This window comes from Esox lucius, chromosome 20, assembly GCF_011004845.1.
Source record: "Esox lucius isolate fEsoLuc1 chromosome 20, fEsoLuc1.pri, whole genome shotgun sequence".
Lineage (NCBI taxonomy): Eukaryota > Metazoa > Chordata > Actinopteri > Esociformes > Esocidae > Esox > Esox lucius.
The window spans coordinates 17,058,523-17,302,655 of record NC_047588.1 but is presented as its reverse complement, the minus strand read 5'-3'; the positions used below and the strand labels follow the sequence as shown (position 1 = coordinate 17,302,655).

At 42.1% G+C, this 244,133-nt stretch overlaps 11 protein-coding genes across 22 annotated transcripts; 5 read left to right on the top strand and 6 right to left on the bottom strand.

Moving 5' to 3' along the window:
* Positions 1 to 8,231: 8,231 nt before the first annotated feature.
* Positions 8,232 to 13,619, bottom strand: tmem79b (transmembrane protein 79b). Its single transcript, XM_010885118.4, has 5 exons — positions 13,473 to 13,619; positions 9,557 to 10,408; positions 9,118 to 9,312; positions 8,786 to 9,008; positions 8,232 to 8,596 (listed from the first exon to the last, which is right to left on the bottom strand). Exons 2-5 carry the CDS (start codon positions 10,212 to 10,214, stop codon positions 8,392 to 8,394), a joined length of 1,281 nt encoding a protein of 426 aa, XP_010883420.2. The 5' UTR covers positions 10,215 to 10,408; positions 13,473 to 13,619; the 3' UTR covers positions 8,232 to 8,391.
* A 1,070-nt stretch (positions 13,620 to 14,689) lies between these two features.
* On the top strand, positions 14,690 to 28,795 carry LOC105019165 (death-associated protein kinase 2). 5 transcript variants are annotated; one of them, XM_010885122.4, is made up of 12 exons: positions 14,690 to 15,090; positions 19,164 to 19,282; positions 19,502 to 19,723; positions 20,215 to 20,353; positions 20,514 to 20,643; positions 22,051 to 22,099; positions 22,219 to 22,245; positions 22,332 to 22,484; positions 22,588 to 22,633; positions 22,825 to 22,914; positions 23,128 to 23,214; positions 27,077 to 28,795. In XM_010885122.4, the coding sequence occupies exons 2-12, from the start codon at positions 19,221 to 19,223 to the stop codon at positions 27,155 to 27,157; spliced, it is 1,086 nt and encodes a 361-aa protein (XP_010883424.1). In that variant the 5' UTR covers positions 14,690 to 15,090; positions 19,164 to 19,220; the 3' UTR covers positions 27,158 to 28,795. The 5 variants fall into 5 exon arrangements, with proteins under 5 accessions (XP_010883424.1, XP_010883423.1, XP_010883421.1 ...); XM_010885121.4 differs by having other exon boundaries at positions 19,161 to 19,282; XM_010885119.4 differs by having other exon boundaries at positions 19,121 to 19,282.
* Positions 28,796 to 31,211: 2,416 nt separating this feature from the next.
* On the top strand, positions 31,212 to 95,092 carry arhgef2 (rho/rac guanine nucleotide exchange factor (GEF) 2). 3 transcript variants are annotated; one of them, XM_010885123.5, is made up of 25 exons: positions 31,212 to 31,450; positions 36,811 to 37,061; positions 45,619 to 45,808; positions 46,114 to 46,300; positions 47,226 to 47,265; positions 47,433 to 47,622; positions 73,563 to 73,725; positions 78,573 to 78,640; positions 78,727 to 78,790; positions 78,987 to 79,119; positions 79,222 to 79,475; positions 79,802 to 80,052; positions 80,725 to 80,850; positions 81,377 to 81,494; positions 81,584 to 81,832; positions 84,813 to 84,889; positions 85,193 to 85,365; positions 85,536 to 85,603; positions 85,765 to 85,956; positions 86,323 to 86,421; positions 86,532 to 86,590; positions 86,684 to 86,776; positions 87,755 to 88,126; positions 88,675 to 88,846; positions 93,752 to 95,092. In XM_010885123.5, the coding sequence occupies exons 2-25, from the start codon at positions 36,811 to 36,813 to the stop codon at positions 93,832 to 93,834; spliced, it is 3,672 nt and encodes a 1,223-aa protein (XP_010883425.2). In that variant the 5' UTR covers positions 31,212 to 31,450; the 3' UTR covers positions 93,835 to 95,092. The 3 variants fall into 3 exon arrangements, with proteins under 3 accessions (XP_010883425.2, XP_010883427.1, XP_010883426.1); XM_010885125.4 differs by lacking the exons at positions 31,212 to 31,450; positions 36,811 to 37,061; positions 45,619 to 45,808; positions 46,114 to 46,300 and adding an exon at positions 46,918 to 47,039 and having other exon boundaries at positions 93,752 to 93,928; XM_010885124.5 differs by lacking the exons at positions 31,212 to 31,450; positions 36,811 to 37,061; positions 45,619 to 45,808; ... (1 more) ...; positions 47,226 to 47,265; positions 47,433 to 47,622 and adding an exon at positions 53,683 to 53,972 and having other exon boundaries at positions 93,752 to 93,928.
* A 91-nt stretch (positions 95,093 to 95,183) lies between these two features.
* On the top strand, positions 95,184 to 102,072 carry LOC105019167 (annexin A2). Its single transcript, XM_010885126.5, has 13 exons — positions 95,184 to 95,786; positions 96,631 to 96,715; positions 97,488 to 97,590; positions 97,775 to 97,869; positions 97,998 to 98,111; positions 98,246 to 98,336; positions 98,543 to 98,622; positions 98,977 to 99,036; positions 99,132 to 99,222; positions 99,343 to 99,438; positions 99,526 to 99,584; positions 101,305 to 101,415; positions 101,507 to 102,072. Exons 2-13 carry the CDS (start codon positions 96,677 to 96,679, stop codon positions 101,567 to 101,569), a joined length of 1,002 nt encoding a protein of 333 aa, XP_010883428.2. The 5' UTR covers positions 95,184 to 95,786; positions 96,631 to 96,676; the 3' UTR covers positions 101,570 to 102,072.
* A 6,574-nt stretch (positions 102,073 to 108,646) lies between these two features.
* On the top strand, positions 108,647 to 129,492 carry LOC105019170 (tropomyosin alpha-4 chain). Of its 2 annotated transcripts, none has more exons than XM_010885129.4 (8): positions 108,647 to 109,440; positions 116,349 to 116,482; positions 117,317 to 117,434; positions 117,532 to 117,602; positions 119,118 to 119,193; positions 120,902 to 120,964; positions 121,064 to 121,133; positions 127,952 to 129,492. In XM_010885129.4, the coding sequence occupies exons 1-8, from the start codon at positions 109,315 to 109,317 to the stop codon at positions 128,032 to 128,034; spliced, it is 741 nt and encodes a 246-aa protein (XP_010883431.1). In that variant the 5' UTR covers positions 108,647 to 109,314; the 3' UTR covers positions 128,035 to 129,492. The 2 variants fall into 2 exon arrangements, with proteins under 2 accessions (XP_010883431.1, XP_010883430.1); XM_010885128.4 differs by lacking the exon at positions 119,118 to 119,193 and adding an exon at positions 118,371 to 118,446 and having other exon boundaries at positions 108,649 to 109,440.
* Positions 109,735 to 133,783, bottom strand: pmvk (phosphomevalonate kinase). 3 transcript variants are annotated; one of them, XM_020041090.2, is made up of 5 exons: positions 133,608 to 133,783; positions 133,441 to 133,504; positions 132,687 to 132,839; positions 132,313 to 132,442; positions 109,735 to 110,374 (listed from the first exon to the last, which is right to left on the bottom strand). In XM_020041090.2, exons 1-5 carry the CDS (start codon positions 133,694 to 133,696, stop codon positions 110,220 to 110,222), a joined length of 591 nt encoding a protein of 196 aa, XP_019896649.1. In that variant the 5' UTR covers positions 133,697 to 133,783; the 3' UTR covers positions 109,735 to 110,219. The 3 variants fall into 3 exon arrangements, with proteins under 3 accessions (XP_019896649.1, XP_019896650.2, XP_010883434.3); XM_020041091.3 differs by lacking the exon at positions 109,735 to 110,374 and adding an exon at positions 125,131 to 126,421; XM_010885132.5 differs by lacking the exon at positions 109,735 to 110,374 and adding an exon at positions 128,890 to 132,201.
* Positions 132,272 to 145,127, top strand: decr1 (2,4-dienoyl CoA reductase 1, mitochondrial). 3 transcript variants are annotated; one of them, XM_013139365.3, is made up of 10 exons: positions 132,272 to 132,412; positions 135,824 to 136,023; positions 136,143 to 136,200; positions 136,284 to 136,370; positions 136,483 to 136,630; positions 141,703 to 141,802; positions 143,651 to 143,723; positions 143,861 to 144,007; positions 144,197 to 144,259; positions 144,481 to 145,127. In XM_013139365.3, exons 2-10 carry the CDS (start codon positions 135,902 to 135,904, stop codon positions 144,538 to 144,540), a joined length of 858 nt encoding a protein of 285 aa, XP_012994819.2. In that variant the 5' UTR covers positions 132,272 to 132,412; positions 135,824 to 135,901; the 3' UTR covers positions 144,541 to 145,127. The 3 variants fall into 3 exon arrangements, with proteins under 3 accessions (XP_012994819.2, XP_012994817.2, XP_010883433.2); XM_013139363.3 differs by having other exon boundaries at positions 132,272 to 132,454; XM_010885131.3 differs by lacking the exon at positions 132,272 to 132,412 and adding an exon at positions 134,280 to 134,391.
* Positions 145,128 to 148,695: 3,568 nt separating this feature from the next.
* calb1 (calbindin 1) lies at positions 148,696 to 175,639 on the bottom strand. The gene is made up of 11 exons (XM_010885133.3): positions 175,419 to 175,639; positions 174,935 to 175,011; positions 161,990 to 162,064; positions 161,554 to 161,634; positions 161,394 to 161,450; positions 160,515 to 160,592; positions 160,307 to 160,362; positions 160,165 to 160,204; positions 159,968 to 160,021; positions 152,972 to 153,043; positions 148,696 to 150,581 (listed from the first exon to the last, which is right to left on the bottom strand). Exons 1-11 carry the CDS (start codon positions 175,495 to 175,497, stop codon positions 150,450 to 150,452), a joined length of 801 nt encoding a protein of 266 aa, XP_010883435.1. The 5' UTR covers positions 175,498 to 175,639; the 3' UTR covers positions 148,696 to 150,449.
* A 9,332-nt stretch (positions 175,640 to 184,971) lies between these two features.
* Positions 184,972 to 195,993, bottom strand: pnp4b (purine nucleoside phosphorylase 4b). The gene is made up of 7 exons (XM_010885134.4): positions 195,845 to 195,993; positions 193,154 to 193,326; positions 190,748 to 190,851; positions 187,641 to 187,816; positions 186,814 to 187,004; positions 185,549 to 185,628; positions 184,972 to 185,385 (listed from the first exon to the last, which is right to left on the bottom strand). Exons 1-7 carry the CDS (start codon positions 195,976 to 195,978, stop codon positions 185,239 to 185,241), a joined length of 1,005 nt encoding a protein of 334 aa, XP_010883436.2. The 5' UTR covers positions 195,979 to 195,993; the 3' UTR covers positions 184,972 to 185,238.
* LOC114840678 (vegetative cell wall protein gp1-like) lies at positions 195,992 to 218,234 on the bottom strand. Its single transcript, XM_034288745.1, has 4 exons — positions 217,769 to 218,234; positions 217,633 to 217,718; positions 214,875 to 216,014; positions 195,992 to 196,042 (listed from the first exon to the last, which is right to left on the bottom strand). Exons 1-4 carry the CDS (start codon positions 218,232 to 218,234, stop codon positions 195,992 to 195,994), a joined length of 1,743 nt encoding a protein of 580 aa, XP_034144636.1.
* Positions 218,235 to 227,630: 9,396 nt separating this feature from the next.
* LOC117593464 (basic proline-rich protein-like) lies at positions 227,631 to 238,912 on the bottom strand. The gene is made up of 3 exons (XM_034288744.1): positions 238,475 to 238,912; positions 235,511 to 236,638; positions 227,631 to 227,711 (listed from the first exon to the last, which is right to left on the bottom strand). The coding sequence occupies exons 1-3, from the start codon at positions 238,910 to 238,912 to the stop codon at positions 227,631 to 227,633; spliced, it is 1,647 nt and encodes a 548-aa protein (XP_034144635.1).
* Between the last annotated feature and the right edge of the window lie 5,221 nt (positions 238,913 to 244,133).

The following is a 244,133-nucleotide window of genomic DNA, read 5'->3' as shown; positions in this document are numbered from 1 at the left end:
GTGATGTGAGAAACGAAAGGTATGTGGTTCTGTTTTCGTCACTTGAAAATGGCATATAGTTCACTGCCAAATTATTGGTAGTCAAAGATGATTAAAGAAAAATGTCAAATGAGCAGCATAGGTAATGAGCTGTGATACTCTAATGTGGCTTTCACAATTATTGGACCCTTAAAATAGGATATGAAAAAATGATATCCTTACACTGTAGTCATTAAGATAAATCTAACCTTTAACTTGAAATGAACAATCCTTAGCCAATAACAATTTTTCTTAACAATGTGTAGGATTACTGGTTTCACCACTACTATTCAGAGTCAGGACCGAGAAGGACTTTCAAAGCTCTGAGTAGGAGCTGCTCTTCATAGGGGTGTGACGGCAAAAAGACGGTTTGAACATAGGCTGAATGTAGGGAGGGGCTGCTCTGTAAGCAAGCACCAGGGTCTTGTAGAGGATACCAGCTTCACCTGGAAGACTGTCTGAAGAGTGGGGAGAACATGGGAGAACTTCTAGTGGTTAACCTAGCGTCCTGCATCGTTCTGGATTAAATGCAGGAATTTGGTGGCACATTCAGGGAGCCCAGTCAACAGTGAGTTGCAGTAGTCCAGATTTGACGACAGCGAGTAGATCAGGATCTCATATCTTTCCTTTTATGCTGGTATAGGAGTGCACACGCACAGTGATTCATGGAAGTTGTTGAATGGTTTGTTTGATGATAAGAACACTGCATAGTGGTGAAGAAACATAGTTTTGACTTGCTTAAAACGACCAGTGAATAAAGAGGATTTTGCCGTTACAGGACCTGCGCCACTTCCTGTGCTAGGTATGGTTCTCTATGAATATCTTAGGGCATGAACCTGTAGAGGTCACTGTTTTTTGAACTTACCAATGGAGTCTTGTGATTGTCTGGAATAAACAGACTGACAGGATGGAGGGAGGGGCTCTACATGTGTGCTGAAAGGTCTGTTTTCGGATGTAGAAATTGAGTGCTCACTGGTGTCTCCCCAATAGGCCCCATCACCGGCTGAAGCTGAGGGTGTAATGTCTGTCAAAGGGACAGGAAGAAAATAGAATTAGACAACTATACTTCAGTCCAGTTTCCTCCTCCATCAAAGACCTTGACTGATAAAAGGCATTTTCAATAATTTGTGTCCACAATGTTTATTTACTCTCTAAGCTTAAAATATTTGCATAGATCACTCCAGTGGAAGGAGAGGAGATTGTGAAGGAAGACATTTCACACTGAATTACTAGCGTTAGTGCTTTCAGACAGCATGCCAATCCTGCAAGACCTGTTTTAAGCAACTGTGTGATTTGTGAATTAATTCAGCCTTATTGCTTCCTCAAAACTGACACCAAACAATGGTCATAGATACATGCTAATGGTCTGATTCAAAATATAACTGTTAAGATATTTTGTGTATATGAATGGAACAAGGAGCGTTGACATCTTTGCTGTGGCCTTTTGACAAACGGACACCCTTCTATTACAATGTCTGTGCTGTTTCTGTTATATTAGAAATCAGTTCATTTCATGACTCTCTCTGTTGGGTAATGTTTGGTGACCAATTCAGAGAAAGTTTAGTAAAAATTGTTTAAGTGCTGCAAAATAAGTACAGCTTTTTATCCTTTTAAAATGTAATATATCTATTGTTTATTTCAGCTTCAATGCACATAGTTATTTGTTATACTTTAAAATATGATTTTGACATGATACATCATTTACCATTGGATTCTCCTTTGCCTCCTGAACCATCTTTATAACGTGTTTTGAAGGTAATTATTGCCACATTAGAAGTGGTTTATTTTAGGTTTCTTTGTTGTTGCTATTTTCCTTTTCCCCATTGCTATATTTATGGTGTCCACATTTCTATTCGTGAATTATTTGCCTTCCTCCATAGTTATAGATGACCACACGATTTGACGTATTATTATTAATACGTATGCGTATTACTTCATTTTCATATTCAAGTTGAATAGGAAGCCATGGATGGTATTTAGAAGAATCCTTGGGGTGCCAAATATTTGGCACTATCTTTCTCAGACAAATATATTTGCTTGTTAAAAATAAACGTTTTCTATGTTTAATTGTTTTCCCCTATGTTTTTGTTGTTACATAAAATGTAGCTCTTTACCAGAGTTATTTTTTATGCAGTCATTTTTTGGTCATCTTTACCAATGGTGCAAATAATTGGGAAACTATTTATACGACTGTTTTTCTTCTGGTATGTTATTCCTTGAACAAGTATTGTGTTCGCATGTAGAAAAGTAACGCATTTGCTTCCTTGTTGTTGGTACCCCTCTTGATGTATTGAATGGCTTTATAGAAAATACAACTTTACAATGTACGATTATTATTACCAAACGAATGCAATGTGTTATACTGCCAAGTTCACATAAAGTTCAAAGGTCGACAGGTATCAAGTGTAAATTTTAGGCTACAATCGATTACAATCCCACATTCTTGGTGGTATAGTCATACTCATTTATGGGTCATTTGTATGAGTTTTATTTTTTTTTGTATCCATGCATAAAAAAATATATATACTTTCTTACCATAACACCTGTTTTTCCTTAATTTTCGGAATGGACAATTTTCTCTGATTCGAAGCAGACATGCGCCATGTTTTCTTCTAGCTGGGGCTGTTGCCATTTTTTTAACTTCTGATGTCCCTGTACTTAGATATTTTCAATTGAAATTATCAATGTGTAGAGACAGATAAAAAAAAAACTACGTTCAAACTGACTTGCATGAGTAGCTTTCTTGTAATTCGGAAAACGGAAAACAGACGCATCAAAGTTCGAGCAGTTAGGTTAAAGTTAACTATATTTTACCTCCGACAAAAATGTGAACACCCTTTACGTTAGCACCGTCTAGCCGTCGAACAACGTTATGCTACGTCATAATACGACTTGATGTTAAATGTGACGAATACAGTCAATTCCACAGTTACTGGAGGAAAAGATATATACTAATATGGATGGGATTCATTCAAACCCGGCATTGGAGTGTTTACGCAATGTCTGTATTTAGGATGTTGATCCGACACCCACATGGAATGTGAAAAAACCAGTGTGGGTCGAAGTGGTTGTTACAGATTTGTGTGCCCAGTCGTGAGTCTTTTTAACCTTGGAATAAAGCCACTGAATACAGTATATATTGCAATGCAGATTTTAGTATTTTTCTTTAATGAGGTTAGAGAATGAGTTGCTGTAGGCATCTTAGACAATCCATACAGAATGTTTCCAGATCCTTGCTATAATTTTTATGCAATCAATATAATTTTTTGTAATTTAGCAGACACTTATCCAGAGCGGCATAGGTTGGTGCTTTCATCTTAAAATAGCCGGGTGGGACAACAACACAACAAAGTAGTTTAGTAGTACGTACATCATATTTAATCATACCACAGGTTTACTGAAGGACTTCTGCAAACTGACATGGCCATTCAAAAATGCTTTGGTGATAATAATTTGGTGGTCAACTAACCATATTGTAGATTTTGCTGTGTTCTTGAGGTCGTTTTTTGCAGGTAGATCCACTTGCGTCCAGATTCCAGTCTCCAGGCGGAGACATGTTTTTCTATGATTTCCTGGTATTTGATAATGTTCTTGATGCTTTTGACTTTAACAAGGCTCACCTTAATATCAAAGATAGAAATCAGTGATGATGAAAGTAACAAATACCAGTCTTTATTCAATAACTGTAATATTTTATCTTAATTGAATCATTACAAAATTACACGCAATACGTGACCTCTAACATTTTGACAAGTGTTCTGCAGGAACAGGTCCAATATCGGATGCTGCTTGTGGTATCTTAATTTCATAGATTTTACTTTGAATCTATTTTTCTGTGAGCAATAAAATATTTCCTAATATTTGGACATGCATGCAAATAAATACTGCCCCAAAAAACCTGCCAAAATAAATAATACACTTAAGTAATCCATCCATCCATCTTCTTCCGCTTATCCGGGGCCGGGTCGCGGGGGCAGCAGTCTAAGCAGGGATGCCCAGACTTCCCTCTCCCCAGACACTTCCTCTAGCTCTTCCGGGGGGACACCGAGGCGTTCCCAGGCCAGCTGGGAGACATAGTCCCTGCAGCGTGTCCTAGGTCTTCCCCGGGGTCTCCTCCTGGTGGGACGGGACCAGAACGCCTTCCCAGGAAGGCGTTCCGGAGGCATCCGAAAAAGATGCCCAAGCCACCTCAGCTGACCCCTCTCGATGTGGAGGAGCAGCGGCTCTACTCTGAGCTCCTCCCGGGTGATCTCTAAGGGATCGCCCGGCCACCCTGCGGAGAAAGCTCATTTCGGCCGCCTGTATCCGGGATCTTGTCCTTTCGGTCATGACCCAAAGCTCATGACCATAGGTGAGAGTAGGAACGTAGATTGACTGGTAAATCGAGAGCTTCGCCTTGCGGCTCAGCTCTTTCTTCACCACGACAGACCGATACATCGACTGCATTACTGCAGAAGCTGCACCGATCCGTCTGTCAATCTCCCGTTCCATCCTTCCCTCACTCGTGAACAAGACCCCTAGATACTTAAACTCCTCCACTTGCGGCAGGCACTCTCCACCAACCTGAAGTGGGCAAGCCACCCTTTTCCGACTGAGGACCATGGCCTCGGATTTGGAGGTACTGATTTTCATCCCCACCGCTTCACACTCGGCTGCAAACCGTCCCAGTGCATGCTGAAGGTCCTGGTTAGAAGGGGCCAACACGACAACATCATCTGCAAAGAGCAGAGACGAAATTGTGTGGTCCCCAAACCTGACACCCTCCGGCCCCAGGCTGCGCCTAGAAATTCTGTCCATAAAAATTACGAACAGAACCGGTGACAAAGGGCAGCCCTGCCGGAGTCCAACATGCACTGGGAACAAGTCTGACTTACTGCCGGCAATGCGGACCAAGCTCCTGCTTCGGTTGTACAGGAACCTGACAGCCCTTAGCAAAGGACCCAGGACCCCATATTCCCAAAGCACCCTCCACAAGATGCCGCGAGGGACACAGTCGAATGCCTTCTCCAAATCCACAAAACACATGTGGATTGGTTGGGCAAACTCCCATGAACCCTCCAACACCCCGTAGAGGGTATAGAGCTGGTCGGGTTTTCCACGGTCCGGACGAAAACCACACTGTTCCTCCTGAATCCGAGGTTCTACTATCGGCCATATTCTCCTCTCCAGAACCCTGGCATAGACTTTCCCGGGGAGGCTGAGAAGTGTGATCCCCCTATAGTTGGAACACACCCTCCGGTCCCCCTTCTTAAAAAGAGGGACCACCACCCCGGTCTGCCATCCCAGAGGCACTGTCCCCGACCGCCACGCGATGTTGCACAGGCGTGTCAACCAAGACAGCCCCACAACATCCAGAGACTTGAGGTACTCAGGGCGGATCTCATCCATCCCCGGTGCCTTGCCACCGAGGAGTTTCTTGACCACCTCTGTGACTTCAGCCCGGGTGATGGACGAGTCCACCTCTGAGCCCTCATCCTCTGCTTCCTCAATGGAAGACGTGACAGCGGGATTGAGGAAATCCTCGAAGTACTCCTTCCACCGCCCGACGACATCCTCAGTTGAGGTCAACAGCTGCCCACCTCTACCGTAAACAGCGTTGGTAGGGCACTGTTTCCCTCTCCTGAGGCGCCGGATGGTTTGCCAGAATCTCTTCGAGGCCAGCCAATAGTCCTTCTCCATGGCCTCACCAAACTCCTCCCAGGCCCGAGTTTTTGCCTCCACAACCACCCGGGCTGCAGCCCGCTTGGCCTGTCGGTACCCGTCAGCTGACTCAGGAGTCCCACAAGCCAACCAGGCCTGATAGGACTCCTTCTTCAGCTTGACGGCATCCCTTACTTCCGGTGTCCACCACCGGGTTCGGGGATTGTTGCCTCGACAGGCACCGGAGACCTTACGGCCACAGCTCAGAGCGGCCGCTTCGACAATGGCGGTGGAGAACATGGTCCACTCGGACTCAATATCTCCAGCCTCCCTCGGGATCCAGTCGAAGCTCTGCCGGAGGTGGGAGTTAAAGATCTCTCTGACAGGAGACTCGGCCAGACGTTCCCAGCAGACCCTTACAGTACGCTTGGGCCTGCCGAGTCTGTCCAGCTTCCTCCCCCGCCATCGGATCCAACTCACCACCAGGTGGTGATCAGTTGACAGCTCCGCCCCTCTCTTCACCCGAGTGTCCAAGACATACGGCCGCAGGTCAGATGAGACGACAACAAAGTCGAGGTGTCACTGTCGTTGCCCACGTGGGCGTTGAAGTCCCCCAGTAGAACGATAGAGTCCCCAGTCGGAGCACTTTCCAGCACCCCTCCCAGAGACTCCAAGAAGGTTGGGTACTCTGCACTGCCGTTCGGCCCGTAGGCACAAACAACAGTGAGAGACCTATCCCCGACCCGTAGGCGCAGGGAAACGACCCTCTCGTTCACCGGGGTAAACTCCAACACATGGCGGCAGAGCTGGGGAGCTATAAGCAAACCCACACCAGCCCGCCGCCTCTCAACATGGGCAACTCCAGAGTGGTGAAGAGTCCATCCTCTCTCAAGGAGTGTGGTTCCAGAGCCCAAGCCGTGCGTAGAGGTGATCCCGACTACCTCTAATCGGAACCTCTCAACCTCACGCACTAACTCAGGCTCCTTCCCCGCCAGTGAGGTGACATTCCACATCCCTAGAGCCAGTTTCCGTGTCCAGAGATTGGGTTGTCTAGGCCCCTGCCTTCGACTGCCGCCTGATCCTCTTCGCACCGGCCCCTTATGGTCCCTCCTGTGGGTGGTGAGCCCACGGGAAGGCGGCCCCACGTCGCCCGTTCGGGCTGAGCCCGCATACGAGCCCCAACCCCGGGCCTGGCTCCAGGGTGGGGCCCCGGCTGCGCCATACCGGGCGACGTCACGGTACCTGCATGTTAGGGTCATTTTGACTAACATGGCTTGAAGAAGCGCACTCAGAGACGGTGACAGAGAGGTGACTCGGGACAGGTTTGACAGGAGCTTTAGTGACAAAGATTACTCAACTTGCTGATATACTGTATTCAACTGCCATCTCAGTCACCAGATTCAACCCAGTTGAACACCGGTGATTCCAGAGCTGCACTTTAGACAACATTTTACTAAACAAAGAAAACCACATAATGAAATGTGAGAATGGTGTCTCATCCTTGCAATGGGGTTCCAGACACTTGTAGAATCCACACACACACCAAGATTGCCAATGTGGATAAATACATTTTCATTGGTCGTTTGGCATTCTAACCATCATTTGTCAGCGTCACTAATGATGAACCATAAAATCAAATGTTAATTTTGTATTTTAATTTGAAACAAAATTATGAAAATATATTAAGTAAAAGAAAAACAAGAATAGAATTCCATAAACATGAAATAGACAAACTATGTTTCATAGTTAAAAGTTGCTAAACATTGGATTTCTTTTTACATTGTAAAGTCAGTAAATGTCCACAGATTCAACAGTGTAATTATGGTATTTCACAATATTACTCACCTATTTATTTGTTGATTTTAATCCCACATGTAGCACTTTTAATTAAAATAATTTCAAATATACAACTAAATTAGTGTACTTGATTTTATAGATAACATTTCTTTTAAATCTATACAATTCCCAAATCACCCAGCAGACACTGTATAGGAAGCCAATTATCACATTCATCATATTCAGAGATGTTGGTTGGAAAAGGAAATATTTCTAGGACATTGTAATTCTTGTGGGGGATGCACAAATTCCCTATAATCCACATGTCCAGTTGTGGAGAAGTTTGAGAGAAAACATTGACTAGAGTGTTAGTAAACCTGTGATGTTCTATTCAAATATAGTTTATGGTATTAGCCTATAATACCAGATTAATTCCCAATATGCAACACAATAAGGAATAGCTCACACTGAGTCCTAAGTACAGATATTCTTGTCAAACCACACACTACAGTTCAGCAAACTATTGTCTGAAGCAGGTCTAGATATCTTGGAGGAAGACAGTGGTCTGATCATGGTCAAAACTTTCCTTTGGCACAATTCGGAGTGGTATTACAAACTCTATTTCAATGACTTTTAGCATTGAGATGTTTCCATACAGTCCTCTGTCAATAAGCAGATATTGTAAGACATTTTATTATTTCAATAGTGGGAGTCTAATGCCATGCATTATGTGAATTATTTTAATGCATATGTGAATTCATTAAAATCTCGAACCCTTTATCCATTAACTGTTGTTACAGGCTCCGTTATTGGACACCAACTCAACGGTCTGAGGTTATTCTACACATCCCACTGGCACCATCCACTAGGACTTACATAGTAACAGTTTTGCATTTCACCACAGATAGAACAAATCCTGCTCCCCCATCTTTCCAGTCTTTCCTTCTGTTCCTTCTCCTATCCCCAAAACCTCTGTCGAGGGCCATCTGGAGTTTGGTCTTGCTGCTGAACCCCGTCCTGGCTGAAGATGGTGCCCTCAGCATCCATGGTGAAGATGAAATAGAGGTTGGCACCAAGCATGACCACGGTGGGCAAGAAGGACAGGCCAAAGCCAAAGCCCCGAACACTGCTGCCCATTGCAGCTGCCACCCAGTACGTCAGCCTGTTGGCACAGAGACGGCAGGTAGTCATGTCTGCCCTAACCCCTAAAACAACTCAGAGACCCTCGAGTTGATCATAAAAACTTACGACTAACAGGGCCCCCAACTGAAATCCCATTGCTTGACCTTTGTCATAAACACACAGCATGTGCATACTCATCCCCAGTCTCCCACCAGTGTTGTGTCTTTACCTGCCAAAAGCAAAGATGATGGTGAGCAGGGGCACCAGTTTGACCATGGCCTGGCTCAAGTATGGCGCCATGACGGCCAGCTGCAGGAAGTAGAGCAAGAAGAGGGTAACAGAGTCGTCCACATAGCGCCGGTGAATGCCCACCTCCCTGGCCTCCGACTTGTCCCCGCACAGCAGCTTCACCTCCCGCGACCGCATCCTGGAGACCCCCAGCACCAGCCAGCCTATGGAGACAACATACGGGGTTAGCTGGTAGTTCCACTGCACTGTTGCTTAACCCACCTGGCTGATTACACAGGAGATATCCGGGAAAAGGACCAATGAGTCACTCACCCAGTACGATGGGCACCACAGCAAAAACGGAGCAGCGCAGTGTGTAGACCAGCCTAAGAGGGGCGCTGTCCAGCAGTGGGGCATCAAAGGGCAGGAAGACATAACCTCCCCACACCAGGAGAGGGAATATCAGGGCTGCTGTGAACACAGACACGCCCACTTTGAGAGCATCCCTGTTCACACAGTCACAGCAGCCTGGAGGGCAGAACAGAGACTGTCAGTCTTCCTGACCTCCATGGAGTCATCAACGCTCTGAAAATAATTAAATGAAAGACAATGGAAACACGCCTATCGACTTCCTCTAATAAAGAAGGGAGGACAGATAAAGGATTGAAAGAGAGACACAGATGCTGAGTGAAGGCAGCCAAGCAAAGAGAAAGACATGGTGAGATTGAAGCACCAGAAGACAGATGGATTCAATGTTGTTTCATCTCTTTACATTGTGAGGACCTCCCCTCCACTGGCCCATCACGGTAGTAGCCATCGGGTAGTGTTCCCTCGAGAGCAAGGAAGGGGCTCGTCTCTGTGTCCACATCCCAAAATGCCTCTCGTCCTCTGGGAGACGTTGGAGCACTAAAGGAGCGTAGGATGGTGATGGATGGGTCGAACACCTTGGCAGCCTTCTCAGGCAAACAGTTAATATGATCTTCCACCTTTATCTCCACCTGGCCCTTCTCCTCGCTCTTCTTCAGCTCAGATTCCTGCAACTCTCTCTCCATCTCTCTCTGCTCTTCCCTTTTTCTTCCGTCATCTCCCAACCTCAGCTCTCTCTCGCTCTCAGTTCGACTCTCTCCTCCTTGAATGGTGGAGCACATGGAGTGCAAGCTCCTAGTTTCTTTCCCAGGGTCATCCTCTCCTTTTCCCTGAAGTACTTTCTTAGTTGAGGTCCCTCCGTTCTCCAGCATTTTCCCCACATCCCTGTCAGCTGACCATGGCAGAGTGGTTGGCTCAAATTTAGCAGAGCTGACCGTTTCTTGTTCCACCAGCTTCTCTCCCTCCGCCCCCCATGTTGGAGTTTGGGGTTCAGCAGCCACTCTGCTGGTTTTAGTGGTGCCCTCTTCCAGCAGACACAGGGTGGTCGGTAAGATCTCAGACATTGGTTGGTGAAGTTTTCACAGTCTCCAGACTTTGTCCTCTGTCTTTGTGAAATGGTAAGTAAATCTATGTGTGAGTGGTTTTACTTTTAAGTCAAGTCACATTGTATTTCTTTGTCACTTCTAACCTGTCCCACCAAACACACAGTAGACCACTTCTCAGCTCTACTGGTGTTTTATGTTAAACAGTTCTTCACCTGCAAAGAAAAAGTATATTTAGAGGTGCACATTTTTGTAGGCTATACATGTTATATAGTAAATCATAATTTGCCTCATATAATCCCCAGAGGACAGAGGATCGGACTATTTTCTCTCAATGCCAAAATGCAAACAGCCAGTGGTATGTGGCCAGTGGGAAATCTCAATCCAGTGATAACAAAATGTGGCAGACATGTATACATACATATGTCAACTGTTCATAAAGGCCAAAGAAAACCAGTTCAAATAGCATTTGTTCAATCTTCTGGGTATACTGAATAATGGGACATTTCATATACATGGATTCAGGCTCTGTCTGTCCATGTTTTGCACTATATTATTGATTATTATTATATTATTGCCTAAACAAATGGGGTGAATACTTCTGCAACCACTATATTTATGTTCTAGATTTGTTCATGAATTTGTTTAACATTGTAGAATTTTGACCTTATATAACATTTTGTGTAGATAAATAAACACTTTGCATTCCACTGTAAATATGCCATTTCCCAATTCTGCTGGTCAGGATATGACATCATGGCTACAGATTTTTCAGCACAGCCTTTGTTGATTCGGAACTTAGTTCATACAAAATATATGCTGAGTTCAAATTGTCATAAAATCTTGTCAGATATATTAATTGTTCATTCACAGATCTCAAATCGAAGGACCCAGCATACAATAATTCTGGCATTTGGAGGACAATGATTACTTGTTAAAACAACGGATGAGCTTCTAAAGATGCTGTAGGGTGAGCTGCTTTTGAAAAAAATACAAATAAATAGCAGTAGGCAGACTTATCAACCCACCATACCAGTTATTCACATTTTTTTATTAGGGCATCTGCCACTATTCTGAATTCCTTGACTATGCTGTTGTAGTATAGATACCGGAGTTGCCAAACCTGTTCTCAGGATCTGTAAACATTTGAGGTTTCCTGGTTCTCCACTGAGGTGGGCAACTCTATTAAGTTTAAAACCACCACATTGCTTTAACAAAGTAGACTTAATACTTCATTGTCTTGCAAGTACGTTCTCTGAAATATTAGATGTTGTTTGAGGGACTTGGAAGAATGGAAGTCTATTTCTGGGATGCTGAAATGGAAGGTTTTATTATATTCTCCTTTGCTATTGCTGTATTCTATTTATGAGATGTAGGCATATTTATGCCATTTAGAAAAAAACTGCATGTGTAAATTATAGTGGCAAAGGTAGTTGCACATTCACACATTCGACTACTTGGTTAAAACTGTTTTTGGTCAGCCAACCGCAGAGTGCCTAGTGCAGGACAAAGTTCTATCTACTTGCCGTAGAAAAGGACCACTTAGGGACCAGGGTAAAAGTGCAGTCCTCAGAGCCAGGGCTTTTTATGATACAGGTGGTAGCTTATTACTTGAAATAGATATTGCAAAATGTCAGATATTTATCCTATATCCTATCAGGATATTCAACATGACATTCTCTACATGACATGGTCAACTTTGATTTTTATCAAATTATCAACCATATATTTTTTTTTATAATATTTCAAAAATTCCTTTTGAAATAACTTTTTCAAATGTTGAGATATTCTTCCCAAATCTCATCAATATATTCTGCATGACACTATCTAAGAGGCTCAACTTTTTCACAAATAATCAAGCATACATTTTTTACTAATATTTCAAAAGATGTCATGGCTGTTGTGAGTTCTGGGGAGAAACCTATGGTAAATTATGACTCTCCTGAGCCCGTAGAATGGCTGTAGCAGTGACACAAGGTCTTAAAGATTGGAATTGGATATCTGAAAAGTTAAAAGTTAATTTTATTGGCTACGTTGAGGTTCTTAGAGATTGTCATGTAGAATACACTGATGCAATTTGAGATGAATATCACAAAATTTGAAAAAGTTATTTCAGTGGGACACTTTAAAATATTAACTAGAAATTCATACTTATTATTTCATGAAAAATCGAGGTGGAGTCTCTTAATGTCATGTGAAATATACTGATGTGATTTGATATAATTATAAAAAAAATTGGAAAAGCTATTTCAGTCAGAATCACTATATAATCATACTCATCATTTCATTAAAAAAAGATGTTGTTGCTCTTAGATAATGTCACGTGTCTCAACATTTGAAAAGCTATTTCAAAAGGAAACTTTAAAATATTAGTTAAAAATCTATGGTTGATCATTTCTGAAAAATCTAAGTTGAGGCTCTTAGAGGATATCATGTAGAAGATACTGATTGGATTTGGGATGAATATCTGACATTCTGAAAATTTCAATGGGAAACTTTGAGACATTAATAGAAAAATCAACAGTTAATTATTTGTGAAAAATCGAATTTGGTGCTCTTTGCCAAGTTCATGTAGAATATACTGATGCGATTTGAGATTAATACATCAACATTTGAAAAAGCTATTCCGAAGAGAAACTTTAAGACGTTAGCTCAAACTATATACTTGATCATGTGAAAAAAAGTTCTGTCCGTTAGAAAATTTTACATAGAATATATTGTAGTTATTCATGATTAATATCTCCACTTTTGAAATATCCATTACAAGTAATCATCAACCAACTGTATCATAAAAGCCATCGTTCTGAAGTCTGCTCTTTTAACCCGGTCCCTAAGTGGTCAGTTCGCCCATACGTATATATAGCTTTTTCGGGCAGTCGGTAGACCAAAGACAGTTTTATCCGAACTTGGTTGTAGGAGAATGTGTGAATATCTTTACTGCGGTGTCTAAATATATATATAAACACATCCGCTGAACTGAGCTATAGTTCAGAGTCGTCTATAGTTCCGCGCAGCCTAAGAACATAAAGGCCGAGTAGCCTACACCAAAGAAACACCGCGTGAAATATGAAAAACTATATAAGATGCACATAGTTTAACTACATGTCAGGTCTATACCCTTCAAGAAATGGCATAGACAACATTGCCTATAAAAACCGCAGCACAGACTACCTCACGGAAGTTTCTCATACCATCGCATGACAAAATGTTGGACTTTCAGACTAGAAAAATGCAGACTAGTTAAAGCTGTGAAATACAACTGAAAAGTTTTGAACTCACCCAACTTCAGCAATTACCAAATGACAAGTCTGTAAATGTGTATGGAATATGTGAAATCGGTTTTTGACTTTTGTTATTGTGCGTCTTTTTCTGATGTGTTAAAAAACAGGTGTGCCCAGGTAAATTATTAAAGGGGACGTTTCATCTTAAAGGTGTAAGCACCATGCTACGTATCACCAAGGCAGTGGGAAAACATGCAAACAATGTGCTTAGAGTCACATGACATTTAAATCTGAACATGTGGTTGAAGAAAGTAAGGAGCAGGTGCAGCCTAGCGTATGTCCTGTAGCCTAGCATCTTACAGTGTAAAACAGGTGTTTAACCAATGTTTTCTTAGATCTAATTCTATATGAAGTAATAGAGAAAACAGACATCAATTGGCTGTGCTCAAACCAGTGTGCATGCAAGCTCTTATGTTTCTGGAGCTTGAAAAAAGAATGAAGACCATCTGATTACAGCTTTTTTTTAATTTTCCTATGGTTTCCTAGGGGAGGGTTGCATATTTCATATTTCTTTCCTCCTTCGCCTTATTTGGTGAAATAGTTACCAAGAAAAATTCATGAAATGACTTTTGTCCTCCTGTCCAGTAATGATCTGTTCTATCATTATTTTCCCATTAGACAGCCCTGCAAGCGTTATACAGTCAAAATACTTTTGTTACTCAAGTGTTTTTCTGAGAAACATCGTGTACTCCATGGACTTCCGAAAAATCTATATTTAACAATTGACAACCAACTGACAACATTGCCTGTAAAGATTCTCAATGGTATACTCCTTGAATGATCTGTTATTGTCTCTTCAAAACCTAGAAGGTCAGAAGGTTTGGGTTTCGAGAAGGAGACTATTGAAGGGATAGAAACTTCGAAGAGTTTTTAATTATGATCCACCCAAGGTTTCGTAGACTGTTTTAAAAAATATATTTAACACAAAACGTGTAGGCTTCTGTTTATAGCTTTATTTGCAAATGACATGCAACACACTAAAGGGGGAATTTAGGAGATTATGTGAATTGAGTCAATGACATGACACTTAATTAGTGGAACCTGTTTCTTTATCAAAAGGTGAATTTTCCAAGCCAGAAAGGGAGTCATAAATAAGAAAGTTATAATTTTATGTTACGTTTGTGAGCAGGCCTTCCCCCAAAACACACACACAATATATACATTGTTTTTACTAAAAACTCGCCGAATTAAATGTTCACGCCGGACTTATTTTGGCCATCCCTGACATTGATCTGGTTTAAAATGTAAATGAATGCTTCACTCTGTTACGTAGGCTACTGTACTTCCAGTCCCCCTCTAGGCTTACGAAAGCGCATTGAAGACGATCAGTCCAACCAGTCCTACAACTCTCCAGTACGGAAACCGGGGCGGAAAAGGGGATAGACGGCAGCGATGCTCCCGGAAAACGGCACCTTCCATTATATCAATATTTCCAGGGTAATAACTGATTCAAGATTCTGTAGTTGGTAAAGATTTCCACCAGTTTCACACATATTGCGTGCAAACTGAACCACTGAAGAAGTTCAGGTTGTGAAAGGACCAAACTCACAGCAAAGCGGACCCACAATCTTACAGCAAAGCAGCTAGAAAGATTACGGTGACGTAAATTAATTTGGGTAAGTAGTCTATAACCACCTGACGTTTTCTCTAACGAAAGGTAACCCTTAAAATTGATCTACGTGTTTAATGGTAACAGTAGACCATTTTCCTAATGTCTGTTTATTTGTGTAGATCCTGTATTACACAAAACCCATGGACAACTGTTAGAATGTCACAATGTAGGCTTACACTTTCCTTTCGCGCAAGCTTGAATAAATGAATCTACGTTAACTCGTCACTCGCGGAGGACAAACCATCACCTAGCCTTTGGTGACAATCTCACCCATCCATTATTTGTTTGATATAAATAACCCTCACTACTCATTAATGCGGTGTCACTCAGTCAGTTTATTTTGCTCGTTGTCTTGTGGGACATAGCTGTGGTGATATCCTATCTGTTTCCTAATCTCTGAGCCGATACATGTTTTTCCATTTGGACCGTCAGTCCCTGACATTGGATGTACTTGGTTTAGAGGCTTTACTGTTACTGTATTGTACTGGTGGACTAGACTGGAACATGCACAGAAAATGCAGTCAGGTACATCCATGCAAATGCACTGGCACACCGAACAAGGTAATATCGCTATGAGGCTGTTTCATATTAGACAGACTGCTTCATTGCTTTACTGCTGTGGGGAATTGGTCCGATTGCAATGAGGAGCTTGAGAAAAATGGTACAATTATCTACCTAATTTTACACAGTAATAAAGAAGAGGGAGAAAGATTGTTCCAGGATTTGTGTCTTGTAAGGCCGATAGGCGAGTTTGTCCTTTCTAGGAGGGTGAGAGCACACCAGGAGTAAAACGGTGCATGAATAAATAGCCTACATGTAATGCGAATGAACAAGGAGTGAAATGACTGAAAGGTTATTTGTAAACTTAAACTTATCAACCTTTCAGGTGAAAAAAATAGCCTGGATACCTGTACGACAGTCTAAAAGAATTGGAAGTTGAATCAATTTTAACCATAGCGCTTAAAAACACCCAGATAATGAACACCAAAAAGTCAATTAACTGTTAAACTGTTAAAGGAGAGTGCGCCAGCTTGGAATTACCATGCATTCATTTGATGGTAGGGGAAAAAGAGCTGATATAGGTAGTAGAAGGGGTGAAAAGGGCAAAGGTACTTTGGGAGTAATAGCAGGTTTTACCCCTGGGGTAATTGGGAGCAAGCAAAACTCTGTATGAGTGGCGTGACCCTTCACAATATACAGTATCTCACAAAAGAGAGTACACCCCTCACATTTTTGTAAATATTTGATTATATATTTTCATGTGACAACACTGAAGAAATTACACTTTGCTAAAATGTGAAGTAGTGAGTGTACAGCTTGTATAACAGTGTACATTTGCTGTCCCCTCAAAATAACACTACACAGCCATTAATGTCTAAACCGCTGGCAACAAATGTGAGCACACCCCTAAGTGAAAATGTCCAAATTGGGCCCAAAGTGTCAATATTTTGTTTGGCCACCATTATTTTCCAGCACTGCCTTAACCCTCTTGTGCATGGAGTTCACCAGAGCTTCACACGTTGCCACTGGAGTCCTCTTCCACTCCTCCATGATGACATCACAGAGCTGGTGGATGTTAGAGACCTTGCGCTCCTCTACCTTCTGTTTGAGGATGCCCCACAGATGCTCAATAGGGTTTAGGTCTGGAGACATGCTTGGCCAGTCCATCACCTTTACCCTCAGCTTCTTTAGCAAGGCGGTGTTCGTCTTTGAGGTGTGTTTGGGGTCGTTATCATGTTGGAATACTGCACTGCGTCCCAGTCTCCGAAGGGAGGGGATCATGCTCTGCTTCAGTTTGTCACAGTACATGTTGGCATTCATGGTTCTCTCAATGAACTGTAGCTCCCTAGTGGTGGCAGCACTCATGCAGCCCCAGACCATGACACTCTCACCACCATGCCTTACCATGTAGGCAAGATACACTTGTCTTTGTACTCCTCACCTGGTTGCCGCCACACACGCTTGACACCATTTGAACCAAATACGTTTATCTTGGTCTCATCAGACCACAGGACATGGTTCCAGTAATCCATGTCCTTAGTCTGCTTGTCTTCAGCAAACTGTTTGCGGGCTTGCTTGTGCATCATCTTTAGAAGAGGCTTCCTTCTGGGACGACAGCCATGCAGACCAATTTGATGCAGTGTATGGTCTGAGCACTGACAGACTGACACCCCACCCCTTCAACCTCTGCAGCAATGCTGGCAGCACTCGTACGTCTATTTCCCAAAGAAAACCTCTGGATATGACGCTGAGCACGTGCACTCAACTCCTTTGGTTGACCATGGCGAGGCCTTTTCTGAGTGGAACCTGTCCTGTTAAACCGCTGTATGGTCTTGGTCACCATGCTGCAGTTCAGTTTCAGGGTCTTGGCAATCTTCGTATAGCCTAGGCCATCTTTATGTAGAGCAACAATTATTTTTTTCAGATCCTCAGGGAGTTCTTTGCCATGTTGAACTTCCAGTGACCAGTATGAGGGAGTGTGAGAGCGATAACACCAAAGTTAACACACCTGCTCCCCATTTACACCTGAGACCTTGTAACACTAACAAGTCACATGACACCAGGGAGGGAAAATGGCTAAATGGGCCCAATTTGGACATTTTCATTCAGGGTTGTACTCACTTTTGTTGCCAGCGGTTTAGACATTAATGGCTGTGTGTTGAGTTATTTTGAGGGGACAGCAAATGTACACTGTTATACAAGCTGTACACGAACTACTTTACATTGTAGCGAAGTGTCATTTCAGTGTTGTCACATGAGAATATATAATCAAATACTTTTGTGAGATACTGTATGTATGCGAGCACACATATCCGCACACAATAAAGACATCTCCCTGCGGGGACAAAAAAAATCCCATTCAAAATCCTAGCTTCTCTAGCCCACGCCCCACCTTTGGCCCTCACAAGTAAAACAAACACACACAAAGAAATTCACAAATTTCCTGCCATTTAATCTCTAAACTAACATAGACAGTAGACACAAATACCAACACAGGTTTACCTCATGCTGTTCCCTTCCCTTTGCTCAGACTCACACCCCTTATAGTTTCACACATCTACACACACCCCACACCCTGTTTTTGTACATCATATTCCTTTCTCAATTTGGAAACATTTGATACACACGGAAGGCATGTAGATACACACCCATAGACAACAAAAAAAGGTTTTCAGGTTGTACGGTGCCATGTAGCGATGAAAACTCACACACAAACATGATTGAAGCCCCATGCAACTAACCGCTCATACATGCACCGGACATATGGGGACACTCTCTGTTTCCTGTTTGTCACAGAAAGGTTTCCCACAGTGTTGCTGACAAGCTGACAGCACCGACCCTGTGGCTAGCTAGTGTCTGGAGGCAGTATGAACACATTGGGGCGTTGTTTACTGATAAATTGGGGATACGCCTGGGTTGAAGTAAATATTTAGCGATAGATACAAGGCTGTTTCTCTTCAGGATCAACAGGGAATGCTATGTCTTTGGTGGGTGGGTACACGTGTATATAGAACAATTTGTCTGTTTTTGTTGTTAAATCAACATGCCATGATGGCACATTTGTGACATAATAACATGTGCATAAACCATTCATAAACAACTTCCAAAAAACATCCTGCAACATACACACACACACACATGCTCACACACACACACACATGCTCACACTCACACACACATGCTCACACTCACACACACACACACACATGCTCACACACACACAAACACACAGCGCTAATAGCATGTCTGTTCTATGTAAGTCTTGGGGCCTTGTCAGGGAGATACCAGGGAGCTGTTGGTGTCTGCTTTTGTTCAAGTCATAAGAGTCATCAAGGCGTTTGGCTGTTTCATTGTGTGGGTCAGTGTGTGTGTGTGTGTGTGCTGTGATCATGTCTTGAATACAGTTTATCTATTGCTGTCATTCACAGTTCTTTCTACACACAGTTCTGTTTATTGTCCTGGCATTACTTCATGGATCTGCCAGGTTTCTGACTTGCTTCTGTCTTTGATTTGATGTAGTTCACCTTCCACAGATGTTCTGTCGTTCCTCATTCTTTCCACTATTGAATGCAGTAGCTCTGGGAAACATCCAGAAAAAGAGTGTTGGAGGAGAGAAGGAACAAAATCGTGTCCATGTCTCAGTTTAAGCTACAGAATGTGGAGGACTACTACGAAATTGGAGAAGTGCTTGGCAGGTGAGTTAAAAAGTGGAAGTGAATTTGAATGTATGTTTATTCTAATTAATTTGAACTGAACTACATGACATATCACTGGCGAATACACTAATCTTACTAGAAACGTGCCAAAAATATTTAGTCCACGTAAAATTCATACTTTGGAGTGGTTCTGCGTTGTGTACGCCAATGGACAACACACGCTTGCTGCGGTGACGTCCCTGTGTTCCCCCGCTCTAGTGGCCACTTTGGACAGGTGCGTGCGGTGCTGGAGCGTGCGTCAGGCGTCCGCTGGGCGGGAAAGTTCCTGAAGCTCCGTCGGAATGCCAGCAGCCGACTGGGCCTGGAGAGGCTGAGCGTGGAGAGGGAGGTGGAGATACTGCAGAGCCTGCAGCACCCCAACATCATGGCCCTCAGGGACGTGTTTGAGAGTCGAGCCGAGGTGGTCCTCATCGTGGAGCTGTGAGTCAAGTGCAGGAGGAAAGGGGGGAGGCAGGAGGACGTGAGGCGTCTGTCTGTTTTGTCTCCACCTCGTCCCACAGCAGGTGGCACGGAAAGTAACAGGGAGGACCATGGATCTGACTGTTTAATGGAAACACAATGAGAGGCACACTTGCTCCCGTCAACCCATCTAATCCCCCTATTATTACTGGCACTAATCTAATAGTCCAAGCCAGACAGACAGCTCAAAGCCTATTAATATAACTGAACAACAGCCTACACACACACACATACAAACACACACTCACGTCAATCAAACTGGCTGACATAGGTGTTGTAACATGGGTGTCGTACCCCAGGAGAGAGTAGTGTGGCCAACCTTTTGGTTGAGCAACGTTCATAGGAATTAACTGGACGTAACTTGGTCTAGTGATCGTATGAATACATGTGAAAGAGACATTCTGCTGACAAAGTTGTAAATCATTTTAATATCTGCTTTCATTCTACTGCAGTATCTGTGGTGGGGAGCTGTTTGATTTCATAGCAGAGAAAGAGAGCCTGTCTGAGGATGAAGCCATAGAGTTTCTGAAGCAGATACTCAAGGGAGTTGCCTTCATGCACAGTAAACACATCGCCCACTTTGACCTCAAGGTGAGGGACACAGAAACATGAATAGGGGCAGACATGAAGCAAATGTTACCCCATACCATGAATTCCTGGCTCTGTTGGCCCCTCACTAAATCCAGTTGGGCTGTTTTTCATTTCGTGCATCTGTTAAGATAGTATTTAGCATGGTGTGTTTTACATTCAGCCGGAGAACATCATGCTGGCTGACAAGACAGTGCCACACCCCCACATCAAGATGATTGACTTTGGACTGGCCCACCGCCTCACACCGGGGGAGGAGTACATGAGCCTGAGTGGGACCCCACAGTACATCGGTAAGTGGAATGTTCTACCGACTAAAGATCCTGAACCTTTAATTTAATAATCCTATTGTTCTTGGTCTTTTCAATTCTACAAAGCAACTTATTTAAGGTTTAAATAGTTTCTTAAATTTTTTTAATTTTCACTTTAACATTTCAGACTTGATCACTAAGGAAAGAATGCATGTGGTAGAGAAAGCAGACTTATGGTAGAGAAATATACATTCAATTCACAGGCAACAGCTCTGGTGGACATTCCTGCAGTCAGCACGCCAATTGCACGCTCCCTCAAAACAATCTGTGGCATTGTGTGTGTGATGGAACTGCACATTTTAGAGTGGCCTTTTATTGTGGCCAGATTAAGGCACACCTGTGCAATAATCATGCTGTCTAATCAGCATCTTGATATGCCACACCTGTGAGGTGGATGGATTATCTCGGCAAATGAGAAGTGCTCACTAACACAGATTTAGGCCGATTTGTGAACAATATTTTAGAGAAATAGGGCTTTTGTGGACATAGAGAAAGTCTTAGATTTCAGCTCATGATAAATGGGGGAGAAAACAAAAGTGTTGTGTTTTATAATTCTGTTCAGTGTAGTTAACAAACATTCCAGCTGTGTTTTTAGTTTATGGGATTTTCCGGGATTTTCCAATAAGATTAAAGCACGTAAATGGATCCTGCTGGTGTTTCACAACTGCTCACTATCTCCTTCCCACTTCAGTAAGAATGTAGCATAAGCATATGTATATGTGTCATGTCATGCAAGCAGTCTGTTTGTGATTTCGGTGTGTTTGTGTAGGCGTGAATGTTTCATGTGTGTGCGTACATGTCGTGTCTTCCTGTCTGTTTTTTATTTAGCCTGAACTACTAGACTGGTGGTTTCCATGGAGACAGTTTCCAAGAGTTGGTGTGGTTGTTGACAGGATGTGACATCAGAGCACTGTGGTGGGGCACAGGGGGTAGTGAGAGGGGATGTGCAACTATGTGAGAAGTTCCTACAGGCCTGACATACTCGAGAGACCCTGAGTCACCCACAGAACGATGACATCGGAAAGGACAGAAGGGTTGCGTGGGTTTCCGTGTACGGTTCATGGGTTCATCCACAGCTAAAACTGCAAATTTGGTCCGAAACGATTCACCACTAGTTTCCCATAGGCCTGTGTGTTACTGTAGTTAATGAGTGTTTGCAGTGGTCTGTTGGGGAGTGCCATAGTATTGTGCAACAGTGCTGTTGGCCTTGCTCAGTGTTTCCCCAACACAGAAACAGTGACAAAAGGAAGTTACAATCTTTCACACACTTTTTCTGGATGGTGCTGAATCGTGTTGTGTGTTTAATCCTCTCTCTTTCTCTCTCTCACCCCCTTTGTTTCTATCTCTCTGTCTTTCACCCACCTTTCTTCCTTTCTGTTTTGCTTCCAGCCCCTGAGGTGATTAACTATGAGCCCCTGAGTGAGGCAGCCGACATGTGGTAATCATTTCTACAATGTTATTCATGAGAAAAACAAAATGTTCCAGCTGCCTTATTTGTCAGGGTTAATAGTGGTCTGCACACAAAATAACGAATCACTCTGCTTTGTTACTCTCCAGGAGTATTGGTGTGATAACCTACATATTGTGAGTATCCAAAATGAACGAACAATTGTAACATTACATATTGCTCACACGTTGTAGCTATGCTCTAATACACCCCTTGTGTGCAGGTTGAGCGGCTTGTCCCCCTTTCAAGGAGAAAATGATGAGGAGACACTAAAGAACATTGTGGGGATGATATACGAGTTTGAAGACATCTATTTCAGCCAGACCAGTGCCATGGCCAAAGACTTTATTGAAAAATTGCTAATCAAAGATGCAGTGTAAACAAATGATCGATCATTCAGTTATTAGTATATTTGATGTGATCCTTGTCTAGATCCTATGTACACAACTAGGCCCAGACTGATGTGTTTCCCCTTACAGAGAGAGAATGACTGCAGAGGAATGTCTACTGCACCCGTGGATTAAGGTGAGAAAGGAGGGATTGATTGAAGTCAAATAAATACATAAACCCAACCAAAAAATAAATTGTGGTAAAGGTTTGACTGTCAGTATAAAAGTTTGGAAGATGATTTCTGTGAATCTGAAACTGCGTGGCACATTGGATGAAGCCTTAAGTGTTTATTGGTGTACCATGTTTCATATTCCCTTGTATATCAGCCTCTCACGCGCAAACAGGCAGCTAATAGAAGTCGATCATCAATCAACATGAAGAGCTTTAAGAAGTTCAATGCAAAGAGGAAATGGAAGGTGAATTCCAGTGGGAAATTTTAATAGTTCAAATGACTTTTCTCTTAAAATCGGTCTTTCGTGCAGTAGTCCTAAATTATTGATGAGAGGGGAACACCTACTGGTCCAGTCATGGTATTACATCACATTTGGATTGTTATTTTCAAAGTTCTGCTTTTTGTTGGACACTTTTTCTATGTACCTTTCTAAAATGTTTTCTTTCTCTCTGTGTAGATGTCCTATAATATGGTGTGGGCATGTAACAGACTCTTTCGTCTGCAGTTGCAGTGTAAAAACCGGTCCCTCGAGCAGCCAGAACTGGTAAGAAAACTGAGTATGGACTGGTCTAGACCACGAGACATGATGCTTTCTGGACTTTATTATTATCATCTGGACAATCAATAACACCATGTTATAATCTGAATCAAGAACCAAACAGGGAGAACTGTTTCAGATTAGTATTACTACAGGTGCTGGTCATATAATTAGAATATCAACAAAAAGTTGATTTATTTCAGTAATTCCATTCAAAAAGTGAAACTTGTATAATTTATAAATTCATTCCACACAGACTGATATATTTTGATTGTTTATTTCTTTTAATTTTGATGATTATAACTGACAACTAATGAAAACCCCAAATTCTGTATCTCAGAAAATTTGAATATTGTGAAAAGGTTCAATATTGAAGACACCTGGTGCCACACTCTAATCAGCTAATTAACCCAAAACACCTGCAAAGGCCTGTAAATGGTCTCTCAGTCTAGTTCTGTAGGCAACACAATCATGAGGAAGACTGCTGACTTGACAGCTGTCCAAAAGACGACCATTGACACCATGCACAAGGAGGGAAGACACAAAAGGTCATAGCTAAAGAGGCTGGCTGTTCACAGAGCTGTGTCCAAGCACATTAATAGAGAGGTGAAGGGAAGGAAAAGATGTGGTAGAAAAAGTGTACAAGTAATAGGGATAACCGCACCCTGGAGAGGATTGTGAAACAAAACCCATTAAAAAATGTGGGGGGGATTCACAAAGAGTGGACTGCAGCTGGAGTCAGTGCTTCAAGAACCACCACGCACAGACATATGCAAGACATGGGTTTCAGCTGTCGCATTCCTTGTGTCAAGCCACTCTTGAACAAGACACAGCGTCAGAAGCGTCTCGCTTGGGCTAAAGACAAAAAGGACTGGACTGCTGCTGAATTATGTTCTCTGATGAAAGTAAATTTTGCATTTCCTTTGGAAATCAAGGTCCCAGAGTCTGGAGGAAGAGAGGAGAGGCACAGAATCCACGTTGCTTGAAGTCCAGTGTAAAGTTTCCACAGTCAGTGATGGTTTGGGGTGCCATGTCATCTGCTGGTGTTGGTCCACTGTATTTTTTGAGGTCCAAGGTCAACGCAGCCGACTACCAGGAAGTTTTAGAGCACTTCATGCTTCCTGCTGCTGACCAACTTTATGGAGATGCAGATTTCATTTTCCAACAGGACTTGGCACCTGCACACAGTGCCAAAGCTACCAGTACCTGGTTTAAGGACCATGGCATCCCTGTTCTTAATTGGCCAGCAAACTCACCTGACCTTAACCCTATAGAAAATCTATGGGGTATTGTGAAGAGGAAGATGCGATATGCCAGACCCAACAATGCAGAAGAGCTGAAGACCACTATCAGAGCAACCTGGGCTCTCATAACACCTGAGCAGTGCCACAGACTGATCGACTCCATGCCACGCCGCATTGCTGCAATAATTCAGGCAAAATGAGCCCCAACTAAGTATTGAGTGCTGTACATGCACATACTTTTCATGTTCATACTTTTCAGTTGGCCAACATTTCTACAAATATTTTTTTTGTATTGGTCTTAAGTAATATTCTAATTTTCTGATATACTGAATTTGGGATTTTCATTAGTTGTCAGTTATAATCATCACAATTAAAAAAAATAAACATTTGAAATATATCAGTCTGTGTGGAATGAATGAATATAATATACAAGTTTCACTTTGTGAATGGAATTACTGAAATAAATCAACTTTTTGATGATATTCAAAGAGTTGAATACACCTGTATACACAGTACACAGTATACACAGCACCTGTATACACAGTACATCACTTTTTGTGTGTGTATATACAGTGGATATAAGAAGTCTACACACCCATGTTTAAATACCTATAACGTGAACAATTCAATTGAAAAACAAACTGAAATCTTTGAGGGGGAAAAATAAAAAAACTCAATAACCTGGTTGCATAAGTGTGCACACCCTTAAACTAATACTTTGTTGAAGCACCTTTTGATTTTATTACAGCACTCAGTCTTTTTGGGTAGGAGTTTATTAGCATGGCAAAAGTGCTCCAAATCTGTCAGATTGCGAGGACATCTCATGTGCACAGCCCTCTTCAGATCACCCCACAGATTCACTTGGATTCAAAACATTAATCTTCTTCTGGTGAAGGCATGCTTTTGTGGATTTGGATGTGTGCTTTGGGTCAATGTCGTGCTAAAAGGTGAACTTCATCTTCATCTTTCTCACGGACGCCTGAAGGTTTTGTGCCAAAATTGCCAGGTATTTGGAACTGTTCATAATTCCCTCCACCCTGATTAAGGCCCCGGTTCCAGCTGAAGAAAAACAGCCCCAAAGCATGATGCTGCCACCACCATGCTTCACTGTGGGTATGGTGTTATTTGGGTGATGTGCAGTGTTGTCTTTGCGCCAAACATACCTTTTGGAATTATGGCCAAAAAGTTCAACCTTGGTTTCATTAGACCATAACACATTTCCCCATGTGCTTTTGGGGGACTTAATGTTTGTTTTTGTGAACTTCACCCAGGCTTGGATGTTTTTCTTTGTAAGAAAAGGCTTCCGTCTTGCCACCCTACCCCATAGCCCATTCATATGAAGAATACGGGAGATTGTTGTCACATGTAGCACACAGCCAGTACTTGCCAGAAATTCCTGCAGTTCCTTTAATGTTGCTGTAGGCCTCTTTTGCTCTGAGATCCAACTAAGAAAATGTCAGGAAAATCCTACTAGAAAAGCTGAACTCTATTTGTGATTAATCAGAGTCACTCTAAATGGTGGCAGGTGTGTAATGACTTCTATTTAACATGAGTTTGAATGTGATTGGTTAATTCTGAACACAGCCACATCCCCAGTTATAAGAGGGTGTGCACACCAGGTTATTGTAAGGTTTTTATTTTACATTTTACCCCTCGAAGATTTCAGTTTTTTTTTCAATTGAATTGTTCACATTATAGGTCACATTAAAAGTGGAAAAAGTTCTGACATGATTTATCTTTGTCTCATTCTTTTATATCACAAAAACCTGGCATTTTAACGGGTGTGTAGACTTTTTATATCCACTGTAGGCCTGTGTGGTGGTTTCTGACTATATGGCAAAAAGGTCCTCAAACTGTGGTGAAATCAGATAACAGGCTGCTGTATCTTCTTACTGGCAAACTGGCCTACATTCAGTAGGAAACTGATCATATTCTTCAATGTTAAATTATTTTTATCTCTCACCATAATTAATGGAAGTAATTCAGATCTGGATGTTTTCCATTCTCGCATCTTAACCATTCCTAGTTTCTTTTTTATGTGCATTTGTGGTCGTTGTCCTACGGGGAGCCAGTATTAGGATTATTTAGGGTTATTTAGGTGGGTTTTTAAGAAATAAAATACAGTGCAACAGATTTAGACCACATTTAAAGATATATTTGGAAAATGCTTGTTTTCTTGTAAAAACACTATATAACATTAAAATAAATACAAATAACCATGAATACAAAATTAAAAAGAATGTATTGTGTTTTCCAAAAGGTAATTGATGTGGCTAGAATAAATGTCATTAAGGCATTTTAAGAAAAATCCAATTCAGAATGTTGAGACCAAACATTTTGTTTTGGTTGTTCAGTCTCAAGGTTTTTCTTGAGTACATATTGCTGTATTTAAATGTACTACACATGGGATTTGTCCCCATGTTTATTAAAAAGTAAATTATGAGAGTATTATGATTTTTGAGAGAGTGTGTTATAAACATTTTCTGCAATTACAATCAAGAAATTCTCAAAGTTCCCATGTGTAGAAAGGTATTTGTTGGTAATGTACAGTGAAGACCACATGTGTAGAAAGGTATGTGTTGGTAATGTATGTCTGAAGATCTTGGCATTCATTCACTTGTCAGAGGCAGTGTGAGAGCGACCAGGAGGACACTGATACCAAGCCTGCGTCTCTCATCCGCCGACGACTCAGCAGCAGTTCCTGAAGAAGACCACACGTGGGCACTAACAGGCCAAACAGCCTCTGTCCCACTATGGGAGAATGGAAACGCATCTAGTGAGTGATCAGCTGTGTGATGCACCTACTAATCATATAGTGAGTATGCCAGTGGCAGTATGGTTAAGGAACCTGGAATGTGCTGGTGCCAAAACCAGTGTTAGCCCAGTAGCCACAGAGTTGAAGCAGAGGCATTAATTATGGGAGCTAAGACAAAGGTCCTTATGAAGTCAGTGTGGTTCACTTCCCCCATTTTATATTATGTGAAATATATTTTTCTGTGCCATTTAAGTTTGACATTTTTTATCAGAAAATGCTTAATATTTTTGGGGTGTGCAAGTTTACGGGATACATTTTGTCCCACTTATAGCTAACCTCACTGAAATTATTATGCCTTTAATATTATGTGGTTATTTATATATTTTGTCTCTAATATTTCTGACCAATGACCAATGTCTGTCAAAGAACAAGAAACATTTTCAAATATGTTTCTAACATCTGCATTTTAAACAAGTAACATGAAAAATACATATAGTTTATGATCTGAATGTTTGATACACAATTACAGGAATGACATCATATACTGAATTATCCTAAACACAATTAGTCATATTTAGAAAAGAATGCCCTGAAACACAACTATTACCACTGTTGGATTGTCATTTTATAATTGAGGTTCTTGTTGGCAAATCAATACACTTTTAGATGCTGCCCACTTAACCCAGATGTTGATTTATCGCAGAAGGTTTTTGTTTTTTTAATTCTTAGGTAGCACCTACCCCTACATTTCCATGGATATTCTTAGTATGTTACTAAATGCATCTAGAGTATATTCTGATTTTGTTATTGGCAAGTGCTGTGAAAAATAGAAACATGACGACAAGCACATACAGTGAAATCATCTGTGTAACGTTAATAGACCCAGTCTTGTGAGATCAACTGCTGTGTGCTCATGTGTGGTTGGATCATCTCTTCATAGAAGAGGGATGTGTTTTTGTTGAGTGTAAAGATGTCAATTAGACTGGGAGTTTGATCTAATAATAGTAGTTGATTTAAAGTGTTTTCATAATGCATTGTTATTAATGGTGAGGTCCTGACAGAATCATTTGGCAATACACAGAAGGTGTAAATATATGTAACAAATTTAACTTCCCTAAAGGATTACGATAATAGGCTGAAATATTATTTTTTGTAATTGTATATCATAATTGAATGAACCTACTGTGATACAGTTACATCTGTGTACATTACGGAACTGAGTATTTAAAATGAAAGTGAACTGTTGTAATAGTGTGTAGAGCCGGATAAAGCCTTATCTCACATTCAAATGTAGATAATTTTTTTTGACCGACTCCCACGTGGCACATCGGTGTAATGCTCAGATTCGTAGCCCCCGGTTGAGCACCTCAGTGTAACTTCAAGCCTTGACTCTGCCACTGGCTGACGACAGGCTGAGAAGCCTAATGGCCGATGCTGATTGGCAAAGTTACACTTTTTTTAACTGGGAAATCTATTTATTTAGCCCTCTTTAAGCCTATTTGTTGTATTTCATAAACATTTCAGTGTTTACGATGGCCCAACTATGTTTTAGTTGTGAAATGTGAGATGAATAAAATAATTAAGAGACTTCGTTTTTAGTTTCAATTATTTTTACTGAGCACAAACATCTTAAAACAAATATACTGGATATGTTTTTATTTGTATGTTTCTTTTTTTTTTTTTTTATGACACAATGTAATAGCTACCTCAGCACAAGTACAGGGATATGAAGAGGGTTTTCCAAAATTAGAAATGTATGAGTATGTCCATCTGAGGTTAGAAGTTTGCTTTTTAATTGAATTCCCCAAGTCATGTGAATTGGGAGATGTTCTGAGCATGAGTTGTTTTGCATCTGAATGGACATCAATTTACTTTAATTCTAATCAATTCTTTATCCAGAGAAAGTACCAAATAGATAAGAGGTCAGTTACATTTAGGACAATGAACATTCTCCCAAAACAATTTTCATTTAATTATGGGTATTGGAACACTAAGATAATATTTAAGTGTCTCCCAGATTAAGGATGGAGAGGTCTCTGCGTTGTAGATTTCTGTTTCTGTGAGGAGCTGAAGATTATACCTCCACACTCATTCTGCCCAATGTCACAGTCTCTGAAACCTGGATGTCCTAAAGGCAGCCATTCTCACATTCTTATCAAAGGGTGGTACATTTGTGCCATTTTATTCTGGATTTGTATAATAGGGTTATGGAGGTGTTTAAACTGGTGGCTGAATAGTTGGCACATCCATGATGAGAAGTCAGCCGCATTCTTGGAGATGGGGGCCAAGGAAATGAACAGCTCTCTCACATTGTACATTCCTCCATCTACCCATGCCTTTCCCTCTCTTGCACCAATCTGCACTCGAGTGATTCTCACAAAACTAGTTTTAAAATGTCTGCTGCAAATTGAATGACTAATTCACAATGCATCTTTATTTAAAATAACATTGTTTTTGCCACAATTGTGTACATTTTCACCCACTAACTTTAATGAAATGCCAATTTAATTTTGTAGTCATTTATAACATTTTACATAAAAACAAATCCTAACTTAAACACAAAGTTCCCTGATCCAGGTTGTTCCTAAATTAGAACAATGATATTTACATTACTGTAATATTTATTACATACGAACCCAGTTTCTGTGGACATGATTCATTACTTTTAACAGTTTTCAAATAACTTTTTATTCACCTCGATGCTTCATCTGGAGTAGTCTTTGGATGAGCAAAAGGTCATTTATTCATTTGCCTTCACCCGCTTTAATCTGCCTAGCCTTTCCATGACCAAAACGGAGGCTACACTTCAGAAAAAATCTTATTTTATAATGAAAAGTTGAACGGTTTAAAAGGGAGTGTTGTTTTTTTTCTGGTGATTTCCTTAGGGAAACAATGTTGCAAAATATTATAGATTTTTTTATTACATTTTGGATTTGATTATGCTGTGGGAATTGTGGTAAAATCATGTTATCACAGCATAAGAACAAAGTTAGAGGACATCTATGAAAATGAACACTTCAATTTAAAACCTGACAGTGCGCATGCGCATGCAAAACACTAATCTATAAACATATCTCTACAGCAGGCAAGAAAACATCACTATAGAGGTGAGTTTGAAATTTGGATATAAGAATGACATTAAGATGACCAAATTTTATAAATAATCAGGGAATATCCCACGCGCAACAACAACCCTACAGACGTGATAATACTAGACGCGTGTCAGCGGGGTGTAGCGAAACTCGGTAACAGGATGCTCAAGTTACTTTTATAGAGGACATTCGACGGGTTATCTTTTTAGGTGAATAGCAAAACGAAATGCCCTCGATCACTATGAAAATGTAATATTTTGAATGAGAGGAACATAGATTTTGAAGAAACGTGTTTCTGTTAGGAGTCCTGGGGCATTGGTCGAAGTCAGCTGTATCATCGCGATCAGGAGTTGGAATATATACTGCAGAATAAAACAGTGCCCAGGAGGCTTGAAAAGGGCAGTTCAAATTGGATATGCACTCTCTGGGAATGTTATGGATATGGTTCCATTACCTTTAGCAACTCCTTGTTGTTGCACTGGTGCAAGCAAGCTGGATGTGGCTGGATGTGCTATCCTAGAAGTTATTTCTGCCTGTTTTGTTAAAAAGTGAATACTAAAATTGGTCCATGATCTTGGTTGCCTTGCTATGTTGCATTCTTGTGACTGCTGGTGCCTTAGTCCTTCCTCACCTGATTTAGAATATTCTATATTAATTTATTAAGAACTATAAACATTTATAATTTAATTAGAACATTTGAAGAAAAAAAATGAGGGTGTTGCTTCTAGTCCATCCTTCCCCTATTTTGAATATACTTTTCTCATATTCGTAGTAAATATCCAATGTAAATCTAACTTTACCGCTGTTAGACCGCGAGCTAAGCATTACCTGGAGCAACAGCGACTATCACCATGGGAGTGGCGTCTAAAGACAGGGCAAGACAAACAGAAAACGCGAAACTGGTTTCCTCCTCGAGATTAAGTGACACACTTATGTGTAGTTTCGAAAATGCATAAGGTCTGTGTTTCTTTATTTATATGAATTGGACCAAATAAACGTAATTTTTTATTGATCAGCATGTCTGTTGTAACGATATAATCAAAAGGTTATTTTGCTGTCGTTCATTGGAGAAAACTTGGAACTACTTTAAAGGAGAACATAGATATTTGCTTGGGTTGTTCGATATATCAGCAGGTGCAGGCACCGAATCGGTGAGTAATTTTGCAAATAATTGATTCACATTTTTACCTGACCAGAAAATAAAAGATGATTAAAAGACTGAAATGTTGGAAATTGTGAAATACGTATTTTCAGTGCATACCCTTGTTTATTTATTTAGCCAATGGTTTCGTTGTCCATCTTTTTTTTGTAGCAACATGCCACTTCCCTTATTTGTTGAGATGGGCTCGATATTTATTAAATCCCCTTGTTTCTTTTGGCTAGTCCGGCTGCCTCAAACTCTAGATGTTGATCACAATAGGCAGGCCATCTTCTGACAACATTCTTGTAAAAATATTTGTTCTTTCATTATAACAAATTGAAAGTTATTTTATAGAAAAAACTGTCTGGCGTATTTTTATTTAGTTGTGTTTATTAAATTCAGGCAGTAACATGACATGGGTAACATGACATCTCCACATACTTCCAATAACAGACGTCATGGGTCATGAAGTCAGGCTGGGTGGCGACCTCAAAGTATACAGCTCCAGAAAAAAAAAGTTGAAAAGGAAAGTGATGAATGAGGAACAGAAGCTTTCAGTTTGCAGTGGTCTCTTAATTTTTTCCGGAGCTGTATTTAAGTAGTAAGCCACGAGTGGGTGTAGTATATATGACCACCGCCACAGCTAAGCGCTGTTCTTAGGCACAATGCATTGTGAAAGCCTGGACACAACGCTTAGCCTTGTTAAAGTGGCAATATAGCTACCCTAAACCCCAAAGATGCCTCATTGCAATTATAAACTTGTTTCCAACACAACTAGAGCAGTAAAAAGTGCTGTAATGTCATTCCCGTGATCAGAGGCGACTCGTCATTAGGGGCAGCTGGGGCACAGCCCCACCTGTTGTCAACAGAAAGAACGGCAACACAATTTAGATTTTTATTTCTCGAAGATTACTTCCTATAATTTATTATCTATGAATATAGGATATTCCTAAATTGCATATAATTTGTGTTAGGATTTTATTTCATGTTCATTGGTCCCTGCCTTGCCGCTTCAGACTGTGTTCTGCCGATTCGTGTTTGCAGTAATAGGCCAAAGGCTAAGCGTGAATATGGGGATAGCCCCTCTCTCACAATGCAATGTATATTGTACGTGCTCAGAATGTTAGTGTGATCAATGTAGATCACACAAATTTGATACCAAGTGGGGCTGACAGCCGGTAGCCCCACTACAGCGTCATTTCGTATTTCAGACCTGATTGGCTGTCTGTCTGTCTGGTGCCAACATTAGTCGGCTAGAAAGCGAGGAGGGTATATTGTCTTAGCTAGCTTGTTTGCTTCACAAACGCCAGATAACTTGAGAAAATGAATAAATTGGATTTCATATTCGAGCACCGGTTTGAAATCCTTAATTTGGAGGAGAAACTTGAGGTAAAGCTACTTGGTGCCCATCAGCCACGAGATATTGTCATCACTCTAACTGCTGGTAAAAGTAACCGCGGGATTAACGTGGAGTGGTTTTTGAAGAAGAAGTGGCTAACGGTTAGCATACAAAGGAAGGCACTCTTCTGTTTTCCATGTCTGCTATTTGGTGGAGATGGTACTTGGTCGAGGATGGGTTACAAAGATTTGAAACATCTTTCTGAGAGGATTGCAAAACATGAGAGCAGTGGGAGTCATCTGGACAATGCTGTGAAATTGGGCTTACTTGGAAGGGTAAATGTCGCAGCCCAAGTTGACAGTGCATACAGGTGCTCCATTGAGCAGCCTAACAAACAGGTGGAGGAAAACAGGTACGTCCTCAGTTGGATCATAACGTATTAAACTGTGTGGAAAATGTGAAACCGCACTGCAGGGGCATGACGAGTCGGTGGTCTCCCCAAATCCTGGAATATTCAGATGCATTTTCGAGACTATGTGTGAGGGAGATTCAAGACTTCAGAGGCACTATGACGTTCAGCCCATCTTCAAACGGACATCTAGCACTGTACAAAATCAACTGTTAGACTTTATGTATGACGTGTACAGGGAGGAGATAGCCAAGCAAGTGGACGAGACATCATTTGTTGCCATACAGGCAGATGAGACAACTGATGTCTCCTGTAAATCACAATTGGTGGTTGTACATGTTGCCTGACAATACAGTGACAGAGAGGTTTTTGGAGTTTGTGGAAGTTAAAGATAAAACTGGATTTGGCCCTTCTAATAGTACCAAGGTTGTGCTGGAACCACTGAAGCTGGGAGAAAAGCTTATCGCTCAGACTTATGATGGTACAGCTGTAATGAGTGGAAACGTCCAAGGGGTACAGACGCTAATGAAAAATACATACCCACATGCCCAGTTTGTTCACTGCTATGCTCACCAGCTGAACCTGACCTTGCAGCAACTTTGTTCAGCAAGGATGAGCATCCTAAAGGTATTTTTTGCAGATTTAACTTTTGCCACCTTTTTCTCTGGCGCTCCAAAACTAATTGCGACACTTGCTGAGGCAACATAGAGATGCATTCCAAGGCCACCCGCTGTACAATGGAACTTTAAAAGTAGAATTGTCAATGAAGTTTGGGAAAACCGCGCTGCATTGCTCCTGTGTATGGAGGACATACTCACACAACCAGGATGGGATGAGACCACCCTAAGTGAGGCATACGGCCTGTCAAAAAAACTCAGGGGCAGAGACTTTCTGCAGCTGCTGGAATATTTTTTTCTTCCTTATACCAGAAGTTGATGTTTTCTACAACGTTCTGCAAAAACGGAGCATCGATGCATCTGGGATTAGCAGTGTGCTCACCCCTTTCAGGGAGAATGTCCAGAATATGTAGAAGCAAACTGATGAATGGGCTGCCAGCGTTCACGATGGAACAGACGAGCCAGGCCGACGAGTAACCAACACAGCGCCGGTGAGGAAGGAGGCATGCGACACAGTCATCTCCCAGGTGGAGCAGAGGTTTTCACAAAGTGACGACCTGATTGGCGGTTGACAGCTCGCTCTTCCCACAATTTGTCCTGTCAAACTATGGCCTCTAGGAAACAAGGAAAAGTTGAAGACTGAGCTGACCACTCTGTCCCACCACACTGAGCTTCACACTGGTAAGACGGCCCTGTCTCTGTTATGATCCATCCATGGGAACAACCTAGAGGAGGCTTTTGCTGAGACCGTCACTCTGCTGAAAATTATCCTAACACCTATGACGACATCCGAGTCAGAGAGGAACTTTTCCACCTTGAAGAGGGTAAAAAACCTTCACTCGCAATACCATAGGACAGCCGCGACTCAACGCATTGGCCATGTTGTCCATCAAAAGCCAGCTGATTCAGCAGCTGCATGACTTCATTCCCAAAGTCATCGAAAAGTTTGCCCAGAGGAAGAACCGCCATACCACCTCTCTGTTCAAGTGAGCCCTCAGCCTTGGTGAGTGAAACATCCTGCCTTTCTGGTGCTGGTCCGTGCATTGGTCATATTTTTGTGCAGGATCAATCAAATTTATTTCAATCAATAAAATGTATTTATAAAGCCCTTTTTACAACAGCAGTTGTCACAAAGTGCTTTACAGAGACACCCGGCCTTAAACCCCAAGGGGCAAACAACAGTAGTGTGGAATATCAGTGGCTAGGAAAAACTCCCTCATATCCTCCTAAAGTTTAAAACTGGAAGAGACTGAGAAAAGTTAGAAAGTGCATTCCTCATATCCCCCAGCACAATAATATAGCAGCGTAACACCTTGGAACTGAGACGGGGATCCGGCGACACTGTGGCCCTACCCGGGGGAGGCCCCGGACGGATCGATTGATATAGATGGTGAAAAGTGTCAGTGTGTCCATACTTATCTATTAAGGTTGTTGTAATAGAATGGATCTGTATCCCTAAAAAGTTGTCTTTCCGCTTCGTTGTGGCCTTCAGCGGTGTTGAGCTCATTGCTGTTTGTGTATGGCCTTGTAGGCACATTTGTTCTGAGCTTGTTTGCATTCCTAGGCGCTAAAAGTGTTTTGTGGAGCCACGCTGTTTGTTGATGTGTTAAATAAACACATCTGTAGCAAGAGGGAGTTTTGTAGCTTTACTGGTATGTATCCTATATTTTGAAATGGTTTGTGCCCCACCAATGTTTTACATTCTTTTGAAAGACCTGCCCATTGTTTCAGCTCCTCCTGTTTACATTCCTGGACTGACTGTTGTCAATGGCCAGAGAGGAGGAATCTGAATGAAGGAGGAAGGGAGGTAGATATTTAAGAGGAGGAGTGACAGAGGGAGACGATGTATGGGGAGAGAAATGGAAGAGAGATTAAATATGAACAGGGAAAGAAGTCATGACTGTTGGACATAGAGCCGTTGTTACTCACGAATGTTTAGCCCAGGCAGAGGGATGCACCTGTCTCTTAATGCAGTCAATTCCTTCATGGCACGTGCTTGTTTAATGACCCTTGCTTTCTATCTCTCAACTCGTTCACAATCACACATTTCCTCAAATACACACATTTCCTACACGTTCTCTCTATGACACGGTGTGTGGGTGTGTGTGTATATGTGTGTGTATGGTGTGTGGGTGTGTGTGTATGGTGTGTGGGTGTGTGTGTATGGTGTGTGGGTGTGTGTGTATGGTGTGTGGGTGTGTGTGTATATGTGTGTGTATGGTGTGTGGGTGTATATGTGTGTGTAGGGGTATGGTGTGTGGGTGTGTGTGTATATGCGTGTGTGTGGTGTGTGTGTGTGTGTGTCTCAGTGTGCAGGTGTGCAGTTGTGGATCACTATTCCACTGTACCAAGTGGGGCTGGAGACTATCAGTGTTATCTGAACCATATTCCAGGAAGCAGAATACTCTACACATGGCAGAAGGAATTCACTCAGTAGAAACTCTCCATACTACACATTTCTCTTAAAGACACACACAGACACACACACACACACTCCACTACACTCTTTTAAGGATTGAATCATTGACAGTGTTCTGTTGTCCCCGGGTAGCAGATAGACAATAGTTTGTAGAGTCCAAGATCCCTGGGTCCTGTTACAATGTCATTCAAGGCACCCTGAGCACAATCCTGCTCTCATACCCATGGTATGGATTTCACTTTCCATGTCTTAATGCTCTGGTGTAATAAACAAGTTAGAATGACATCACAGAACAGGAAGTAGGTAATAGTTTATAGACATTGGGTGTATGCGTGTTAATTGGTCTTCCTATGCTGATGATTGTAATTCATCTTTAGGTCTACTCCTTATGCTGTCTTATTTGAGGTGTTTTGGACCGCGATGTCAATGAGAGTGTGTGTGGACTCCTTGAATGAGATGTCACACATGGTCTTAAACTGCATAATGCCTTTTCATAACGTGTGTCCATTCTCTCTGTTTCATTCCCTCCTACTCTGTCTCTCTCGGTTATTCTGTTTCTCTCTTCCTCTCCCTCCCTGTCCTCCAGATGATTGCCACACCTCCTCACTCCCCCGGTCTCCCGGGTTCTCCCTCATACCTGGGAACCCTCTGCGTCCCCTGTCCGGCACCTCCGCCCTCGTCTCCTTGCCCCCCTCCTCCTTTCTCTCTAGGGATGACACTTCGGACCCCCTCGTTATCCTCCTGTCCCACGCAGTCCCTGGACCTCCGCAGACACAGCTGGCAGCCTGGGCACTTAGGCTCAGAGTCTGAGTATCCTTCAGAGTACCAGCAACGCAGGTAGGGGCAGGTGTACAACCAGTATTGAATAATGCCTACTTCAGGTACAAATTTGTTCAGATCCCCATCAGCCTTTCCAGAGCACCAACTATTCTGTCCGGGTTACACAAAGACAACAAAAACACTTTGTTGTCTTTGTGAATGTGGTCCAAACATTACATCTAAATGCAACAATCCAGACAACACAAACCATGTCTTATTTGTGTGTGTGTTGATTTTGTGCGTTCTCTTTCTAGACCCATTTGTGCTTTTAGAATTTCTGTTAACAGTGGGGTGAAATAACATAACTTATTACAGACATGCCCCCCGCTATCAGCACAACATCTTTACCAATATGACATGACCATGGCAACTGCACCTCCAATATTGCTCCTCCGAGTTTAGCCTTTCTTTCTTGCTCAGTGTCCATGCCCTTATGTACAACTCCCGTTAAGGATTCATTCTTGGACAATGTTTTGAACCTAGGAAAATGTTCTTAGTTTAATTGTATTTTGGGCCAGTTTGTATTTTATCACCTGATACTGAAGGTAAGACTTGGTGGATGGTCTCAATGAGCTCACTGACTATGTAGGCTGGCCTGTAGTGTGGACTCACATTATAGTAATCTGGTAAGTCTTTTTGTAAAAAGTTTGAAAACCGGCCAAGGGATGGCAGAGAGTACGTTTTTCTTATGACAATTTCTCAATTCCCCAAGCCTTTCTGTTACGGGCATAGTTGTATATCTGTCAGGGTACATAGTTGTAACAAACACATCTTCTCTGCAGATGGTTTCAAACTGCCACTGTGAAATGCTGTGTCTGATGCGGCACTAACACCCGTCAAACAATCTCAAACTACATTAGCCTGCTGCCTGAGTATAGACCACCCTCTTAAAAAAAAAGTATATTATCATTTATTTATACCATGAATTTATTGACCATATTTAGTAGAAATAAAATGCACCTTTCTAACATATTAACCAAATGGAATAAAATCCACATGTAGCCCATTAATCTGCAACATCTGTAGTTTTTAGGGAAACCGTACTAAACATTCTTTGCCGAATCCTCTTGTCTGAAAGGACACAGCTCCTCCTGATGCATCACTTTTTTGTCAGACATTCTACGTCTGAAAAGGCTTAATAAACAATGGGTTATTCTAATACCTGGTGAGTTATAACTGTTTCATGATTAATATAATAACTTCAACCAATCATGTAATATACACAAATCAATAGTTTGATGTACTACTTCCTAAATGTGTACATACAGTATCCACAGCTACAGTCATGTGAAATAATTAGGACACTCTATGAAAACGTGTGTTTTTTAACATATTTAGACATATTTAATATCATTTTTAACAATACTGAGACATTAAAGTAATATAACTAAACAAGTAAAACTGAAGAAAATACTTTTTCAAACTTTCTATAAAATGTAATAAAATAAACATCACATTTCTGGTGAGGAATAAATTAGGACACCCCCACATTTTGCCCCACTTAAAATGGCTGAAATCACACACAGGTGTATGACATCAGGTGCACATGATTAGAACATTGTTACTCGGCATTTTGAAGGAGGCTTGCCCTATTTAAACCTCAGACATTCAGTTTTGTGTGCTCCTGACTGTTGACGTGAGAGTGAACACCATGGTGAGATCGAAAGACCTGTCTGAGGCCTTCAGAAAGAAGATTGTTGCAGCTTATGAGTCTGGTAAGGGATTTAAAAAGATCTCAAAAGAGTTTGAAATCAGCCATTCCACCATCTGGAAAATAGTGTACAAGTGGAGGACATTCAAAACAACTTCCAACATGCCCAGGTCTGGCCGTCCAAGTAAGTTCACCCCGAGAGCAGACCGCAAGATTCTAAAAGAAGTCTCCTAAACCCCTCAGAAAGAGAAAAACCCGTCAGAAAGAGACTGCACAAGTTTAATCTTCACGGGAGGTGTGCAAGGAGGAAACCTTTACTCTCCAAGAGAAACACTAAGGCCAGACTGAAGTTTGAGAACGTAGACAAAGAACAGGACTTCTGGAATAATGTTCTTTGGACAGATGAGTCTAAAATTGAATTACAATGGGGAGAACAAGTATTTGATAAACTGCCGATTTTGCAGGTTTTCCTACTTACAAAGCATGTAGAGGTCTGTAATTTTTATCATAGGTACACTTCAACTGTGAGAGACGAAATCTAAAACAAAAATCCAGAAAATCACATTGTATGATTTTTTTAATAATTCATTTGCATTTTATTGCATGACATAAGTATTTGATCACCTACCAACCAGTAAGAATTCCGTCTCTCACAGACCTGTTAGTTTTTCTTTAAGAAGCACTCCTGTTCTCCACTCATTACCTGTATTAACTGCATCTGTTTGAACTCGTTACCTGTATAAAAGACACCTGTCCACACACTCAATCAAACAGACACCAAACTATCCACAATGTCCAAGACCAGAGAGCTGTATAAGGACATCAGGGATACAATTGTAGACCTGCACAAGGCTGGGATGGGCTACAGGACAATAGACAAGCAGCTTGCTGAGAAGGCAACAACTGTTGGCGCAATTATTAGAAAATGGAAGAAGTTCGTGATGACGGTCAATCTTCCTCAGTCTGTGGCTCCATGCAAGATCTCACCTCGTGGGGCATCAGTGATCATGAGGGAGGTGAGGTGTCAGCCCAGAACTACAAGGCAGGACCTGGTCAATGACCTGAAGAGAGCTGGGACCACAGTCTCAAAGAAAACCATTAGTAACACACTACGCCGTCATGGATTAATATCCTGCTGGGCACGCAAGGTCCCCCTGCTCAAGCCAGCGCATGTCCAGGCCCGTCTGAAGTTTGCCAATGACCATCTGGGTGATCCAGAGGAGGAATGGGAGAAGGTCATGTGGTCTGATGAGACAAAAATAGAGCTTTTTGGTATAAACTCCACTCGCCGTGTTTAGAGGAAGAAGAAGGATGAGTACAACCCCAAGAACACCATCCCAACCGTGAAGCATGGAGGTGGAAACATAATTCTTTGGGGACGCTTTTCTGCAATGGAGACAGGACGACTGCACCGTATTGAGGGGAGGATGGATGGGGCCATGTATTGCGAGATCTTGGCCAACAACCTTCCCTCAGTAAAAGCATTGAAGATGGCTGGGTCGTGGCTGGGTCTTCCAGCATGACAACGACCCGAAACACACAGCCAGGGCAACTAAGGAGTGGCTCCGTAAGAAGCATCTCAAGGTCCTGAAGTGGCCTCGCCAGTCTCCAGACCTGAACCCAATAGAAAATCTTTGGAGGGAGCTGAAAGTCCTTATTGCCCAGCGACAGCCCCGAAACCTGAAGGATCTGGAGAAGGTCTGTATGGAGGATTGGGCCAAAATCCCTGCTGTAGTGTGCGCAAACATGGTCAAGAACTAAAGGAAACGTATGATCTCTGTAATTGCAAACAAAGGTTTCTTTACCAAATATTAAGTTCTGCTTTTCTGATGTATCAAATACTTATTTCATGCAATAAAATGCAAATTAATTACTTAAAAATCAATTAGATGAGATTTTCTGGATTTTTGTGATAGAAATTACAGACATCTACATGCTTTGTAAGAGGGGAAAACCTGCAAAATCAGCAGTGTATCAAATACTTGTTCTCCCCACCCAAATACAGCGTTCCAGGTAAATAACCTCATACCAACTATGAAGCATAGAGTTGGAAGTGTCATGGTTTGGGGATGCTTTGCTGCAGCAGGACTTGGCCAGCTCACCATCATAGAATCCATCATGAATTCTACAGTGTATCAGAGGGTGCTTGAGCAACATGTGAGACCATCTGTAAGAAAATTAAAGCTGAAGCGGAACTGGACCCTGTAACATGACAATGACCCTAAACATACCAGTAAATCCACCAAGGACTGGCTGAAAACTAAGAAATGGAGAGTCCTGGAATGGCCCAGTCAAAGCCTAGGTCTTAATCCCATTGAGATGCTGTGGGGTGACTTGAAACGGGCTGTACATACAAGAAACCCCTCAAACATCACACAGGTTGAAGCATTCTGCATTGAGGAGTGGGGCAAACTTTCCTCAGACCGATGTCAGAGACTGGTAGAGGGTTACAAGAAGCATCTCACTGAAGTTATTTCTGCCAAAGGGGGTAACACTAGGTTTTAGGGTAAGGTGTCCTAACTTTTGTAACTTTTTTTGCTGTTTACCTGCAATTAGATCACTTTCTTTTCCAGAGATGAATAAAACAAGATTAGACATCGATATGTGAACATTTCTTAATGAATAATTGAATATTTAATGGGGCGCCAAATTTTTTCACAACTGTATGTAAACTTACCAGTCGCTCTTGTAAGGATTTATTTGGAATTATTTGTATGTATTTGGATTTACAATGCGAACTGAATCAAGCTGTCCTGTAACTTGGTTCAATATTGTTTGAATAGTCATCAGTCGTTAATTATGTCATACCTTAACCTACCTGGATTATCAAGTGCACAGATTGAAACAACACAATGTGCAATGAGCAGTCAATTTCAAACCATAGAGATTAAACCTAGGCTACACCTTGTTCTGTAGATTAGTCAGACAGTAAAATCACATGCATCATCAGGTATTCCGCAGTCTGCAACATTCGCAGGCAGGAAACACATCCAACCAAACACAGACTAATATCAGCTCACAGATCTTTATCAGCTCAGTTCAAAAGTGAGCATCCGTGATGGCATGGGGGTGCATTAGTGCACATGGCATGGGTGACTTGCAGATCTGTGAAGGCACCATTAATGCTAAACAATATATACAGGTTTTGGAGCAGCATATGCTGCCATCCTTTTTCAGGGATGGCCTTGCTTATTTCAGCAAGGCAATGCCAAACCACATTCTGCACGTATTACAACAGCATGGCTCCATAGTAAACAAGTCCGAGTGCTAAACTGGCCTGTCTGCAGTCCCGACATCTCACCCATTGAAAACATTTGGCGCATAAAAAAAAATATATATATATATACGACAAAGGAGACCCCGAACTGTTGAGCAGCTGACGTCTTTTATCAAGCAAGATTGGGAAAACATTTCACTTTCAAAACTACAGCAATTGGTCTCCTTAGTTCCCTTACAGATTGTTGTTAACAGAAGATGTGATGCAACACGGTGGTAAACATGCCCCGGTCCCAACTTTTCTGAAACGTGTTGCTGGAGTCAAGTTAAAAATGGGCACGTATTTTTCCAAAAACAATACAATTTCTCAATTTGAGAAAACATTTGATATGTTGTCTTTGTAATATTTTCAATTAAATATAGGGATAAGTTATTTGCACATCATTGCATTCAGTTTTTATTTGGATTTTATGAAGTGTCCCAACTTGTTTGGAACCAGGGTTGTACAAACAATACCTCATAATGACCAAGCAAAAACAGGTTTTGAGAAATGTTAGCAATTTATAAAAAAATAACAGACATCACATTTCTAGACTCCTTCTAGATCCCCTATCACAAGTATTCAGACCCTTTTATTCAGTATTTTGTTGAACACACTTTGGTAGTGATTACAGTCTTGACTCTTTTTTCCATTTTATTTTTTCAAAATGTTGAATCAAAGGATATCAACTTAACATTGCACTTACAAACGTCCGAAACATCAATTTCATGCTACAAGCGTGACACACCTTTATTTGGGGAGTTTCTCTCATTCTTCTCGGCAGTTCCTCTCAAGCTCTGTCAGGTTGATCCCTGCCTCTGAAACACCTAACCACACCATTGTGCTGCCGCCACCGTGCTTCCCCGTAGGGAGGGTATTTGCAGGGTGATGAGCGGTGTCGGGTTTCAAGCCACAGAGTTAAATCTCAGCTTCATCAGACAAGAGAATCTTGTTTCACATGATCTGAGAAATCTTTGGGTGCCTTTTGGCGAACTTCAAGCGGGCTGTGATGTTCTCTTTACTGAGGGGTGGCAGGTCGCTCTACCATCAAGGGCTCATTGGAGTTCTACAGAGATGGTTGTTTTTCTGGAAGGCCTTCCTATCTTCACAGACACTTTTTTTTTCTAAAGCCTGCTTTTCTTTTGACCCAATTATGGGTCATTGTGTGTAGATCTATTTAATACATACATGTATTAAAGGGTCTGTAAAAAAAATTCACAATCGATAATCTGCTACAACTGGTTCTATGAACCATATACACCATAAGTATCAGGACGATGACAATGTACCACAACCCATAGTTCAATTTGTACTTTCTTTGCAAAATCATACACACAACTCTTTTTATATAAAGCACAATTTTCACGATGTTGTCATGTAGAAAAACAGTGCCATTCTAACACCTTCAACAAACAGTTACAGTAGACAACAGTAAACACCGACAAGCATAATTATTTCACATGACAATGATTGCTGACCAAGTCAGAGAAAGAGGAAGAATGAGAGCAGGAGGATGGGAGAGAGGAAGAGGAACAAGAACAATGCTCTCCAATGACATTTGTGACACTCTACTTGAACATGTACTTGTTCTTTTACATGGTATGACAATGAGGGAAGCTGGGCTTCAGTCAAACCTGAGCCGTTTCACTACTGAATCAATTGACTGGACTTTCGGGATAGGTGACTTGCTGTAAACTTATCAGATGACTGTCTTGACAACCCTGTTTTCTGTATGCTTTAACAAAAGCAGCACAGAACAAGGAAGTTACATGAACTTGAGACATGTATTCATATTCTAGTATTGAAAGACACCTCTTTATGGTAGTGGTGTAGACCGATCAATTTTGAGGGCCTGGAACTAGCCATTGTGAACATGGTTGTCAAAAACAGCCTTAAACAAGAATAATTTAAGACATTGGTGTTCAAGGTTCAAGTTACAGAAATGTTCAGAAAGTATAGACTGAGATAAGTGTTTATTTTTATCACCATAGTTCTATAACTGTGTTTTCCCCCTCTCACCTTTTTAGGCTGAATTGCAGTGCAAAAACCATAAAATAATTGTATTTTATGTACCACCATGTTTGGTAAATATGGTGTGAAGTTTTTTGAGAACATGTAGTACACATTCAGGCAATGTTATGGTGTACTGCATATAAATCATGTGCGTGTGCGCTTGCTGCTTTGACACTTGCTGTTAATTGTGAAGTGTAGGCAGAACTGACACTTCTGTGTATACTGCAGAACAACCTGCATGTATATAATGTATAGAATGAATTTGCCACATTTTGACCCCATTTCAGTTGTAGGAACATCATGGATGATCAATGGAAACAGGATGCATCCGGCCATCATTTTTAGAGTCATTTCAAATTATCTGAATACTTGTATATATTTCTAAAACCAGTTTTTTCTTTGTCATTATGGGGTGTTGTGTGTTGTAATAACTTTTAATTTTTAGTAAAATCACAACTTACATGACCAGTTTGCCATATAAGGCTGCACAAATATGGTCTGCAGTAAGTACAAGTTGTGAACACCTGGTATATCATATTTTGCAGTGTTAAATAATGTTTTCTTAGTTTATTGATATATTATTATGAATATGATAAATATTGTCAAAATTTAAATAAACAGATCAGGAACTTTTGGATGAAAGTGAAAAAAATCGGTGACCTGATAAAGTACAAACCATTGTTATTAAAAATAAAGAAAATAAGTTACCCGTTACCATTTTTATGTAGTGGTTACGTTCTCTTTTAGTTCCTGATTAAATATATGGCAAATAGGCTTGGCCTGCCACCATTCTCATAGGTTTCCTGGTTACATTGTCTCTTTTAGTCTTTGATTAACTTCAATGAACAATGTAGATTATTGAGCTTTCTCCCAATATGTTATTGTTTTATTGTGTATAATTGAATTCGTTTTTGTTTTGTAATATCTTTATTTTTGTTTTTTATTTAGTCACAGGATGTCTCTTATGTGCAGTATGTCAACAAGAGCAACTGAGCAGCCAGACTCGTTTGCCCAGAGTTTCCATAATTTCTTTGAACCATAACATTTTTCAGTTCATCATCATTCCATGGGTCTTTAATTATTTTTCTAATTACATCAAGATATTTTCAATCTGTATTAGGAGGCCTGCAGTTGAAGCCTAGTAAAATATGTTTTAAACATGGAAACAATAAGTGTCCTGTAAGTACACAGATATAGCAGATCTTGGAACCGTTTACCCAACCCAACTTTACATCAGTATGGGATATAAAAGATTTATTTTTGAGTGAAAGGAGAAGAGGGGGAGGGAGAGGAGGGAGAAAGCAGAAATATGAGTGCAACTGCTAGCAAATAATCAGGTCATCAACACAACCTACCCTAAAAAAGAACAATCAGATCACAGATTTGTGCGCACACACAGACCTAGAGAGAGCAAGACAGGAATATGTGTGTTCATGACACTATTCACTATCACCAGTCCCGGTTTTTTGCCTTTCTTTGCCATCTTTCCTCTTCTAACTTCATGTCCCATCTCTTCTAACTTCATGTCCCGGCTCTCCTCTTCTAACTTCATGTCCCATCTCTTCTAACTTCATGTCCCATCTCTTCTAACTTCATGTCCCAGCTCTCCTCTTCTAACTTCATGTCCCATCTCTCCTCTTCCCTGTCTGTCTCAGTGTGAGTCTGGGGGGCTTTGACTCAGAGGAGATGGATAACATTCTCCATGGAGCTCTAGAGGGGCCCGTCAGAGGGGGACGGGACCCTCGCAGGGCCCCAATCACCTCCTACAGCCAGGAGATGGCTTCCCTGCTGTCCCTCACAGAGGAGGAGGGGGGCTGTCAAACCCAGCTGGTAATTCCTTTGGAGGTGAGGCTTTGCCTTGAACATGTGTTAGCGCATCAGTTTGTGTTAAGTATTATTTGCTCTAATGAATTAAGATGGAAGACTGCAAATGAAGTCCTCTTATTTGAACTGCAGACAGCAGCTCAGGCAGCTCGTATTGTTTCTTTTCATCTCGTCTCACCAATGCCTTTGTCTCAGTCTTTTACGGAAAGAGCTTCTCACACAATCAAGTCACTTTCCCCTCCTCCCCCAACTCCCTCTTTCTCTCCATTTCTCTTTCTCCCTCGGACACACTGCGGCCCTTGTCTCCTGTGTGTGGCGTGTTTCAGTCGTGTCAGCTGCAGGGCTTCAGTTCTTCTGCCCCCGCCCTGTGTGCCAGTCCCAGCGAGCACCAGCTACCCAGCCTCCATCCTCACCCCCAAGCACACACTCACACACACACTGAGAAGCCCCAGCACCAGCACCAGCAGCCTCACCATCGCTCCCACTCCTCCAACTCCCAGCGTCAACACCAAGGTAGGGGTCATTGACAATGTGTCCTCGTGGTAGCGGTTGGCTTTAGAAAAGACACAGGTGGCGGGTGGCCTACACACCAAAAGGTTGCCAGATTGAATCCCAGAGGTGTCGTTCTGTTCTTCAGCTGCACAGTTAGCACAAATTGCTCTGGGATCAGCGTAAAAAAAAGACGTCCGATCAGTTGGCATTGAGGGAAAAACATTTTGAATTCACACATGTATATAATACACTTTGTACATTTGTAAAACATGACAAATACCCCAATTATTATTTTATAATTACTATTTTTAAAGTGTTTTTCTTTATTTTGTATGGTTTTATGGTGTGCAGCTGAAACAGTATTCCTATGTGTTAGTTGGTGCTGTGTGTGTGTGTGCGCGTGTGCGCGTGTGCGCGTCTGTGTGTGTGTGTTTGTGTAGCTATGCGGAAGCCTTCTTCCTGTGTTTGTTCCCATCGCGGACCTCTACTGCCGTTGTCAGCTACTTAACAGAACACACTGTGTTCTCAGGCTCTCCTCCTAATGCTTCTCTTGCTATCTCTATTTGTCCTTTTGCATGTTCACTTCTCGCCCTTTTACTCAACTGCATCAGATTAAGATACCACAGTTAACCCCTCATTGATGGTCTTTCATCAACTCCAACTGTGTCATGTAATTTGGTACTTCTCTTCATATATGCGTTTCTTAACTCTTGGTTTCAACCATCGTTTGGATTAGCTGTTTATACCAAGACTCTGAGAGGTTTGTCAAGCATGTTTGTCAAGCGTTTCTGTGTGTGTGTATGTATTTATGTATTTACTGTAGGTTCAGTACATTGTTAAAATGGATTAATGGTTTTGAGGTCATGGGATAATTTTGTTTTTGCTTTTTCCCTCTCCATTCTTCTCTATCAATCTTTTCACCCATCTGTCTGTATGTGTCTCACAGACTCATCCCCGGGTTCTGTATTTTGGGGTTCCACACAGTGGTAAGTGGTCTCTTTCGCTTCCTTTTCCACATAAAAGAGAACAGGATCTCGTCTCCTCTCTCTGACCGCTTTTTGAAGCACGTTTCACAGTAACTCACCTTTTCCTCTGAGCTAGGCTGAGTGGAAGCCTGTCTCATGCAAGGATATGTTTTACCTCCGTCTGTCAGTGTGGATGCAGAGCTGGGAGAGCTGTGGGAGGAGAAGAGGAAGGAGGGAAAAAGAGGAGTCCCCCTTGGGGAGGAGAGGAGGACGGAGGGACAGAGAAGACTCGACCCTGGGGAGGAGAGGGGGGCGAAGGCAGAAAGCCATCTGGGACGCACTTTCAGCTTCCTGCGCAAGATGGCTGGTCAGCGCAAGGTGAGGGCGTATGTGTTTCCTTGCCTGTGTCTCTTCTGTGCGTGCGTGCCTAAGGATGTGACGTTGTCCGTGCTTTCACTACGCTGCAGAGTAGGAACGTCTCCGAGGACATAGAATTAGTTACTCAGCCACTTCCCTCCAGTGTGGAGTCCCAGTGGTACACAGCAGGGAGGAAGTTACAGGGCTTTATTTAGTCATCTGTGTGTGAACCTCCCTTTGTGTCAGCTAACCACAGCCAGACCACGGCCCTCTTATTAAACACACTGTTGCCCTGCCAAGTCCGTACAGTAGCAGTATACTGATAGGCACAACAATGTTGTCAGAGCTGTGACTTCGACAGCAGAACAGTCATCCAGTAGCAGTCAATGAGCACATAGCACACCAGGCTCGCTCATTTATTTGATCACATTTTGGATCCAATTTCATCAGTCCTTGAGTTGACGAGGTGGAAGATCTGTTGTTCTTTCCATAAGCGAGGCAGTTAACCCTCTGTATAACCGAATGCTTAAAATTAACCACGTAAATGTGACTTTAGGCCGGTGTTTATAATGTGACTTTAGGCCGGTGTTTATAATGTGACTTTAGGCCGGTGTTTATAATGTGACTTTAGACCAGTGTTTATTTTAGGGTTCGGAATTAGAGTTAAGGGCGTGTTTAGATTTTGGAGTAGGCTTTTGGGGTTAAAGTTAGGGTTAGAGGTTATGGATAATAAGAAAAATATTTTTCTCCCCCCAAAAAAGTTATGTGTGTGATTATGATCTGTGTAGATGTGGGGAACCAAAATCCCCATGAAGGTAGTAAACCCTGACAAATCGCTCCCATAAAAGTGTTTCCTGCTTAGGTGTTAGGTTTAGGGTAATTTTCAATGTAGGGATCACTGGTAAAGGCTAGGTTAAGGAAAGTAATCAAGGTTAATGTTAGGGTGGGGAACATGAGTTTTGGGGTTTCTGGCCCCCACAGAGATATATGTTTGTTTGTTTGTTTGTTTGTGTGTGTGTGTGTTTAGAATAAAATTGACTCATGGGGATCTTTTGCCGGTCCCCATGAGGCAAAAGTCAATTTCCGGCTCAGGGTTTAGTTTTAGGGTCAAACTTACAATTCATTTTAGAGTTAGAATGGGGGTTTCTTTAAGGTCCAGGCGTTGTTTTTTAAGTTTAGGTTAAGGTTAGGCATTACATCTGGGTAAAGTTTAGACATAAATGTTACTTTATTGTAACATTTCTGTGCGTGCGTGCGTGTGTGCGCGTGTGTGCGCGTGTGTGCGCGTGTGTGCGCGTGTGCGCGCGTGTGCGCGCGTGTGCGCGCGTGTGCGCGCGTGTGCGCGTGTGTGTGCTCGTGTGTGTGTGCGTGTGCGCATGCGTGTGTGTGCGTGTGTGCGTGCGTGTGTGTGTGTCAGATGTAATGACAATCTTTAAACAGCAGGGGGAGGCTCCGTCCTTGTTTTGCCTGTTAACAGTGTTTTGTTTCCATTAGGGACAGCTGTATGAAGAAGTTAATATTGTGGCCCTCAGCAAGATGTTGTATGGTCAAGTAGGCATTCCACACTTAAGATGAATGTGGGTCCTGCTGGGGTTCTTGTATGTTTGTTATTTGTGTACCACACTGACCTGAGTTACTTGGGGTGGCTGGGAGTTCCATGTAGTCCCTCGATTTAGTGCTGTAAAGAAGCCTGTAGCTGCACACCTTGTGTGGTGCTGATGTGTATCTGAACTGTGTAGCAACTGCCTGAAAAGACAGCTTGGAGCCCTCAACACATCTACACTCTGCAGTAAATCAAGTCTGTCGCTCCTCAGCTCTGAGCCCGGAGAGGCTGACATGCATACTGACATCCATGCTCTGTGGGCATCTGAGTGCAATACGTGCTGCTCTATTTTGGAAACATTTCACTTTGCCTGGGTCCTCCTGGTTTTGCATTAGAGAGGCTTCCATTAAAGAAGACCAGTGTTCTATTGGATGGGTAACCCTTCATTCATTAAATAACAGTGTGTGTAAATCTATAAAAGCTGTATTTTTTTCAACAACATTTACATTGATCGTATCAAAAGCTGCATTAAAATCTAACAATACAGGACCCACAATCTTCTTATTATCAATTTCTTTCAACCAGTCATCAGTCCTTTGTGTCAGGGCTAAGCCTGTTGAATGCACTTCTCTATATGCATTCTCATTGTTCATTATTAATCTGTGATATAACTTATTTGGTTGAAAACTGTTTTATCTAAAAGTTTACAAAGGACTGGTAGTATCCATACAGATCCATGTATAACCAGGTGGCAGCGCTCCATCCATACAGGTCCAAGTATAACCAGGTGGCAGCGCTCCATCCATACAGGTCCAAGTATAACCAGGTGGCAGCGCTCCATCCATACAGGTCCAATTATAACCAGGTGGCAGCGCTCCATCCATACAGATCCATGTATAACCAGGTGGCAGCGCTCCATCCATACAGGTCCAAGTATAACCAGGTGGCAGCGCTCCATCCATACAGGTCCAATTATAACCAGGTGGCAGCGCTCCATCCATACAGATCCATGTATAACCAGGTGGCAGCGCTCCATCCATACAGGTCCAAGTATAACCAGGTGGCAGCGCTCCATCCATACAGATCCAATTATAACCAGGTGGCAGCGCTCCATCCATACAGGTCCAAGTATAACCATGTGGCAGCGCTCCATCCATACAGATCCATGTATAACCAGGTGGCAGCACTCCATCCATAAAGAATCTAAACACATCCAAAAATCACCAGCCCCCCGACATGTCTTGATTCATTCCCTTGGTTTCAGTCCCACTTAACTCCACTGATAAAAAGTTGAAATGATGTCACAACAACATAGCTGTTGGTTTACAAAATGACATCATTGCCTTAAACTCAGGAGCCTGTTAGATTGCTGCTGACTGCCTGACAGAGCTATTTCTGGTTGTTGAAAACATCCATTGTGTGTGCGTGCGCGTGTGCGGTTTGTGTCCACACCCTAGGAGCTGTGTATTTAGCGGCTAGTGGACTCCAGACCATCACATAAGATAGAGGGATAGACAGACATACAAACATTGAGAAAGAAATAGGGAAAGAGGCAGACAGGAAGTTCAGTAAAATGATGTACTATAGAGCCTGGGTAAGAAACTGAACTTCCAATGAACATTTAAAAAAAAATGTATAATGTAAGGAGCTGAGAACATAACATAACGTTATACTGATAAAATGTGCTTTTGACCTGTACAATGTGCGTTTCTGTAAGTCTTATGCTGTGAATCTTATGCACACAATTATTAGCAGAAAACATGTCTGGACAACATGTGTCTGGGTACATTGGTGTGTGTTCACATGTGTTTCAAAGAGATAGAGAAAAGAGGTGTGAGTGGGGTACATGTGTGCTCAGGATCATTTATTGTTGGTGTGTATGTGTGTCTATGAAAACCTTCAGCACCAATAGTACTTATCAATTTAAGGTTAAAAACACTAATTTGTAGTTGAATAGCTACTTCATTTTCCTTTCATCCCTCTTTCCCCTGCACATTTTCCTCTCTCCCTCTCTCCTTTAGCGCAATAGTCCCCCCCCCTCCTTTTGCTCAATCTCTCTCTTTCCCAGCTGGGCAGTTACTGCTTCGAGGGGCAGGATTGCATCAGCAAGCTGGCTTTTCTCCTCTGCTACCCTCTCTCCTCCACCCCCTCCCTCCCTCTCTCCTCCTCCCCCTCCCTCTCTCCTCCACCCCCTCCCTCCCTCTCTCCTCCACCCCCCCCCTCTCTCCTCCACCCCCTCCCTCCCTCTCTCCTCCACCCCCTCCCTCCCTCCCTCCTCCACCCCCCCTCCCTCCTCCACCCCCTCCCTCCCTCTCTCCTCCACCCCCCCCTCCCTCTCTCCTCCACCCCCTCCCTCCCATCATCTGTCACAATCCCACCCCGTTTTCCTCCTTTCCTCTCAAAGCTCCCCTTCTCTGCGTATTATGGTATGACTTTCTGTTCTCCTTCTCCTTCCCATCTGATGTGTCAGTTTTCACCACCACATCCAATCGCTTTTAACTCCCATTTTCCACTCGATTCATATTTTTTCTCTCTCCCTTCTTCCAAATGCCCATTCCGAAGCAGTAAAATTGTACTGAGGCATGCTGAACAGCGGATATTAAACTCATAAAAAAGCCTGTCGAGGGCTAGAGAATATCCAAGCAAACATACCCTGCCTGATTAAAGGTGATCTCACCAGATCCTTCTCATATCTTCTAATATCCTATTAAACCAACCAGTTCCTTCCTGTCTGCTTTTTTCCTTGCTCCTCTGTCCATTCCCCATCTTTGCTCTCTTTATTTTCCATTCATCATGTCAGGACACACTTTTGTGAAGGCTAGCAACAGTTTATGAGGATACTAAACACACACATTCACAAGCGCACAGGCACGTACTTTGTCTCCCTGGCAGTGTAATGTGAAGCGTTGTTGTGTCCCTCACAATAGCTCTTCAGAGGGTCAGTGTGACAGTGTCACTGGATTACTTGTGTGATTGTGCTTATCTGAGTGATAGCGCAGTTGGGATCTCTCGCACGTAAATATAAATGCTACCACACAACTGTAATGAAACCGTGGTTTAAGTGAGCAGCATTCATTTCAGTGCCTGTATTTTCAGGTATTTGCCACTTTTGATTTTGGAAGTGGAGGGGTGGCCCAAAGACCTGCTGGCAAATTTGGGAAAGCGAGAGGGTGGGATTTGTCCAATGGCATATTGTGTCCAACGCCTGTCAGTTAACAGTTATCTCATAAACCCGGTGGTTCGAATCCTGAATGCTGCTTGGCTGCTCGCCGTGTATGTAAGCAAGAGCTGCTGAGTGCTGAGACTGCGTAGAGTAGTATATATCGGAAGCCCTACGATTTCTTACTGGACTGAAAACTGGAAACCAACTCGATAAGAGCAGTGGATGTGAAGTGTTGTCATGCACATGGTAAACGTAAGAACAAGGCATGATAGGCTGTGGTATATGACCAATATACCAATATACCAGTATACCACAGTGGTATATGACCAATATACCACTGCTAAGAGGTGTTCTTTGGCACGACACAGTGCTTAGCTATGGTGCAACATTCTCTCTCACTCACTTTTGAGTGCTGTATTTGGTATGAAATGAGGTCTCAGGAAGTGAAGATGATGAACTGATAAGATGGAGGGAGTCGGAGTAGAGAAGGAAGGATGCAGATAGCCCCAAACAAAGTGAGACAACAACAAAGTAAAACGTAGGCTACTGGAATGTGTTCAGTAGCGTAACATTTCATTGAAAGAGAGTAAAAGTGAGTAGGTGGAGGAGGCAAGGTCACACAGGCACAGTTCTGTTAGAGAAGTGGAGTTGGGAGGACACATCTGCAGTGTTGTACAGTGGTCCACAGTGTGTTGTGGCTGTGGTGCCGTGGTTGCAGTGCAGGGCGTTTTCCATGTTGCTCTCTAAATTTAGCGCTGGCCACTCTTTAGTGCCTCCTGTTCTCCCTCATCCTTCTCTTCCTCTCTTCTTTTTCTCCATCAGGACATTCACTTCATTCCTAAAGTGACATTTTTCTTATTATTTTTATGTTCCTAAATACATTCACAATACTGGTACAAGTCCAGTTTGCCTTCAGGTCATCATGTCCCACAGATGGTCCCTCTCCCACACACTGCCCAAATGGGAGGTTTTTTACTTCCATTCTATTTTTGCTGCCACGTCAACAAGCAAACTCAAGTTATGTGTCTCTAATAGGTAGGTTTCGAATAACTACAGCTGAGATGTGGTGTAAATCTATACTCAAATATTGGAGACAGTCTAGGAGTACAACTCAACTGCAACCTCTTTCGTCTGAAGACTAGACCCCTCCAGCGACGTCGTTTTTCACCTCTAGAGGTGCGCTTTAAAATATAATCGCAGTTGTATTGTCTTTTAATACGTCTCTGTATCAAATTGGCTTGGTATGTATTCGTAATTCATCTGTGGTTGGCCAAGATAAGTATGAAAAGGGCTCATTATGCTCTGAATAGTCCGCCTTCTGAGGCGCGGCTATAGAACGTTCGCTCCTCCTTCTAGCGGACTCAGAATTTCCGGCGTGAATCTGCTCAGTCCATCCTGGCGCTTACATAGACCTATGGAGGAAAGTTAACGGGGTTCCCTTCCATGTGCTGTTATCAGACGTCGCCTGCTCCACTGGAAGTCCTCAGACTGGGATTTTATCAAAGTCTATGAGAAGATTTAAATTGATTGGCGAAAGAGGAAATCACATTTAGGCTTTATTTAAATTGAGGATCATTCTCAATTGATTCAGGACTCGTTATGTCCCGTGTCACCGAACCGCTGCCAAAAACGCGTCAAGAGAGAATGAAAGAAATCAATACGAGGGTGAGTTTCAAGAATGCACTGGATATGTATTGAATAAAGTATAATAATAATGTTGACAATCGATTTACATTTTTTTTAGATGTGTTAATATAGTACCCTTTTCATTTTAGTTATCTAACATGGTTTACAATTACAGTAGTTTACATGGTTTAACATTACAATAGTCTACATTTGTTTATTGTTGAAGTAGATCATCGTTATGTATTTACAGTAAAACAGTTCAACAATCAATTGGAAATCCCCTAACTCATTCCGTGTAACCTTTATTAAAATGTGTGGGGGAGACGAGGGGTCTCTGTTGAACTAGGCTACTTTGTCTACTGGCTTGCTAGTCACAACTGGTAATGTAATTTTTTTTTATAAAGGTTTTGAATAATAGATATAGGATGATTGTTTAACTACTTTTACATCTCGTGCTGCCTATAGTTGCAAACCCAATAGCATGGGCGGCACAGTAGCCAAAGCTCGGGACTCGGAACACGTTGTCCGGGATCAGAGGAAATCGTTTGGGGGAGGGGGAATACACCGCAAGTGTTGTGGGTGTTTGGTCTAGTTGTAGACATAAGTATTAAATTCGATAATAAGTCAAACAGTAATAATGCAGAAATGCTATTAGACTACTGCCACGTATTCGAATAGTAAATACCGAGTAATTCCTCATTGAATATTGTGCTTTTTTAAAGAAATACCGTTGCAAATACATCAACTGTGCATACATTGTAATATGTATTGGGTTGTAAGTTTTCCTTGCTCTGTCTTCCCCATGTGATTTGCACGCTTTCGACAAGTGACTGGCGTGCATTGTTACTTTGTTTCTTTTTCGCTGTAATGGTGTACACCGCTCTGAATTTGACAAGGAGCGAATTGTAGCAGTAGTATGTGTTGCCAATTTACCATCATGTCATATCTGTTGTATAAAGATATGTTGGCCAGACACTGCCCTATCCAACAAGCCCAAATAAAATTGTTTATTAAAATGATATTCACCATAGTTGTTGTCAGAAAGCTGTTTTTGTCAGTTAAGACATTGTAATGTTATAATTTAACTCCTTGTTTGCTGTATCTTGTTGCTTAGTACTGTTTTATAACCCTTTTCACGTGACTCCACGCCAGTTGTTCAAATCATAACTCCTCTACAAGTTTGACAATCTTTTAGTATAGATTATCTGAACACTTTCATGCTACTACCTTCTGTTGTAACTCTACCCTCCATGTGTGTGAATGGTGAAGTTGGTCTAGGTGTATGTTGTTTACTTGATCTCATTGCTTTTTGTTATGGTTGGTGGAGGTCAGAGGTCCAGAGGTTTACAGGGAACTGCACAGTTCCTATGGAAACATGTCAGTGTAGTTGAGTGTTTCGTAACCTGAAGCTGATTACACTCACTTCACTGGAAAGATAAGGTTTGGTTAAAGCAGGATAGTTGAGGAAGTACAGCTGTTGTGAGTATATGTGACACTAGCGAAAAGGCCAAATGTAGAACAGAATTCAGCAATGGCAACACTGTTAATGTTTGTGTGTGTTCTTTTTCTTCGAGGCGCTGTTGGTTGGTGATTTACACTGTATTGGTATTTTGTTAGACATTGAACATGTGTGTCTGTGTGTCTGTGTGTCCTGTGTCTACTCTGGAATTTTAGCCTTTTGGCCAAAGCTAATTTAGCATTCCAGTGTTGTGACCCCCACCCCCACTAGAACAAGCAGATGCCTACGCGTTTTACACACACACACACACACTCACACCATCAGATGTGTCTGGTGGAAGGGCATTGGCGCTGGCATACACAGTCACATGGAGCAGCATGCCAGTACAAACTCGCAAAGCCAGACAGTCACGTATGAAATACTCCAGGGCTGAATGTCTCCAAAGATAAATGCACACAAACAGTCCGGAAGACAGTGTGTTTAAGGGAAAGAGGTTTGCCATTGGCATACAATGAGATAAACTTAAGAGTTGTGGCCAAAAGTATTGGCATCCTTGCACTTTCAAATAATGAGTATTTCACCTAGAAAACGGTTGAAATTTAAATAGATTTTGGTATCTAGGCACTAAAAGTATTTATTTGATTTGCAGGGATATAAAACAGCAACATTTGAATAATTCACTAAATCTTTCCTTATTCTTAAATCTTTGAAGAAATCCAAAAATGGTGAGGCAGTGTTGTTGTTCCTGTTTCAAGTTTAAGGACAGGGACGTTGCCACTGAAAACTTGCTGGACGATCACAGCGAACAGTTGTTGAAACGGTGGCAGCTTAAACAGCTGCCACAAAGATTCAAGCTGACTTTCAGACACAATGTACAGCAGTTCCAACCCGCATCATATTTTGCCAACACAGTGAGATGGGTTTATATTGTAGGAGACCCACTTCTGAGAGAGAGAGTTATGAAAACCAGGCTGCAGTTTGCCAAAACACACCTGAACATGCCACAATCCTTCTGGTATGGAACTTGATCACTGTGCCTACAGAAAAACCGAATGCAGCATTCCAGTGTCAGAAAGGTGGGTCTCCGTTAAAGGTTGTGGGTTTTTGAGCATGACAACGACACCAAACACATTTCAAAAAAGCACCCGGGAATGGACTCATTGGACAGCTATGAGTCCAGATCTAAATCCCATTGAAAACCAACATGGACATCTGAATACAGCATTTGAAAGGGACCCTCTAAATCTGGGAGAACTGGAGCAGTTTGTAAAAGAGTGGGTGGAACTGCCAGCACAGAGGTGCAGGAAGCTCATCCATTGATATTGGAAGACTGTCATGGTGTGGGTAGGCAAGAACCAGAGGCGGAGATGGTGTTGAAAACACTGTTAATGGCCTTCAGGAGGCGTACTGAAGGCAATTAACAAAGACGGCCCAACAAGCGCAAAATCAAATTCAACGAGTGTCTGCCCTAGGCAAAACTTCTAGATAAACACGTAACTACTTCTCGAAACAGTACACACATGAATAGGTGTTAACACCAAAGAATATTGGACAAAGACACTGGGTAAATGGGAGACATACACATGGGAATGAGGGAATTGAGAATAGGTGTGTGATAAGACAAGACAGTCCGGGGATGCATTCATGTGCAGAAGGGAAATGGGGCGATGGCAGCTAGAAGGCCAAATAATTTGGTCAATTTTAACTTATTTTTAGACACCTGCGAGTTATTTGAAGAAAGTGCAAGGGTGCCAATAATTTTGGCTATGCCTGTACAGCCAGCCCACGTTTCATGCATCTCACAACCCTTCGGCGGAACCCTCTTGCTCCTCTATTTGGGGCTCCAGTACTGTTCATTGGTACCGGCGTACCCCAGTTCACATCAGTGGGTCGTGAATGGGGCAGGGAGGAGCAGGAAGAAGCCCTGGGGGAACAGGACAGAAAGAGAGTGAGATGGGGTCAGTAGGAAAAACATGGAAAGGGGACAAATGGAGAAGTGTGGAAGGGATAGCAGGAATAGAGAGATACTGTGCATGAAGGAGGTAGCTGTCACCGGGTCTCCATGGTACCAGTTGGGGAATGGCACTGACTTGTGGTCTTTCCAATATCAACTGTCACTGCTTTGCCAGAATCACATGGCAAACCTACTTTTCAAAGTTGACTTTATTTTCACAAGATCCTTAAAATCTGTCCGGAAGAATTATAAGGAATGAGGCTTGGTGTGGTACATGACCAATAACCAAGGCTAAGAACTTTTCTTAGGCACGGCACATTGGAGAATGCCTGGATACACCACTTAGCTCTGGAACAATTTTATGCTTTGACCTTTGACAAGCTGACTTGTGAAACAGATTTATAAAAGGACTATTTTACAGAAGGACCATGGATTGAGCTCATATTATATGTCTCAATAACAGACAGTGACTGGTAAGTGTAGTTGGCGTAGGCTGAAAGTGTCTGGGGTGAGTCAGAAAAGTTACACAAGTCAGTCAGTTGTTTTGGTAATGCCAGAATGAGGGTGGGTGTTGTTTGTATATGTGGGTGAGTGTGTATGTGGGTTGGTGCTTGAGTCAGGCAAGTAGGTATGTTTGAGCATGTGGGCTGTACCTTTTTGATCAGCTCATTGTGTGCTCCAGTGGATGGTTCCTCCAGTAACAATTGCTTCGAGTGTCATGGAATATGTACACTTACTCTCTACACACCAGTATTCAGACACATATTCTGCATTCTGTCCGTTAACCAAAGGCCATAATTGCCATTGAACTCAAAGAACCCTTTTCCTGATCACCAGTCCTCAGAAGATTCCACTCTGACCCACCTCACCACTTCCCCAGTCTACCACCACGGCTTTAACCTTTTGCCCTCTTAAAAACAGCAGCCCAGTGAGTGGAGAGCTAGCATCACCATTAACTAACAATGGGTAGAACAGAACTCACCCCGCACTAATTATAGAAATTCACTTGGTTCACATCATATGACATTGGTTACCTGCTGGATCCTGTCATGCTGTTTCATGTGGGCCACCGTAATTCTAGCCTAGCTTCCCTATCAGACATTGCCTGAGAGAAGTGGATGTTCTTCATTGCAGCCTAGCAAGGTTGACGTGCGTCATAGGTCTGCAGGACATCAGGAGGGTCGAGTTAATGGGCCTGAACAGCTTAGCCATTTGACTGACTGGAAAGGGAATGTTTAGGGCAGGGGAAGAGAAATTAGCACCAATGTCACAGAAAGGCTTCCCATGATCCCTAGTGTGAGTGAAAAGTGGTGTCACGGTGCTTGTTAAGACAGTGAGGGAAATGAGGTTGGAGAGCTGGTTCAGGGTTTACTGGAGAAGGGTAACGGTTAGGATTAGGCAAAGGGGTTTCATTAGATGATAGACGGACAGGCTTTGGTCTTGTATGTTGTGGGAGAGCTCGGCTGAAAGGCATCAGAATGGGTTGGTTATCAGAATGACCTAATCTGACATTTTCAGGAAGATGTACAGTCTGTATCAATAAACAAGGGCTTTCTTTGTGTTTGCTGAGGAACATGCTAAGTTTAAGTTTGTGTATGTAAAATTGTAAACACAAGGTATGTGTTTTCAATGTGGTGATAAATATGACATGCGGTAAAAAGGTGCAGCAGTGTCCATCAGTTTGTTTGGGCTGTGGACGATCTGTCTCATGGATCCTGTGGAGGCTACTCTCAATGGCAAGGCCGTGCTCACAGAGCCTGCTAAGCGTCTGTGGTTTTCTTCATTTTGGGTCTGTCACAGCGGTCTGGTATTCTGCCACTTTATAGTCTCGGTTTAGGTCAAGCAAACATTACCTCAACAACTCTCTCACAGGTAGTAATATGAGAGGAATGAGAAGTACATTTGATAGGAAGGAGGAGGTATTGTTCCACTGGGTGATCTGGCTGTTGAGTGGTGGGGTGGGGGGTTTAAATATCCAAACAGACCATACACATTAAGACATATATGCAGGTTACTACTACCTTTGAGTTACTACTCCCTGTGAGGCTGATGCCTGTTTAAACACTTAGAAGTGTGCCCACACACACTAACACTTCAACAAGAGCCAACAGGCACATTATGGACACACACCATCTGATCTTGTTTCTGCTGATCACACAAACACACACTGGCATTGTGGTCCCCAGTGTGACTGCACCTGTATAAACAGGGAGAAGCTTCACGGGGCCGTAAATCCCTTTTCCAGTCGGCCCTCTGATGGACAGCGTGTTCATTGGACAGCAGCAGCTGTGTTGAAGATCACGTGGGGACACCCGAGAGATTGGCCCTGTATGATAAGCTCAAAACCGCCATGTATCACAAGCTTTAGGTAACGACTGATCTACAATTAATAATAGTTTTTTCGTGAAGCACCATATCTATAGGTTAAATACTTTGTACAGAGGTGAGGTGTTTTTTCTGTAAGCTTCCATTCTGTCATATGTGATTTCTTTAGGGTTTCAGCACTGTCTTTGGGATACTCCCAATTGTGGTCGCAGGATGGGGGTCAGGGAGAAACTGAAGCCAGGGGCACAGGAAGTGAACTCATAAAACAAACAACACCCTCTGTGAACCTGATGAACCAGTCATTCCCCCTGGGTTCGTTGGGATTGAAATACTGTAGCGTTATTCCATGTTACTGGCTCTCATAACCACTGATCCTCTTCACAGACAAATTCTGTGTTGTCACTACCAGTGATCTCTAACTGTAATATAAACCTAAAGAGGTCCTAGGCAGTCCTTCCTCAAGAGGATTCCCTTCTGGGTCTTTGGATGTGACTTGTTGAGCCAAATGGTACTGCATTAATAAAAAACTGCTGAAATGACAATGAAGGGATTTTCCTTACTTGTATATTAGAGTCTTTGAAATTGTTGTAAAAGACAGTTGCTCTGAAATGGACTGAAACTGCCCAGTGTTTCAGAAAAAATAAATACCTGTACTTATAAGCAGATTTTCTGTATTGAAACAGTGTAGATGTACCCTGACAACAGAATGGCATGGTATCGGTCATAACAAATATTGTGTGTGTGTGTGGGCATTATGTTTGTGTGTATGTGTAAGGTGTACATATGCACAGTATGTTTGCGTTTTTGTAACATGTTTATATGTATACTGTATCTACAGTGTTGGTGTGTATCTACAGTCTGTGTGTGGGCGTAGCTGCATCCTGATTTGATTAATTAGCGGACCTCTGGGATAGTCTGGCACTAACTAGGGAACAGCCATTTGTTTCCCACAGAGCAGTTTGTGAGTGTGGCATATCATCAAGGTCATAGTGTACTAACAGCATTTCTGACTACAACCCGGGAGTAAACAAGAGAAAACATTAGCCTTTTTTTGCATAATCATTTAGATGTTTCAGTTTACGTTGGAATGTGTGGAAAGACAAGCCCAATGAGGTTTGTGGCCTGGAACGAAGGGATTTGTGATCGCTGAACTTGAATGTCCAGACTCCTTTTTTCCCAGCATGCATGAAGTAGTATTTTTTATGTGTTTAGCTACAGAAAGTTGAATTGAACGATTCTTTTCCCCCTGTGTCTCCAGTTTCTCTGTCTCCCTCCGTGTTCTTTGTCTGGTTTCTATCTCTTTGTTCCTCCATCAGTACACGCTGAAATCAAGTTACCTGCCAGGCACTCCGTGGCAGGTATTCTTTTTTGCTCTTTTCTTTCCTCAACACAATACTCTCTCTCTCCCTCTCTCTGGGGTCCTCTCTTCCCCTGTATCCATTTCTCCATCTGTCTGTTTTCCCCTCCCCCTCCACTCCGGGCCCCTTTATTTCTTGCTTAGGTCTCTCTTTTTCTCCCTCACTTCTTTCAGCCTCTTGCTCACATGGATCATCCTCTCCATGATAGTTCCTTTACCTAAGTATCTGGGTTTCATTCTCTTTCGCCCTCTTATTCACACTCCCTGTTGGAACTCCTCCCTCTGCTTGCTAGATTATTTCTTCCACTGGATCACTGTACAGTTTATACCTTTATTGTAACTCCATTCCTTTTGTTAGGTTTAGACAGAGACAATCTATGGTGTTAGGATGACCTCATCAAGCTGCGACTCTCTGGTTGTTGTATGAGACAAGGATGTCAGCTCTTGCCTCTATTGTTTGCTTTGGTTTGTTCACTTATGATATCTTGCTTCTTCTCTCTAGGGTATTCTAGGGTAATGTATTACCTTGGTTCATGTATTAACTAGGGTAATGTATTACCCAGGTCTATGTATTACCCAGGTTCATGTAGTAACTAGGGTCATGTATTACCTTGGTTCATGTATTGGTCCCAATCAATACAAACAGAGGTTTCCAAGATTTTATTTTGGCAAATCTCATTCACTGCTGTGTAAATTCGTATAGAACAATAAAGTTACAATAATTCAAAGAAGTGTCCTGAACTTTTAAAATGAGAGAGGAGATTTGGACCTACCAGACCCTCAACTAGGCTGCTGAAGAGTGGACATGGAGTAGAAAGAATTGAATGGGGTCAATGGGGCAGATTGTCGAGGGAACAGATTTTATCTGGAGAGAGTGGGGAAAAACAGGTTAATGCATAGATACGTTTGTTGTGTGAGGGACCACTGGACTCAAGTGGATAGACAGGTGTGGATGTTATCAACCTGCCTTTCAATGTGGTTGACAAAGTCATCCACAGACAGGTGATATGGAGGGGAGCAGGTGGAGGAGAGAGAGGAAGATGGCAACGTTTCCTAGGGAAAGAGGAAGATGGCCCTCAGCCCTTTAAAAACAGAGGGACTGGCACTAAGCCTTTCCCCATCACACACGGGGGTCAACTGTAATGAGATGCTTGGCTGTGGCAGACCTACTGTGTAGCATGCAAGGCGACAGGACTAATTCCCCTGTGTTATGGCCACATGCTGACTGCCACTAACTCTGTCATTTCAGGCCAAGGAGACCTTCCTCTGATGTCTCAGTAAACTCAAAGGACAGCCATCCTGTCTGGCACGCCTAAGTGTAGTTCTCTAAACACTCATGCTTGTTATTGTTTATGTCATTTTATGGCTTATATTTTCATTAAGGACACTTGGCATATTGTCTTTTGGATATAGACCATGGTCATTAATTGTTATTATTTATTATGAAGTCATCCAAAGCTTGTGTGTGTTCCAATGAATTCTACAGGATAAAAGTAGAAAAAACGCACACCTTAGTTGACGAGGTGCTGGCTAAAAGGTACGGAATGGAAACAAAATGAATGAAAAAGCTGCACACACTAAACTCAAATGCATATCATTTTTTTAATAAGACCAACGTTTCGACAGACACACTGTCTTCATCAGGGTACAATGAAATCTAACATGAACCTTCTGTGTGTTTCTGTCTTGTCATTAGTTGCTCATCATTTGGAGGTTAGTTAACCGCTGTTTCACCCTAAGATAAGACCCCACACTGAAAATGCTAATGTTTAAATGTAATCCAAATGATCGGCCTTATGACGCATTGAACCATTTATCTTCTGAAGTGTTATGTAGTTTGCTCACATACTTCTACAATTTTCAAAAATAAGTACAGGTGCTGGTCATAAAATTAGAATATCATCAAAAAGTTGATTTATTTCAGTAATTCCATTCAAAAAGTTAAACTTGTATATTATATTAATTCATTACACACAGACTGATATACAAACCCGATTCCAAAAAAGTTGGGACACTGTACAAATTGTCAGTAAAACAGGAATGGAATAATTCACAAATCTCATAAACGTATATTTAATTCACAATGGAATATAGGTAACATATTGAATGTTGAAAGTGAGAAATTTTGTAATGTCATGCGAAATATTGGCTCATTTTGGATCTCATAAGAGCTACACATTCCAAAAAAGTTGGGACAGGTAGCAATAAGAAGCTAAATATACAGATAAGGAACAGCTGGAGGACCAATTTGCTACTTATTATGTCAATTGGCAACATGATTGGGTATAAAAAGAGCCTCTCAGAGTGGCAGTGTCTCTCAGAAGTCAAGATGGGCAGAGGATCACCAATTCCCCCAATGCTGCGGCGAAAAATTGTGGAGCAATATCAGAAAGGAGTTTCTCAGAGAAAAATTGCAAAGAGTTTGAAGTTATCATCATCTACAGTGCATAATATCATCCAAAGATTCAGAGAATCTGGAACAATCTCTGTGCGTAAGGGTCAAGGCCGGAAAACCATACTTGATGCCCGTGATCTTTGGGCCCTCAGACGGCACTGCATCACATACAGGAATGATACTGTAATGGAAATCACAACATGGTCTCAGGAATACTTCCAGAAAACATTGTCGGTGAACACAATCTACCGTGCCATTCGCAGTTGCCGGCTAAAACTCTATAGGTCAAAAAAGAAGCTGTATCTAAACAGGGTTCCAGAAGCACAGGCATTTACTCTGGGCCAAGGCTCATTTAAAATGGACTGTGGCAAAGTGGAAAAGTGTTCTGTGGTCAGACAAATCAAAATTTGAAGTTCATTTTGGAAAACTGGGACGCCATGTTATCCGGACTAAAGAGGACAAGGACGATCCAAGTTGTTATCAGCGCTCAGTTCAGAAGCCTGCATCTCTGATGGTATGGGATTGCATGAGTGCATGTGGCATGGGCAGCCTACACATCTGGAAAGGCACCATCAATGCTGACAGTTATATCCAAGTTCTAGAACAACATCTGCTCCCATCCAGACGTCGTCTCTTTCAGGGAAGACCTTGCATTTTCCAACATGACAATGCCAGACCACATACTGCATCAATTACAATGTCATGGCTGCATAGAAGAAGGATCCGGGTACCGAAATGGCCAGCTTGCAGTCCAGATCTTTCACCCATAGAAAACAATTGGCGCATCATAAAGAGGAAGGTGCGACAAAGAAGACCTAAGACAGTTGAGCAATTAGAAGCCTGTATTAAACAAGAATGGGACAACATTCCTATTCATAAACTTGAGCAACTTGTCTCCTCAGTCCCCAGAAGTTTGCAGTCTGTTATAAAAAGAAGAGGGGATGCCACACAGTGGTAAACATGGCTTTGTCCCAACTTTTTTGAGATGTGTTGATACCATGACATTTTTAATAAACATATTTTTCCCTTAAATGATACATTTTCTCAGTTTAAACATTTGAAATGTTATCTATAATATTAACATTTGAAACTTCCACATCATTGCATTCAGTTTTTATTCACAATTGTACAGTGTCCCAACTTTTTTGGAATCGAAAATGTTAATATTACTTAAGACAAATAAAAACAAAATTTGGCCAACTGAAAAGTATGAACATGAAAAGTATGAGCATGTACAGCACTCAATACTTAGTTGGGGCTCTTTTTGCCTGAATTACTGCAGCAATGCGGCGTGGCATGGGGTCAATCAGTCTGTGGCACTGCTCAGGTGTTATGAGAGCCCAGGTTGCTCTGATAGTGGTCTTCAGCTCTTCTGCATTGTTGGGTCTGGCGTATCGCATCTTCCTCTTCACAATACCCTATAGATTTTCTATAGGGTTAAGGTCAGGCGAGTTTTCTGGCCATTTGAGAACAGGGATGCCATGGTCCTTAAACCAGGTATTGGTAGCTTTGGCACTGTGTGCAGGTGCCAAGTCCTGTTGGAAAAAGAAATCTGCATCTCCATAAAGTTGGTCAGCAGCAGGAAGCATGAAGTGCTCTAAAACTTCCTGGTAGATGGCTGCGTTGACCTTGGACCTCAGAAAACACAGTGGACCAACACCAGCAGATGACATGGCACCCCAAAACATCACTGACTGTGGAAACTTTACACTGGACTTCAAGTAACGTGGATTCTGTGCCTCTCCTCTCTTCCTCCAGACTCTGGGACCTTGATTTCCAAAGGAAATGCAAAATTTACTTTCATCAGAGAACATAACTTTGGACCACTCAGCAGCAGTCCAGTCCTTTTGGTCTTTAGCCCAAGCGAGACGCTTCTGACGCTGTGTATTGTTCAAGAGTGGCTTGACACAAGGAATGCGACAGCTGAAACCCATGTCTTGCATACGTCTGTGCGTGGTGGTTCTTGAAGCACTGACTCCAGCTGCAGTCCACTCTGTGAATCTCCCCCACATTTTTGAATGGGTTTTGTTTCACAATCCTCTCCAGGGTGCGGTTATCCCTATTGCTTGTACACTTTTTTTTACCACATCTTTTCCTTGCTTTCATCTGTCTATTAATGTGCTTGGACGCAGAGCTCTGTGAACAGCCAGCCTCTTTGTGTCTTGCCCTCCTTGTGCAAGGTGTCAATGGTCGTCTTTTGGACAGCTGTCAAGTCAGCAGTCTTCCCCATGATTGTGTAGCCTACAGAACTAGACTGAGAGACCATTTAAAGGCCTTTGCAGGTGTTTTGGGTTAATTAGCTGATTAGAGTGTGGCACCAGGTGTCTTCAATATTGAACCTTTTCACAATATTCACATTCTCTGAGATACTGAATTTGGGGTTAGTTGTCAGTTATAACCATCAAATTTATAATAAATAAACACTTGAAATATATCAGTCTGTGTGGAATGAATATATAAATCATACAAGTTTCACTTTTTGAATGGAATTACTGAAATAAATCAACTTTTTGATGATATTCTAATTTTATGACCAGCACTTGTATGCTTCCAGGTGAAGGTTTCGCATTTTATTTGCATGTAGACATTATAATGGAGAGAGGGAGGTTTTCAATGCAAAGGCAATATAAACTAAACCTTTAGGACTTGAGATTTTTTATATATTTGCATTTCTTAGGACGACAGGACTTGTGTGTAGTATGAATGATTGGATTAGGTATTGTAGTGTCATTTTAGTAACTGGTGTTGGGTAACATTACGGGCCAACCGCCAGATAACACCATAGAAGAAGAATGTAATAATACCCTTCTTACCAATCACAGTATGTGAATGTCAAGGAAAACAAGATGTCAAGGAAAGCTAGAAAATGCATCACAATGAAGCACAATAACCCCTAAACAACCCACATGTTAGCAATCTATGCACAAATAAGGACCATGCAGCCACTTTCAAGTGGATGTACACATTAAGCTGTATTCATGCAACAGGAAGTCTGATTAATGTACTTCCTGTGAATTATGTCAACACTGAAGCTCTAGCAAAGATACTTTAGATGAGATCACAATTGGTTTAGCCGAAATATAGGATGTCAGCAGTGGTGTAGTGGTGCTTGGAGAGGTGGATATACCGGAATTTTGGCATTTTCTTCTCCAAATGGCTCATTAAAAAATAGAAATGTGCCCTTGCATGAGAAATTATACAAGAAACCGTGACATGGACATTGATTGCACTAAAATTATAAATTCCAATTGGTCTTTTAGTCAAAGCCAACCCAAGCTGTACTACGCTGGCCTGGGATTTTGTGCAAGTGTGAGTCAGTCATTTCCTGACACACCTGGGGACACACATCTGGGGGCACCCACCCACCTTCAACACACACATTTTGCAAATTAATATTTAATCCAGTCATCAATTACATTTTTCTGTAAAACATTTCTAACACCATATACATTGGGACCCAAGTTTTAGAACTACCCTAACTTACCCAGTATCGTCTTGCATCCTAACCAGAGGTTTTTGGACATTAAATCTTTCCGTTGCTCTAATGTACACAGGTCTGGCAAGTCATTGGTGTCCATGAAGAACAAAAAACATACAGTATACTATCTGAAAGTGCAGATGACATGCCCAATATACACCACAACAAGATTGCAATCTAGCGAACTAGCTACCAGTCCTGATATCAGCTTCACTACACGCATTTTCCAATTGAACTAGCTACCATTTTCGCCAAAAATCATCAACAGTAAAGTTAGCTAGAAGTCGTTAGATAGATAGATAGATAGCTAACTAAGGCTGCTAATGGAGGAGTACTGCCAAATCACACCATTGATAAAATGATTTAAAAATATGTAATGTATGGATATACTATGCACTATACATGGTGGATCTGATTGCTTTCAAAATCTTGGGTAATATTTACTACATGGTCCGAAGCACTATCATCTTTCAGCACCTGTGCCGGCGGTTGCAGTTGCATTTATTCGTTCGGACAAATGAAAATGTTGTTTGCTGAGGTCGCTTCATAATGCATTTCGGAAGTATCGTTAACTTTAGAAAATATTATTTTGCCTCTGTGAGAAAAAAAACTGAATATCCTGGCAAACATAAATATGTGACTGAAGTGATATAAGGTTCTGAATGACTAGCTAATCAAAGCAATTTAATGTCAGTCACGTGCACATAATTTTTTCTTTTGCAAAATGTTGCGTTTGTAATTATTCACATGCGACTGTCTTTTGTATGCTACTTTTTGCATGTTTTATCTATTAGAAAAATTATGTATATTGCAGATACGGTCACTGTACTTCATTGATACGCATCAGTAAGAAGTGAGTATACACTATGTCTGCTGACAGAAAGTGGCTACAGCGTATACCCTCCACTAATCCACTGGTTAGGAGTGGGTATACCGCGTATACCTGCGTATGCCCTCCACTACAACACTGGATTTCAGTGTCAACCAAAATGGTTGGACTTAGCATACAAACCCATTTCTAAACAACCTTTTTCAGAACATTGTCTGTTTGTTTCTCCTCTTCCTTTTTAGTTTTGTTGTGTCTGAGTCTGAGGCTGTTTAGTTGCAGGAAGGGGAATTGAGAAGTGAATGACCTGTATTCATAGACACACTGAAGATAACAAATGTTCACACAAGTCAAAAAAGTGAGCACATTCTTTATAGCTCAGGCAAAATCTGCACTGTTTTCCCACTAAAAACAACAGATGCCAACATCCCAGTCTGAAGAGGAAGTAAGACTTCCTGAGTCCTGCTGCTTTCAGATAGCACACTTTGTAGAAATATGAAAGTATACAAGCCTCTCTGTCCATCTCATCAGACACTCATTTGACTTAATCTGACGTGCACACTTGGCTTTGTATGTTGTGACTATGAAATGTTAAAAGTTGCTGCAGGAAAGCAGTTTGACGCATTGGACATTTACTCATCTGTGCATATGGCATGAAAACATATTTTACATTTGTATTTTGACCTGGCATTTAAATGGATATATCCATTCTATTTAGAATATCTCTGCATACCCAATAACTACATGTGAACTGCCTAACACTGTACCTATACCTGGTGTGAGTAGTTTTGGCTTGTGCATGCCAACCTTTTGATTAAACATTAGCATCAATAAACCTTGATCCTAGATTAACAAACCCCACTTTATTACTTACAGTAAATCAGTTATGCCACTTCCTTTTAATACCCTAAAAAGATGACACATGAAACCTTATATAGAGACCCATGCGATTCCAGTAAGAATTTACTAAACAAAGCATTAGCTATGCTAGCTCGCTGACTGGTTTTAACCAAAGGTTGTAGTTAACCACTGAGGGATATAGGCTATAATTCTCCCCGACTGTAGACTGAAATGATATGCATTTTAGACTGCTATGCAAAGAACCATGGAACTCTGACCTCATGGGTAATCAAGCATTTTTTTAGATCACTGTTTTTTCTTGAACACAGCTGCTTGTTAACAGCTTTTTTTCTCTGTCCTATTGTTTGAGGTCAGACTTCAGATTATGGCGTAGTGGTGGTCAGGGACAAGCATCTGGACTCAGGGGAGTACTGACTACCAATCCTCAGGTGTGATTTGGATACTGCTGTTGTGACCTTGATCAGCAGACTCACGCCTCTGCCAGACCAGATCCCCCAATTGTGTTGTGAATGCATCGTTTTGTTGCAAGCCCTTTCCACATCGCTACACATTATTTTTTGATTTACGACGCATCTTTAAATACATGCTGATATGTGCGGTCGCTGGTTATTCTGCCCTTTTTGGTTTTTCAGACGATATTTATAGAGACATAAATGCTACAAATAATGCATGGAGGAAGATTTCATCCGATATCTGGCTATCAGCTCAGCAGCTTTAAGTTGTTGGCTGTACAAAAGTTCTGAACGTTTCATTATGTTAGCAACTGCTGCATACAAACGCTGTTCTAGCCTCAACCTGTATAGGTATTTTAATAAGTGTGTGTAGAGCAGTGTATCTGGCAGCTTTTTGTCCGTTTTAGTCATTACAATTATAATTATGTAGGCCATACTTTTTATAAAAATATTTAATATATTTACAAATATATTCACTTAATTCTGTTCTGACTATGCTTTTTGGAGATTATATGCACAATGTACTTATACATTGACAGTTTCCAGTTTGAATAATGCACACGTTTTGGTGCACGAGTAGGAAAAATCCAACGCATGCAACACCCCAAACGTGATTTATTAGCAAAGGGAACGCATAGTGTCGTATGTCTTTGCATCATAACGCACATGTTAATTGGAAATGATTGAACTTCCGTTGTTACGCATAGACATGACGGATTTGGTCTGGCCAAGGCGCCAGCCTCTGCAAAGGCAGGTAGCAGAACAGAACACATGTTTACAGTTGCTCACTGTACTGTAGATGGAAAATGGTGGTAAGAAGAGTATAACAATGACACAGTCTTGTTTAGCATCCTTATCCTATATTGCCTTTCTGCAGTGTTCAATGCAGTGATTCCAGCTGGGTGGTTTTACTGGTCTGATCCCGCAGCCCCTTTCAGCTTGCTGAGCTCAACACCTTGCTGTGTGGTTAACCTGTCTTCTACTACAGCGTTAGGAAAGGCACTTTAATAAGCGAGATTACTTTTCGATTTTGTAATTAGCCATCCTCTGGTATCCACATAGTCTGAGGGCGAGCCAAGGACATTGATTCAGGAGTGTCCTGGGAGAGATGCGAAGGGGGTGGGGAGTGATGGAGAGTTAGAAGGCTTGGGCCACATACTGAACAGTGTATCGTCTTCGATGTAGTAAGGTTATATATCAGGAAGGCTTCGGGCAGAGCTTCATTCTGAGGCTTTAACAGCAGCTTGGCTTTTCTTCCCCACAGCCTCGCCCTCTTGTCATTAAAAAGTGATTACTCCCATTTGGTAACAATTTTCAGCATCACGCTGTTCAGAAACGGCATTGTGGCATTCTTCCCCTCGATTAAATGTTCCTAGAAGCCCCCTCCCCTCTCTCTCTCTCTCTCTCTCTCTCTCTCTCTCTCTCTCTATCGCTCACTGTCTTTCACTCCTTTTTCCCACCCCATCCCCCCATCGGCCCTGAGTCACATGATTCTAATCCAGTCTGTTAATCCGCTAACGAGGAGAGAGATAAGGAAAGAAGGGCTGACAGAAAAGGAGAGAGGTACAGTGAGCGAGAACCATACAGAGGTAAGGAAAGAGAGAGAAGGCGAGAGGAAACGAGGGAGACAAGGAGCGAGTGTGTTTGCTGGATAGATAGATGGGGGAGGGGAATTCTATCAGCGCGCCAGATATCTGGCATAAGTCAGTTCTATAGAAATAGGGCTCAGCAAGGCTGTCTTGACTGCTGGAGCTGACTGTGCTTTAGTGGAGTGAGGGGGCGAGTCCGGTAACAGCCTAATATCCTACCTTGGCTCTGCGGGGACAAAGTGGATTATACACCCTGCTGCTGCAGAGCTCACCCTAATACACCCTGCTGCTGCAGAGCTCACCCTAATACACCCTGCTGCTGCAGAGCTCACCCTAATACACCCTGCTGCTGCAGAGCTCACCCTAATACACCCTGCTGCTGCAGAGCTCACCCTAATACACCCTGCTGCTGCAGAGCTCACCCTAATACACCCTGCTGCTGCAGAGCTCACCCTAATACACCCTGCTGCTGCAGAGCTCACCCTAATACACCCTGCTGCTGCAGAGCTCACCCTAATACACCCTGCTGCCAGTTAAGCCAGTCAGACATCCTGTACACCAGGAGATGCTGGATGAGATGGACCCCGCTCCGATACACTTAAACTCTATGGACTAATCAGACTGAGTAGCTTAGACAGATTTATCAAGCCTAGCCTTGTGGCCCAGGGCCAGACAAACTCTGCACCTGTTTTCTTCAAAACGGAGTAGATGTAAATGTGGCTTTGTGGAAACGCGAGGGACCCACTGTCCTCAGACTTAACTGTCTCCTGTCCATCCTTACCCTGTTCTTCCACGCTTCCACCATCCTGGCTGTAGCTGGTCACAGCACCTGCATGTTGCATGGGTCAGTGCTGCAGTTAAAACACGATTCCCCTTCTAATTAGTGCTGGCTGTGTGCTGGTGGAGTTTTGAGTCTCCAAAATATTTCGTCTCAGAACTATCTGCCGGGTCACATTTTTAATTAGCTAATGTAAGGACGGATGGGTTTTAAGACCTCTCGCTCATTCTTTCCTTTCATCCCTTCACCGTCTCTGAACTCTTTCCTGTGGGTGTGTCCTATTCCCGTGATTGGGAGGCACAAAGGAATGTCCTGAATGAGTTCAACACAATGGGGGTCCCAAGAGTTTTGTTTAGGTTCCCCTAACCCCTGACGAATGTTTAGTTCTTTTCTCTCCATGATTGCAGTCAGGTTGTAGTTTTGTGGCAAGTTCCTGTGAGGGCTTTAACCCTTTGTTGCCGTAACTGTATGGGGCAGCAGTGTGAGTTTCTCAACATGTTGTCCGTTTTTTGTTTTAGAGCAACTGACCAACCGCCAAAGATTGCTAGATTTGGTCCCTGAGCTGATAGAGTGAGCATGTTATTTTGTCAACATGCACAGCCCTCATTGCTGCCAGGTGACTCCTGTGTTCTCAGTCAACTTACCTCTAATAAACATGAAAAGATAACAAAACGTCAAACATATGACATAGAATACCATTTTGAGTCATTTCCCAATAGAATTTGATGGTACAGTTAGTTTACTAAAGATGCTGTTCCTGATGGACCTATAAGTGATATAGCTACAGTGGGTACGGAACTTCATAGTAAGGTCACTAATGTTGAATTGATAATAAGCTGCGACCAGTAAGGAAACACAGAGGCTTGACATTTAAGATTTACCACATTGTCTGTGTTCACAATGTCAGGAGATTAGTTTTGGACTAAAGGGCCACCGGCTGTGAGAAGCTGCATGGAACCTGACTGGTGTGGATGCTGAGCAGCACAGAACACACACAGAACACACCCAGTACACACCCAGAACACACACAGACAAACAGCCCGGAGAAAAGACTGGTGCTCTAGTCTGAACACACCCAGGCAGACAGACAGACAGACAGACAGACAGCCAGTAGCATAGACAGGTGCTCTAGTCTGAACACACCCAGGCAGACAGACAGACAGACAGACAGCCAGAAGCATAGACAGGTGCTCTAGTCTGAACACACCCAGGCAGACAGACAGGAGAAAAGACTGGTGCTCTAGTCTGAACACACCCAGGCAGACAGACAGCCAGGAGAAAAGACTGGTGCTTTAGTCTGAACAAACCCAAGCAGACAGACAGGAGAAAAGACTGGTGCTCTAGTCTGAACACACCCAGGCAGACAGACAGCCAGGAGAAAAGACTGGTGCTTTAGTCTGAACAAACCCAAGCAGACAGACAGAGACAAACAGACAGACAGTAGCATAGACAGGTGCTCTAGTCTGAACACACCCAGGCAGACAGACAGGAGAAAAGACTGGTGCTCTAGTCTGAACACACCCAGGCAGACATGTTGGGATAAAATAATGCACCATTCTTAGAACACCTGGATATTACAGATGCAACTAACTGTGGAACATCCACACTGCGGACACACATACATGGATACACACTTATTAGCATAGTGCACATGTACAGAATTTCCTCGATTCACAAGGGCGCCAGTTACTATTCTACACACACACACTCTGAATACACTCTCACCCTGAATGCTCTTGAGTAATGCTGATGCAGCGTGCAGAGCACTGTAGTGTGATAATGAGATTAAAGACAGTGTATAGTACAGTACTGGCCCATTGTCCTCGGGCTGTCAGTCTCTGTGTGGGAGGGAGAGAGGAGACTGGGAGACACGCAGAGAGAAAGAGAGAAAAAGACAAGGGGAGAGAGAGCGAGCGAGAGCCTATAGCTCCTTTCCTGAAAACGACACTTTTACAATTCCTCATGCACCAGCTGTCCTCTAGGGAAACGTACTGCATAGCTAAAACAATGCACATGCCCCTACGAACGTATAAGGAGAGCGGAGCAACTGATCGCAGCTCTGGAATATATAGACCTGGTCATATTACATTTCTGGGACTCAATATCTGCATAGATTGCATGAGACTGTGCTGATTTTTCTTTCTTTTCTTTACAGAACAAAGAGAAGGAGCGGATGAAGGAGAGGGAGAAGGAGGCGCGGGAGCGGGAGGCACGCTACAGCAATGGCCACCTCTTCACCTCCCTCACTGTGTCGGCCACCACACTCTGTTCCGCCTGCAACAAGAGCATCACGGCCAAGGAGGCCCTCAGCTGTCCCAGTGAGTACCATACTTTAAACAGCTCGCATTCACCAAGCACTTCAGATTGTTTCTGAAGGTGTCTGTGTGTGAGGTACAGATCCCCTCTTCCTTCTGTAGCCCTGCCATTTGAAGGTCATGTACCATCAGTCGGTGAGCATGGCCCAGACTCCAGGATATCAGCAGTGTGTAAGTTTGCAGGGAGGCTGTTCAAGCATAACGTAAGCAGCTTACAGCAAAGTCCCTGCCCGTAAAAAAAAAAAAAAAATATTATTAAAGAACATAGTCATCAGCATTGACCAAGCTCCTCTTAAAAACAGATTATTAGTGAGTGTGTGTTGTTGATGCCTGGCAGGTGTTCTGGTATACGAGTCTTGGTTTAAACAGACACGATTAGCATCTGAAACACACCCACACTATACTGTTCTACTGACCAAGACCTAATGTCATTACCAACAACATTATGGAGAATATTGATGTATTGAGGGTTTTTCACATCAGTGGGCCTACAGACGTCTGGCTCCAGGGTTTATATATTGGACTGTTAGGATGACCTTGTCTTCTGAGGATGACCTTCTTCTCTTCTGTGTGTGTGTGTGTGTATGTGTAGGTAAGGTAGTACAGGGGGAGAGAGGGGGTGGAATAACATTGCTTAGGGGAAAAGGGTGATCAAAAGACCGGCAAGAGAGCAGGAGATAGACGCTAGAAAAACTAGATTGACATAAGAAGGGTTTTAAAGGAAGCCTATGTAAAATAAAGAGGTAGAGATACGGTAGGGCCTGTGGTTTTGAGGTACACTAGATAATATGTGGATCACAAATAGTCCATTAGAAAAAGAGAAAGACTGAAGGACACAGGGAGGATCAGGGAGAAGATGGTATCCCTCCCTCCCTCTCTTTGAGAATCAATCAGTTGCTGACTTCCAGGAGAGCCCCCTCCCTCTGCCGAGTCCAGACAATAGTGTCAGTGTGTGGGGAGCACAGATCAGACGGTCGGCCTCTCTCTCCGCTGGCCTGGAGGAACAGCTGGGGAGAGGGAAGGGGGTGGGGAGAGGGGAACGGTGGAGTGAGAGAAGGCAGACTGGAGGGCCGGCAAATCAAGGATAAGATGTGATATAAGGAAGAGTAAAAAGGAAAGGAGAAAGAGGGGGAAAGAGGAGTGTAAGGAAACGAGGGCAGGGAGAGAAAGAGTCATCAAGAGCAAGACAAAGGAAGACAGAGATGTATGCAAAGCAGGATGGACGAAGCATGATGACACTGGTAAACAAAAAGAAAGAGGAAGTCCGTTCTGAGAACTGGGTTTGTGTGTTATACTTACCTCATTTTGAAACCACCCTTAAAGAGACAGAGAACCATGTGAATTGATATTTGTGTTTATCATTAAATCCATATGTTTCAATCCAACGTGTCTATTTATTAGGTACACAACCAATGGGACAATGGGTCTCTCCTGTAGACCGTTAGTCATGAGGCCGTGGCGTTTTGTGGAAAGCAGGTGGACAGGCATCCATTTACTGTTTGATTGACCGTTAGAATGTCCCAAATGAGTGACCCCAGTGGTTCCCAGTGGTTCTGTTGCGACTGCCGTCCTGGGCTTTTCACACACCACAGCGTAGGTTTTACATAGACTTCTGTGACACACAACATCCACTCCATTGAAGCTCTGTGGCAAAAGGAGAGAGGGATGGCAGAAATTATTCAAGTTAACAGGTAAGCCACAACCAGGTGAATAATAGGTTAATAACAGATGATTAACAGTACAACAGTGGTGGGCAGAATAGAACCATGGAACGTATAACCTAGAAGGTCTTTAGTATAAGATGAGGCAGACTGTTTGATGGATGACTGTACCACTGTCCGATCTGCAGTCAATGAGTTAAGCCATCGAGTCAGCATGAACCAACATCCCTGTGGAAGGTTTCCAACACCTTCTGGAATCCCTGCTTCAAATAATTCAGTGTTCTGGAGGCATTGGGTTCTGACCTGGAATGTTTACTCCTAAAGTAAAAGAGGGATGCTTTTTGTCTACGTTGATGGAATGTTTGTATGGATGAATTGTACCCTTCAACGGGAGCTCTATCTTCAACCTCGTTACTTTGACCCCTCATGGCTCAGATGACAAGTCTCAAATGAGGAAGACGAGGAGGAGGGAGGGGTCAGAGAGAGGGCGGGGGTACAGTGAGCCATGGGCGTAGGGGGAGAAGGAGATGGAAAGCTCTTGGCATGGAGGGTAATTACAGGTCTGCTGTCAAAGGAGGAATTTTTATGTCGGATTTTCATCTGTGAGTATGCACCCGTGTGTGTGTGTGTGTGTGTGCGTGGGGGGGTTGTGTTCCGGCACCTCAGACACACATTGCTGGGGCAGTGAGGTAGAACAGCTGGAGCTCAGTTAGAGCACGGGTCATAGGCTATTGATTTGGGTGGGGGGCATAAATCAGGTCTGTGGTTTGGATCTGGTTCTGTATGTGTATTGGGCTCAAGTGGGCTTGAATAATTTATCATTGCAAATTACACCAGAGGTGAGAGCGGAGGCGTATTCCACTGGAGATAATGGAATAGAAGGAGGCGATCAGTAGAGAGAGACGGAGGCTGTTGTGACGTCCCTGTAGTGTTTGGCTTCTCTCTTTCTGTATTTTAAATTTGAACCGGTTAAGATATTTGGAGTCTATTTGACTGAGAGTAGGATCTGATTTGGTTCAGGCAGCATGCGTTAATTCACTGTCAATTAGTCTCGAAGGTCGACATGGAAAAAAATGACATTTTCCCCCCGTTTTTATGTTATTAATTCCTGTCACGTCACGCTGCCATTAGGACAGTTGACTAATGTGTGGCAGTCAGGAGGAAGCCGGCAGGCCCAGTAGAGATGTGGAATAGCACCGTCTCTAGCAGCTCCTCTTTACTGACCGCAGGTTTAGAGGATTAAACAGTCTATGGTGAAGCCCACGTCTGTTGAGAGAGGGGCTTTTCTCTTTGTTTGACGGATCAGTGTAACAGCCCCTGGCTCCCCCTCCTTCCCTCAGCACTGCCCCTTTTGCCCCAACACACAGCTGCTACCTCCCTCCCTGACTGTGTTCTAGACTCGGTGCATCTGGTCGCCGGCGTGTGGCGGATTAACACACTGTCTGCCAGACACTCCTAGGTCCTCTCTGCTTCCACGGCCATGCTGGTTCCTAACCGCTACCATGACAGAGGAGTGGAGGTTAACTCGGTTAACCCTCTCCTGTTTAACACCGATACAGAGGCGTAATGCCTCGAGACGGAGCGCTTTTCTCGTTCGGGAATCCCACCACTGAAGAGTTTCGGTATTTCACACGTTGTGGTGGAGGAGAGCCGTCGAGCCACTGTTTGTAGATCCGTCCCTGCAACCTGCCTTTGTTTGATGACGCCCGTGTGGAAGGGACGGGAGAGGGACATTGTCATTTGATCACGGTCACTCCACTTGCTTCCTCTCCCTGATTACCTCTGAACCTTCTTAAACGAGGGCCAGAGAGGACGGGGGAAGGAGGAGGTCAGGAGATGTATTGGAGAAAACCCCCTTGGGACGATTTAATACGGGGTCCTGACCTTGTCCTACATTGTGATTGGTTCCCCTGTGAATTGGGACAGTGGAGACATATGTAGGCTGGGTGCAGGGGAGCGTGTGTGTTTGTTTGTGTGTCTGTGTGTGGGGTGGGGGTCAGTAGGAAGCACCCCTCCTCCCCTTTAAAGGGTCTTTGGGGAGAATCCATTGATTCATGTCTGAGTGAATGTTTCCCTTTTGGAATCACCAGGGATGATTTCTGGTCAATATTTGTGATGTATTTAGTCCATTAAATGTGTTCATATTCTGCCAGTGTTTTGTATACATTTTAATTGGGTTTACACGTAGCTTGCTGTGTTATTCATTTGAAATGAATCATTTATTTCATTCAAACACTGCAGAGAATGTGATGTAAACTAGAAATCACGTAGTGTCGTATGGAATTGGGTTTTCTAGGCAGTATTTGCTAGGTTTCAAATGAAAGAAACATCAAGAACAAGACGTCATGATTTTAGCTTCAGATGGAGCTTTGCAGTGATGTTGGGTTATAAGTGGCCATTTAGTTACAAGTTTGGGTCACAGTGGCCATTTAGGTACAAGTGGAAAGCATTTTAGCTGAGAAACATTCTAAAATGTTGATGGAGAGCACACCCTGAAAATGCCTATTTTTGGCCCTGTGTTCCCTCTGATGTGTGCGAAACCTCAAGGTTGAAAATAGGAACCATGGAAAAGCACCCCACCAAAGCAAACCATTTCTCTGACAAAGGTCTTTCTGTATTTTTAGGCAGCAAAATGTCTAATGTTGGCAGATACATTGGAAATAGTAAAGTAGAGGAATATGTCAAGTTTCGTAATGTCATCTGTTTTCAGTGTGTTTGTGTGTTTGTGCACTTAAGTTACTCTGAGAACAAAGACAACCCTGTGTAATGGCCCAGAACACTCAAACACTTTAAAGGCAGTTTCATATGGACGTAACAACATTTACAGGACTGGCAAAACACAGACCCACAAACTGCCTCTGATATCCCTTCAACATTCCCCTATTCTAGGAAAACATTTACCAGGAAGTGTAGCCCATCTCACCATGTTGAGATAATGCAGTTAAAGAGAGGAAGAGGAAGTGAGAGGGGCTGTGTTGACAGTCTATTTCACAAGTTCATTTCATAGTAGTGTCAGAAAGCTTGCCCCGATAACCCTGTCCAGAACAGCACCTGTCACAGCCCCTCCTGCTTTTCTGGCATTCACAGTGTAGTTCCCATTCTTATCAATGGCACATAAGGGTACGTTGCTGTGTGTCTAGGAAACATTGAATGTCTGGGTTGACTGACGACTTTGTTTCTGCATTCCAGCCTGCAATGTCACCATCCACAACCGCTGCCGAGACACACTGGCCAACTGTGCCAAGATGAAACAACGGGTAAGTACAGGACTGGAGGAAATAAAGGAAGAGGTGTGCCTCCTTTCTTAGTAAGTCTAAACGTGTGTCCTCCCTGTGCTTCGCAGCAACAGAAGCTGGCCCTGGTGAGGAACAGCTCTGCGCTGCAAAACGTGGCTCTAAGGACCAAAAGTGAGTTACTCTTCTCCTCCACAATTTCTGAGCCTTTTCCCCCAATTCTGTTCTTGGAAATTAGGGATTTTGTCTGGATGTGATTGGGGGTAGTGCTGCCATCTGTTGGTGGGTCTATGTCACTGCAGTATGGATGCGTACCGTGTGATCATACATTTATTTGGAGTGACCGAGTTGCATTAACCCCCCCCCCCAGCTCCTATGATGAAGGAGCGGCCCAGCTCCGCCATCTATCCGTCTGAGAGCATCCGTCAGTCCCTGCTGGGCGGCCGCCGGGTCCGCTCCGGCCTCTCCCTGTCCAAGAGTGTCTCCACCCAGAACATCGCAGGGTGGGTAGGAGTCTGGTACAGGCCACTGTATATCACAGGGTTTTTAACACAGAGCCGGGGACTGATTCTGTCCTGCTATCTTCTACAACAACGCGTTGACAGGAATCTGAACGATGACTCGCCACTGGGGCTGCGCAGGATCCTGTCCCAGTCCACGGACTCTCTGAACTTCCGGAACAGAGCCATGTCCATGGAGTCCCTGAACGACGAGGGCGAGGTGTACTACGCAGCCATGTTGGAGGAGCTGGAGCGGGAGGGGAAGGACTTCGAGGCCGACTCGTGGAGCCGGGCTGTAGACCCCTCCTACCTGCAGATGCACCGCAAAGACGTCATCAAGAGACAAGACGTCATTTATGGTGAATACGCCTCCCTTCCTGTTTCTATGCTCCCTAGTGGTGGGTGGGATGCCCTGTTTCTATGCTCCCTAGTGGCGGGTGGGATGCCCTGTTTCTATGCTCCCTAGTGGTGGGTGGGATGCCCTGTTTCTATGCTTCCTAGTGGCGGGTGGGATGCCCTGTTTCTATGTTCCCTAGTGGTGGGTGGGATGCCCTGTTTCTATGTTCCCTAGTGGCGGGTGGGATGCCCTGTTTCTATGTTCCCTAGTGGTGGGTGGGATGCCCTGTTTCTGTGCTCCCACGTGGATGCCCTGTTTGTCCCTAACCACCTGCCTGGTTCTCCTCAGAGCTGATCCAGACGGAGTTCCACCACGTGCGGACCCTGCGGATCATGGACGGGGTGTTCCGCCAGGGCATGCTGGACGAGGTGCTGCTGGAGCCGGGCGTGGTGCACGCTGTCTTCCCCTACCTGGATCAGCTGATGGCCCTGCACACACGCTTCCTCTCCCAGCTGATGACACAACGCACCCACAGCCTGGCGCCCGGGAGCAGCACCAACTTCACCATCAACCAGCTGGGGGACATTCTCACAGAACAGGTTGGGCACGCAGCGGGGCTTGCAAACACACGCCACACACTTGCCATACACACACACCATACACACACACGCCATACACACCATACACACACACACCATACAGACACACCATACACACACACACCATACAGAAACACCATACACACACACACCATACAGACACACCATACACACACACACACCATACAGAAACACCATACACACGCACACCATACACACACACACCATAAACACACACGCCATACACACCATACACACACACACCATACACACCATACAGACACACCATACACACACACACCATACAGAAACACCATACACATGCACACCATACACACACACACCATAAACACACACGCCATACACACCATACACACACACACCATACACACCATACACACACACGCCATACACACCATACACACACACACCATACAGACACACCATACACACACACACCATACAGAAACATCATACACACGCACACCATACACACACATGCCATACACACACACCATACACAGACAACATACAGACACACCATACACACACACACACCATACACAAACACAAACTCAGAGGTTAGAGGTCAGGAAAGACACACACACATGCACGATGTGAACGTGTGATACACACCGGCTCAGTCAGCTCAAGGCCATTCTGTGTGTTCAGTTCTCCGGCCAGTGTGCAGATGAGATGAGGAAGGCCTACGCTGAGTTCTGCAGCCGCCATCCCAAGGCCGTCAAACTGTACAAGGAACTGCTGGCCAGGGACAAGAGGTTTCAGCACTTCATACGGGTAAGACGGTGAACTGTGTGTAATGTGTGTTTTGGTGGAATGTGAGTGAGCTCAGCGGCCGGTGTCAGGAGGTGCCAGCTGGAGGGTGATTTGCATGCCTTAGCTAGGAGGACTGGGATGGATATAGATAACACTGGAGGTTCAGCCCCGAAACAACTGTCCTGTTGTAAATCCTCTGTTCACCACAGACAGATAAAGTTAGTTCTGCTTCATTACCAAACTTATCTTGTAGTCACAAGGACAAGCTCTGATGTGATCTCTTTGCTGACGTCTGTATTGCCCAAAGTTAGATTTCCTTCTGTTCTTCAGGTTGTACAGTATTAAATCTATAAATATATTACGGTATTAAACATCTCTTAAAAAATAATATATGGTATTAAACATCTATAAATATATAAATTATGGTATTAAACATATAAACATATGAGATACGATATTAAACATCTATAAACACATGAGATACGATATTAAACATCTATAAACATATGAGATACGGTATTAAACATGTCATCCATCCCATCATCAGAGGGTAAGCCGGGGACCGCTGCTGCGTCGCCATGGCGTCCAGGAGTGTATCCTGCTGGTAACTCAGCGCATCACCAAATACCCCGTCCTCATCCAGCGCATCCTTGACAACACCAAGGGTAAGACCTGACCCCAGAGAAGCCACTGTGGCTCCAGTAGTGTCACAGCAGAAAGAGAACTGAACCCCCCCCCCTCAACCAACCAACAGGCAGTGAAGAAGAGGCCCAGTCTCTAGCCCAGGCCCTGTCCCTGATCCGGGGCCTGTTGAGCTCTGTGGACCAGCAGGTGGCAGATCTGGAGCGAACCCAGAGGCTGCAGGAGATCCAGGCCAGACTGGACCCACGGGCCCAGGCTGCAGTCAGGGGAGGAGGGGTGTTCAGGGGAGGGGAGCTGCTACGCCGGACGCTCCTTCACGAGGGCACTCTGCTGTGGAAGACTCAAGGGTCTAGACTCAAAGGTAAGCAGGGCGTGTTCGTGTGAGGGAGACGAGTGTTGTCTGTTGTCACATGCGGTTGTGGTGTTAGTGAGTAGTGTCGTGACAGTTCAGATTTTACGCTGCCAAGGTTTTAACTTCTATTCCTTCCCAACTGTACAGGTGACGCCACTAGTCCTTAGTACTATACAAGGAATAGTTGTTGCCTTGATGTAGCCTAGGGAATGCAAGGTTGCATACAGACATAGATCCAGGAGGTATTCATAGAATGTCGGTTGCCCAGACAACCTGGTGAATGCTCGCACATGACAGCTGGGGCATGTTAATATTGGTGGTTTCACTAACTCGGCTCTCCCAGTAAGGAATAGAGTCCTGTTCACCTCTATAATACAAGGAGCAGGAGCCCCACTGCTGCTATAAGTACGTTGCCCCAAAAGGGAGACATCTTCTAATGGTTTCTGCTAGGCCCAAGGCCTTGTCTACCGCACATACAGTGGATATAAAAAGTCACACCCCTGTTAAAATCCCAGGTTTTCTTGATGTAAAAGAATGACACAAAGAAAAATCATGTCAGAACTTTTTCCACTTTTAATGTGACCTTTTTATGTGACCTATAATTTGATATTTACCTCCCAAGAACCTGGGATTTTATCAGGGGTGTGTAGACTTTTTATATCCACTGTAGATGGAGATTTGGAGCCTTGTTCAGCCGACATTCCATTCATTACAATGTGCCTGGATACAGAGAAGGGAAAGACATTGACCATGGAAGACGTTGCTGTTGTCATACATAGTGCGTTAGGTAAACAGAATAACAGGAACTCTGAAGGACTAAATACTGAAATAAATGTTCATTAGAAAAATACATTTCCCACAATACTCTGAGAGTGACTTCTAGAGTGTTGAGGGTATTATTTAATTATGTTCCACTTTTAAATAAGAAAACAAGCATGATTAAAATGTTTAAATCCCTCCTGTCCTAATATATATACAGTGGGGAGAACAAGTATTTGATACAATGCCGATTTTGCAGGTTTTCCTACTTACAAAGCATGTAGAGGTCTGTAATTGTTATCATAGGTACACTTCAACTGTGAGAGACGGAATCTAAAAACAAATCCAGAAAATCACATTATTGTATTAACTGCACCTGTTTGAACTCGTTACCTGTATAAAAGACACCTGTCCACACACTCAATCAAACAGACACCAACTCTCCACAATGTCCAAGACCAGAGAGCTGTATAAGGACATCAGGGATAAAATTGTAGACCTGCACAAGGCTGGGATGGGCTACAGGACAATAGGCAAGCAGCTTGGTGAGAAAGCAACAACTGTTGGCGCAATTATTAGAAAATGGAAGTTCAAGATGACGGTCAGTGTCCTTCGGTCTGTGGCTTCATGCAAAATCTCACCTCGTGGGGCATCAGTGATCATGAGGGAGGTGTCAGCCCAGAACCTGGTCAATGAGCTGAAGAGAGCTGGGACCACAGTCTCAAAGAAAACCATTAGTAACACACTACGCCGTCATGGATTAAAATCCTACAGCGCACGCAAGGTCCCCCTGCTCAAGCCAGCGCATGTCCAGGCCTGTCTGAAGTTTGCCAATGAACATCTGGATGATCCAGAGGAGGAATGGGAGAAGGTCATGTGGTCTGATGAGACAAAAATTTAGCTTTTTGGTCTAAACTCCACTCGCCGTGTTTGGAGGAAGAAGGATGAGTACAACCCCAAGAACACCATCCCTACGTTGAAGCATGGAGGTGGAAACATCATTCTTTGGGGATGCTTTTCTGCAAAAGGGACAGGATGACTGCACCGTATTGAGGGGAGGATGGATGGGGCCATGTATCACGAGATCTTGGCCAACAACCTTCTTCCCTCAGTAAGAGCATTGAAGATGGGTCGTGGCTGGGTCTTCCAGCATGACAACGACCCCAAACACACAGCCAGGGCAACTAAGGAGTGGCTCCGTAAGAAGCATCTCAAGGTCCTGATGTGGCCAAGCCAGTCTCCAGACCTGAACCCAATAGAAAATCTTTGGAGGGAGCTGAAAGTCCGTATTGCCCAGCGACTGTCCTGAAACCTGAAGGATCTGGAGAAGGTCTGTATGGAGGAGTGGGCCAAAATCCCTGCTGCAGTGTGTGCAAACATGGTCAAGAACTACAGGAAACGTATGATCTCTGTAATTGCAAAAAAGGATTCTGTTCCAAATATTAAGTTCTGCTTTTCTGATGTATCAAATACTTATGTCCTGCAATAAAATGCTAATTAATTACTTAAAAATCATACAATGAGATCAGACTTCCACATGCTTTGTAGAAGTGGGAAAACCTGCAAAATCTGCAGTGTATCAAATACTTGTTCTCCCCACTGTATAAACCTCAATCAAAATTAAACATTTGAATTAGGAGGTGTTTTACTGGTTTGTGTCTTGAAATCGGTCATAAAAAATGCGTGGCATGTGTGATATATTTAGTCATGCCCATCCATTCTAATCTGTAATTGTGGAAGCTCCTAAATAACGTGGTGCCTTGTGGGATTCCACTTCCCTCATGGAGGCTGCATCGTCACACTCCCTGTAAGGAGCCACTGGAGGGTGTAATTAGCCTCTATACCCTCTGTCACGTTCACTCCCTCAGCTTTGGGACACAGGTAGAAAGACAGAGGATGTTTGTACATGGAGTGGAATAGCTCTCTCCTATGTACATTATAATTCCATTCCCTTTTTAGATCCGAAGCTGCTCTTATTGGCTGTTACAAATTATACTGATAGATACCTGTGATATTAGTAGCTCAAAACATTTAAACCCACCCTCGTTCTAACTTTGGACCAACCAGGACCGGCCCTGTCTCCTTAATTAGCATGCCAACAGTGGGATGCGGGGTGCTATCTGAATTATTTTAAATGACAAGTCTCATTCCTGAGCAGTGTTGGGGTCTGTACAGCCTATGTGAAACAGTGTTTCCCTCTTTAATAGTGGTTCCCTCTGTGTGCATGTAGATGTGCAGGTCCTGTTGATGACAGACATCCTGGTGTTCTTGCAGGAGAAGGACCAGAAGTATGTCTTCCCCTGCTTGGTGAGTCTGCCCTTCTCCATTAGTTAGGCAGCAGCTACTCTTCCTTAATCCTTCTGTCATCTTTTCCTTCAGCTGCTCTATTACTTCTCTCTCTGCTGTTCCACATGACTTCATAAACTCTTACTAACACTATTGGTTCCATTACCACTACTATCATTACTACCTCTAATGTCATCAGTTTTACTACTAAAGTCATCAATTAAGCACTGTTACTACCATTAGCTGTATGAGTAGCAACAACTACAACAGTAATACCAATAATTTAATCATAATTACAATATTAATAGTTTCTCTGTCTCTCAGGATAAGCCAGCAGTGTTGTCTCTGAAGAACCTGATTGTGAGGGACATAGCCAATCAGGAGCGAGGGATGTTCCTGATCAGTGACTCCACCCCCGCGGACATGTATGAGCTGCACGGTGCCTCGCGGGATGACAGGAACAACTGGATGAGACTCATACAGCAGACTGTCAGCAGGTCTGACGCCCTGACATGCTCACTGGGCTCATTCAGAGCTTTGCCAATGTTACACGTTGTGGAGAATTCCCTGTTAACGTTCACAGGATCATAGCGGACCTTCTCTTTGCATTCTCCTTAACACTACCAAGCATGGCCTCCTTACCCCCTCTCTCCCTGTCTGTTTTCAGCTGTCCATCCAGAGAGGACTTCCCTTTAATAGAGACCGAGGACAAGGCATTACTGCGTAGACTCAGAGGTACAACCTCTTCTCTCCACCCTGGTCTTTCTCTAGCCGTCCCCTTCTACACGTGTCCGTTCGTTTCCCCATCATAGACTACATCTGCATCATATGGAACACTGTGTTACCTTAAGAAGGAACTTACCGACATGAATGTCTTTTTCTGCACCTGCCACTAGCTGACATCCAGCAGAAGGACAGGGAGGTCCTGGAGCTTCTCCAGGAGAGGGTGACTCTGTTCTCTGACCTGGCTGAGATCACAGGTGGGGGTCAGGATGTCACGCCCCCCACCAACTCCAGGAACATATTCCGGGCCGACACCCCCTACTCAGCCCAGGCTGAACAGCTGCTCACAGAAGCCGTATCAGAGGGTAAGGGAATAAGGAATTGACCTTTATTTAAATGAATGATCTAAGGACAGTTTGACTTTTCACCACCCAATCTCAAGGTTGGTGTCCAGTTAGGTCCGTCTCAGCAAGTGCTTGTTGGTTAGGGTTAATGTTGTTTTACAGAGCGGGTTGATTCTGCCTAACACAGAGCTAAGTGCAGTAGAGAGATCTAAAATGGCCACCATTATAAGAGTATCAGCTATTCACTACCCATCAGTCTGGAAGCAGTCAAAGATATCCAACCTGCTGTGTCCTGCTGCAGTGACTGGGTGCATAGTACACTGTAGTATCAGTGCTTCTGGTTGTGTCTCTAGTTGGTCATTAACTCTCCTTCCCTCCCTCTATCAGTTGACAGGCTGAGTGAGTTGCTGCTGGGCTCCAACATAGAGCTCCCAAAGTCCAACGGGACCAATGTTGACCAGAACCACAAAGGGGAGCCAGTGAGCAGTGAGTGTTTTTCTTCTTCCGACAGCTTTGAGGAGGTTGCCACTACGCTGTCTCAGCTCTCCCTTCCATTCACTTTCCCCCTTGTCTCCTTCTGTCCTACTCATTAACAGATGGAGATTCAATGTCCATCAACGGGACTGATGAAATCAATGGAAGCCCTGCATCCAAGGTGAGAGAGGGAGAGTGCACCTTGGGGCTGGAAAACACAAGCCGCAGCTTTGACTCTAATACATTGTCTTTGTGGGTGTTTTTATGCTTTCAGGACAGAAACGGTAACCAGCTACAGGACAGACCCCTAAATGAGGAGGTGTGTCAGAGGCTGGTGAACATCAGTGCTCAGCTCCACGCTCTACAGGTGAGAGGCCATGACACCCTGGAATGCTTTTCTTTTACCTTCGTCGAACCAAGTCGGTCTCATTGAGATTTACAGACACCTGACAAAACAGGTTTAAATAACGAAAAATTGCAGCATAACCCAGAAAGGAAACCAGTTTGAAAACATACATGTACACTTTGAGCAGCAAAAAGGTTTGGGAGAATGTTGTGCAACTAGAGGTCAAACATTGATAGCCCCACTCATTTACTGTGACATATTTGACCTATAAGTCATTTAGAGGTAAGATGCTGTAGTCTAGACTGTTTGAAGCTTGTTCCAAGTCAGAAGGGCAGAGAAGTGGAGAGCCTGATGAGTCATTTGAGTGCAGGATGTTTTATTTCTCTGCTGGACAGTTTAGTTACACAATTAAAATAGTATTAAAATGCCAATGGAAAAAAAACATATTTACCAATGATTTAATCAGTTATGAGTGACAGCTTTAGAATTTGTAACAAATCTTAGAGCCAACACGGTATCTAACATACTCTATGAAAACAAAGTATTTAACATACTTTATGAAGCACAGTATCCAACATACTCTATGAAAACACAGTATCTAACAAACTCTATGAAAACACAGTATCCAACATACTCTATGAAAACACAGTATCTAACAAACTCTATGAAAACACAGTATCCAACATACTCTATGAAAACACAGTATCTAACAAACTCTATGAAAACACAGTATCCAACATACTCTATGAAGACACAGTATCTAACATACTCTATGAAGACACAGTATCTAACATTCTCTATGAAGACACGGGATCAAAAACATACAAGATCAACATAATCAAATACAGACATGAAAGAAGCAGTAATAAGCTTCTTTCTTGCTTCAAAAGACAAACAAAACGTATTGCAAAAGTAAATGTTTGGGTCTTTGTCTACACCCCAGCCCCACCCTAGTCAAAACTTACCCTGTCTCTCCTCTCTCTGTCTCCTCTCTCCCAGGCTGCTGTAATTCTTCAGGACTCTGTCCTCGAGCTCCGCCTCTGTGAGGGAGCTGGCCCTGCCTCCTCGGGCTCCTCCACCCCCACTCCTCCACACTCTGTCCCCAGGCTGTCCCGTTCCATGTCACGTGATACTGGTCTGGATGCCGGCACTGTGGGGGCCGCAGGGGACATGAACATGCTCCAGAGGCAGTTCGGCCTGCTGCAGGAGGAGGTGGTGAGGCTGCGCCCCTTCGAGGCCAGACTGAGGGAGAGCGAGAGGGCCCGGGCTCAGATGGAGCAGCAGCTCAGGGAGCTGCAGGGAAGGAGAGGCAGTCGAGGGAGCAGAGGCAGCAGTGGAGACATTGTGGTGGACGTTATAGCCATAGAAAAGGTGAGCAGCTGACAGGAGATAGCCACTCAACAGACATATCAAAGAGAAAAGAAGAAAATACTTGAAATATGAAACCCTGGGTCAACAGTCCTTCAGACAGCATGTAGTGTACCTTGGAGTGTTGCAGAGTTGGTTGTCCTTCTTGAGGTTTCTCCACTATCTGCAGATAAACTATCAAGCTCCTGTTAGTGTGGCCATTCTTGGTCACCTCCCTGATCAATACCCTTCTTGCCCAGTTACTTCATTTTTGTGGACAGCTCTCTCTAGAGTACTGACTTGGTTCCTAAATTCTGATAGCAATGATGCAGAGAAGTATTGATAGGTCTGTGTGTGATGTAGAGGGTGATCTGGATGAAGTAGTGGTTGATCTGTGGGATGAGGTAGTGGTTGATCTTTGGGTGAGATAGTGGTTGATCTGTAGGTGAGGTAGTGGTTGATCTGTGGGGTGAGGTAGTGTTTGGTCTGTGCGTGAGGTAGTGGTTGGTCTTTAGGTGAGGTAGTGGTTAGTCTGTAGATCTATGGTTACATAACATCTATTCCATTACTAGGTTCCTGCTAAAATAAGAGGAAGTTGTGATGGTGAGCCTGGCCCTGTCGCCCCATTGGCCTGCCAGGAACCTGTGGACCAACTGGATGGTGTACAGGAAGGCAGTGAAGAGGAGGAGTCTGAGGAAGAGGCGGATGTAGTGAGGATTTCACCACGTTCCGACAGTCCGAGAGGTGAGTCATTGAGCTACTGTCGATCACCCATAGCGGTAATGTCTGTTCCTGTTTAGATGCTTAATGTAGTGTTATATGTCGGTCTTTCCAACCTTGAATGCAAGTTCAAAAGTTGGATGTCCCAACTGACTGGATTCCAATAAGAGTTACAAACCAGCATAATTTTACTTCCAGGCCAGATATAGCATGGAAAACATGGTCTTTAGGCCCCTGTATTAGGTTAAAATTATTGGCCCTAAAAATAAGACATATATATATATAGTATTATGTTAAAGACTATTTATTTGATATTATATTTGCTTTTAAGAACTGAAAAGATGTCCATAGGACAGAAAATGAATGAATATTATGACTATTTCTGAACGCCTTGAATGTTGCCATGGGTGTTAACCATACTTTTCACTCAAACTGTAAGGCGCTCTTCCCTGGCAATATGCAGGTAAGACTTCACATTGAGCAGTTAACTGAACAATGTTCAAGTGTCTAAAACAGACCTGGGCAAGAAAAGGCACCTGGGCCGGATCCGGCCTGTTGAGTCATTCTATCCGGCCAGCGATATATATCCAACATTTTTTAAACATGAATAAAATAAAAATACTGGTCTGCAGGTTACTTTATTTATGCTGCGTATTTATTTTATCCCTTATTGAAAGACCAGTGGCACTCCCAGTAATAAATACAGCAGTATCATACTCTCTGTTTAAAATACTTTTAAGTTGACACAAGCTATTTGCGTTGTTATGATACGTAGGGACCAGCACCACAATCCACGTGTGGAAGTTATCATTTGTTCAGACTATACCCAACTGATGGCTCGCGATCCCTGGAAATGAGCCTGTCTAAGAAACGTTGATAACGAAAGCAGGGTATTTAAAAAAGTCACAGAGTACAATTTGAAGAGGCACTTCCAGAGCAGTGCGGCCAAATATAAAAAACTGTCACCCGATGCTAAAATTCAACAAGCCCAAGCACAGATGCAGCCTCACTGATGAACATCTTGCAGCAGTACCGTACACTGCTTCAACAGTACCGCACACTGCTTCAACAGAACCGCACACTGCTTCAACAGAAATGACTCCTGACTTCACTTCACTTGTCAACGCCCACACGAGGCTCTCCTGTTCATATTGAGTGAGTGGCCCTAAAAGTTGATTTCTTGGGTCTGGGCTGCTGGAGTAGCTGTCGATAAAAGCATGTAGTACAAAAAATATACTGTATGAAGTTAGATAACAGCAATTATATCAACATTTGCATTGAATGAAAATCTTCTAAAGTGATTTCATAGTCTTATGGCTGCCCCTAATAACTGTTGTTAACAATATACCTTATGTAATATAGCTTACTCTGTTTAGTTGAAAGTTACAGTAACTCACGAAAGTGAATACACCCCTCACATTTTTGTAAATATTTGATTATATCTTTTTATGTGACAACACTGAAGAAATTACACTTTGCTACAATGTAAAGTAGTGATTGTACAGCTTGTATAACATTGTAAATTTGCTGTCCCCTCAAAATAACACAACACACAGCCATTAATGTCTAAAACACTGGCAAAAAAAAGTGAGTACACCCCTAAGTGAAAATGTAGAAATTGTGCCCAAATTGTCAATATTTTGTGTGGCCACCATCATTTTCCAGCACTGCCTTAAGCCTCTTGGGCATGGAGTTCACCAGAGCTTCACAGGTTGCCACTGGAGTCATCTTCCAGTCCTCCATGACGATATCACAGAGCTGGTGGATGTTAGAGACCTTGCACTCCTCTACCTTCCGTTTGAGGATGCCCCACAGATGCTCAATAGGGTTTAGGTCTGGAGACATGCTTAGCCAGTCCATCACCTTTACCCTCAGCTTCTTTAGCAAGGCAGTGTTCGTTTTGGAGGTGTGTTTGGGGTCATTATCATGTTGGAATACTGCCCTGCAGCCCAGTCTCCGAAGGGATCATGCTCTGCTTCAGTATGTCACCGTACATGTTGGCATTCGTGGTTCTCTCAATGAACTGTAGCTCCCCAGTGCTGGCAGCACTCAGGCAGCCCCAGACCATGACACTCCCACCACCATGCTTGACTGTAGGCAAGACACATCTTTGTACTCCTGACCTGGTTGCCGCCACACACACTTGAACCAAATAAGTTTATCTTGGTCTCACCAGACCACATGACATGGTTCCAGTAATCCATGTCCTTAGTCTGCTTGTCTTCAGCAAACTGTTTGTGGGCTTTCTAGTGCATCATCTTTAGAAGAGGCTTCCTTCTGGGACAACAGCCATTCAGACCAATTTGATGCAGTGTATGGTCTGCGCACTGACAGGCTGACCCCCCACACCTTCAAACTCTGTAGCAATGCTGGCAGCACTCATACGTCTATTTCCCAAAGACAACCTCTGGATATGACGCTGAGCACCGGTACTCAACTTCTTGGGTCGACCATGGTGAGGCCTGTTCTGAGTGGAACCTGTCCTGTTAAACCGCTGTATGGTCTTGGCCAACATGCTGCATCTCAGTTTCAGGGTCTTGGCAATCTTATTATAGCCTAGACCATCTTTAGGTAGAGCAACAGTTATTATTTTCAGATCCTCAGAGAGTTCTTTGCCATGAGGTGCCATGTTGAACTTCCAGTGACCAGTATGAGGGAGTGTGAGAGCGATGACACAAAATTTAACACATCTGCTCCCTATTTACACCTGAGACCTTGTAACACTAATGAGTCACATGACACCGGGGAAAGAAAATGGCTAATTGGGCCCAATTTCTACATTTTCACCTAGGGTTGTACTAACTGTTTTTGCCAGCTGTTTAGACATTAATAGCTGTGTGTTGAGTTATGTTGAGGGGACAGCAAATTCACACTGTTATACAAGCTGTACACTCACTACTGTACATTGTAGAAAAGTGTCATTTTTGTCACATGAAAAGATATAATCAAATATTTACAAAAATGTGAGGGGTGTACTAACTTTTGTGAGATTCTGTAGGTTTTAAGGCAAATATGTGTTGCATCATTTGCGTTGAGTAATAACCTTGAAAAGGGATTTCTTAGGCCTTTGTTCAAGTTCAAGGTCAAGGAGTCTTTATTATCCCAGAGGGGCAATTCGTTTTGCAGCAAAATAAAGTGCAACATAAACGACACATAAGCCATACATACAACAGACACTATCGAAGGAGAACACAAGTAAATACATACTACACAAAGGTCCACATCTCACATTGAATTATTAACAAAACCTATAGCAGCAGGAACAAAAGAGTTTTTGTGTCTGTTTGTCCTGCATTTAGGCAGACAGAATCTGCGGCCAGACGGCAACAACATGAAGCAGCTGTTCAGAGGGTGGCTTATATCAGCCAGGACTGACTGGGCCTTCTTCAGTGTCCTTGTCTCGTATAGAGATTTTAAGTCAGTCAGAGAGTTCAGGGAAATTTTTCCACACACTTTAGTAATGTATTGCAGCCTGTTTTTGTTTTTAAGAGTGAGGGACCCAAACCAGCTCACAAAGGCAAAGGAAAGAATAGTTTCAATAAAACAACAATAAAACATCCTCATAAAGGTCTTATCGACATTAAAATTGCGAAGTTTACGACAAATAAACATACGCTGGTGTGCTTTTTTACAGACAGCGTCAACCTGAGGTTCGAAGGTGAGTTTGTCGTCTATTATAATACCGAGGTATTTGTATTGCTTCACCACTTCGATAGCTTGATCATTAATAAGGGTCGGAGAAAGGGTGGGGGGATTCTTCCTATAATCAATCAGCATTTCTTTAGTTTTTGCCGCGTTGATGTTCATAAAAGACGACTTGCACCACGCTGTAAAATCATTTAAAGTAGCGCCATACTCGGGGTCGTTGTGAGTCAGCAGTGACACTATTACTGAGTCATCAGCAAACTTAATGATGTGACGCCTGGCGTGCTGGCTTTGGCATGCATTTGTATATAAAATAAATAAGATAGCGGAGAGGACGCAGCCCTGGGGGGAACCAGTGGAGGAAAAGAGAACATCGGATAAGATGCTATTCACTCTCACGTGTTGTGACCTGTCAGTTAAAAAGTCCATCAGCCAACAAATAAGACTATGATCAATTTTAAAAGTATTCTTTAAGATCCCTGCCAAAATATGTGGTTGAATGCAATTAAAAGCTGAAGAAAAATCAATAAAAAGCAGCCGCACAAAGCTCTTTGCACCCTCAAGATGGGTATAGATCAAGTTAAAAAGAGTACATGCTGCATCTTCCACTCCCCGTTTTGGTCTTTGCCTGCCATAATAACAGTTGTTAACATAGTCTAATACAAAAATCATTGTTAAAGTAAATTAAGTTAGATTATGAGCATGAAAAAGAAATATGCATTAATACAATATGCAAGTTAACAGAGTTAGCTATGTTGTGTGTCTTTTGGGCATGTTGGTTAAAAAGGTTATCAGCCTGCGATGGTCTCTGGCATTTTCAATGTGGACCCCCAGTGAAAAATATTGCCCATCCCTGGTCTAAAAGGGTAAACATGTTCAGGGTTCAACATAACTTTTTAAATGCTATACTATAGAATGATACATGTCCATCTTTCTATCAGCTGACTTTTTTCACACTTTCTGTCAACTTTGATTAAATAGGAGACACATTTACAGTGTTTCGAGACAGCCAAGTTTTTTCTGTCTTTCAGATCAGTTGATCAATGCACCTCCCTTATTCTTCCTTTTAGTGTTCTTAAAGGGTGGATTACAGTGACAGTATTTAACTCCCTCTGTCCACAATCCTTGTGTCAATTAGTGCCTGGTATCTCAGTACCCATATACAGTGTTGAGCTGGCTAGTCCTGTTTTGTCAACCCATTATTCAAACATTAATACCGTTATTAATAACATATTATTCATGTAATGTAAACTTTAACAAAGTAACCCTTCACAATGTCTTCAGATCTCCAGGATATCCCAGAGGAGAGTGAATGCGGACCAGAAGCACAGGAATCCAAAGCTGATTCCATGATTGTTCCAAGTTAACATTGACCCAGAGACCCAAAAACTGGACATGCAAACCAGAAAACAGGACTTGAGAGCTGGACCAACATCTCAACCTACAAACAACCAGGCCGGACAGAACTTTTCTTCAGTAATGCCGTCTATTCAACTTTCTTCTCCATAGAAGGACTACCCAGGAATTGTGAATCTTTCATGTCAGTGTATAAGTTACTTTATGAGAAAGTGTTTTTGAAATATGTTTTTCTAATGTTATTTTGAAGGCTTCGTCCTCAGGATTGAATCCATGCAAATCTTCGGTTCATATTGGCGTTTCAAAAAAAAAAAGGAAGAAATAATATATGAGCAAAGGATTGTGAGGTGAAGAGGAGGATCAATTTTGTAGCAGCCATGGATTTCCAGCCTAGATCTCTGTCTCTGCTAAAATCAGTAGGAACCGTTCTGTACTGTAACTGCCTGTCATTTTTCTACATGTACTGTAATGCCACCTTTCTACAGACCTGGTTTGTCTGTGGTGGGGCTGGCTGACAGAAACTGAAGTTAATCCAATTAAGGATAGCTGAGGGCGGGACAGGGTGGGGGGCATATATATGCTGTATATAATTGTTGAAAATGTTGTTTTTGTGAGTATTAATCAACTCTTTCCCCCCAACCCTCACTGCTTATTGAACACAAACACTTGAAATCTCTTGTGCTTTTTCATAAACCATTTTGTTTTTTAGGAAGACAACAGTAGTTAGCTACAAAAGGTTTTCTGCTAAATATTTGATAGAAAGGGATGGGTGGTTAAAATGAACTTTTCAGACCTTTGAAGGAAACACAAAGGACCAAAATAAACCAAAATTGTTATATTTAAATACAACAATATTGATGTAGTATATCATAAGGACTGGAGTCCTTTGAATGGACTCAATTCTTACATGACCTACTAAATAGAGTCAAATGTTGTTTACAGGGTTAGGGGTTAGCCCATCCCAAATCATGAGTGTACATTGATCTTTCCTGATGAAAATTACCCTTATTGGTTTCAGGATGATTAACAACAACTCTGGCCAATCAGAACCTCCTTCAAAAAAGGTTTTTAAAAAATTAGCTCTTGAGCTCACACCCCTGACCCTAAAGAGAATGTTATAGTAATGGAAGTAATTTGACTGGATTCAAAGGTTATTTCCTTTTTTGAACTACATATAAAAATGTATGTGCTACATTATATATTCTATGAGAACTTAGTCTGTATAAATATTTGATATGTTAAAAAGAAAAAAATGACTTTTTTTACATTTATGTTGTAATTTTGTCCTTTTATTTTATTTGAATAATTATTGTTCATTTTGTATGCTGTTTATAAATCGTACAGAAATCTAGTGTCTTGGATGTTATTGGCACGGGTGTGGTCGTCTTCTGATAGGCATGTATGTAAGTGAGTGTGTGTGTGTAAAGCAACTTCATGAGTGTGTTGGGATAGGGTCGTCACCTGGTGTGTGTTGGTTTGATTCCAGTTTTATTATACACGTGGGGACCAGATGTTCCCAAAAATATAATTAAAGCTGACGACTTGTTCTTTTTGCCAGTCTCCACAAGGAAACAGGCTATTTCTGGCTTTGTAAATTTGGGATTACGGTTAGAATTGGGCTTAGTCTTTTTTTCTTAGTATTCAAAATGGTCATTAGACTTAAGGGATAGGGAATGGAAGAAATCTTTTTTTCTAAGTATCCTGATCTTTTATATGAGTACCAGTAAACTAATAGGCATAGGGTTATAGTCCATGAGAATATCAGGAATTCGGTTATTTTCATGTAGTCACAGATAGCAACAGACCCGCCTTTGGTAAGCAATACGAAGTGTGTTCCAAGTCCATCGTAGTCATATCCTATCTGTCCCACTACACTACCACACCCCATTGTCTGGGAGATACAGACTTACAAAACGTCAAGTCACTCTATAGACCTGTCCTGCTAAACGGATACAGAAATCAGGTACCTTTAATTTCATGGGGTTATTATTTTGATAACTTTTTACTTGTAACACTATCAAGCTTGGATTTATGCTATTCATCATTTAATTTTATTTCGTTGATTATAATTCACATGAAGAAAGTTTGGTTTCTATTTTCACCGGAATGGATGTCATTAAGGAGTGGTGTGCGTGACGCGCTTTTGTTTTCTTTCCACATAGTAGAGATTAGGAAAAAATCTAAGGGGATTTTCTTATTTGATCGGAACGCTATTCTGCTGGCTTTGGTCGTTTGTTGAGTTAGTGCTGAGTAAGTTGAGTTAGTATATCTGCGTTAGTGCCTCCAGCATATTATGCTGCTGCTGGCAAATGTACAGTACAGTACCCGATGTACAGTACCATCCGATGAAAATACAATGCAACAGAAAGTCTACATTGACAGTGTTTTATAATAAAATAATTATTGGATACATTAAAAGTTTTAAGCTTATTTATAAATGTATATTTAGAGTGAACACGGGGATGATAATGATTAGCTCAAACACAGATATGCAACCGCATTTTTCTTGTATTAAAATTCATTTAAACAGAAAGGAGCGCGTTTTGAAAGGATTGTTTGCCTTAGACTACAGGTATCAATGTTTATTAGTATATAACACTGCAGCCTAATAAGTTGGAGAAATTGATTTATGTAGGGGAAATCACGTGTTGGTGTTTGCTGTTTTGTTTCTTATTTTGGAGTAGAACAGTTAAAACTTACTTTCATAAAAGACAGTGACATGCCAACCACAGTGAAGTAAAACGTATATTTGTAAATGGGTACATTTTGTTGGGGTAAAAGTAAAACCAAAGGGATTGGTATTTCAGTTGCCCAGAACTTCACCTCAACTGCAGTCACTCTGTCAGCCTCTTCATGGAAGATCTACTGAAGTACAACTCCTCCAAGAGGAATGTAAGTAAACAAGCATTTCAATAGTCTAAAGAGGCCTCATTCACTTTTCTCTTTGTTCAAGTATAGAAAGGATTAACTCAACATGAAAGATGCTAAACAGTGGCCAAATCACAAATACACTCTAAGAACTTGTGAAGATCTGGGGGACATTGACAGGTGTAAGCATCTCTCATCTGATAATAGCTCCACCCAGTGACGTGGCTAGGCCTGGGTGTCCGGGCTATGAACAAATAATAATAGCCCCTGATCTATTTATCTATAATTCCGATCGTGCATTATGACAATGTAGACGCGTAGGCCATTAGCATGTACATTCAAAACTCTGTTCTTTCTGTCCTGGGGTGGTGGTGGGGTGGGTGGGGGGGGGGGGGGGGGGTAGTGATCCTAGCAACACCTCTGTCTCCACCTTGTCTAATTACCTTGTTTCACATTGAAACAATATTTTGCACCTTCAAAGTCATTGGTTTGTGGAATTAATTGAGTAAGAAAACTCCAAATATTTGCATTTTTATTACTAATTGTAAAACAACACAATTGCAAAAAAATCATTTGGAGATGACTCCTTATGCAATACATTGTAGATGGATAACTCCATTGAGCTCTGTGTGTTTATCGTAGATTAGGCTTAAACTGTGTCTGCAAATATTGGCCTTAAAAGTGCATTGAATGTATGTCCTAGGGGTCCATTTGAGATGCCCTAACTGTCAGTGATAAGAGTTCCCTGTGGTGACTCAGCTCCTCAGCACCCCTCTCTCCCCTGTCTCTTGTCTAGTCAGAGGCAATGTGGTGGGGGACACTTGGCACTGTGAGGCCCTTCCCCAACTTCAATGCAGAGAAGGATGCCCGTGTCATTCAAAATGCCTTAGAGAGCAAAGGTAGGCCAACTACTGAAGGATATAATGTCCTGTAACGAATGATGTAATGAGTATTATGTCTTACTGTAAAACTGTTAGTCATCAGATAATGTCAACAGTCTGGCTGATGTTTGGGGTAGTAGGGTACAGTATGTACATAGTGGATGAGGTTCTCCAATGACTCCGTGTGTCTGTGAGTGTACAGGCAGTGATTTGAACACCCTGGTGAGAATCCTTACCAATCGAAACAATGCCCAAAGACAGAGCATCGCACAGTCATACCATAACCTCGCAAAGAAGGTAACTGTCCTTTCCAGATTGAAAAAACGAATTACGCTTGTCACTAGCGAATTTACCTAATGAGGACTTTTAGAGCTACAAGCGGATTGTGATCTACCAGGCCAACAATCTTCACCCATCCGCTGTAGGAGCTGTGCCCTGCCCTGAAGAAAGCTCTGTCAGGGGGGCTGGAGCAACTAATACTGGGGTTGATGATGACTCCCTCTCAGTTTGAAGCCCATCGCCTCAGACAGACCATGGAGGTGACAACCAATCACAGATTACCTCGATGACAATTTCAATGATATTGTGTATACTTGCATGTTTGTAATGCGTGTTCTGGGGTTCGTACGAATGTATGCATGAAACAACCTGGTTGGGTAATTGTTTGTTACAGGGTATTGGTACAGACGAAGAGGGTCTTTTGGCAGTGCTCTGCACCAAAACACCACAGCAGCTTAAAGATGCCACTACTGCCTACAAACAGGGTGAGATCTCTTATCTGTAGGTACCACATGTGCAACAGCATCATTGTCATTAGCCACACCATAGCCATGGCTGAGAGCCGTGCTTCTTCACTTGGCTGTCCACATACACACACGTTACACACACACACGCAGTCGCACACAGAGACACACACACACACCTGTCACACACAGCCCTACTGCCGTCTTATTGTACTTCATGTTTGCAGAGTTTGGACGTTACTTGGAGAATGACCTTATCAGTGAGACTAGTAAAGACTTCACAAAGCTGGTATTGGCCATACTGAAGGTACTACCAGTCTTCATTTAGCTGATTATGAGTCTGGTTTCATGCTTTGTTGTCTACATATTACAATAAAGATTATGCTATGGACTGTATGTATGCATAATACAGCTCCGGAAAAAATTAAGAGACCAGGTTTTGAGTGAGGAACAGAAGCGTTCAATTTGCAGTGGTCTCTTTTAACCCTTCTGTTCCTCACTCAAAACCTTCCTTTTCAACTTTTTTGGAAAGGAAAGAAAAAGGTGCAGTGGTCTCATCATTTTTTACGGAGCTGTAGCTTACTGGGCCTTGAGAAATATTCACAGTTTTGTCCCTACTTGAACCAAGGAATTTCTTTATTTCACGATTTAATAACAACAGAAGGAGGAGCTGAATTCAAAGGAGAATGTTGATTATCATCTCATTAACCAGGATGTCAAGGCAAGTGATTCTCTGTGCTTTCTCCATGAGATTACCACCAATAAAACTAAAAACCTTCTTACAAATAAAGGAGCATTGTCTGTGTATGTCTGTAGGCATTGAATGATGCCTTGAATGGAAAGAAAAAGGACCCAGCCCCCTGGATTCAGGTGTTAACAACTCGAGACTCAAACCATCTCAGCAGAGGTAACAAACACATCCTAACAAACACATCTGTCTTTCACCTGTTCTCCGTATCTCCTTGTAGTCCTGGCACGGCTGTAAACCCTCATGTCTCCCTCTTTCCCTCTCCTTCTCCTCTTTCAGTGCTGTCTGGGTTGGAGGATTTGAGAGGGGAAACTGTGGATAAAACAGTTCAGAGTCACTTCTCTGGGGACCTGAAGGTTGGCTTCCAGACCCTGGGTGAGCTAGAGCCTTGTTTCACTGTGTTGTATCGAGTTGTTTTGTGTCTTGACAGACTAACCAGGTATTCAATCTTTACATCTCTAGTTCGCTCCATTCCAAGTATTCCTTTGTTTCTGGCCCAGCGGTTAAACAACAACATTAAGGTGAGTTTCATTTTATGTGGTGGTCTACTACCCCACATACAGACTCAGTCTGGCTGCCTCTATTTGTTCATTGTCCTGGGAGATGTCGACGAATGTATTGGGCATTCAGTGTTCAGTAAGCCAGGTCAATTAGGGTTTCAGCAGGTCACTGGTGAAACCCTATTGTGCTTGTTCCAGTTCAGTTTATTATTCTTCAAAAGGGTCCTTTTTGGAATATCTCTCGAGATAAGATAGCTTAAAGTTGCTCAAATTTGTATGGTAGTAAAGGCCCAGGGGCCGCAACTTCTGATGCAGTGGCATGCAAATTGGCCTCATGGTGGCGCTGTCACAAGTCTCCAAAGTTACACTTTTTGCAAACTCAACACGCCCATACTGTACCCTACAAAACATGCAAGTGTACACATTATCATTGAAATTGTCATCGTGGTAATCTGTGATTGGTTGTCACCTCCATGGTCTGTCTGAGGCGATGGGCTTCAAACTGAGAGGGAGTCATCATCAACCTAGAGTCTTGAAAATTGTGGCATGGTTTTGCACATACAGCTCTGGAAAAGACCACTGCACCTTTTTCTTTCCTATCCAAAAAAAGTAGAAAAGGAAAGTTTTAGTGAGGAACAGAAGCGTTCAATTTGCAGTGGTCGCTTAATTTTAATGTTCATCACTCAAAACCTTCCTTTACAACTCTTTTAGAAAGGAAAAGAAAAAAGCTGTATATATTCCAGAGCTGTATATGCACACATCTACAAGGATCATGGTATAATAGTTCTACTTGGCACATATGTTGATAAAGATGATGCACCAAAAATTACTGCTAACTATTTATATCCACCACATAGTGGCACTATTGAGGTTTACCACAGTTGCATGCTCACCACACTTACCTGGTTTGAGTTGAAGCCTTGATGATAAGTAGATAAGTCCATCCCTCACAAGGAATACATTTGCAATTGGGACTCATTAACTCTTCCTTAATGTTTTTTAGTCCCTGTTGAACATAAAAGCAACGCTTATGGCATGAAATGACCAAACTTCATGTCATTTCATATTTGGCATATATGCACATCTATGGACAATGGTCATTAAAAGTTATGTAAACCAGGCCAGTATTTCTTTTAAACATGCCCACTATTGACCATTGAACTTGTGCATGAGTGTGGTTTTGCATAAATATGCACAAAATTCCAACAGGCCTAGTGGTATTATAATTCTAATTAGTACAAATGTCGAAAACCATGAAACGACAAAAACAAGTGCAATTTTTTTTGGGTCAACCACACGGGGGAAATATTAAGTCTTGCACATTTGTAAGGTCGCAACGCTCATCCTGTTTTATATAATATCTTGAAAAGGGATATAATCCTCCCAAGGAACATATTTGCAATTGGGGCCAATTAACTCAACCATTATGGGTTTTCTGCTATTGGGAATTTGTGAAAAACACTTCTTCTATAGTATCAAATTACAGATCTTAAATGTGATTGCATTTGGTACAAATGATCAGGGTTGTGACTTTACTTTATATGAATGGTGTTTCCATTTGTCCACATGATTATACTAGTGAAAACCATGCAAGCCATATTGTTTGCAACTATGGACATTGCGTCAGATATGTGTCCTATTGGGGGGAAAAAATGCAATCTGGCTTGCAGTAGCTCCATGCTGAAACACGCTAAATGCTGCTTGTAGCATTCGTTTTGTGTTTCTTGTCTGTGTCCTGCAGAAAAGCAATCTGGTGATGGGAATCCTTATCAGTCACAGTGAGGAGGACCTTCTCTGCGTGAGAATCGAATATCGCAAACTGACCAACACTTCACTCTACTCTACAATACAGGTGAACACACATACATACCAATACATTCAATAGTCATGCTGAAAGGTTTGCATGTAACACTGTCATAACTACATCACTCTCACACCCACAGAAAGAATACAAAGGGGAGATGCAGCAGGCTCTTCTTGCCTTGTGTCGATCTGAAGACATCTGAAGGAAGACTTTGCTCTACAAATAGTGCCTATTAGTGTCTGTTCTTATTTTTAGCATAGAAGTGGTGTAATGTCATTACACATTGTGCATGTCTTGGCTATTTCATCACATATTGCGATTTACACAAGTCTGCATCTCTCAATGTGCTTTTCTATTATCGATACCTAACAGTGGCAAATGCCTCAGACTTTTGTTCCTACTTCTGTGAATTTCTCTGTGTGTGTGTCTAAGGGGGAACAACAAATGTAGACAGGGCCCAGGGGCTTCAAAGTGTCTTGGCTGTCTCCCTGTCTTTGTCCTAATCCCAGGACAATGTCATCCCCTACCCTATTCACCTACCTTGCCCCCATAACCAATGGGTGGATCTATGGACTGTAAAAAGAGAACCACTTTGATCATATGACTGTTTCTAATACCCTTATATAGTCCCATCACCCAGACCTGTCATTTGATTGTTGTTTCCCCCAAACTCAGAAAGAGTTGAATAAACAGGTTTTGGAGTTACTAGCCTTGAGTGGTTGCATAAGCTGAGACAACAAGTTCAATTTTATGATGAAAAGAATATCACCATGTACAAAATTGAATGCGAAAAATAATAGCTTTTTGTTTTGACTGTTGACTGGATTATAAGAAATCACACCATACTGTTTTGACGCAATAAGGCCCAGATAAACACCATAAAGGTTAGTGTTAGATGAGTCTTATCACAAAACATTGGTGAATAACTGGTTCATGTGTGCATACTGTTTGTGTGCCATGTCCAGCCATTGAAAAGTAGCACCTTGACAGTGATTTACTGCTTTCAGGGCTACAGCTTTGTTAACCAATAGTTAATTGTTAACCTTTTTCACTCTGAAAGAATTTAGGAACATGTAATGTGTTCTACAGTGTATCAAGGAATGTTCTTCACCTTTCTCACTTCGTTATGGGATTTGATTCTTCTTTATTATTTTTTACAATTACTGGGGGATCTAAACTGGGAAACGTTAAATATTAGTTCACATATTTAAAGGTGGATTTGGAGAGCAGTTTATTAATATATGTGTGTGTGTCTGAACCTTTCGCCTGTCCCCATGTTCCCATGAGGAAAAGGCCTATTTTTGGCTTAGGGGTCAGGTTTAGGTAAAACATTTCAAATGGGTTTATGGGATAGAATTAGGGTTTTGTGATTGTTAGGATTTAGGTTAGGGTTGGGTTAAGGTTCAATTTAGGAAAATATGATTTTGAATGGAAGTAACTTTAATATTTGAGAAGGATGTAGAGAGACACACATTGCTAAATAATGGGTGTAGAAACCTGGTCAAATGAGGAGCATTATTATAGTTTAAAGAAGGGTTATAGGAGATGTTGCCTACATATAAAACCCCAGAGTAAGTCTGAGTCAACGGTGAATTTAGGTATGGGCGACATTGGCAGCAGCCCTGGACAGCATCTAGCCAGGGGAGGCAGGAGCTGAATGCACAAAAATAAAAAATTTGAATTGGTGACATAAAAAATTCTGAATGGTTTTCTATCACTCATTTACACGTCACTGCCCAGGAAGGGCTCTTCACTGGAAGCCTCGGGCAGGAGGAGTGGGGGAATCTATCAAACAGCACACCTCTAACTTTGTACAGTAGTAATGCGATTAGTAAAATCAGTCATACTACAAAATACTACCGAATAAACCACAATTCATTCATAATACAGTGAATATATAGTTTCACAGACATTGTTGCATTTTTCACCTGGTTTGTACAAAAAACTGTCTGCACACCACCAAGTGTCACGTTTCAGGTAAGCAGGATGCCAGGCGCAGAGTGATGATAGATTTAATAACAAAAACTAGGGCAGGTGAGAAAACAACGAAATGGCAGGAATAAGGCATGCAGGCTGGATCACATACACAAAAACACTAAATGGCTCCACAAAGGGCTGACAGAACTGGTCAAACTTAATAGGGTGCTAACGAGGGCTAATAACAAACAGGTGAAGACATTCGGAACAAAAAGGACAGGCTACCCTTAAGAACAAAGGAGGAAAATGAACAGAACAGGCTACTGGTTGCCAGCGCTGGGGAATGAGGAACGTATTGATACTCAAGTGTCAAATCAACACAAATGGATAAATGGATAAGAAAAGGCCATCAGCCATCAGGTGCCCAATTTATGAAAAAAAGATGATTAAAAACTTGTAAAAGATGAAGATATGCAGCTATGTGAACTCTTTATGAGTATAATATTATGCATGTAATGAAACAGAATAGTATAACAAAAGTAAGTTTACATTTGTTAGCCTGTGTTAATTTCAATCTCATCATGATAATATGTGTAGCCTGTAGCAAAGCGATTACAACCTAATTAGCACATTATTGACTTGGTTAACATTCACTGAGGTGACATCAATGAAATTGAGGTGACATCAAGGTTTTTTGTGATTGTATTGAGTAGGTACTGAACTCAGTAAGGGGAATTTCCAAAGCTGTAGACTAACATAATAGATGTCTACATTATGCTGATACTTTGTATGTTGAAATATTGACTCTTTGGGGTGTCTGATACCTGTAATTAGCCAAGGAGGTTGTATGGTTAATTTGGTTCCTATTCGGTTTGATAATTGTGTAACAAATGTATTTAATTGTGCTACAAATGTATCTTCACCTACGACTGCATTCCTGTACAGTTCCAACACCATCGTCAAGTTTGCAGACGACACCACGGTGATAGGCCTGATGAGTGACAATGACGAGTCAGCCTACAGGGACGAGGTCAAGTACCTGGTAGCATGGTGTGCTGACAAAAACCTGGCCCTCAACGCAAAGAAAACCAAGAAGGTCATTGTGGATTACAGGAAGTCTAAAGGCTACGGTCACGACCCAGTTCTCATCAATGGTACTGAGGTGGAACGTGTGTCCAGCTTAAAAAATTCCTGGGTGTTCATATCTCCAAGGACCTCTCATGGACACTCAACACCTCAACCCTGGTCAAAAAGGTGCAGAAGCGCCTGTACTTTTTGATAAAGCTGAAGAAGGCCTGCCTGTCTTCCCAAATCCTTGTGAACTTCTACCACTGCACAATCGAGAGCATTCTCACGAACTGTGCCACGGTGTGGTTTGGTGGATGCTCCGTGGCCAACCGGAAGGCATTACAGCAGGTGATGAAAACTGCACATCACTGGTGCCCAGCTCCCAGCCATCGTCGATCTCCATGATGGCATGAGCTGCATGCCGTGGTGCTGAACTGCCTGTACATAACCTTGTTTTTACATACTTCAGTCTGTTTTTATTTGTTTTTGTAACCTCTTTTTGATATTTATGAGTCATTTTTGTATATATCTTTATATTGATATGAGGGGGGGGGGGGGGGGGGCTGAATGGGGGTTTTGCCCGGGGAGCCATATAAGCTAGTGCCGCCACTGGTCTCAACCTTTCGCTTTTTACCCCATTTTCTATTGTTCCATCTCTCCTTCATTCCTTCTGGGCTCCAACTCACCCCTTTTCCGCATAAAGTTATGGAAGTCTTCAAGAAGAAGATGCTGATGACTTCGTTGGATACGGTGAATGCTCAGGAAGTGGCGGACCAGCCTAAGGCTGACAAAAAGCCTGATGAGGATAAGAGCAACAGGTGGCGACAGTAGCTTAACTTAGCCTAGTATTCTCATTACTATTCTAATTCAAGTAATTAGGTGATGCTAACTCACACAGCTGATTATCTTTGGACACTAAATAGCCTGCTAACACAAGTAGACCCACAGTTGCTAAGTCATTTACCTTAACTCATCCAAGGGAGCAGGGATGGTAAGAAACACATTCACAAACACCAAGCATTGGTGATTAATTACACAAATTCTCTTACTCAGGGACAGAATGATGTTTCTTACAACTTGTCAACTGAGGATGATAACCAACAACTTGTTGTTTACTGGCACAACACACTGGACCAGTTGGCTGACCAGCCTTTTGAACAAGGCAAACTAATTACAGTGGTTTATCTACTAAAAACCTCTCGAAGGCCTAAACATAATTGACAGTAACAGGAAAAGACCAATAGAGGCACTGTTTCCAGATCCAAAAGTGATCATTATTTTTTTTACTTTGCAGCTTGGTTTCCGCAGATCTGGACATGTCTTAATCAGAATGTCTTCCCTTTAATCAACCTCTCAAAAAGAAACAACATCTACCAAAAATCATGCTAAAATCTATCTATTATAAACCAGGTAGTTTGAATCCTAGATACTGATTGGCTAAAGGCTGTGATATATTTCACTGAATAATACGGGTATGACATCACACAAATGTTTAACTGTTATAATTGCATTGTAAACCGGTTTATAATAGCAATAAGGCATCATCAGGTGTGTCTGGTATATTGCCAATATCCAAATGGAAAATGCCTGGGAATAAGAATCCAAGGGCCTCAGCTGGACATTACAGAACTTGGGTTCTTGGGTTCAGGATGTCTCAAAATCTATAACTAGACCTCACCTCCATCCTACTAGGCTACATTGAAGGGCTGCCTGAAAAATATTTACTGAAAGCAATCAGCAGGTTTATGCTCTTGAAGGCATTTGGCACATGCACCGATTGCAACCTGGTGCTACAGTTGTTAGATGAAACAAAAATTTAGCTCTTTGGTTGAAACAAAAGAGTATAAAGGATCCTTAAATATTGTACATGGTTTAGAAAGAGGTTTGGTGACACTGTCCTTGCAAGGGCAGGCTACAAAAATATTGAAAATAAGGGTGGAGTAAATTAACTTATAATTTCAGGAATGTGTAATTTCAATTGATTCTCTTTAAAATATATTCCACATGTTAGAAAATTACAATATAGCTAATATAAGTGTATAATATACAGATAATATAAACATAAACACAGCCCCTATTAATATAATATTACAATTTCCAAACACACAGTTCTCTAACAACATAAACTCAGACACATCCTTTCTCTACCTTCCATTGATCCCTCTGTTAATATCAGCACTATGACAGTAAGCAAGTAAATGTTTTTCTGTCAAAGCAGTGCTCCCCTGATTTTTAACATATCCACCTGCTGATCTAATAGTTTGCTTTGTTACAGCAAGGCCGCATGTAGGGTCTCCCATGTCAAAATTCAATGGTGTTTAAAACATGGGGCCACAGTGTTACTGGATAGGGCCACAGTGTCAGCGGACCCCCCGTCTCAGCCCCAAGGTTTTACGCTGCTATATTATTGTGCCAGGGGAGTAGGGTCAGTTCTCCTTCTCCATTGTAAATCCATTGTAGATCTAAGGAATGCACTCTCTAAATTTTACTCCTGCTCCGTTTAAACTTAGGACATGAAGTCTTGGACAATACCTCATGAGTACCAGGCTCGAAAAATTCATTGCTGTCCCTGTCCAAAGTCCTCCTGGTTTCAGATCAAGAACAAAATGATTCCAGCTGCCACTCCACTGACCACAACACTGTTGTTGCTTGCCCTTTGGGGTTTCAGGCTGGTTGTTTGTAGAAACACTTTGTGAAAACTGATGATGTAAAAAGGGCTTTATAAAATGCATTTGATTGATTGATTGATTGATTGACAGTAGAGGCCAGAATATTAAGGAGGATGGGCATAGCCCATGCTATGATAGAGACAATGCAGTCAAACCTCCTGCTTTTCCAAACCATGTGTCAGATAGGCCCTGAAGAAGAAGAACAGTAAGACACCTTAAGATTAACCAGAATCGTCAGAGAGGATTACAATTACACAACTCAGTGGTGCAGACATTTTAATGGCTTTAGTTTTCAGCTGCCAGGAGAAAAGATCCTGTCTGAGTCTTCAGTTAGTCTTAAGTCAGTAAGACACAACCAAAGTCAGGTGGACAGATTCCTAGTGACCAGGGAGAGTGTAGTGAGAACGATGTATAGTTAGACCTTCAAACTACCCGGGTTCAAAGGTCGTTGAGACTCCAGACTGGTGTAATCCACTGCTAGTAATCCCAAACGGGTGTAGTCTACTGCAGAGGTGCAGGGTGTCCACTGCTCCATTAGTGAGGATAAGGGATGGGTTTCAAATGATCGGATTGTTCTTTGTTGAAGTCATCTTTACTGGGACATTGGATTGGGAGATGCAGGTGACACAAATGCCTTTCTCTTCTAATGGAATTTCTAAGTATTTACTGATCAGTCATTTATAGACAAGTCAAGAGATACAAGACAGAGCAGATCAAATGCAGACATTCCTTTCATTGCATGGTTTGATTTGAGGTTATTGACAATTGATTTGTGGCAAAATATTACTTCTGTATAATCCAAGAAAATAACTTGAGAGCATGTGTTACCATGGGGACATCTAGTGGTAAGGTGCGAGTCATAATCAAGTACACATACTGTACTGTACACATGTTGTATACGGTTGCTACACTTGTCAATCGTTCATGGTGTAGACTTCTTGGTACTATTGAATATGAAAATAAATATTTATCACAATGTTCTGCTTTTTTATACTGTAACATGTTTCAACCGAACATTGGCCTTAAAGAATGGATCTTACGATAACAGTTTTCAGTTAGCTTGACAAGAGCATGCATCTTTATCCTTAATAAAACAATTCACTCTGCTCCAGTCCAGATAATGGCCTGGCCTACTGGCCTATTCAGCCTAGACAGATGGCCCTCTGACTGTGAGCTGAGGGCAGCCAGCCAAGCACAGAGTCTGGAAGGGGGGGTTTGACCATGACAATGTACTGCACACAGGACCAGTCTAGACAAAGTGATACTAACAAATATTACTGGTTAATATATGAAAATGAAAAAAATCGATTTAAGACATTACGCCTATCTTTGGTTTGTATGAGTTCCTTCGTATAATATATTTTCAGTGAAGGCTACCTGGACCTATGGGAGTGGCTATAGCTATCATTTCTATATTATCTAGTAATGCGTATAATCATATAATCATTATCTAGTTGATAATGATTATACCCAGCTACTATTGGTTATATCTAGCATGAAATACAAAAATATATTGTTTATTGCACAATCCTGTTTCTTTCATTTTTATTAAAGTAATTACCCGGCCAGCAAAAGCATCGGAATACATAATGCGTCAGTTCCCTTTTTGCAGGGCGGAGTAGACCGGAAGCGTGCTGAATAAGGAAGAGAAAAGAACGAGGCAGTTTAACCCACAGGGGCGAGAGAGTCTGAACAGCCGCCTCCTTTGTACAGCTTTCCTCCAAATTGTCGGCAATTTTCTTATTCGTCTTCAATAGACCGAACCATCGCACACAAGTTTTGCTTTATAGGGAACTCTTTTATTCGTCTTTGTACCTTCACTCGAACCTCATCTTATCGCATTTTGTTTGCCATTAGCTAGTTTGCTAACGTATTAGCTGCATGTAACTGTCTCATTGACAAATCGCTAACATAACGAGGTGAAAACTTCTGTTTAGTTTAGACAAGTCGAGTTGACGCATTTGGCATAGTTATTAAGCTAGCAAGCTAACTTAGGTGGAAGTAAAACGTTTAGCACATTGATTTGTCTGTCGGAAATAATTTGACTAAGCAGACAGTGTGGAGTAACGTGAACGTTAGAAAGAAACGAATCCTCTGTTCTGATTTCCAGTTTGGACTCGTTGGCGGGGCGTTGCTGTGTCTTCAAAATCATTGCACCGGTAACGACGTTTTCCTGCTTGCAACCGTTCTGACGGGATCGACTATATCATCCAGCTCGAGCTAGTAGTTGTCGGATACGCGTTTACAATCTTTGCATTGTAGGATAGCTAGTTAGAGTAATTAAATTTAGAAAATGGCCAATAGTATCGAAGCAGTGAAGCGAAAAATTAAAGTTTTGCAGCAACAGGCGGATGAAGCCGAGGAAAAAGCCGAGGTCTTGCAAAGACAAGTTGAAGAGGAGAAGAGATCAAGGGAACAGGTAACATTGAAATTGCTTTCCTTCTGCCAAAGCTTGGAATTAAATGTTACCTAAAGAGTAACAGTATAACTACATTAGTTTATGATGCTATGCCGAGTTTCCAGCACGGTTTGAACTGATCTCAACTGGCTAACCAGTTGACTGGTTAGTTGACGCCTACATGGTTGTGCCGATTTCTATAACTGGGTCCGTCAGTCCAATATAGTCTGTGGCGTTAGCCTATTAATACGATGTGACAGTCCTTCTAAAGCTAACGTTTAATTACCTAGCTAAAGTCGGACCTTGCTAGCTGGCGGTAATTTTGCTTCCTTAATTTATTATAGTTTACAGGTATCTTTGCTTTAAGTCAGTCAAATACAACGTGTGGTAACCTTGCAAATGTGCATTTACTGGAATGTCAAATGTTTGCCCCCAAGCTTGGCTCTTTGTGCCAAATTCCTCTTAAGATTACTTGTAGTGATGTAAGCGCCTGATTTGCCGCATGGTGCAACATTTATTGCACTTTTTATATTGCGGTTTCATGATGGACTACATTAGACCAGTCCCCAGTTTTTAATGATCTAATTTGGAGTTAGTTTGGTGACCGAGATGATGCAGAGAATATACATTGTTTTATTATTTTTTGTTGTTGCTTTTCTCCCCTTGATGAACTCTTAAATAACATGCATGTCACTACTTTTCAAACAGATATTTGGCGCAAAACACAAGCTACAAATTAACTGACTGAATACACACATCACTCCTATTACAACTATTCGCTATGGAAAACAAATTACGACCTAAAACAATTTTTTATTTTGGACAACAGTACTCAAAACGGAGGCCCTTGCTGAAAGCTGGTGTGAGACAAGAGCTCCCGGCTCTTGCGGAGTCATTCTATGGTGACACAGGAAATGTGGGCCAACTGATTGTGGTGGAGTCTTTTTGCCGCTTGCTGTGAGAGGAAATGAAAATGGACAATAAACGTGTTAATATCATGATTATTAAATAATTCCAGGTGATGACAAATGTTTGCCTGTTTTTTGGGATAATGTCTCTGAAAGTATACAGTATTCAGAAATGCTTTTACTAAATTGCTTTTATCTAGCTAATTTGAAAAGAGAGACATGTTAACTAATGGCCTGTCTTTAATGATACTGCTATTTCAAAGGTGTGGGGGATCCGGATGGCCCAGGGCTTTTGGGAGGGGTGCTCATTTGCGTATCTCTATGGTGATGGCCTTCGTTGGCAAGAGGGCCATTGCTTGTGCAAGCTGTCAAACACTTGAATGCTAGTGTCATGGCAACCGGGTTTCTATTATTGCTCAACAGATCTTACATGTTTAATTAAAGGCCAGGGTCTGCATAGCACAAGTGTACATTTTCAGAACAGGCCTTGCAGAAGTGCTCTGGAATTAAGGAAATGATGCCTGAGGAAGCAACGCCCACTTTTCTCTACACTGCCCTCAAGTGAATTGACTGGTTTCTGTTTGAATCACACTGCTGTGCACAGTGTGCCTGTTTTGGTTTTATGTAGTAGATAAGTCACAACATAAAACATTACTCACATTCGCGCCAAAAAAGTGTCGCCATTTCACATGTGGGTCCATTTCAGATTCAATCTGTCAGTTTGTGAAAGCTAGTTGGGCGAATTCACGCCACACATTCTCCTGGCACTTCTGCAGCTAGGCAGAGGGCATGTGGTTTGGAGGATGGGTGAAACATTTAGGGTATTGCAGGAAGTCTGTCTTTACCTATTTCTGGTTTGTACTACGCTTATACAGTGTATTCAGAAAGTGAAGACCCCTTCACATTTTCTGCGTTTTGATGCATTACAACCTTTTTCTAAACTCCGTCTGCACACTATCCCTGAATGATGAAGCAAAAGCACGTTTTCACAATGTTATATTCTTGATGTTTCTACAAGTTGATTGGATTCCACCTGGTAAATTCAATTGATTGGACATGATTTGGAATGGCACCCCCATCTAGATAGTGTCCCAAACCATGAGGTTGAAGGAACTATCCATAGAGCTCAGAGATGGGATTGTGTGGATGCGCAGATCTGTTCTGCAGCACTGAAGCTCTTCAGGAGCAGTAGCCTCCATTCTGAAATGGAAGAAGTTTGGAACAAACACTTCCTAGAACTGGTCGCCCAGCCAAACAAGCAACGAGCCATTGGGGGAGACGGGGCTTGGTCAGAGACGTGACCAAGAACCCAATGGTCTCTCTGACAGAGCTCATGTTAGGAGATGGGAGGACCTTCCAGAAGGACAACCATTTCTGCACACCATTAAGGCCTTGATAGTGGAATAGAAGTAATGCCCTATTAAATTGGCCCTGTCAATTCTTCCCGCAAATTGTCAGTTTTATTTTTTATTACGTTGACATCAATATATATAACTCCTAGGAGCTAGTGGTCCACCAGTCATTTCTCTTTCACAGAAGACAGTAGTTCTAAATAAGCCCCCCTACAAACGCCACTGCATCTGGTTAAATCGACCCTTAAACCTGCACTTATAGAAAATGCTGCAGTAACATACTTGCGTAATATGTTAAGATCAAATCTGTTAGGCCTAGCAATGTCACTCTTCCCAGCTGCAAACCGTCTGCCCTTTATCTAAATAATATTCGATGTCCCTAAATCCGCTGTACGTTGGATGTAACTGGGGATTATGATATGAATCAACTAGCGCATCCCTACTAGGCATGTAGACCTCTTGGAGCGAGCTCTTAGTTTCTGGCTGTGCGTTAGCATCTTTCCTTGTGGATTATCAGCCTCTTCATACACCGCAATGCAATCGTTAACCTGCGAAAACCCTCTGCCGTTAATGTAAATCTGAGTATGTGAAAGGAGTTGAGCTGTTAGAAATCCTGCCCATCGCTCTTGGTTGTGAAGGTTACGCTTCACGTCTTTTCCAACTTCTCTACTTTTGTGTCCAGCGAGGACCGTCGCAGCTGTACGAGCCATGGCGTATGTCTATAAACTGGTTACGCACCTGATCATCTCTTATCACCCCCTTGGTTTTAAATCTTGGATCCAAGACAGCAGCTAGGACCAAGATGCTAAATTATCTTTTTAGTAGTCTACTGCATTACCAGTGGAAACGTTCTTTGATAGTGACGTTTTTCAATAATAGGCTATAATAATTAACAGAATGCAATCACATTGAATTTATATATATAAGTGCTATTTGTAAAGATAAATGATCATATCATAACAATCTTATTGTAAAAGTTAGGCTAGTACCTTTGGGCTGCAAACAAAAAAGTTTTAATACTTTGCTACAATGTAACAAGTAGGTCTAGCTACCCACGTTCCTTTGTTAGCATTCGCACATATTCTACAATGATTCTTTAGTTGTGCTTACAACATCACCACACTCCCTCCGCTCTTCTTGGTTTTCCTCATTCCTGTAAGTTACCTTTTATTTTGCACCTCTATTTTATCAGTTTCAAGTACTTAGTAAACTATAACTTGTCAAAAATGTGTGCTGGGGTGAGCATGGCCTGACCACGTGGTGGTTTTAGTCATTTGGGGGCCATAGGCAGAGACTGGTTGCTTATGTTAATTTGTGTATGAAAGTTGTGAATGCACATTCTAGCCCAGTTGTTGCGCACAAATCATGCATTTCACAAGGTTCCCACACTGGATCTTTTTTTTTTTTTGTGCTCCCACCGTTTCACCAAATTTACTGAATCATTCTGATAGTAATGTCTGTCTCAACAACTCTCAATCTGGCCATTTTCATTGGCTTTTATTTCAGGGCCTGGCATAGATAATCGAATCCTGATAAACAGTATGACGTAACTGAACCTTTGCTTAGGTCACGTGGCTTGGCCACTTTGAAACAAACTTCGACACTGTTTCGGCAGCGCAGTGTTGTAAGGGTTTCGGGGCGTTTTCAAACCTCTTTCGCCAGCACCCATCGCTAGTGAGCGCTACTTGGAGTGGTTTGAGCGAGAGAGCGTACTGGCCCACTCAAATAACGCTCCTCGCTCTGCTCCACTCACATACTGTTGAAACGTAAAAATAAAAAATATATTATTTACAAAAGGCATTTTCAGGCTTATTAATTTCATTAAGTCTGAGCCACCCAATTTTTTTTGCCATTGAGCATCAAAACTGTTTGTTAGAAGATCTAGGAATCACAAAAAATCACTCAACAAGCCTCATATTTAATCACCGTCAATATTATTGTCTATTTTCATTGTTATACTATGTTCTTGTTAATTTGACTTGCATTTTAAAAAGCACAAGATCTGTAGGCCTATATATAACAGCCTTGTTGCGTTGTTTTTCCTCCATCCTTGCCTTGAGGCCACATTTATCCACCTCTCAACTTACTTCAGCTGTAGGCTACTTGGCTATGCGGCCTGAAACTGAGACGTTAACAAATGTTATGCGGATTGGATGGATGAAGTTTAGGCGTTAAGTTTTATGGTAAGTTTTGGTGTAAAAGAATTAAGTTCCTCTTGTTTTTCCGACATTACTCATCTCCGTTAAGGCCCTTTACGCAAGTCATTGACGGTAAACCATGAAATTTGCTCAAACGCTATATCTTCTATACAACCCTATCTATAAATCGCCCTGCCAAAGCCCATTAAAAATAGCCCAATTGTCGGGGAAACCTACCCATCTGGCAACACTCCCAATATGAAATTGTTTTCCTCCTATGGTTTCCTCCTACGCGTGGCTTTGTAATTTTTTTTTTGTTGCCTGCCTGCAGGTTCAGAAATGTTGCAAGGTATTGGAGATTTTTATGCTCAGTGTTATATTCCAAGCATATTTAAGCTGAAATGGGCTATGTAAATAACTGGCTGAACAACAGTCTGGAACGAAAGTCAACTAATAGTTACAGCCCTAGTAAATATGCATGTTTAAATATCAATGTACACTGGTATTACTGTATATTATTTTAATAATCTTAGCAAGGTATGGCTAACAAGTTTGCTAATTTTAACTAGCCTGCAAGCAAATCTAATAACAAAGCTCACCCAAATAATTGTATACTCATTTTATACGTAAAAATATTATTGAAATACTGTAAAAGCAATACTATATGCTTAGATTTGTACTGTTTATAGATGCTATTCATGCTTGAGTTGAAGTCAACATATGAAATTCACATTTCTATCCTATATTTTAGGTATTAGATTTTTTTTATTATTCTGTAGGCCTGTATTTATTTGCAGATAAAGTGGACAGTTTTTCATATGGAATTCTCTTGGAGAAGCCTGAAAGAGAAACTGTAATATGCAATTGAAATCAAGTATTTGGCAGGAAATTCAACCAACCCACACAATCATTTATTGTCTTTATTTCAGAATTCTTGGCATATTTGTTGCCTGTAATGTGACATATTTACAGAATGTATTAGATAATGACCTTTGTTCCATCCAATTTATTTTAGAAAGCCCTTTTTGCCTCAGTGGTCACAAAGTGCTTTTCATGATACCCAGCCTGAAACCCCAAAGAGCAAGCAACAAGAATTGATGCGCACTGGTTAGGAATGGTTCATACATAATGCATTTCCTTATAGCTGTGAACAAAATGTTTTCATATCGTTGTTTATCTTGTGATAGCTAGATTGTTCTAAACTTGTTTTGCTGTAAGATTGCCCCTTTTCGATGATGTTAGTTTAGTCTCATTTTGGTTCCTACTCTGGTTATAACAGCGACTAGCTTGTCTTCTTAATTAGTGCTAATTTATCATTGCCCAGGTGAAGCTGGCTCCTGGTGGACTCTGGGAGTGACACATTCATAAGAGGCTGTAAAGGTTGTGCACAATACGCACCTATGTTCCTGTCAGTCCGATGTGCACGTACGTCCCAGATGTCAGTCTCATGCGCACGTTTGTCCCTGTTGTCTGGCCTATTGCGGAAAGAGTATTGCAAAATATAAAATTGCCTACTTGAACCTGAATTTACCTCCAACAGAACAAATTCCTTTTCACTAGTTAAGTTAGTTGGTCAAACTCTTTTGGCGCAGTCATGGTTGTTAACTTCCAGACATACTCGTTGGTAAATGTTTGCAACTGACTATCGGAAGTAAATGCAAAATAAAACCCAAAATAAAAGTGCAAAATAATAATCCTCTATGTGCTAATCAGCATAAACTGCCTTGCCGTTCACTTATGGTCTATCAATCTGCTAGTGGCTTTTCTTAACACGCCTCCTATCGAACTGCTCTTTGCCCTCCTCGCTTCTTTTCTGCACACTATTCACCTGCTCCAATGCATGGGGTTTGGAACAGAGGAAGACTCCATACAAAGCACTAACGCTCCCAAGTGCTTTAACCCTCTGCTTCTCAATCTTGGTTTAACACAAACACTTTTCTTTTGTCTTCCTGTCTTTACAGTATCCAGTCCAACCAGGGTGGGCAGGCAGGCAGCACAGTAAGCTGCTGTGCCCAAATGGTGCCTTTATGCACAGTTCAGACCAGTTGTTTCGTACACCCGTAAATCAACCAGGGCGGGATTTGCTCTGTGCGTTTGTGTGTCTGACTATGGTGATCAGATGTGACGGGTTGGTCCATAAAGACACTCTGAGCGCACAGAATCAGCCTTGCCAGCTCTGTTCCAGTTGAGTGGAGTGCTGTTCTTTCCATATCTCACCCACGCACACAGGCTGAGGGAGGGGGAGGTGTGTTCTTATACAGGCCTCTGTCTAACCATGATTGCTAGCTGCTGTCACACTAACTCACAATTTCAAGGTTTGTGACTGTAGGCTACATCACTCCGGTGTCCCTCTTCCTGTCCGAGGTTGATGTGATATTGTTCTGCTACGTGGTCATAGACAAGTGGCAGTGTTTCACTGTGTCCTGTCTGTGTTTGGGAGAGGCATGTTGAACGAGTGGTGGGCGTCGGTGCCTTTGTTGTACGTTACATATAAAGCTCTCTCTCTCTCTCCCCGTCCCTTCCTCCCCAAGGCTGAGGCTGAGGTGGCCTCTCTGAACAGGCGTATCCAGCTGGTTGAGGAGGAGTTGGACCGAGCCCAGGAGAGACTGGCCACTGCTCTACAGAAACTGGAGGAGGCAGAGAAAGCTGCGGATGAGAGCGAAAGGTGTGTGATTGAAGGATTGGAGCCGGTGCAGTGTTCTTAATGCATTTTTGGGTCACCTGACTTCTCTGATGACACTTCCTGTTTCTGTAAGTGGGAGGTGTTCGACTTCCTGTGAGTGTTTTAGAGCAGAGAGGATGTGGGCCAAGGTCATTGAAGTGTGTGCTGGAGGGCGCTGGCGGTAGACTATTTGAGTGTGTACCTGGTGGATAAAGGAACTGGTGTGCTGGGTGGCTGTGTATGTAGGCTAGGGCACTACCCCATCCTCCAGGATGTGTCAGCCTGTTACCCCCATGTCCTGAACACCTGGGACCTATATAAAAGGTGGTTATAATGCAGAAACATGCTGTATTTTACTCACTGCAGTAGGCTAGCCAAGATGAATGCTGAGGTTTTATAGCTTCTTGCGCACTGTCATGTTAGTCACAACCTTAAATAACCTAACTATGGTATTCAGCTTGTGTGCTGTGTGAACATATCTACTTCTGTAGCCTGCTGCTCCAGTGCTTGAGATGTACTGACTTGTCATTCACAGGAGCATGTTGTTGCTTGAAAGAACTAGATTACGAAAATAGCATGATTTTTACGTCTGTAGATTTCAACAGTAGGCTTTGAGAGAACAAATGTTGAACTGAAATACAATGTGCTGAAGTTACTTGTCCCCTTGTATGTCTTTATTGGCCCACTCAGTGGAGGAAGTTACCCAGCAGACTCCAGAAATGGGACCTGTCCATGTTTGTTTCTAATGCAGTGTTTCTGGTGCATAACGCCCTGGACTGTATGGCAACAAAGTCTTAAAAACCCTGACACCCTCTCCCAATCCTCTGCTTCTGTCAGGGGCATGAAGGTGATCGAGAACAGGGCCTCCAAGGATGAGGAGAAGATGGAGCTGCAGGAGATCCAGCTGAAGGAGGCCAAACACATTGCTGAAGAGGCTGATCGCAAGTATGAGGAGGTGAGCTGACCTCTGAAACGGGGCTCCTTTGGACTAGATATCCAAGCCCCCTCCCTTCCCTTTGTCTCCAGTGTCTCATGGCTGTCTCCCCCTGCAGGTGGCCCGTAAACTGGTGGTCATTGAGGGTGAACTGGAGCGTACAGAGGAGAGGGCGGAGGTGGCTGAGGCGTGAGTCACTTCCTCTCGCATCAGTGTGCACACAGGCAGCTAGATCCTTAGCCTTCGTTAGCGTGTGTCTATGTAGAGACTGAACACAAACAGTTTTCATACTATCCAAGTACCCTCAAAGCCTCAGTGGGTCTCGGCACGGCGTTACTAAACGGGCCCCAGCCGGGGCTGTCCCAGCTAAACGGGCCCCAGCCAGGGCTGCACCAGCTTTGCCTGACCGCATGATGCGTTTGCTCTCACAGCTCTTGTCATATCAGTAGGAACTGCATGTGCACTTTTGCCATTTTAATTTTGATGTGTTCTGGAGATTGATGAGGATATGATGTGTGTACAGTGTAATGCCACTTCTGTAGTTACCTGTCATGTTGCCGGAATAGGAAATGCATTTAAGAATATCAGGTTACTGTTACTTTAACAGTGGGATTGCCATTAAAGCACCATGACACTGTCCACTCTGTCCTCTCTCCCCATTTGTCTATGTGCTTGTTTGTGCATGTTATGGGTTTACCACACCTCCACAACCACCTGCTGGTTACCCGTTTTTACCATTTTCCCCTCCATATTGTGTCTGTCTCTCTGTGTCTGTCTCTCTGTGTCTGTCTCTCTGTGTCTGTCTCTCTGTGCCTGTCTCTCTGTGCCTGTCTCTCTGTGCCTGTCTCTCTGTGCCTGTCTCTCTGTGCCTGTCTCTCTGTGCATGCCCTTCTGTGTCATGTGACTGCCCTCAACACACACACACACACACACACACACACACACCCTCCCTAACAGCAATGTCCGGAGGCTGGAGGAGCAGCTGAGGGGGTTCGACCAGTCATTGAAGAGCCTGCAGGCCTCTGAGGACAAGGTACTGCTCTTACCAACTACTGGGGCACTAAAATGGTGCCTTATGGGGACCTTCAGAGGTCTGACCGGGTTTTTTTCCACAGATGTTCATAAATGGGACCCCAGATTTTCAGCCCTCCTAGCCTCGCTGGCTCAAGTCACTACGTTCATTTGGCTGCATGATCAACAGTAGTAGTAGTAGCTGCTGCTTCCGCCATCCTCTCCCCTTTTCACTAGTGCCCCCTTTTTTCCCAATGCGCTGCATGAATTTAACCAGCTTTGAGACCTACAGGCTGAGTTCACCAAAAATATTTGACCCCAAATATTTGCTTGTTTTATCAGGGAGTTGTATAATACGTCAACGCTTTTTATTATTAGGGTCCTACTTTTAAAGCGCACTGGTTTAGGTCTCATTCCTTCAAGGTTAAAGTTCATGCCTTTCTTTTGGGGTTTTTCTCATTGTAAATCTCTCCATCTGTTTTTGTCTTTACCCTGACCCGCTAAACCCTGTTCTTTATTTATTTTCTTCCCCACTCCCAACTTGACCTTTGCCCCATTCCTGTGTCTCTCTTACTGTCACCCTCTGTGTTTTTCTCTCCCTGTCCCCCCCTCTGTGTCTCTCTCTCTCTCTCCCCCTCCCTGTCCTATTTTTACACCTTGCTAAATGAACTGCAAAACAAACAAATACTGCAGAAAATGTGCTGAGTTGGAGGAGGAGCTGAAAAATGTCAGCAATAACTTAAAGTCCCTGGAAGCCCAATCTGAGAAGGTAGGAAGGCATATCCTGCATGCTTTAGGAACTGAACATAACCGCACACAGACCATTCCTGAAGACGTCACAGGGCCTTAAGACTTGGGCAACTGATATTAGGGGGAATGGAGTAGGGGTGTTGCTGGTGATTGTGTACAACATGACCCTAACAGTGGATGCTGTGAATCAGAACGTACCATGAATGTACATGCCCTATGTACAAGTTCTGTAAATGAATATTATGGCCATCTGGGTGCATCTGTCAATAGAGGCAGACATGTATTTGCATCGTGTTCTCTGCTCCAGCAAGTCCGTAGTTCCAGACATGCCCTTAAACCTGTTTGGCTTGGCTCATATAACTACATACATGTAAACACAAGCTGAGCTATTTGGATGAACTTCTGCACAACAGCCTCACATTGTCAGGCAACAACAAGTTGGGCACGTGATTGTTCATGGAGCGTCCTCGCAGGTTCTAGAAAGTACTTGAAGAGCTTTAGACAGCTTGCCACCTCTGAGGAAATTCCAGCGAATTCCAGGGAGCAGCCCAGTCTATTCCTCAGACATGTCACTTTGCCATTGGTTGGTGGAACAAGCGACTACATATGCAGGCTTCAAAACAAGCTCAACAGAGACTCTGGGCATCCAGTTATCTCCCATCAGATGGGACCCTGGACCGGTTATAACCAAGGTCTTTCAGGGAATGTCGTTAAGCTGGTTACAAGGGGATTCAGCCGTGTTGTTCTGCCGGGGTGCAGTCCTTAAGCTCCTCAGGACACACCCCGACTGTACAGCTGCAGGAATGCAGACCCACCCCCCCCCCCCCCCAGATGATGACACTGCTGCACAACACCAGAGCTTTGTAGCTCAGAGAAAGAGGCCTTCTCTACACAACTCCCTCACTCCCATTGCCAAATGAATGTCTGCCAGTGATGTCATCCCAGGAAAGAAGTCTGTTTGTTTTCATTCTTTTTTTTTTTTTTCTTTCACCCAAGCTCTCGGTCGGTGTTGACTGCCCCTGGCTTATTGAGGTTCGGTCACAGTACATGGTGTACACGCCTCGCTGCTTTGTCCTCTCAAAAGCCTCCCAGCTTGATGAGACTATGCTCTGTCCTGTTACTTTGTCTGGTAGTGGTGGAGATGCCACTGGAAACCTGTTCCCTCACAAATAATACAGTAGCCACAAGTTTATAACCAGACTCCGTAGTCAGAAGGAAGGCTTGGGAATTCTAGGTATGTAACAATCTGTTTCTCATAGTTTTGTTGGGCCAACCCCTTTCTGCAGGTCAGTATCTGTTCCTCATTACAGCTGCAGATGTCCTCTGACCCCTGTTCTTTTGTTGTTGCTTTGCATATCGCATCTGTTAGAAGTTGAAAAATAGTCTGCAGATTTTTGCCCCCCAAAAGGGAATCCGGGAAGGGTGTGTTGGTCTCTCTGCTGCTTTGGCACTGGATGATGCATCTGCACACGTTGCTATGGTGCATCTATGGACACACTCCTGTAGGCATTATGTTGTAGTTTTGGACCTAAAACAAAATGGCCACCTTTGACAAAAAAAGCTGCAATTTTTCAGAAAATTCATTAAATTATGTTTTGTTGTAGAGATGCAGCATTTAAAATGCATGAAGACGTGTTCCCTGATGCCTTGTTAAATGAAGTGATATTTGGTCTTGATCCCTAATGTGTGCTTCTCTGATGGGTTTCATCTCCCTTACTCCCTGGCAGTACTCTCTGAAAGAGGACAAATATGAGGAGGAGATCAAGATCCTGACCGACAAACTCAAGGAGGTGGGATTCCCTGGAAATGCGTAACATTATGCTCTGAATTGTTTCCAACTATGCATGAACCCTGTTTTGGGAGAATTTAGCACTGTTATCTTCCTGCAGGCCGAAACTCGTGCTGAGTTTGCTGAGAGGTCAGTGGCAAAACTGGAAAAGACCATTGACGACCTTGAAGGTAAGGATCCTTTGTTGTGATTTACAGTCCAGTTATTAGGTGCTATCTTAACTTAATGCACATCTCTCCTCATCCCTTTCTCCTGCATCCAGGGATGAGGTTTATACACAGAAATGGTAGTGCATCCAGGGATGAGGTTTATACACAGAAATGGTAGTGCATCCAGGGTTGAGGTTTATACACAGAAATGGAAGTGCATCCAGGGATGAGGTTTATACACAGAAATGGAAGTGCACACCCATTAGTGAGGAGTTGGATCATAAAGTCCATTTAAATACACTAGACATGACACATCTGTATAGCGTGGGTTAGTAACAGTGTGGTCCATTAAGTAGACATACTTTAATGGGAATGAAATAAGGTTAAGCTGCTAGTGAAACATGGTTGTGCAATAGCCCCTGGATGTTTCAAATGAATCATTGAACAGTGTTGAGGCATAGCCTGCCATGTACATACACGTTCGTGGAGCTACACACCCATTTGTAGCTTTAAAATGTTTCTCACTCAGAGGATGGGACTGTTGTGAACACAGTAAAATGCATTTATCTGCACATTTCATATAAATTAGACCTGTTGGATTTCTGTAGAACTGGCCAATGCAGTCTGTTCCTCTCCACGCCCCTCCCTCTCTGCCCCTAGAGGGGGAGAATCCGTATCCTCTTCACATTGCCTGTCTCTTTGTCATTGGCACAGTAAGCCAGTATGCTGGCTGCATTTGAGTAACTGTCTGTTTTCTGTCTGGACTCCTTTCCAATCCCTGCTGCACTGGTCTCTCTAACAAGTGTGCACGCGCGCACACACCCCGTCTATATTTGTGTATCTCTATGACGAGAGGGGACCGCAAAATGCCTTGGCTGTTGTCTGCTCTGAGTTTGTCTGAGTTCACTGGTTTTTTGCTGACCACACTATCTGGGTTTCATTGCTTTTGGTCCACTATGCATTTTAGCTTTGCGTCACCTATATGAAAGTCTGAATGGTCTGAGGCACTCAACATCCTCTTGTCAGACGCATCATCCTCCCTGACTGACTGGTCATTGGACTGTAAAATGAAGGGAGTTAGAGGAAGGGTTCAGGTTTGTGAAAGTGTGGTCAATGTTCATTATGACCAACGTTTTGGCACTCAGACATGCATCTTGTAATGTCTCCAGAAGTTTGTGTAGAACAAACTTCTGACTGTTCCTTCATTACCAGTCAGGTCTTATACAGTCTGTCGTGTGTTGTACTGTTGTTCCTTTTCAACTCAATCAGGTGATGAGTTAAAAATATAAATACAGAATGCTTGAACTCTGTCATAATAACAGTCATAATGTGTGTTTTCTCCAAGAGCATTTCTATTCATTTTTTGGCCAAAGAAAGTGTGGCTTGCTGAAAACCACAGCTGGCTACTGTAAACCAGTGGAGGGGCAGGAAGACATTTTATTACAGGTATCAGCAGGATAATGCCCTTATAGTGTTTCAACAAATCGTCGTTTGTATGTGGTGGTCAGGGAATTTCTGCATCTCAAGTGACAATTTCAAAATGGTACTTCCAACTTAATGTGTGCAATCTGGAGCCCTGGAATGAAAATCACTAGGCCAAGGTTTTGCACACATACCATTACCAGCTATTATAACCGGTATAGTAGATGCTTTGAGCTTAGTCCTGTCAATATGGCCTAAACATGTATTCCTATACACTGCCTGAAACATCTCATTAAAATATATTAAACTTGATTGCACAATGTGCATGTTGAAACACTGCATTTCCATCTGTCTGTAAGTTTCTTGAATTCAAAGCTTGTACATTTAAAAAATATATTTTCTACAACATTAGATTCATTCATAATTATTTTATTTATTCTGGTTAACCAGCTTTTTAACAAAGAAACCACTGTGCACTGGAAATCCTCACTTTTGTTACAAATATAATGCACATCCACTAATGACTCCTCATGCCCACGTCCTAGTGGGCAGCTAGCTAATATATATTTAAAGTGTAGTCACAAGGTAGATGTTGAACATTTATGAAATACATGCACTTGAATAGGTGTTGAAATGGAGTGGCCTACCCACATAGATTGATTATTACAAGTTGCCAGTAATCTATCAGTATGTTTATTCCACATTTATCAAATGGACCACTGTATGTTTGTGGCTTCAAGTTGCTAGCAGAGTGTGATGCTGCAATGCTACATGTGTCAAACTAGCATTTATTTTCCAGGCCAACATCGTGTGTGTAAATTATATTAACAGATTTTTGCAAACTGTTTGTGGTCTTTCTATAAACACACCGTATGGTACAAGCTAAACAAAAGTGGATCTCACTGAGTGAATAAACCCCTTGCTAATCTTACCACTACCCTTTTAAAAACGGTTTAGATTTCATGCAAGCTGATGTCATTGAGCCCTTCAGTCACTGTTGGCTAGTAATTAGAAGTTAAGGAACCTATGAGTTCCTATGGGAAACCAGATGAGGGTTTCCCAGGATCAACTACCAGTGATGTTGGAGGGCTAGTAAGGGGCATTCCCACTGGTCTGAACATCAAATTCCAATGCCCCAGGGCAGTGAAGGGGACTTTGCTCTGTGAAGGGTGTTGTCTTTTGGATGGATGTTGCTGGTGGGTTTTTACTGCCATTCACAGCACACTTCAATGCAGTGCACAAATGTGTTATACTGGCCAGTTGGTCATTGTGAAAACTGGATGTTTACACAGATGGAGTCATGTACAACATAAGTTGGGTCATATTGATTTGCTTGTGAGAGTTTGAATAGACAGCTCTGCTGAAATGGCTCAAACCCATTCTGCTGTCCTATCTGTGTACCTGGCTTAGGCTGCTTAGCCACAACCAATAGTTTTTTTTCCCCCTTCTGTTTAGTCAAGCAGTTGCAAGTCAATAGTACTTCAGTGCTCGACACCCGTCTGTTTTGTACCTGCTCCAGGACAAATTGCGTGTTGGGGAAACATGTTGTATTCTGAAAAAGCAGGTGTAGGTGTACCCCACTTTTCCCTTCTTTGGCCCTGTCTCATCGCAGCCACTCCCAAAGGATCGAAGACATTGGCTGCAGCCAGCTTTCCTCCCAAGAAATACCTGCCAAGTCATTATGATTTTTCTCTTCCAACTAAGTCATGTGGGATAATCTGTATATGAGTGCGCCCACACCCCTCAGCTTTTCAAATGATTGAGGGGATTGTCGCTCTATTTTGCCAATCAAGCTCTCACAAATAAAATGCACTTGTTAATTCATGGGCACAGTGGAGATGAACAGGTTGACTGTTCAGTTTAGGTATAGTTTTCTCAAACTTAAAAGCCAAATAAATGGCTTTTGAAAGTAACTTAGGGTTACTTTCAAAAGCCATTTATTAACCCTAACCCTATCTGTCGTAAGGGAATTTGAATTTCACTCCGTTTGGTCCTGATATAAATTTGGGATCTGAGATGTTGTGTGAGAACCCATTCTAGAGCACTATAGGAAGGTCTTATTTTGAAATGCCAACAATAAAGCATTTATTCAGTGTGTCAAAGTAAACCAATAGATTGATGGGAGAAAAACCACAATAACCAAATATTATTTTTGTTTGAGACAGCTTTTAGAGTACTCTAGAGGGTAGAATATTGAGGTATGTCCTCCAAAGCACTTCCCACCAAGCTGTTCTGCATCTTATCACACTTCTCGCTCAACAAGCAACTATGCCAGAACCAATGCGACAGTGCCCTTGTAACAGTTGTGCTTCTTGCACCTGACCTGCCAGAAGGACCGAGTGCAACGTGGCAAGCAAGCTTTGGTCATTAGATTGTTTTTGTTAAATAGTTTTGTATTTTTGTAATTACCCTTGTGTGTTAGGAGTGGGCGATACGGACAGAAAAAAACGATTTTTGGCGATTTTGACGATGTCCTTTAAAAATGTGTTGTCTGAATTAATCACTGACGATAATGGGCACAATGTTGAATGAAAAGGTATTTATTTTCTTAATGTAAGTATTCAAGTAAAAACAATTAAGACATAAAAATACTAATTGAACCTGTGTAGAAACATTGAACTCTGAGTAAACATTCAGTTGTACACCTCTGCTGTAATGTAAATTGTGCAGCATACAAGCAAGATGAAATCATAATAAACAAAGGGCTGTGTTCTGTAACATATTGCACACAACCATGTCCTCATGGCCTTATTGAACAAATGCCTAACTTCAAGTACTGCCAAGTACAAAGATAACACAGAAATAAAAAGGAAAATCTGGCCGAACGGTGCACTTCCAAATCAGATTCTTAAATATAAAATACATTTATAAATTTGTTGACAAATGACATTAAAGGCCACAATTTACAGACAAATAAAAAGTCATTATTACAGCACACACTGGCATGGACAGATGCTGGAACTTCATAGAACATTATAGGCCAACTGTTCACATGTACATTTACTTTAAATGATGAGCCAAGAACACCAGTCTGTCCACAGTGTCAGGGTTAAGTGCGGCCCGGTGACGTTACATTTCCTCCAGGGCAGAGTGCCCTTTCTGAAGGGCTGCTTGAGGCAGGGATGCATAGATATTTTTTTGCATGTCTGGGGAAATTTACCTCTTGTGATTTCCACCAATCAAGTGGATTAACATCACTGTCCACCTCAGGTATCAGTAAGTATACCTTTTTTTAAATGGCAGTGGCCAGTGACTCCTCTCCTCCGACTTTGCGTTTTTTGAAGTAACTCCCAAAATACTTTTTTGCTGCCTCCCTGGTGTCATCACCACCCCCACTTGCTCCACCTTCTGCAGCTGTATCCATAGCAGCAGCAGCAGTTGAGGGGCCTAGGGCAGGGCTGTCTTCCACTGTCTTAGCCATGATTTCAGTGGTAATTGTTGATGCAATGGCTTTAATCTGATCATCATCATTGTAACGGTTTTTGAAGCGGGGGTCAAGTGTGGATGCCAAACTTAACAGGTTTGAGGTAGGACTGTTACAGGTTGCTCACCTGAAAGAGCGTCTGTAAACTCTAACAGAGCACTAAGGGCTTTTCTCACTGATTCCAGCACATCAAAATCTTACCATGTTGGAATAAGATGCCTGCACTTTTTGTCTGCACTCAGCACATGACGAATCGCCTTTTCTTGCTCAATAAATCTCTCTATAATGCGCTTTCTTGAGCCCCATCTTGTTGGTGATTCTGTGAAGAGTTTATGCTCTGGGAACATCAGCTGATCTTGGGCATCAGTGCTCTCTTCATTTTCCAGCTATGGGGAAAAAGCTCCAGCGACCTTCTTGCAAACTCCAATGGCTCTGTGTACTCTAGGATCCCTCATGCTCCTCTCTGGAAAACATTTCATATTTACAGAACAACATTTATTGTGAGCCAATTTCAGTTTAATGATGTGATGTCCTTGTCAGATATGTTGGTCTAATAGTAGTTTACCTTTACACTAAATTTGTATGCATTTGTTTATTGCAGTTTAATTACTGTTAATTTAATGTAGAATTGTTCAATTGTCCATTTCATATGCCTAGTGCAAAAACTTTGCCTATTTTTGTTCCTTTTTGGAAAAAAACAAAATAACTTTCACATCAACTACGTTTTATAGAAGCAATCAAAGTAGGCCACTTACCAATGGCAATATGGAGTCTGTGCCCAAAACACAGTAGCCTTGACCAGCTGTTAACTCGGAGTGCACTGACAATGTTTGCAACGCTGTCTGTGGTCATTCAAGCCATACAATCTTCCCTCAGCGACCATAAAGCCAGGGCATCCTTTAGACCTTCAGCAATGATGTCGCCAGTATGGTCATCTGGGAAGTAAGATGTTTGCAAACAAAAGTGCTGAAGTAGCCAAGATTCGTTGATGAAATGCAACGTCAAGGAGAGGTACGGCTCAGATGTTCTGCTCGACCATAAATCCGTAGTGGTTGCGAAGTGTGACATCTTCTGCAGTTTGTCACAAGTTGGCGAAATGAGTCATAAGTTAGGCAGGGCAGTTGAGCTGAAATACTTTCAGCTTGGCACTGTATATCTGTCTAGGGTATTCATGAGTTTTATAAAGCCTTCTCTTTCCACCAGCTGAATCGGCAGCATTTATTTTCCTATAAACTTGGTGATAGCATTTGTAATGTCTTGCCACCTGTTGCTTTTTTTTTTTATCGTAGGGCACCTATCTGCTAAACGACTCCGCTAAAGTTTGCAGAGGGTGTTGTTCAGCAGGTACCTTAGCCGATGTCGGCTTTTCTTGGGCAGCGGAGTCTCGAAGCTTTTCATTCATTGCTATGGTTGGTTCGCAGGTGGTGAATCAAGTTGGTCGTCGAGCTGCTTTTAACAGCGACATGTTTCCAACACACCTTTCAGTGCCGTCTTTTGTGCAACATCAGTCTTCTCAAAAACAAACCACTTCCATGCAAGTGCGGTTGATCCACGTTTAGCAACTAAGTCATCAGAGGTAGATCGTGAGGCTGTGGGTGTCTGCATGTTGTCTCCTTTTGTCAAACGTTTAGCCCGCGTTAACCGGTGTTGCGATCATGTGCGGTAACCATGCCTTTGAGAGATGACGTGACCACGTAGGCCCAATAGCGATCATGTGACTTGCCCTGCTGCAGCCAAGGGCTTTTGCTGCACGCACCTCTAATTTTGGGAATGTGTAGAGTTTTAATGCCTGTTTTGTAGTGTGTTTTTTCAAAGTAATTTAAATACTCAATGTCAATTTGCACATCGTTTAACACAACAATCAAGATATTATCATAGACGACATCGCCCACCCCTATTGTGTGTTGAGATGGTTTTGAGTAATGTGCCATAGTTTTAGATCTCTAATGAATCAATCAAAAATGCCACTCATCAAGTTTTCTGTGATTTACAGACGCACTGGCCAATGCCAAGGAGGAGAATGTCAAGATCCATGCTACCCTGGAGAAGACACTGGAGGACCTGAACAGCTTCTGATTGGCTACTGGAGCTGTGGCGTGGCATCCGCATCTTCAGCACCACCCTTCTTATTGCTCAACCTCCTCTGACCCAGCCCCTCTCTCCTACTGGGTGACTGCTTTATCAACATGGGGAGGGAGGCTGTTGATTGTATTTTTGTCTTTTTGGTGATGGTAGCACTTTCTTCAGTCCACATCTAGCCTAAAGTTTTCCTCAAATAGACCAAAATGACCACATTCCCTCTAGTATTTGCCGATGCCCTCCTTTTGTAACTTCTTCATAGCAGTCATCTCAAAAGGCCGACACGTTCCATCACCCACGTCTTAACCTTTAATCACAGGTTTCTAATTTGACACATTCCAGCTTAGGTGTGAATGTTTTAAGGTGTCTTTTTTGTCTGTTAGCCATTTAGTTGTAAAGGTTTAAATACACACAGCTTTTTGCTTTTCCTCATCACAACCAGTTAACAGGGGTGTATTGGGTTGGACATACAGCAGGGGGACATTCCCCATAAGAATACTTGCCCTACCAACATATCTCTGGCCCCTCTAACCATTCAACCTTTTCTGGACAAGCCATTCACATGCACTGCTTTTCTACTGTGCCAATGTCCAGAGGATCCACAAACGGCAACATTTTTGCACGTTTTTGGTTAATTTTAAAAGTACTGGCTGGGGCTGATGGTTTTTCTTAAGGCAGTAGTGTTTTGATGCATGATCATTTGTAATTTGTTCTATATGGAGGCATTTTTCAAAAAGGGCCATTATCTAAAATGACTGTAAATTTAACGGTTTTCTTTCCTCATCAAGATCAGGAAATTTTGACAAGAAGGTTGTATGATGTTAAAGGAGTAGATTGTGCCATAGCTTCAGAAGGAATTGGACAGAATATTTTAGCTTATTGCAGCCTATGTTCTTTTGTTTTGTTTTAGTTAGGGAATTGGGATATTTATCTGGATGAGATGATGTAAGGACAAGGGGAGGGGTGTGATCAGCCAATCACCACACATTCCACTGCCAAAATGGACTCGTAGGGGCCAATGAGGGGGAATAGGGAGAAGGGAAACGAGGGTATTATCTACACCTCTTATCAGTATAGATCAACAGTTTTTTTTCGAGCAAATTAAGTGAAACGAAAACCTTAAAATGAATAACTGGAACTTTTCACTTAAAACTAAGGCCATACAAAGTTGATTTACTGTTACATGTATGCTACTTGTCACATTTCTCAAATATTTTTAAAAAGCATCAGGAGATACAACTTCCTCGTAGACACAATAGTATTTGTACAAATCTGTACACTAATTTGCTCGCTCACCAGTTTTGAAAACAGTGAAACAGTTAACCAAGTTTGTTTGGCCAAAGCGGTGTAAACATTTTGTTACCAGTAATGTTTTCATTGTAATAATCATGACACAATTGATTTTTTTTTTTTTTAAATAAAGGACCATGATTTGTATTGACATTACAAAATTGACTTTATTTTCTGTTCAGTTTTTCACAACATTTAGGTATAGGGACTGTTCTTGAGGTAAACGATGAACTCTCAACCGCTTATTTAAAACTTAGTTTCTCCATTAAATTGTAAACACTGATTTTCCTCATCTCTACCTTTAAGGTGTAATGTGTAGAATTGATTATGTGGAAGGTATAGAATGTTTTTGTGTTAGTAAACAGTGACTATGTATTTTGTGGGTGGAGCCAACTAGTGGCAGAAAGTGACAGCTCTTTACAACATAGGAATATGGATCATCTGTATACCTTCTACAATTAAGTAAATGTCATATCCCAGACTTTTTTTTTACCGTATATCAAATTCATTCATTAAATGCTTGCAGAAATGAGTAAGCTAAACTAAGTATGAGCAATTCGGTTTGTTTGCATACTAATTCTGCTTACACGCTAGCTTATGTTGCTAACGTTGGTCAATGGTGTTTACCAATATGAAAATGGCCTACTAAGAATGCCAGCTTTGTGGTTGCTGCTGTTATAACTACATCATTGATTTTGCCTGTGTGATAAATGGTGGACAAAACATTGCCTGATATGAAATGACCTTTCTGGATTATTTCATCAGTCCAGTCTGTTTAATGGCTTGCAACCATAAACATCTGCATTTAGCTTCAAATGGCTTTGACAACGGTATTCTATAAAAATGAAGGCCATATTTTTTGCATTCCTATTCCAACGTCCAACGGCTCAAAATGTTTTTCCGTTAGTCCAAGGTTTGTCCTCGTTTCCCTACAATTGTTCCCGCAGTTTTCTGGGACCACCAAACTTCAGTGACGTAACTTACATCCACTCCAAATAGGTCGATAGGGGCTTTGGGACACAATAATGCAAAGACCACATGGATAAGGACAGTCACCTTGAAATAACCATATTACAAACACCGCTGTAGAGGTCACGTTGATTGCCAATTAGCAGTACGTGTGTCTGCTATATTAGAGGACAATTAACACTAAGATTTGCATTTAAAGCAACATGAGGCAACAGAGTTCTAGAGAGACCAACTAGTTTGCACTCAAATTGCAGGTGCAAAACCATTGTATATATTAAAACTCAAAAAGCATGACCAAATGTGCCGATCATGGACAAATTGCATCAGCAAACAGGAAATGTGATAGCAAGTTAAACCTGACCGGTGGATTGACAGACACTAACAGGGCAGTTGCTCAATGGCCCTAAAGTCCATGTCTCTAAGATTCACTGGAGGATGCGGGTTTTCCAACTGACAACAGAAGCCAGTCCAATTTAATCATATTACAGCGCAACTCTTCAACATTGTGCTCCTTTAATGTATGAACTACTTTTACAAAACCAGACCAAGAAAAAACCTCATGATCCATGGAACATTATGAGACATGGCAGCTAAATTAGTGGAGGAACATATCCTATACAGATTATTCCATATGGGTGTATTGCATGATACCATTAAGCAATGAACATCCTATCATGCTCTCTGGAATGTATAGAAATGCTGGCCCAGGTGACTTTGGATCAAGGTGGTAAGAGGAAAGGATGCAAGTGACTTTGAAGGAGGGTTCATTATTGGGGCACAGATGGCAGGAGCTTCAGATCTATGGGATAATGTAGATCTATGGAAAAGACATCAGTGAGTAGGGTTGGAAATTGTGGTGAAAATCACACATTCAATGACCGTGATCCTTGTGCACTAATGTGATTTGTAAGGACAAAAGGAGGAGCAACTCTTTCCCAGGAGAATGTCAATGTAAAACATGGTCAGACAGTGTCGGCACAACATAGGCACTGGTACAGAGATATGGAATAAAGTGATCTGGTCTGATGAGTCGTCCTTCATGATTTTCTCATCAAGTGGACGAGTGCATGTGTGGCATACACCTAAAGAAAGGTATAGGCCTGAATGCTGGATCCCAACAGTAAGGGTGTCTGGAGGCTCTGTTATGCTGTGGGGGGTATTTTACGGTTGGAGTTTGAGTTCACTTGCCCCCATAGAGAAAGGTTACTGCAAATCATTACAAAGTTATTCTGAGTGATCATCCTTTTACTATGGTGAAATATTTCTATCCTGATGAGAAAGGTCATCCAGGTCATCCAAAGCCCCCATCCACAGGGGTCACAGTGGTTTGATGAGTATGAAAATGGTGAATCACATGCTATTGACCTTTGCAGTAACCAGATCTCAACCCAATTGAAAACCTATGGGAGATTTTGGACCAACATGTTAGACAGCACTCTCCAACACCATCATGAAAACATAATGAGGGAATATCTTTTAGAACAATGGGTCGTGGCGGCCTAATATCTTATTGAGACGCTTCATGTTGGTGGACATATATATTGTTGAATTCGTCATCCGTATGTGTTCCAAGTAAATTCACTTATACAGTCACCAAGATCAATGATAGATTACATAGAGTTGTCTACTATTTGAGGCTTGCTCTCAAAGGTTTAAAAGGATTTTCACAGAAAATATTGAAATGTTTACCCAACTCCATTATTTAACCATAAGCTTTCAGCACACGTTACTACAGCAGTGTAACGTCCCCTCCACTTCAGTTCTCTTTTGCTTTTTCTTTGGCAATTGAGAGCAGCCCGGTGGCAAGCTGCTCCTCCAGGTGTGATCCATCACCCTCATTTTTGATAATCCAATCAAAATTGACCCCTTGGTCGAGCCCACATTCAGATTCTGCGTCATCTATTCCTGTGGAGACGGTTTGGTGTTTAATTCTTATTTTTTAGGAGGTACTGCTCCTAAAGGGCAGATCGTGATTACAACAGCACTTTTTCAACTATCAATGTAGATGTTACATACCAGCAGTGAACTCCCAGCCCCTCTCCCTTCTCGTCTCCTCTGAGGCTTCCACCCGAACACAACGAGACTGACTGGGATACACCCTCCAAAACCACTGCAGGTCTGACAGACGCCGTGCATCACTCACAATCTAGGGTACAAGGTAAATATAAAGGCCACAACGCATTATAGTTGAAATACTCATCAGAAAGTGCCTAGAAAAGTTGTGGTCAGTTCCTTCAGTGAATGTGGATTTCATTTCTAATAGCAAGTTCCACCTGTTGAACCAGACTCAGATTGGTGTTGGCATGCAAGGAATACTTGCCTGACAACACCACCTGTAAGAGTGCTGCGTCATGTTTTAACAGTAGAACTATTGAGAATTGTTGTCTCACCCATATGGGCTGCTGGGCCCCTTTGATGGCCAGTCGACAGAAGACACCTGGGTCCTTCTCTCTCTGATTCTCACCCCACTGGATCATGTCAGCCCGATACTTCTCCTTGTACTCACCTGGTCCCATTAGCTCCGCAAGGTCCAGTCCATGGTCCTGAAAAGTAGTAAGGAAGATAATGAAAGAGAAAGTGGTAGTAATCCTCCATTCACCTTAGTAGAGCGTCTTATGAGACTAACAGAGCACGTGTAGTACATACAGATGCTCTTCTGCCTACATGGTCCACATTACGCTACTGTACTGAAGAACCACATTCTATGTAAGGCGCTGGTGAAGTCGCTTGAGGGACACCTGTTTGTGGCGACAACTTATGATTTATTTTAAATATGATGACGCGAACCATTAAATATTCACATGTATTGGTTTTAGCTATCCTGATTTGCCTCGTGTTAACACGCGAACAATGTATCTGCCCTTCACACTGGAGTGGTGCAGCAGCCTCAGTGCGTGTCTTGACCAATCAGATTCATCAAAACCTGGCAAGACCATCCACTTCCCTCGAGCATACCTATTTATTTAGCATGCGCTTTCGCGATAGACAAAAGCATAAAACCGTAATTAGACGTAGAAGGGTACACCAAAGTATTATCGATTGGAGATGTTTTATTGCATTAAAAACATAGAATCTTTCAGTCACATCAACACCGAGGACCAAGATAATGATGATGCACTAGTGTAAAAAAAAGAGACGACTAACCTGTGCATATTGCTGTTTGAGAGGCCCCGAAAGACGCAATATGCAGCAAACATCTGGACCTAGTCTGATGAAAATAATACGTTATCACATCAATAAACTAATATCACATTATATTTAATATTGAATTCAGACATAAATCGAAGTATACCTAACAGTCAACAGCCTACCTTTGGTGAATTAAATCCGTCACGTAATCTTTCCCAGATTTGCGTTTCCCGCTAAATAAAAGGATGAGTTTTGGTTCCACTGTCGCCATCGAAATAACGTAGCAACAATTATAATGTTTTATTGTGATTCAATGCAGCCTCCTCCTTTAGGACTAGTCGTACCACTGGCAAGATCAGCTGAGGTACAGTAATATACAAAAAACACGCGCAGTATAAATGTAATTTTTTTTCAATTTTAGAACATTTCTTTGGGAGAATATTCTATCATCTTTTTATATCAATATATATTTCAATATTTGATAATCCATATAATTCCATTAAGGTTAAACGGATTGGCACAAACCTGTTAAAAAATGCCTCATAATGCGTATTAAGAGGCGACCATCCACGTAGCTTGACGGTAATATCAGATGGTCATTTCATAGACTATACCATTGACTTGCGGAAATAGGGTGGTGATATAAAATATAATATATGTTATTGTTTCTTTAATGACAACATCATGAAATTGAATATATTATTCCAAAATTAAGTGTAGCCTACATGGTGCTGTTTACAAACTATTTCTATAAATAACTAAAACATTCAAATAATTTAGATCGTAGAACAATTTACTTTCCCTTAAATAGTTGAAAGCCCCTCTCTTCTTTACGTTCCGGAAATTAGGGCAAAAGTCAAATGAAGTTTTGAATTGGGGAATATGGCATCCACACAACTGGGACGTGCGTCTTCAATATCGAAAACGAATTTATCTTTGCTGTTGAAGAATGTATTCTACAGACGGGTAAACATGGCCACCGAGATTAATGCAGTTCGATTCCAGTCAGATTTATTTATTTAGTTGGTTTTGTATTGTCACCACTACACATCTAGCGCAATGGTTTAGCGGGGGTTGTGCGGAATCTTACTCCTCGTGAACGCGCACACATCTTTTATTCTCCATTGCTGCGACTTGCTTGATTGTGGAGATCTTTGCCCTTCATTTCGTTGTCAGTATAGCCTATAGCCTGATGTTTTAACATGAAGTAATAAGCCAAGAAATACACTCTTAGAAAGTGTGACAACCAATCCGATCACAGGGTTGGTTGTCACAGGTGGTGGAGTTGGTTGTCACTGTATATTCCAATGAAATGTGAAACAAGAAATTATGATTTTTTTTAACCTAGAGATACCAAATAATTGCAAATGTTCTTAACACAATTTCGGCGCTGTGTTCAAATCCCATTGTGTTTAATTGGATGTTTATTTACAGATAATCCACAGGAAGAGGCAGGCATAGAAATATGAAGGATTTAATAAAGCAAAACACTATCCATCAACTATAAAATGTAACAAAACCTGTAACTTATTTGAATGTGTAGATTTGTTTGTGAATATTGTGTTTGTGAATAATTCGTAATCTTGTATAATCTTTGTCAGAATTGCAGAAATCATAGTTTTGACTTTTGTAATTAGATCATTCGTAAGGGGTGCACTCTGAGTGCCCAATTCCTCCACAGAATGCACAATGTTCAATACTACTACCCAGATTGCTGTTAGTTGACAGTTCTCTTTTTAAACTGCAGCTAGTGTATAGTGTTATGTATATTGTTCCTTTATTTTTTTGTTTGGCTATAGTTTTGCTTATATATTTTTCTTCTTAATTCTCGCTACGTGATTTAATTGTGCAGGATGACGCTGTTTTGTTCGGTGCATTTGACAAATGAACCCTGAAACTTGATATACTGAAACTGTAGCTATTCCCTTCCATTCTTAAACAAAAGTTACTAAATAGAGATACGCTAAACGTACAAAGTTACAAAACACATTTTATACAAAAGTAAATATTAACTTTTCCCCAATCAAAATGTGAAATTATTCCCTTACGCCAAGATTGTTAGCTCTCTATACAAACTGACAATATGAATGATGTTTACAAAGAGGTCACACATTTGATGAGAAATATTTTACACAGCGCCCCCTAGTTTGGCATTTAATTTCTCCACAGTTTAGCCATCAGTTGGCTTTTAAGTGACTCTTCAGAACAGGTTGTTTTGCAAAGCAGACGACTCTGGTATGACTATGTGCTCGGCAGTCAGACAGAGGAAAGTACTGACCTCATTTCTAATAATGTGCTACGTGCAGAAGTACAAGTTCAAACCTCTTTTATTTGTAACATAAATATTTCTCTGTATTTAATATAAACTATGGCTATCCCATTTGATCTGCTTTTACAGTTCAACATTGGGATCAGGACATTGACAACAGAGAATGGACCCACCCAGGCTAAATTCTTCCCTGCAAATGAGGAATCTATGCTGCTTCCTGGGACTTATAAAGGCAAAGTGGCCTTTATTACTGGAGGAGGAACAGGGTTGGGTAAAGGAATGACCACAACACTGTCTGCACTAGGGGCAGAATGTGTCATCGCTAGCAGGTGTGTGAAACGGTGCTCATGTCCCTAAGAGGTAGAGAACAAAAACAAATATATCCCTTTTGTCCATGCTCAATACCTCTGCTACTTCGATAATCACACACACTTATTGTAATTTCTAGAAAGCTGGATGTTTTGAAAAAAACTGCAGAGGAAATAACGTCTCAGACGGGAAATAAGGTGCGTCTCTGTACTGCAGTATAGATATCTATAAATCAACACGAACTCCACCAGACAGCTTGATACTAAGACTTCCTCTGCAGGTCCATGCTGTGCAGTGTGATGTTAGGGACCCAAAGTCCATTGAAGCTGCTGTGGATCAACTGGTGGATGTTGCTGGTCTCCCTGATGTATGTATGTACTTAGCAAGGACTGTTTTGTCTGAAATGTAACTTTACTGGCCAGTGAATGTCAGACTGCTTGCTGGATTGTCTGATCCTTCCCCCATCTCTTCTTTCTTAGGTGGTGATCAACAACGCTGCAGGGAACTTCATCTCCCCCTCAGAGAAGCTGTCGGCTAATGCCTGGAGGACCATCACAGACATCGTCCTGAACGGCACTGCCTTTGTCACTCTGGAGCTGGGCAAGAGGCTGATACTGGCTGAGAAGGGTGAGCATCTGAACTATCTGATGGAGACCGAAAACACCTTTTAAATGTGCCCTTCCAATTTTGGGTGGTATGTGTAGTGTTACCACCAGGGGTCAGTAAGGATTCACCTGTTACCCACCACTTTTAGACTGTTTTCTGTTGACTTCGTAGTGATTTTCTCCCTTCACATTGAGTGTGACAACACTTCCTTTTGTCCACTGCCCTTGTGCTCCAGGCTCCTTTTGGCTTTGCATGCATGCATCTTCTCATTCTCTCTCTGTCTTCCCTCTGGTGTCCCCTCTAATTAAAGGGAAAATGATATGTAAGGGGAGAATAGAAGCCTAGGATCTCATGCAATGATGTGCCTATTTATAATGTGTGTGTGTGAGAGCTTAAATATTCATTTTAATTTCCCTTCCCATCTCTGATTACTGTGGCCTTTCCATCTGTGTCAAGACTAATTAGGCAAATCAAAAGTATTTACCTTTGAGTGAAAGGAAGAAAATGTGTCATCACATTCAGGGCTCTTATGAACTGTTTTTTTTTTATACAGATAGTTTTCCAACAATGCCATAAAGCACATTTCTTCAATTAAATTTATTTAAAACTGTATGTATATAAAAAAGGTCACAATGAGATTTCCTTCTCTTACGTTGGTATTTCCTTCTCTTTTAACAGTCAGCTCTGGCCAAGACAGTGTAAAAATACATAACAAGGCAAAACATAAAACCACCTGGTTATAGCACAAATTGTGCATATGCCCAGGGAAGTTTAAAAGGGCAAGATTCACAACTTATTTGTTTTCAGCTCTCCTCCCATCTGCTATTGTTAATTTATAACCAACAGTCTGAATAAAATGATATACATTCAGGTCCTACTGCTAGACTGGTCAGTAAACTAAAAGTGCTCTTACTTGTCTGCATTCTTGTTTTGGGAACATTATGCAGTACGTTCAAAAAGTATCCAGACTCCTTTTTACACATTTTGTTACTTTGTTCTAAAATTTATTCAATAGTTTTTTCCTAATCAGTCTGTCCACGATTGATTCTTAACTGGAAGACATTTAAACTGACACAAGTCTTCCTAGAGCAGGCTGCTGGGCCAAACTGAGCAATCAGGGGAGAAGGGCCTTGGTCAGATACATGACCAGGAACCAGATGGTACCTCTGACACAGCCACAGAGGTCTTATGCAGAAATGGGGGAACCTTGCAGCACCACCAGTCAGTTGAACTCAATTAAAGATCCTTGATGAAAACTAGTTCCCGAATGCTCAGGACCTCAGGCTGGGGTGATAGTTTACATTCCAGCAAGACAACAGCAGTGTTCAGACAACCAAGACAATACTTGAAAATGGCTCTGCAATGAAGTTCCCTATCCAACCTGACAGATCGTGTGTGGATCTGCTGAGAAGAATGGGAGAAGCTCACCAAAACAGGTGGGCCAAACTTGTGGTATCATAACCAAGACGGATAAAGGCTGTTATCTCTGACAAGGTGCATAAACAAAGTTCTGAGGGAAGGGGTAATAATAGTTTTTTTTTTTCATATACAGTATTGTGCAAAAGTCTTAGGCACCTGAAAGTTGAACTTAAGTCATTTATTTGGATAGTGTTTATTTGTAACGAAAAGTGTGTGTGTGTGTGTGTGTGTGTGCATACACATTTAGGTCCGGAAATATTTGGTTCATAATTTTTGCTCTGTATGCCACCACAATGGATTTGAAATTAAACAACCGAGATGCAACTGAAGTGCAGACTTTCAGCTTTAATTCAAGGGGTTGAACAAAATGATGGTTTGAAACGTTTTGGAATTGCAACCTTTTTCAGCAAGTGAAATTCATGCTCTATCAGTTTGAGATTGACTCGGCCATTGCAGAATATTCCACTTCTTTGCCCTAAACTCCTGGGTTGCTTTTGCAGTATGTTTTTAAATATTGTCCATCTGTAAAGTGTGGCGCAGTCCAATCAACTTCGCTGATTTTGGCTGAATCTGAGCAGACAGTAAATCCCTGTACACTTCACAATTTATCTGCCTGCTTCTGTCACATCATCAATAAACACTAGTGACCCAGTGTCATTGGAAGCCATGCATTCCCATGCCATCACACTGCCTCCACCGTGTTTTACAGATGATGTGGTATGCTTCGGATCATGAGCCATTCCAAGCCTTCTCCATACTTTTTTATTCCTGTCATTCTGGTACAGGTTGATCTTAGTTTCATCTGTCATAAGAATACTGTTCCATAACTGGGCTCGCTCTTTAAGATTTTTTTTGGTTCCTTATGAATGGTTTGCACCTTGTGGTGAACCCATTGTATTTGCTGTAGTGGAGTCTTCTATTTATGGTAGATTTGGATAATGATATGCCTACCTCCTGGAGAGTGTTCTTCACTTGGCTGGGTGTTATGAAGGGGTTTTTCTTTACCATGGAAAGGATCTTACGATCATCCACCACTGTTGTCTTCCATGGAGGTCTAGGCATTTTTGTGTTGCAGCGCTCACCAGTGTGTTCGTTTTTTCTCAGAATGTACTAAACTGTTAATTTGGCAACACCTAATGTTCCAGCTATCTCTCTGGTGGATTAAAAAAAATAATTACAGAGTACGCATGGCCTGTTTAACTTGCATTCAGAGCTCCTTTGACCGCATGTTGTGGGTTCACAGCAACAGCTTTTAAATGCATATGTGCCAAATACATGTACAGTATTGTACATTTGCAAAAATCTAAAAACCTATTTTTGCATAGTAATTATGGAATATTGTGGATTGATGATGCAAAGGAATTATTTAATACATTTTAGAATAAAGCTGTAATGTCATAAATTGTGGAAAAAATTAAGGCATCTGAATACTTTCTGAATGTGCTGTATAAAATACCATGTTGTATTAGACTGTAATGTTCATGTATTAGACTCTAATTTCAAAGAAGTGCTAACAATTTCAGTTTTCCAAAGATAGACTTGTAGATAAAAATCTAGCATTATGTTTGTTGCCTAACCATGCTTACTAATGGAAGTTGTGTGTAAGAGATGTTCTGTTTGTTACCAACTGGTAGATCTTTCATACTACATATACCGACGGCTGACAAATTAAAGGGAAAAACCAACATATAGTGTATCAGTAAGGTGTTGGGCCACCTCGAGCCACCAAAACCGCTACAATCCACCTTGGCATGGATTCTACTTGCCTTTGGAACTGGAGGGATGGAACCCCAGTCTTCTAAAAGATATTCCCTCATTTGGTGTTTTGATGGAGAGCGTGGGGAGTGCAGTCTAACACGTCGGTCCAAAAACTCCCATAGGTGTTCATTTGGGTTGAGATCTCTTGACTGAAGACCAATAGCATTTGATTCACACAATTTTCGTACTCATCAAACCACTGTGACCCCTGTGGATGGGGGCGTTGTCTTCCTGGATGACCTTTCTCATCAGGATAGAAATATTTCACCATAGTAAAAGGATGATCACTCAGAATAACTTTGTAATGATTTGCAGTAACCTTTCTCTCTATGGGGGCAAGTGAACTCAAACTCCAACCGTAAAATGCCCCCCACAGCATAACAGAGCCTCCAGACACCCTTACTGTTGGGATCCAGCATTCAGGCCTATACCTTTCTTTAGGTGTATGCCACACATGCACTCGTCCACTTGATGAGAAAATCATGAAGGACGACTCATCAGACCAGATCACTTTATTCCACATCTCTGTACCAGTGCCTATGTTTTTGACACCACTGAGCTCTCAAATGTGCACCTGTCTTAGTAATGAAGGGTTTATGCACTGTAACCTCACTTTAATATCCTTGTCTGTGTAGTTTTACAGTGACTGTTCTTGCCGACACTGTCTGATCATGTCCTGCTTTAACATTCTCGTCGCCTGGGAAAGAGTTGCTCCTCCTTTTTTTCCTTCCAAATCTCAGTAGTGCACGCGCATCACGGTCATTCCAACCCTTTTCACTGATGTCTGTCCCATAGATCTAAATGCAGGTGTAACTTTAGTCACTGTTCCTATTGTAACACTTGCCGGTTGAGCAGGCTTTATGACTGAAGCTCCTGCCATCCGTGCCCCAATAATGAACCCTCTTTCAAAGACACTTTCCTCCTGTCATCTTGTTCCAACGTCTAGGTCAACTAAGCCTGCTAAATATTCTTATACATGTCATAGAGCATGACAGGATGTTAATTGCCAAATGCATTACACCTGTATGGAAGCATTAGTTATGTTCCTCCACTCACTTATTCTGTTTTTTTCCTTTAATTTGTGACTAATCTGTATCTTACTGTTCTTCAAATACTAGAGAGTTGCTTTCGGTTTTCACCCAGACAACTTTGCACGCGGCTTTGATTAACTAGCCATTCTTTTCATAGTCTGTCCTAGTGCTACCACACTGAGCTGTTGATATTCAGTGTGTGTATTGCAGTAAAGTTTGTTTTATCGATCTAACAATAAACCTGACCGGTGTTCAATCTATAGTAGTGTAATTAGACCCACATGAGCTTCGGTGTGCAGTGTATAAAAGCCTATAAGACTGTACTATGACTGACAACTTCTTTTGGGTCATTAATTGCCAACGACAGTGTAATAAGGACGTGGACAAATTGGTCTTAACTGAATTCAGATGTTAAGTGTAGGACATGTACATGATGATATATTGCTGAGTTTATACATGACCCAAAGGACAAATAAAAGAGATTATACCATGTTGACACCTGGAAATATTTTTCTTAGAGGTATTTATTCTGCCAGACAATGTGAAATGACCACAGATGTTAGCTTCTACTCTTCAAAAAGTCTGGATTTGATGATCAAACGTTTGGATTCTCCCTAAAACCAATGGGTTTGATATGCTTCATCCCAGAAACAGATGGCTTTGGCCAGAGGTGGGACCCATGTGGGTGAGGCAGCATTTAGAAAGCCTGTTACTCCACTTTGATGCTCTGATTGGTCTAATTGCTGATCATTTGTTTTTTGATCTGCACCTTATTTTGACATCAGCTATAAGAAAGCTGTGGAACAGTGCTCTGACTGAAACATTTGTGATCTATTAGTGCTGTGGACGTCACCAGGCAGGTGTTAATGTGGATTGTGTTTGTAGGTGCTGCGTTTCTGGCCATCACCACCATCTACGCAGAGTCTGGCTCTGGATTTGTAGTGCCTAGCGCGGCTGCCAAAGCAGGAGTGGAAACCTTGTGCACGTAGGTATTTCCAAACTGGCACTACCAGATATGTATCACTTGTTTTAGGACCTGATTCCCCGTCCTAAATCAACCCCAGCACCCTTAACTTGTATCCTTAACAGGGGTAGAATGACACAACATGCAGACATACACTGGTCTCCTTAGAAAAGATTCCTGTCTGTCCCTTATCATACGCCTTATAACATTAATGCATTTTTAAAGAGAAGCATTAGCACAACGAGTGACCAGGGACATTTAATTAACATGAAAGTGCGGCTCTCTCCTGGTTCGCCACTAGTTTAATTTAGACAATAATGAGGACTGATTAGGTGTGTGTGTGTGTGTGTGTGTGTGTGTGTGTGTGTGTGTGTGTGTGTGTGTGTGTGATGGAGACTGCAACTGTGTGCCTTGTTCATGTGAATCTATCAGTGAGCCGGGGAAGGTGAGAACCAATTACTCTCATCAAATGAACAATACACCTCCTTAATGAACCTCTGAGGGCTTTTAACCACACAAAGATTCCAGTCAGTATTAGTCCCTAGCGATCCCACTGACAACTGATCCTTACTTTGAAAGGTTTATCCAAAGACCCCGGAGAATAAGGATGATGAACTGTCTGTGTCTCGCTTAATAATGTCTCTGTCTCTTGATATGTTGGACATCCTGTAGAAGTAACTCCATTGTGTCTGTGTGTCGATCTTCATGTAAAATATTTTGTTGGATCAAAATACTAACAGACTAGTGTTATTGTCTGATGAAAGATTAATATTCACCCCAGGTACTGTGGGTTCTGGATCAGGTTTTCTTCAAGGATTTTTTTTTTTCAATCCTGACCAGGCTCCCAGTTCCTGCCATTGGGAAGCATCCCCATAGCATGATGCTCCCACCACCATGCTTCACAGTAGGGATGGTATTAGCCAGGTGATGAGTGGTACCTTGCTTTTGTCAAGCGTAGCACTTGGCATTCACAGGCTTAATACTGTAGTTTTTGTCTCATCACACTAGAGAATCTTTTTCTTAACGAGTCCGTCTTCCATCTAGCCACTCTACCAAAAAGGCATGATTGATGCAGAGGTGGTTGTCTTTCTTTTTCTCCCATCTCTGCAGAGAAACTGATATTTGCTTTTGTCTTTAGTAAATTTAAGCACATTTCCCAAAACGTGTTTTTGCTTTGTCAGTACCCCCCCCCCCCCCCTTTTTTTTTAACCACAGTCACAGATTTGAGACACATATGCATGAAAACATGATCACAGATATATCTGCTGACCTATACAGCCACACTTACCCTTATATTTGTACATTTACCCTGGCATTCACATTACCCCATTAACCTTTCTATAATACAGCCAAGGTGCCTGTAGCTAGACAGGCCATTCATGCAGTCTTATTTTCTGTGCGAATGAGCACTGTTATCCCATAATGGAACCCCCCTCCAACATATGAAATCACTCACCCCCCGAAAAGGGACACATTTTCATACTAATGTATTGCACCTGACATCTCAGGGGAAAGAGAGCCTATTTTAAGCACCTGTTCTTTCATTGCAGTTTTTTTCTGCTCAGAGTTTCAAGAAACTAGAGGTAATGAATATGTTCAATAAGCTCTAACCTTGGGACCCCTTTGTAATGTTCCCAAAATCTACTTTATGGTGTAATGTTTTTAGTTTGGAGGTGCACCTAGTTACCACCCAAACAACTTAGACATCATTATATTATTATAATTGACCACTTATGAGAATAATTGGGGGGCATTGCCTCACTCGTAGGCCCATGTATTTGTACACTACATTCTCTTTGTTAGTATATGTAGTAGTAATTGTTTTTTTTTCTACCTGTCTATGCAAAGTAACCACTGTACGTTTCTCAGGTCTCTTGCTGCAGAATGGGGGAGGTATGGCCTAAGGTTTAATGTAATTCAACCAGGACCAATCAAAACAAAGGTAACACACAACGCCAGCAAGAAAGTATACAATATATTATGTTTTGAGTTGAAGATTCTTTAAAACGGTTTACAGAATCATTCCCTTCCCAGTCTGTCGTTGCGATTTAGATGTTTAGTGACCAGTTGTCTGTTCAGGGGGCTTTCAGTCGACTGGACCCAACTGGCATGTTCGAGAAGGGCATGATCAGCCGAATACCCGTGGGCAGGCTGGGCACGCCTGGAGAGATTGCCAACTTGGCAGCCTACCTGTGCAGTGACTACGCCAGCTGGGTGTCAGGAGCGGTAAGAGACCCATTGTCAATGTCAACTGTATGCCAGTGGCTAAATCCTTCACTGTTAATGACATTCAAGGTGAACTAGGATTAGGCACTGCAGATATGTGGACTGTGTCCAGTTATGTGACCAATTATGTCTCAAAAGTTACAGATGCCTAGTTCTCACCTTTGTTGTGACAATCTGGTGTATTTGCAGATCATTCGAATGGACGGTGGAGAGTACGTCTCCTTGGCAGGAGAGTTCAATGACCTAAGGAAGGTAGGTGCTGGGGTTTTCATGCTAAAACTGAAATTCTAAACTACAATGTCATATGAACCTAGAATGATCTGTTGTTGACAATGCTAGCTTTTGCTTTCTTGATTTAATAAGCTGGTGGGAGCACTTGCTGGTTTCAGAAATTGGACACATTTTATGACAGTGTTACTTAATGGATTTGAGGGTCAGGGAGTGTTTGTAACCGACTGTGGTTTCTGTGTCAGGTCACGAAGGAGCAGTGGGCTATGATGGAAACTATGATCAGGGGCACCAAGGGATCCTGAGAAGACAGGAAGTCATGACTACCCCTGTTAAAGCTCTGTTGTCCCCCACACAATCATACTATACACATCTCAATATTTCCCTCTGTGTCTGGCTAGGAACAGAGATTATACTGTGCCAGGGAATGCAGCACCCACACACAACATTGCTGTTACCCACTGATGACATAATCATTTGTTTTTGCTATTATGCCTTAAAGAATACACCATGAAAGTCACCCTTTGGGCCTGGTTTTGTAGGCTATGGATAGGCCTGGTACCTGCATCCTGAACTTCATGGAAAAATCTGCTGTCATATAAGATGTTATCAGGTTTTTAGAGTACATTTTTATATGCTGGTTATCTGTTGTCTGTACAATAGCTCGTATTTTTCTTTTGTTTTGGATTTTCCCAATAAGTGTTGTTTTTGCATTTAAAGACATCCTGTAGTGGTCTAATGTAAAACACATCAAATGGATTTTAACATAAAAGGTTTTGCTCTTTTTTGAGTTCACTTCCAGTAATCCTATTCAATAATTGTCTTGTGGTTTGTGTGAGGATCACATAGATTTGTCTGTATTCATTATATTAAATAAAAGAGAGAAATTGTAGATCTCTGATGCTTTGTGTGTTATCTCTTAATGTGACATGATGTTACGTACATAAGTGAGTTGACACTAAGTGGATTACATCTGGCTACTCAATTGCTGTTCTACAAACCCGATTCCAAAAAAAGTTGGGACACTGTACAAATTGTGAGTAAAAAAGGAATGGAATAATTTACGAATCTCAATAACTTATATTTGATTCACAACAGAATATAGATAACATATCGAATGTTGAAAGTGAGACATTTTGTAATTGGCTCATTTTGGATTTCATGATAGCTACACATTCCAAAAAAGTTGGGACAGGTAGCAATAAGAGGCCGGAAAAGTTAAATGTACAGATAAGGAACAGCTGGAGGACCAATTTGCAACTTATTATGTCAATTGGCAACATGATTGGGTATAAAAAGAGACTCAGAGTGGCAGTGTCTCAGTGTCTCTCAGAAAGGGCAGAGGATCACCAATTCCCCCAATGCTGCGGCGAAAAATAGTGGAGCAATATCAGAAAGAGGTTTCTCAGAGAGAAATTGCAAAAGAGTTTGAAGTTATCATCATCTAAAGTGCATAATATCGTCCAAAGATTCAGAGAATCTGGAACAATCTCTGTGCGTAAGGGTCAAGGCCAGAAAACCATACTGGATGCCTGTGATCTTCGGGCCCTCAGACGGCACTGCATCACATACAGGAATGATATTGTAATGGAAATCACAACATGGGCTCAGGAATACTTCCAGAAAACATTGTCGGTGAACACAATCCACCATGCCATTCGCCGTTGCTGGCTAAAACTAAAAAAATAAGCTGTATCTAAACAGGACCATTTTGGAAAACCGGGACGCCATGTCATCCGGACTAAAGAGGACAAGGACAATCCAAGTTGTTATCAGCGCTCAGTTCAGAAGCCTGCATCTCTGATGGTATGGGGTTGCATGAGTGCATGTGGCATGGGCAGCCTACACATCTGGAAAGGCACCATCAATGCTGATAGTTATATCCAAGTACTAGAACAACATATGCTCCCATCCATCCAGTCTCTTAAAGGGAAGACCTTGCATTTTCCGACATGACAATACCAGACCACATACTGCAACAATTACAATGTCATGACTGCATAGAAGAAGGATCCGGGTACTGAAATGGCCAGCCTGCAGTCCAGATCTTTCACCCATAGACAACATTTGGTGCATCATAAAGAGGAAGGTGCGACAAAGAAGACCTAAGACAGTTGAGCAACTAGAAGCCTGTATTAGACAAGAATGGGACAACATTCCTATTCATAAACTTGAGCCAGACACATAGCCAGACACATTTTCTCAGTTTAAACATTTGATTTGTCATCTATGTTGTATTCTGAATAAAATATGCACGCAAAAAAGTCACATGACGCATGCCCGCCAGAGTGTGTGACGCTCGTAAAGACGAACGATGTGTGCCAGTCAGTGTGCAAGACACACATCACGGAAATGGACGGGCACATATCAACTGGAAAGGGCACTAAATAGCAAAGGGGCATGTGCTCTGCCAGGTTGAGTCTTACCTGTGCACATGCCAGGGTACGATACACTGATATCAGAAATTAAAATTCTTAATTACATTTTGGGATTTAAGTATTTCGCCCAACATCTGAAGTAAATGTCCATGTCTCAGTCAGACAAGGCAGGTGTCTTACCCAGAGCTGTAATTATTGTTCTCCTACAGAGACAAAACCAACCCCGTTCTTTTCCTCACTGAATTAACATGGTAATACCGGTGTTATCTTGTGTGTAACACTGTCGTTATTCTGTGAGTATCACCGCTTTCATTCTGAGTCACACTTCTGTTAGGCTGTGATTATCACTACTATTATCCTGTGAGTAACACTACCGTTTTCCTGTGAGTATCACTGCTATTATCCTGTGAGTAACACTACCGTTTTCCTGTGAGTATCACTGCTATTATCCTGTGAGTAACACTACCGTTTTCCTGTGAGTATCACTGCTATTATCCTGTGAGTAACACAAACCGTTTTCCTGTGAGTATCACTGCTATTATCCTGTGAGTAACACTACCGTTTTCCTGTGAGTATCACTGCTATTATCCTGTGAGTAACACTACCGTTTTCCTGTGAGTATCACTGCTATTATCCTGTGAGTAACACTACCGTTTTCCTGTGAGTATCACTGCTATTATCCTGTGAGTAACACTACCGTTTTCCTGTGATTATCACCACTATTATCCTGTGAGTAACACTACCGTTTTCCTGTGAGTATCACTGCTATTATCTAGTGAGTCACGCCCACTTGAAGGTCTAGAAACATTTGTTTCTATGTTTTGAATGGGTTTAAATGGACCCACATGCCGGTTGACAGTACATTGAGGTTGCCATGGTTTTCAGACTGGATATGAAAAATGTTGTAGAGTTGTGGCACATGTTAGTTTGCAACACTGCATTAAATTGACGAAAACATGCAATAGAAATGTAATTCGGTTTTTGGAGAAATGTGCTACAGTATATTCACATAATTGAGTCAATGAAGCCATACAGCTAAATCATTGCTGCATACTTAGGTCAGAATGAGATGGACACTTTTCCTGTGACTCACACTGCTGTTATCCTGCATAACATACATCTTTCCATTTCCTCCCTTTTTGCCTCATCCCCCTCCTTAACTCACTCCTCTCCCATCTACCTGAACCCCCAAACTTATGTTTACTTTTCTTTTCCTCCCTTTCTGTATTCATTAGAGTCTTGTTCACAAAGCCTTCTCTTACAGCTGGAGTGTGGTACATTGTGTCAGGTCACATTTTGCCTGTTCTGCAACCAGACCTCGTCTTCCCCCTTGAACAGAAGGTGCTTGACAGGGTCTGATGCTGTAGGACACACCAAACAACCGTAACAAAGGAAGTGTCCTTTCAATCCCACACAAAGTACTCCAATCCAATGGTGCCCATTCACTGACAATGGTGCCCATTACTGAAAAGCCATGTATCTCCGTGCTACAATATCTCCAGGTTAGACAACACACTGCTTTGTGGTTTACAGCAACACTGAAGAATTGTGATGGGATTTATTCTAGGTTTGTTGAAATGTCCCAATAAAAAAATGGTCATTCCTTTTATATTATTAGTTGAGTGTTGCACTGGATTGCAGTTAGTTTGCCGAATCTCCATTGATTCTGCAAACTAATTTAGTTTGCAGAATCTCTCACCTTTCAAGGTCAAGAGTAAGCGTAGCAAACAAGACAGAAAGCATCCAGCATAGCATTCTTGGATTCAGTGCAATAAGCTTGCAACACATACCGCAGCTAACCTCAGATAGGATACCACTATGCATTTACCAACCCGAGGAGAGAGGCCAGGAGCTGCCCAATTATATGATAAGATCATCTTGCTGTCTCGATTCTCCCTGCATGGGGGACCGAGCACTGAGTAACACCTCTCCTCCCTCTACACTCAACGCAGGAATTAATACATTGATGCTTCCCTCTGTTATAAAGATGCGGTTCATGTTTGACCTGGTCCTACAGAGGCCTGTCAGTGGCAATCTTTGCCTCTTACATCCACACAGCAATGCAGACATCTGGGTGTTAGGTTGTTTTAGAATGTTTTTATTATTTATCTTACAGTCTTTCTGTTGCCCAGACTGCTAGGACATGGCATTGTTTTACAGTGCAAAAAAGGTCCATGTATCACAGAGACTGGCGCCGTCATTATACACAGGTCAGGGGTCACAGGGTGAGGCTAAACAAGTCGCAGATATGTGCTTGTCCATTCAATAGTCTCCACACGACTAGCTGTCAGCAAACAACATGCACAGCAAAATGATATATAGTGTAGCTTATTATGGTCTCTACTATTTTCTTTATATTATTTTCCATGCAACACATTCCAGAAACTATGTTGTTTTTCCCACCTGGTTGTTTGAATTCCTCGTTGGTGGCAGGGAGTTACACAGCTATACATAATGATCCCCACGTTAAACAGCTAATGTCTGTTAACAGTTCCACTGCAATGATCAGGGTGCATCTACCAGCCCACAGCCCGGCCAGGCAACTCATAGGCTTCTACTCCTACTGGAGGAATATCATTACAACAGTAACAGGGTCATTCTTGAATTGCGGTGGTAACTGCTGTCTCTTGACTTTGGCACCTTGTAAAAACATTTGATAATAACAACAAACCTTACAAATGAATACATTTTCAGGTTATTTAATTTGACAGGACAACATATTTAGCTGCATTGTAGGAATTAGTGAAGTCTAGAAAACTGATGTGACCAATGGGTAATGTATAGTAGTGTCTTTTAGGCTTGATTGAGCTACAATTTTGAGAAGAAAATACTGTGAAGAAATGTATTTCATATAGTGTTAAGATCAATTCAACCAAAAGGTATGTACACATTTTTTTCCCCCAAGTAGTATAATTGGTGTTCTTAAGTCAGTGGTGTTAACGCCTTGGAAATCACAAAAATACACAGGGACTTTAAGCACTGTATCCATCACTCACTGGAGGTGGTCAGAATATTATATCAAAGGCAGTGATTAGGTAATCACACCCTTTTATTATGTAATTCCTTTAGAGGATTCCATTGATGATTGTTTTAATAGAAAGCAACTTTTGGGGTCAGTTAATTGACATAAAGTTAAAGAACATTCAGAGCAAATTAATCTCATCACTTTAGGAAATTATTTACAGGATTGAAAGATTGCTGCATTTATGGCCTCCAGTTCAGAAAATACTAATTTACGTAACATGTATCATTGGTGTTTGCATCATTGGTCTTACTAAGTCCTACTGGGTGCAAAGTTATATTGGTAATAATTATATCAATTCAATATGATACAAAATCAGAATAGGATGATGTACTCAAATAGATTATAATAATATAAATGTTTCTATTTTTTATTCCATGGCCAAATGCCACCGTAATTCAATAACAATCCAAAAACTATTGTTGCTAGTGATACTTGAGCTATGAATTAACAATAAGATAAACATTGTTGTAAGGGCAGGAGGGGATTAGTGAGAGGCTAAGGTCTTGAAGTATGTAGATAGATGACAAAGTACAGGGACTTTCACTCTCATTGTTACAAAATCTGTACATTTACAAACAGTATAGAAACAACAGATTTGAAAAGTATCATCCCATGACTCCAATAATGTACCTTAGCTACACATACACTGTTGCTGGCAAATTTACAGATTTGTTAAAAGAAAAAACTGAAAGAAAAAGACATCCTACTTCCTTGGAGTTCCAAGCTACAGTATCTTTACACACTTCACCAATAAGGGGAAGGGAGGTGGGATAGAAGGTCATGAAGGGGTCAAGGAAAAAGGGGTAATCGTTTATAAGGATGCAGGGGCAGAAATGTCCTCAGCACAAAGCACAAGCGCCAGTTCTGTCCTGTATAGTTTGCCCCCATCTGAAAGGGCCATGATGGCGGTCTTATAAGTGGAGATTTTGCTCACTTCCAGCACCTGTCAGAAATAAGAAACAAACACAAACATCAAACTTGCTATATTCATTCCTTGACTCACAAATTTTATATCAACCGTGCTTTTTCAAAATCCCCTCAAAATAGGGACTTTGAATCGCTCTTAAACATTAAACCAAATATTTGCCATAAAAATATGAGAAAAGGTCACATATGCTTTGACTTGTTGACATCTAGAAATCTATTTTTAATTCTTTAGTCAGCTTTTGTGCCTTCATGTCAGTGTGTGTTTGTATGTGTGTTCGAGGTCTATGTCAACATAAATATAGTAATGGTTTTTTGGCAGTTGGGAAAATGCGATTTTAGACTTACAGGGAAAATGTATATTTTTCTCGAAGTTCACTTACCAAGAGATATTCACAAAGGCACATAGAGTATAACTTTTTTTAACAATCCATTATTCAGCTCTGTCCCAGTCTTTAATTAGCATAATTAACATCGTTCAAATTCATGAATGGAAATTGTTCGTAGCGCTATCTTAAAAGCTTTTTTTAGACTATTCAAATCACCATTCAAATCACTGCAACAGATCCCTGTGATATTTGTAATGCTCAAAACAAATGAGTAGAAATAGTTTGTTTGGAATGTTTAGGCCTAGATTAATGAGGAGTTTCATTCCAACCTGCCATAGCAATCCCTATGTGTTGGGTTTCAAAAATATTCACCCCCTTGGACTTTTCCACATTTTATTATATGAACTCAAAATAGATTTTTTGCCACTGATCAACACAAAAAAGTCAATACATTGAGATTAATTACAAATAATTGATTGTACCCCCTTTGCTATGACACACTTGAATGAGCTGTGGTATAACCAATAGTCTTTAGTCACTTAATTTAAGTCCACCTGTATTCAATTCAGGTGTTTCACATAATTTCAGGGTAAATGCACCTATCTCTGGGTGGTCCCTTAGTGGATTGTACAATTCCTAACAAAAACAACATCATGAAGAAGGAACATTCAAAGCAAAACAAAGGAATAACATTCTTCAAATGCATCCATCAAGGGTAGAATATAGGCACTGAATATCCCTGGAGCACAGTAAAGTCCATTATTAACTAATGGAAAGAATATGGCATAACTTTTAATCTGTCTAGAACAGGCCATCCTCAAGATGTTTGTGTCTGGGCGAGAAGGGCAGACGTCATTGAGGCCACCAAGAGGGCAATGGCAACTCCAAAGACATTGAAATCTTCCATGACTGAGCTGTGAGACACTGTGCATCCTGCAACAGTTAAGTGGCCTTAATGGGAGTCGCAAAAAGTCACATTAAATCTTGACAAGAGTTTGTCTGAAGGCATGTGTGAGATTCTGAGACCAGGTGGAAGATTGCATGGTCTGATGAGACCAATAGAGTATTTTGGCCACAATGCTGAGCATTATGTTTGGCGCAAGTCTAGCACCACAGCATCCTGGGCAAAATGGAAGCGGTAAAGTACAGAGAAATCCTGGAAGAAAAATCGACCGAAGTCTACGAGGGACCCAAAGTTATTAAAAAACAAAAAGGTCAATGTCCTGGAGTGGCCCTGTCAAAGTCCGGACTGCAACCAAATTGAGAATATCTGGAAAGAGTTGAAAATTGCTTTTCACCAAAAGTCCCCATTCAGGTTGACAGAGCTTGAGCAATTTTGTGAAGAAGAATGAGAAAAAATGTCTGTGTCCAGATGTGGACAAAGGTGCCTCTTCCAACTATTGACTATAGCAGGTGAATTCGTATGGAATCAATTGTACACTCAATTGTATTTCTAATTTATTTAGAACAATTTATAGATTTTATACTTTGACATTGATTACTTGTTTTGTGTTGATCAGTAGCAAAAACTAAACAAATCCATTTTGATTTCATGTTGTAACACAATAAAATGTGGAAAAGCAAGAGGGTTGAATACTTTTGAGAGCCACTGTATATATTTACAATATTCATCCTGTGCCCACACACTGTTAATTCTGAAAATGTAAAACATACGTGCAAGCTTATGATCCTGTTAGTTTTAGGCTTTTATACAGTACCAAATCTGGTAGTTAATATGGCCAATATTAACAGTGAAAATCATTAAACATTACATAATATATGTTTACATCAGCCTAATCCAGGTGTATATTACACAACTTTTAACAGGTTTGTGGGCTAGGAATGGACATTGAATAAAAACCCTGTGTAGTTCACTTGGTAAGAGCATGGTGCTTGCAATGCTATGGTTGTGGATTTGATTCCCATACAGGGCCGGTATTAGAATGTAAGCACTCACTACTGGATAGGAGCTCTGGATAAGAGCATCTGCAAAACATTGAATAAGGTGAAAACAATGCTTAAAGGAATCCTAGACTTATTCCCCTTTCTTCTTTAACAACTAAACCAAATGGAAAACCACCTTCTTGTTCTTCTCACACAAATCTTTGAGGAGGGCATCCAGCTCATTTTCATCCATGTAGCCATTCTCATCCTTAGAAAAAGAGACACAGGAAACACAATGTCACACCACTTAGCAGCCCTTTCCATTCATCTGTTTGACCAGACATCTGCCACATAGGTTGTTTACGGTTCAACATGGGTATGTCATGCAGTGTCAACAGGATGCCATGCTGCTTCTCCCAAATAAATCTTTCTCCAATAAACAAAATAATTACGTAAACCAAGAAATATTTACATTTGAACAACCTGTTCTTACTCACTTCTGATATTTGCTAAAATGTTTGGATAAATGTACAGTCGTGCTCATAAGTTTGCATACCCTGGCAGAAATTGTGAAATTTAGGCATTGATTTAGAAAATATGACTGATCATTTTTTAAAGGATAGTGATCATATGAAACCATTTATTGTCACATATTTGTTTGGCTCCTTTTACAATCATAATGACAACAAATGGCCCTGATCAAAAGTTTACATACCCTTGAATGTTTGACCTTACAGACACACACGGTGACACACACAAAGGTGAAAATGGCAGTTAAAGGTGAATTTCCCACACCTGTGGCTTTTTAAATTGCAATTAGTGTTTGTGTATGAATAGTCAATGGGTTTGTTAGCCCTCACGTGGATGCACTGAGCAGGCTAGATACTGAACCATGGAGAACAGAAAATAACTGTCAAAAGACCTGCGTAGCAAGGTAATGGATCTTTATAAAGACGGAAAAGGATATAAAAAGATATCAAAAGCCTTGCAAATGCCAGTCAGTACTGTTCAATCACTTATTAAGAAGTGGAAAATTCAGGGATCTCTTGATTCCAAGCCAAGGTCAGGTAGACCAAGAAAGATTTCAGCCAAAACTACCAGAAGAATTGTTTGGGATACAAAAAATAACCGACAGGTAACCACAGGAGAAATACAGGCTGCTCTGGAAAAAGACGGTGTGGTTATTTCAAGGAGCACACTATGACGATACTTGAAGAAAAATGAGCTGCATAGTCAAGTTGCCAGAAAGAAGCCTTTACTGCACCAATGCCACAAAAAAGCCCATCTTGACACACCTCACAGCCTCTGGCACACTGTAATTTGGAGTGACAAGACCAAAATATACCTATAAGCACAAAACCATAAGCGCTATGATTGGAGAGGGGCCAACAAGGCCTAAAGTGAACAGAATACCATCCCCACTGTGAAGCACAGTGGTGGTTCACTGATGTTTTGGGGGGGTGTGAGCTCTAAATGCATGGGGAGTCTTTTGAAAAGTGATGGCAAAATGAATGCAGCATGTGATCAGAAAATACAGGCAGACAATTTGCATTCTTCTGCATGAAAGCTGTGCATGGGATGCTCTTGAATTTTCCAGCACGACAATGACCCTAAGCACAAGGCCAAGTTGACCATCGAAGTGAATCCCATAATAAGTGTTTTGCCTGCTCACTCGTGTTTTCTTTACAAATGGTACATATATTAACAATACTCCAAGGGTACGCAAACTTTTGAGCACAACTGTATTTCTTTCTGCAGTCTGTACTGGTTTCTGAGCCCCGACAAAGTATAGCCCCATATCTGACAACTTTTCAAGATACTAAATTTTCTGTCACACAACGCCCATAAAGGTGATGCTGAAAGACAAACGCTGCATGTTATACTCTCTGTAGAGCTATCATTGCCACTTGCTCACTGCTATATAGGTAGGGTATTGTAGACTAACAAAGCAAGTCTTAGCAGTAACAGTTGGTAATAACATGTCTTTTGAAAGCGGAAGAGAACAATAGTAATTAATTCTTTTTTTGTAGCCTCTAATAGAAGCAAACTTTATCTTGGTTCGCTCGACAAAAAGTCAATGAAAGGAATGTATGTTTCGACTGATGCCACAAAAAGGTCAGACTGAATGTATGCTATATTGGAAAGGAATGTGGGGATTGATTGAGGAGCAAGAGCAGTCAGGCTGGATTCAAACCTATACTGCAGCAGTACATGTACACTGGAGCCAACCACATAGACCAATGGACCAGACAAAGTCATAGTTTCAGCGAATTTTATACATAATAATAATATTAATCACCTGGTAACTCTTTGTGAGTTTTGAACTATTTATGTATTTTTAGAAAATAATTATCCTAACATGTTAAGACACACCATTTGATTTCCAGCCAAGAGGTGTTTACCTGATCAGAAGATGGTCTAGACAACGTTTGGGAACTGATAAAACAACGACCTTCCCACAGTAGAGACATGGTTACAGGCTGGAGCTTAACAATGCATCTTTGTGTTTTCCTTCCAGACAATTTGAAAAAGCCTTTTATGCCAGCTACTTTAGGTTAGCAGAAATCTAACAAGCCAAACAACTTATTGGCAGGGAAGTGCTGGTATCCATTGTGATGTGGAAAGCCCCTTATGTTTAATTTCAGGTCAGTTAGTAAAAACTAATATAATCTGATAAATTATTTCTATGCTTGGGTTTTTCTTTTCTGGAGTGCAGGTGCTGGTCATATAATTAGAATATCATCAAAAAGTTGATTTATTTCAGTAATTCCATTCAAAAAGTGAAACTTGTATATTATATTCATTCATTACACACACTGATATATTTCAAATGTTTATTTCTTTTAATTGTGATGATTATAACTAACTAATGAAAATCCCAAATTCAGTATCTCAGAAAATTAGAATATTACTTAAGACCAATACAAAAAAAGGATTTTTAGAAATGTTGGCCAACTGAAAAGTATGAACAAGAAAAGTATCAGCATGTACAGCACTCAATACTTAGTTGGGGCTCCTTTTGCCTGAAATACTGGGTGTGTTGGCGTGGCATGGAGTCGATCAGTCTGTGGCACTGCTCAGGTGTTATGAGAGCCCAGGATGCTCTGATAGTGGCCTTCAGCTCTCCTGCATTGTTGGGTCTGGCGTATCGCATCTTCTTCTTCACAATACCCTATAGATTTTCTATAGGGTTAAGGTCAGGTGAGTTTGCTGGCCAAGTAAGAACAGGGATACCATGGTCCTTAAACAAGGTACTGGTAGCTTTGGCACTGTGTGCAGGGGCCAAGTCTTGTTGGAAAATGAAATCTGCATCTCCATAAAGTTGGTCAGCAGCAGGAAGCATGAAGTGCTCTAAAACTTCCTGGTAGACGGCTGCGTTGACCTTGGACCTCAGAAAACACAGTGGACCAACACTAGCAGATGACATGGCACCCCAAACCATCACTGACTGTGGAAACTTTACACTGGACTTCAAGCAATGTGGATTCTGTGCCTCTCCTCTCTTCCTCCTGACTCTGGGACCTTGATTTCCAAAGGAAATGCAAAATGTACTTTCATCAGAGAACATAACTCAGCAGCAGTCCAGTCCTTTTTGTCTTTAGCCCAGGCGAGACGCTTCTGACGCTGTGTCTTGTTCAAGAGTGGCTTGACACAAGGAATGCGACAGCTGATACCCATGTCTTGCATACGTCTGTGCGTGGTGGTTCTTGAAGCACTGACTCCAGCTGCAGTCCACTCTTTGTGAATCTCCCCCACATTTTTGAATGGGTTTTGTTTCATAATCCTCTCCAGGGTGCGGTTATCCCTATTGCTTGTACACTTTTTTCTACCACATTTTTTCCTTCCCTTCGCCTCTCTATGAATGTGCTTGGACACAGAGCTCTGTGAACAGCCAGCCTCTTTAGCTATGACCTTTTGTGTCTTGCCTTCCTTGTGCAAGTTGTCTATGGTCGTCTTTTGGACAGCTGTCAAGTCAGCAGTCTTCCCCATGATTGTGTAGCCTACAGAACTAGACTGAGAGACCATTTAAAGGCCTTTGCAGGTGTTAATTAGCCAATTAGAGTGTGGCACCAGGTGTCTTCAATATTGAACATTTTCACAATATTCAAATTTTCTGAGATACTGAATTTGGGGTTTTCTTTAGTTGTCAGTTATAATCAGCAAAATTAAAAGAAATAAACACTTGAAATATATCAGTCTGTGTGTAATGAATGTATACATTATACAAGTTTCACTTTTTGAATGGAATTACTGAAATAAATCAACTTTCTGATGATATTCTAATTATATGACCAGCACCTGTATATCAGCCATGAGCAAGCAGACACTATTTATCTGTAAACCATCTATGTTAACATACATTATCTACCTGTAAACCATCTATATTACCAGACATTATCGATTATTAGCATTATTTCAACTCTGTCTTTTTCTGTGTGCACACCAACACACCTACCCACCCCCCCCCCCCCGCCCTCCCCACACACACACACACACACACACACACACACACACACACACACACCTTCTTCACACAGACACACAACTGCAATCAAACCAAAAACGAGCATGGACAGCGTCGACCACAACACCATGATCTGAATGAGTATGTATACATGATGTATGATGTGGCCAGATACACAGCTGTGCTTGTCTTAAGCTAAGCAAAAATTCTACCTAACTGACTCTACTGATTAAAATATTTTGGTGGTGTCATTCTGCAACACAGTCAGTCTCTATAGTTAACAAACTAGGCTATAAAGGAAGGGGAGATAATTCCAAACCAATGCCTAAAATACTGAAAATATGTATGTTTTCATTAGCCAGTTGGGAACCAAGCCCTGACACACCTACAACTTATTTATTCATAAAATCATAGCCCCTTTGCTCTTGCACTATTAAAAAACAAAAATTATTCTTAAACACTGCCGGACCTTAGATTTAACATTGCATAGGGGTTGTGAAAATAGCTCCCTAAATCTTAAAACCAGGTGCTATGGTCTAACAATAAAACAAATGGAAAAGCAAGATCACCAGCAAGCTGAACTGTCCTGTAATTTTCTACAGGCAGACTTATGAATGTGCTGTCATTCCTTGTGCCAATTACCTGTCTGGATATTACATATCAGCAAGGCCCAGATCTCCTGCCTGCCCATCTGTCTGTCTGTCTGTCTTCTTTCCCGCCTACTTTCCTGTTTGCCTGTCTGTCTCCGCGCCTCCCAGCCTCTTTCCCTGTATTTCTGTGTCTATTTGTCTGTTTGTCTCCGCACCTCCCATCCTCTTTCCCTGTATTTCTGTGTCTCTTTGTCTGTCTGTCTGCCCGCCTCCCTGCCTGTGTAACATGAATCTGCCAGTTAATATGGATCACAGAGAAGTAATGGGATGACCTCCTGGGACAGTCACAGCTTAAATGGGGAGAGCACCAAGCGGAAAGAAAGGATGAGGGTGAGTTAAACTGAGATGGAGGGAGAGAGAAAGAGAGGGAGAGGTAAACATTAAAATACAGTAAGTGAAAACATTTATTATTTGAAAGACAGTGAGAAAACAGTGAGAAACGGAAGGAGATCAGTAGCGGCTCCTGATTTGCACATTGGGGAGTTACCAAATGGCAACAGACTTTTTATATCAAAATAAATATAAATTGCTCACTTCAAGCAATCAACCAAACATTTATAGTGTAGCATTTTACATGCTTCAGGTTTAGCTGATAATGTTTAGTTATGTAAATGAGATTTGAGAGCGCTGTTAAATCAGAAAGCAGATTCTCCTGCATCCAGCTCACTGCATTGCCTTTGTAACTCTTTGCTTGTTTCTGCGTTCTGTGTGACGTCAACCACATAGATAATGCCAGGCTATCGTGTTGGAATCTGCTGTTGCTGGAAATGGTCTATGAGGATAGTCTACCGACCAAGGTCTGACTGCACCAGGCTGATAACAGTGTGACAACGGCGAACCGATAGGTCATTGCTAGCTGGGAAGGACATAGCTAAACTACTGTACTTCTGACCACCGAATTTGGCCATATAGTCTAGCAAAAACATTTGGTCACATGAGAAACAGGGGCATATAGTCTTTGCGTTACGACTGCAGTGCAACAAACACATATAACTCCTCAGAATATGCAGAAGATACAGTATACTTCTGAAAACTCATAGCTATCATCTTGCATAAGGGAGAGAGGACATCAAACTTATACTTTAAGTGGTATTTTATTAATTGTACTAACCAAATTTCAAAGCCCCAAATTCCAAAAAACAACCTGGTTCTCTAATTCTTTGATATTGTGTCCCCTAACTGCCATCTTAAAAGTTTGACTTGATTGTCAATTTGTTTAAACAATTTTCAAGCCCCTTCTAGCTGTACGCTCTGTTAGCTTTAGCGAACAGCTTAGCAAATAGTTAACTCAGCTTTGCAAACTATTTCTGAAGTGTACAACAACACAGCCATGCTTTCTTCCCTTCCCTTCAATAGCTATGAACATATTGCTATCCTTTGTACTCTGTAATTTGATGCTGTAGCATGTTTGATGTACTGTAGATGCACTGTTTACTTGTGCAATCTGTCTATTTCTAGACCTTTGGTATCTATGGTGATAGTGACTATATTGCTTGTGCTCAGGTGCAATCAAGGATATAGGCTACATGATATAGAAAGCTACCTTCATGAAAATATAGAGACTCAGTAATTAATTTAAACCCACAAAAGTGGTCTAGTAACAATGTGATGTAAAAGTAATGTGATGAAATCCCTAGTATTTAGTTGGTGCAGTCCTTCCCCTGAGGCAAGCCATTGATACACAATCCCAGCATTGGGCGTTCTGCCAAATGCCCAGAGCTTTTGTGAGACAGAGTAATAGGTAAACAGTAGAATGTTAACACATTGACAACACTTTCATCAGAATTTCTAACACAATCCATAATATAAGAAAACCTATTTAAGAAAACGAAAAAAAATTACAATCACAAGGGGGGCCAGCCTTAGTGCCCTGTGTGTGTTCCGCCACTGAAATAAAAGATGAATGAATAGAGAAGGATTGAGGAATAGCCACCCTGGAGAGTTATTGCCTAGCCTATTTCTATTGCAATTTCTGTCCTCACTCATACATTCTTAGGACCCATTCAAAAAGACATCTAAGAGAAAGATTTATATTTTGTTTGAGGGTGCATAATTACAGTATATTATCAAAAGGTACCTGATCGTATAACTCAAAGATCTTGTTGAACTCTTTTCTTGCCATTTTCACATTCTGTCACAGAAAGAAGGGGAAAAAAAGACGTGTGTCAAGGTCAATGAGATCTTCAGTTTCCCTTCATGTGTGTCAAGGTCAATGAGATCTTCAAGGTCAATGAGATCTTCCCTTGTGAATTTACTTTGGAAATAGCCACAAACCTGAAACTTGAGCAGAAAGTTTTCCTCATCCGGTAACAGCCTGTTACAAAAAAAGGCATATATCGTGTTCAGATCAGTCATACAGTATACAGCACAATGCGTAAATGGATAAACATTCATGTCACACAGGACAAATGCAGACCTTGCCATTTCTGCCAAACACAACTTCCCATCGTGGTTTGAGTCAAATACTTTGAGCTGGAAGAAAAAATTATACAAAGATTAAATCTCTACAAAACAGAAGGTCAGAAAAACTATATTGTGTAAAGTTATTGGTTGTAGCCATTTAACAACACTGTTCTTAGGGTTGTTGCTTAAAATAGCTTCAAGAGGATAGACAAGATACATACTGTGGTATGAGTATATTCATCTAACTTCTTTTCATCATATGGTTTCTTAGCCTTTTGAAGAAGATCTTTCAAAAAGTTCTGTAAATGAAGCAAAAGCAAAAAGATCAGTTTGACAACAATAACTGCTATTGAAAATATTTGTATGTAGTTTGAGAGCTTGCCCCTAGGAAGAAATAAAAGTTTTTAAATGTTTCCACTTTCTGTTTGATTATGATGTTGTTTGATTTTAATCCTGTAATATAACCCTGTAACAGAAGGATCTAAACCTTTAATGTAAAGATGTGAAATATACTCCATGTTGTCTGAGCTCTGACCCCATATTAACCTCTGACCGCTAGGCATTCAAGTATCTGCCTGGAATTCTGATGCCTCTTTGTTATCCTAGAGTGCATGCCAATCTAATAAAATTGTAACATGTAAATAAAATAATATTTTGATTATATAGAGATTATATAATTCCTAAGCATTTAGTACATCACCACAATCATTTGCAATGAGGAGGGAAATAAAAGAGATTTCCAGGTCCTTTCCATAATAACCTTGACCTTCACAGACCTATTATCCCCTAAATGTGACAGAGAAGGCAGTAGCTTGGTTTATACCTGCTGTTAACATTTCTTTGGTCCTGTTCTTGACCTGCCCATTTCTGTTTCCACATGAGATATAATCACAAAACAGGGCCCTGTCAGCAGATATCTTGACCGTGAGTCCATGTAGGACCCCACTGTAGTAAGCCCTAGTGCACTGCCTGACCTTATGACCGTGTCACAAACACTAGTCTAAAGATGTGGGAACAATCCGATTTTGGAGATCAGGACAGAGAAAATTTACCAACACACAATTTGGGAAGCACTAAACACACCAGCAAGTAATGCTCACCTTCAGCTCATCTGCTTCAATGTAGCCACTATGATCGGCATCATAACGTCGCCAAGCCTGAAAGAAGAACATTTAGGGTTTGAATTAATGATAAAGAAACAAAGCTCACAAGCCTCTTGAAAACATTTCAATAAAAATAATCTTGGTTAAAAGTAAATACCTGCATAAATTCTGTGCAAGATTTCAACTGTTGTCGGAAAAATAACAAGAAGTTCTCCTCTGTGGGTAATATTTGTACTAGCTGTGTCACAGAGAACAGAGGGAACCAAATGAGAGATCACACAGTTCATAAGGAAATAGGAATAATAATAATAAATAATAATAAAAAATAATAGTACATATAATAACACAATACCTGGGGAATGAAAATGCAAGGCTAAAGCTTCATATCATTCTATAGTGGAGTTATGAGATATGACCCTGTGAGGCTATAGAGGCTGCATTGTTTTATTCAATATTAAAGAGTCATAAAAGTGTGCTCTAAATCAGTCTTTCGAGACTTGGTGTTCTGCAAGTTCCATATTAACGTATGTTCATTTCTGAGACCCTTAATCTACTGTGTGTTTATTGAATCATGAGTTTATGTTGACACTCACCTCAATTATTCCAATTTTGGCATCTGCATTTGTCTGAAATTCCTCTACAAAAGCCCTCATCTTGTCTGTAAGCTCCTGAGAGAGAGAGAATGACAGTGTCAATATACTGCCACAACACTGACCTTCAAGAATTCCACATCTCAACATAAACTTGAAACTATAAATAGGAGCTCACACCGATATATCAGCCCAAACATTGTTTATTATAGTATAATGGGGAATTCCATAATGTTATGTAGTGCCCCCCAAGATCACAGTGGCCTCCATCATACTGCCTGAGAATTATTAACAGATATTGTAATGCTACATTAAATCATAATGTGCATATGTTCAACATGATGTGATCTCTGTATTCCACTGGGTTCCAATCATCAATCAAAAACGTACATGGCAAGTAAAAGTAAAATAGGCCTATTGTGTTACCTACATTTCAGCAAAAGCCCAGAATTCCAGCCCTACAGTGCCACTTTTCATGGACAATGTGCTCTTAATATAATGTGTTCTAAATATATTTTCAAAACCCCTACTTACAATAAAACATGTAAACTACTGTAGTTACTACAATGCAAATACAGTATTCTACACTGATCACTCAATTTCTTTTTAGGTGAGAAAATGACACTGAATAGTGTAGGGAATCATTAAGGTATTTAAATAACTTTTAATTTAAAATATGCCAAAAATATTTTTGCCCGCTTCTGTAAGCTGATCGACCAAAAGTGATAGTAAAGAAGGGACAGTTGGTTTGAATACACTGTTACTGTAATTCATCTAATGCTTACAAGGCGGGAGCAAATTTGGGACATCCCCTTTAAGTTAAATGATACCACAATTATGTCAGCAAAAACACTACATTTAATACTAAATATAGTAATATTACAATATTTTGGTCATAGCAAATTATAGTACTTTTTCATATTGGCAGTTGAAATGTGTTGAGCAGGCATGCTTTGAATATAGTTGTTGGAAATACAACCAATCTGAGCTAGGTCAGATGAAGAGGTTCTATGTTCTCAGTTATCAAAAACATTTGTTTTTTTAAATGGTGTTCTCACAAACACCATTTAATCAAAGCAAACAGACATTTTATCAAAAAGGAAAATTTATCAGGAGCAAATGCAGTGATCTTTACCCCTCAGAATACAATCCTAATATAGTTTTGGCATATGCCACTGCACTATAGAGATGGCTGTGTGATCTGTTGATTATGAATGCACCGAGGGTCAAGGCCAGCCAGCTAGCAAGTCTGCCAGATAACAACCAATACAGGGAGAGATGGATGTGGAGCTCAACAGACACGTTCACTGTAATTGAATTAACTTGACGGGGCACTGATACTGTCATTTATTTACATAGATGCCCATGATGTTGCCTAACATGTCATGAAGAGAATGCAAAAGGAAGTTACAGTAGAAGCGGGAAGCATAAACACCAAGAAATAACTTCTAAATGCACTATAAAACAGTCTAACATAATTTTGCATCTGTATAATAATGTGATTTGCACAAATGTATTTAAGAAAAATATGGCGATGTGCTCAGTCACCACTTAACTCCCCAGCTATATGTTTTGTTATGATTTACTCAAAGGAGCACAAGTTAAAGGGGCATTTCACCCGGGGGGGCTTTTGCTTCATGTCTGGGGGATGTTTAGGTCAGGGAGATTTATTTCAAACATAATTGTCCGGAAGGAGTGCAGGAATGGGATTTGCATGTTAAACAACACTTTCTATTACTGTATGTCAGACCATGTATTTTAGAACTAGTGAAAACTGAACAATGTATGAAGTCACGTTTTCTTTCAGTTTGCAGCCTCCATGTTATACTCACAGTGGATATAAAAAGTCTACACACCCCTGTTAAAATGCCAAATCTGATGTAAAAGAATGAGACAAAGATAAATAATGTCAGAACTTTTTCCATTTTAATGTGACCTATAATGTGAACAATTCAATACATACATTACACACCTGCCATCACTACAATTGACTCTGATTAATCACAAATAAAGTTCAGCTGTTCTATTTTCTTAGTTGCATCTCAGAGCAAAGCCATGGTCAGCAGAGAGCTTCCAAAGCATCAGAGGGATCTCATTGTTGAAAGAAAACCAGTCAGGAGAAGGGTACAAAATAATTTCCAAAGCATTAGATATACCATGGAACGGTGAAGACAGTCATCATCAAGTGGAGAAAATATGGCACAACAGAGACATTACCAAGAACTGGACGTCCCTCCAAAATTGATGAGAAGACGAGAAGAAAACTCATCAGGGAGGCGTCCAAGATTAAAGTACTGGCTGTGTGCTACATGTGACAACAATCTCCCGTATATATGAATGGGCTATGGTGTAGGGTGGCAAGACAGAAGCCTTTTCTTACAAAGAAAAACATCCAAGCCTGGCTGAAGTTTGCATAAACAAACATCAAGTCTCCCAAAAGCACATGGGAGAATGTGTTATGGTCTGATAAAACCAAGGTTGAACTTTTTGGCCATAATTCCAAAAGGTATGTTTGGCGTAAAAACAACACTGCGCATCACCCAAAGAACACCATACCCACAGTGAAGCATAGTGGTGGCAGCATCATGCTTTGGGGCTGTTAGTCAGGGTGGAGGGAATTATGAACAGTTCCAAAAACCAGGCATTTCTGGCACAAAACCTTCAGGTGTCCGTCAGAAAGCTGAAGATGAAGTTCACCTTTCAGCACGATAACAACCCAAAGCACACATCCAAATTCACAAAAGCATAGCTTCACCAGAAGAAAATTTATGTTTTGGAATGGCCCAACCAGAGACCTGAATCCAAGTGAACATCTGTGGGGTGATCTGAAGAGGGCAGTGCCCAGGATATGTCCCCGCAATCTGACAGATTTGAAGCACTTTTTTAAAGAAGAGTGGGCAAATAATGCCACGTCAAGATGTGCCATGCTAATAGACCCCTACCCAAATAGACTGAGTGCTGTAATAAAATCAAAAGGTGCTTCAACAAATGCCCATTATAAGCAACAATCACGCCTGTGTTCCAATGGCACGTTGTGTTTGCTAATCCAAGTGAATCATTTTAAAAGTAAATTGACCATTAGAAAACCCTTTTGCAATTATGTTAGCACACCTGAAAACTGTTTATGCTGATTAAAGAAGCAGTAAAACTGGCCTTATTTAGACTAGTTGAGTATCTGAAGCATCAGTGTTTGTGGGTTCAATTACAGGCTCAAAATGTCCAGAAACAAATAACTTTGTTCTGAAACTCGTCAGTTTATTCTCGTTTTGAGAAATGAAGGCTATTCCATGTGAGAAATTGAAGATCTTGTACAATGATGCATAGTACACCCTTCACAGAACAGCACAAACTGGCTCTAACCAGAATAGAAAGAGGAGCGGGAGGCAACGGTGCACAACTCAGCAAGAAGACAAATACATTAGTGTTTGGTTTGAGAAACAGACGCCTCACAGGTCCTCAACTGGCAGCTTCATTAAATACAGTATCTCACAAAAGTTGGTTCACCCCTCACAGTTTTGTAAATATTTGATTATATCTTTTCATGTTACAACACTGAAGATATGACACTTTGCTAAAATGGAAAGTAGTCATTGTACAGCTTGGATAACAGTGTACATTTGCTGTCCCCTCAAAATAACACAACACACAGCCATTAATGTCTAAACCGCTGGCAACAAATGTGAGTACACCTCAAATTGGGCCCAAAGTGTCAATATTTTGTGTGGCCACCATCCTTTTCCAGCACTGCCTTAACCCTCTAGGGCATGGAGTTCACCAGAGATTCACAGGTTGCCACTGGAGTCCTCTTTCACTCCTCCATGACGACATCACAGAGCTGGCAGATGTTAGAGACCTTGCGCTCCTCCACCTTCCGTTTGAGGATGCCCCACAGATCAATAGGGTTTAGGTCTGGAGACATGCTTGGCCATCCCATCACCTTTACCCTCAGCTTCTTTAGCAAAGCAGTGTTGGTCTTGGAGGTGGGTTTGGGGTCATTATCATGTTGGAATACTGCCCTGCGGCCCAGACTCCGAAGGGAGGGGATCATGCTCTGCTTCGGTATGTTGGCATTCATGGTTCCCTCAATGAACTGTAGCTCCCCAGTACCGGCAGCACTCATGCAGCCCCAGACCATGACACTCCCACCACCATGCTTGACTGTAGGCAAGACACACTTGTCTTTGTACTCCTCACCTGGTTGCCGCCACACATGCTTGACACCATCTGAACCAAATAAATGTATCATGGTCTCATCAGACCACAGGACATGGTTCCAGTAATCCATGTCCTTAGTCTGCTTGTCTTCAGCAAACTGTTTGTTAGCTTTCTTGTGCATCATCTTTAGAAGAGGCTTCCTTCTGGGATGACAGCCATGCAGACCAATTTGATGCAGTGTGCGGCGTATGGTCTGAGCACTGACAGGCTGACCCCCCAACCCTTCAATCTCTGCAGCAATGCTGGCAGCACGCATATGTCTATTTGCCAGAGACAACCTCTGGATATGACGCTGAGCATATGCACTCAATTTCTTTGGTCGACCATGGCGAGGCCTGTTAAACCGCTGTATGGTGTTGGCCACTGTGATGCAGCTAACTTTCAGGGTCTTGGAAATCTTCTTATAGCCTAGGCCATCTTTATGTAGAGCAACAATTCTTTTTTTCAGATCCTCAGAGGGTTCTTTGCCATGGGGTGCCATGTTGAACTTCCAGTGACCAGTATGAGGGAGTGTGAGACCAATAACACCAGATTTAACACACCTGCTCCCCATTCACACCTGAGACCTTGTAACACTAACGAGTCACATGACACCGGGGACAGAAAATAGCTAATTGGGCCCAATTTGGACATTTTCACTAAGGGATGTACTCACATTTGCTGCCAGCAGTTTAGACATGAATTGCTGTGTGTTGAGTTATTTTGAGGGGAAGTTATAATCAAATATTTACAAAAATGCTTGATAAAGGATTGTAGCTGCTCAACAGTTCAGGGTCTCCTTTTTTGTATCTTTCATAATGAGCCAAATGTTTTCAATGGGTGACAGGTCTGGACTGCAGGCAGGCCAGTTTAGCACCCAGACTCCTCTTGTACTATGGAGCCATGCTTTTCTAATACGTGCAGAATGTGGTTTGGCACTGTCTTGTTGAAATATGCAAGGCCTGAAAAAGACAACATGGATGTCATCCTATGTTGCTCCAAAACCTGTATATATTGTTCAGCATTAATGGTGCCTTCACAGATGTGCAAGTCACCCATGCCATGTGCACTAATGCACCCCCATACCATCATCGATGCTGGCTTACAAGCCAGATGGCCCCTCTCCTCTTTAGTCCAGAGGATGTGGCGTCCATGATTCCCATAAATAATGATTTATCAGACCACAGGACTGTTTTCCACTTCACCTCAGTCCATCTTATATGAGCTCGGGCCCAGAGAAGGCAGCGGCGGTTCTGGATCTTGTTTATATCTGGTTTCTTCTTGGCATGGTGGAGTTTTAACTTGCATTTGTGGGCACAGCAACATACTGTGTTCACAGACAATAGTTTTCCTCAGTGTTCCTGAGCCCATGCAGTGATTTCCACTACATCTGTTTTTAATGCCACCTGAGTGCCTGAAGATCACAGGCATCCAATATTATTTATCGGCCTGGTCCCTTGCATACAGCGATGGCATCACATTCAAACTGGGCCTACACCGATCAGCCATAACATTATTACCACTAACAGGTGAAGTTACTAACACTGATAATCTCGTAATCATGTCATCTGAGAGTGGGTGGGATATATTAGGCAGCAAGTGAACATTCTGATGTATTAGAAGCAGAATAAATGGGCAAGCATAAGGATCTGATTGACTTTGACAAGTCGCAAATTGTGATGGCTAGACGACTGGGTCAGAACATCTCCAAATCTGCAGCCCTTGTGTGGTGTTCCCGGGCTGCAGTGGTCAGTACCTATAAAATGTGGTCCAAGGAAGGAAAAGCAGTGAACTGGAGACAGGGTCATGGGCGACCAAGGCTCACTGATGCACCTGGGGAGTGAAGGCTGGCCCGTGTGTTTCGATCAAACAGACGAGCTAATGTAGCTCAAAAACTGAAAAGTTAATGCTGGTACTGATAGAAAGGTGGCAGAAAACACAGTGCATTGCAGTTTGTTGTGTATGGGGCTGCGTAGCCTCAGACCAGTCAGGGTGCCCAATGCTGACTCCTGTCCACTGCTGAAAGTGCCTACAATGGGCATCTGAGCATCAGAACTGGACCACGGAGCAATAGATAAAGGTGGTCTGGTCTGATTAATCATGTTTCCTTTTACATCATGTAGATGGCCAGGTGCGTGTGCGTTGCTTACCTGGAGAACACATGACACCAGGATGCACTATGGAAAGAAAGCAAGCCGGCTGGGAAACCTTGGGTCCTGCCATTCATGTGGATGTTACTTTGACATGTACCACCTACCTAAACATTGTTGCAGACCATGTGCACCCTTTCATAGCAACGGTATTCCCTGATGGCATTGGCCTCTTTCAGCAGGATAATGCACCCTGCCACAAAGCAAAAAAGGTTCAGGAATGGTTTGAGGAACACAACAACGAGTTCAAGGTCTTGACATGGCCTCCAAATTCCCCAGATCTCTATCCAATCAAGCATATGTGGTAAGTGCTGGAAAAACAAACCCGATCCATGGAGGCCCCACCTCGCTACTTACAGGACTTAAAAGATCTGCTGCTAACGTCTTGGTGTCAGATACCACAGCACACCTTCAGAGGTCTAGTTGAGTCCATGCCTCGACGGGTCAGGTCTGTTTTGGCTGCAAAATGGGGACCTACATAATATTAGGCAGGTGGTCATAATGTAATGGCTGATCGGTTTATATTTTTCAAGAAACAATCAAATGTCTCAGTTTCAACGTCTTTGTGCTATTTTCCATTCAATATAGGGTTTAAATGGTTTCCACATCATTGCATTCTGTTTTTATTTACATTTTACACAACATCCCAACTGTTTTGGAAAAGGATTGAAGAAATGGTGGGATAATTCATTGAACTAACAAACAGATTTAGAGGAAAGTTCGGAAAGCATGCATAACGCTTGTCAAAATTAAATAATAATTGAAAGAAGTTATTTCAAATGTTAATGTTAATGTTCGTGTGTTTGGCAACTGGATAATTGCACAGGTAGCCTACTAGATATGAACAAAACGTCAGGTTTGACAGCGCAGTTGCCTGTATGTAATCCACTAGGTAGATGGTGAAACATCATGAAATTCTTATCAACAGAAAAGTATCATTGTAAATAGTTATTTCTACTGAAAAATTTGTGATCATGTTATTGTTTATTTTGACATTGTACCTGGATAAACGTTTCCATAATATCCAGAAAGGAGTCACGTTAACTGGTGAGATCTGTTCTAGCTACACAAGGGGTGAGACATCAGACACAAAAGTACCATGAAAGAGCATCTTTTTGTGTTTGCTTGTAATTAGTATAGCAGCCAAGAGAACATTACATGGGCATTATAAACAATGCTGTAGTTATTGTTTTTAACAGTTTCATTTACAGTTACATTTCACACTTTTAGTATTTCCATTATATTTTCCAATTGCCATTTTGTTAGGGAGGCAGTATATACAATCAAGTGCTGAAACTTGTGGCATTTAATGAACATACAAATATAGAGGACGTCAATAGTTCATGACTTTACCCCCAAATTCAAATTGTATTTTTATGAAACAAATATATCATTGCAAACAATAGTGATTAGTACATTAAGTATTTGTGCTATGGTAAAATTCATCTTTAAGACAAATATATACATTACCTTCCACAAGTATGCAATAAAAGCAAAATGATTTCCACTTTCCCTATGTGGCCAACCAGAATAACTCTATATGATTAGATTAAAACTTCCAATGAAACTGCTGTTCAACTGTCGGTTTCATGACCACTTATCAATGTTAGACCACTGTAAATCAACACTTCATTTGATGATAAATGCTGCCATGTTCCATAATCAACTTATCAGCATGCTATTTCCTTATAAAGACAATCAAAACGTGTTTTTTATTGTCAGGAAAATATTGTGGTATTATTCCTGTTTAAAGATCTGGGATTGTGTGCCAAATTGCTTGTCCTATGGATAATGGCTTGTTTACAGAATGGGAAATTACTTTTCAACCGTTGCCAAATGCAAAGTAGGTAAGTGCACTTCTCACAGCTGTTCAGCAGTGCAGTCTGACACTGAGGAATGGGGGATTTGATCCGTTTCAGATGGAAAAATACTGAGTTGAGACATAAATACATATACCAGTGTCAAATAGTAAGGTCAGAATGTAAAACTGAAGTATCAAAAATTGGTTTTCCCCCATCATCAACAATATATGTTCTTCTAGGGCTTCTTTTGGTCGACCCATATTCGACTGATCTCTCTGCCAAAAAAAAATTTTCTCCATAAATAGACACACTCTTGATTTAATGTTGGATTAAATAATAATGAACAAATACATATACAGGTAAAAAGGGGTATTGACAAAATAAAAATTAAATTAAAATATGTTCCCAACCTGACTCAACACAGTTGCTGGGCTACCCAGATTCAGCCGCTATAAAATGTTTGTCCTGATGTTGCTGAATACCTATAGGCTACAACAACAACCATTTTGTAACTATTTGAGAAGTGAAGTTCAAGTACAAATTAATAATATAGTTAAACTTGCACAAAAGCAGAGCCTGTCAATTGAACGGCACACACTGGAGTATATTATTTGATAACAGGAACGCGCTAACTGAAGTTCAACATGTTAGAGAGGGCGCAAGAACGACCCATTACAAAATATAATGACATTCCTTTTAAGTAATTGCCATGTGTTTTCAGAATTAATTTTAAATTATTAGTTATATATAATTCATTGAAATATGCTCGGGAGGTTGACATCATGTTCTACATGGAAATAGCAAGCTTTTTTTTCTTCTCAGATACAAGTGCGGTTTTGAAAAGAAAAGATATTGCTGTCGCAGAAGCAGCGCAAAGTGTACTGTCTACATTGCATTGGAGCAAAACAATCTGTGTTACCAACACATGAGGCTACAAAGTTTCCTAAATATGAAGGTACACCTATATGTAATAGCATGGCATGGCCCATACATGTACTGGTTCACGTATGTATGTTCTGTATGATGAGTCTGACGTCATCAGTGTAGGTGACGTTGACTCCCAAATGCAGATGTACACGGAGGGAAGTGCTGCATCACAAACAATACTTAAGGGTTAAAGTTAGCTAATACTCCATTGTGGGAAAGGTTGGGATTAAGGTTGGGTGTATGGTTAGAAAGCAAAAACTGTCAAGATAATGCTTCCAGTGTGGTTAAGGTTAGGATTAAGGTTAATCCTAATGAATTGAACTCATATGCACTGGGGTCTGATTTCGTTGCGTTCACGCATGGCCAGCATCCCTGACCATAATTCCCTAGCAAAACTTGACTTAATTTAAAGCTACATGAATCAACTACAGCCCCTAGTGGTGGTATTTACTGTCAAATCATGCAAATATGCAGCTAAAACAGGGAACTGTACTATATACAGTTAAGCCCAAAAGTAATCATACCCATGCCAAATTTTGAGCCATAGTGAATTTTTATTTGACCAATATGTTTCTTCTGGCTGGAAATGACATACATAAGTGAAAAAAAATGGTAAGACATTGTGCTTGAGATAAAAATGAATAATGTAACTATTTCATTTCTTTTCAATTTTTTACTAAAAAAGGCCATGTCCAACATTATTCATACCCCTTGAAATTGTTGCAAGTTTTTGAGAAAACGCAGGTTTCTATACCATATAAAATGATCTTCTAATTTCCACCATGAGAGAGCATTCTAATCACCTATAAAACAGCTGAACAGCAGTAGTTCTCCAGTCAGTTACTAGTCAACTGCAAGTCATGGCTAAAACCAGAAATAGTTACGTTATTCATTTGTATCTCCAGCACAATGTCAAGAAATTCACTATGGCTCAAAATTTGGCATGGGTGTGAATACTTTTGGTCTTTACTGTATGTAGGAGACATGCGACTGTCCTGCTTCACAGATACGCTGCCAGATCATCACCTGTGTGGTTGACTGATGGCCAGTGGTTGCAATGATCACCATACAGTGGGTGAGTTCCTTTTGCATGGCCTGGTCAGTCTGCCTCATTAACCAACGTTGATGATGAAAACAACTACATGCAAATGCTATTTACACTGTCTATGCTAATTTTTGATGTGCAAAAAACAGAATGCAATGTTTTTTTATTAAAAAAAGTACAAAGACAACATATCAAAGTTTTATTGTTTGGGAAAAATACATGCATTATGTGAAATTGATGCTAGCAACACGTTTAAAAAAAGATGGGACAGGGGCATCTGTAACATTTGGGAACTGAGGAGACCAATTGCTGTAGTTTTGGAAGTGAAATGTATTCCCATTCTTGCTTGATATAGGATTGCAGCTGCTCAACAGTTCAGGTTCTCCTTTGTGGTACTTCTCATTTCATAATACACCCAGACTCTTTTACTACAGAGCCATGCAGTTGTAATACGTGAAGAATGTGGTTTGGCAGTATCTTGCTGAAATATGCAATATGCAAGGCCTTCCCTGAAAAAAGACATTGGCTGGATGGCAGCATATGTTGCTCCAAAACTTGTAATGGTCAACATTAAAGGTGCCCTCACAGATGTGCAAGTCACCCATGCCATGTGCACTAATACACCCCCATACCATCACAAATGGTTGACTTTTGAACTGTGTGCTGATAACAAGCCAGATGGTCCCTCTCCTCTTTAGTCCGGAGGACACGGCATCCATGATTCCCAAAAATAATTTTTGAATTAATCAGACCACAGGACAGTTTTCCACTTCACCTCAGTCCATCCTAAATGAGCTGTGGCCCAGAGAAGGCGGCAGCGTTTCTGGATCTTGTTTATATCTGGTTTCTTCTTTGCATGGTAGAGTTTTAACTTAGATTTATGGAAGCAATGATGTACTGTGTTCATAGACAATTATGTACTGTGTTCATAGACAATGATGTACTGTGTTCATAGACAATGATGTACTGTGTTCATAGGTTTTTATCACAGAATCGTGTCTGTTTTTAATGAGATCACAGCCATCCAATATTGGTTTTGGGCCTTGTCCCTTGTGTACAGAGATGTCTCCAGATTATCTGAATCTTTTAATGATATTATATAGCATGATGAGATCCCCAAACTCTTTCCAATTTTACGTTGAGAAACTTTATTCTTAAATTGTTACACTATTTGCCTGCACAGTCTTTCACAGAGTAATAAACCCCTCCCCATCTTTACTTCTGAAAGACTCATCCTCTGTGGGATGTTCTTTTTATACCCAATCATGTTACTGACCTGTTGCCAATTAACCTAATTAGTTGTGTGATATTCCACAATATCACACAACTAATTAGGAGCATTATCATTATTTTTAGCATTATACAACGTTTCCAGTATTTTGTTGCCCCTGTCTCAGCTTTTTGAAACATGTTGCTGGCATCGAATTCAAAGTGGGCATATATTTTTCAGGAAAAAATAAATTTCTCAGTTTCAACATTTGATATATTGTCTTTGCACTATTTCCTATTGAATATAGGGTTTAAATCATTTACACATCATTGCATTCTGTTCTTTATATTTTACATAGCATCCCAACTCTTTTGGAAACAGGGTTGCAGATTGCTTAAATAGACTGCCTATTTGAAATGCTTATGTTTTCCATAACCTACTAGTACATGTAACAACAGGCAAGTTTGTTGTACAACAAATTGAAGGGTGTAAAGTTGTTGACAACCGACAAAGATCTCAGATTGTCACATGTGTGCGAAACCTAGTCTTGTATAACACAGGTTAAATCAAAGCAGCGAACACAGCCACCTTAAAATGGAAGTAGAAGTGAAGCATCACAGACATGTAGTGTATTCAAAGTTTGCAATTTCCACTTTGAAATGTCAAATTTAATTACCATAAATGTATCCACCCCAAATTATTTAAATCTATCCATTACTCATTGTAATCCACATACAAATCCACCTATCTAGTTGCTGCAGGGTTATGTTTTTGCTTTAGCAAACTGGTTTAAAATAAGATATAACATCAGTACATTAAAGAAAACCCTGTGTTCACTGAAACAGTGAGGAATCAAATAGACATAACTCTTTTTTGCAATGTCCTCAAATGAAAGGTCCTCATTGAAATGTCATATACTGTCTTTTGTAATCTAACTTTTTCACACAAAACACATTAAACATGAGAGATAATTATTGAACAGCAAATGATGATAAAGATGATTTCAAGTTACACATCAAAAAGCTTTCAACTTGACTGCTGACAAACTGTCAGTGTGCACATGAGCCCAGCCTCAGGGGTAAACTGGTTTAAAGAACCAAATGTGTAAAAAAACATACAGTGAATGTCTTCCCACCTTAGACTTCACTAAAACCAATCTCTCTCCCTCTTTTTCACTTTCTCTGCCTTTTTCGCTCTCTCAGATACACAGACACACAACTGGTTAATATAAACTGCGGCACCACCAACAGTCTACAACCCATTCCTTATAGTGTCCTATGTAGCTGTATCGCCCGGTAACAGACTGATGGATTGTATGCAGCTGTGTGGTATCTAACGTTTTTATGTTTTTATATAACATAGGTAGCTCTCAAGCTAATTATAATTACTTACGTGTATTGCCCGTTAACAGAATGTCAATTTGTCTACAGTATCTATACGACCTATCAAAGAGTTATTATGATAAAGGGCAACCGATCGTAATTAATTCGAAAGAGGGTCAGACATTATGCATTTCAAAACAAAATACATTTCCGTTTAAAAAGCTAAATATTTCGTAGTTCTCTGCCAAATTGGTCATTATGGAGGAAGCTTGACTGAGAAATAATATAGTTTACTTACAAGTCCTGCTTGTTTTCGAGCTTGCTGAAGTTCTTTTATAAAACTCTCCAACTCCTTTCCTTCAATATACCCATTACCTGCAAAAAGTAAGCACCAAGTCACAGACAAAGTAGACTACATAAGTGTAATAACATTACGCACATATTTTTTTTGCAGTGTCATGACATCCGTTTTAATTCACCACATTAAAAAAGCACATTCCTGTAATTTATAGTTTTGTAAACATTTAGAACTGAACTATCACCTAATGAGTAAAGACAAATTGTGAAAAATTATAATTTGTTAGTCCAATTTGATAATGAATACACAAATGGCAGCAAAAAGCTGTCTTGACAAACAAATGGTATTTTTCGCATTTTCTTTTAGAAAACCTGATGAAAAGGGCAAATGTTATGTTCCTGGAAGATCTTTTTTTAATTTCAAAAAATACATTTTACTTTAGTGCCATCTCCATGAATAATCCACAATTCAAAGAATAAATTACCATCGTTATCATAATGGTGAAAAATATCCAGGAACTGTGATGCTGAGATCTCCACTCCTTGCAGGTAAGCGTTTGCCATGTTGCGGGTGTTTGGGATGGAAGCCCGTTTTAGATTGCAGCTCTGACTGAGGCTCAGCAATGAATGGGACGCTTTGATAACTCCGTACCCGGAATTTAAAGGGAACTATCTAAAGCTAATCTGTAGGCGTCGCCCTTCTTGGGAAACAAGCCCAACACGCAAATCACCTGCTTTCCTCCGGGTCTAGCAGTTATAGCGCAAGGTTAGCGTCACGTTGACACGCGCCAGGGTTACAATGCTATGTGAGACGCATTTAAAATGAGCATCCGCTTTTGTGCTTTTCATTTCCACCTCCAGACATATACGACAACAGGGTCGAAGTTAGTCAACCAAAAACTAGTACAAAGACTTTTGCAATTTTTGTTGTTGGTTTCAAGTTGTATTGTGCAGATTCCAGTGGCAATTTGGACCAGGGAAACGTCGGGCTGAGCCACAGGACTGATCCAAAAGAGATAACAGCGCGAGTTAGCCTCGGCAACCATGGCCTGTTATCCGAATTCATATACGTGTTTAATATCTATGGCTGAGACTGTCATTTAACACTAACTGAAATAGGCATTTGCAATATATAGGAATACAATAAAAGGGTTATTTTTCCAACAGTTTGGAAAAAAGCTAAATTAGCTACTAAATTTATATATTTAGATTTTTACATGGACTAAAAACCTTCCTTTCATTATATTTAATGTCTTGAATATTTATTTTTTTATCACAAAAAACGTTGTATTGTATGTTTTCCCATACAATAACCAGTACACCAACATTGAAGACCATGTACCATTTAGGTGGATGTTACCTAAATTGTGAAAACAACACTGTTTCTATGGTTTTTACTGAGAGATAATCTATTGGCCTGGGCTCACGGACCACGCATCACATCTGTTCAGTATAGTCATCACAGGCTAGTGGTGCCACTGGATAGTAATGTCCTTTCAAATGGTCTATGCATTCAAGAGATCTTTCAAATTCAGTGTTTCAAAACTGAATAGAACATAAAATATAATATAATATAACTTCTAATAAAACAAAATAAAATCTACAATTGTTTAATGTAGTTTAACGTGATATAACGTGCAATTATAGAAAGTAATTTATTCCCATACTCTGAATGTTTATCATGTTAAAATCCTTGAAGAAACACCTCTATGCCATTACACAAATGTGATGGCAATGCACACTAAACCTTAATGCTAACCCCAGCTGTCACACAATGCTGTACAGATGGCTGCCTAAAACCCCAGAATCGAGGAATGTGCAGAGGAACTCAGAGGCTAGGAAAAACTGGAGAAAGGCAGGAACCTAGGAACAAAGCTTGAGATGAACCAGGCTTAGAGGGGTTGCCATTCCTCTTCTCGAAGTGCCAGATGGAGTGGGCTTCAACCAATTCAGTGACTTGAAAGTTCTTTCTGTCAATGAGCAATGTGAATAAAAGGTGTAATGATGATGATGATTTTGCATATCATAATTGACATGATACAGCTGGTTCTTGTTCCCTCTGTCTCCTTTCATCTTCTTTCATCACACTGTCTCTTCTCGTTCCCATCAGTCACTGAGACAGGATATGACACTGACAATCATCACTGTAACACATTTTGCCTTGTGATGGGTCCCTGGCACTATCAGTGGTACGTTTGTGTAAGTCTACTGTAGTAAGACATATGAATGCAGACAGTCACACAACACATTCTTATGGGGACTTCAAACATTCCCTAATCCAATCCCAATTGATACTTTGACTGGAGACCTAAACCAAAAATTCCTGTTTTCCTTGAGGGACTGACTAAATGTCCCTAAAAGGTCAATTTAGTTTTTGCTTTACTATCATTGTAAGGATGTCTGGTTACCAGGATAGTAATACCTGTACACAAACACACACACACACACTCACACACACACTCACACACACACACTCACACACACACACACACACTCACACCAGCTGATGGGACTAGTGCAGAGACATAACTTGCATTCCCACTCATTCCTCCTCTTTGTTTTGAAAAATGAGGGTTTGATTCGGGTAAGAGTGAGTCTCCGGAGACGTGGCCAGTCCAACCACCCTGTGCTCGTCGGTTGCCAGCATGGGGTTGAGAATCCGCAAGCGGCCAAGGTCGGCGTGTAACAGCACAGCAATGGAACTGGCATGGCTTTTACAGCCACCGCAGCAGCACAAGCCATCACAAATGGACCTTGTAATGGCACCACGCAGGGCTCTCGTTCTGAGGCATCATGAGCGGTGTAATGGGAAAACCACTGGCTACTTGGTCTATGGAACAGAGCACAGACATGAAGGATGGGGGTGGGGGGGGGGGGTCATGTGTCATTTAGCACCCCATTACTGCATGCAATTCAAACCACTGTATTTCAAACATTTCACTGAGCGCGGGAATCCTGGCTGGGCACTCATTTGCATTTTAAGAAGAAAGCTTCATGGATTTGAACATTTCAGCCAATTGTGTATTGTTTTTTTAATTATGACAGTGTAATTCCAATATTCCGCAGGCGCGTGGAATGAGGAATTTAAGCCTATCATTTTGCTAGGAAGTTTAAAGCTCGCCTAGGCTGATCCATATTTTTTATTTATTTTATATAATTTCCCATTTTCCTTTTCACTAAATTACTAATGTTACTGTCCCTACTACAACAACAAAAATGTGTCATGTCCTTGATGCATGTATTTGAAATACTGTAGAAATCTACTAATTTCTAAGGGGGAACTGTTCCTCTTAGCAATGGCTGACTAGTGGCTTCTAAGCCTCTCAGTGGCATATCCGCATCACTGGCAATCCAGGTTTTATGTACATGAATGGTTGTCACCAGAGGGTGTAATTGACACCTTCTCCAGACAAACAGATGACCTGGCCTGAGACCAACCATGACCTCTCACTCCTATTGCTCCTCGGCTCCTGCCAACTATCCTATCTGGCAGCCGTGATGTAATTGGTGTCACCTGTCTGGACAGTGAGGTGGTTGGAGGCGACGACGGTGGCTACATTGAGACACCAAGGCATTTGGAAGAGTGGGTCAGACTCCAGCCCTGGCTGTGGCGCTCCATGTCTCCAGTCTACCCCGCTGGATCACCCTAGGCCACCATGGCAGACTGTCAGGTCTTCCTTTGACGCATCCCTTTCGTCATAATCCCACAAGACAAAGCCCTCTAAACGTAGCTGTTTCGGGTTCCCGATTAGCGTCAGCCAAACGATGACCACTAGGGAAGGAAATGGGTGGTTGTGTGTGGTTTTCTGGTGGTTACCCTGGCAGTATGTGTGTTGTTTGTATGGATGCGTGACACAACGCGGAAAATATGAAACACCCACGGCAGTCCATCTCGAATGTTGCCACATTTCACACATGGTCATCTGTGACACGACATGTAGCTAGGGCTAATTATGAATCACGAATAGCCAGTGAAGTGTCACATATGTACCTGAAAACAATAATCTCCATCAAAGAAGCACCATGTACCAAAAACATTAGCGCCACGTACTGCACCAAGAGCATCAGCCTGGGAATCAATCATTATTCATAAATGAGGATTTAATTCCTGAAAATGCCAAGAATCATAGCCTGAAATGAATCTAATGAATGTTATCCATAACACCTGAATAATATAGTGAAGATAATTTGCATCACAAGAAGTCAATGAAAAGTCAATGTTCTCAAAAGGTTTGAACATGCTGTGATGTGTAACAATGGACAGTGAATGGAAATTGGTCAAATGGCCTGGTTTATCTACAGATGAGGGCTCTGAATAAACAGAGATCTCACAGATTCTATGGTGTCATCTGGAGTTCTTTGCTGTTTGTGCTGATGTGCTGCTGTTCTGGAAAGACCCGCAGTGACACGCCATATTACCCCACACCCTCACCACAACGTGTTCTGCATTCTAATACATTCTTCCGTACCCGGACGAATAAATACACACATCTGGATCTATGTCCACATTTGTTGGGTAGAGCTTTACATGAGATGATTACCCCTCTGAAAAAATAGTATCTGCAATGTTACCAAAATGTAAAATGTTATCACTTGAAATATGCCCTTGTTAACAAATGCTTTGCATTTGGCTGCTCGGGTGTTCTATGAAAACTCTACCTGTATTTTTATGCCGAGCTCAGAGGATCTACCAGAATGCTTAGGTTCATTTGCAGTCAGCCTCTGTACCTTCACTAGTAAATACCAGTCTGCAGGACAGTAAGTGTGGGATTATGCAGACAATAAAATGACTGCATTTGTGCCTGCCAACTCAATTTTGCAGCAAGAGTTTGCCAGTCTAATCAGTAATTCAACAGTTATGTAGTTATTATTCAATTCAGACAGTTGTCAGGGAGTTGTCTGAACGGTGGGCATTGGCTGCCCAGAACACCTGAGTAACGGTCCACTTTGACAATAGTGTTATATTTTGTGCACAGTATAAGTCCTAAAGATGCAAAATAGCTTAGCTGTGCCCAAAAGTTGGGTCCGCTGAATGATATTCAGGACTTCCTGTGACATTTCCTGTTTGCTCCAGACAGTTTGGCACAGACTCCCACCAAAGTAACCATCCGTTCTAGGAAAAATAAATAAAATGTTGGCAAAAGCACATTACATTCTTTGGGCTGGAATCTGTAGTACGCAAGATCTGGATCTAGTTCAGTTATCATAGATTTTATTTACCAGAGACTGTTGTGATAAATGCCCTGTGAAGAATGCCCTGCTTCATTGCAGCAACTCCCAGTCGACTCTGGATTTGTCAAGATATGTCTACCGAAGCACATCTGATGCCGTTCTGTATTATATCACTCTGCTTGCTCAACCAGGAAGTCTACACCATTATCCTTACACGCCAAAAGGAGTGCCCTCTCCAGTCCTCCAGCTAGACTGAGCTCACAGGCACCCAAGCTGCCACGAGGGGTCGCTAAGTGTGATGACGCAGGGTAACCATCCTCGATCACTCATCCCACCAAACCCAAACAGTGCTCACCAGTTGCATTGCCCTCCAGAGGATCTGGGCTAATCCTCAAACAGGATTTCAATCTCGGTATCACAAGGACACAGCAAACTCCAAAGCAATGTCTTAACCGCTGGCCCATTTAGCAGTACGATAACATTTGAATCTAAATTGCACTACAGCACTACTGATTGATGCTACGGTGTCAGACCGATGCCAAATGTCACGCATGTGGCCGTTCCCAGTACGACTCGAGCAAGCAACATTACACATGCTGAGAGAGAAGGGAACTAGACCAGATATGATACCATATTTTCTTCCTTTATGTTATGTCAGTAACAGAGACATTCTGTTTGATGAAGATTGACTTTCCAGAATCACGATTCCCTAGATCTTACGGGTCAAAGGTCATGTGGATATTTGATGAAAGGTTAAAACTTAAGTCTGTAGAACTGGTTGTCTGACTACTCAAAAGAAGTGCCACTGGCTGATTGTGTTAAAAGGGTGCGTCTGTCTTTTCTCTTTTTGCATACATCTGGTCCCATGCTGTGGCTTCATTTTGGGGAAGACTGTGGAGGTTACAGCATCTGACATAACTACAGTACACATTCCTCGAGGAAGATCCCTTTCACATTGAATGCTTCATGTTGGCTCAATCATAAATTGCCTATACAAGCCTCAATGCATATACCTTGTAGTCACATTGGTAGTGCAAATAGAGGAGGGCAGAAAAAGTATTAAGTATATGTATGTACAAGTGGAATGTATGGATGTGCAATTAATGCAAATGCAATTCTAAATGTGCAGTGTAAAATTTACAAATTTAAAGAAAATGTATAAAGTTTGTGCTGATGTGCTATGAAGTATTAAGTATTATGTATATACAAGTGGGATAAATAGTTGTGCGGGTACAAGTGGCAATTCGGAATTTGCAATCGAGGCAAATTGAAAGAGTAGGGTAGCATGTGCAACTGAAATGCAGGGATAGCAGCATTGAGATTCCCGAGGTAGATATGTGTAACAGTAGAAAATACAGTGGCAGTTCTAAATGTGCAATGAGGGCAAGTTTAAGGTGCAAGTCGGCATGTGCAAATAAAATACAGTAAAAGCAGCATTGACACGTACCTGAAGCCAACTGAAAACTATCTTACAAGACTTGTGAGGCAGTGACAGAGTCCAGTAGTACAAAGAGTGGGTATAGTTAGTGATGGGAAGTCACAGAGTTCAGCGGGGTTACAGTAGATGGAAAGAAACTGTTCCTGAGCCTGCTGGTGTGAGAACGGAGAGACCTGTACCGCCTGCTTGATGGTAGGAGGGCAAACAGATTGTGACTTGGATGTGAAGGGTCCCTGGTGATGCCGCGCACCCTACGCAGACACCGCTTGTGGTGGAGGTCTACGATGGCTGGGAGCTGGATACCTGAGACGTGCTGGGCGGTTTTCACCATCCGTTGCAGGGCCTTCTGGTCAGCTACGGAGCAACCACCACACTGTGGCGCAGTTTGTCAGAATGCTCTTGATTATGCAGTGGTAAAAGTGTTCTTGGAGGACAGCTGGGCCCTCTTCAGCCTCCTCAAAAAGCCATGCCTTTTTGACCAGGGCTGAGGTGTTGAGGGACCGGGGGAGGTCCTAGTATATGTGGACACCTGGGAATTTGATGCAGGACACGCTCCACCTCAGTACCATCAATGAGAACTGGAACATGACTGTAGCCTTTAGACTTCCTGTAATCCACAATGAGCTCCTTGGTTTTCTTTGTGTTGAGGGCCAGGTTGTTATCAGCACACCATGCCGCCAGGCTGTATATGAATGTTGAATGATATGAATTTTTTCGCAGATATTGAGTCTTGACAGTGTTTGCAAAAAGTGCCAACATCTGTGTGGCATTACTTCATAGGCCAGACCACACGTCCCACATGACTGTTATCTACAGTAATGTTTATTGATCAATTGCAGCCATGTTGTTTTCTGAACTAATCTGAACAATCTTGGTTAGAGAGACCTGTATCCATAGATGTCAGAAATTTACTTTCTGATTGGGTGCCAGTGGTGAGGCAATTCTTTCCAAAAATATAAATGTCAGGAAGTCCATCATGGCTACCTTACTGGTTTCTTAGGCAAAACACTGAATTTCAGGATTTTGGTCAAACGGTGTTAGGAGGATGTATGCATTTCCAATCGCTTGTTATCATGTAAAAAATGATGTGAATTCCATTGCTCTTTGACAAGACAAAACTGAAGATGCCAGCTTCCCTTCCACATCCCTCTTACTGATTTACACATGCAGCCCCACTCAGAATTATTATTTTGTCTAAAGGAAATTATTGGGCTGCCTGTGTCAACTTACTATAACCCTCCAATTTATTCTAAATTAAGCAGACAAAAACATGTGTCCTAACTTGGCTAATGGGGAAATTAATAAGAAACAAACATATGTCCCCTTAAGAATAATTTAAGATTTGATTGTAATTAGTGTTGATGCACTGTAGTAGAACATATTTTGTGTGTCTTGAAACAGTTTTGGGAATTGGGAACAATTTCCATTTTATTACAGTATTGCTACTCATAGAAGTTAATTTCATGTTTTTGAATAATATGAATAAATCTTTCTTTAATTAATACAAGTCATGAAGGTAGAAGAAAAACATCCAAACATTACCTTTCTCTGAGAAACTGCCACATTAGCCAGTAAGAAATGTACTTCCCCTTTGGATTTAAAGTAATAGTTCTGGTGTAATTATAATAATTAGCTAATTATTCATGTAGGAGATTATAATGGGCTTTTACTGGAGAACATTTGTATTCCCTTGTAATGACTGGAAGGCAAGGAAGCAGACCCTATTCTTTTTCATAAGGGTTAAGCGTATGAAAATCAAAGAGTAAGATTGTGATTAAAAAGCCTATTTGTTACTTGTTTTGGCTTGCTAAAGGGATGTCTTTGGGGAGTTTGTAAATGAACTGGGTGTGAACAGCCGCTGATCCATCTTAAGGAGCCTCAAGGATGACAGAACGCCCTGTGTGATTAATATTCTGATTAGTTAACTAACAGTGTATTAGCTACAGTATCAGTCAATAGTTTGGATACACTTACACGGTAGATTATAACACCATAGGTCCCAGGCCCTTGGGCTAAATAAAAATGGTCTACTAACTTCTACTAAGATCATTTTGGGGGAGCTATTTGCTCTACATTATGATTGAGATATGCCATTATTTATTTAAAGACAAAAATGAGCTCTGACAATAATCATTGATAATCCATGACCAGATCATCAGCCATTCCTGGTGACAGATATGTCTCTTCAAGATGAGCATTGTCTTTATTACAACTATCTTAGAGGAAGGCAAATATTCTATGTTATAGTTGTCTGAGAGGAGGGCTACTGTTAATTATATGAGCTGTCTGAGAGGAGGGCTGCTGTTAATTATATGAGCTGTCTGAGAGGAGGGCTGCTGTTAATTATATGAGCTGTCTGAGAGGAGGGCTGCTGTTCTTCACCTGTCATTACTAGTCCATACACAAGGTCAGAAGTCCTGAATATCCAATTTTTCACATGGTTACTTTGAGCCTGACCCTGAATAGATTGTTTTAACCCTGGTTTACCCCATTTCACACACAAACACACGCAGAGTGCAGACAGACAAGCACACACACATACATACTGTAGACACACACATTATGGTTAAGATATATAAGAACAAAGGTACATGCAAATGCATATTCTGACACCCAAACTCATGCATGTACACATACAAACACATTAACAATCTGTCTGTCTTTCTTAAACATATATTTACAATGGAAAAACCTTATTACAAACACATCAGTGTTTTCCAAGCTTATCACTACTGTGCAGAAGATTAGTGTTTCATATTGGCTGAGGAACCCTACAAAAGATGGCAGTGTTTTCTCAGATAGATGAATGCACTTCAATTTACTGTATGGAAAAGCAGTGAACAGAGCTTTTTCTTTGGCATTTTACCAACTCATTCTCTCAACTTCTTCTATTACTGTGAAAATTCTAGGCTATAGCAATTATGATTTCTGTTATTGTCATACTAAATAGTAACACAATCATTTTTTTATCATGGACGTAGTCATCAACTGTATGAAAAAGACTCAAGTGGTAAACATAATGAAGCACCAAAATTATTTTAAGATTCTAAATATAAACAATGAGAGAAAAAAACATGATCATTACAAAAAAAAGAGAAATATATAAATATAATAATCTAGGATATCTTTTTTGTAAGCAGCATCAATTTTAACAAAAGCAGTATTATTTGTACATTACTTGTGCTGTGTATTACTTAAGGTATATCTTTTCGCCCACTATTTATCATTAAATGCAATTTTCTGATATTTGAATGTTACATTTTGCAATTCATTATTTTCTTTGTATCACCACCCCCCTCTCTTTACTTCATACTCATGCCCTCCCTCCCTCCCTCCCTCCCTCCCTCCCTCCCTCCCTCCCTCCCTCCCTCCCTCCCTCCCTCCCTCCCTCCCTCCCTCCCTCCCTCCCTCCCTCCCTCCCTCCCTCTCCCTTAATGTCCTTAGTTAATGGCACCTCTTCAGCTGAAGTTAAACAAGGATATTAAAAATGGTGCTCACGATCCTACCGTCAAATTAGTATTTGCCTACTTCTTGCCTTTAAACAAGACTTGGCAAGCTTTAGAACATTGAATTACTTGAGAAAATGTACTAAAGCCTTTCATGTTGAATGGACATGTATGTATGTATGTGTGGATGTGTGCTGTGATACAGTGCGTGTGAAAGAGTTTATTTATGTATTTCACAAATGCCCTCCTTCAGTTGACGTTGATTCCCTCATCCAGTAGGTGGGCGCGGGCAATGAGTGTGTTGAGCATCATTTGCAGATGCTCCGCCCTCATCTTGCTGATCTCAAGGACCTCCTCATGGTTCACCTTCTCCTCACGGCTGTAGTCCAGGGAGACCTTCACAATAGCAGAGTTTTTTTCCGTAACTCTTTAACATAAGATGCAGCTTCACCATACTTACTAACTAGGTGACAGAATATAAATACTGAGCTGTTGATATAAATGCACGCAGATAAGGTGCAATCAATTATTTACAGTAATAAGAGATGTCAGTAAATACCTTGTTGGTAATAAGGGAAAGACCAAAGACCCTCAGGCCACAGTGCTTGGCCACTGTCACTTCTGGAACTGTACTCATGCCTATGGCAGGGGGAGGAGGAGCGGTGGGGAATAGAGACAGTAATGAGGATGGAGAAAGAGAGGGAGGGAGATGGGGAAGAGCAGGGACATTTAAAAAACCCTGAAACAAATGGCAATTGTGGATGGCACTGGATGATGAGTGTGTGTCTATGGTGTGTGTGGAGAGGTGGTAATACTGTGTAGCATCATTCATCTGCGTATTGACCACATCCTGAGCCTTAATCCCATTCTGCTGTTAATAGTCAATGGGAACAGAAGCAAGATCATGATAAAAAACTTACAGGCAACTATTCAAATCTAACATTCACACTCATCCAATTAACATTATTGATGTGGACTTGCTAGCTAGCAACAGGATTTGAGCCGTCTCATCCATTTTGTAATAAAGTGCTTTTTCGTCAAGACAATGACAGGTAGTTATTGTTAATAATTCTACATACAATCCGAGTCACGGCACCACTGTAACAGTTGTCAATCGTGCAGTGGCTAACTGCAAAAAGTGCTTCACCCAGATGTTTTTCCTTGTTAGTTCTGTAATGTTGTTTTTTTGCATTCCTGCATCCCAAAAGTGTTTGACAAGTATGGAAAATAAAGGTTGGCATCAGTTTTATCTGTCTGCTCACATCACTGAAGACAACAAAACAAGTCAGAAGTGTCTTATCTGAATTTCATGTTGTGGGAGTGGATATTGATTATTGTTCTGTTTTTACAGTTAAATTTGTCTTAAATTTTATTACTGGATGAGACCATCAGACCAATTAGCGTCACAACAGCAGTCCTTGGTCTCTCTGTTGACCTAATCGCTAAGCTAATTAGCATTAGTTGCCTCTGTTAACGGAGCTAACATCATAATTTATTAACAAGCTCACCAGGGTTTTTAAGAGGGAGGTCCAATTAGAGCTGTGTTAATGAACTAGAAAGAGGAGAGTGACTGTGTCATTATGGTCATAAAGCCGTTTTGGGCTGGGCACTTGGCTCCACGAAGAAATCATCCCCTCTTTAGTTGACTGTTGGTTTGAATCTATCATTGCGAAAGACTAGCTTTTATTGGATACACTTAATCTGCTATTTCAGTTAAATTATAACTACTTTCTAACATTAACTGTAATTTACAGAATTATTGTTGTGTGTTGAAAACACAGTATTGGTTGAAGCCTTTTAGTCCTGTGTTGTATTTTCACTCACCCACAGAGTCGCATCCCAGGACCTGCAACATTCGTGCCTCAGCAACGGTCTCGAAGTTGGGCCCGCTCACCATGCAGTATACCCCTTCCCGTACAAAGTTGGTATAGTCCAGTTCATGACTGATATCCAGAGCTAGCTTCCTCAGGTCCTTACTGTAGGCATCTGTCATGCAGGGGAATCGGATCCCAAACCTGGCACAGAGCACAACAAATCAATACAGGCTGATCCGTGGGACAGTGCAACTCTGTTAATCTGTTAACAATATGCTACTCTTAAAGAGCAGGTGCACACAATACTTTTTCTCGATTTAGATGCCAGACCTCTCCCCAGAATCGTCTAGCAGCATTCTTGCTTAAGAAATTAGTTTGCTGATTATAACCTTTGTTGCTTTTCAACCGTTCTTTTGGCGCAAGATATTTAATTGCTAGAAATTATTAAAACAATTTAAAATTGACATATAAACAGCTATTTTGGGCTTTTAATAATACTGGAAGACAATGGACAGTATCCCCAAAAAAGATCTCTGAGCATAATGCTTTTAAATCACTACTAGTAAAGGCATCTAAAATCTCCAGATGTAAACGGAAAATGCATGCATGGCCTAGCAAGCTAGATACTATAGATTAAAGTATGTATTTTCCCCCACTACTTCCACCTTCCTGTTTCAGACCTTAATCCATTTTTCACCCTCTCCTTTACTCTCCATCTCTCACACCCTTGCCAACCCCCCTTCTCTACCTCTCTCCATCTCTCTCTCTGTCTGTACTGTTCATCATGGTTTCGCCCCGCCCCTCTACCCATCTCCGTGTCTTTTCTTGTGGTTGTACCGTTCATCATTGGGGCCACACAGAGGGTGCTGGCCGGCAAAGCCCGGCAGGTTAATGTGGTCCTTAATTAGCATGATGTCACCCACTTTGAAGTCTGGGCACAGGCCCCCTGAGGCATTGGTCACAATGAGGGTCTCCACACCCAAAAGCTTAAAGATCCGCACCGGGAATGTGACCTGGGGGGTGACAGGAGTAGGATCGAGAGAAAGGATACAAATACAGAAGGGGGGAGGGGGGTAGAGAAAGGAAGAGCCAAATATTAGGAGGAAGGATGAAGAAAGGAGTGGACAGTTGTTAGAGAAAGGGAAGGGGGAGTGATGAGGAGAGGTGAGGACAGTTTAACCAATAAAAACATTCTCCATTCACTGTTTAGGCAGGCAGTTTATTTTATAGGGTTTTAAATAACCAGTTTGTCTAATGTGTCACTGTGTGTGTTTAGTTTTTGAATACACACCATATATATATATGTTTGTTATGTTTGTTTTCTGCATCTTTAAAATTATTTCTTTCCCTGAGCCTCCTTGGCCTGTAGATATTTTCTCTCTGACTATGTGGGTTTTCATTAACCAATTTGAAGATTTTTGTATCAGACCTGATTAGCAAAAACCCCACCCCTTTAACTAGTCAAAGAGTCATTGGTCTATTACAATCAGCCTTATGACATTCAATAGGCCAAAAGTACCATCCCTCCCAAACAGTCAGAAATTCTGGGAGCCTGACATTTAAACAGCTCTTACAGAAAAAGGCCATAATCATATTTATTTTACATTTTCCTTATAGTGTATTAATATCATCCCAATAATATGAATATAATGTTTCTTATTTGTATCAGTACAAATTGTTGTTATATGTATACTAAAATAATTTGCATATACTGTATCAATCTTGCTTCAGCATCAGTAATAAAATACAGTTCATACACACGACTTAGTCAGACAAACACTATTCTTTGGAGTGGTTCTAGACAGGAATGGCCAATATGGTCAGACCGCCCACAGACATGCACACGCCACTATCTGAGGAACCTCCATATTGGCTGGTTGAGTGTGAGGGGGCGTGTGTGTTTATGTGTGATGTGGAGACTCATGAAAATGATATTTTTTGGCAGCATACAAGCCATGAGTGGCTGTCATCCTGCAGAGAGGTAATTGGTGCAAATGTTTCAATGCCAGATCACCTTTCCTGCTGCTTTCTCTCTCTCACTTTCTCTCTCTCTCTCTCTCTCTCTCTCTCTCTCTCTCAGCCAGGTGTAGTCTTGTGTGTATACGTTATTATCTTAAACATGCATGCCAATAGCTCTTAGCAGGCTGCATAATCTGTTCACTGCAGAAGTAGTTGCTGAGGCTAACTCAAGCTGCATGCTAACATTTTGGATGAAAGTCACCACTCAGAGGGAGAAGAGGTCAGGGAGGGCTAACAAAGCAGGCCAGCTAATTAACCTCGCCATGCATCTTCTACTGACACACTGAGGGAGCGAGATAACAGCTCACACACTGATTACAAATCAGGGAAGAGGAAGGTAGAGATTGTATTTGTAAGGGTACCAGCAATTCCACAAAGCAAAATCATATGGCCTTTCTGCAATGCACTATACCTTATTTACAAACACGAACGTATAAATAAGTGTATGAACAGGGTGTGCTAAAATTCATAGCAACATTTTTAGCGAACCAGTAACATCTCCACTTGATGCTGACTGACTGTACTCACTTTACATGAACTGTTTTCAGAGTGGTGTGTTGTTGGCATCGCGGTTGTCAGATGTAATGACTCATGGATTTGTCACTGATGGAGTGTATGGACAATAATGTCAGTTATACATTTTATCAGATGGCTGTGTGTGGCACTGCATATCGGATAGTGCTGCATATTGTGCTTGAACAAGGATTTATGAAACCTTCCTGAACATACTGTAAATGTGCTATGGAACCCTTATCAATTACAGACCAAGAAATGAAATATATCTCTCCAGTGATGAACTGATTGGGCGAATCACATCAAACATCGCAAGAAACTGGACATAGCGACAATGACAATGACAGTGGTTGAAGTGCCTTAATCACTGAAGAACCGCTGGTGTCTCCATTTTAGTTTTTCCTTCTCTCAAGGTCTAGAGAGGTCTAGAGAGTAGTGGTGCCTTTATGCAAGGATTCAATTTGGAGTGACTTATTTAGGGTTTTAAGCACTTTTAGAGAATTGGTGGTGTAAGAAGGATTTTAAAAATACATTGGACTGACTGGATATTACAACATAGGGGCCACTAATTAAACCCTGCTGGTACATAATTCCCCACTCACCATTTCGCCCAACATCATGACAAGATGCAGAAGAAGAAAAAAAACATTCTTACAGGACAGTTCCTTGTGCTCAATTCTTTTCAGTTTGATGGTCATTTTGTTCAATTTTTCACACAGAATGACCCAACAGTGAGAACAGTGCTAGCATTATGATTTTAAGAAACAGGGTCCAGATCAGTGGTGATCCTGTCCTAAACTCTGTTTAAATAAACAGCCTTGTGCAGAGTCAGCACTTCCCAGGCTGGGTTCTATCCTCTTCCTGCCTGCCTCACAGCAGATTGTGACAGATAAAGTTAATGGGCCAAGGCTGGAGATGTCAGCCCATCTCCGTTATACAAATAGGAGCAGGGCTCCCTCAGTTACTGTGACCTTGCTGAGCCACAATGGGGTATGTTTAGCATAGCGTTTCAAAAGAAAGCACCCATTTTGGTCCACTCTTTGTCTTCTGTGTGAGGGCTAATATAAGCAAAGTGCACACACTTGGTAAATAATATTTCAAAAACATTTAGTGTTTGCAATAGTTGGAATAGGTAAGGGTTATAGATTATCCAGGACTGGGTTGAATCCACAGAGTCCATGGATATTGATTATTTAAATAATCCTGGCTGACGTCTCCCTGATCTCAAGGGAAATGATAAAGCAGCAGGGAAAAGAGGATAAAGAACAGTGGAAAACAAACGTCTCAATGTTCAAAACCTGACCCATATAGAAAGAAAATAATAATTTAAATGTCTGTTATTTTTCTGGTTGCCTCTGTACATACATTTATGTGGTCAGAATACATAGGTTGCATACTGAAAGCGGATTTACCTTACATAGTGAATAGCCCTCATAGAGATGGAATCTGCCTTGCATGAAGACACAGGATTTGCCTTTCAAAACCCCAAACACCAGACAGCCCTCGTGGCCTGGAACTATAGGAGACATGCAAATATTTTCTGTCAGAGAAGTTAACACGTAGGGTTGCAAGGTCCATCATTCATTTTATTTGAATGGTGAGTTAGTCAGGATTTGACTTCTGGTATCATATGATAATTTATAAGACATGAAAATGTAGAATTGGTGAAAATAAACCTTAAAATGGCTTGGAAATGTTCTTCTCTCCTGGGCAACATGTCGAACTTCAGGACAAATATTTGGACTGGGTTGTGAACTATATAAACCGTTTCAGGTCTGTTAAATGTCCACCTGGACTCCTGCCACCTAAGGCAGTGGTGCATCCAGGCCTAACGTTGCCACACTATGCCAATGACTTGAGGCATGTATGTGACCAGACCTTCTGGAACCTTCTGCACCCCTGTTCAAAACCAATGATGTTAGGGAAGGTACAATGAGGCAATGCTGCCAACATTCCACCAAGGCTGTTAGAGGGTAAAGAGCGGCTACAGTGCCACTACGGTACCATCCAAAACTCCCTCCATAGGCCGGCTTCATGGACACAGATTCAGCCTAGTCTAGGGCTAATATCAAGCCCTATGGAGTTCTCCATGGACTTTTTTATTCCTAGACTAGGCTGAATCTGTGTCTGCGAAACCGGACACATGCTCAGCCTCTTGAGGGCAAGTGCTATTTCGGGTTAGGCCCTATGGTATTATATAGTTTTGAGTTATAACATCAACTATGAAAAAGTATAGAAATGCTGTTGTTTATCTTTGTCATAATTTAAGAATGTTTCTCATGGCTAATAAATTATAGACAAATGGGACTAAAGCATAAACAGCCCTGGCTACAAGGCATAACAAAACATGATTATTTCATGTGTTTTCAATGTTTAAAATTATCTGTTGATGTGTAGCTGTTGATCGGTAGCATTATGTAACAACATAAATCCTATTTAAATGAACCAAACCATTTAAAAATGTTGACCCTGGTGTCAGGGTCCATAATATATCTGCAGTAATAATAATGCAGAAATTCAGTTTTTAAAGCCTTTGTACATAAATGTTATTATTATTATTATTTTATTGGAATTATTATTATGTAATTTAATTTTGATTTTTTTTTATATATAATAACAGTAACAAACTGAAAAGTAGCAACAATAATGTTGTAAATGTCCACATTAAGTTATTAAGTACTAAGTTGTATTTCCTACAAGCCTGTTCATGTTTTAATTTTAGCTTTTTTACTCCCAGATTACTCCCATATCATTTCAGGTTCACACAGCATAGCACATTATACAAGGCCAGTGATATGAATGGAACATTCAATATCCTGTCACTTTGAATTAGAATATAACAGGGAAGCCTACTACACAAACCAAACAAAAATGTATTGAAGATAAAGGTCATCTCTGTCTAAGGATGGTTATCATCAAACGTTATATAAAGTATTCTTATTTTTGTTTGTTTCTTTATGATGGCTTTGTTCAAGGACAGAAAAAAGCTGTCTGGTAACTAGATAGGAGGCTATGGCTTTTCTGCACAGACAAATACCCACCTTACTCTACTGATATTAGCAAAGCAAACATTATCAGGTTCATCAGAAAGATTGTGAACAAATTTCATATTCACTCCACATCATGAATATTTAAATTTGTTCATGAGATCATAATAAGAAGTCCATGTGGCAGATATATTAGGACCTATTTTTACTCAAGTTATAATATTTTATTCATGTGTCATAGTTACTCATTCTTGGTTCACTTTCACACTAGCAGGTTATGATTTGTTAATCCATGCAACATTTTGACAGACACACGCAGAAATTCCTATGCATTTTAGGACGTAATAATAAACTATTTAGCTGAAATGGTGTCAGTGTCATCAGTGAGGAAAACTGATTAAAAGTTATTTTGCTGTGAAGGCATAACTAAGAGGGCAACACACGGTCAGTCCCGGAATAGAGTAATTGTGCAGAGGTAATATTTACAGAGAGGTGTTTACTATTCAATTTGATAGGCAATACATGACAAAGTTTATAAAGACAAATATAGACACCCATATAAACGTCAGTCACTTTCATACTTGGAGTTTTATGGCTAACTAAGGTATAATACTGATCCTACTTCTAGATTATACACACATTAACAACTGTTACTCATCCAGCTAAAAACAGGAAGTTAAAATGTATTATTTTGTTAATTGCAAGTCTCTGACTGCATCTGTGAATCCGTAGGAGCATTTACTGTTAGCTGGTTAGAGACTCACTGGAGATATCACTAGTATCATATTTATATGATGTTGATAAATGCTATGTTTGTGACTGTGATCTTACCTGTGCTCACAGGGAAGTTGGGAATGTCGGCATAAGGAAAGGTCTGTTTGTTGGTGACCCTGTCAGCCAGTAGGCCCAGGCCGGAGCCACAGATCACTGCGATCTTCGGTCTGTGTCTCGTCTGGCTCAGAAGCCATTCTGTCGTCTGGTTGTAGTCCTCAAAAGAGCAACAGCTAGGAGATATGACACTCAATTATCTACTTTTAAATGACACTCATTTAATTTTCAAATATTTCAAACTGTTCATGATCTTTAGATTTTTTGACATTGTTTTACACTGACCATATCCCATTCAGATCAGGTCCCGGGGGGTAGTGACAAGGCTTGATTATATTCAAAGTATATGTCTGTAAGATTGTCCCCATGGGACCTGTTACGCAATTGTGCATTTTTGCATTATACACAAAAACAAACGTAGGGCAAAATATTCTGAGAACTTATTTAGACCTTCTAATGAGTTCTAAGTAATTAAGTTAGAGGCAGGTCATCATTCTTTTCTGGGTTATTTATCTCATCTGTGGTAAGTTGCAGCTCCCTAAAGAGTATACCTTAACGCTCAACAGGGTTTGAGAGAGAAACAATATCATTCTCCGCCCTGTACCACCGTCAATATGGTGACATGTCTAAGGAAGTCATAAGCAAAATAATCCTTGAATATAAACATTCCCAATTGTATAAGTCAATCTTCTGGGACCTTGGAATTCCAGTAAGCACAGTCCTCTTTATTATCAAGATGTTGCTGTTGTCAACAACCCAGGACGTGGTCACAAGAAGATCCTTGACCTCAGATGTTGTCAAATGTCTGTTTGCTAAAGATCTCCAAGCTGATGTGAACAGCAGATTCAGGTCACACCATATGCCACATTTTACCAAGAAACATAAGTGCAATGTTCAACCTAGTATCCAGACAGTGGTTCTCTATTCAAGAGTCTGGCTCTTTCAGCAGGTCAACAACCATAAAACCCCCCAAAAGCACTCAGGAATGGCAAAAGTGGAAACAGACTGTTCTGAAGAGGCTAGCAATTTGTCCAGACCATTGCCCATAGAAAACCAATGGTGAGAGCTTAAATCAGCAGCTGGGTGAAGGCACCTGTCAAACAAGCAGTACTGGAACGGTTTACAGCTGAAGAGTGGGCAAAATGTCCTGTATAGAAGTAAAATAATTCTACAGATATTTACAAGAACCATTTAACTGCAGTTATATTTTCCAAAGGATGTGAAACAAAATTAGGTCTTGGCTGCAAATAATGTTGTCTATGCCATTTACTTTTTCTGAATTACAACAATTAATTGAAGTCTTAGTAAGACATATCAATTCTGCAATTTGGAAATGTCAAACATAATTTAACTTATATGTTGATGAATATTGTTTTTGCAGCAACTTTAAATGATAGATATAGAATCTACAGAAAAGATAGATAGTAAACAGCTAGATGATAGATTGATACAGTAGGGGGACAGATAGAAATAGACTGATGTAGATAAATAGATATAGAGATATAACAACACCAGCCATAGGAGGTAATCGCTGCCAGATAAACTGTTTAAATGCTGCATGTGGTAATTGGCACAACAGCTGTTGCACCAAGTGTCACATAAGCCAGGTTATTCTCATATTTACTATATCCAGGGTGTTTAATTTTACTTTGAGCATGACAACTATGAGGCACCCTAAATGTTATATGATGATAGAAAGACAGATAATCTTTGACAATGTCATAAAATCAGACAATGTGCCGATTCAATTTCACTCAAACTTTAGGGAACATGACATTTTATGTATAGTTAGTTTTTATGTATAGTTTATGTATAGATAATATATCATACAGACGTTATTAATATTTACAATGCAACACTTCTGAATAGCTAAGATTTAAAGCATTGTTAATATTAAACAGCAATAACTCCAACTCATAAATCAAATGGGACACAGGGAATAACTAAAATAAATGAGATCTCACTGCTCTTTTGAAAGGTGGTCCCTAACCTGAGGAATCATATCAATTCTATGGTTTCACAGATTTTTAACCTCTCTTAAAATCTGTTACTAGTATTTCCACTTAAAATCCAGTTTGGGACCTGACTTGTAAGTTCTTTTCATACAGGACCCCACTATATACAGCTCTGGAAAAAAATTAAGAGACCACTGCACATTTTTCTTTCCTTTCCAAAACAGTTGAAAAGGAAAGTTTTGAGTGAGGAAGAGAAGCGTTCAATTTGCAGTGGTCTCTTAATTTTAACCATTCTGTTGCTCACTCAAAACCTTCCTTTTCAAGGTCTCTTAATTTTTTCTGGAGCTCAATGAAACAGTGTATGGATGGGCTAGAAAATACTAACTTGTCTAACTAATCTTACTAACTTGTAGTCTGTGAATGTCTGTGCCTGATTGTTCATTCTAGATTTTCATGTGTTCATTAATAAGTTACCTATTAAGTATTTATAAATGCTAGTATATATGATTAAAAGTAGCAATTACATTTTCTTTTAAGTGTGTATGGGAAACAAATCCGTGTTATCCGTGCAGAAGGCGGTGCTCATTTTTAAAGTAGACTTCTCTGTGATTGCTAAATAGAACAGGCTTTAACAGGAAAACACCTTCAATGCAAAGTTGTGCTCATACTTAGTAAACCAATCAACTGAACTGGAAGCATGGACTGACAAGTGAAATGTGTTGAAGAAAATGACATTTACCATTCTGTACTTCCTTTGGTGTGCATGATCCCCAGACAGGTCAGGCAGGTGCAGTCAGTGCAGAGGTAATCAAGCTGCAGACGATACACCCAGTTAACAGATACCAAGAAGGTGATAGTGCCACACAATCCCATGGGTGGACTGTTTTCATTGGTTGACTTTGAGGTGGGCGAGTGTGAGGTCTACTCTCTGGGATTCCTGGAAAAGTCAAAACGTGCAGGGTCACATGGAAATGTCTTGATAAGAGAACATGCTAATTATTACAGGTTTTTCAAATGTTCTTGTACCTTGCAGTCACCTTTGTTTAAAGTCAAGATACATTCAGAAATGACGATATAACACACACACACACTGACAAACACAAAGCAAATAAGGAACATTGTTGGGAACAGTTTTAGCACTAATGGGTGGTTTGTCAAAGCATGGGGCACTTCATTATTTGTGAAATGAGGCAAAGCCACTTTGGTTCAAGTGTCCACAGGTTGCTGGAGACTTGTCTGGAAACCATCTGGTGTCTGTGACCTTATACCCCCTCTGTACCAGTCAGCTGTTGTCTGAGAGCCACAGTTCTGCTAACATGTCCTCAAGTCTTCTGTCTATTCATACTCCCCATGGGCAGAAAAAAACATTTGTGTACAGAGCACACATCCATTGTTTGACTAGATAGTGTTGATGCTGGTAGTTCAAGGTAGATAGTCAATGAGTAACATTAGGGTACATATTACCTTATACATTGCCCTTTTATTGATACGGGATGAGAGACTGCGCTGTAGAACTACCAGATTCCAAAGTATAGATACTTCGAAGACGTTATGAGGTTGATTGTTTTTCAGCTGTGGGACATTATGATATTGTTAGATTTTTCAGCAGAACATGTATGTAGTGTCTACTAAAATATTACAACAGCAAAAAAGCTACACTAATGGCAAGCTAAGACAATGGCAAGCTAAGATAATGGCAAACTAAGCTGATGGCAAGCTAAGATAATGGCAAGCTAAGATAATGGCAAGCTAAGCTAACGGCAAGCTAAGATAATGGCAAGCTAAGCTGATGGCAAGCTAAGATAATGGCAAACTAAGCTGATGGCAAGCTAAGCTAACGGCAAGTGTAGGTATTGCAGGGGAGCTACAGTATATTGATCAGGACAATGGTACAGACTGTTCGAATGTATACCCCTGTGCATTAGCTACAATGAATTAGTCAGTTTGCCTTGCTAGGACATGAAGGCAATACAGTGACATGATTACTAGTCAGCAGACCTTTATTTACTGCACCCACTAGGTTATGGCTGACAGTCTTAGTACTCTGCCAGATGTGGTCTGTGGAGGGGGATCCAGACACCTGATTATCCTGATGAAAATCCAACAGATGCTGTGTGTGTATGAGTGTGCAAGCTGTGTTTGGTGTGTCCTAGATGACTTTTGATAAGCCATATGATAACCTAACTCTACTCTCAAGGACGATTGCCTTGTCCCAATGGGCACACTCTCTCTAAATACTCTTTAAGCTGACAGTAGTACATTTCTTTCCTTTAATCTTCATGGAAATTCAAACTATGCTTTATTTGAACTGAGGTCATACAATCACTTTTGTTATTTCCTTATATCCGGAACTCAGAACAAAGCATCTAAATGCATCTAACATGCATTATGACTCTACAATTCATAAATGCCTATCTATAATGGACTTAACATAAAGAACTGGAACTACTGTTGCTTGTTAGCCAGTCATTTGACATATGTTACGATATCATTTACAACCGAAAAAGTTGGGACGCTGTGTAAAATGTAAAGAAAAATAATTTAAACTCTATGTTCAACAGAAAATAGTACAAAGGCAACACAACAAGTGTTGAAACTAAGACATTTCATTGTTGCTTGTTTCAAAAAAGCTGGGACAGGGGCAACAAACGACTGCAAAATAATAACCTGGTAGAGCATCTCACAACTAAATTAGGTTAATTAACAACAGGTCAGTAACATGATTGTGTATAAAAAAGCATCCCAGACAGGATGAGTCTTTCAGAAGTAAAGATGGGGAGGGGTTCACCAAATACTGCAATAAATCAAGAATAACATTGCTCAACATAAAATTGCAAGTTTGGGGATCTCCTCATCTATAGTACATAATATCATTAAAATAAATCTCTGTGAGCAAGGGACAAGGCTGAAAACCAATATTGGATGGTCGTGATCTTCGGGCCCTCAGGCGGCACTGCATTAAAAACAGACAGGATTCTGCAGTGGACTGCATCACTGCAAGGGCACAGGAACACTTCTGAACACCACTGTCTGTGAACACAGTACGTCGCAGCATTCACAAATGCAAGTTAAAACACCACCATGCAAAAAAAGAAAACAGATATAAACAAGATACAGAAACACTGCTGCCTTCTCTGGGCCCGAGCTCATTTAAGGTGGACTGAGGAAAAGTGGAAAACTGTCCTGTGGTCTGACAAATCAAAATGTGAAATAATTTTTGGTAATTATGGACGCTGTGTCTCCGTGCTAAAGACCATCCGGCTTGTTATCAGCACACAACTCAAAACCCAGCATCCGTAAAGGTATGGCGGTGCATCAGTGCACATGGCATGGGTGACTCACACATCTGTGAAGGCACCATTAATGCTGAACAATATATACAGGTTTTGGAGCAACATATGCTGCCATCCAGACAATGTATTTTTCAGTGAAGTTCTGCTTATTTCAGCAAGACAATACCAAACCACATTCTGCACATATTATAACAGAATGTCTCTATAATAAAAGAGTCAGCGTGCTAAACTGGCCTGCCTACAGTCCAGACCTGACACTTATTGAAAACATTTGGCGCATTATAAAACAAAAAATACGACAAAGCAGCTGCACTCCTATATCAAGCAAGAATGGGAAAACATTTCAAAACTACAGCAATTGGTCTTCTCAGTTCCCAAACGCTTACAGTGTTGTTAAAAGAAGAGGTGATGCAACACAGTGCTAAAAATGCCTGTTCCAACTTTTTTGGACGTGCTGATGACTCAAAATGGGCATGTATTTTCCCCAAAACAATAAGATTTCGCAGTTTTAACATTGATATGTTGTCTTTGCACTATTCTCAATTTAATACTGGGACAAATTATTTGCACATCATAGCATTCTGTTTTTATTAGTATTTTATGTGGTGTGACAACTTTTTTGGAAACAAGGTTGTATATTACGTAGTCTGTTTACGAGAGATTACTTTGTCCCTAATTTGGAATAATAAGAGTAAATCCAGTCAAATATGTTGTGCTCCTAATGATGATTATTTATGATAATCTTTTTTCCACTACTGGTCAACTCAATTGGGATGATTACAGCTTTTTAGATAGGACTGTATCCTCTTAATGGGCAATGACAAGTTAGATAACAGGTGTGACATTAGTATACTTAGTGTGATGGTAATATGCTTAGGCAGACTGGCAATAGGCTTAAACCAAAGCCTCTGAAAACATCACATTGGACCTGTATGTATGCTGTATCCAGGGCTTGACATTGGCACCGCCCATGCCAAATGCGGGTGGAATTCGACTGTGGCAGGTAGCGCATTTACTCTTACTAGCCACTGGCGGGTGGCATTCTAAATCTATACACAGGGTTTTTTGAGCGTTCAAAACTCGAACCAAAATCTCGCAACGCCTCTGTGTGTTGGCATGGTAAAACATGATTTTGTGTGGGAGAATAGCCGTATTGTCAATAAATCTAGCAACCTTGCATACAGGACCACATTGGTCCTGACATCACGGAGATGAGTAATGTCAGAAATACAAGTGGATCTTAGTTTTCTTTTACACCAAGCCAGTCAAAATATTTCAATAAAACGTAATAACCTCAAGCTACATCCAAGCAGCATACATTTTTAAAAACTTTTCAGGTGACTTCTAATATAGCCAACAATTACAGATTTATTTAAAGAAAGATCGCGAGACAAATTAAGATGAATGGTGAAAAGATAATCAGATTCGGGTGTGTACTGTCACCAAAAACATTGGGCTATATATGCAATATACAGTGAAAAAAATATACAATTAATATATTTAAGTCACTAAGAATGTAAATATATGAACATGAAGAAGACTGGATCAGCGACAGCAATGGAGGTACAGATTGAGGTCGAGAGAGCGAGATTAACGATATGGCGTCAAGGCAAGGATGGAGAAAAAAAATACGTGACAAGGCTGTAACATATACAGCTCTTTTTCGTTTTTATGCAAGTCTATATTAAACGTGGCACTGTCATAGGATGCCACCATTGACACAAGTTTCTTCGTTAAATTTGTGCCCTACTAGATCTGTACGTGCTATAATTGTGAAGTGGAATCGACTAGGAGCAACAACAGCCCAGCCACCAAGTGGTAGACCACGTAAATACACAAAGCGGGACTGCCGAGTGCTGAAGTGTGTAGCGCGTAACAACATTTCAGGGTTTGGGCTAGGCCCCTTAGTTCCAGTGATGGGACATCTTAATGCTACAGGATACAAAGACATTTTAGATCGTGGTAACAGTTTGGGGTAGTGTATTTCCATTATGATATATATTTTTTTTCCTTTAAAAAAGTTTTAACTTGAATTAAAAGTTAGATTTTTGTTACTATTTTGAATGAAGGATCAAAAGGATAAAAACAAAAAAGACGTTTTTTCACTGTCCATTTTGCTCATATTTACCAAGGGTGCCAATATTACTGGAGGACACTGTTTCTATTAGGGCACATCCCCTCATCTCAGCCAATGGGCAGGTGATCACTTGCCAACACACTAAATAAGAGCTGCTCAAGCAGCTTCTTATTGGATAAGATATCTAGTTAGCCCACACATGCATGTGCATCCCAATACATTTTGGACTCCGGCCCATCATGTATTCCAGTTTAGTGACTTACAGCAGTTTGTTTTACGCAAGGATAAATTGAGAGGTCATGATTGTTATCATAGCAGAGATTTGTGTGTGTTACTGTAAGCAGTACTCACTATTTTTATTCTATTATGTTATTACAAAGTTTTCTGTTACATGTTCAGAGATGTTTATGTTTCCATTTATAGACAGCCATTTCCTCTATTTCGTAGTGGCTGGGGATCTGGCTGTTCTCCAGACTAAAGATCACAAAGTTTCCGACATATGTAGGATTATTTATCCTACCACTTCTCCCTTCGCCGACCCCAATGAGTGTCACACTTCAATATGTTGTAAAATCTGCCATTAATTACTGGTAACAGGGGGTGAATACAAAAAAAAAAGTCTGAAAGTATGTGACCTCACTACTGTGAGTCTCTCTGAATGAGTGTGTCTTATCAATTTTAAGAAATACAAAAGAATAATGATTTGGGATCATAATCAGTAGAAAAACACAGACGGACAGTGTACATTTCATGTTCTTTTTTCATCTTGCATGCACTGGCTAAAGCAGAGAAAGCAGACAATGCCAAACAATAGCACTGTCTAACTTTGAAGCAGATAAGCAGAAAGAAAAGTGCAGAGTGAGCAGCACCTACGTGAAGAGCATGGTGAGTAATGCGTTCACACAACGTGATCTGCACATGCACAGCAGCTTCTGGATTTTTAGCATCAGAGATACTTTTGAGGAAAATGTCAGAGAAAAGTTCTGCAGCCCCAGCCTATTTATTATTCTCTGTTGGATCCATTGTGGTCATTACTTCATACTTAACAATGTTGCGCTGCTCATGCTAATGGCGTTTATTGTGTAGACGTTGTTCATTTCCCTATGTTGTTGAATTGATAATCCTGTATACTGTAGATCCTGTTCATTTCCCAATGCTGTTCTGTTTATAGGCTATTACCGGTTCTGTAAAATATTGTCTTGGTCTATAAAGATATTAGAGATATTAAATAGCAATATTACTTAAAAAGGTAGACCTTTTATTTTCTAACATTGCTTAAAAAAAAGTATATTTATGTAGTGCAAATCAATAAAATTGTGTTTTACTGCCACTTCCGTTTCAAAGTCAAAGAAATTACACAAACAATAAGCTTTTGTGTTACTGATATAACAAATGGAGACTTGGTTTTTATGTCTCTTTTCCCGTGAAGCAGTGCAAATTACATAATTTGTGTTAGCTAACAGATGTTTTAGGGAGGAGGAAACAGTGGTCAGCACAGTAGTCAGATAAGTTAACCGTAAGTAACTTATTTCATTAAGTCCTGACAATTGATGCAATAGTGAAACAGCTAAGATTTGACTCTCAGGCAAGTTTCTATCATTGTCATATCATGTACAAGAACATGGTAAAATACAGTGTCTTGAATGTCATTAGAGACCATTGTTCCTCCTGCTCTTTCACATCCTCTTATTCTTACTGTTCTTACACCTCTCCCTCTCTAAAGTTGTCATCTATTGTTCCAAAACACTGATAAGCTAACCTGTGGTCAACACCAACATATTGATTCCTTGTTGACTAATTGTGCTTGTTAGTGTTTACACCCCAATAACTTTTTACTGAGAGTGTTAGAATTGAAATGATTGTTTCCTACATGATAACATTGTAAAAATTGTGCTTTACAAAGGGTTTCTTGTGTACAGTTTTTCAAAGACATGAAACAGACATTTGTGTGAAAACAGGTCAATAGTGTTAACGGGTTGGGGTAAATGTTTTTCCTTCTACAATTTAGGACAATGGTTTTGTGTACATCATTTCACAGAACTGGTTCAAGTGTGTGCAGTTAACGTAATAAGTTAGTTTGATTGCAATGCCCTGGAATAAACTAATATACATTTCATCTTATTCGCACCTTTATGATTTACTGTTAATGTAATGACAATGTTTGGGGAATGTTCTGTGGTGATTGTTACAGATGTATAATGTTTTAGTTAATAATTAATAATTCCAATAATTATTTCAATGTAAATCTATATTTAGTTTCAGCAACATTATTTCAGTCTTTTTGGAATGCTATTTTTTTAATGTCATAAAACTTCTCTTATATAACTAAATATTCAGGGTAGATTCACAGTTTGCTTCGCTGAACCTTGTTATGAACATAGTGAAACATTAACTGGAATCTGATACATTATACTGTGTTGAAAGTAATAATACTTCACTGATTGATTAACCATATTAATAATAAATCTGACCAGAACTTAATTATGAGTCCTGCCAATCAATTATAAATTCACATTCCTTAATCTGATACGAAACAAGTGTTTAAAAATGAATACTGCTATTACAAAAACACGAAAGTCATATCAAGCTTAATCTTTTTGTACCTTGATGGACCTTTTGGTGGACTATAATCAGTAAGGTTATGTTATGACTGTGATTTGCGTTTCTCTGGGTCCACTATTAACCCCCTATCAATTGATCTACATGTTCACCTAAAACGCCACACACTTCTGTCCTCCCTGATGCTCCATTGTTTAGAATCATCCCCTTCCCCCTAAACCCCAGTCATCTCTGATGCTCCATCGTCTGAGTATCAGATGAGCCCGGTGCAGGGTCTGACAAGGTGGGCTGATAGAGCTTAATCTACTGGTCCCATCATTGAGCAGTCAGCTCCCCCAGAGACATTCAGAGCTGTTTCGCAAATAGAGGTCTAGGACCGGACTGTCACAGGTAATTTGGTTTCTTTGTCTCAGTGGTATCAAGATGTTTTTTTATCCTTGAGCTGAAGATCTCTACTGGACCACACTCACATGAGAACAAAAAAGATAAATATGAAATCCACAGTAAATTGTTGACACTAAGTTGTGCAGATATTATTTATATACACACAAATCAGAATAACAAAATACAAAATAGAATGTTCCTGGTTTGTTTTCTTTTTGATTCATGATGTATGTCTGATTTCTTACCTAGCACAGTCTCTTCTCAGTCCATTGCATCATGTACCCTTTAATCAGAATCAGAATTTACCAACTTTAAGTAGATGTCTGTATTTTTGCCTGTTGTCCATGATGTAAGCTACAACTTAAAAAATACATGTGAATAGAAACTATAAATTCAATGTATTTAGTTTTCACCAAGTTCAAATGAAACTATGATGAGTGTAGAGCTTACAAGACCTGAGACCTTTGACCATTGATTTTCATATTAACCTCTATAAATGTACATTTAATATTATATCCTGCAATCATTGAACCAAAAAATATTACATTTTAAACTGTATTCTTTTGCTTTTCATGCAGGTCTATTAATATGGAAGGCCAAGTATAATTTTCGCTAAAACCTTCCGATAAGGGTACATTAATTAGTATTAAAAAATACAGTAGTTAACATGAACAAATGATGGCTAGTCACAAACGGTTAATAATGATTACCCTTACTTTATTCATGATTTACAAATGCGTTAACTAACAGTGTGCATGGTCATTTGTTCATGTTGACCTAAGCCATTAACTCATGTTGTTTTTTGCTGGAACACAGAGTGTGTACTGTAATTAGCAATGCTGGACTCTACTTTTTGTCTTCTTTTTCGCAAGATCAATAGAAGACCAAAGATTCTGACCACAATTGATACATGTGTTGACCAAAATTGTCAACAAAGTGTTTTACTGCCGCCTTTGGTTTGTTGATGCAGTTATCACGGTGTGTGTGACCTGTTGCTTTACCCATTTCCCTTTCAAATGTTGTTTCTTTTATGATTTCTCCAAGTTCCCTCTTTGTGTGTACAGAACATATCTCTTCAAGCCCTTGTCAGTGTCTCACCACACACATCAAAGCATGTAGGTCTCTCACGTGAAAACGTGTCTCTGGTTAATTGCCTTCAGCCACACAATAAGCTGGTTTTTCAGATGGTGTAAAGCATGCCCTGAAGGGACATTGAAGACCTAACGACTACAGACTACCATTATGTCATTATCAGCTAAATCAACACGCATTCTTTAGGTTTAGCTTGCATATTATCTATTGTCACATTCATTATAACTGTTATACTACTGGCACTACTGGCATTTATTACTTGTTCAAAACCGTGTCATTTCTAACACATGCATCTCAAGCTTTGATTTCTAGCTGATCCATACAGAGTACAATACATTGTAATGATTATAATCTTGAGTCTTTAATTTTATGCCTTTCACTTCTTATAGTAAGGAGGTCATTCCTCTGACATAATGTAGCTGCTTTAGATTGTGGCCATTCCTCTGAGACATAATGTAGCTGCCTTTAGTTGGTGGCCAATCCTCTGAGACATGATGTAGCTGCTGTAGTTGTTGGCCAATCCTCTGAGACATAATGTAGGTGCCTTTGGTTGGTAGAAAGAGTCAAATGGTTCACCAGTACAGAAGTCAATTCAAGGATCATTAAACTGTTTCTGAGGAAATGCAAATATAATTTGATGACAAGAAACCACATCACTACCCTTACACAGTACCCTTACACACTACCCTTATACACTACCCTTACACAGTACCCTTACACACAACCCTTATACAGTACCCTTACACAGTAGCCTTACACACTACCCTTATACATTACCCTTACACGCTACCCTTACACAGTACCCTTACACACTACCCTTATACAGTACCCTTACACAGTAGCCTTACACACTACCCTTATACAGTACCCTTACACGGTACCCTTATACAGTACCCTTACACACTACCCTTATACAGTACCCTTACACACTACCCTTATACAGTACCCTTACACGCTACCCTTATACAGTACCCTTACACACGAGCCTTACACAGTACCCTTACACACTACCCTTATAAAGTCCTAATTCTAATGTTGACATTGAATGAGATATTTTGGATCTGGAATTTAAAAATAAATCACTGTTGCATCACTGATCGAATATTAAAGCAATATGGTAAACAAATTCAAGCATTTGTAAAGTGGGATAGGGATTTTTTTCTTCTGCTAAATCACTTGAAATAACTTTGAATTGTGATAGTATTGTGTCTGGGTTGGTTTTTCCTATTTTTTATTACATTCTTTCAAATATGTGAACTTAATGTGACCTGGTATAGACAGTAAAAAGCTTTATTAAAAGTTGGACAAATAACGTGAACCTTTTTTGGATCTTACACTGTTTTATTGTTTCCAGCCTTTTGTTCACTGATTTAATGGTAGAAAGAAAGAGAGCTATTTGTTGGCTTTTTTTGTGACGTGTCAGCTACTTGGACTAGTGAACTGGTTGTGAGGACATACTCTTTGGTTGTTAGTGTGTTCTAATAATCTAATAAGATGATAATTGAATTGACTGAACCATGAGTTTTGGTTTTCTTTGAGAGTTCATCTCATCTTCATCCACTTATCCGGTATCAGGTCTCGGGGACAGCAGCTCCAGCAGGGGACCCCAAACTTTCCTTTCCCGAGCCACATTTGCCAGCTCTGACTGGGGGATCCCGAGGCGTTCCAAGGCCAGTGTCGAAATATAATCTCTCCACCTAGTCCTGGGCCTACCCCGAGGTCTCCTCCCAGCTAGACGTGCCTGGAACACCTCCCTAGGGAGACGTCCTGGGGGCATCCTTACCAGATGCCCGAACCACCTCAATTGGCTCCTTTCGATGCAAAGGAGCAGCGGCTCTACTCCGAGTTCCTCACGGATGGCTGAGCTTCTCACCCTATCCCTAAGGGAGAAGCCAGCCACCCTTCTGAGAAAACCCATTTCAGCCGTTTGTACTCGCGATCTTGTTCTTTCGGTCATGACCAGCCTTCATGACCATAGGTGAGGGTAGGAACGAAAATTGACCGGTATATTGAGAGCTTTGCCTTCCGGCTCAGCTCTCTTTTCATCACAACGGTGCGGTAAAGCGAATGCAATACCGCCCTGCTGCGCCGATTCTCCGGCCAATCTCCCGCTCCATTGTCCCCTCACTCGCAAACAAGACCCTGAGATACTTGAACTCCTTTACTTGGGGTAACGCCTCATTCCCTACCTGGAGGAGGCACTCCATCGGTTTCATGCTGAGAACCATGGCCTCAGATTTAGAGGTGCTAATCCTCATCCCAACCGCTCCGCACTCGGCTCCTCATCCCAACCCATACTCCCGCAGCACCTCCCACAGTATCTCCCGGGGGACCTGGTCCTATGCCTTCTCCAGATCCATAAAACACATGTAGACTGGATGGGCATATTCCCAGGCCTCCTCCAGGATCCTTACAAGAGTAAAGAGCTGGTCGGTTGTTCCGCGACCCGGACGGAATCCGCATTGTTCCTCTTCAATCTGAGGTTCGACTATCTGCCGAACCCTCTTTTCCAGTACCTTTGAGTAGACTTTCCCAGGGAGGCTGAGAAGTGTGATAACCCTGTAATTGGTACACACCCTCTGGTCCCCCTTTTTGAACAGGGGAACCACCAGTCATCTAAGACATCCCCTCCACACCCAAAGCTTTCTGGACGGATCTCGTCAATTCTTTGAGAGTTGAATAATAATAATATAAATTCATAGTAATAATAATTATTGACCAGGTGTCATTTGTCTCCTGTTTTGAATAGCCCAGTGTGTGTGTAGTAGAGACTTCATTTCTTGTCCCCCAAGATTGATCAAATGTTTGATCAAATGTTTACCTGGACTTCTACATTTTCCCTCTACATTTTATTATATTACTGTGACACTGGAGCAATGAGCTGTTTACTTATGTCATTAATACCCGATATTGGTGACAAGTATGGCCTTTTACTTGAAGTATGGCTTCCACATTGGGTCTCCCACTTTTTAACATGTCATTAACATTTGCTCTCTACCTAATGGCATAGGTCAAGTCAGTAATGATGGTTTTAGAGGAGTTCACTGTTCTGCTGAGGATCAATCTGCTTCACCTAATTAGCCTTAACTCTGCACTCAGTCACTTCTGAGGGGGGTTACTGCAATGAGGAGAGGGCTAAAGTAACAAATATATTAGCTAGTCCTATTGTAAAGGGTGTACAAATAACATTATGCAGGAGTTTATTTTGTACTGTCTAATTTACAGTAGAGTCTGAAATGTTTTCTTGTGTTTATTAACACAATGGTTATTATATTAGCTATCACCATGTCTCATATTTTTGTTGTAATCCCTCTATGATTAGATTAGTTCAGTGATCATTCTATTCAAAGAGACAAACAGAAAGACATACTGGCACTCAGACAGAGAAACTTTTTGATTTAATTTTCACGTTTCATTTGTATTGGCTTTGTTTTTCTTGAGTTTTAATGTAGTTCTACTGAGTTTTATTGATTGCCTTAACATTGTTTAATGTTCTGATTCAAACGAACAAGGCAAGACGATTCCACAACGCGGCTGGGCTTGAGGCCATGACTGTGAGATTATGTCCCAGAGTCTGCATTTTTACCCTATTTTTAATCGCCTTGTAATGATGGACTCTTTGGACGTTGGACGTGAATGTTATGTATGCTGTAGGAGCTGTGTGTACTTTGCCCAGTTTGGGAATAAAGGTGGGAAACACTGGGATTGCCAATGTGATAATTGTTTACTTACTAAGGGGTAAATAGAGGAAGTTACTATTCTGATCAAACAGCTAGCTATTTTAAATAAACAACTAGCCTCCTATTTTTTCCTTCTCCACGCTGTTGGTACAACATAAAATAACCAATTTCGATCAACCTGTAACATTTTGCCATTGGTTACGTTGAGAGTCACTGATAATGACACTCCGATTGGAGCTAACCCAGGAAATATGTTTTCAATTGACTCTAATTGTCATACCTTCTTTAGGCCTAGCTTGGGCATAGGTTTTATTGATAATCTAATTGTTTAAAAAATATATTTTTACCTTTCCTATTAGATCTAAAGGAGATAAAACAATTGGAGGCAAATTTAATTATATGATGATAACCAGCAGCTGCTGATGGCTGGCAGCTCAACTTCATGCCCTCTCAGGAGATCTCAGGAGATCTCTCATTCATCACCTCCCTCATCAACTCTTTCTTTGTGCACTGGCTGTGCCCCAAAGGACTTTAAGTTGGCCAGATAGCTTCCCTTTTAAAGAAACCAACTCTTGACCCCTCTGTAATCAAAAACGACAGGACACTTTCCAAGACACTTGAGCCCACTGTCCCAACTCTGTTCTTACCTATCTAAGAACAACCTCCTCAACCCTAATAGTCAGGATTCCAAATATGAGACTGCTCTCCTTTGGAAACAGAAGCTTGTTGTAATGCTCAAGCTAACACTTTGTCCTCTGTTCTCGACCTGCTTGATCTATCTGCTGCCCATTGTGAACCATCACATCCTACTTTCCACCTTCTCTGATTTGGGCATCTCAGTTGGAAGGCTTCAATCAGTTGACGTGGATAGAATCAGTGTCTGCCACATAGCCTGTTACTACTGGTGTTCCCCAAGGTTTAGTTCTTGGCCCTCTTCGCTTCTCTCTATTCACCAAGTCTCTTGGCTCTGTCATATCCTCATATGGTCTTTCTTGTCCCTGACATTCAGCTTTTTTTCTCCTTCCCCCCTTCTGACACCCAAGTGACAAAACAGATTTCTTCGTGCCTGGCCGACATCTCCACTTGGATATCCACCCAACACCTCAAGCTTAACCTTGTCAAGACTGAGCTGCTCTTCTTTCAAGGGAAGGCGGAAGGCCTGTCCGCTCCAGGACATGTCCATCATGGTTGATAACTGCATAGTGTCCTTCTCCCAGAGGACCAAGAACCTTGGCGTGACCCTAGACGACACATTGTCGGTCTCTGCTAATATCAAGGCACTGACTCGCTTCTGCAAGTTCATGCCCTACAACATTTGCATCATGTGCAACCAAACCCCTGCAACTCATTCAGATTTTAAAATGCTGTTTAAATGTCCCTGATAAATATATGGCTAGTGGTGTTTTTTTCAGTAAATGTTAGTGATAATTGTCACATAGCATGTATCACAAACGATAGAATTCAGAGTGCCATACCTTGTATTCTAATTAAAAGAAGGTGACAGAAATTCAAATTAACAAGCTTTTTTATAGGATTTTGACCATAATAACGTTGAATGCATTTGTCTTTTTCCTAAAGTAGAGCTGGCTAAAGAGCATTTTCACGTTCCATTCAAAATAGCTTGTATAAATGAATAAAATATATGAAAAATGATTATGGCAAGATTATAGTTTCTCTAACCACTGTGCTATATTCTGGCCATGTTAGGTGACATAACTAGACATGTCCACTTATAACCTGGTAGTTACTGAGGTAAGACAGGTGGTCTCACCAGGAACACACACACAATTTGGTTGTCAGTAGTGCCTGGTTTTTGGAAGGTCAGAAGTAGGTGCTCTTTTTAAAGTAGAGTAATTGTTTGATTGCTAAATGGAGCAGGCTTTAACAGGAAAGCTCCTTCAGTACAGTCCCCTCATAGCAAGCTTAGACAGCATCAGGTGCAGGCTGGTGGTGCCAATGTTTCACAGTCTCGGCCACATACAGTCTTGCATTGCATGCAAAGACAAAAGCAATGTGTCTGTCTTTCTGTGTGTATGAGTGTGTGTGCTGTGTGTAGCATGTCAACCTTTCTAGATAAATTGATGCATCCAGCGCTTGGCTCACCAGCCATTGTGGCTAGTGGTTCTCCAAAGTTACTAGCCACTCTTTTGGAAATTGTGTTTTATTGGTTTATCAGTGCTACATTGTAGCCTGTCTAGTTCACACTGTTGGTCACTGGCATGCAAGGCAATAGGCCTAATGCAAATGGACCAGAATCAAACACTGTATGTAGGTTGTGCTCATGGGAGTTGTTGGGACATGGCTCGTAATGTCACTCTCATTAAAACATTTTTATATATATATATATATACACACACACACACAGGGGTTTTCCTGGCTAAAAATTAGGCAAAAGTGGTACCCCAACCCTCGCACTCTACCAAAATACTTTATATAATATGTTTCTACACACTTGAAAAAGACAACTATTAAATCTGCCTTGTGTTAAATCTGCCATGTTGTACGTGAGCAGCTAATGCAGGCTGCAATGTCCTCCCTAATATTAACCAAAATATATAAGCAGTATATTTATTCTTAACATAGACCTATTAGCATGTTATTTAAAAATAAATATGAAATCACTCATCAGCTATATCGCAGCCAATATTATTGTTGTCTATTTTCATTGTTATGCTATATTCTTGTTAAAGTCACTGAGCTCTTCAATACAACAAACCAATGTTTGTCTATGGAGATTTCAAGGCTATGAGCTGTATTTCATGCCACTGTGAGCAATGGGTGTGGCTGAAACACCTGAACTCAATAATTAGTGGGAAAGCCCACATACTTTTGGCCATATAGTACGAGTGTCACAATAATTAGTACCCCTTCATTTAATAATTTGTACAATCCCCCCCTGAGACCCTTCCTCCATACAGAATATCTCCAGATCCATCAGATTCCAAGGTCCACACTTGTGGACTCTCCTCTTCAGTTCTTCCCACAATTTTTCTATGGGGTTTAGGTCAGAGGACTGGGATGGCCATGGCACAATCTTGATTCTGAGGTGAACCATTTTAGGAAAACAGCCCAGGAACAACAAAGATTCACCACCATATTTCACAGTAGGGATGAGGAACCCCACCTCCAGTGTTTGTTTCCAAAAAGCTCTGTTTTGGTCTCACCTGACCGTAAAACCTAGTCCCATTGAAAATTCCAATAACTTGGACAAATTAGGCTTGTGTTTTTTTGTTTAATGAACAGCAAAGGCTTTTTATCGCAACCCTGCCAAACAACTTGTGGTTATGTAGTGTGGTGTCTGATTGGACTGTTGAAGACTTTCTGACTTGAAGAACCAAGTAACTATCTGCAGTTCTTCAGAGGTGCTCCTTGGAGATTCTTTGGCCACTTGAACCATCCTCCTCACTGTGCGTGGGGTCAATAAAGACCAAGTTCCTATAAACTTCTTAATTATTGCCTTGATAGTGGAAATGGGCATTTTCAACCATTTCACTATATATTATAGCCTTTTCCTAATTTGTGCAGCTTATCAACATTTTGGCACATATCATTCAAATATAATTGGGTCTTTCCCATCGTGATGGAAGACTATGGGAATTTGGCCTTTTTGTCCGCTCATATTTATACCCCAGTGAAACTGGAAGTCAATGCTTACCACTTAAGTGTTCCTAATCACTCAAATGAATTTCACTATGTAGGAAACACTTTATTTTGAGAGTCCCAAAGGTTTGCCTGTAGATGCTCTACAGATTACTGTCAGTCTGTAACATTTGAACTAACTATCTACTAACCCTTACCTATAACCTAACCCTATCCTTTATTCTATCCCTAACCTTAACCCTTACCCTAAACCTTATTGTAAACCTAACCCTAACCTTAGGAAGCAGTTGTTTATCAACTGATAGTTTCTTGATTTTATTACTATCTATAGAACATCTACAGAAAGATATTGTGATTCTCAAAATAAAGTGTGATCAAAACGTAAAATGTAAATGGGAGTCTATTTCAGTTACATTTTACTTAACAATTTGAAGGGCTGCCAATATTTGTGGGAAACATATTTTGGAGAAATATATGTATTTATTTTACTTTCATTTACAGTGGACATAAAAAGTCTACACATCCCTGTTAAAATGCTAGGTTCTTGTGATGTAAAAGAATGAGACTTTTTCCACCTTTAATGTGACCTATAACATGAACAATTCAATTGAAAAACAAATTGAAATCTTTGATGGGGAAAAATAAAAAATAAAAAACTCACAATAACCTGATTGCATAAGTGTGCTCAGCCCCTAAACTAATACTTTGTTGAAGCACCTTTTTATTTTATTACAGCACTCAATCTTTTTGGGTAGGAGTCTATTAGCATGGCACATCTCTTCTTTGCAAAAGCGCTCCAAATCTGTCAGATTGCGAGGATATCTCCTGTGCACAGCCCTCTTCAGATCAGCCCACAGATGTTCAATTGGATTCAGGTCTGGGCTCTGGCTGGGCCATTAAAAAATGTTAATCTTCTTCTGGTGAAGCCAAGCTTTTGTGGATTTGGATGTATGCTTTGGGTCGTTGTCGTGCTGAAAGGTGAACTTCTTCTTCATCAATCTAACGGATGCTTGAAGGTTTTGTGCCAAAATTGCCTGGTATTTGGAACTGTTCATAATTCCCTCCACCCTGACTAAGGCCCCAGTTCCAGCTGAAGAAAAACAGCCCCAAAGCATGATGCTGCCACCACCATGCTTCACTGTGGGTATGGTGTTCTTTGGGTGATGTGCAGTGTTGTCTTTGCGCCAAACATACCTTTTAGAATTATGGCCAAAAAGTTCAACCTTGGTTTCATTAGACCATAACACATTTTCCCACATGCTTTTTGAGGGACTTAATGTTTGTTTTTGCAAACTTCACCCAGGCTTGGATGTTTTTCTGTGTAAGAAAAGGCTTCCGTCTTGCCACCCTACCCCATAGCCTATTCATATGAAGAATACGGAAGATTGTTGTCACATGTAGCACACAGCCAGTACTTGCCAGAAATTCCTGCAGTTCCTTTAATGTTGCTGTAGGCCTCTTGGAAGCCTCCCTGACCAGTTTTCTTCTTGTCCTTTTATCAATTTTGGAGGGACGTCCAGTTCTTGGTAATGTCTCTGTTGTGCCATATTTTCTCCACTTGATGATACCTGTCTTCACTGTGTTCCATGGTATATTGAATGCTTTGAAAATTCTTTGGTACCCTACTCCTGACTGATATCTTTCAACAATGAGATCCCTCTGATGCTTTGGAAGCTCTCTGCGGACCATGGCTTTTGCTCTGAGATCCAACTAAGAAAATGTCAGGAAAATCCTACTAGAAAAGCTGAACTCTATTTGTGATTAATCAGAGTCACTTGGCGGGTGTGTAATGACTTCTATTTAACATGAGTTTAAATGTGATTGGTTAATTCTGAACACAGCCACATCCACAGTTATAAGAGGGTGTGCACACTTATGCAACCAGGTTATTGTAAGGTTTTTATTTTAAATGTTCCCCCCTCGAAGATTTCAGTTTGTTTTTCAATTGAATTGTTCACATTATAGGTCACATTAAAAGTGGAAAAATGGTCTGACATGATTTATCTTTGTCTCATTCTTTTACATCACAAAAACCTGGCATTTTAACAGGGGTGTGTAGACTTTTTATATCCACTGTACTTACTCAAGAATCAAAACAATGAAATATGTAGTTCAATGTTATAACTGCTGCTGTCAAATGATTAAAACAATTAATCGCATAATCTTCTGAAGTTAATTGATAACAACTTTAGAATGTTCTGGGATAATCTGGTATAGATACAAATATTTGGAAGACAGGGCTTCCAGTCCGGCTTGAACCCTCATTGGCCTTGAAAGGATTGAATAACTTGTCATACCAAAGTGACCAGTTGAAAGGGAAACAGCCCAATGCGTTCACTCAATCACTTCTTTATTTTTGATAGTCTCTATTTATCCTTTGAAAAGATATCTACTCTTATTAAGAGCAATATATTTGTCACGGTCGTGGGGTGGAAAGGACAGAGGCGCAGACTGAAGGTCACAAGGGTAATCCATGTTTTAATCAAACAAAAGAAAGAAGGACTCCAACAAAACAAAGAGGCAGCAACCAGTGACGTGGGTATTCCTTACACAGGACAAACAAAACCAAAATGAACCACGCCTTGGGGCCTACAAACTAAACTTAAATAGGGTCCCCAATTGGAGGCAATGACTAACACCTGCCTCCAATTGGGGAAACCAAAAAAAGGAGTAGAGGTGGCTAAAGGCCACCTCCTGTTCTGTCCTGGCTATGCCCCGAGCCCAGCGCAGAGATGGCTAGGGGCACAGCCAGGACGTGACAGTACCCCCCCCCAAAGGTGCGGGCTCCCGACCGCAAGACCGGGACGACCACACCCGGACCGGCGGAGGCTCAGCGCCCGGAGCCGCCGGCACAGGCCGGGGAGGCGGAGCTGCAGGGACAGGCCAGGGAGGCAGAGGGTCAGGAGACGGGAGAGCCGGCGGAGGGACAGGAGCCGGCAGGAGAGCCGGCGGCGGAGGAGCAGGAGCCGGGGGAGCCGGCAGAGGGTCGTGAGCCGGCGGAGGAGCAGGAGCCGGGGGAGCCGGCGGAGGGTCGACAGCCGGCGGAGGAGCAGGAGCCGGGGGAGCCGGGGGAGCCGGGGGAGCCGGTGGAGGAATAGGAGACGGGGAAACCGGCGGAGGGTCAGGAGCCGGCGGAAGAGCCGGCGGAGGAGCAGGAGACGGGGGAGCCGGCGGGGGAATAGGAGCCGGCGGAGGAGCAGGAGCCGGGGGAGGCGGCGGAGGGTCCGGAGCCGGCGGAAGAGCCGGCGGAGGAGCAGGAGATGGGGAAACCGGCGGAGGGTCAGGAGCCGGCGGAAGAGCCGGCGGAGGAGTAGGAGCCGGCGGAGGAGCAGGAGACGGGGGAGCCGGCGGGGGAATAGGAGCCGGCGGAGGAGCAGGAGCCGGGGAAGCCGGCGGAGGGTCCGGAGCCGGGGAAGCCGGCGGAGGGTCCGGAGCCGGCGGAAGAGCCGGCGGAGGAGTAGGAGTCGGGGGAGCCGGCGGAGGAATAGGAGACGGGGGAGCCGGCGGAGGGTCAGGAGCCTGCGGAAGAGCCGGCGGAGGAGTAGGAGACGGGGAAACCGGTGGAGGGTCAGGAGCCGGCGGAAGAGCCGGCGGAGGAGTAGGTGCCGGCGGAGGAGCAGGAGCCGGTGGAGGAGCAAGAGCTGGGGGAGCCGGCGGAGGGTCCGGAGCCGGCGGAAGGGCCGGCGGTGGGTCCGGAGCCGGCGGAAGAGCCGGCGGAGGGTCCGGAGCCGGCGGAAGAGCCGGCGGAGGAGTAGGAGCCGGGGGAGCTGGCGGAGGAATAGGAGCAGGCAGAGGAATAGGAGACGGGGGAGCCGGCGGGGGAATAGGAGCCGGTGGAGGAGCAGGAGCCGGGGGAGCCGGCGGAGGGTCCGGAGCCGGCGGGAGAGCCGGCGGAGGAGTAGGAGCCGGGGGAGCCGGCGGAGGAATAGGAGACAGGGGAGCCGGTGGAGGAACAGGAGCCGGCGGAGGAATAGGAGACGGGGGAGCCGGCGGAGGAATAGGAGCCGGCGGCAGGTCGGCAGCCGGCAGAGGAGCAGGAGACGGGGGAGCCGGCGGAGGAATAGGAGCCGGCGGCAGGTTGGCAGCCGGCGGAGGAGCAGGAGCCGGGGGAGCCGGCGGAGGGTTGACGGCCGGCGGGGGAGCAGGAGCCGGCGGAGGAGCAGGAGACGGGGTAGCCGGCGGGGGAATAGGAGCCGGTGGAGGAGCAGGAGCCGGGGGAGCCGGCGGAGGGTCAGAACCCTGTGGGAGAGCCGGCGAAGGAGCCGGAGACGGGGAAGCCGGCGGAGGGTCAGGGAGAGCCGGCGGAGGGACAGGGAGAGCCGGGACAGGCGAGGGCGCCGCTGAGGCCGGGACAGGCGAGGGCGCCGCTGAGGCCGGGACAGGCGAGGGCGCCGCTGAGGCCGGGACAGGCGAGGGCGCCGTGGGACGATGCGGGGGCTCCTGGGCAGGTGAAGGCGCTGCGGGACAAGGCGGCCAGTCAACCGCGGGCTCGGGCGGCGGCGGCCAGTCATCCGCAGCCTCGGGCGGCCAGTCAACCGCTGGCTCGGGCGGCGGCAACCAGTCATCCACGGCCCCGGGCGGCGGCGGCCAGTCATCCGCTGGCTCGGGCGGCGGCGGCCAGTCATCCGCGGGCCCGGGCGGCGGCGGCCAGTCATCCGCGGGCCCGGGCGGCGGCGGCCAGTCATCCGCGGGCCCGGGCGGCGGCGGCCAGTCATCCGCGGGCCCGGGCGGCGGCCAGTCCACGGCGGGTCCTGGCGGCGGCGAAAACAGGGCAGCGGGAGGAGCTGGCGGCTGAGGCCACTGGGCAGCGGGTGGAGCTGGCGGCTGAGGCCACTGGGCAGCGGGAGGATCTGGCGGCTGAGGCCACTGGGCAGCGGGAGGAGCTGGCGGCTGAGGCCACTGGGCAGCGGGTGGAGCTGGCGGCTGAGGCCACTGGGCAGCGGGTGGAGCTGGTGGCTGAGGCCACTGGGCAGCGGGTGGAGCTGGCGGCTGAGGCCACTGGGCAGCGGGAGGAGCTGGCGGCTGAGGCCACTGGGCAGCGGGAGGAGCTGGCGGCTGCGGCCACTGGGCAGCGGGAGGAGCTGGCGGCTGCGGCCACTGGGCAGCGGGAGGAGCTGGCGGCTGAGGCCACTGGGCAGCGGGAGGAGCTGGCGGCTGCGGCCACTGGGCAGCGGGAGGAGCTGGCGGCTGCGGCCACTGGGCAGCGGGGGGCGCTGGCGGCGCTGGCTGCGGCTCCCAGGCAGCGGGGAACGCTGGCTGCGGCTCCCAAGCAGCGGGGGGCGCTGGCTGCGGCTCCCAAGCAGCGGGGGACGCTGGCTGCGGCTCCCAAGCAGCGGGGGGCGCTGGCTGCGGCTCCCAAGCAGCGGGGGGCGCTGGCGGCGCTGGCTGCGGCTCCCAGGCAGCGGGGGGCGCTGGCGGCGGCTCCCAGGCAGCGGGGGGCGCTGGCTGCGGCTCCCAGGCAGCAGGGGGCGCTGGCGGCGCTGGCTGCGGCTCCCAGGCAGCGGGGGACGCTGGCTGCGGCTCCCAAGCAGCGGGGGGCGCTGGCTGCGGCTCCCAAGCAGCGGGGGGCGCTGGCTGCGGCTCCCAGGCAGCGGGGAGCGCTAGCTGCGGCTCCCAGGCAGCGGGGGACGCTGGCTGCGGCTCCCAGGCAGCGGGGGACGCTGGCTGCGGCTCCCAGGCAGCGGGGGACGCTGGCTGCGGCTCCCAAGCAGCGGGGGGCGCTGGCTGCGGCTCCCAAGCAGCAGGGGGTGCTGGCGGCGCTGGCTGCGGCTCCCAGGCAGCGGGAGGCGCTGGCGGCGCTGGCTGCGGCTCCCGGGCAGCGGGGGGCGCTTGCGGCGCTTGCTGCGGCTCCCGGGCAGCGGGGGAAGCAGGGCGCCGCGGGGTAGGCCGCGGGGTAGGCCGCGGGGTAGGCCGCGGGGTAGGAGCAGGCTGCGGAGTAGGGAGTGGGGCACGCCGACTGGACAAGGGACCACTCGTACCATCCAACCCGTGGCTGGTAGGAGGCACGGGCTGCTGCTTCCTCCTCTGGCCTCCCCTCCTACAGCCCGTCCTCTCCGTCCTCTGCATCTCCTGTAGGAGCTCCTTGACGACCCCCTCCTCCTGCCGGCTGAGGGGCTTGACATCACCCCACTGGTCCACGCCCCATAGCACCCCCCCAAAAAAGTCTTGGGGCGACCTCCGGGTTTGCGCCTCCGGGGGGTCTTCCTCCACTCTCCCATACACCACATCCTCGTCGTCCGGGGAGAGGGAGTCAGCCCCCCAATCGCCTCTCCAGGCATACTCCCCTCTCAACGGGTGTACCGGAGGGGTGTAGCCGGAATAAGCGCAGAGACGCCGAGCTTCCTCCTCCGGCGTCTCTGGCTTCTCCCACAACCACAGGGAGTTGTCCCTGTGGCCATGGCGGGTCTTCCTCGTGCGTCTGCGGTTCCTTTTTTGGTGGTTCATTCTGTCACGGTCGTGGGGTGGAAAGGACAGAGGCGCAGACTGAAGGTCACAAGGGTAATCCATGTTTTAATCAAACAAAAGAAAGAAGGACTCCAACAAAACAAAGAGGCAGCAACCAGTGACGTGGGTATTCCTTACACAGGACAAACAAAACCAAAATGAACCACGCCTTGGGGCCTACAAACTAAACTTAAATAGGGTCCCCAATTGGAGGCAATGACTAACACCTGCCTCCAATTGGGGAAACCAAAAAAAGGAGTAGAGGTGGCTAAAGGCCACCTCCTGTCCTGTCCTGGCTATGCCCCGAGCCCAGCGCAGAGATGGCTAGGGGCACAGCCAGGACGTGACAATATTAAGTTTAATTTGTTTTTGTTTTTTACAGTGGATGTGTGGTTGAGTGTGAGAAGTTTCAATTAATAGTGGCATCTTGGGGTTTTAATTCCTGCATTTGCTTATTTACTTTGTGTACTGTTTCTAACGGCTAATTTCTAATCTGTCTGAATAAAGGTTTGAAAAAAGGTGAAAAAACAAATCAAAATGATTTTCAATCAATAGTTACGGAGGCATAAAAGAGTATTATCCATTTTATTGCATGAAAAACACTAAGCCTAACCCTCTTCTGTGTTTTGACAATTCCTTTCACATGCACTGAACCCCTAAAAACAAGGTTGTGTTTTTCCTTAACACTACTTTGTAAACACCAATATTACTTTTTCTATGTCTCACAACACTTAGTGGAAGAAAATTCAAAAAAGTTCCAATCACTAGATCTCATAATAGGTGCATTACCTTTCATGGTTTCATTACACAATCATTGTGTTATAAGTCTTATTTATTGTAACTTCTGCCGTACCAGATGTGGCATATAATCATTTCAATTTAACTCCCAAAGTAAAAAGCATTACATTTTTCAATTAAGGCATTTCATTTTCTACTCTTTAAATGTAATGTAATGGCACATCCCATTTTTCCTGTATATTGTTTGAAATATACCTGAGAGAGTGAGGCTGGGTAAATCTATCCTGGATTTAAATGAATTATCCAACTGCAGAAGCAGATTTTAGAAATATGTAATATAGGTGTCATTTGTCAAGTCCTAAGTACAAGAAAAAACTGGGATTGAAAAACTCTTGTAAGTTACTTTTAAAAATCTGGAAATTAACCAACCAGTAGATGAACAGATTGAGGATGTGTCTGTGTTTGACATGCAGAGAAAGGTTAATGGTGGTGTATACTGTCAAACATTGCAGCCTATCGTCATTAATGGACTGGTGATTTTACCTTATCTTGACGTGTGCGTTGCATGCCTTTTGCATATTTTTCTAATTCATTACAGGCCCATTAGTGAGAAGACCCGCCAGGAGGAGAGACATTAGGGCCCATTCAGCCCAAGTGCCTTTTGTTCCTGCAAATGCCAAGTGTTTAAACCGGCGGCTGTCAACGCTGGGGACACCTTCTGTGGGGTATAGACTGAGATGAATTAGAAGCTTGGAAGACAGGATCCTGACAAGATCCCAGTGGAGGTTAAGACACCTTGGACGTCTCGGACCATCTATCCTAATGTGACCAGGAAATTGGTAACAGTAAATACATTCATTCTTCTAATTCCTCTCCACATCCGCCCCCTCCCCCACTGCATGTAAGAGTCTGCCAGTATGGTTGTAACTGAAAAGGAGGGAAGCCTCCAAAGCACATACACAGTGTCTTTGTGAAGTATTCAGACCCATTTTCTTTCTCCACATTTTGTTGTCTTATAGAATTTTCACTGAGCCAAAACATTATGATCACCTGCCCAATATGCTTTTAGTCCTCCGCGTACCAACAAACAGCACCTACCTGTCGAAGAATGGACTCTACAAGACCCTTGAAGGTGCCCTGTGGTATCTGGCACCGAGACATTAGCAGCAGGATCCTTCAAGTCCTCTAATGGCTCTTTTCCATGGCATGGTACCGGCTCAACTGGCTCAACGCCACTCGCCTCGCCTCTACCTGGGGAGCTTTTTCACCGCTATGTACTGGCTGGTCTCAGCTCAACATCTCACAGAAATCAACTCCATCAATTTTCTTTTAAATTGACAAGCTTTGAACGTAAACTGGCAAATCAAAAGTTAACTAAATCTGGATAACATGGTCACAGACCCTGTTGGAAAAACATTGAAAAAATATAAGTATAGAATTATCGCCTTGCAGTATAAAAGTATATAAAATGACATAACTGCAGTGTTCTGTTAGATTTAAGCATATACATTCAACTCCAACACATTTAAAACAACCTACATAACCCCTCAAAGGTATAAATTAGGGGTGTTGCGATGTACCGGTATTGATGATACCCGTGATATTTAAAAAATGAAACATTGATATCATGTATTGATAATATCGTATTCACTTGGCGAAACTGAAGTCGTTTTTTTCCAAATACTCCTCTCGGTTTTTCGGTACCTTATTCATGTCACTTATGACAAACAATGCATTTCCTTAAACAAAGTGACTGGACCTATGCACTGGCGTCTAAATCCACTCGTTAGTCCCACTAGAACCGCAAATACGCACCGTTTTAGTAGCCCATTCACATGGAAAAAAGTACGTCGTATTTTTCCAAAAACTCCTCTCGGTTTTTCCATGGCTTAATCATGGAGAAACGAAGCATTTGCTTAAACTACGAGTCTGGACCTATACATTATCGTTTGAATTAACACTTTTTCGTAGCCTATTCATTAGGCGAAAATGTTTTGTATTTTTCCAAAAACCCCTCTCTGTGTTAGGCCTTTTGTTTATCAGTTTATCTGGTTGCCTTTTCACTATCCGTTAAGTGTAATTGTTCTTTTTGTGCGCTTTTATTTTAATTTTTTTACAGTAATGGTTACAGACTATCTCCACCTCCATACCTTCATATTTTGTAATTAATTATCCAAAAAAAGAGGAAAAAACCCACATTAAACAAAGTTGAAGATGAATTTGACTGACAGCATATTCTTTCTTCAAATTTTCTATAGATACCACGATAATATCGTTACCGTGATTATTTGGCCACAATAATCATGCAGTGAAAACCTGATATTGTGACAGCCCTAGTATAAATAATTGTTTATAAATTGCCTGCTATAATTCCACGTGGACTGACTCAAGAGTAGCCTACTGCACACAAGGCAGTGTTTAACAGCAGTAGCGAGGAAGAACGCCTGAGCAGTAACTTGTCTTACTCTGTAGACTGCAAAAATGGTTAGAAAGCTTGGTAGGCTGCTTCCGTTTGACTTGACATTAAAAATAACTAGTTTTTAATCATGGTGCTGAGCTAGTGTCTAACAGCTTAGAAGGCATGACTACAGGGCAAACCCTGAATATGTAGATCTATATTTGTTGGAACATCCAAATCACTCCATTGAAATCATGGATCACTCTTTTAGATCTCCCCTTTAGAATAAGACCATCCCCAAGGTTGTGTGATGGAGGGTTGATATTTGAGAGTGGATACTACTTTGACCAGTGCAATGTATGCCATTTAGCCTATAGAAAAACCCATTGGATGTCTTTTTGTCCAAGTAAATAGGCTATAGAAACTGTGTGTTTTTGCAGGTCACTCACAGGGGTTGTGATGGGGATAACGAGTTGATTTCAACGCCAGTGCATGGATCCAAATCGAGAGGGGTTTTGGGTAAATATGATTGCTTAAATTACGAGTCTGGTCCTATGCACTAACAAACCCAAACAAACCCATTTCAATGAAAAGACTCTTGGGACTCCACAAAGACACATCATTTCTCATAATTTCACGTCACCTTTTGGTCTCGCCTCAGCTCGCTTGGAGCCTAAGCAGAGCAGGTACTAAAAAATGTATCTGGTACCAGGTACTATCCTAACTTTTGCACAATGGAAAAGCAGAAAAGGCCCCCAAAGCGAATCGAGGTGACCCGCTACCATGCAGTGGAAAAGAGCCATAAGTTGTGATGTGGATCAGACTAGTGGGTCCAACTCATCCCACAGATGTTCACTCGGATTGAGATCTGGGGAATATGGAGGCCAGGACAACACCTTTAACTCTTCATCATGTTCCTTAAACCGTTCCAAAACAATGTGGCAGGGTGGATTATCCTGCTAAAAGAGGCCACTGCCATCAGGGAATACACGTACCGTTGTCATGAAGGGGTGTACCTGGCCTGCAATGATGTTTATAGTTGGCACGTGTCAAACTGACATCCACATGAATGCACCGGGCCCAGGGCTTCCCAACAGAACATTGCCCGGAGCATCCCACTCCCTCTACTGGCTTGTCACAGTGCATCCTGGTGCCATCACTTCCCCAGGTAAACGGCGCACACGTGCACGGCCGTCCAGATGATGTAAAAGAAAATGAGACTCATTGGACCAGGCGACATTCTTCCACTGCTCCAAGGTCCAGTTCCAACACTTGAGTGCCCGTTGTAGGCACTTCGATGGTGGACAGGAGTCATCATGGTCACTCTGACTGGTCTGCAGCTACACAGCACTATACACAGCAAGGTGCGATGCACATATTTCTGTGACTTGTGCCAGTCGTCTGGCCATAACAAATTGGGCATTGTCAAAGTTGCTCAGGTCTTTACTCATGTCCAGGTCTGCTGCATCCAACAAGTTGACTATGAGAACTGATTGTTCACTAACCATCTAATCTACCCAGCTCTTGACATGTGCCCTTGTTAGGAGATGGTCATAGCATTTTGGCTCATCGGTGTATAATCAATTAAATATATATATATATATATTTTGCTATCAACCCTATATACAATACCCCACAATGAAAACATATTTTTTCATTATGGGGTCAATATATATATATAAAAAATTAAAAATAATATCTCATGTGTAAGTATTCAGAGTGTTTGTCATAATACTCCATTTCATCATTGAGATGTCTCTAGAACTTGATTAGTCCACCTGTGGCAAATTCAATTGAATCTACCTGCCCTGGCAGTTTCACCATTTTATCCTGACAATTCTTCAATGATTCCCAAAAATTATCTCAAATTTTGATTTGTCAGACCTCAGGACATTTTTCCACTTCGCCTCTTAAATGAGCATGTCCATCTTAAATGAGCTTGGGCTCAGAGAATGTGTTTCTGGATCTTGTTTATAAAGTAGTTTGTTTCTTCTTTGCATGGTAGAGTTTTAGAGGTAGAGTTGTGGATGCAGCGATGTACTGTGTTCACAGACTATGGTTTTTGGGAGGGTTTCTGAGCCCATACAGTGATGTCCACTGCAGAATCGTGTCACTTTTAATGCAGTACAGCCTGAGGGCCCGAAAATAACGGCCATCCAATATTGGTTTTCAGAGTTTTCCCTTGCGTACAGAGATTTCACCAGATTCTCTGAATCTTTTAATGATATTATGTATTGTAGAAGATGAGATCCCCAAACTCTTTGCCTGTGCAGTCTTTCAGATTGGTGAACTCCCCCTCTTTACTTCTGAAAGACTCATCCTCTCTGGGTTGTTACTGACCTGTTGTTAATTAACCAAATTAGTTGTGAGATGTTCCACCAGGTGGATTTTTTTTTAGCATTACACAATGTTTCCAGTCATTGGTTGCCCCTGTGTGGTATATTTTTGAGGTACGCATCTGTGTATGATTTTTGGGTTACTATAGGCTAGATCAAAACCCCTTGGGCAGTAAAAGAGTAGGGATTTCCATGATTCTCTCGCCTTTTCATTTGATAAAAAAGTCAGTTATTGTCACCTATTTCGAAAGTGATTGTATCAATGTCATTCACAAATGAAAGAAAAACAAACGTTTTGTGCCATGAAATAGCTTTGGCTGTGTAAAGTTCATATTCAATCACACAATGCCTAATGGTGTCTAGCGAAATATTCAGACTTGGCGTGATGTTAATGCCTGACAAAATGATCTAATGTCGAGACACTATACCACAGGGAAATGTATAGCACCGTGGTGTTGTGGTTAAAGACACTCACGTGGGAGACCTGTGTCCAAATCCAGTGAGGGCAATAACTATCAATTTTAATTGTGGGCCAGCTGAACTAGGCTTGCCTGGTTCCCTTTTCTGGTTCAAAAAACAATTACATTTCTCAGTTTCAACATTTGATATGTTGGCCTTTGTTATAGTTTCTATTGAATTTAGGGTTTAAAAGATTTGCACACCATTCCATTCTGATTTTCTTTACATTTGACACAGCATCCTACCTTTTCAGGAAACTGGGTTGTAGTTCAGTATATTTCTTTGTCTTTTTCAATAGCTGACTAACTAATAATGTGCATTGATGTGGCTAATTACTTGCTACTTAAACGTAATGCTATTACCACCCACACAAGCATGTTACCTTGCCTTAGCTACAAATGTGGCTACCTATACAATCACACACCAAATATGTTTGCTAGTACAGCTCTGATCTGGGGAAAAAACTTCTTAACATTGTGCCACATTTGGCACTGCATGTGGATTCACAGCTATTCATAATGTCTGTGGCGAACATGTTTTTTACAGTTGCAATGTGCGATTGTTTGCGTGAAAAAACACACTACCCTCCCCTGTACCCCCCAAAAAACACAACCCTATCCAAAACAACAGACCCCTTCTATTTGTATTTGTATAGCTGATAGCATAAATTAATTTTATTAATCCATAAAGATTATAAATGCTGACACTCACTGGCTGCCAGCCTCTGTCTCTATTTCTCTCTATATCTCTTTTTCTTTGCCTCTCTAGTTTGAAACATACTGGCATTTAGAGGTAAATGAAAACTACAAATATATTGGGGGCACACCAGTGAGTAAAATGATTCTATAATTACCTACACTTTTCACTAGCATCAATTATTATAACTCTGCTTGGGCTTTCATTTACCAGTCATTGTTTAAAAAAATAACTGTTAACTATATGGAGGGCATTCTGTTAAGTTCAAATACAAATATGAGGATAGTGCTTACTTGGTGCCATGAACAAATACAACCTTTAAACTTACAAAAAAAATTGACATTTACAAATGCATGTGGTATAAATGCAGATGACATTTTTCATCAGGCATAAAAAACAGCTGCCTTAAAAAAATTTTTTTGCAAAGAACACAAGAGTATACCTGTCAGTCTGTAGCATTATTATGAGGTGGCACATAAATGTCTGGGCAAAATCTTTCTCTGAAGTCAAAGGTTCTTGAGCTATTAGCAAAACTCCAAGTTGCAAAATTGAAGCCTGAGACTGCAGTTTGAACTGTGAAATGAAACATTTAAATCAAAAAGCTTGTTGTGGTTTGATTCCTACTGCATATTTTCCTGTTATGTCTCCAATTTTTCAGACAATCTTGACCTTTTCAAAGAGCATGTTGTTGGTTCACAATTAGGTTCCAAATTATTGATCAGAACTATACTATACTTATGACTAAAATGTAGATTAATAAATGTCTTATGTTTTTACATAAATTTTTTTGGTTCTCAAAACACACATAAAAACGTCTAATTCGGGATAATTCATGATACGCTCCGTTAGGCAATGGCTTGACTACGTGGTTTACTGAGGAGATGTTTGCTTTGAGAAATTAAGATTTGGGAGCTATGTAGTGGACATGGTCGTTCCATTATGTCAACATGTGCTTCACACCCTCTTTCATCCAGTGTCAGTGTGTCCATCCCAACATCCTTGACCATCTGAGCAGTTCCAGGAGAGGAAAGGGGACCAACCAATCCTAGACTTGAGGTCCAAATCAGTCTGCTGACTCGACAAATCGTGAGTGAATCTTTGTTAACAAAACTAAACAACAAATGTATCTGTAGGAGTCTGTTGGCTGTTCAGGCCGTCCAAAACCTGCATATAACTATTTTGACTTCAGGAAGAATGTAGTAGATGCTTACAGTACTGTTATAGCCTATGTGTCAATAATGCAGATTCAGTCAATCTGAGCCACGTCAGCTGACCAACAGGGAGAAGAACGGTTGCCTTGGAAATATGAGAATAAACATACTCACCTGAGAAGCCACGTTGATGTCTTGAATATAATCTTGTATTTGACCTTTCTGTACCACTACCCTTGAATATAATCTTATATTTGACCTTTCTGTACCACTACCCTTGAATATAATCTTGTATTTGACCTTTCTGTACCACTACCCTTGAATATAATCTTGTATTTTACCTTTCTGTACCACTACCCTTGAATATAATCTTGTATTTGATCTTTCTGTACCACTACCCTTGAATATAATCTTGTATTTGACCTTTCTGTACCACTACTTTTGCATATAATCTTAACTGCCAACCTTAGTCATTGGAAATTTAATGGAACCATCAACGTGCCAAGGCAGCCTTTTTGTTGGCCATCCTGCTCTTTTGCATTAATATAACATTTCAAATGTCCTATGTCAGCTGTTTTAGTGTGAATGGGAATAGAACTATCACTGTTGCTGTTCCAGTAACAGTCAGTGATTAAAATATAGCTCTTAGGGGCATTGGGTTTAATTCAAACACGGCGATGTAGGCATTGTTGCTTTTTTATTCTGTATCCATTTCGGCACTGCGTTCAGCAAGTCTTCTCCCTCAGGCCACACATGTCACTGAGGCCGAACACAAGGAGAAATTCATTCCCCTCTCTCTGTCTCTCTCTTTCTCTCACTCCGTTCCTCTCTCCCCCCTCTGCCGCAGTCAAGGCCTTTATTTAGAAAATAAATGACTGTGAGGAACCAGGGCCAAAGGGCAGAATGTGATGTTGTGTTAATACTAGCAATGGGGAATAGAAACACAGAGGTAGTGTGCGTGTTTCAGAGAGAGGGGAACATACCTCCTTCTGACTGGCTACACAACATGGGTGTATGTGAGTATGTGTATTACAGAGGTTCGAAATACAAAGGGTAGCGTATAAAGACAGAAAATGGCCATCAGAGACAAACAATTAAAAAAGAGGATAAATTTCAGTGTTGAACATGCAGACATTGATGGAGGGAGCTGGTTTATGCACCCACACTTGTCTGTTTTCTTTAATATTGATAAACTGATATACTCACTCTTTATCATTTTATCAATAGATAAACAGATAAACCCACACTTTGACTGACTGACTGGTGGGCAGAAATGAGTGACTGATTCTGTAAGTTTGGGGAGGGTTTTGTATGAATTAAGTTGTTATTTATTTGCTTCAGTATGTGTGTACGAGAGATTGTGTGTGTGTGTGTGTGTGTGTCTCTGTGTCAGTATGTGTATGCAAATGTATATATTTTGTAAGGCACTATCACAAATACCTTGGACATGAGCAGCCAGAATCCATTTGGAGTCAGAGTGCCCCCATTCACCCACTCAGTTTTGCTAAGCATTGATTCTATTTTGCCTGTGAGTAGGCTAAGGGAACTGTAAACAGGTGAGCTCTTGACCCGTGACAGGTCCATATTGTCACTGGTGTGCATTATCAACAGGACCTGTTTAGTACAGGCTCTGTGTCTGCTGTTGATGTGGAAAGGTGATAGGTGAATCAATGGAGAGATGGAGGTCTATAATCACCATCTGGGGTAGAGAGGGGAGGATATTCACACTCACATTAAACACATGTCACACAACATGTTGAGCACCTACACAGGCAGGAACGAATACGTATATATATATACACACACACACACACACACACACACACACACACTGTATGCATGGACAAAGAAAACCATGCACAAACACACCTGTGCAAAGGCATGAAGGCAGGCAGACACACACACAAATTCATACATACCCAAGTTTATCGATGGTTGTGGAAACCTAACACTCTGAAATCAATGTTCCCTATTCCCTAGCCCTAATGCCTAAACCTAATCCCGCTGTATCCAAATGGTTTTGGGTAGGTTTTCTTTGTTCGGTTATTTGTGGCGACACGTCGACATAGACCTGGATCACACGCTCATACATACATGTATACAGTTAGGTAAATATCATCTCCATGCCAACCATCTATTTGGACGTCTTGCCAGAAGCATGCCTCTACTCTCAGCACCTGCTGTTTGTCTCTCTCAGTTTTAATAGGCTAGAAGTAGTTGTCAGTCTTATTTTATGTTCTAAACCAATGATTGCTTTGTGAGTTTCTAACGGCTGTGGAGGGTTGGAAGTAGGCACAGGAGGCAAAGAACTCTCTCAGAGGTAAGTTTTAATCCAAATAACACACAGATCTACAGACAAACAATAATCGACAGGAACTTGGAGAAGACTGAACTAAATGCACACGTAAATGAGGAAATGGGACACAGGTGAGTACAAACAAAGGTGGCATGAATGGAACTAATGAACTGTGTCTGGGAGGGAAGAAAGGAAGAAACAACCAAATAAGGAAAAGACTAAACTAAAACATGGACTGGAATAACCCTGTTTGGCCGGGATCGTTACAGAGTGGGTAACTTTTAGGTGAGACGAGATATCTAATGAATGTGACGGGAGTGCACATTTAAACATATCTGACTCAGGTGAACTTTATTCATATATATATCAATGGGAAGATACTTTTAATAGATTGTGTTCATAAGAATTTCTGGGGTGCCAATAATCGTGATACAAATACTTTTTATGAAACCAATTATGAATTATGAAACCAAACCAGGTGTCATAGAAGTTGGCCACTGGTTGGAAATTTGTATTTTTGTCAAGAGCAAAACTTTTTCCTTTTCAATCAAAAAGAATAGTTCTAAAAGCAAAAACAAGTCTTCAAAGTAAAAATATATATATATATTTAGTAATACTAAATATGGCAATAAAACATTAAGTAAAAATATTTAGAGAACAAAATGCATTTAAAAACAAAACTCACTATCAACCACACTCTATTTTGTCTAGACTGCCCCCTTTGCTTGCAGTTCTTTTGTGGCTTTTGAAAAAAGAAAAATGTATGTTCTTCGTTTGCACTTTAACCCCACAGCTGTGGGCGGGCTTTCGTGTGAGGTGTGGATGATGCTTCTCCATTGGTTATCAATTTTTTGTGTCAGTTTGGCTACAACCAATACTGTTCAGCCTTTCTTTCCGACACAAAGGAAGTCATAGCAGACACTTATGAAGGACAGTGTCTAAAGAATCTCCGATCGCATACTAGATATGTATTGCAAGTAGATACGTACTTACTAGATATGTATTGCAAGTAGATACGTACTTCGTGGGCGATGAAGTACGTTCAGTTTAATATAGTAAACTAGTATGCCAGTACTGGGATGGATTGGAACCCAATACCCCGTCATGAGATTGCATCTCAAAATATAAATTTGTTGTGCATTAATTTACCTCATGCCATGTATGAATATATAGCTAGACTCACAGTGTTGTAGGGAGTGGAGACAGACGCAGGAACTGTGGTAAGGGTTTCTTTAACCCAACTCAAAGCATGTCAAAAAAAGGACTGGTCAAGGCCAAAGTAAAGTGAGGTGAAAAGCCTCAAAAACGGAACACGCGGAACGATACAATACGCATACGCATAGAATAGTCGTACTCACTGCACAGTAACATGGAAATAATAACCAACACAGCACAGGGGAAACAGGGCCATATATACAGGTGCTGGTCATAAAATTTGAATATCATCAAAAAGTTGATTTATTTCAGTAATTCCACTCAAAAAGTGAAACTTTATTATATTCATTCATTACACACAGACTGATATATTTAATGGAGGAGCACCTGTGCCGGGGGGATTCGTGACATAGACACCATTAAGCATTGTGTTAAACTGACTAACATTTATTATGAAGTTTACTTCCACCACAAATAGCATCTATGAACTGTATGGATTTTGCCACTGTGCATTTTATTAGCTTACAAGCCAGTAATACTAGTATCTTAAATAGTCATAATAATTGAGCTCATTCTAACGAGACTGAAGACGAACTTCACAAGGCACAATAACGTTAGTTTTTACTTCATACGGAATTGACATTAAAACAATAACTATCAATGTAGGTGAAGATAACTGACTTTTTCTTTCAGTGAAAAGAGGAGAGAATCGTGGAAGCCCCTCATCTTTTACTGCACAATAAGTTGTTTTCTATATTAGGCTACTCCTAAAATATGCAGATGCATACTTCCAAAATCCACCAGAAAAAGTAGACCATCCGGGTACTTTGGGCGTTCTATTTTCAGCGTAATATGGTTTGGGACATACTAATTTCTCGCCTGTTAATCTGGCATATATACAGTAGTGTGCAATTATGCGGTCTGGGATTCAAACTGTGTGATGATAGCATCTCGGGTAAGCAGCCCTGGGCATTTTTCCGTCCAGCTTCTACAAAGCTAGTTAGCTCCTACGATTCAGTGTCGGTTCAAAACATTCTAATATATTACATACAGTGGGGAGAACAAGTATTTGATACACTGCCGATTTTGCAGGTTTTCCTACTTACAAAGCATGTAGAGGTCTGTCATTTTTATCATGTACACTTCAACTGTGAGAGACGGAATCTAAAACAAAAATCCAGAAAATCACATTTTATTGTATGACATAAGTATCCCCACGGTACATACAGTAAATGTAGAATGATGAATCATGCAATTATTATTCTCAAGCTAATCAAAAACATTTAGCTATGGACACTTGTTCTCACCATTTCTTTCAGGGCATTTCAAAAGCAGGCCATGTCCTATTTGTTTCTTAGTTGATATATAATCATATTTCATGACAGTAATGGTTCTCTTTTTTGGCAGAAAAATATTACAGCGTTTCCATTAGCTAATGATACATAGGCCTACTTAAAACTGACACTTGCACTCAGTATTGGCATTAATATATACAGCTCTGGACAATATTAAGAGACCACTGCAAAATTATCAGTTTATCTGGTTTTACTATTCATAGGTATGTGTTTGATTCATAGGTATGTTTTTGAGTAAAATGAACAGCTTGGTTTTATTCTGTAAACTACTGACAACATTACTCCCAAATTCCAAATAAAAATATTGTCATTTAGAGTATTTATTTGTTGAAAATAACAACTGGTCAAAATAACCAAAAAAAGATGCATTGTTTTCAGACCTCAAATAATGCAAAAAAAACAATTCACATTCATTTTTCAACAACAAAATACTAATGTTTTATCTTAGAAAGAGTTCAGAAATCTATTTTTGGTGGAATAACCCTGATTTTAATCACAGCTTTCATGTGTCTTGGCATGCTCTCCACCAGTCTGTTAAATTGCTGTTGGGTGAATTTATGCCACTCCTGGCACAAAAATTAAAGTAGCTCGGCTTTGTTTGATGGCTTGTGATTATCCATCTTCCTCTTGATCGAATTCCAGAGGATTTCAATGGGGTTCAGGTCTGGAGATTGGGCTGGCCATGACAGGGTTTTGATCTGGTGGTCCTCTATCCACACCTTGATTGACCTGGCTATGTGGCATGGAGCATTGTCCTGCTGGAAAAAACAATTCTCAGAGTTGGGGAACATTGTCAGAGCAGAAGGAAGCAGGTGTTCTTCCAGGATAACCTTGTACTTGGCTTGATTCATGCGTCTTTCACAAAGACAAATCTCCCTGACTCCAGCCTTGCTGAAGCATCCCCATATCATCACAGATCCTCCACTAAATTTCACAGTGGGTGTGAGACACTGTCTCCGTCTAACCATTAGACGACCAGGTGTTGGGCAAAGCTGAAAATTTGACTTGTCAGAGAAGATTACCTTACTCCATTCCTCTATGGTCCAATCCTTATGGTCTTTTGCAAACTTCAGCCTGGCTCTTCTTTGCTTCTCATTGATGAAGGTCTTTTTCTAGCTTTGCACGACTTCAGCCCTGACCCTAGTAGCTTGTTAAGAACCGTCCTCGCCGTGCACTTCACCCCAGCTGCTGTTTGCCATTCGTTTTGTAGGTCACTTGATGTCATCCTATGGTTGTTGAGTGACATTCGAATGAGTTGACGGTCATCTCTGTCAGTGGACAGTCATTTTTGCACTCTGTCAGTCTGTAGCTTTGTTGTCCCCAATGCCTGTTGCTTGACCTTATGAACCGCCGTCTTTGACATTTTCAGGATGGAATCAACCTTACGCTTACTGTATCCCTCTGCCAGCAAAGCCAGAATTGAACCCTGCTTTTCTTTTCATCTCTTTTGTCATGCTGAATAGTTATGTTTACCTTTGAAGTACTACTTGCACTGTTTTTGCCATCCAGCTGGTCCTATTTCAAGAGGATAGTGATGACCAATTGGTTTTTATACTTTTCCTAATTAAATTAGATTTGGTTCAGGTAATCACCTAATCAGTACCTCATTAAGTAAAATTAGGTTTGCCTGTGTTGGAATTTAATAGACACTGGAATGGAATGGCTGCCATATATGTAGAGATGCAATGTATGTAATATAATAGAATGTAATGAACCGACACTGAATCGTAGGAGCTTAAGAAATTGGACGTAAGAAACCTCTGTGCTGCTTACCTGAGATGCTCGTAGGTACAAGTTCGTATGTAAGTGTCCCAAGACTCCCTTGTCGTTGGAAAGAAAGGCTGATCAGTATTGGTTGTAGCCAAACTGATACTCAAAAAACATCTGACCAATGGAGAAGCATCATCCACACTTCCCATTCAAGCCCGCCCACAGCTGTTGGGGCAAAAGTGCAAATGAAGATCCAGTGTTTCAATCCCCCCAAAAAGTTTCAAAATTCTCACAGATGTAATTGGAGTTTGTTTTTAAAAAAAAATTTGGTTCTCAAAATATTATTTGAGAATTAAATGCATTAAGTTTTGTGCTCTATTACAAAATATTTGATTGTAAAATATTTTTTATTACTTTGAAGCCTAGTTTTTGCTTTCAGAACCATTGTTTTTGATTGAAAAGGAAAAGGTTCTATTCTAGACAAAAAGACACAAATGTACCTTCATAAACATCCCCCAAATATCGTCGGTTTCTAGCGGTTGGAGAACTAAATCCTCTCAAGTTCAAAATTAAAATGCACTGGAAAACAAGGGTATGTTTTGCTAGTAAATATACCCTTTCAGCTTGCCCACCGGCTTTTTTTACATACATAAACACACACACAGCAGTTCATACAGTTTGACTTTATGCTGTACTTACTTATATCGCAACTAAGAGGATGTCTGGATCCTTTTCTCATACTACGCAGAGATTGATTGATGCTGTTCTTTGCATTATTTCCTTATTCTGTGAAGCCATTTTCAATCTGATCAGCAGCTCTGATACAGAAAAGAGGTTTATAGAGGGATAATGATGCCCACCACCACTACCAAACATTTTCTGTGAACACTAGGCATGAAGTGTCAATACCGCTGGGAAGGTAGAGCCTGAGAACCAGTCAGAATCAGTTGAAACCAGTAAGAAAAATATTTTAGTGTGGATGAAAATGGGATCTATTTGTTTAAATAGAGAATTACAGTACCATTTCTTGTTCATTTAGGCAAGAATTAGGCAACTTTATAATCAGTAATAGAAATGTGCTTACAGTATATGAAAGAACCATCTACACAATGTTCTAGAGGATTTAGTTCAGTACAATAAGCACTTTACTTTGAAACACAGGTAGAATCAAACTACAATTTACATGGCAGAAACGGTAGGAGGCCCCTTCAGGAGCCAAATAATCAAATCAGTGCTGTGTGTCCTGTGGCTCTAATAACATTCTCACAGAGACTAGATGTCTTTTCACAGTGCCTCAGAATGGGAGATTACAGCCTGTGATAATAATGATGATGATAACAAGATGCATCTTCTAGTCAGCCACTTTCCAGGAGAAATCCTGTTGTCTGTGGCAAAGAATGCAGACCTGGATATACTTGGAAGGAGAGGAAAGAATGAATCGAAAAACCATTCATGACCAGGAAAAGAGCATTTACCCTTGCCAGTCACCCCGCAGGAGAAATAGAGGCATGTGGTTATTCACATGACGATTTAGTGCAGGTGTAGCAGTACAGTCTGTCAGAATTTCTTTGCCCTCTAGATCTGGTTTGATGGAAATGAGCTGGAGGATGTTAGTATGAACGATAATGATCGCAGTGTCTAACCTCAATGACGAAACACATGGAAAATGTTTTATTGATAACATTGTATTAGGGAAAGTTTGCTTTGTATTACATTTCAAATGTTTCACTCAGTTGAATAACATTCTACAGACCATCACATGGCTTGGGCATCTGGTGAACATCATGAGTACCTGGCGCAGCAGGTAAATGCTAGGCAGGCATTGGACCCTGTGATGGTGGTATTCATGGCAACCGTGCCACATCCAACATGGTCTTTTATCTCCAACAACTGAGAAACGTGTATTTACCAGGGAAGAGAGAACGAAAGATACAGAAATTCAGCATTTGGAAAACACCTGTGATTATAGAATATAAAAATATCTGGTACTGAAAGCAAAGGGAAGGAGAACAAATTTAAAGCAGTGGTGGAAACCATTATCATTGATAAGGTGGAGAACTTTTGATTCATTTGTTATTTTTCTTCATGTGATTACTTTTTTCTTTGTGTGGAGATTGGTGTGATTATGTTTGAAACTATTAAATGTTCTGTCCAAAGTCCAATCAAACCACTCCTTAATAGTGATGCCAGATTGAAACATTAGGTTACTTGAGGGTAATTCATATTGCCAAGTTGTCATGAAAAGTAATGAGTTCACTAAAAGTACAGAAAGTCAAGTTGATGAAGTCTATATGCTCCTTCATGTATGCAGCGGTTAGTTCTGTTAGCAATGAGCTTCTGGTATCTCTGTTAAAAGCTCACTCTAATAGCAGTATCTGTTGCTGATTATATTCTTCTTTCATCTCCTTGTGTATTGTCACGGTCGTGGGGTGGAAAGGACAGAGGCGCAGACTGAAGGTCACAAGGGTAATCCATGTTTTATTCAAACAAAAGAAAGAAGGACTCCAACAAAACAAAAAGGCAGCAACCAGTGACGTGGGTATTCCTTACACAGGACAAACAAAACCAAAATGAACCACGCCTTGGGGCCTACAAACTAAACTTAAATAGGGTCCCCAATTGGAGGCAATGACTAACACCTGCCTCCAATTGGGGAAACCAAAAAAAGGAGTAGAGGTGGCTAAAGGCCACCTCCTGTCCTGTCCTGGCTATGCCCCGAGCCCAGCGCAGAGATGGCTAGGGGCACAGCCAGGACGTGACAGTACCCCCCCCCAAAGGTGCGGGCTCCCGACCGCAAGACCGGGACGACCACACCCGGACCGGCGGAGGCTCAGCGCCCGGAGCCGCCGGCACAGGCCGGGGAGGCGGAGCTGCAGGGACAGGCCAGGGAGGCAGAGGGTCAGGAGACGGGAGAGCCGGCGGAGGGACAGGAGCCGGCAGGAGAGCCGTCGGCGGGTTGACAGCCGGCGGAGGAACAGGAGCCGGGGGAGCCGGCAGAGGGTCGAGAGCCGGCGGAGGAGCAGGAGCCGGGGGAGCCGGCGGAGGGTCGACAGCCGGCGGAGGAGCAGGAGCCGGTGGAGGAATAGGAGACGGGGAAACCGGCGGAGGGTCAGGAGCCGGCGGAAGAGCCGGCGGAGGAGCAGGAGACGGGGGAGCCGGCGGAGGAGCAGGAGCCGGGGGAGGCGGCGGAGGGTCCGGAGCCGGCGGAAGAGCCGGCGGAGGAGCAGGAGATGGGGAAACCGGCGAAGGGTCAGGAGCCGGCGGAAGAGCCGGCGGAGGAGTAGGAGCCGGCGGAGGAGCAGGAGACGGGGGAGCCGGCGGGGGAATAGGAGCCGGCGGAGGAGCAGGAGCCGGGGAAGCCGGCGGAGGGTTCGGAGCCGGGGAAGCCGGCGGAGGGTCCGGAGCCGGCGGAAGAGCCGGCGGTGGAGTAGGAGTCGGGGGAGCCGGCGGAGGAATAGGAGACGGGGGAGCCGGCGGAGGGTCAGGAGCCTGCGGAAGAGCCGGCGGAGGAGTAGGAGACGGGGAAACCGGTGGAGGGTCAGGAGCCGGCGGAAGAGCCGGCGGAGGAGTAGGTGCCGGCGGAGGAGCAGGAGCCGGTGGAGGAGCAAGAGCTGGGGGAGCCGGCGGAGGGTCCGGAGCCGGCGGAAGGGCCGGCGGAAGAGCCGGCGGAGGGTCCGGAGCCGGCGGAAGAGCCGGCAGAGGAGTAGGAGCCGGGGGAGCTGGCGGAGGAACAGGAGCAGGCAGAGGAATAGGAGACGGGGGAGCCGGCGGGGGAATAGGAGCCGGTGGAGGAGCAGGAGCCGGGGGAGCCGGCGGAGGGTCCGGAGCCGGCGGGAGAGCCGGCGGAGGAGTAGGAGCCGGGGGAGCCGGCGGAGGAATAGGAGACAGGGGAGCCGGTGGAGGAACAGGAGCCGGCAGAGGAATAGGAGATGGGGGAGCCGGTGGAGGAATAGGAGCCGGCGGCAGGTCGGCAGCCGGCAGAGGAGCAGGAGACGGGGGAGCCGGCGGAGGAATAGGAGCCGGCGGCAGGTCGGCAGCCGGCGGAGGAGCAGGAGCCGGGGGAGCCGGCGGGGGAATAGGAGCCGGTGGAGGAGCAGGAGCCGGGGGAGCCGGCGGAGGGTCAGAACCCTGTGGGAGAGCCGGCGAAGGAGCCGGAGACGGGGAAGCCGGCGGAGGGTCAGGGAGAGCCGGCGGAGGAACAGGGAGAGCCGGGACAGGCGAGGGCGCCGCTGAGGCCGGGACAGGCGAGGGCGCCGCTGAGGCCGGGACAGGCGAGGGCGCCGCTGAGGCCGGGACAGGCGAGGGCGCCGCTGAGGCCGGGACAGGCGAGGGCGCCGCTGAGGCCGGGACAGGCGAGGGCGCCGTGGGACGATGCGGGGGCTCCTGGGCAGGTGAAGGCGCTGCGGGACAAGGCGGCCAGTCAACCGCGGGCTCGGGCGGCGGCGGCCAGTCATCCGCGGCCTCGGGCGGCCAGTCAACCGCTGGCTCGGGCGGCGGCAACCAGTCATCCGCGGGCCCGGGCGGCGGCGGCCAGTCATCCGTGGGCCCGGGCGGCGGCGGCCAGTCATCCGCGGGCCCGGGCGGCGGCGGCCAGTCATCCGCGGGCCCGGGCGGCGGCCAGTCCACGGCGGGTCCTGGCGGCGGCGAAAACAGGGCAGCGGGAGGAGCTGGCGGCTGAGGCCACTGGGCAGCGGGTGGAGCTGGCGGCTGAGGCCACTGGGCAGCGGGAGGAGCTGGCGGCTGAGGCCACTGGGCAGCGGGTGGAGCTGGCGGCTGAGGCCACTGGGCAGCGGGTGGAGCTGGCGGCTGAAGCCACTGGGCAGCGGGAGGAGCTGGCGGCTGAGGCCACTGGGCAGCGGGAGGAGCTGGCGGCTGAGGCCACTGGGCAGCGGGAGGAGCTGGCGGCTGCGGCCACTGGGCAGCGGGAGGAGCTGGCGGCTGCGGCCACTGGGCAGCGGGAGGAGCTGGCGGCTGCGGCCACTGGGCAGCGGGAGGAGCTGGCGGCTGCGGCCACTGGGCAGCGGGGGGCGCTGGCGGCGCTGGCTGCGGCTCCCAGGCAGCGGGGAACGCTGGCTGCGGCTCCCAAGCAGCGGGGGGCGCTGGCTGCGGCTCCCAAGCAGCGGGGGACGCTGGCTGCGGCTCCCAAGCAGCGGGGGGCGCTGGCTGCGGCTCCCAAGCAGCGGGGGACGCTGGCTGCGGCTCCCAAGCAGCGGGGGGCGCTGGCTGCGGCTCCCAAGCAGCGGGGGGCGCTGGCTGCGGCTCCCAAGCAGCGGGGGGCGCTGGCGGCGCTGGCTGCGGCTCCCAGGCAGCGGGGGGCGCTGGCTGCGGCTCCCAGGCAGCGGGGGGCGCTGGCGGCGCTGGCTGCGGCTCCCAGGCAGCGGGGGACGCTGGCTGCGGCTCCCAAGCTGCGGGGGGCGCTGGCTGCGGCTCCCGAGCTGCGGGGGGCGCTGGCTGCGGCTCCCAGGCAGCGGGGGGCGCTGGCGGCGCTGGCTGCGGCTCCCAGGCAGCGGGGGGCGCTGGCTGCGGCTCCCAGGCAGCGGGGGGCGCTGGCGGCGCTGGCTGCGGCTCCCAGGCAGCGGGGGACGCTGGCTGCGGCTCCCAAGCTGCGGGGGGCGCTGGCTGCGGCTCCCAAGCAGCAGGGGGCGCTGGCTGCGGCTCCCAGGCAGCGGGGAGCGCTAGCTGCGGCTCCCAGGCAGCGGGGAGCGCTAGCTGCGGCTCCCAGGCAGCGGGGGGCGCTGGCTGCGGCTCCCAAGCAGCAGGGGGCGCTGGCTGCGGCTCCCTGGCAGCAGGGGAAGCAGGGCGCCGCGGGGTAGGCCGCGGGGTAGGCCGCGGGGTAGGCCGCGGGGTAGGCCGCGGGGTGGTAGCAGGCTGCGGAGTAGGGAGTGGGGCACGCCGACTGGACAGGGGACCACTCGTACCATCCAACCCGTGGCTGGTAGGAGGCACGGGCTGCTGCTTCCTCCTCTGGCCTCCCCTCCTACGGCCCGTCCTCTCCGTCCTCTGCATCTCCTGTAGGAGCTCCTTGACGACCCCCTCCTCCTGCCGGCTGAGGGGCTTGACACCACCCCACTGGTCCACGCCCCATAGCACCCCCCCAAAAAAGTCTTGGGGCGACCTCCGGGTTTGCGCCACCGGGGGGTCTTCCTCCACTCTCCCATACACCACATCCTCGTCGTCCGGGGAGAGGGAGTCAGCCCCCCAATCGCCTCTCCAGGCATACTCCCCTCTCAACGGGTGTACCGGAGGGGCGTAGCCGGAATAAGCGCAGAGACGCCGAGCTTCCTCCTCCGGCGTCTCTGGCTTCTCCCACAACCACAGGGAGTTGTCCCTGTGGCCATGGCGGGTCTTCCTCGTGCGTCTGCGGTTCCTTTTTTGGTGGTTCATTCTGTCACGGTCGTGGGGTGGAAAGGACAGAGGCGCAGACTGAAGGTCACAAGGGTAATCCATGTTTTATTCAAACAAAAGAAAGAAGGACTCCAACAAAACAAAAAGGCAGCAACCAGTGACGTGGGTATTCCTTACACAGGACAAACAAAACCAAAATGAACCACGCCTTGGGGCCTACAAACTAAACTTAAATAGGGTCCCCAATTGGAGGCAATGACTAACACCTGCCTCCAATTGGGGAAACCAAAAAAAGGAGTAGAGGTGGCTAAAGGCCACCTCCTGTCCTGTCCTGGCTATGCCCCGAGCCCAGCGCAGAGATGGCTAGGGGCACAGCCAGGACGTGACATGTATGTATACTCAAAGGGTATTATTTGGATGTAATTTGCATTTGCTTCAATATTTCTTGTTTAAAATTAGTTTGATTATTTGTTTGAAATCCTATTGCACTTTTCATGATTAGTACAGTAATAGAAATATGTTGCAGCACCCAGTGTAACATGTTAAATGTATTGGTGACCAATACACTTTCATTTGATTTGATCAAGGGGACATCATATTAAGGCCCTTAGAATGAATACCTTCCCTGCTGCAGTGAGTAAAATAGAAATGTATTCTGCCTTAACAGCTGACTGTACCTAGACTAAGCTGTGTTTCTCAAATAGTTGCTGGTACTGTTGATTATACTTGAACAGACAGAAAGTCAGTCTCATGTTGATGCTACAGACATAAAGCACCACATCCTTATCATTACATGCTCTGACTTATTTTCCTACTAGTTAATCTTGCCTCCAGACCTACAAGCTTGGGGAGAAAGTGTTAATTGTATTTGACTAGGTCCTGGCTGACAAACACTGTAGATGAGTACTTCAGAAAACTATACAATTATATACCTTTGGTACAACCTTGGGGATGTTTATGGCAATGTGGGCTGTTTTGCCTGAAGTCAGTTTTAGCTTTGCTAGGCCCTTGTTGCCACACTGGATCGTGCTAGCCTAAATGTAGTCGAGATGGGAAATGACCAGGGCCTAAATAATTAGTACAGTTGACCTTACAGTTGACATATTTTTGCTACTGACATTCTGTACTTTTCATTATCTTCACAACAGGTTTTTCACTATAGCTAAATCATGACAACTGCCTTTCCAACGTTATAGGAGTTCAGCCTCCTGAACCAACTCAATAATCCTTTGTAACTCATTTTTGTTGTTAGAGAATGTTTTCAATCAACCACAATGTGCGTAGTTGAGGGTGTATTTAGGAACAGTTTCTTAATCACCCATTCTGATACCTACTGTATCTCTTTAAGAGCAGCAGTGAGTTAATTGGCTTTGTACACTTTCATGTAGAGATTGTAGTCATCAGCATAGATCACTATCTATCATCTTATAATACCTGAGCCAAACCCTTTATAAAATATTGAGAAGTAACTGGCCAAGGCTGGTGCCCTGAGGGATATCGCCCACAACATCCCTGACATTACAGAAGCTTCCATTAAACAACACTTCCTGTGTTCCATTGGATGAGTAACTGTCCAACCATGGGATGATAGGTGATGTGACAAAACAGATTTATGATCAGTAACGTAACAGCTGCACTGAATTCTAACAACACAGCTCCAACTATCATGTTAATATTCCTCTTTTAGTCTGTCATCAGTCATCTGAGTTAGTGCTGTTCAAACTGAGTGTCCTTCTCTGTATGCATGCTTACAGTCAGTATTAACTTGTTACAGTATCTGACCGCAACAAGTGCTTGATAACACTGTAACAAGTGCTGAACAATACAGAAACATAAAATTTGTGTTCTAATTATTATTATTAGTAGTAGTAGCTCAACATGTTTAATATAACTAGGGCTGCAATGATTATACAACTAGGTTGACTTTCTACTAGTAAAATCTGTCAAATAACACAAAATATGGTTATTAACTAATCAGGACTCAAATATTACTGCATGCCTCACTTAATGTATTTTTAACATAACCATTACACTGTCATTTGTTATTTATGTCACAGTGATGCACTATAATGCCAATAAAGTTGTATTATGTTATTTTCATGAACTGAAATGTATTACCATATAAAAGTGACCAAAAGCATAAACAACAATATGATACTATTTGTAAGATTTTACTGTGTGACAGTTTATAACAGGAAATCAGACATTTGACAGATTCATTAGGCCATTAGACATGTATGCTCTTATTGAAGTGCCTGAGATCTTGTATTTTAGCTCATAAAGGATTGGACCAAGACTTAACATGTTCTGTCTATTTTGGTTCAATGTAAAAAGCAATACCACATAGACCGTGAGCCATGTCTTTTTTCTTATGATTATTGGAATAATCAAGCATTTTCGCATAGATTAATCGATTATAAAAATAATTAATAGCTGCAGCCCTACAAATAACTGGTGTACTACTTCTCCTCCATTGTCTACAGTCTGAATCTGGATGGTATTCCCCTGAGCAGTCCTTTGTCCTACTTTTAAATCCCTTATGCCAACACTAAACCTTGGCTGAAGTGATTTCCAATCGTTTTTGTCACAATTACACAGATTTCTGTAGTCAATAGTAATCATAGCCTTGAGAAAGAACTCCAGTGCCTTTTTGCCTATTTTTAAATTACCATGAAAAGGCGGTGCCTATCAATCTTCAACCAGTGAATACCTTCACCCACTGATGTGAGTGTTTTTGAGTCGGCTGCATTTTACAAATATTACATATCCAGATTGACTTACAGTAGGTGTATTATCTTTGAGATACATAATATCAAACTCTTAGTGAGAACATTTCTTCTCAGTGTCAAATTCAAGGTTAATAGCAAAAGATTAGATTTGATCAGGGTGACATCATATTACGACACCTTTTAGGCTTTTAGAAATAATTTATTGACTAAAACAGAATCTCCCTTAACTGCTGACTGTACTTAGACTAAGCTGTGTTTCTCAAATAGTTGCTGGTACTGTTGATTATACTTGAACAGACAGAGAGTCAGTCTCATGTTGATGCTACAGACCCAAAGCACCACATCCATATCACTACATACTCTGACTTGTTTCCTTGCTACTAGATAACCTTGCCTCCAGACCTCCAAGCTCAGGGAGGAAGTATCAAGTGTGCCACTAGCTCCTGGCTGACAAACACTGCAAGTAATTTAGAAACCTATAATATTGTATACCTGTGGTACAATTGAAAAAGAAAATATTCCTTTGTATTTCATTTTTGTCACTTTGTTTTTATGATCCTCTTCACTGAATGAATATAACAAAAGACAATGTCTACAGTTATTAACATTTTTATTAGATGTACTTATAAATTGTGTATCGCATAACTCCTTCACCATTTTACTTCCATTGTCTAGACAGCATTACATGAAACCATAATTTGTCCTCTATATAACTAAAACTAGATCTAAGCTGAAATGCACTCCAATTATTTTTGTCACAATTACATTGATTTCTGCAGTCAATAGTAGTCAATTGAGGCCTTGAGGCAGAACGCCTTTTTCCCCCAATTTAAATAACAACCTGAAGCCTGTGGCTTTCACTCTCCCACCAGTTAATAGCCCTCCAACTGATTTGAGTATGGTTGATCTCCTCCATTTTACAGCATTTTTTATTTATTTAGCAGATGTTCTTATCCAGAGTGACACTTAGCTTAGTCCATTCATCTTAAGATAGCTGTGAGACAACCACATAACACAGTCGTACTTAGTCCATTCATCTTAAGATAGTGTGGGACAACCACATATCACAGTTGTACTTAGTCCATTCATGTTAAGATAGCTGTGGGACAACCACATATCACAGTTGTATTTAGTCCATTCATCTTAAGATAGCTGTGGGACAACCACATATCACAGTCGTACTTAGTCCATTCATGTTACGATAGCTGTGGGACAACCACATATCACAGTCGTATATAGTCCATTCATCTTAAGAGAGCTGTGGGACAACCACATATCACAGTCGTACTTAGTGCATTGGTTCCAAATAGAGCCCTGATGCCAGCAACACATTTCAAAAAAGCTGGAATGGGCAACAAACGACTGGAAATGTTATGTAATACAAAAAAGAACCTGGTGGAACATCTCACAACTAATTAGGTTAATTGGTAACAGGTCAGTAACATGATTGGGTATAAAAAGAGCATCCCAGAGAGGATGAGTCTTTCAGAAGTAAAGATGGGGAGGGGTTCACCACTCTGTACTGCACAGGCAAATAGTTGCCACAATTTAAGAATGTTTCTCAATGTAAAATTGCAAAGAGTTTGCGGATCTCATCATTTACGGTACATAACAACATTAAAAGATTCTGAGAATCCAGAGAAATCTCTGTATGCAAGGGAGAAGGCCGAAAACCAATATTGGATGGCCATGATCTTTGGGCCCTAAGGCAGCACTGCATTAAAAACAGACACAATTCTGTAGTGGAAATCACTACATGGGCTCAGGAACACTTCTGGACACCATTGTCTGTGAACATAGCAGGTCGCCACAAATGCAAGTTAAAACTCTACCATGCAAAGAAGAAACCAGATATAAACAAGATCCAGAAACGTTGTCATGTTCTCTGAGCCCGATCTCATTTAAGATGTACTGAAGCAAAGTGGAAAACTGTCCTGTGGCCTAGAAATTATTTTTGGGAATCATGGATGCCGCTAAAATAGAAAGGGAGCATCCGGCTTGTTATCAGGGCACAGTTCAAAGGCCAGCATCCGTGATGGTATGGGGGTGCATTAGTGCACATGGCATGTGTGACTTGCACATCTGTGACGGCACCATTAATGCTGAACAATATATACAGGTTTCGGAGAAACGTGTGCTGCCATCCAGACAATGTATTTTTCAGGGAAGGCCTGGCTTATTTCAGCAAGACAATGTCAAATTACATTCTGTAGGTATTACAACAGCATGACTCCGTAGTTAAAGAGTCATGGTGCTAAACTGGCCTGCCTACAGTCCAGACCGGTCACCCATTGAAAACATTTGGTGCATTATGAAACAAAAAATACAACAAAGGAGAAACCGAACAGTTGAGCAGCTGAAATCATATATCAAGCAAGAATGGGAAAACATTTAACTTTCAAAACTGCAGCAATTGGTCACCTCAGTTCACAAACAGTAACAGAGTGTTGTTAAAAGAAGAGGGGATGCAACACAGTGGTAAAGATGCCCCTGTCCCAACTTTTTTTAAACGTGTTGCTGGCATCAAATTC

What these genes read in the sequence shown, in the direction of transcription:
- tmem79b (XM_010885118.4), bottom strand. Translation starts at nt 10,214, where the DNA reads ATGTCTGAGATCTTACCGACCACCCTGTGTCTGCTGGAAGAGGGCACC. An exon ending in GGAGGGGAGGTCCTCACAAT is followed by an intron (nt 9,313 to 9,556) that starts GTAAAGAGATGA and finishes TCTGCCCTCCAG; the next exon opens with GCTGCTGTGACTGTGTGAAC. An exon ending in TGTGGTGCCCATCGTACTGG is followed by an intron (nt 9,009 to 9,117) that starts GTGAGTGACTCA and finishes TTGTCTCCATAG; the next exon opens with GCTGGCTGGTGCTGGGGGTC.
- LOC105019165 (XM_010885122.4), top strand. Translation starts at nt 19,221, where the DNA reads ATGTCTCAGTTTAAGCTACAGAATGTGGAGGACTACTACGAAATTGGA. An exon ending in ATTGGAGAAGTGCTTGGCAG is followed by an intron (nt 19,283 to 19,501) that starts GTGAGTTAAAAA and finishes CCCCCGCTCTAG; the next exon opens with TGGCCACTTTGGACAGGTGC. An exon ending in AGTGAGGCAGCCGACATGTG is followed by an intron (nt 22,100 to 22,218) that starts GTAATCATTTCT and finishes GTTACTCTCCAG; the next exon opens with GAGTATTGGTGTGATAACCT.
- arhgef2 (XM_010885123.5), top strand. Translation starts at nt 36,811, where the DNA reads ATGATTGCCACACCTCCTCACTCCCCCGGTCTCCCGGGTTCTCCCTCA. An exon ending in TTTTGGGGTTCCACACAGTG is followed by an intron (nt 47,266 to 47,432) that starts GTAAGTGGTCTC and finishes TCCGTCTGTCAG; the next exon opens with TGTGGATGCAGAGCTGGGAG. An exon ending in TCAAGGGTCTAGACTCAAAG is followed by an intron (nt 81,833 to 84,812) that starts GTAAGCAGGGCG and finishes GTGTGCATGTAG; the next exon opens with ATGTGCAGGTCCTGTTGATG.
- LOC105019167 (XM_010885126.5), top strand. Translation starts at nt 96,677, where the DNA reads ATGGAAGATCTACTGAAGTACAACTCCTCCAAGAGGAAT. An exon ending in GGTTGGCTTCCAGACCCTGG is followed by an intron (nt 99,439 to 99,525) that starts GTGAGCTAGAGC and finishes TTACATCTCTAG; the next exon opens with TTCGCTCCATTCCAAGTATT. An exon ending in GGTTAAACAACAACATTAAG is followed by an intron (nt 99,585 to 101,304) that starts GTGAGTTTCATT and finishes TGTGTCCTGCAG; the next exon opens with AAAAGCAATCTGGTGATGGG.
- LOC105019170 (XM_010885129.4), top strand. Translation starts at nt 109,315, where the DNA reads ATGGCCAATAGTATCGAAGCAGTGAAGCGAAAAATTAAAGTTTTGCAG. An exon ending in AGAAGAGATCAAGGGAACAG is followed by an intron (nt 109,441 to 116,348) that starts GTAACATTGAAA and finishes TTCCTCCCCAAG; the next exon opens with GCTGAGGCTGAGGTGGCCTC. An exon ending in TGGAAGCCCAATCTGAGAAG is followed by an intron (nt 119,194 to 120,901) that starts GTAGGAAGGCAT and finishes ACTCCCTGGCAG; the next exon opens with TACTCTCTGAAAGAGGACAA.
- pmvk (XM_020041090.2), bottom strand. Translation starts at nt 133,696, where the DNA reads ATGGCGACAGTGGAACCAAAACTCATCCTTTTATTTAGCGGGAAACGC. An exon ending in ACGGATTTAATTCACCAAAG is followed by an intron (nt 133,505 to 133,607) that starts GTAGGCTGTTGA and finishes TATTTTCATCAG; the next exon opens with ACTAGGTCCAGATGTTTGCT. An exon ending in GGGCTGGGAGTTCACTGCTG is followed by an intron (nt 110,375 to 132,312) that starts GTATGTAACATC and finishes TTCCTCTCACAG; the next exon opens with CAAGCGGCAAAAAGACTCCA.
- decr1 (XM_010885131.3), top strand. Translation starts at nt 134,308, where the DNA reads ATGGCATCCACACAACTGGGACGTGCGTCTTCAATATCGAAAACGAAT. An exon ending in ATGTTGCTGGTCTCCCTGAT is followed by an intron (nt 136,371 to 136,482) that starts GTATGTATGTAC and finishes CTTCTTTCTTAG; the next exon opens with GTGGTGATCAACAACGCTGC. An exon ending in GCTGATACTGGCTGAGAAGG is followed by an intron (nt 136,631 to 141,702) that starts GTGAGCATCTGA and finishes TTGTGTTTGTAG; the next exon opens with GTGCTGCGTTTCTGGCCATC.
- calb1 (XM_010885133.3), bottom strand. Translation starts at nt 175,497, where the DNA reads ATGGCAAACGCTTACCTGCAAGGAGTGGAGATCTCAGCATCACAGTTC. An exon ending in CTTGCACAGAATTTATGCAG is followed by an intron (nt 161,451 to 161,553) that starts GTATTTACTTTT and finishes TTCTTCTTTCAG; the next exon opens with GCTTGGCGACGTTATGATGC. An exon ending in ACTTTCTGCTCAAGTTTCAG is followed by an intron (nt 160,022 to 160,164) that starts GTTTGTGGCTAT and finishes TTTCTGTGACAG; the next exon opens with AATGTGAAAATGGCAAGAAA.
- pnp4b (XM_010885134.4), bottom strand. Translation starts at nt 195,978, where the DNA reads ATGGGATTGTGTGGCACTATCACCTTCTTGGTATCTGTTAACTGGGTG. An exon ending in CAACTTCCCTGTGAGCACAG is followed by an intron (nt 190,852 to 193,153) that starts GTAAGATCACAG and finishes TGTCTCCTATAG; the next exon opens with TTCCAGGCCACGAGGGCTGT. An exon ending in TTTCCCTTATTACCAACAAG is followed by an intron (nt 185,386 to 185,548) that starts GTATTTACTGAC and finishes GCTATTGTGAAG; the next exon opens with GTCTCCCTGGACTACAGCCG.
- LOC114840678 (XM_034288745.1), bottom strand. Translation starts at nt 218,234, where the DNA reads ATGAACCACCAAAAAAGGAACCGCAGACGCACGAGGAAGACCCGCCAT. An exon ending in CCCGCTGCCCGGGAGCCGCA is followed by an intron (nt 216,015 to 217,632) that starts GCAAGCGCCGCA and finishes TCTGACCCTCCG; the next exon opens with CCGGCTCCCCCGGCTCCTGC. An exon ending in CGTCTCCTATTCCTCCACCG is followed by an intron (nt 196,043 to 214,874) that starts GCTCCCCCGGCT and finishes TGACTTTTCCAG; the next exon opens with GAATCCCAGAGAGTAGACCT.
- LOC117593464 (XM_034288744.1), bottom strand. Translation starts at nt 238,912, where the DNA reads ATGAACCACCAAAAAAGGAACCGCAGACGCACGAGGAAGACCCGCCAT. An exon ending in AGAGGAGGAAGCAGCAGCCC is followed by an intron (nt 236,639 to 238,474) that starts GTGCCTCCTACC and finishes GACCCTCCGCCG; the next exon opens with GCTCCCCCGGCTCCTGCTCC. An exon ending in ACCCTCTGCCGGCTCCCCCG is followed by an intron (nt 227,712 to 235,510) that starts GCTCCTGTTCCT and finishes TCTCTACCCCAG; the next exon opens with ATGGTGATTATAGACCTCCA.